Here is a 219,611-nt window from a genome sequence, read left to right as displayed (position 1 = left end):
AAAATGGCCATTCCAAACATGCTGAACAGCCACTGTTTTCTCTGCGGGAATGCTCTTACCTCATATATCTACGTGGCCAGCTTTGCAATTTCTTCTGATTTTTAACTCAAAGGGCTCGTTCTTAATGCCCTCTCCAATCTAAACGTGCATACCTCCTACCAACACATGCTTCCCAATCTCCCTTGTCGGCTCTGTTTTCTTACTTAGCACTTAGTAATATATGCCATACTAGATAATTTCTTACTGAGGTCCTGTGTATCATCAGCCTCCATAACTGGAATGCAAACTCAGTGAGGGCAAGGATTTGAGCTAGCTGTCCTCTGTTCTATCTCTAGTGTCAAGGCAATGTCTGGCACACGCTAGGAGCTCCAGACTTATTTGTTGAATGAATATACAAAGCATTGCCATAGCTGATCCTTCCAACAATACAATTCTATCTCCAGATTCTACTGAGGCAGAAAGTACATTCAGAGTGATCATATGACTTAGTAAAAGGCAATAATTATACACAGTTGTTTTCCAGAGGTATTTCCATAACCCTAGGTTGCTCCACCCCAAGTTCAAGAACAGTGTGACTCCTGAATCTGAATCCAATGAGTAAACATAGACGTTGTTTTCTATAAACCAGTAAGAGAAGGATTCTTGGGCATCTCTATTTCCATATTATTATAACACTTCCTCTGAATTAGTAAAACCGATTTTTAAAAAAATTGAGTTGATATTTACATAATATAAATTAACCATTTTAAAGTGAACAGTTCAGTGGCATTTAATATATTCGAGATGTTGTTCAATCACCACTTCTAGAAACACAAGATTTTCCTTGTATTCCTTCCTTCTTTCCTTTCTTTCTTTTCTTCTTTCTTTACTTCCTTCTTTCTTTTCTTTCTCCCTCCCTCCTTCCTCCGTCCTTCCTTCCTCCTCTCCTCTCTGTTTTTCTCTTTTTTCAGACTGTGCTATGACAAATATAGAGAATAAAGCCAGAAGACAACTTAGAGAACCCAAATTCTTTTCTGTGGATCAGTTGCTTCTTTTCTAAACACTAATATTTTTCTACCATGTTCACTAGACTATTCCTAGGCTCTAGTACTTTTACGGTTTGAGAAGGAAACAATGCTATATGCATTTTTGATGTGTGATTAGTTATTACTATTCACAGCATCTTCTTGATACTTACATTAGAATTACCCATAAACTTTAGTTCATATTATCTGGTGTTTGCTAGGGCTTTCCTTCGTCTGTAGGCTTTCCATAAAACTTTAATTTTACATTTACAAAGTCAATTTTTATAATTTCATTAATTGTATATTATATAATATATTAGTATTTTATATAAATACCATCTATTCTTGTGAATTTGTCTCAAGAACATGCCATGCTCTGTCTTGTCTTGTGGTCTCTGAGAAGCCCAGTTTTCCTAACGGCCGTCTCTGTCCTTCATCTGTCAAATTCGCTCCATACCCCAAGGCCCAGGCTTCCTTCTTCTGTGAGGCTCTTACCAGCAATTCAAAGGGCTACTGATTTTCTTACCCTCTGAATTTCTTTTATTGTTCTTATTGTCTGCACCACGTGATTGATGATCACTCAATCACATTCTGTTCCGTCTTGTTCGTTATCATTTCATCACTGCTCTGGGACCCCACTGCCTTTTCCATCAACGGAGAGGAAGTGCCTAGATGCCCTTGAAACTTTCTTCCAACTCTGATTTTGATTATGTGAAATAGTTTTTTTCTTCTTGGATTATAAACTTCTTGAGACAGATACATACATGTGTGTATATACATATATATATATATTTTTTTTTTTTTTAAAATGTTTGTTTTTGAGAGAAAGAGAGAGAGGGTAAGCAGGGGAGCGGCAGAGAGAGAAGGGGACAGAGGATCCGAAGCAGGCTCTGCACTAATAGCAGAGAGGCTGATGCAGGGTTTGAACACACGAACCACGAGATCATGACTTGGGCCAAAGTCAGACGCTTAACCGACTGAGCCACCCAGGCACCTCACAGATGCCTCACAATCTACTCTGCTCAGCACAGACAGGTGTTCAGCAAATTTCTGGTAACCATAAAGAGGCATTTTCTGTGTATATAGGAGGGTGATACGGCTCCTAGAAATGATCATTATCTGTTCAATCAAATTAATAGGGTTATAACATTCGGGTCTCCAACGTGGCATTTTTGGTACCTGGAGTAGTGTGTTCCATTCTGGCAGGCTTGCCTTAAGATAGAGATCTTGGGGCGCCTGGGTGGCTCAGTCGGTTAAACGTCCGACTTCGGCTCAGGTCACGATCTCGCGGTCCGTGGGTTCAAGCCCCGCATCAGACTCTGGGCTGATGGCCCAGAGCCTGGAGCCTGCTTCTGATTCTGTGTCTCCCTCTCTCTCTGCCCCTCCCCCATTCATTCTCTGTCTCTCTCTGTCTCAAAAATAAATAAACATTAAAAAAAAATTTTTTTTTTAAAAAAGAGATCTTTCTGTTGGATACAGACAAATTAGGGTAGACTCTGGAAACCATAATATAGGAGGTGTTGAAGGCACGTAGCCTGGATAAGAAGCAATTAATAAGAGCCCCACCCCCCCAAAAAAAACCCCAACAACAACAAACAAACCCACAACTGTATCCAAATGCTTAAAGATATAGAATGAAAAACAGTATTTGGGTGGTCCGAAAGATAAGTCTAGGACAAGTGAATAGCTTTTCATAGAATGGTGATTTTAGGGGCGCCTGGGTGGCGCAGTCGGTTAAGCGTCCGACTTCAGCCAGGTCACGATCTCGCGGTCCGTGAGTTCGAGCCCCGCGTCAGGCTCTGGGCTGATAGCTCAGAGCCTGGAGCCTGTTTCCGATTCTGTGTCTCCCTCTCTCTCTGCCCCTCCCCCGTTCATGCTCTGTCTCTCTCTGTCCCAAAAATAAATAAAAAACGTTGAAAAAAAATTAAAAAAAAAAAAAGAATGGTGATTTTAGCTTAGCATAAGTAACAATTTTTTGTAAGTTTCTTATAAATTAGCTATTTAACAATGGAATGAGTTATGTGCCTCATTGGCTGTATTGATTAATTCTAAGATGTTCACTGAATGCCTGCTCTATGCCAGTACTGTTTTTGACATAAGCAAGTGATGAATGTGATAGTCAGAGTCCTGCTGTCATAGAACTTATATTCTGATGGGACATAAGAAGCAATAAGAAAAGGGGCACCTGGGTGGCTCAGTTCGTTGAGCGTCCGACTTAGGCTCAGGTCAGGATATCACGGTTCATGGACTTGAGCCCCCTCTCGGGCTCTGTGCTGACAGCTCAGAGCCTAGAGCCTGCTTTGGATTCTCTCTTTCTGCCCACCCCTGCTTGAGCTCCATTTCTCTCTCCCTCTCTCTCTCTGATGAATAAATGTTTTTAAAAAATCTCATTTTGGGGCGCCTGGGTGGCTCAGTTGGTTGAGTGTCCTACTTCAGCTCAGGTCACGATCTCCCGGTTCATGAGTTTGAGCTCCTCATCGGGCTCTGTGCTGACAGCTCAGAACCTGGAGCCTGCTTCCGATTCTGTGTCTCCCTCTCTCTCTGCCCCTCCCCTACTCATGCTCTGTCTCTTTCTCTCAAAAATAAATCAATGTAAACAAATTTTTTAAAAAAGAAACAATAAGAAAAAACAAAGAACTCCACAAAGAAAAGAAAAGAAAACAGGGCATGGTGATAGAAAGAAGGGAGGTGGGAAGGGATCCAGGCAAGAAGAGATGGGGTGGTCATGGAAACCCCTGTGAAGATGACATTTGAGATGAGACTGAAATGAACAGAAGAGCCAGCCACATAAGTATCTCAGGGAAGGGCATTCCACGCCATCATACAAGCGTGGGTGTTGGAGGACCCACAGCCAATGACCCTGTGACGGTTCAGATGTGTGTGTCCACTGGGTTAGGCTCTGGTGCCCAGCTGTTTAGCCAAACACTAACCTGGATGTGCCATGAAGGCAGTTTGTAGATGTTACTAACATTTCCAATCAGTTAGCTTTTGAAGGAGATTATTCTCCAAGATGTGGGTGAGTCTCAACTAATCAGCTGAAGGCTTTAAGAGCAAAAACAGGTTTTTCTGGGAAGAAGGAATTCTACCTCAAGACCACAGCATCGAATCCTACTGAGTTTCCAGCCTCTCAGCTGTCAGCCCACTCTACAGATTTCAGACTTGCCAGTGCTCACCATCACTCAAGGCAATTCCTTAAAATAAATGTGTGTGTGTGTGTGTGTGTATACAGTATATATATATGCACACACACATACATATAGATGTATATCCTATTGGTTCTGTGTCTCTGGAAAACTCTGACTTATATAGACCCCTTCCTGGGAGCTTCTGTATTTCCTGGCATGAAGGGTCTGTGAATCCATAGCTGATTGTGTGGGAGTAGGGAGTAGACTCTAACAGGTTATGATACCAGAATTGTTTAGGGACCAAAAAAGGTATGAATGTAACTCGTAGAAAGCATTCCTACTTCACAAATATCCCTGTTGTCTGTTGAATCCTACAGTGTAGGAGGGTAGCCTGCCATTACAAATGTCCGATAAAACATGGACATTTCATTCCTTACTCTATTTCTACATTTTAGAATTGATTCCTTACTTTAGAATTTCCCTTGAAGCGCAATTTAAAGAAGGGGTAATTAGGGGAGCCCAAATGAGATCTTTCCATTCTTTGCTGGATTATTTAAAGTAGACCTATTTATGTGTTTTGGGCTATCTCTACAGCCCAAAGACTAATCAAGAAATTCAAGGTGAAGTGCATGATCTTCTCAGCCAGCAGCCATTTTTGATGTCTAATCTCTTACAAATACCTGAGAAATCACCTTGAAATTATTTTCCTGGCATTTGCACAACTGATACAGGTCACTGATAGCATTTGTTATTCTGTCACCACCTGCTACTCCCTTCAAGCTCAGCAAATGCCTCATCAAACATTTCACAGACTCGAGACAACTTTCTCACCAGAGAACCAAACCTCCAGCGTCTCTTGGCCATCGCTGACAGGTGAACCTCCAGTATTTTCCACCAGCGGTGCAGAGTGTAGAAGAATGTCATTAATTCCCAGATAGCTACTGGCAGAGTGCGAATTACAGATTACCATGGTAAACGCACCATTTTGATGAGTAGACAAGGCCTTTATTATTAACTTTGCGTATTATCAGTCCTCTTTTCTTCTCCATATAAAATGTGTTTTAGTTTTTTTAAATGCCTAATCGTATAGAATCTTAAAATATGCTAATTAAATTTTGTCAACATAAATCCAAACTTCAGAGTGTGAGGAATCTAAGCTGTGTTTTATGGGTAGGCAGTTTGTAGGTTTGAACGAAATTTTTGTCCCGAATGAGTCATGAAGGAACGCAAAACAGGGGATGTGGGATGGAAATTGATATTTGGAACGTTGGAGTCTCCCCTCGTATCTTCCTTCTAAGGATGTGCTGAGTCCCGTATTCATAGGGCTTAGCTTGATTCATGGATTCCAAGGCCCATGGAAAAGGCTCTATGATAACAAAATGCTTTGCTTAATCTGATGCATTTTTCTCCACTCTTTTCTTCTTTACTTTCGATGGGTTGTTTCTGCGGAAACTTCTAGACGCATCCTGTTTTCTGTCTCACCGTCACTATTTCAGATTATAGAACACATATTTCGTATGTTCCCATACATGTCTTCCAAGTAACTTAGGACATTTGTCCACAAGCATGGAGGAGAGATTCCAGGTACCCCCGAGGGGAGGGAGCTGTCGCCCTCAAGTCGTTCCACAAAAGGAACTGCCTACTCCATCTTCGCAGTGTACAGAAATGCTGGGTCCAAACACCAGCCCCTAAACAGCTGTGTGAGCACTGGCAGGATCCTTTCTTATGCTCACTCTTTGCAGTGTTGTCTGAAGATCATGCCCCCAAACTTCACATACTTAATCCCATCTCTGCGTGAGCTTACGTCTAAGTATCTCTAGACTTTACCATGTCCCGTCTGAGTCTTTTCTTCTAGCTAAATATTCTTGGTCCCTTGAAACTAAGTGTCCCTTTATCAAGTGTGATGATTAATTTTATGAGGTAACTTGGCTGGGCTGCAGTCCCCCGTGGTCCACCATTATTCTAGATGTTTCTGTGAAGATATCTATAGATGCAGTTAACATTAAATCAGTGGACTTTGAGTAAAGCACATTACCCTCTGTCAGGTGATGGGCCTCATCCAGTCAGAAGAAGGACTTAAGAGAAAAGAGGAAGGTTGCCTGGAGGTGCAAGTTGGCCTCAAGACTGCAACGTAGAAACCCCACCTGAGCTTCTAGCCTGCTGCCCCGAGGAATTTGGGCTTAAGACAACCGCAACATCAGCTCTTGCCAGAATTTCAAGCCTGTGGGCCCATTTGACAGATTTATGACTTGCCAGCCCCCACAATCATGTCTGCCAATTTCCTAAAAGCTCTCTCTCTCTCTCTCCCTCTCTCTTTCTTTTTTTTTTTAAATGGTGTTTCTTTTTTTTTTTAATTTTTTTTTCAACGTTTATTTATTTTTGGGACAGAGAGAGACAGAGCATGAACGGGGGAGGGGCAGAGAGAGAGGGAGACACAGAATCGGAAACAGGCTCCAGGCTCTGAGCCATCAGCCCAGAGTCTGACGCGGGGCTCGAACTCCCGGACCGCGAGATCGTGACCTGGCTGAAGTCGGACGCTTAACCGACTGCGCCACCCAGGCGCCCCTCTCCCTCTCTCTTTCTCTCTCTCTCTCCTTCTCTTTCTCTCTCAATCTCCCTCTCATATATATCTAGAAATGTACCTATTGGTTCTGTTTCTCTGAAGAACCCTAATACACCGAACGACAAACTATTTTCATTTTTCTCATCCTCCTCATTATTTTCTGAATATGCTCCAGGTTACTAACACCTTCCCTAATATGCACGAGGTGTGATGAGAACAAGGTTGAGCAGAATTATTTCCACCGTATCCTAGCTCCAGTATCAGTCCATGCACACCTTAGTAGTCCCTAAGAATAGAGCCTTGGCAATAGAGAGAGCTGGATTTAACTTAACAATTTTATGACTTAAACAAGTTACTTCTTTCAGGTTCAGTTTCTTAAATCTCTGGATGACGATAGTAACTACCTCATGGTATCTTGTGGTGGGAGAATAAAAAGATAGTCTACTTTAAGGAAAGAAACAGTTGTTCTTTGGCTTTAGAAACAGGTAATCACCAGAACCAGGTTTAAACCCATCGTAATTGATCAATGACAACTTGCTACAGTAACAGGAAGCCAACCGGTGACAGAGCAACGCTTCTTAAAAACAGCCAATTAGCAACAGCCTCCCAGCAATGACCATACTTCTGAAGGTCAGCCAACCAACAACCGTCTTACTTGAATAACTCCATTTCCAGGCCCAAATACCAACTCATCCCTAAGGCCCCTGCTTGCGCACACGCTTGATCCCTGAACTTGACGTTTGCTCAAACCCCGTACGAGTGCAGCTGTCTGCTTTGCTCAGAGACACTGCATTTTATAAGTACAGCGCTCCCCTGTTCAGCAATAATTTCAACATTTTGTTTCAGGCATTGAATGGTGGTCACATCTTTTGACAGAGGATAAAGTTGGAGCATATGTGAAAAGTATAGTGCCTGGCATAGAATAATCATTTGATGAATGTTAGCTGTTTTCTTGAGTGTGTAATCTGTTGATGTCCTCTAATGTTGCTCTGGCTTTTTTGATAGCAAATGCTGCCAGCCCGGGAATGATATTTTGATTGTTTGGCATGCCTGCACACAAAATGGGCATGTCTGGGGCATGAAATCAACATCCACCTAGGCCTGTGACAAGGAAAAGGAATGCCCTAACAAGCAGGATGATCAGGACAATAGTGGCTCGTTGGAAATATCCATGACCATGGCTACACCTTGTCCAGCCATACTCCCGTCTGCTTCACAAGCTGCTGTCTGAGCCTTGCTACATTACAGTGTAGACTCACAGTGTCCACTAAACTCCAGAGTTCTCTCCACAGGGGCTGCTGATGACCCATCAATTCCCAGCTGCATGTATTTGGTTTTTTTAAGACCCCAAAAGAGCAGGGTAAGACCTTTATCACATTCAATTTCATCTTGCTAAATTTAGTCCAGTGCATCAGTCTGATCAAAATCCTAGATGGGAAAATGCCTTCGAATATACATCGAAGTGGGAAACACTAAGGTTTTAGACACATAGAAGGATATTTTTGCCTTCCTAGTGAAAGGCTCTGCTCTGTCATCACTTTGTGCATGAGATTCTGCTGTTAAAGATGGGATCCAGGAAGGAGGAATGTTTATTTTTTACTTTATATAGACATTATTTCTTTAGCGTTACAGAAAATTATTGAGAAACTAGTAAAGAGTTCATGTATGCCAACACCCGGTTTCCTCTATTATTAACATCTTACATTCATGTGGTATCTTTGTTATAATGATTGATACATTATTGTCAACTAAAGTCATACTTTATTCAGACTTCCTTAATTTCTACCTAGTGTCCCGTTCTTCTCCAGGATTTCATCCGGGATACCATATTACTGTTAGCTGTCTTTTCTTTTTAGACTCTTCCAGATGGTGGACCTTTCAAACTTTCCTTGCTTTGATGACCTTGACAGTTTTGAGGGTTGGCCAGGTATTTTGTGGAATGCCCCCCAAATCTGTGTTTTTTCTCATGATTACATTGGGATTCTGGTTTTGGAGGGGAGGAAATACCCAGAGGTGAAGGGCCATTTTCATCACATCACATCAAGGGCCCGTACCATCAACATGACTTATCACTGTTGATGTTGGCCTTGATCACCTCACTGAGGGAAAGTTTGTCCGACTTTTCCCCTGTAAAGTCACTCTTTTATTCCTTTTTTCTATAGTATTCTTTGGAAGGAAATCACAATGCAGAGCCCACATTTAAAGATTGGGGAGTTATGGTCCATCTTCTTGAGGGAGGAGTGCCTAAATGAATTATTTGGAATTATTCCGTATGGGACATTTGTCTCTTCTCCCCTGTTTGTTAGTTTCTTTATTCCATCACGTATTTATATCAGGATGGCCTCATGGATTTTTAAAAACATTTTGGATTATAATTCAAAATAATATAATTCAAAAATTTTTTTTTTTAAATTGTGCCAGCTTTGACCATTGGGCCCTCTTTCAGTTGACTCTTGTGCCCTTTTGACAGGATCCCATTGTTAGGGGATCTCATTTGTTGTTTGGGGTTTGTTTGCTTGTTCAAGCACTTACTCTCCAGCAGCACAAAATGCCCCAGGCACATCTTGTCCACCTGGGAGTAGAGGAGACCTGTCTTACTGAAGTTGTGTAAGACACCGGCAGGCAAGCCGTGGGCTGAGATCCCTTTCACCAAGTCTAACAGCGTGGTCTAGAGGCTCTCCTCCACTTCCAGACTGACCACGGTCAGACTTTGTGTTCTCCTGTCCTTTCTCTTCTTTTGCAAGACAAGGTCTCAAGTGTCTCAGGTTCAAATGGGGGAGGGGGTGGTCCCCAGTGGATGTCCAGTGCAAGATGGTAGGATGGACAGGAGTGAATTTCTTCAGGAAGGACATTCGCTGAAAGCCAATTTCCCCAAAGGCCAGTTCTCTGCGTTTGTTTTGTTTTTTAAACAATGTATAAAGTTTACAACAATTACTATTGATTGGGATGTGTGTGTGTGTGTGTAAGTTTTGAAGATTTCTGCAAAATTTTGGTGGGCTTATTTCATTTTATGTTCATAATAGCATCTTCAGGAATATTCTGTTGAATATGTCACAATTTTTCAATCACTTTTGCAGATATATTCTCTAAGATGAACTTGATTTTTTTTTTAATCACAAAATCAAAACATAAGGTTGTACCTGTATTTTACAGGGCTCTCTTGGAGTCCCACGGCGATTGTGATATTCTTGCAATAAGGATAATAACACCCCAAGCAGAAATGGATTGGTTCAGAAGCCCGCGAGGCCAGCAGTCAAGCCTGAAGTCAGAGACCTCAAGAGATGACTTCTATACATCCCTTTCTGGTGTCGCAGTTCTGGGTGCCCTTGAATTAAGGGGTTTTATTGCTACATCTTGACAATAGCCAGAAAAGATCTTTAAAAGCATAGTGCTTAGAGTAGCTAAGAGAAGGAATTCAGATGGCTTATGGAAACCCGGATCAGTAATATAGTCTATTAAACAAGCCATCTGAGGGCAGAAGCCTTTTTCAAGTGGGGTTTTCAAAACCTCCCCCGTAAGAAGCATTAGAAAAGAGAATGTTTATTTTCCACATGCAGAGGCCTCCACAGGCAGCCAGGTGGCATTTTTACTCAGTAGTGGCCTTTGGGCACATCAGTCAGAGAGTCACAGGTGGCTGAAGCCACGGAGGGGCTTCTTCAGCCTCTTCTCCCCACACCCACAGCCCCAGAATGCCTCATGTTTCAAAAGATTTATCAAACCATAAAACACAAAGTTATATGGGTGGCTCAGCTGTCTGAGTGTGGATCAGAAGCTCTAATGGGCTGATTCATGGAAAATCCATTACCGATGTCAGATATGAAGAATTTTGTTGTTGTTGTTGTTGTTGCTTTAACCAAGTGGCCTGGAAATATGAATCAATATGGTGACTGTCAGCTGAAGAAGTTATTGGTAGGACCTCTGGTTGTAAATAGAAATGTTAAAGGGTGGTTTTTTGCTTTAGAAACATTTATTAAGTTTATCTATGATATTTGTGCTTTAAAGGATTATAAAAATATATTCTCTCCCATTAAGTAGACTACTTCGTTAAAATAAATATTATTTCCCCGTAGAAGTTCGGCAACCAAATCATTTTCTGTAAAGACATTTTGAATCTCCTAGTTCATCAAGTGTCATTTACCATATTTTGAACAGTGAAATTATAACATCCGAACCAAGTAGGAGTGCCAGATGAAGGATACCCAGTTAAGCTTGAATTTTAGATAAACAGTGAATATTTCTCGTAGGTCCATGAAATATGTTTAGGATGTATTTTTACTCAAACTTTACTTATTTCAAATTTAACAGGGAATCCTGTATATTTTTTGCTAGCTCTAGCAACCCTCTCACCAAGGCAAATTTCCCTGGAAGAAATTTGAAGCTATCCATGTAGTTTCTAATCAAGCACATCGGCTTTTATTTACACCGTGATATCAACTTTACACAATCCATGGAATAGACGTGTGTCCGACACCTTGCAACTCATTGGCTCTCGGCCCATTCCGATCCACCTCACAAAGCCCCATCGCACCAGAGAAATGGCTTTTGTCACGGCCACCAGTGATTTCCATGTTGCCAGATCCAACGGACACTTTTTCATCCTCCACTTCTCAGCAGCTTCCAGCGATGTTGACCTCCCTCCAGCTTTTGAAAGAGCTTTGGCTTCTGTGACCCCCTTCTCTGTCCTGCTTTTCTACCTACCTGACCACTAATCCTCATGCCTCAGTCAGATCCTCTTATATTCTAACTACAAATGGGGAATTCCTGGGGCGCCTGGGTGGCTCAGTCGGTTGAGCGTCCGACTTTGGCTCAGGTCATGATCTCATGGTTCATGGGTTTGAGCCCCATTTCGGGCTCTGTGCTGACAGCTCAGAACCTGCAGCCTGCTTCGGATTCTGTGTCTCCCTCTCTCTCTCTGTCCCTCCTCTGCTCATGCTCAGTCTCAAAAATAAATATAAACATTAAAAAAAAAATTTTTTTTTAAATTGGAAATTCCTTATGGCTCCATACCAGGTTCCCCTTTCTTCTCTTTCTATACCAACACCATCCGATAGAAATTTCTGTGAGGATGAAAATATTCTATATCACTTATCAATGCAGCAGCCACTACCCACACGTCGGTGGCTGAGGAAATGAGGCTAGTTATGACCGAGGAATTCAATTTTTATTTAAAAATGTTTTAATGTTTATTTATCTTTGATATAGAGACAGAGAGATAGTGTGCAAACAGGGGAGGGACAAAGAGAGATAGAGACAGAATCTGAAGCAGGCTCCAGGCTCTGAGCTGTCAGCACAGAGCCTCACATGGGGCTCAAACTCACCAGCCACGAGATCATGACCTGAGCCAAAGTTGGATGCTCAACCGACTGAGCCACCCAGGTGCCCCTGAATTTTTTATTTCATTTGATTAATTTCTATCACGACATATAGCCAGCAGCTACCATATTGGATAGCACAACTCCAGGCTGCCTTACAAGGCTGAGCTATGATAAAGCAGCTTTAGACTTAGGACTTCCTGGGTTTTATCTGTAGCTCTGATCTCCCCACGGAGCTACAGTGTTATATTCATCTGATAACTCAGATGACTCACAAGCATGGACTGATCATAGCTGGTTTTTTTCTCAGCTGCCACTATTCGGAGAATGGCACCACCAGCCACTCGGTTTGTTGAACCTGGAAAATGAGAGTTGTTCTTGATTTTTTTCCCTTTTCCTTACTATCTCACGTCCACACCGTAAATGACTTCCATTGATTCTACCTCCGACTTGCATTTTGCGTCTGTCCACTTCCTTTTATCTCCGCCGCTACCTCTTAATTCGAGCCATCATTCTGTCATGCCTGAATAACTTGCAATAATCTCCTGGCCTCTTGAACCCCACTTCAGCCCCCTGTCTAAACATGATCGTCTCAAAACATGAATTGGATTGTGTCGTTTTTCTGCTTATAATTCATCTCCGGTTCGCCTCTGCTTTGGAAATAAAATGTCAATTCCTTGTTTTGGACTTCAAGAACCTGGACCCTGCTTTCCCTTCCAACCCATCTGATACTGTGTGTCCTCTTGTCCCTTTGACTAGGACTTCTGAGGCCACATACGCTCTGCTGCCTCAGGGCCTTTGCACTTGCTACTTCTCATCCGCAGCCTCTTCCCCACCCATCGACCTGGACAGCCTTTTCTTACCCTTTGGTTCTTTTTTTTTTAAGTTTTTTTTTTAACGTTTATTTTTGAGACAGAGAGAGACAGCGCATGAGCAGGGGAGGGTCAGAGAGAGAGGGAGACACAGAATCTGAAACAGGCTCCAGGCTCTGAACTGTCAGCACAAAGCCCAACACGGGGCTCGAACTCACGGACTGTGAGATCATGACATGAGCCGAAGTCGGACAGTCAACCGACCAAGCCACCCAGGCGCCCCTTACCCTTTGGTTCTTGACTACGTACTGCAGGGAGCTCTCCCCTCACCACTTATCCCAATGGGTTTCACTTCCATTTTCTTATTCTCTGTGTCCTCATATGGACCGTTTTCTCCTTCACGGCCCTCCCCATCTGTAGGTACATTGTGTGCTTGCTTCCTGAATGTCTGTGTAGCCCACCAGCCCACATGCTCCAAGAGGGCAGAGGCTTCTATTTCACTCACTGAACATATGTAATACTTGCACATCACTGATGCCTAGTGGAGTTCAATAAATATTTGTTGAATGTATGAATGAATGAATGAGCTCATGCTTTGACTTACAGGCAGGGTACTATATCTAATTTTGTCACTTTCAAAATCCAATTTTTAATTCGTATTTTACAGTGCAAATGACACGACTCCTGTCAACTTCCTCCCTTTTCCATTAAATGAACACAATAACGGCATCCAGAGAAAAGTCAGAGATGATAGAGCTTAATTACACTGAGAATGCTGTCTTTCTTTCAAGCCTCCATGAGACCATATTGTGTTGAGCTTCCTGGAACGGCTTACACTAAAGAGGTTTCCAGTACTATTGTGGCAAATTAGAGACCCTGGTGGCACTTTGAAATCATCTGAGAAGCTTTAACGTATCCTGGCTGGGTGTCAGCCCTGGAGATTCTGATTTAGTTGGTCTGGGGTGCACCCTGCATACTAGAACCACTCAAGCTGCCCAGGAGATTCTAACATGTGGTCAGGGTTGCGTCTCGCAGAGGGAAGTTGTGGACCGAAGAAAGACGAGTGCAGTGAGAGACTGTCTTTCAAATCCTTTTGTCAGTTGTGAATTCTGCCATGGTGCTCCTAGTGCCACATCTCACAGATTAGTTAATGGTGTCTTATAAGATGTTTTTATTATGATAAAAGCCCATTGGCGTTTCTGACAAATGTCCCATTGAAACTGTCTGTCAGAGGTTAGATTCACTATTTTAAGACTTTAAGATTCTTCCAGGTAAGTCTACTTCCAGACTATTCATGAAGGGGAAAGAACGATTAGCTAGTGAATAACTTGTGTTTCTGTTTAGTGCCTCTTGGCACTTGGCAAGTCCAATGGTGGTCGTCTGCCTCGATCGAAGGTGTCAGTGGCCAGCCTGGCCTCACCTCTTGTGCTTTATCTCCCTCTGTGCTCAACAGCTGATATTGTCATGGCTCTTGCCGCAGGCTTGGGCTCCTCCTGGTTCATAAGGTGAGCAGAAACTTTGGCTGCTTTAACTTACACTCCCTATGTTTGAAAGCTAATAATAAGTGAATAAGCAAAGATCTATTAATAGCTAGCATGAATAATTAATATTAATATCCATTAAGAAATTAATCAATAATGTTAATCATTTTCATGATAAATATTAATACTAATAACAATATGACAGCTAGGTCTTTGCGAGTTTCCTACTTTCATTCATTTTCCACAAAGCTTTTTTGCCTCCTAATCAATCAGTGTTTCAGAGCAGTAGATATGACCCAGAGTCTAAACCTTCCTGTGCTTTCCTCAGTTGGCCCAGTTTGCAAGAGCTGATCTGTGCTGCATAGTCACCCACCCTGTAACCCCTGGTTCTTTGGAGGATGGCATGGCTGGAAGCCCTGGCCAACACTTGGGGTATGTTTCTGCACCCGCCTCTCCTGGGATCAACTCCCACATCCTGGCTCCTGAGTACTGCCCACCATCCAGACCCTTCGACACTGTGGTTAAACTTCCAGAAACCAAAAGTCATGTTTTCTCCATTGGCTCCAGCTTTATACAATCTCTTTTATTGTCAGAACCATTTATCCTTTGCACCTGAGCCCCCACTGTCCCCATGCTCTAGGAAAATGTGTCTCATTATTCAGTAGTTCTCACCCATTTTGATAATCTTTCAACATTTCCTTGCAACATCTGCACTATTGGCTGCATAAATCTTCTTAAACACCCCCAAACTATCTTTGTCTCGGCAAAAATAATTTGAAATCATAGGTTTGATGCGTTACTTGTATCTTTCCCTATTACACATTAAAATAAATCCAGGGGCGCCTGGGTGGCTCAGTCGGTTAGGCGTCCGGCTTCGGCTCAGGTCATGATCTCGCAGTCTGTGAGTTCGAGCCCCGCGTCGGGCTCTGTGCTGACAGCTCAGAGCCTGGAGCCTGTTTCAGATTCTGTGTCTCCCTCTCTCTGACCCTCCCCTGTTCATGCTCTGTCTCTCTCTGTCTCAGAAATAAATAAACATTAAAAAAAATTTTTTTAAATAAAAAAAAATAAATCCATAACTATTCATATAAAGTATTTGTGGACTATTTAGAATTGCTCTGTAACCAGGGCACCGTTGTACCACACTTTGGGAAATGTTCGCCTCAGGGCTCCCACCCCGGGTGTGCTCACTCCCATCCCTGCCCTGCCCCTTTCCACCTGTCCTACGTGGATCCCTCAGGCCCCATGTTGGGACAAAAATACTTAGAAGTAGTAAAAGTCCATGCTTGGTGGAAGGTGCACACGTGTTCGGCACAAATGGAATCAACGTGATATGCTGGTTATGAGCACAGACTCTGGAGGGGACCTGAATTCAAATCCCAGCTGCTGCTTACTGCATAAGCCACTACACCTCTCTTAGGTAGCTCAGGGAAACGCTGGGAGGGTTAAATAAATTAACGTATATTCAGAGCTTGGGACAGTGTCTGCCCCTGCAAGTGCCATATAAATGGTAGATATTATTATCAACTGTAAGTTCGGGCGACGGAAGTCTAAAGAAAGAAGTAGTCCATGAGTATACTACGCATCCTTTCCTCTGAGAAAGAGTTGACTAGGGAATCACAGGAGTATACTCATCTTTTTTTAATCTTGAGGTTAGTACTCCATGTATTTATTGGAGTGGTAAAATACATATATAACACTCAATAATTTAAAATGGTATCTATCTGACGTACTGAGATTTAGTGATACAAATTGAGTATTCTATGCAACGAGAATACTCCATTCTTAAAAAAAAATTTAGGTACTTTGTATTAATTTGAAAACTGAATGATTTTAGTAAGTATTGGAAGCTATGCAAAAATGTGTGTGTGTGTGTGTGTGTGTGTGTGCATTCTGAATATTTTGAATTGGCTTTCTGTTATTAGCATAGCAAATAGTTCTTTCTAAAGTAAACTACTGGAATACATAGAAATAAATTTATCTGAGAAAGTGAAAGACCTGACCCGCACAGTGAAAACCATAAGACATTAATGAAAGAAACTGAAGACATAAATAAATAGATATCCCATGTTCATGGATTGGAAGAATTCATATTATCAAAACATTCATATTACTCAAGGCAATCTACAGATTCAATGCAAAAATTCCTATCAATATTCCAATGGCGTTTTCCACAGAAATAGAAAAAACAATTCTAAAATTTGTCTGGAACCACAAAAGATCCCCAAACAGCCAAGGCAATCTTGAGAAAAAAGAACAAAGCTGAAGGCATTCTGATCTCTGATTTCAAACTATATTTCGAAGCTGTTCGTAGCTAACAATATGCTATTGGCATAAAAACAGACACATAAATCAATGAAATGAATAGAAAGCCCAGAAATAAATCCATATATAAAAGGTCAATTAATTTACAATGAAGGAGGCAAGAATACACAATGGGGAAAGAACAGTCTCTCCAACAAATGATGCTGGGAAAACTGGACAACCACATGCAAAAGAATGAAACTGGACCACTGTCTTATACCATACACAAAAATTGACTCACTTGAATTAAGAACTTAAGTATACGACCTGAAACTGTAAAATTCCTAGAAGAAAACAAAGGCAATAAACTCCCTGACATTGATTGATCTTGGTGATGGTTTTTTGGATTTGACACCAAGAGCAAAGGCAACAAAAGCAAAAATAAGCAAGTGAAATGACATCAAACTGAAAGGCTTTTGCACAGCAAAGGAAATCATCGACATGAGGCAACTTACTGAATGGGAGAGAATATTTACAAATCATATCTCTAACAAGGGGTTAATACCCGAAATACATAAAAAGTTCATACAAGTCAATAGCAAAAGAAACAATCCAATTTAAAAATGGGCAGAGGATCTGAAGAGACATTTTTAAAGAAGACACACAGATGACCAACAGGTACATGAAAAGATGCTCAGCACCACTCATCATCAGGGAAATGTAAATCAAAACCACAATGAGATATCATTTCACATCTGTTAAAATGGCTATTATTAAGACGAGAAATAATAAGTGTAGGCGAAGATGTAAAGAAAAGGGAACCCTTGTGCATTGTTGGTGGGAATGTAAATTGGTGCAGCCACTGCGGGAAACAGTATGGAGGTTCCTCAAAAAATTAAAGATAGAACTACCATGTGATCCAGCAATTCCTCTGCTGGGTATCTATCCTAAGAAAAGACAAACACTGATTTGAAAAGCTATATGCATCCCCATGTTCATTGTAGCATCATTTATAATAGCCAAGACATGGAAACAATTGAAGTACTTGTCTTCCTATGGATGAATGGATAGAGAAAATGTGGTATATAGATATGATTGAATATCATTCAACCATAAAAAGGAACGAAGTCTTGCTATTTGTGACAACATAAATGAACCTTGAGGCATTATGCTAAGTGAAAGAAGTCAGACAGAGAAAAGCAAATACCATATGATCTCACATGCGAAATGTAAAAAATAAAAAACAGAGTTCATAGATACAGAGAACGTATTTTTGGTTGCCAACAGTGGGGGTGAGCAAAATGGGTGAAGGGAGGCAAAGGTATAAAAAATAAAATGAAATAAACTACAAAACTGTCAAATAAAATGAATATGGTTTTATATATTATAACAACTGTTTTCCCAGGTCATAATATGAACATTTTTTTTCCTATTTCTATTTCAAAATTGCACAAGCATCAGCTACATTACTTTAAAACTCCTTTATTACATTTAATTGAACATTATCAATGACATTTATGAGGAGTAACAAATGAACAGTAAATCTGTGTTTGAATAAAACATCTCAGTTCTAATTCTGAAACCGAATCAGGAAAAAAACCCCATATTTTAGCACAATAATAATCCATTAACTACACATCACCGTTAGGTTGTGTCTGCAATGAAAACATTCATCAATGTCAAGAAAAGGTATTCCGATGATACTGCAAAAGAAGATTCTCTTAAAAACGATGGCACCTTATCACTGCAATACTGTAGGTTTTTTTTAAAGCAGTAGATCTATACTTGGGATAAAATGATCAAATGTATTTCCTGAAGCTCTTTTAATAGATTATAAAATTTCTATTTAGCACTTACAAAGTGACTCAGGAGAGAAGATTGTAAATATTTCTTCCTGACGCTATTCTGACAACTTCTAAGGCCAGAGAAGGATTTGTGAAACTCTCTATGGTCAACTGGGAAAGGCTTAGAAGGAGAACCAGGATTCCTGGCTTCTCCTCCAGTGAATTTAGCTCATTGATCATCATGGTATCCAGTTTGCTTGTAGGTTCATTTGGGAGAGTCACATTTCAGACCTAATTCTATGTCATGTGATAGGTTTTAAAATGCTGTGCAAAATTTCCCTATACTTTCTAAACACCCCCAACCCATAATTTTCTCAACTGATCAACATTTTTATTATTGTATGTGTCTCCTAGGTCAATCTTCCAACTCAACAAGAGATAGTTCCTAGTCCACATTTCCTGCCTGCATGGACACCAATACTATGTCGTGCCCAGGACTATGGTTCAAAAGTCCTCACTGCCATAGCTAAAGAATGGACTAACCCCATCTGAATAACTGATTGCCGACCCCAACCTAGGTGGACACACGTCCCAAGTCTCTGCTCCGTCTGTCCCGGAGGGAGCCGACTCTTGAGGAAAAGCCAAAGTGGGTCTCATGGCTCTGCAATCACCTGGAATTTTCAAAGGCAGTGGCCCTGCTGGAGAGGCCCTGGTCGCTGTGGTCGGCAAGTCCAAACCTTCCGGGTAGATGGACACGGGGATGTTTTCAGAAGCATAGTTACACCCCGAAAGGCTCTTAACTTCCTTTATGTTGTCACAGTATTTCAGAGCAGGGGCTGGTAGGCCTGGTAGGACACTTTGGTGGTGGTGGTGATCACAGTCTGTAGTGCTGGAGCACCTGCGGAGGGAGTCGTGAGGTACCGACAGGGAAGCTCCGTGTTACAATAAGGGTGAGTGGACGCGGCCTGGAACTGTCCATGGTCCGTCCTCTCCCCAAGGCCAGGTTTTCCAAGAGCTGGTTTCCAGCCATGTTGTTTACTGGCGAAATCAAAGCTCCTCTCAAGGCTGCTGTATGAGTTGACATTATATTGCAGTGCATTTAGATGGACCCAGTCTGTGTCATTCGGGAGATTGCTGGAATTTTTACAAAGGGTGGGATGTGTGTTTGGATTTGTGTAACTAGGACCCGCCAATTCGTAGCTGCAAGGTGCCCTGGGCAAATAGATTCTTGGGTTTGGATATTTCTGAAAGGGTGGCATTATGTCCGCTTGAAAGGTGGCAAGGTCACAGGTAGCTCTATAAGCATCCGAGCTCGGGAAGGAAAAGCAAGGCTGTGCTGGAATAGGGAAGCCGGTGTCAGTAATTATATCAAAGTCTTCTGAATCTTCCAAGGAAGATATGTTGTTGAAATGTCCACTGTTGTCTTGATTCTCCCCCACCTAAAAAAAAAAATGATATAAATTTTTATTTGTAAATAAAAATGTAAATTACATGGGCAAGCTCATCTGTAAGAGTAGCCAACCACCAAATAAAAACAAATTCCAGGGGCGCCTGGGTGGCTCAGTCGGTTAAGCATCTGACTTCAGCTCAGGTCACGATCTCATGGTTTGTGAGTTTGAGCCCCATATCGGGCTCTCTGCTATCAGCACAAAGCCCGCTTCTGAACCTCTGTCCCCTTCTCTCTCTGCCCCTCCTCTGCTCTCTCTCTCTTTCTCTCTCTCAAAAATAAAAATAAAACCATTAAAAAACCCACTTCCAATTAGTGGGTTCTGTGCCGTGTTATAGCTGCTCAGGTACGTGATTTGGGCACACGGGTCCAAGGGCTGTAGAACTTAAGCTTGCTCGGGCATGAATAGCCTGCTGAATGAAGAGGGTTCATCGGTAGTTGGGAAGGGTGGGTCTGAGTGGTAGACAGTTCTGTGTTTCCTCATCCTATGTTTATAATCATAGAGACACAGACCTGGGTTCAAATCCTGCCTCTGTCCCTCATGAGTTGAACAAGTTACTTAACCTCTCCGAGCTTCAGATGCCTAATTAAAATTAAAAAAAAAGAATTAAGACAGTTGAAGAAGAAAAAATAAAGTTAGCACAGTTGCTCTGGTGTCTTTGCGCATAAATAGAAACTTTTAGCCTCCCAGAGCCTCTTACCCCTACCTTGCAAGTGCTGAGAATTGCAGGCAACTCTAATTGGACAAATAAAATTAAAGTTAGTACGGGAAAGATAAGTTCTAACCAAAGGTAGAATTGGCAAAACCGCAAAAAAAACAAACGGGGCTCAAAAATAATAACCTTCTCTTTAGGCTTTTGTGACCATTTCGTGCGTGAAAGCTCTTAGACCCTGTGTGCCTGGCACATAGAAAGTGCTCAAACATCACTTTCTCCTACCCCCAGACTAACATGTCTGCTTGGCATGCTTTGGTTGAAAAGCCAAACTGGATCACTTTGCTCCAAAAAATTTTATCTGTTCTATGTAAATAAGGCCAAGGACCCTACCCTCTCAAGGATGTGCTGTTAACTCACTGTTGGTATGCACATGTTTCTCTCGTTATTAAAAATGGGTAACTGCCCTTGTATACGGATGTCCACACACACCCTCACTGTATCATTGACAGTAGAGATGGTTTGCTTTTTTTTTTTTTTTTAGAAGAAGAAATTAGAAACCCTGTCTGAAAAAGGGTGTCTCGGCGGCTCTGTCGGTTAAGCATCCAACTTCAGCTCTGGTCATGATCTCATGCTTTGTGAGTTCAAGCCCTGAATCAGGCTCTGCACGGACAGTGTGGAGCCTGCTTGGAATTCTCTCTCTCTCTCTCTCTCTCTCTCCCTCCCCCCTCCTTTGCTCTCGGCCCCTCCCTCCCTCTCTCTCTCCCTCTCCCAAAGTAAATAATAAGTAAACTTAAAAAAGAAAAGAAACCCTATCCAAAATGGTGACTCAATGACATTTTGTGGGACATATAATTTTCACATAAAATCAAACCTTTCTAATTAATTTATGACATTCATGTTTTACACAATCAGTATATTTTCTGATGACAATGAACACAGACTACAGCGTAATGGCAGCTCCCCATTACCTCTGGTTCTCGAATTCTCTTTTTCTGGGGTTGGTAAAAAGAGGCCATTTGTCTCTTGATGGCACTTCTTCTAGCTTCCGTCTCTGATTTGCTCTCCGGTCTTGGGTGATCGTGGACTCCCTTGGCCTGCATCAATAAGGAAACAAATCATACGTTTGTTCCTCGGAAGGAAGCTTGCTGTGTTTGTCAAAAATTGAATGCGCCTTTCCCAAGATCGCGAGTTGTTTTTTGTTTTCTCAAAACGACAGAGGAAAAAACTATTGAGCAGCGTAACAGAAATCTTAAAAGGTTACTTAGCAATCCTTTCACCGTATTAACTCAGCTATAACTATAATTTGGCTCAGAGCCCTTAAAGAGCACACACAAGGTGAGCTCATTTCCCCAGCACCGACTTCTGGCCACGGCGCTGCATTTGGGTTAGTCCCGAGTTTCTAAGGCACATGGCAGGTGGTCGGGTCCCTAAGCAGGATGAAAAAAATCCACCACACATTGGAACACCCCCCCTTCCCCCACCTACTTGAAAAAATATCGCGTTGCCATCAAGCCTCCAGAAGTTGGTTACAGGGTACCCGCTGTGCCCTCGACAGGGGATCAGCTCCAAAGCTGAGTGGCAGTTGGGGCACGCTTTCTCTGCAAAGCCAGAGGGAGTGAAAGATTAATAGCAACTCGGACTCGGCTGCCTTGGAAGGAGGACAGGGCACAGGTGTCAGGAAAAGGGATCTCGAGGCCACAAGGCCCTCACTCTGTTGCTTAAGCCGCGCCTTGTCGCAGATGGCGGGCCGCAGCTGCAGGCGGGAGCCGTCGGGCAGGGCGCAGGCCCGGGCGCACACCACCACACCCAGGCACGACTTCTTGAGGATGTGGCCGTTGTGGTTGTTGGTGTTGCGCATGGCCCAGCCGCTCAGGTGGCGCTGAGCCTTCTTCTCGTCGCTGCGGTAGATGAAGCGCACGTAGCCGTCAGGCCACTCGCAGAAGTGGTCGAAGTGGGCCGGCTCCTGGAAAGGGGAGGGAAGGGCCGTGGAGTTGGTCCAGGCCGCACCTGACACGCCACGCTTTGCATTTGTCCCGAGCACGGCAGCGTGAAGAAGGGCCCCTTTCCATTCCAGAGATGTCAGAAACCACGGAAACTGCTATCACACAATGTCACCTGCCGTTCTGTCGACTGGCTGTTCATCGATTATCCTTTAAATGCTGTCCATGTACTAGTTCATCTGGCCTTTCAGAACCCACACGACAGCAGGTACTTTTATTGTCCCAATTTAAGCCCATAGTACACGGAGACCAGAGAGGTTATTTGCCGTGCCCCAGGTCACACAGCTAGTAAGACGTGGCTCTAGGATTTTAGCCCTAACAGTTTGATTACAGAGCCTCTTTGCCTTACCATCGTGGTATACCACTTCCGGGTATCTTTAAATGTTAAATTAAAAATGAAGACATTTTGGGGTGCTTGGGTGGCTCAGTCAGGTAAGCATCAGACTTCCGCTCAGGTCATGATCTCACAGTTCATGAACTTGAGCCCTGCTTTGGGGTCTGTGCTGACAGCTCAGAGCCTGGAACCTGCTTCGGAGTCTGTGACTCCCTCTCTCTCTGCCCCTCCCCCACTGTGCTCTGTCTCTCTCAAAAATTAATAAACATTAAAAAAATTTAGATAAATACTGAGCACTAAGCAAAATCGGTCAGAGAGAGAGAAATACATGATTTCACTCATATGTGGAATTTAAGAAGCAAAACAGATGAACAGAGGGGAAGGGAAGGAAAACTAAGATAAAAACAGAGGGGGAGGCAAACCATAAGAGACTCTTAAATACAAAAAGCAAACTGAGGGTTGCTGGAAGGGTGGGGGGTCGGGGGTGAGCTAAATGTGTGATGGGCATTAAGGGGGGCACTTATTGGGATGAGCGCTGGGTGTTATACATAAGTGATGAATTGTTAAATTCCACTCCTGAAACCATAAAACAATAAAAAAATAAAATACTGAGCACTGCTTCGGTATTCGTGGTTGGTGGTCTTTGCCCATGATACGTGGTATGGATACTGTAATGTCTTTCTCGCACAGAAGTTGAATATAAGATTGCCCTTTACCAAGCACTTAGTATTTACCAGGTCCTGTCTGGGGCAGGGGTCGGCACACTTGGAGCCCTTGGCCAAATCCAGCTTGTCACTTATTTTGGTACACGACTCACAAGCTAAGAAGGATATTTATATATATATATTTTAAATTTTTTTTTCAACGTTTATTTATTTTTGGGACAGAGAGAGACAGAGCATGGGGGAGGGGCAGAGAGAGAGGGAGACACAGAATCGGAAACAGGCTCCAGGCTCTGAGCCATCAGCCCAGAGCCCGACGCGGGGCTCGAACTCACGGACCGCGAGATCGTGACCTGGCTGAAGTTGGACGCTTAACCGACTGCGCCACCCAGGAGCCCCAGGATATTTATATTTTTTAATGGTTGGGGGGAAATCCAAAGAATTATATTTTGTGACACATGAAAACTATAGAAAACTCAGGGGTGCTTGGGTGGCTCAGTGGGTTAAGTGTCAGCCTCTTGATTTTGGCTCTGGTCATGATCTCACATGGAGCCCTGTCGAGCTCTGTGCTTGGCATGGAGTCTGCCTGAGATTCTTTCTCTCCCCATCCCCCTCTGCCCTCCCTGGCTTGCTCCAACTCTTCCTCTCTCTCTCTCTCTCTCTGTCTCTCTCTCTTCTTCCTTCCCCTCCCAAAAAGGAAAATTATATAAAATTCAAATATCAAGATCCATAAAGAGAGTTGTATTGGGACATGGCCACGCACATATGTCTACGTATTGTCTAGGGCTATTTTTTGTATATGGCAGAATTGGGTATTTGGCACAGAGACAGTGTGGCCCACAAAGCCACGTTACGAAGTATCGATGATCCTTACAACAACCTTCCATGACGGGCATACATACTCTTATTTTGTAGATAAGGAAGCCAATGTTAGAGAGATAACCTTCTACAGTGGCATTACTCGTATTTAAACAGATCTGTGGCAGCCAGACCTGACTGGCTTCACCTGCAGGGTAGAGGCCGGAAGAGTATTATCATAGTAATAAGCCATTTGCACCTTCTGTCTCTCCCACCACCCCCAAGTAACGAGATCTAACATTTGCAGAGCAAAAACTATTCTCGGTCCGACAATTCTGACTTGGCTACATTGTTAGTATTATAACATTTCAACAGTAATAGGTAAATGGGCAGTTTGGGGTTCCAGTGGGTTCTAAAACCACAGGGATATTGTCGAAATCATCGTTATTACAAATAGGCATCATTTATCTTTTCTCAGAAATATTGCCATTGACATAAATTAATATGCTGACTTAAGGTAAGTCACAAATGAAATATATAATGGTGTACTATCAACTCTAATATCTAAATGCTAATATCTTTGTTTTTAAAGCGAACACTTCAATCTAAGGATGTTAGTAAAATAGACAATTTTCCAGAAGAGAGGATTCCATCAGCGTCCCCCCGTAGGGATAGAGAATCATGCCCCCCCCACCCCGTCTCATGCCAGCTACCAAAGCGGTGACACTGAAAATGAAGCCGCAGAGACCATGTTTTAAAATCACAACAAGAACAGAGGACTCCAGGATTGAGTTGCATTTGTTCAAATGTGTCAGCACATGTGCACACGCAGTTGAGCATGCACACACTGAACTTGACAGGAAATCTGGATGACAGCTTAAGATTGTTATCTAGTTCCACCACCTGATGACAGATCGTCTTAGCCTGAAACTCAGGCAAATTCAGGAACTATCTCAAGGTCATCCAGCCAATGTCACTCTTGCCCCTTCAGTTAGCCAGAGCAGGGCCAGGATCCTGTTTCTCCACTTCTACTTCCCAGTGCACCTGCCCTTTTAAGAGGTTACATGCATGCCCTGCTTAAGAACCAGTGTCCCAAAGGAAAAATAATTCACATTTGCATCGCAAGTCTAGAAAATGCTTGAAAGAGGAACCATCTTCCCATTATTTGGAAGTGGCTCTTTTCTGAAATGCAAGATTCTATTTTTTTTTTCCTATGAAGATTTCCGGATGGAAGTCAGTGAGAATGAGGTGTCTTTGCTATGCCGTGGTCCACTTTCACACAAATGGTACCGGTTGACTGTAAGGTAGCAGGCTTTACAACGAGTTACTACAGGGGCACCTGGGTGGCTCAGTCAGTTAAGCATCTGACTTCGGCTCAGGTCATGATCTCATGGTTCATGAATTCGAGCCATGCGTTGGGCTCTGGGCTGACAGCTGGGAGCCTGGAGCCTGCTTTGGATTCTGTGTCTCCCTCTCTCTCTCTGTCCTCCCCCACTTTCTCCCCCCCCCTCTCAAAAATAAACATAAAAAAAAAACCCTGAATTACTATACATATATACATCCAAAAAAGCGCTGATCTCTTGCAGAGGCTACTTGACTTTGCTAATGAATTGCTATCCATCTGAATATCAATATGGCAGATCATAGATGTTGAATAAACACCATGTCTCTTACCCCTAGGCCACAACATTGCTAGAAGTCCACCTTTGCAAATTCTTGGGAAGCTACTCCCCTTTCCTTCTACCTAAACCCAAGACTTCAAAGGCATCTCCTCAGCTTTTGCCCCAAGCCAGTAACTGCCCAGCTCGTTCCCTGGACTTGACCCTAAACTACTTTGTTCCATTAAAACAAAACAAACAAAACAAATCCACCCTAACAGAAGGTGATTTCCTTGTCATTAGAAAAGTAAGCTCAGAAGTTATGTCCAAAATCTGGATTCCAGAGTCTCTCTGTGCACCTATGGTCTGGTTAGCATGACCATGCAGGCAGCCACGGCGTCTGAATAAATCACCCAAGTCATGCTATTTGTTTAAGATTCGAGCCACCCCGATTTGTAGTCGCATCTTGCAGTTTTGCTGCGTGAGAAGCAATGGAATCCGCATTTGTTGAGACTCTCTGCTACCCTTCTCATGAATTTCAAAGAACGGATCAAGAAAGAATCACCTGATTTCTATCTGGGATGAAGGAAAGTGAGAGACAGGCATCCTGCTGTCGTCAGATGACTGGGAACCCAGGTCCTGACAGTCTCAGGGCTATGGGTGTGTTTCAAATAAGCGCAAGGAAAGAGCTGGGAGAAGGCAGATCACTAAAGCCAGCTCTGCCCTTTGTGGGGTCCCTCTAACCATTGAGGACTCTCGGGAGATGTGGGGGTGGGAGGGGGAGTCTCTCCTCGGTCCCTACAAGAACTTGAACGCCACCAGCCCTTTTGTGGATGGCCAGAGCCACATGCGCGCCCACACCGGTTTCCCGCACCTGAGGCATCTGCGGATCGTTGATATCCCAACTGAGCTTCATTCCGTAGGAGCACACGGCGTCCTCCTTCTGCCCTGCCTCCGCCAGCATCCGCCCCACCTCGCCTGCGCTCTCCGCCAACGATCCTGAAAAACAGAAGAAAAATCTAGAGATGTGCAAGGTGATGTTTTCCTCTTAAAAAATGAATTGGATAGAGACAGAGAGAGACAGAGAGAAATTTATTGAGAAATCCGGAAGTGGTGACCGCGGGGTAAGAGCCCTGTTCTCAGCCGCGGTGCTGAAAAGTCTCCACTCGGACCGCGGCGTGCGCGCCTGACCGCTGCCCGCGCATTTATAAAGACACACCTCCCCCTGCTCCGCCTTTCCCAGCTCCTCGTCAGCTCCCACGCTCCCGGCACCTGCAAGGCGGGTCACCGCCTCCCGGACAGAACTAGGAACGGAGGGGCAGGTGGACCCGAGCCCTCGGGAAAGGGAAGCCAAGATGTCAAGGGGCGAGGGTGCAGGTGGGAAGTTGGAATGTCTCTTTTAAGTTGAAATCTACCCCTCCCCCCGCCCCCCACCTCGCCTCGCCTCTGCGGTTTCGGATTGGGTTTAGATGGAAGGTTTTGAGACAGACGCTTTCCAGACAAGTCCTCTGAGAACCGATACTCAATTCCCGGGCACCTTATTTAAGACCTTTGCTGTCTGGGTAACTGCGCCCACGCCAGCTAGCCTTTGGCTCGCGCGCTCCAGGTCTCGCGCTTTGTCGTAGCTGTTGTGAGCGTCCGGGAGTCCGTGCTCGTTTTTAGGGAGTAGTGGTGTGGCGTCCGAAGGAATGCCGAAGGTCCCCGTGAGCTCGCGGGCCTAAGGTGTCCTTATGCTTCGGAGGGACTGCGCAGGGACGTGGCCTGGTGGGACAAGAGTCCCGGAAAGTGAGCCCGGAGAACCTTAGGGAAAGACGGGCTAAAGGGAGCTGGACGGGGAGGGGGATGGTGGTCTCTGCGGGCCCCGGGAGCTTAAGCTCCTGCAGGACACTTAGCTCGCTCTGGCGCTCTCGGGCGCGCGCTCTCGCCTTCTCTCTCTCTCTCTCTCTCTCTCTCTCTCTCTCTCTCTCTCTCTCTCTCTCTCCTTCTCTCGTCTAGGCTCTCTCTGAGCGTAGTTTCCTTATCTGCTTAAACAGGGGATGGGGACTCTCAGTTCTTAGTCGCCATCCACCGGAAAACAACGTTTTAAAGAACGTCTTTACTGGTATTGTAGAACTACCCCCATTCCATCTGGGGACGTTTTCTGGAGAATGCTGAAGCCCGGTGACGGGCCCAGGACGCTGTGGATTCCCCAGGACCGAGACAAGTCGTCTTCATCTGTTCTTCCGCCTCCGTAGGGTGATTCCGGTACCTGGAGGCGCCCAACAAAAGAAATCGATTGAAATGACTGACTTCGCTCTTTGGCCACGCTGGGCGGCGAGAGAAGACGGTCTCCGGAATGTACTCTCGGAGCCGTTTTCTGCAGGCGGCACACTTCGGTTCCCAGCCCCATCCAGAGAAGGGCCGTCCCCGAAGGCCAATCACTGTTAGAGGGGGATTCTCCGACCTATATCCGTCGGAACCCCGAGGCCCGAGCGTCCTAGACCCAGGCATCGCCCTGCGCGCTCGGGGCGCGCTCACTGATGCTGCGTGGGACGCGCCGGGAGCGCGCAGGCCACCACCTCTTGCCGGACCAGTGTCTTCCTCTGGCCAAAGACAGAACAAAGCCGATGCGCGCTAAGCTCACAACCTGCGCCAGATAACTGCACGCTCGCGGTCTTCTTACCTCCCGGTCAAGGGCACAGTCAGGTTTGTTTGGAAACTCAATTCCGTGGTGAGATGCTTTTCGGGGCCACCAGCCTCTGACCGCGGACAACGCCCGTGACGGAAAATGCCAGCTTTGGGCAGTTTCACGAACTTTCTTCTTTCTCTAGTTCCAAGCTGGATTCTCTCCCACAAGCAGAGGCAAGAGTCCACGCAGAAGAAAGTGACTCACTCGTCCATCCCGCAGTCTCTCCCCGCCTCTCAAGTTCTCTTTCCGATTAACATCACTCTCAGGTAGTCGCCACGAGGATCGGGGAGGAAACCAAGAGCGTGTCCACTCTTCCCCCAGGGATTTCGTCCTCAGGTTTTCATCATATTAACCTACTGCCAAAAGTCTGACCACTCTTGGCATTCAGTTGCGTTTTATGTCGTTTGTCTTCCAAACGTTAAGGTTATTCATACTTTTCTTTTACAAATAGTCCGTTAGTTGTGATAGGTTAAGATATGTATACTTTAAAATATTTAAACACAGCTTCAAGACTAACTTAGGGGCTCCTGGGTGGCTCAGTCGGTTAAGCGTCTGACTTCGTTCGGCTCAGGTCATGATCTCACAGCTCGTGGTTTCGAGCCCCGCGTGGGGCTCTGTGCTGATGGGTCAGAGCCTGGAGCCTGCTTCGAATTCTGTGTCCCCCTTCTCTCTCTGACCCTCCCCAGCTCATGCTCTCTCTCTCTCTCTCAAAAATAAATAAACCTTTAAAAAAACCAAACTAATTTAAAATCACCTCTGAGACTACATAGAAGTTAATTCCAGGTCTTACTGTAAACATTTTTTAGAATTGTTCTTGTCCCTCTAATCTTAGAATGTTCCTGGAGAGTCTTTACCCTTTAAAAATACAAACAAATATGATTTTTAACGTTAAAGCCAAATCAACAAATCACATACTTTTTTTCTAAATGGATTCTGGTGTCCAAAGAAATGTCATAGAGTCTCCATCATAGTTTGAGCAAAAGTAAAGCATATATCTCAAGTTGCTCTAAAATTATGTCTCTGTAAATAAAATAGGTTAGCAAAAGAAGTTAGTCAAAGTGAAAATATAAAAATAAATAATTAGTGGTGTTGTCTATTGTATTGTCTCACATTTCTCCTGAAAATTCCACAACAACCATGTAGTTTGGAAGGATGAATATTCCCCCCCCCTCAAATTCTGTAAATGATTGATTATCAAGATTTTGCCTAATGTTAAGAAAACTAATTTTATTATGTTGTTTATCATATTCTTATTTTATTCTCTAAAATAAAATGCACTTAAACTGTATTTTGGTTATTGTTCGTTACCATCCTTGAATTTTTTTTACTGCATTTGTATTTTTATTGGTTCAGAACACTTTATTGTCACAGCTGGCTCTTCCTTGATTACAATTTTGGTAGAGTAAAAGCCCACTAATTCAAAAGCAAAGGAAGAAGGCTTTGCATTTGCTAGGCTTAGATTAAAATCGGTAAATTAGTGTAACTATATTTACATCCTGTTTGTCAGGGAACAGCTATCAAGATCTCTGAAATAAGTATCACTTTGAAAGCACCGCAAAGACAGACTGGGCTTTGACACAGATTCGGGTGCTATCAGGTCTTGCTTGGATGCAAAAAAGTATCTTCTGTAAATGTCGTGGCACGAAATATTCGTAGCTTGTAATTAAAACACAAATAGATTTTTACACGAGGAACGTTTGGATCTGAGGGGTCGTTTGTTCGTTTGTTTTTTGTTTTTTGTTTTTTTTTTAAGAAAACGCCAGTCCAACTTCCTTTTGCCAGGGTGTTCGCGCAAACAGGCTAGGCTACCTAGTGGCTGAAACCTGGCCGTTGGTACACACTCTTGTCGCCTTAAAGCAAGTAGATAGAAAACAAGCAGACTGGATGAAAACATTTGTTTGCCTTTTTTGGTTTTGTTTCGTTTGGTTTTTGACCGACTACACCGTCGTGTTCAAAAAGGCACAACACCTTCTTTTGTGATATCAGGAAATTGTCACCCTTGCAGGCGCAAATCAGCTTCCAGTGGGGAAAGGCCACCTTTAGTCCGTATCAATATCAATGGACCAAAGACAGCCCAACCAGCCGCTGAAGGTGGAGAGGAAACCCCTTCCCGCAAAGGGGAAATCCAGCAGTTTAGAATTTCGCCAATAAAGAATGCGTACACATTCTTTATGTAAAGATGTAAAGAATTGTTCACATCGTCCGAACAACCGCTTTAAGGTGTGCGTGCGCACCTGACGACGATTGCTAGTTACTCGCAAGTAACGATGTTAGTGAATTTCAGGTGCGGGTTCTTTGATTAGCGTTCCCGGCGAGGATTGGAATCCAAACGCGGCGGGGCTGCGCGGGTCCTCACCGCAGCGCTGCCCAGCCCGCCCTGGCTTCGGGTTGAAGAACCGCAGGAGGGGGCTGAAGGCGGCCCAGCGGCGAGGCGCGCCACGGGCCGGGAGCCTCGGTATGCTGGCGGTGAGTGACCCTGGGCGGGCCCGGGCCCCCTGTGGTCCCCGCGCCCTCTCCGCGGTTCCTGGCGGGCGCAAGGGCGCACGCTCCGTCGGGCTGGGGTTGCAGAGGCTGGCGTGGTCGCCCAGAGACGCGGCACCGGCTAACACCCCGGACGCCGCCGGGAAACGAGCTGGACGCCGGGGAGATAGCCTGGGGGTGCGGGCTGGCTTGAGCGTTTCAACCTCCTTAGGTTTGCTGGGCAGTTTATTGGGAGCTTTCAGTGAGGCGGCCGGGCAGGATAGAAACCTCTGGTCCCTTGCCCAGTGAAGGGGAGACTAGAGGATTAATGTTTGGAAGGCAATGAGATGGCTCTTCTCAATTTGCCCTGGATGTTTTCCCAGCCCATTTCCCCTCTTGCTGCGTAGACCATGCAGTGACCTTCACCCATGTGGGCCCCAGACTTATGGTCCCAAGCGCTGGGACTTCAGGCTACCTGAACTGTAGATAAAGGTCCCTAAGACGCCCGCGGCCCCGGACTTGGGGGTGGATTGGTCCCTCCAGCGTTCCTACCTCTCAACGTTCGTTTCACCGAATACGCTGCTGGTGGAAAAAAATAAACAAGTCTGGATTTGGGACTTTGAATTTACCCAGTTTTTCATATCTATAAATAATGACGATAATATTGCAAAGTATGCTGACCTTCAAGGAGTTTGGTCAAGTCCATATCGAAGTAGGACTGCGCGCCCAAGCTATACTTTAAAAAAAACAAAAAACAAAACCTCTTTAAGGGCGCCTGGGGCTCAGTCCGTTAAGCGTTGGACTTCTGCTCGGATCATAATCTCTCTCACGGTTCGTGAGTTCCAGCCCCAGGTCGGGCTCTGTGCTGACAGCTCAGAGCCTGGAGCCTGCTTCAGATTCTGTCTAGTCTGTCTGTCTCTCTCTGCCCCTCCCCTCCTCGCGCTCTGTTTCTCAAAAGAAAACATTAAAAAATTTAAAATAATTACAAAACCTCTTTAGAAGACATTAAAGGATTTTTTTGGTGTATTGTACTTTTAATTAATTGTTGGGATGCGGTGAGCAGAGGAGATGCTGTTACGTAATGTAGCACAACGTTGGGTGAAAACCAAGGTGGTAGACCGGGATTGCCCTTGAAGAGAAGTGTAACAATCCTCTATGTTTGGTGAATTCTCTTGCGGTGGTGGTTGATATTTGATCCTTGGAGTTGCGGTAAAAGTCCTAGAGGAAGACTTAAAATTCGTGCAAGTCAGAAACCTAAAGCTTAAACTCCTGATTGGGCTTGAAACCCACTTTCCAAACCTCTATTTACGAACTCCCATTCTACAAATAGTTCATTAATCCGAAGCCTTCTGTTTCATCGTTGTCACTCCAATTTGCTTATTTTGTGTGACTGCTTATTCCAACGATGTTTGTTTTGTTTCTTGTGATAGTCTGTAGGTGTCATAGACGGTACTAAGGAAGGTTGGAGAGATTGTTTTTAAGTAGTAATTTACTTTAGACCCATCATCAGTGGCATGGGGAACAAAGTTTTTGTTCAGGATGACAACACGAAGCTTCGTTTCTTTTATTTTCTAAAGTCCTTTAAGTTAAAGTTAACATACAATGTAGGGTTGTTTCAGGAGTAGAACCCAGTGATTCATCACTTACATACAATGCCCAGTGCTCCTCACAAGTGCCCTCCTTAATGCCTATCACCCATTTTCCCCATTCCCCCACTCCCCTCCCACAACCCTCTATTCTCAGTATTTAAGAGCCTCTTATAGGGGTGTGTGGGTGGGTGACTCAGTTAAGCTGCCAGCAGGGGACTTTGGCTCAGGTCAGTATCGCCTAGTTCACAAGTTCAAGCCCCCTGGGTCAGGTTCTGTGCTGACAGCTTGGAGCCTGCTTCAGATTCTGTGTCTCCCTCTCCCTCTTCCCCACTTATGTTCTGTCTCTCCCGTCCCCCCCCCCCCCCAAAGAAATAAAAACATTTAAAAATAAAAGTATTTGATGGAAACTTGAAAATGCATTTCTTTGAAACATTTTTTTAAACAATATTTTTATTGCACACAGGAAGAGGACGATCCTTTGCAGTCCCTTCAGGAAGAAGATGGGAGCAGAATTGCCCCGGATGCTTTCTACGTAAAGATCAAGCTTCTTTCCGCGGGTGGGGGAGGGTGTGCAGGCGTGCTCTTTCTAGTTCGGTGTTTGCCGGGCTGTCCCCGCAATCGGTTTCTCCAGTTGCTCAAGCCAAGCTCAAGGTCAAGAGGCAGAGAAACCTTGCTCCTTCTCCTTCCCTCATCTTCCACATTCAGTTTATCACCATGCTTTCCACTGTCCTACCAGCATCTTAGTCTAATCTATCTTGGGCCAGGTACTAGTCTAGGTAGACGGTATTGAACAAAACAAACAATTCCTGTCCGCAGGGAGCTTACAGCCTGGCAGAAAGCCAAAGAAACAGGTTACCGACCAAAGGGAAGGAGTAGGAAGAAAAGAGAGTATCATGTGGAGAGAGGCACTTGCCTTACTTGAGATAAAGTCCCGAAAGATAGGACTAAAAAAGGTGATCTGGAAAGATGAGATTAGAGGATAAGGAGCCAGCTAGGTAGAAAGTGGTGGTGGGGGGGGGGGGGGAGCGGTCCAGCTTCTTGTGCAAAGGCCCTGAGGCAAGGCACAATTTTATTTTTTAGGACTTAATAGGGAAGTCAGGCAGAAGTTGACAGATTAAAAAAAGAGAAAAGTTGATCGACCAAATCATGCAGAGCCCTAGAGACCAAGGCAAAGGGTTTGGATTTATACTGAGCACAGAGAAGCCAGGTGGAGTTTTAAGCAGGCAGAAGTCTAAGTTTCTGAGTCTGAGAATCTGTAAATCTCAGCTGAGGGATCTCGTGCAAGTTCTTAAGCTCTCCCAGCCTTGCTGCTACCCCCAGATAAGGAATCTGTCCTCTCCGGGTGGTGGTAAGGATTAAATGGGAACATCTGCAGAACACTCAACACAGCTGGCACAAAAAGGTTCACTTGTAAATGTGCTGTTGGCACGTTTAATTTCAAATGCTAGCTTTCCATTTGCCAGTAGTGAGAATAAGTGGAATTTGGGGCTGTATGCACTAAACTGCTTCCTTATTAAAATAATATTGTAGGGGCGCCTGGGTGACTCAGTCGGTTAAGCGTCTGGCTTTGGCTCAGGTCACGATCTCACAGTTTGCGGGTTCGAGCCCCGCGTTGGGCTCTGTGCTGATGGCTCAGAGCCTGGAGCCTGCTTCAGATTCTGTGTCTCCCTCTCTCTCTCTGCTCCTCCCCTGCTTACACTCTGTCTCTCTCTCAAAAATAAGTAGACATTTAAAAAAATTAAAATGATCTTGTATATTGGTAATTTAGCATGTAGGATTGGACTGAACTGAATGAAAAAATCCTATCTTTATAGTACAGACATTTAAGGAAGTGTCTCTTCAAATATATGTATTTAGAAGTATATCTTCCTAATGTTCAGGCAGAAGAAGAATTGCATTCATTATGACAATTTGCATCCTTAGTCGACTTCCATCTGTAATTGTTGAGTTCATTTTCTTGTATTCTGATCATTTAGGTTGCTTTTAATAGGTTTGAATTTTTTAGTGTTTTAGAATTTCTAACATGACTGAGGATAAAGTCTCTTCTGCAGATACCTGTACTTAAGTATAATTCTCCTTAAGTCAGTGGCTCTCAGAGTTAGCATGCATGAAGGCTTCTACCCTAGAGTTTCTGATTACTAGTAAGTCCCCAGGTGAAGCCCATGCTGCTGGTGGTCCGGGAACCACATTTTGCAAACTGCTATCTTAAACCGGCAAACTCAACCATTGGCTCAATGATTTACTGTTCAGGAAATAACGATCTATATTTGCCCTCTAATTTTCACACTGAATTACTATTGATAATGCTAGAAATGTTGCTATGAAATGTTCTTGGGGGAGGGAATAATTTGCAAACTATCAACTTTCCAGCTTCAGTCGCTTATTATTGATGCCTTCCATGGTAAAGGATTTCAGAAAATAAAAGACTATTTTCAAGAGGGAGCAAGCCACAGTCCTCAAAAATACAATCATCTTGTATTCTACCATCTTCATAGGTCAATAACTAAGGCAAGTAAGTTGTTTTGTGGGTGGAACAACAATGTGTAGTTATTTGTAAGGCTTCCCCCCCCCCCCCCCCCCCCCCCCCCCCCCCCCCCCCCCCGCCCCATTGAGCTATAATTGACACACATTATGTAAGTCTAAGCTGTATGGTACAATGACTGGGCTTGTTGTGGTAATCATTTTATAATGCATGTAACATCCGTCATCTCCTGTAGATACAAAATAGATAAAATTTCCTTGTGATGAGGGGCACCTGCCTGGCTCAGTCAGAAAAGGGGTTGTCAGTTCTAGCCCCACGTTGGGTGGCGAGATAACTTAAGTAAAATTTAAAAATCTCCTTGTGATGAGGCCGCTTAGGATCTATTCCCTTAACTTGCATTGTAAGGCTTTATCTTTGTGTGGTCTAATACCCAGGAACTGGATAAAAAGGAATTTCAGTGTGTTTCGCTGTTGCTGAAATGTATTCAGCGATTCTGCATTGATGGTGTCAAAGAAGATGAGCCTTTGCTAATTCAGCAGGGACTGATCCCAAAGATAAGTGTCCTGTTTTGATCTTGTGTGGCTTTGGGTAATTTAAACGGGTGTGAAATCCGTTATCTAGTTTGGTGTTTTCTGTTCCTTTGAAATCAAATTTGAGCCGAAATTGATAATGATGTGCGTACTGCCTGTATCCATCAAAAATTCTGCATAGGTTTCCTGATGTATGTGCTGGGCAGGGCACTTGGGGAGTGTGCAGGAATGAGTCGGTCATACTCTCTATTCCCCTTGACAAGCCAGTTGCTGTAATAACATGTTTAAATTGGTGAACTGAACTTGGAAATACAGGATGAGCAGGGAGTAAGCTATTCTCCATCCCCCCCAACCCCCCACCAAAGGCTTTATAAGTATTTTAATAGAATTAGTAACCACATTGGACCCGGATAAAGGATCAAATACTTCCCCTCGCCATAGCCCACTTTTCCAACTTCAGAGATCTCAGTTGAGTCTGAAAACACAAAGAGCAAACACATTTTTTTGTTCGTTCTAAGTCCTGCAGTTGTGAAATTTTATCCTGGTTCTTAGGGGTTAACCAGAGGGTACTATTATGAGTGCCTTTATATTATTATGTTGCTGGAAGCAACACAGACTAGGAAATCTCTTGGTGCCTCTCCCTTTTATGAGATGAGATTCTGCAGCTGTTAGATGTTCCATTTGTTGGTGAGGAGGGAAGGGAAGGTAGAGGGGCAAGAGGGTGATCTGGCTGGCTCTAAAATCTTTGATTTTTTTTTTTCTCCCACCCCCTGGACTCTAGTACCTGAAGTTTATTAAAGCCAGATTGGCTCAGGGAGATTGCTCTGTTTTGTTTTTGTTTTTGTTTTTGTTTTTTTCTTTACTGTAAATTCCTCTCTGTAGGAAGGAATAAAGATCTCTTGGTGGAGACCAAGTAAAGACCAGGCTTTCCTTAATTCCTCTCAGGGACTTTAAAAGAGCTTACAGGGCGGGGGTAGATCTAAGGATTATGCTTAGGCAAATTGTATATATTTCATTTTGCATGTAGTGCTACCTAATTCCCTCCTACACTTACCAGTGCAGATAACAGGAAATGGGGAAAAGGAGGTAAAACTTGAAAGGAAATGGAGCAGGATGTCTCACGGGTAACTTGGAACCACGGGCTGATGGTTTTCTTTGGGGGGGGGGGTGCGGAGGCAGGGGGATGAGTTAAGAACTATCCCAACCTGAATTTCCTATTTAGATTTTAAAATACCCTTCCAAGATTTAAAGAGTCCAATCAAATAAGTCTCCACTGGAGTTTTTGCAATCCGAATTCCAGTGGAATATGGAAATTTCTAATTGGTGATGGAAATTTCTGAGCCGTAACTTAGACACATTCTAAAGCATGTTTTGTTTCATGTAGGTGTTGGTCAAGGAAAATACATTGGTATGATCAAAGGGGCTGGGATACTAGATTCTGTACTTCTAAAGCCAATTATGTTTGCAGGTCAGCACAAAATATACTGGGAAGTTATTTCTCTAGAATAAGAATTTCCCATGGAAAGGAACATGTTTAGTCCTGTACCCTAGGATCCAGGAGGATTAAGCAACTTGTTCTATACCGTGTGCATAATGAATACTAGCTATTACCTCTGTAAATAACCATTTTGTCTCGTGTTTCTGGTAATCACACAACTGTGGGGGCAACTGGTGAATCTGTTAGACCATGTATGATCATGGCACATAATGGGTCCAGAGAGTGACTTCTGGTAGCAAGTCTCAATCAAATACTGTGGCTTTTCCCTCACATCTCTTTACCTGTACTCAGTGTATTTTGTGGGCTTGGGAGGGGGATACGATTTGGGTTGGTAAGTGGAGTGGTGACAAAAATGCACTTAAAAGCATAAAATTCTGCCTATGAATATAGGAAGGGGGAAATGTGGCATTAGCGGTGAATTTCATTGTATAGAGGGACACTTTTCAGGCTATCAGAGAAAAGTTTGCCCCAGCAGGTGGATGATTCAGTTTAATGCAAATCTTTGCTTGGTGTGAGATAAAAGGAGCATCGCTGGGAGCACAGCAGTGGCCCTCCAACCTTGCTGTACGTTAGAATCACCTGGAAAGCTTTAACGCGCACTGTCTGTGTCCCACCACCAGCAAGTCTGATTTCCTGGGTCTGTGAGGGGCCCCAGGCATCAGGGTGTTTCAAAGCCTCCCAGGTTTTCCTAATGTGCGGTCAAGGTTGGGACCTGATTGCTATGTCCATGGTCCCCAGCTGGGGGTGCTTTGGGTTCTTGGCTGCCAAGTGGACGAAGTTTCCAAGGCCTCACTCCTGTAAGCGTTTTTCATCACAAACTCCTCCTACTCCACGTTCAGTTGCAGATTTCAAACTATGCCCACAGGATTTTGTTGTTGTTCTTTTTTCTAAGCAAAAATAAAAGTGGTCCAAAGATGGCCTTCACTTTTTTGAATCAATGTTGTAGGAGTGTATCTTAAATCCTACCAATCCTAGCCGCTTAATATGAACTTGCATATACGTTCCTGTAGAAAAACAAATCTCCAATTGGCTGGACGCTTTTGACAAAAGAAAGGCTTGAGGCATAGTTACTGTATTCACGTACTTCTCTAGCACGTTCCGAATTCTGCGCCTCCTTTGATAGTACGTTTTCTACAGCTTTCAAGACAAGAATTGCTCCTGTGTGGGGAGGCTCATTTATCTCTTAATCTTTAATCACTAGCCCCCCGTCTATGACTTCCTGGCATCCCTCTTGGCCAAATCTCCAACTCTTGCTGGTATCTGAGAGCTTCTTAGTGCCACACTGTAACAATAGGTCTTCATTCTGGAGAGTTCTAGACGGAGGTCTTAGAGCCAGGTCGAATCAAAATGTCCTAGAAAAGCCTTAAACTATTTTGCTCTAGTTCTTACTGGAATTATGAGACGGTATTGAATAAAGCCTAGAAGTTTGAGTCTTAGAAGGTTGAAACTGTGTTTCTTCTCTTGTGTACATGGTTTCCTGGTTTGAAAGAACAATAGAATTTCTGACCATGGCAGATCCAGTGTCTGACCCATCCCTGATTAATGTGATAGAAGACTTCTTTGACACAGCCTTGGTAAGGATGGGGGTGGATTCGTCACTGAACAGATACCATTGGTAATTTGCAGGAATCTTCAAGTTATTTATAAAACTTGTCTTTTCTTAGATGTGGGTTTTACCAAGACTCCTATCTAGTATTTAGAATATTATATGAAATTGGGGCACCTGGGTGGCTCAGTTGGTGAAGCATCCGACCTCAGCTCAGGTCACAATCTCACACTCCTTGAGTTTGAGCCCCGTGTCGGGCTCTGTGCTGACTGCTCAGAGCCTGGAGCCTGCTTCGGATTCTGTGTCTCCCTCTCTTTGACCCTCCCCCGTTCATGCTCTGCCTCTCTCTGTCTCAAAAATAAACATTAAAAAAAATATTATATGAAATAGAAACTATGTAACCAATGCTATGGAAGAAAAATGATTTATTTTCATATATACATTATTCACCTGTTTAAGGATGATATGCTGATTTTAATAGTGCCTGAAGGTCAAATAGGATTTCTCTAAACTTTAAAACAATTTTTTTTAATGTTTTATTCATTTTCTAAGAGAGAGAGAACAGGGGAGGGGCAGAAAGAGAGAGAGACACACACACAGAATCCGAAGCAGGCTCCATGGCCCAGAGCCTGATGTGGGGCTCGAACTCAGGAACCATGAGATCATGACCTGAACTATCGTTAGACATTTAACTGACTGAGCCACCCAGGCACCCCGGATTTCTCTAAACTTTTAAGTTTATTTATTTTGAGAGAGTGCCAGCACACAAGTGGGGGAGGGGCAGAGGGAGAGGGAGGTGACAGAGGATCTGAAGCAGGCTCTGCACTGACAGCGGAGACCCTGATGCGGGGCTTGGGCTCGTGAACCGTGAGATCATAATCACGGAGCCGAAATCAACAGTCGGACACTTAACCCACTGAGCCATCCAGGCACCCCTAAACTTTTTTTCTACTGGATTTAAAGTCAAGTCCAGGGGCGCCTGGGTGGCGCAGTCGGTTAAGTGTCCGACTTCAGCCAAGTCACGATCTCACGGTCCGTGAGTTCGAGCCCCGTGTCAGGCTCGGGGCTGATGGCTCAGAGCCTGGAGCCTGTTTCCGATTCTGTGTCTCCCTCTCTCTCTGCCCCTCCCCCGTTCAAGCTCTGTCTCTCTCTGTCCCAAAAATAAAATAAAACGTTGAAAAAAAAAATTAAAAAAAAAAATAAAAATAAAAAAAATAAAGTCAAGTCCCGCCTGTTAGAGAAATATCAGCATTAATGGATTAAAGTTATAGTTGATAATGCTTCTGAAACATAATATAAGCCTTTTCTTTTTTTACTAGGTTATTTCCAGAAGTAGTAGTAAAGGTAAGTATATTATTTGCCACTGATTGACTATCTTTCATTAGTAAAATATTCTGGCATACAGTAAATAAATATTTGCCTAAATGACCTATAAAAGTACAATAGGTTTAAGTACATGGATGTATTGACCATCTAATGGTAGCCATATTGCAATGCAGAGATTTTGTTGTAAAGTATGTCTCTGCCTTTTATTTAGTTTTAAATATTTTAAATTCCTATTTTTAGTAGAAATACAGCTGACATAATTTCAGGTGTACAACATAGTGATTTGACAGTCACGTACCTTATTTGATGCTCTCTGTGATGAGTATAGTCTCTCTGGCGTCCTACACCATTATTGTAATGTTATTGAGGATCTCCTCCAGACCGAGAAGGTACTCTAAGACCAAAAAACAAAGCAAACCACTCCATCCTGTTTACATAGTTTTAATCAGAGTAACTTACCAGGGGGGACTGGGCGGACAAACGATCCCTGAGCTATGTGGCTATTATCCGCCAAGTCCGGACCTTAATCCCCAGCTTCTATAGGGTGAGGGGCATGGTGGTGTGGTCACAGGGTGGTTATCTGAAGTGGGGTCTTCTGTGCGCCACTTCAGGGAAGGTCAGAGAAAGACTTCCTGCATTCCGGTCAGGTCACGGGGCACGTTAATCTCCTCGGGGCACGTTAATCTCCTCAGGGCATGCAACACGTAGCCTTGAGCGAGGTCATGGTGTAGATGTGGACAAGATGGAGGCCAGAGATGGAATTAGCGTTGTCAGCACTCTTACAAAGCTGTGCTTGTGACTCTCTGTCACTTGTAACTGGGAGTTTGTAACTCTCAATCCCCTTTATTTTGTCTGCCTCCCCAATTCACCTTCCCAACTCCCCTCCCTTCTGGCGACCACCCATTTATTCTTTGTACTTAAGAGTCTTTTTGCTTGTTTGTTTCTTCATTTGTTTGTTTGTTTTTTAGATTCCACATAGAAGTGAAATCCTACAGTACTTGTCTTTCTCTGACTTATTTCACTTAACATAATATGCTCTAGATCCATCCATGTTGTTGTAAATGGCAAGATCTCCTTTTTAGATGAGTAATATTCCATAGTGTATATCATACCCTTTTTATCCATTCATCTACTGTTGGACACTTAAGTTGCTTCCTGATCTTGGCTCTTATAAATAAACATAGAGGTGCGTGTATCTTTTCAAATTAGTGTTCTAATTTTTTTTTTTTTTTTTTTTTTTTTGAGTAAAGACCTAGTAGTGAAATTACTGGACCATACGGTATTCCTATTTTTAGGTTTTTTTTTGAGGAATCTTCATACTGTTTTCCACACTGGTTTCTCCAATTTACATTTTCACCAATCGTACACAAGGGTTCCCTTCTCTCCACATCCCCAGGAACATCCACATTGGATATTCTTGCCTCCTTGGGTGTAGATTGACTAGATAAGCATGGGTTTATCCTGCGTTTTCTCTTCTGTTCCATTGCTCTATGTATCTGTTTCTTGGGCTTGTACCACACAGCTTTGATTACTGTAGCTTTGTGATATAGTTTGAAACCTGGAAGCATGATGCCTCCATCTTTGTTCTTCTTTCTCAAGATTGCTTTGGCTGTTTGGGGTCTTTCTTTGGTCCCATACAAATTTTAAGACTATTTTTTTCTAGTTCTGTGAAAAATACCACTGGTATTTTGATAGGAATTGCACTGAAGTTTTAGATCACTTTGCATAGTATGAACATTTTAACAATATTTTTTCAGTTATATCTTTCTACTTATTTGTGTCTTCAGTTTTTTTCATTTATGTCTTAGTTTTCAGAGTACAGGTCTATCGCCTTAGTTAAATTAATTCCTAGGTATTTAAAAAATGGAAATTATAAATAGGATTGTTTTCTCAATTTGTGTTTTCTTCTAGTTCATTATTAGTGTGTAGGAACAAATTTCTATATATTGACTTTTTTTTTTAGCCTGAAAATTTACAAATTCATTTTTTCTAATATGTTTTCTGATTTCCAGTTTCTTTCTGCCTTTTATTAAAAAAGTAATTCCAGGGGCGCCTGGGTGGCTCAGTCAGTTGAGCATCTGACTTTGGCTCAGGTCATGATCTCGCAGTTTGTGAGTTGGAGCCCCACATCGGGCTCTGTGCTGACAGCTCAGAGCCTGGAGTCTGCTTTGGATTCTGTGTCTCCCTCTCCCTCTGCCCCTCCCCTGCTCATGCTCTGACTCTGTCTTTCAATAATAAATAAACGTTAAAAAAAATTTTTTTTAAGTAATTCCAGTATAGTTAACATACAGCGTTATATTAGTTTCAATAGATTAGTACAATATAGTGATTCAACAATTTTATACATGACTTAGTGTTCATCATAAGTGTGCCCCTACTCCACTTATTTCACCCATTCCCCACCCACCTCCTCTCTGGTATCCATCTGCTTGTTCTCTACAGTTACCAGTTCATTATCTGGGTTTGTCTTTTCCCCCCTTGTTTGTTTCTTAAATTCCACATAGGAGTGAGGTCATCCGGTATTTGTCTTTCTCTGACTTATTTTGCTTAGCATTATGCTCTGTAGATCCATCCATGTTGTTGCAAATGGTAAGACTTCTTTCTTATGGCTGAGTAATATTCTACTGTATATATGCCATGTCTTTATCCATTCATCTATTGATGGACACTTGGGCTATTTCTATTAAGTGGTTATTGTAAATAATGCTACTGTAAACATAGGGGTGTATATATCCTTTCAAATTAGTTGTTTTTTTGGATTCTTTGGGTAAATACCTAGGTAGTGTGATTACTGGATCATAGGGTAGTTCTATTTTTAATTTCTTGAGGAATCTCCATACTGTGTTCCACAGTGGGTACACCAGTCCGTATTCACCAATAGGGCAAGAGAGTTCCTTTTTCTCCACATCCTTACCAACACTTGTCTCTTGTGTTTAGCCATTCTGACAGGTGTGAGGTGATAGCATATTATGGTGCTGATTTGCATTTCCCTGATGAGTGATGTTGAGCGTCTTTTCATGTGTCGGTTGGCCATCTGTATGTTGTCTTAGGAGAAATGTCTGTTCATGTCTTCCTACTTTTTTAATTGAATTATTTCTTTGGTGGTCAAATTTTCCATATATTTTAGACACTAACCCTTCTTGGGGATAGGTCATTTACAAGTGTCTTCTCCCATTCAGTAGGTTCTCTTATAGTTTCATTGGTTGTTTCCTTCACTGTGCAGAACCTTTTTATTCTGATGGAAGTGCCAGCTGTTTATTTTTGCTTTTATTTCCCTTGCCTCAGAAGATCTGTTTAGAAAAATGTTATGGCTGACATCAGAGACCTTACCACCTGTGCTCTCTCTCTTCTAGGGTTTTAATGGTTTCAGGTCTCACATTTAGGTCTTGAGTCCATTGAGTTTATTTTTGTATGTGGTGAAAGTGGTCCAGTTTCATTCTTTTGCATATGGCTGTCCAGTTTTCCCAATACCATTTGTTACTAGACTGTCTTTTTCCCATTGCATGTTCTTATCTCCTTTGTCAAAGATTAAATAACTTTATAATCATGGATTTGTTTCTATGTTTTCTGTGGATCTATAGGTCTATTTTTGTGCCAGTACCATACTGATTTGTTTACTACAGCTTTGTAGTATAACTTGAAAACTGGGATTGTGATACATCCAGCTTTTCCTTTTTCAAGATTGCTTTAGCTATTTGGGGTCTTCTGTGGTTACCTACACATTTTAGGATTGTTCTAGTTCTGTGAGAAATGCTGTAGATATTTTGATAGGGATTGCATTAAATGTTTAGATAGCTTTGGGGATACTATGGACATTTAAAAAATGTTCTTCAAATCCATGAACATGGACTATCTTTTCATTTGTGTCCTCTTCAATTTTTTTCGTTGGTGTTCAGAGTACAGGTCTTTTACCTCTTAGGAATAAATTTAACCAATTTTGTTTGGTACAATTGTCGACGGGATTGTTTTCTTTGTTCCTTTTTGTCACCTCATTATGAGTATATAGAAATGCAATGTATTTCTGTATGCTGACTTTTGTATCCTGTGACTTTACTGAATTCATTTATCCATTCTAGTTTTTTGGTGGAGTCTTTAGGGGGTTTTCCAATATATAGATAGCATCATGTCATCTGCAAATAGAGTTTTAGTTCTTCCTTACCAGTCTGGATGCCTTTTATTTCTTTATGCTGTCTGATTGCTGTGGCTAGGACTTCCAATACTATGTTGAATAAAAGTGGTGAGAGTGGACTTCCTTGTCTTGTTTCTGACTTTTAGGGAAAAAGCTCTCAGTTTTCCCCATTGAGTGGGATCAGTGTATCCCAGGAATAAATCTTACTTGATCAGGGTGAATGATTTTTTTTTTTTTTTTAAGTCTCCTTGGATTCTGTTTGCTAGTATTTTGAAGATTTTTGTGTCTGTGTTCATCAGTGCTACTGGCCTGTAGTTCACCTTGTTGTTTGTTTATCGTTGTCTGGTTTTGGTGTCAGGGTAATGTTGACCTCTGAGGATGAATTTGGAAGTTTTCCTTCCTCTTCTAATTTTTGGAATAGTTTGAGAAGAATAGGTATTAACTATCCCTTAAATGCTTGGTAGATTCCCCTGTGAGGCCATCTGGGCCTGGAATTTTGTTTGTTGGGAATTGTTTGATCACTGATTCAATTTCCTTGCTGGTAATAGTCTGTTAAGTTTTCTATTTCTTCCTGATTCAGTTTTGAAAGTTATGTTTCTAGGAATCGATCCATTTCTTCCAGGTAGTTCAATTTGTTGGCATATTATTTTCCATAATTTCTTATAATCATTTGTATTTTTGTGGTATTCTTTCATTTGTGATTTTATTTAGGTCCTTTTCATTTATTTGGATGAGTCTAGCTAGAGATTTATCAATTTTGTTCTTTTCGAAGAACGAGATCCTGGTTTCAATCTGTTCTATTGGTTTTTTTTTTTTTATTTGTTTTGGTTTGTTTCAGTTTGTTTTATTTCTGCTCTGATCTTTACTATTTCCTTCCTTCTACTGGTTCTTGGTGTTTTTATTTTCCCCTAGCTCTGTCATTTGTTTGAGACTCTTCTTCTTGAGGTAGGCCTGTATTGCTAGAAACTTCCCTCTTAGGGGTGCCTGGGTGGCGCAGTCGGTTAAGTGTCCGACTTCAGCCAGGTCACGATCTCACGGTCCGTGAGTTCGAGCCCCGCGTCAGGCTCTGGGCTGATGGCTCAGAGCCTGGAGCCTGTTTCCGGTTCTGTGTCTCCCTCTCTCTCTGCCCCTCCCCCATTCATGCTCTGTCTCTCTCTGTCCCAAAAATAAATAAACGTTGAAAAAAAAATTCTTAAAAAAGAAACTTCCCTCTTAGAAGAGCTTTTGCTGCATCCCAAAGATTTTGGACCATTGTGTTCACTTTCCTTTGTCTTTTATTTCTTCTTTAATTTATTGACCCATTCATTGTTGAGTAGTACGTTATTTAACTTCCATGTATTCTCTTTCCAGATTTTTTTGTGGCTGATTTCTAGTTTCATAGTGTTGTGTTCAGAAAAGATGCATGGTATGATTTCAGTCTCTTTTTGTATTTGTCGTTTTGTGGCCTAATATGTGATCTATTCTGGAGTATGTTCCATGTGTACTTGAAAAGAATGTGTATTCCATTTTAGGACAGAATATTCTGAATATATATATCCGTTAAGTCCATCTAGTCCAGTGTGTCATTCAAAGCTACTCTTTCCTTGTTAATTTTCTGTTTTGATGATCTGTCCATTGATGTAAGTGGGGCATTAAGTCCCCTACTATTGCATTACTATTGATTCTTTTATGTTTTCTATGGATTGTTTTATGTATTTGGGTGCTTCTATGTTGAATATATAAATATTTACAATTGTTATAAAGGAGACCATCCAACAAGGAGACAAGATTATAAGGTGTCCTTCTTTGTCTCTTGTTATAGTCTTTGTTTTAAAGTCTATCTTTTCCTTTTTTTTTTTTTAAAATTTTTTTTTTCAACGTTTTTAATTTATTTTTGGGACAGAGAGAGACAGAGCATGAACAGGGGAGGGGCAGAGAGAGAGGGAGACACAGAATCGGAAACAGGCTCCAGGCTCCGAGCCATCAGCCCAGAGCCTGACGCGGGGCTCGAACTCACGGACCGAGAGATCGTGACCTGGCTGAAGTCGGACGCTTAACCGACTGTGCCACCCAGGCGCCCCTAAAGTCTATCTTTTCCTATACAAGTGCCGGCACCCTGGCTTTCTTTTCACATCCATTTGCATTATAAATGTTTCTCCATCCCCTCACTTTCAATCTGCAGGTGTCTTTAGGTCTGAAATGAGTCTCTTGTAGACCGCATATAGATGGGTCTTGTTTTTGTTTTTGTCTTTTTTCCATTCTATCACCCTGTGCCTTTTCATTGGAGTGTGTTGTCCATTTACATTCGAAGTAATTGATAGGTATGTATTTATTGCCATTTTGTTACTTTATGGTGTTTTTTGTAGTTTTCCTGTGTTCCTTTCTTCTGTTCTCACAATTAGTTGGCTTTCTTTAGTGATACACTTAGGCCAAAATAAAGAGAAAGGAATCTATTTCTAGTTTTTGACTTGTGGTTTCCATTAGTTTTGTGTATAACATCTTCGTCATATAGTGGTCTATTTTAAGTTGCTGGTTGTTCAATTTTGAACCCATTCTTTATTCCTCTTCCTGCAACCCATGTTTTAGTTATGAGTCCTACTTTACATCCTTTTATTTTAGAAGTCCCTTGACTGATTTTTACAGATACACTTATCTTTACTGTTTTTCTGTTTCCTCCTTTTATTACTCCTAGTCTTTGCTTTCTATTCAGAGTCCCCTTTATCATTTCTTGTAGGGAAGATTTAGTGGTCATTAACTCCTTTAACTTTTGTTTGGGCAAACTCTTTATCTCTCTTTCTATTCTGAATGCTAGCCTTGCTGGGTAGAGTATTGTTGGCTGCAAATTTTATCCTTCAGCACTTTGAATATATCCTACCACTCTTTTCTGGCCTGCAAAATTTCTGCTGAAAGATCAGCTTATAGCCTTATGGGTTTTTTTTTTTTTTTAATATGTAACTTTTCACTTGTTGCTTTTAAAATTCTCTTGATCATTACTTTTTTTTTTGCCATTTTGATTATTGTAGGTCTTGGTGTAAATCTCCTCGGGTTAATTTTCTTGGGAGCTCTCTGTGCCTCCTGGATCTGGATCTGTTTCCTGCCCCAGATTGGAGAAATTTTCAGCTATTGTTTCTTCAAATAGGTTTTCTGCCCCCTTTCCTCTCTTTTCCTTCTGGGATTCCTATAATATGAATGTTAATGTTTGATGGAGTTGCTGAGTTCCCTCAATCTGTCTATTCTCATTTTGCATAACTTTCTCACCTGCTCTGCTTGACTACTCTCCATTGCTCTGTCCTCCAGCTCACTAATTCACTCCCCTCCTTTCTCTAGCCTGCTGTTTATTCCATCTAGTGTATTTTCAATTTCATTTATTGTGTTCATCTCTGATTGGTTCTTTATCTCTTTGTTAAGGGCCTCCCTGATGTCCTCCATTCTTAAGTACATGGAGTATCTTTATGATGGCAACTTTAAATTCTCTATCAGGCATATTATTTATATTCATTTTGCTTACATCTCTTGCTGTGGTTTTTCCTGTTCTTTCATTTGGAACATTCCTTGGTCCCCTCATTTTGTCCAATTCTGTGTCTGTTTCTCTGTGTTAGGAAAGTCCGCTATGTCTTCTGATCTTGAAAGTAATGACCTTGTGAAGAAAAGGTCCTGTATTGCCTTGCAGTGCAGTGTCCCCTGTTTACCAGAACCTGATGCTTCAGGGATTGTCACTGTATGTGTTGTGTGTGGCCTGCTGTTGTGTCCTGTCTACTTTTTCCTTCGGTACAGTTATCTGCAGAGGCTCTCTTTGTTGTGGGCGGTGTTTGGTACCCCGCCAGGATGGGTCCTGCAGTTTTGACCAGGTGTGTGCCAAATTATTTATGAAATGAGACTAGCAGCTGCCGCTGGGACTTGGGTGGCCTGGGTAGATCCACAAAGTGTGCAAAGTGGGCAGGGTGTGCAATTTTAACAAGGTGTGCCTCCAGCTTCTGCTGGGCTCCCCCCCACCACCACCAGGACCAAGGCCCCACAAAACATTTAGGTTGGGAGTCATGGTGTTGGCAAGGTTTGTGCCAATCTTTTGTGGGAGGGGACCTGCAGCATTGGGACTGAGGCAAGCCTGGCAGGGAGCAGGGTGTGGTGTAAGCAAGTTAGGTAGTGAATGCTGGTGCTGTGCTGGTTCCTTCAGGTAGCTGTGTGTTTATTCTGGGGGGGGGGGGGAGGTGGGAGTGGAGGAGGAAGATGGTGCCTTCCAGCTCCTTTGTGCCTGGAGAGACCCTCATCAACCCCTGCCATTCCAGGACATGCTCCAAAATATATAAACTACTCTTTCCCGTATTTCTCAGGAGTTTTTCAAACTGCTACTTCTATGCTATAACTCCGTGGACTGTTTGTACTGTCTCTTTAAGGGTGGAGACTCAGCTTTCTAGGGCCTTCCAGGCTCTCCCAGAACAGAGTCCACTGGTTTTTATAACTCCAGGCTTTAAGTCCCACTGGTCATAAGGCTCACAAAGTTTATCCCCTTTGCTCCCAAAGCCAGTTGTTATGGGGACTTGTCTTCCTGGTGTGGTATCCCTAGCAGGACAGTATGTTTCTCTCTCCTCTCTACTTCCGGCCCCCCGCCCCAATGTGGATGGCTGTGATCTGTTTTGTTTCCCACTGCTTCTTTGCCCTTCCCACCCTCTTCAGTAAGGCCTCTTCTATACCTTTTACTTATGGTGTTTGTTGTGCCAGTCTTTGGGTGGTTTTCTGGATTATCTATGCTGTTGAGTATGATCAAGTTGTACTGTGGGATGAGGTCGCCTTAGGGTTCTGTTACTCTGCCATCTTCTCCGTGATGGAAATAGTCCATTTACATTTAACGTAATTTGAGAGGGATGTGTTGGCATTTTGTTCGTTGTTTTCGGGTTGTTTTGGTAGCTCTGTTTCTTCTGGCTTCTTTCCTTGTGGTTTGAAGGCTTTCTCTAGAGTTACCCATACATAAAAAAGAGAAAGGAACCCAAGTGTATCTGTTAGAGGTTTTTGATTTGTGGTTACCATTAGGTTTATGTCATCTTGTGTGTATAGCAGTCTTTATTAAGTTGACAGTCACTTAAGTTTGAATGCATTCTAAAAGCACTAAATTTTTACTCCCCCACCCCTGTTTTATGTACGTGATGTCATATTTTTATCTTGCATATCCTTGACTGTTTTTTGAGATATGACAAACTTTATTACTTCTGTGTGTGAACTTCCATACTGGCTTTATAAGTGATGAATATACTACCTTAATAAAAGGTCTGTTTTTACCTGTGACTTTTTTCCTGTTGTAATTTGCTTTTAGTTCTAGCCTTTCTTTTCCACTCAAATAATTCCCTGTAATTCTTGTAAGGCTGGTTTAGGGGTGATGAACACATTTAGCTTTTGTTGGTCTAGGAAACCCCTTTTCTATTCTGAATGATAACATTGCGAGGTAGAGTATTCTTGGTTATAAATTTTTTTTCATATCATCACTTTGAATGTATCATCCCTTTCCCTGCTGGCCCGCAAAGTTTCTGCTAAAAAAAAAAAATAATAAGCTGATAGCCTCATGCGGTTTCCCTTGTATGTAGTTGTTTTCCTTTACTGCTTTCCGAATTCTTATTTTTGCTATTTTTAGTTATTATGTGTCTTGGTGTAGACCTTCTTGAGTTCATCTTGTTAGGAGTTCCCTGTGCTTCCTGGATCTGGACGTTGGTTTTCTTCCCCAGTTTAGGGAACTTTCCATTTATTTCTTCAAATAAGTTTTCTGCCCCTTTCTTCTCTCCTTCTGGGATCCCAATAATGTGACTGCTACTATGCTTGATGAGTTCCCTTACCTATTTTCATTTTTTTTTTTTTTTTTTTTACTTTTTGCTGTTCAGCTTGGCTCTTTTCCATGACCTTGTTTTCCAGATCCGTGAGCTGTTCTCTTGTCTCCTCTAATATGCTGCTGATTCCCTCGAGTGGCTTTTTTAAATCTTGTTTTGTTTTTCCAGTCACTGGATCCTTCATCTCTGACTGTTTTATATTTTCTGTCTTTTGCTGACCTTCTCCCTGAGTTCATCCACTCTTCTCGCAAGTCCAGTGAGTATCTTTGTGACCATTGCTTAGAATTCTTTAGTGCTTATCTGTTTCTTCCAGCTCTTGTGTTGTGATTTTTGTCCTGTTCTTTCATTTGGAATACTGACTCATTTCGTCTGTTTCTATGTGTTAGGGAAGACCGCTACATCTCCTCCTGACGAAAGCAGTTGCTTTGTGTAGAAGAGGTTCAGTGGTTCCCTGTAGGGCTGTGTCCCTCAGTCATCAGAACCAGACAATCCAGGGGTGTCTCCTAGACAACCCTACAAGTGATGGGCTGAGTTACTATTGTGTCTCGCTGTGTTTGCTTGTAGCCCGGTCAGCGGCAACGACCCATTTTGCCTACCGTGGGCACACTGGGCAGGGTTTGGTCCATGCCGTGATAAGGGGCCTGTGCAAGGCCACTGGGCTCCTAGATCGGCAGGATCAGCAGTCAGGCTAGCTGTCGGCAATTAGCCTCTCTGTGTGGGTCTATCAGATGACTGGACTTTCTCCCCATGTGGCTCACAGGGCTTTTATTGGTGGATGGGCTGGTAGTCAGACTAGGTATCTGCAATCAGCGTCCTTGCTGCAGTCACGGCTTTCTTTCTGTGTGACCAGCTGAACAGTTTAGCTGCTGGAAACGGGGGCAAACTGGTGTGCGAGATTATCTCCTCTTCTCCCCAGGGCAGTACACACTTTGGAGTGGTGCTGGTCCCCACCGGGGCTGCCTGCCTGGTGTCGGGGCAGGACCCACTTTGTAGGGATGGCTGCTGAGGCAGGCGGGTTGGATGGAGCAGGTCCGTAAGGGAGCTTTGGGGGTGGGGCATGGGGTGCTAGCAAGATTGAGAGGGTCGCTGCTGGCTCCCGTACGTGTCCAGCTGTGTAAGCTGGGAGTGGGGAGAGAAATGGTGCCCGCCGGCATTTTTATTCTTGGAGAAGTTTCCTAAAGATACCTGCCCCTCTACCACACATTCTGAGATTAGTAAGTAAGTCTCTTCAACATATAGTCCCCTCCCCCCAGGTGCTTTTCACACTGTTGTGTCTCAGGCCAGGTGATTTATTATGCTGGCTCTTTGAGCGTGGGGCCTCTCTTTCCTGCGCTTTGAAGTTTTTTGTGACAAGATGCTTCCTAAATTTTTGTTTCCTGAAGTAAGCACTTTTTTGAAAGTCCCTCTTCTGCTCTGTGATGGCAGTGCCCCCTCCTTCCTTTTCTGTAGCGCTGCATTTGTCAGTTTCTCTTTACTATTTAAAGGCAAAGATTGACATCTGGTATTTGCTAATTAACCTGGTACATAAAGGTCTTTAGGATCCCTGCTGTCCATCTGAAATCTCAAGTTTTAAGCTGGCAGGCAAGTTGTTGGCTCAGCCATTAGCGAAATTTCTGGTTCCCAAAGATCATCTAGCAGTATCCATCTGGCTTTCTTTCTTTTTTTTTTTTTTAAATTTTTGAGAGAGAGAGAGCACGTGCGAGAGCGGGCAAGTGCGTGAGCGAGCTGGGGAAGGGCAGAGAGAGACAGAGACAGAATCTATGACAGTTTCAGGCTCTCAGCTGTCAGCACAGAGCCCGACGCGAAGCTCGAACCCACAAACTGTGAGATCACCACCTGAGCCGAGCCGAAGTCGGACGCTCAACTGCTCAGCCAACTGAGCCACCCAGACGCCCCTGGTTTTTGTTTTTGTTTGTTTTTTGTTTTTTGGTTTTTTTTTGATGAAAGAGGAATCTCTTTTCTATTTTCTGGTTTGGGTTCCTATAGTTTCATGAATTATATGGGGGTTGAGTATATTACCTATGATAATACATACATCAAAATTGCACGTTCGAACCTAGCAAAGTAATGCTATCACCTTACCATAAATTTTTGCACTTATCAGAAGCTTGTAAACTACCACCATCATTTTATATCTTGATGTGCATAAATGAAATCGCAAATCTAGTTTCATAAGCATGAAGGATAACCACATATTCATTTTACCATGCACTGACATAAGTAGCTGTTGAAATTTCTATGATTGTGCTATTTCATAGAGGCCAACATTTTATTAAAAGCCTTCTGTTTGAATAAGACATTACAAATATCTATTTTTTAAAAATGCACAAACGTAAGCAACAACAGAAAACTGTGTGTAGGAGCTGCCCTTTGTATATTTGTCCCTCAGTCTGGACCAAAAAAAGTATCTTTGCTTGAGATAGGATAATCCCACACAGTCACACTTTGTGGATGCTGCTGTTTTGCTGAATGAGAGTCTATGCAATGCCGGTGCGTTTTGTCCAGGTTTTATTGCCCAGGCTGTTTTAATTCCTAACATGTTTACTGCCCTCACGGCTTTTCCAGTCTTTGCCTCTTCCTGTCGTGTGGGAGTCTCCTTATTTGTCTTAGCGTCAGTTTGATTCTTTTAAAATTGTCATTTCAGGAAAAATTCAGATGCTGAGTTCCTTCATATTTACCTTAGGATTTCTGGTGACAGAAAAGACTGTGAGTCATTTGATTCAACAGGAGGTGAGTTGCGAGTAACAAATCAGTTGTTAACCGTTGCTCTAGAGACCTTAGAGAAGGTTGTGCCCAGCTCTCCATGTTTGTGTCTTCCCCGTGAATACTTTCTCCAACTCCAAACAGGCTCTGAAGACTTTGAACTCCATTTTGCATGCTGTGCCTCGGGAAGAGAGAAAACAACTCCCCTTGTTGGAAGGCCCATGTCGTCTCATGTAAGTGAGGTTGTACTCGATGATGGAATGACGGAAGGGCATTGTACAATTGTACAATCTCTGGATTGTACTACCTCAACCGTTGTTCTCCTTAGACTTGACGACTTTATTGCTTCTTTTCAGTAAATGCTTTGTGCACCTACCCTATATCAGGCACTATGCTAAGTAGTGAAGGAGGACTGGACTTTGCTAGGCTTTTCTTTTTTAGTAATATGTTTATCAGGTTTGTGAGCTGAAGTGCTTTCTTGGGCTATAGACCATTTTGTCCCCACTGTGAATGTGAATTAGTGACTCACGTGTTCAGGGTACAGACTCTGGAGCCAGACTGTGGGGCTTCAAATCCTGGTTTTGCCCCCTTTGTTTGCTCACCTGCAAAGTGGAGCCTTGACTGACAGTTTTTATACAGGTCGAATCCGGCAAACCATTGGCAGTGATGAGCCTATTATCTGGTAAAGAGCAAATGCTCAAAGGCTACCGACTTTGAGCTACGCCAGTAAAGCGTGGGATTTATATTGTTTTTCAACAATGAAATCAATGGATTCTTAATTTTTTTGACTCTGTTACAGTTCTGTAGTTCTTGGGACATTGACATTTGGGGGTAAGGTTGTACTGTGTGGCTGCGGAAAGGGGAAAACGAGTACCCTATTCTAAAATGTGAACCTGTATCCGTGACCGTGCTAACCGCTACTAACCAGCATCGCTGACCTCGTGCGGCACACCCTCATTCCTGTGACATGCAGCCGTGACTGGTGAGATGAAGGGCAACCAAGTTTGCCATATTGTAGGCCCAAATGAGGTTATCGGTGACCATGAGCCCACCTCTATCATGTTTGTCTGTTAACTAGTGCATGCAGGTTGCAGGGTATCTACTATTTCCTTAAAAAAAAAAAAAAAAATTCAATTACATTCGTTTAATCACTATTCTCAGCGATATATTTAGATTTGGAGAACAGCTGCCCTGATCCTTTTCTCCTAAGTTTTCAAACTAATCCTATGGTCCCGCCTTATTGTTTGTATGTGCTAGAAAGTCTGGAATGCTCTGGACTTCAGGTCAAATATAAAGTCTGCAAGCACAAAGCAGTGGTCCTATTTAAGGCCTCTTTTTAATATTCTTTTTAATTGATCTGTTTATGAGAAACTGAACTAAAAGATTTCTTGGCCAGTCTATTTAAAACGGGTGTTATTTCAGATAAGAAAGATCCACATCCTATATGTTGATATTTAATTAACTGAAATTGTTAAAGGAAGATATAATATGGGGGTCTATTATAATTCAACCAGTTAACCCCATTACATCTAATAAAAGGGACACATTTGTCAGTTTTTTAATGCTTCTCTATTTTTGAGAGACAGGAGAGAGAGGCAGGGAATCACAACCAAGCTTCAGGCTGTCAGCTCTGAGCCCGAGGTGGGGCTCAAACTCCCAAGCTGTGAGATTACCACCTGAGCTGAAATCAAGAGTCGGACACTTAACCGACTGAGCCACCCAGGTGCCCCTCTCCATTTGTCCATTTTTAAAAGTAGTTCAGAAGCTCATTAGATGGGGCGCCTGGGTGGCTCAGTCGGTTGAGTGTCCGACTTCAGCTCAGGTCATAATCTTGCGGTTCGTGAGTTCAAGCCCCGCATCAGGCTCTGTGCTGATGGCTCAGAGCCTGGAGCCTGTTTCAGATTGTGTCTCCCTCTCTCTGACCCTCCCCCGTTCATGCTCTGTCTCTCTCTGTCTCAAAAATAAATAAATGTTTAAAAAAAAAATCTCATTAGAAAGATTTAGTACTTGCTGTACCATTTTTTTCCAGGTGTCAACTGTATTTTTTAAACAGATTATATAAGAAATATATCCTCACACGTTGATGGGGTGATTATAAAATTGCAGACTCTTAGCATTTGGTAAATCTTCAGACATCATCCAATTGAATTCATTTTATAGAAGGAGGAATAGAAGCTCAGAATCTATAACAACTCTCGCTTCTTTTAAAAAGTGCATTTAAGTCAATATATAAACTGCGTTTCCATAAAAATGTATTCTTGACATTTCAGAAATTTTGATGCTGAATTTGAAATAATTTCAAAAATCTACATCTTGATTTTAAATGTTAATGTCAAAACAGTAAAGTTTTATGTATGTTCATTCACTTCAGTAAAATGTTAATTTATTTAAATGTTTCAGGAAAGACCTTGCAAGGACAATCTTGACTGTGGGTGGTAAGAAGTGTTCAGAATTTTAAATGTTAGAGTATTACATATTGGCCACTTGGGGCTTTATGAGCATCTTGGAACTGTGGATAATAAATTTTGGTCAAGCTGAAAATGAGAATTAGCATTTTATTTGTAATTTATTGTGAAAGGTTTTAACATGCTAAAAGCCATAAAGAATAATTCACGAATACTCATTTATTCAACCAACCAACCAACCAAAGTCAGATTTTCATTTTGCTACATTTACTTAGTCTTTTTTATGTAGAATCAGAGTTCCATGTAAAGCCCCCTGCGTACCTGTCCCTGGTCCCATTCTCTCCATTGGTAGAGATAATCCTTGACTTAGATTTGGTTTTCATTCAAAAGTAGGTTTTTATACCTCTATTTTATGGATTCATAAGCAACATATATTATTTTACAAATTTTACAAGCATTCTGTAAATGTCTTTGTGTTGTGTACATCCGGCTGCGATGTGACTTTTAAATTATTCGAAATTGAAACATATATATTTTTATCGGTTGTGAAATACCACAATTTATCTTGGGCTTTTATTTTTGTAGTAACACTTTTTAAGGCTGTTTGAGGAGCTGCTTCTTAATATTTTAATACTTCTAAAATATAAAATGCAAAGAGTTTTTTAATTGTCATATGGTAGCTTATTTAGATTTCCTCCTGATGTTTAAATATTGAATTTAAATAATGATCCAGGTTACATTATAATGCTTATAGCATACAATGTTAGTCTTCCAAGATGGAATTTCTTACAACAGTGCTAATTTGGAGAACCTTTTTTTTGTTTTTTCTTTTGCTTTGTGCCCATCCCGGAATGATCTAGGTCTATCATGCTTTTAATCTCTAGATTATGACCAGCAGGTTGCTCTTTCTGAAGCATTGTGTAGACTGACCTTGAAAAAATCCAGGGGGGACCTTGTCCATCAGTGGTTTGAAGATGACATCATTGCTGAAGCTTTCAAAGAAATTAAGGATCGAGAATTTGAGACGGTGCGATTCTTGGTCATCAGAATTCCATTTAATCAATGCATCCTCACACTGTTTTCCTGAGCATTGGGCTCAGGGGAGGAGTTTTTCTTCAAATGTGATTAAGTTGCCATTCTTAAGCTTCCTGTTCTCCATCTCTGTGAAATGATTTGAGGACCACGTGAACACCAGATTTGTGGGCCAAATCTGCACATACAGATAAGGCTGCTTTATAGGTAACTTGTACTGGACACAGAACAATGCGAATAGGATGGATCCAGTTAGAGAAAACATGGAGTAGGGAGCCATTTTAGCGACCCTCAGATGGTGGTCAGAGCTGTAGAAGAAAGAAATGTGCATTTCAGTCTTGCATGGAGCAGCTGGGAAGATGAGGGAAGGCTGAAATTGGCATGGGGTGCTCTACAGTTTTGAGGAATAAGAATTTTCAGTGCTTTCCACGCAGTCTGGCTCGCCGTGGTTATATCCTTGAGTAGCACAAAAATAGCTCATAGCTTGGCTGCATATTCACCCACATCTTAAAATAGCTAAAATATTTTCCCTCTTTTTCAAAACACTCTTAAAAAAATTTTTTTTTAACGTTTTATTTATTTTTGAGACAGGGAGAGACAGAGCATGAACGGAGGACAGTCAGAGAGAGAGAGGGAGACACAGAATCTGAAACAGGCTCCAGGTTCTGAGCAGTAAGCACAGAGCCTGACGCAGGGCTCGAACTCATGGACAGTGAGATCGTGACCTGAGCCGAAGTCAAACGCTTAACCGACTGAGCCACCCAGGCGCCCCATCAAAACACTCTTAAAATGAGGGGTAGGCCCTTGGGAAAAAGTAAAATTCTTAATAACCATGAAAGCGTTGAACCAAGCCTTTCTAGTCAACACTGCTATGTAATTAGAATTTTATTAAATCTGAACTCTTAAATATCTTATTGAAAATACATTTAACTTTGAGCCTGTTGCCAGATACACAGTAGTTGTCTAGCCAGTTTTCCGTTTGATCTAGATGGAAAGCCCATAAGCCTCGGGTTCGAGTACTACCTCCCTGGCTTACAAAAATGCATACATCATGTAAGGTAGTTGACTTATGAAGGCTTAGGGTTGTTACCTGTGAAATGGGAATAAAAGCCACCTTAAAATTGTGAGCACTGAATGAGAGAAACCAAAAGTGCCGGGGATGTGGTGGGCATTCAGACGCTAGTTTCCTTTTTCCTCTGTGTCATTCTGTCCTCTGCAGGGAATTTTTGTGAAAATCGGTCAAAGGTAGTGTTTCTCAAAACCTCTTCCCCACAGAGCCATGCACTTCTTAATTGAGCTACTTTGAGGTCCAGACTTACATTACTGCTGTCTACTTAGTGCTGAATAAATGTATAAAGTGTGAGGATGTACTACAACAGCCAGTCCTTGCTAAGAAAAGGGACAAAAGCCTGGGTCAGTGTCTGTTCCGCTTTAGTATTTTGGAGGCAACAAATTTACCTTTCTACTAGCTTCTGGTCAGGAGAACTTTAAAAAATAATCCTTATTCTCTGAACTTGTATCAGGAAAGAGAAACTAGGAAGGAATAGGCTAGAGAACTCCTCATAAGGAAAAATGGCAGCGGGTAACACACCCAGATAAACTCCAAGTTGACAAGTTTATGGATTTGTGGTTGGCTTGAGCTGGGCAGATGTTAGCAAGATGGACGCCTGGTGCGTTAGTGAAACGAATCTAGGTCACTAGTTAAATGTATTTCTCTTTCTCTTAACCCAATGAAATGTGACTGTGCCTATAACTTTTGGAGACTTAAAGCATTCCTCTGCTGAAAATCTGCTGGCTGGGGGTTCCTTCCAGAATTTGGGTCTGAAGCTGCCTCTTTATAACACGAAGCATTGTTTTAATTAACCTGTAATAATGAATCTTGGTGAAACCTTGAGATGTTACTGGGTCCTGGGAGTTTCAAAGCAAACACTAGCTTCTTCATGCTGGCAAAAATAGTATTTAAATAAGACCTCTGGTTTTTTTTTTTTAATTAAAGTTTGCATTATTTCCTTTGAAGGATAGTAGACGATTTCTCAATCACCTAAACGACAGACTTGGTGATGAAAGAAGGTAAGATATTTCTCTGGGTGTTATTTTATTGACTAGTTTTCTGAAAATGTCTAATACTAAAGAAAAATCTAGGATCTGTTTTATTTCAGGAGAGAATATAGGATACATGACTTATTGATCACTAATGGGTTATCCATTGAATAGAAACATCAGAAGATTAGATCCCTTCTCCCTAGTGATTCGTTTGTATGTGTTTATCTCTATCAGTATTTGAGCACATTTACTTATAACTTGGAACATTTTTTAACATGTCCAGAAGATTTTATGAAAAGTGACTTCCTGAAGGTTTGAGGCACTGGAGATAAATTTATTTCACAGACACAGTCCTTGATGAGAATTTTCTGAATTCACTCCTACCATTGGGAATCTTGCCACACAACTGGGCTGAGATCTAGTACCGATAAACCTGACTTATAGACTGCCAGATGGAGATTGGAAACCTACTCATAGTAGTATCCATTTGCAGGCTTGAGACCCTTGTCCATACTTTGTGCTAAGCGACTTAATTGCCCACCCTAGTTACAAATTCTTGTTACAGAACATCTGTAGGTTGTATTGAGGCTCCAGCCACGTTTTATTTTGCATTTTAATTGTGAAGTGTTTTGCAGGGTCTATTCCTTCCCGTGTATTGCTGCTTTTGCTGATGAGCATGAGGTAAGTTTACCTCTGGGGGCCCTGGGAGTGGTATATAATGTAACCCATAGTTCGGCCAAACTGCTCTCCCCACACAGAAGGGCTTTTTAAAGAAGGAGGTTTACGTCTAGAGGCCGCAACTCTGAAGTCTTCTTTCTCCTGTATCCTATCCGACCATAACTGGAATGCATTACTAATACGTTTAAGGACCCTACTGTTACTACTAGATGCAGGAATTTTAGGGTTGATGCTGCGTTCATGAAGTCAATCAGAGGAATCTGGCCTTATTTTATCCTGTTAATGAGTACCATTGTTCATGCCTAGACTGTAGGGAAAAGGGCAATTCCCTTTTTTCCATCCAATTGATATTCCCCATTTTATCCACAGAAATTGGGAGCACTCTGTTTTTTCTAGATCATTCTACCTTGTACTTTATAGTCTAAGGGTAAGGTCTCTTTTCACCACCTTCTTTGCTTCCTAAAGGAACAATGTCCACCTATAGCACCTCCACTGGGGATAAAATCTTCAAAGATCTCTGAACCTTGACTCCGTTGATGTTTCCTGGATCTCGTCTTCAAAATACCCTAATTAACCATTTCTCTGTTTTGGGTTCAGAGCCCCTTTCTTGGCCTCTGGGAGCTAAGCCTTTAATGCATGACTATACCACAAGTTTCTCCTCCCTAGGATCTCTCTCCCTGATTTTAGTAGCTTCTTTGATTCCTTTATCTCCATTCTTTTTCTTCTTGGTTATCTGAAGGCTCCAACATCTGCTTGGTGGTTCTTCAATTTTTTTTTTTTTCCACTTCTAAATTTTCATCAGTTTCAATCAGGGCCCTAAACTGGCTTCCAGTAACATACATCATAGCTTAAAACTTTCATTCAACTCTATGGCTGTTAAAGAGTAAGCACCTATGATGGAAAGATGTCTAAGAAATGCCATTTTTGGAAAAGCAAGTGGTAGAGTAATAAATCTAGTTTTTTTTCCATTGTTAAGGAATAAAAACTCTTTATATATTTCCTGATAGGTCTAGAAAACAGCTGAGAGGAAATAAAGGCATTGGTAACGTGCCTTCAGAAAGGTACCTATGTGGAAACTGAAAGCCAGAGAAGGACACATACACTGTTTCTCTAAAGGTCATACTGTTAGAAGCTTTTTTAAAAAAATGTTCTTGTAGTAATCAGTTAAAATGAAGGTAATTTGAACTTAAGTCTTAGCTCTACTTTAATGGATACATTAAGTTGGATAGCAAATAATCACTTATATTTGATCATACCTCCTTCTCTAGAAGTTTCCATGCATCTGCAGTATGGATTGTTACTGCTTCAACATATGACTATTTTCTCATGATTCTCATTGAGGGGGAGGGGTGGGGGGGTGGGGAGGTGGGAAACTTGTGTGGATAGAGTCCTCAGACACATTTAAACATCTTTTAAATGTTAAGCTAAGGATAGTGGTTGTGTCCCCCGCCCCCTGAAGAAATAGCTTAGTTGTATAAAGTTGAGACCTACCTCTCATTTTGCAGAAAAGATTAAGACCATCAAGACATACTATAATATTAGGGTAGTGTTTTTTCTATGAAGAGTAGAAGTTGTTTTTAGTGGAATAATTTTCATCTGACCCTTTAACATGGTATCTATACAATTTATGCCTTTATATATTATAGATGAGAAAACCAAATGATGAAAAACTAGAGAAATTTTGGATTGATTTCAACCTCGGAAGTCAGAGTGTAACTTTTTATATAGACAATACTAAGGTAACTGCATTTGAATCCTATTTAAACCTAAGTGCTTAGAAATCGTTCATATGCAGGTATATTATGTGCTCATGAATTTAACTTATTTTTTTCCAAGAGTGCTCTGTGGGACTCAGTAAGAATTTTGAAGGAAGCAGTGATTAATTTCAGCATAATAGGTAAGATGATGAATTCTACCCCACATTTAGTTCTGATTCTAGAGCAGACTATTCTTTGAGGTGGAAGGGAAATGGTATAGCGTGGTGGAAGGAACACTATGTTCAGGGCCAGGATGCAGAGGTATGGGGTTGGTGACTCTTTCACTCTGTGATTTTAGGATTCGGTTAACGTGCCTGGTTTTCTCATTGTAAAAATAGTTACAGTTTTTGAAAACCTTAAAAATAGAATCACCATATGAGCCAGCAATTTCACTTGTAGGTACATATCCAGAAGAAATGAAAGCAGGACTTGAGCTATTTGCATACTGGTGTTCATTGCAGCATTATTCACAATAGCCAAGAGGTGGAAGCGACCAAAATGTCCATCTACAGATGAATAAAGAAAAGTGTGTGTGTATGTATTTATGATGGAGTACTATTCAGCTTTTAGAAGTCTGACACATGCCACAACATGGATGAACCTTCAGGACAGTATGCTAAATGAATAGGCCAGTCACTAAAAGACAAATATTGTATGATTCCACTTTATAGGGTATCTAGAAAAATGAAATTGATAGAGACAGGAAGTAGAATGGTGGTTTTCAGGCGCTGTGGGAAGGAGGAAGTTCTGGAAATCTATTGTATGACAATGTGAATAAATTTAATGCTATGAACTAGCATACTAGTGCTGTGAACTAGCATGGTTAACATGGTAAACGTTTTATACCACAATTAAAAAAAAAAAAAGGTGGTAGTACCTGCCGTCCTTCCCCCAAAGATTTATAGTAATTATTGATGAGTTCATGTAGGCATATCCACTTATATTTTCTTTCTTCTAGGTTGGTAAGTAATGTTGAGGGGCATGAAATCAGGAGTTACCCTTTTTGAGTGGGGGCCATATCATCTCTTCATGTATCAATTTGGGCTACTTCAATAATTTGCTATTGTACATAATGCTGCAACAAACCTAAGGTGCATATATCTTTTTGAATTAATGTTTTTGTATTCTTTGGGTAAACACACAGTCGAATTACTAGATCGTATGATAATCCAATTTTTAACTTTTTGAGGAACCTCCATACTGTTTTCCACACTGGCTGCACCACTTTGCATTCCCACCAACAGTGCAAGAGAATTCCTCTTTCTCCACATCCTTGCCAATACTTGTTTCTTGTGTTGATTTTAGCCATGTTGACGGGTGTGAGGTGATATGTCATTGTGCTTTTGATTTGCATTTCCCTGATGAGTGATGTTGACCATCTTTTCATGTGTCTATTGGCCATCTGTAGGTCTTCTTTGGAGAAATGTCTGTTCACATCTTCTGCCCAGTTATTAATTGCATTATTTGTTTTGTGGGTGCTGAGCTGTATCAGTTCTTTATATATTTTGGATACTAACCCTTGATCAGATAGGTCATTTGCAAATATCTTCTCCCATTCCATAGGTTGCCTTTTAATTTTGTTGATTGTTTTCTTCTCTGTGCAAAAGTTTTGTTTTGTTGTTTCCCTTGCCATCAGAAGACCTAAAAAAAATGTTGGGATGGCTGATGTCAGAGATCTTACTGCCTGGGCTCTTTTCTAGCATTATTATGGTTTCAGGTTTCACATTAGGCCTTGAATTCATTTTGAAAGCAGTCCAGTTTCCCCAATACCAAGTGTTGAAGAGTGTCTTTTTCCCATTGGATATTTCCTGCTTTGTTGAAGATTAATTAACCATTCAACTAATATAATCAATTGATCATGTAATTGACCATATAATTAACATAATTGACCATGTTGTGGGCTCATTTCTGAGTTTTCTATTCTGTTTCATTGATCTATGTGTCTTTTTTTGTGCTGGTACCATATTGTTTTGATCACTACAGCTTTGTAACACAACTTGAAGTCTGGAATTGTGATGCCTCTGGCTTTGCTTTTCTTTTTCAAGGCTGCTTTGACTGTTTGGGGTCTTCTGTGGTTCCATATAAATCTTAGCATTGTTTGTTCTAGCTCTGTGAAAAATGCTGTTGGTATTTTGATAGGGATTGTGTTAACTTTGTAGTTTGCTTTACGTAGTATGGATATTTTAACAGTATTTGTTCTTCCAATCCATGAGTATAGAAGATCTTCCCATTTCTTTGTCATCTTCAATTTCTTTTTTTCAATTTCTTTAATCAGTGATTTTTTTTGAGAGTACCGTGAAAGGATTCTTGCAGTATGTACACAAGAAACAAAAATATCTGTTTATCATTCCCATTCACATCCTTACCCCCAAAAGCTTACCAGCAATAACAGTGTTCCCTTATGGTGCTTATAAAATTGCCATTCCGCTAGGCAAAGAGCTCTTTTCCAGACTGCTAAGGTAAAGACCTCCATCTGCCTATCTTGTATGTATATACTTTTGAAGCAGTGTGATAAAGATCTTTCAACACAGTAGTCTATTCACTTAAGGTCAGATGATTAAATATGTTCTCCCATGGCTACCATCTCTATCCCTACTTTACAGATGAGGATATTGAGACCCAAACTCAAAAGGCCAGGACGAGGATCCAGATTGGTACTAGCAGTGCCTATCAGAATTACTGCGGATATTTTGCATGTTAAATTTGTAAGGCCCTACCCTGAGACAGAAGGTTTGGGGGTGCAGCCTGGGCATGTGTGTCTTTAAGAGCTCCTCAGATGAGTCTGTTCAGGGACCTAGGTTGCAGAGGAAATGGAGTGCTCAAATAGCATTGACAGGAGTTTGTAGCATTCCTTTCTCCCCTTTTTCATAGTTGTATAGAATCAGATATAAAAACAGATAGTCCCTTTCATTTATAATGAAATGGCCATATTTTCAAGGTCCTAATTCCTACTTTGAAACTTCATGCTGGACACTGGTGTAAACCAAGATAATACTTTGGGTCCATTATGCATTAGATCCCACACTGGGCTTTGTGAAATAAGAAAACTCACCATTTCTTATTTTTCAAATAAGAAAACTCCCCATAATCCCCCTTTGCCATGAGACATAGCTGTGATCAGCCAGATATTGATAAAATAAAGGGTGGCAAGTCAACAGACCAAAGTGTTAGGATAGAGATGCTTGGGAGGGGGTATCACCACACACCCATCCCAAGGGAAAACTGGCCCATCTCCACCTATAGTTAGACCAGCACAGCTAGCACCTAACTATAGGTTACAACTGAAAGCATCACTTATCTGTCCTTAGAAGTCAAAATCAGCCAGGGCTAAAAGTTGTTGTTCCTTTTTAAAAAAACAAAAGAGGTAGTGTCTACAACTAGTCCTTCACCATAGGTAAGTTGATGACACTTGAATGTCAAGGAAAAAAGATTTAAGTCAATGGTTTGGGTGCCACTGAGACTGACATAATAGCTGTTGCTGAAAATTCCCTACAATAGAAAGGGAGTTAGTGCTTCATAAAATTAAGTTAAAAGGTCTACTTTTTCTTAACAGCTCAGCCAACTCTTCCCTGAGGTGCTGTATGGAAACCTCCTCTCTTTTCAGCTCTGCTTGCTTTAGTGTTTCCTGGAAGATCTCTTTTGCTTATGCATATCCTTCTCTGTGCATCAGAATTGCAGCTAGATTCCTGAGCAGCATGGATTCCTGAGCAGCTCAGGATGTTCTGTCTCACCGGATCTGATGCCCGTTGCACATAAACACAGGCCTATCGAAGTGGCCCTGTGCATCCAGGGTGGTAGCCATGGCACTCATCAGCATGACGGTCTATGGGTGTCTTCCTCCTAGTATCTCTTCAGAAATCTGCAAAGCTTTTTCAAACCTGTTCTATTTCACACACCTTCTGTTCTGTGCTTGGAGAATAGAAGGTAGCAAGTATAGGTGTCTAAACACATGCCAAGGAGGAGGTGGGTGTTGGCTTTCTCTTTTGCCGACAAAATGTCTTCTGCTAATTCCTTTCCTCTTTCAGTTTTTCCCTCTAGAGTTGACATGTAGAATTCATAGATGGGAATTTGCTCGTGCTGGCTATCTTGAACAGCATAGATAGCGATCAGCTTTAGAGAGATATGAATTATTGCATTGTTTTCCTATTGTATGTCCCTTCCAAGCAGGTAACTCATTATTGCTTTAAAAAGCTTTCCAGCATTTTCAAGCTGGCCCCATATAAATGCTAAGTTGGCCATCAAATCGGAAGTGTAAGTGATGGCCTTTCCATTATTGGTCTGCTAGGCAAGATGAGTGTCATGTTAAATTAGCTCAGCCCTTTCTGGCTCATCTTTGGTGATGCTCAGCTTGGCTGTGTTCAGGAGCTGGATGATCTCAGCCTCCTTCACTGTGCCCTGGGAGGCAGCACTGCCTGCTCCCTGTCTCCTTTCTCTCTGTTGCAGTAGGCCTCGAGAACTAGGTGAGCACTGCCAGAAGCCACAGCAGGCCTGGGCCAGTGGTGCAGCATGCCTCGGGATGAGGGCACCCCCACTTAAGACGCCCGGCCTCTTGCTGCCCCAGGAGCAGGGATGTGGAACGGGCCCTGTACCACCATCTCCCAGCCCACAGGAGGTCTCGATCCAGGCGCAGGAGCTGGTATATGCTTACATAGGGGGCTCAATGTCTCATCAGGGTTTTAGAGTTTATAGGTCTTTCACCCCTTTGGTTAGGTTTATTTATAGGTGATGAAGTTTTGGGGTGATGGTAGGGTTTGGAGCTGATGGCCAAGAAAGAATTCTTGAAAACCTCTTTGGTGCAAGAAGGTGATTTTGTTGAAGCACAAGGACAGGACCCGTATGCAGAAAGAGCAGCACTGAGGTGGTAAAGAGTGACTAGTTACATATTAAGGTGTTGGGGAAAGTCAGCTTCCGACTTTGGCTCAGGTCATGATCTCACAGTTTGTAAGTTCAAGCCCTGCATCAGGCTTGCTTCTGTCAGTGTAGAGCCCACTTCGGATCTTGTGTCTGCCACCACCACAACCGCCCCCCCCCCCGGCCCCCCCACATCCCACCACCCTTTCCTGCTTGTGCTCTGTCTCAAAAATAAATAAATCTTAAAAATTAAAAAAATCAGATCAAATTTTAGAAGCCAAAACCATCTCCATTGCTTGGCTGCTAAGACAAGTAACTTCCTGTCTTTGCAGGATTAACTACATAATCATACTGTGTGTATTTGTATGTGTAAACACACAAATGTGCTTCTAATGAAAATGACTTCAAGGTAACTTTAACACAATTTCTTTTCAACTTCTTATTGCAGACAAATCTGAGCAGTTGACAAATATCCCAGTGCGGTTGTTTACAATTCTAAAATCTTAAAACCTTTCAGTGTGTTGATATGCATTTGTATACTTTGTTTTTTGTTAGAAACTGGAAATGTGAAGATGCTTATCATTTACCTGAAGAAGCCTTTGAATATCAGCAACAAAGAAGTGATGAAAATAGAAATCCATTTTGATTTGCAATTCAACATCTCACAAGCTTCTATCAAAGCTTTAGGAGAAGACAAACAGGTGGCAAACTTAATTCTTTTGGATCATTTGGAAATGTTTTAACGTGGTTTTTAAAAAATTTTTTTTTTCAAAGTTTATTTATTTTTTTGGGACAGAGAGAGACAGAGCATGAACAGGGGAGGGGCAGAGAGAGAGGGAGACACAGAATCGGAAACAGGCTCCAGGCTCTGAGCCATCAGCCCAGAGCCCGACGCGGGGCTCGAACTCACGGACCGCGAGATCGTGACCTGGCTGAAGTCGGACGCTTAACCGACTGCGCCACCCAGGCGCCCCTAAAATTTTTTTTTAATGTTTTTATTTTATTTTGAGAGAGAGACAGTGTGAGTGGGGAAGGGGCAGAGAGACAAGGAGACACAGAATCCGAAGCAGGCTTCAGGCTCTGAGCTGTCAGCACAGAGCCCGACGCGGGTCTCGAACTCACAAACTGTGAAACCATGACCTGAGCCGAAGTTGGTCGCTCAACCAACTGAGCCACCCAGGCGCCCCTGTTTTAGCATGTTTTTATGTCTTTAACTTTCTTGTTGGGTTTTGATGTGAACATCTGCTCAAGCAGATAGCTTGATCTTTGGAATATTCTGTAACAAGCACACGTAGGACACAAAACCCCTTTGTGCCTCAAAACGCTTTTACTCCACTTATTGTGAACAGTTAAAAATCTTCTAGGATAACATTACCACCTTGCCACATTCTTCCTGAAGTTCTGAGGATACTTGCTGTGGGCTTCTTAGTATTTCCTTCTCTCTCCCCTCCTTGAGGACCGAGGGGAATCGCTAGAAATCGTGTCTCTTAGGGAGTTCTGAAATTTTATCTCCTGGTCTAATGCCGAAATGGTTTATACCTCTTCTAGACTGATACGGCCTCCAGATCATTGACTGTGATGTTTCCTGTTGACACACAGCAAAGATCACAAAGATTTTCTCTATCACAGATGATAGGCAGAGCAAAGAAATTAGTGACGAGACCTATGATATTATGGTAATGGCTGATAGGAGGTTGAATTAAGAAGTTGGGGGTGGGGGGAAGACTTGGGCCCATTTGCTTTTGGCACTGAGTTGCATATGAAGACCTCTCATATACTGTTAAGTGCTCTGTGGTAGTGTTCCCAAAGACTCACCCTATGAAAAGACCATTTCATGGGTGAGGACGAGAGAAAGAGAATCATTTACTGAAAAATTACTTCCTATAACATATTACATATGAATTGGCCTAACACTGAGGCTACATAGGCTAAGGCCCCCACAGAGACGGTGTATAGACCCTCACCAAGAGGGTTCTTGGCTTTATGGGAGAAAGAATTCAAGAGAAAACCATTTAGAGAAAGGGACAAAGATTTGTTAAACCTAGAAATAAGAAAAGAGCTACTTCACGGACAAAGTAGTGGCCCCTCCTCCAAGATGAGGAAAAGGGACCCTGCTTTGCCTCTGGAAAAGGGTTTTATGTTTTTAAAATGACCTAACTCTATAGGGAGGGGCTGTGAAGCTTTGGATTTATCATTTACACTGGGAAGTAAGTTTTTTCCATTTTCCTAGGGTCGTGAGATTACCTATAGGGACCAATTTTAACAATGGCCTCCGCCTTTTACTGCCGGTTGGAGTGGAGTCTTACAGTCTTCTATGAGTCAGATCTTATGACTCTTCTTATGACCTGCTGACAGGTTAAGGGTCAGTGGAAAACCAAAATGACTTTGCTTTGGTGAATTAGTCTTCTGAGCCTCCCTTCCTTTCTGCCTCAACATTAGAGGTTTGCCTTTATTCGGTGAAAAACCTCAGGGGGCTCCTGGGTGGCTCAGTCCATTAAGCATCTGACTCTTGATTTCAGCTCAGGTCATGCTGTCCCTTGTTTGTGGGTTCAAGCCCCACATCGGGCTCCACGCTGACAGTGTGGAGCCTGCTTGGGATTCTCTCTCTTCCTTTCTCTCTGCCCCTCTCCCGTTCATTTTCTCTCTCTTAAAATAAACAAACATTAAAAAAAAAAAAAAGAAAAACTTCAGAATTGTATGTATTTCCATGTCTCCCGAAGTGAAGAAAATGTTTCGGGATAGAACTAAGGTTTTCCTGTGATTAAGCTGCAGTTCCTAGACCGTGAGGCCCTTGTGAGGAAGGAGTGGGGGTTGGAGAAATCCCACAGTTGGGAACTCACTGCAGGCTGTGAAGACACGAGGATGGAGTGAGTGAAAGAAGGGAAGTGGTCAGCCAGGGCTAGTCCTGGAGGGAAGGGGGTCAGAGAGGTGGAAACAGTAACATTATCCTTCAAAAGAGGACAAACCAAAGACTAACTTTGAATTTATCACTTTGCTGTGTTCTGAGCCTTAGCTTTTCCTTAAATTTTTAAGAGTTTAGTCCTTTTAAAGGTCATGTGGATTTTGGCTTGCATTTCAGATGTTGCCTGACCAGAAAAGAAGCTCCTCCGAACTTTCTGGTAAATTTGAGAAAGCAGACACTGACATTCCTGGCAGTCATGAAAGAGAGACAGGTATACTGGGAAATAAAATTTCTTACTCTGAATTCCCTATAAAGACAACAATAAAACCTTACTTGGAAGAGGTCACTGAAAACCTGTGGTCCTATAAGAGTAATAAATGTTCCATTGTACCTACAGAGAAAGAAAAGTTGCTAACATCTTATATTATTTTCCCAGTCTGATACATTCTCTTGTGGGTCAATGGAAATGGAAAAAGGAGAAAATATGATAGGGGTGGCTGGAGGCAGAATATGGGGGCACGGAAAGGCCTGGCCACCCCCAAAGCTGACCCTGCATAGATCCTGTATCTATTAGGAGTCCCATCCCAAAGCTGTTTCTTTCTCAAAGTGCAGGTAGATTTCGGATTGGAGATTTGAGACAGGATGTGATTACCAGCTCTTACCAATAGATGGCGATGTACTGTCAGCATGGGGTCCCATGAAGAACGATGGGAGAATGTGGTCACCATGGCATATGGTTATTGTTTCTACTTTTAATGCTCTTTTCTCTATGTGTATAGACCAGACAGAAGAATCCACTAAGCTGGCAGAGGTAATGAGTGCTGGAGATGACCACTGCCCAACAGCTCTCCCCGTAAATGATCAGTCTAATGAGCCTGTCGTGAGTATGGGATGCTGGGCACAAAGTTTTGAACTGTGTCCACCAGGATGCTGACAGGTGGAAGGCATCTCTCCTGGCTTATAGTCCATTTTTTCCCTGACCAATGGATCTCCCCCTTTTGAGGGGGTGGGCACTCCTCTCCTTTAGATTATTTTTGTTTGCCATGTTCATGGGTTCTCTGCTTCCATGCAACTTGGCTCTCCAGAGGAACGTGTGACTTGGCTGCCTCTGCCTTGTTTTCTCACGGAGACTGAGACTGTAGGGAAAAGATTATAGGGAAAAGAGTCTAATGTTTGGAGTCGGACCTGGTTTTCCCTGACTAGATACAGGAACTTGGGGAAATTAACATCACTGAGTCTGAGGCTTCTCAGCTATAAGATGGGGGTAATAGCTGGTTCATACTATAGCCCTCCTGGATGCTAGGCATACATTTTATTTTCATCCTAACACACCTCTTGGCATGTACAGGTATTCAGTCCGGTCCCCATTTTGTTTATATTTGATTACATGGAGATTACATAGAAGCGTAATGATCGTGTTTTTGCGAGTGGCAAATCTTTGCCTAAGAGTGAATATCAATTTTTTGGAGCAGTCAGCAGTCATTAGGAGCAAAGTCTAGCGAATGAAAAGCCTGGTATCTCATTATTTAGTGGAAATGCTTTTCTGTGGATGTGTGAAGTGGCTCCAAGAGCATTTCAAAAGAGGGACCTCAAAGGCACTGTAACTATTTTTTTCTACAGCAAACAAATACAGGAGATGGTTCACCTGAAAAATTGAAACCGGATGATGTGCAACAAGGTCAGATTTTTTAAATGTCTCCTAAGGCTTTTGAGTATTATTCTTAAGTGTTTACTTGAAAAGCTTAATTTTTGTTTTTAATTTTCATGATTGGAAGTTACTTCAAAATATGAATCTGCAGATTTACAAGAACCATCAGTAAAAATTCAGGATCCTAAATTAAATGACAAATCTAGGTATGTGACTTTTTTTTTTAATGTTTGTTTACTTTTGAGAGAGCATGTGCACAAATGGGAGGGGCAGAGAGAGAGAGGGAGGCACAGAATCCGAAGCAGGCTCCAGGCTCTGAGCAGTCAGCACGGAGCCCGATGCAGGGCTCGAACCCACGAACCATGAGATCATGACCTGAGCCGAAGTCGGACATTTAACGGACTGAGCCCCCCAGGTGCCCCGCAATTTTCAAAATTAATAAACCATGTTGATTGCTATTAGGGTGACTAGTTAATATATATGTCAATGGCCTGGGCTCTCCGTCTTTTCTGCATCTGACCACACCCACGCAAGGAGAGAGTATTGTGTGCATTTTCCACATAATGATTTGAGCTGTGCTGGATTGTTCTCCTGACCTATAGATCTCTACCATTATACCTCCAGTGATATGCTTGGTGATGTCTTTTTCTGCAGCAAAACACTGAATATTCCCAGCCCAGGAAACATATATCCATCTGGCCATTAATTTGTCACTTTTCCATATAGGCCTATGAAAAATGGGTCATAGGACAAGTACTTTTTATACCTTTATTGAGATCATTGGAATTAAATAAACTGTACGTATTTAAAGTGTGGAATTTGACTTTTGACATATGTCTACACTGGGACCATCACTGCAATCAAGATAATGAACAGAGCCATCATCTCCAAGATACTCTTGCCCCTTTGAAAGCCTTCTTCCCTTTCCATCCCCCTCACCTGCCCCTTGCAATCACTGATCTGCTTTTTGCCAGGATAGAAGAGATTGCGTTTTAAGAAATCTATCAATGGAATCAAAGAATAGGCACTCTTAGGTGCCTGGTGGCTCAGTGGTTGAGCGTCTGACTTTGTTTGGTTCAGGTCATGATCTCATGGTTTGTGAGTTCGTGCCCCACATCGGGCTCTCTGCTGTCAGCACTGAGCCTGCTTTGGATCCTCTGTCCCCTTCTCTCTGTGCCTCCCCCGGTGACGTTTGCTCTCTCTCAAAAATAAATATTTTAAAAAGTACGCACTCTTTTCTCCCAGCTTCTCTCATTCAGCATAATTATTTTGAGATTTATCCACATCGTGTGTATCAATAGTTCGCTTTCATGTTGCCAAGTCCTAGTTCCTTCACAGATATACCACGATGTGTTCAGCCAGTTGCCTGTTGATGTGTTTCCAGTTTCCAGTTTTGTGTTATAAGTAAAGCACTTGGGATCATAGATAAGTCTTTATACGGATATATATTTTCTCTGGAGTAAATACATAGGAATGGAATGACTAGATCATGGTTGGCGTACATTTAACTTTTAAAAAGCTGCCCAAACAGTTTTTCTAAGGTGGTTAAACTATCGAACACTCCCAAAGGTCTATGTGAGTTCTAATTGCTCACATTCTTGCTAGTACTTGGTCATGTTAGTCTTTTTTTTTTTTTTTTTTTTTTTAGTTATATATTCTGAGAGCACATGTGCAAGTGGCGGGGGTGGGGGGGCAGAGAGAAAGGGAGAGAGAGAATCCCAAGCTGACAGCGTGGAGCCCAGTGCAGGGCTTGAACCCATGAACTGTGAGATCATGACCTGAGCCGAAATCAAGAGTCACATGCTTAACCTTGAGCCACCCAGGTATCCCAGTAATGTTAATCTTTTTAATCTAAGCCATTCCAGTGGGAGTGTAATGGTATTTCATTGTGGTTCTGATTTGCATTTCTGTAATGACTAATGGTGTCGAACATCCGTTCATGGGTTTATTATCCATCTTTCTGTATGTTCTTGGGTAATACATCTTTAAATCCTATACTATTAAAAATGGGTTATTTGCTTTCTTGACTGGAAAGTTCTCTTTATAGGGGTGCCTGGGTGGCTCATTTCAAGTGTTGGACTCAACTTTGGCTTAGGTCGTGATCGCATGGTTTGTGGGTTGGAGCCCCAGTTTGTGGCTCCAAGCCCCACGTTGAGCTCTGTATTGACAGTGCGGAGCCTGCTTGGGATTCTCTCTCCCCTTCTCTGCACCCCTCCCCTGCTCATTCGCTCGCTCGCTCTCTCAGAATGAATAAACTTAAAAAAATTTTAAGTGTTCTTTGTATATTCTACATACAAGTCGTAAGTCCTTGATCAACTATGTTTCGTGTTTATTTTCTGTATGTGGCTTCCTTTTTATTTTTATGTCTTTTTGGAATTTCCATACGTATTTATTTCAGGCCTGCTGGTACATAGCTAATACAGCTTAGATTTTAGACTAAATGCTAAATGCATTTACTAAAGGCATTCACTTCCATAGGTTAGTCTTCACCCTAAGGAATATCCCTAAAGGAATGTATTATTTTTACCTCCCTTTGCTAAAGGAAGACACCAGAATGACTCAAGGGCATATCCCTAGAAAGTTTTGGCTTAAATAGAACAGTGTCTTTAAAGAGAAAAAGTTCTTTTAATTTTTTTAATGTTTATTTATTTTTGAGACAGAGAGAGAGCATGAATGGGGGAAGGGCAGAGAGAGAGGGAGACACAGAATCAGAAGCAGGCTCCAGGCTCTGAGCTGTCAGCACAGAGCCCAACGCGGGGCTCGAACTCATGGACTGTGAGATCATGACCTGAGCTGAAGTTGGATGCTTAACCGATGGAGCCACCCAGGCGCCCCAAGAGAAAAAGTTCTTAATTTTTATTAAGCCCAATTGATTTTTTTCTTTTATACTTCATGCTATTTTTGTGACCTGCTTAAACAATCATAGGCAAATCATGCTCAGTCATATGTTTCCCTACATTTTCTTCTAGGAGTTTTACAGTTTTAGATCTTATTTCAGTTATGAACCATTTTCTGTTAATTTTTATATATTGTGTGAAGTAAGGGTTGAAATTTCTTTCTCCTTTTCCCTCCCTGCCTTCTCTTTTCTTTCTTTCATATGGCTGTCCAGTTATTCCAGATCATTTATTGAAACAATTACTACTTCCGTTGAATTTTCCTGGAAACTTTGAAGGAATAAAAAAACATATATGTGTAGCTCTTTCTAGACCATGCACCAGCATGCGTGTTGCACGTTCAGTTCCAGATCGCCACAATAAAGTGAGTGTTGCAATAAAGCAAGTCAAATGAATTTTTGGTTTCCTGATGTATATGGAGGTTATGATTACATTAAACTATAAAGCGTGCAATAGCATCATGTCTGGACAAACACTGTATATATCTTAATTTAAAACGTTATTCCTAAAAAAAAAAATGCTCTCTGAGCTTTCAGGGAGTTATTTTGTTGGGAAAGGCTCTTGCCTCCATGTTGGTGGCTGCTGAAAGTGGGATGGCTGTGGCAGTGTCCTCAAATAAGGCAACGGTGACGTTTCCCACGTTAATTGATACTTCGTTTTATGAGCAATTTCTCTGTAGTAGAAGATGCTCTTTCATAGCATTTCACCCACAGTGAACTTCCCTCCAAATTGGAGCCCATCTTCTCAAACCCTGCTGCTGCTTTATCAACTAAGTATATGAAATGTTCTAAATCTTTTGCTGCCACCATAACCATCGTCACAACCTCTTCACCATGAATAGATTCCATCCCAAGAAACCACTTTCTTTCCTCATCCACAAAGATCAACACCTTGTCTGTTCAAGTTTGATCATGAGGTTGCAGCAATTCAGTGCATCTTGAGGCTCCACTTCTAGTTCTCTGGCTGTTTCCACCCCACCTGCAGTTACTTCTCCACTGGAATCTTGACCCCCTTCAAAGTCATCCATGAGGGTTGGAATCAACTTCTCCCCAAATCCTGTTCATGTTGATATTTTAACTTCTTCCTATGAATCATGAATATTCTTACTGGCATCTGGAATGGTGAATCCTTTCTAGGAGGCTTTCAACGGATTTCCCAGATCCATCAGAGAAATCCCTGTCCATGGCAGCAATAACATTCATTCATTCATTCATTCATTCATTCATTCATTCATTTATGAGAGAGGAGACAACATGTGAGCAGGGAAGGAGCAGAGAGAGACACAGAATGCAAAGCAGGCTCCAGGCTCCTAGCTGTCAGCACAGAGCCCGATGCGGGGCTTGAACCCACGAACTGTGAGATCATGACCTGAGCCGAAGTGGGACGCTCAACCCACGGAGCCACCCAGGCTCCCCATATATTCTTAAATAAGGCTTGAAACTTGAATGACTACTTGATCCATGGGCTGCAGGATAGATGTCGTTAACAGGCATGAAATAACATTCATCTTGTTGTATATCTCCACCAGAGCTCTTGGGTGACCAAGTACATTGCCAGTGAGTATTAAATCTTTTGAAAGGAATCTTTTCTTAGTAGCAGTTCTCAGTGGTGAGCTTAAAATTTTCAGTGAGCCATGTTGTGAACAGATGTGCTCTCATCCAGGCTTTGTTGTTCCATTTATAGAGCACATACAGAGTAGATCTAGCATAATTCTTAAGGGCTTTTGGGATTTGGGAATGGTAAATGAGCATTGCCTTTAAGTTAAAGTCAGCAGCTACATTACTCCCTAACCAGAGACCCAACCTGTCCTTTGAATCCAGGCATTGACTTCCCTAGCTATGGAAGTCCTAGATGGCATCTTCTTCCAATTGAAGTCTGTTTTGTCTGCCCTGAAGATCTGTTTAGTGTAGCCACCTTCAGTAATTACCTTGGCTAGATCTTCTGGATCTTGCTGCAGCCTCTATATCAGCCCTTGCTGCCTAACCTTACACTTTTATGTTAGGGAGATGGTTTCTTTCCTTAAACCTCATGAACCAACTTTTGATAGATTCCAGCTTTTCTCCTGCAGCTTCCTCACCTCTTAGCCTTCAGGGAAGGCTGAAGGGAAGGTTCTGGCTGGCTTGATCTTCTATCCAGACCACTAAAACTTTCTCTAGATAAGCAATTAGGCTGTTTTGCTTTATTATTTTTATTTTTATCTTTTTAAATCACTGATCACTGGAATAGCACTTCTAATTTACGACTTTTCCTTTGCATTCACAATTTGGCTGACTGCTGCAAGAGACCTAGCGCTTTCAACATGGCTTCCTGAGAAAGTTTAATCATTTCTAGCTTTTTAAAGCTTTGAGGGAGAGAAAGTGTGCCTCTGCATATGAGTGGGAGAGGAGCCGAGAGAGAGAGGGGGAGAGAGAATCCCAAGCACCCTCTGCACTGTCAGTGCAGAGTCCCATGAGGGACTCAATCTCACACATCATGAGATCATGACCTGAGCCTAAATCAAGAGTCGGACATGTAACTGACTGAGCCACCCAGGCACCCCTAATCATTTATAGCTTTTGATTTAAAGTGGAAGACATATAACTCTTTCTTTTACTTGAACACTTAGAAGCCATTGTAGGGTTATTAGTTGGCCTAATTTCAATATTGTGTCTCAGGGTGGCCTGAAGAGAGATGTGGAAGCGGATGGTTGTGGCATGGGTTGTGGTGCCCGAAAACAATCATGATAGTAACCTCAAAGCTCACAGATCACCAATAACAAACACAATGAAAAAGTTAGAAATATTGCAAGAATTACCAAAATGTTACACAAAGACCTAAAAGAGCAAATACCATTGGAAGAACGGTACTGAGAGACTTGCTTGATTACAGGGTTGCCCCAAACTTTAAATTTGTAAAAACAACAAAAGCCCAGAGTATCTGTGAAGGGGAATAAATCCAAGTGCAATGAAGCAAGTGATGCCTATATTCTGTAACATTGGTCTGTCGATTGGACTTTACATATCATCCGAATTACTGTAGCTTTACTATCTTAACTATATCTCATTTTGAAATGAGGTAGGGTTAGTCTTCCAACTTTTTTAAGTTGTTTTGACTATACTTTGTCCCTTTCATTTCCGTATAAATTTTATCAGTTTTACAAAAACAGTCTTATAGATTTTGACTGGGATTGTATTAAATTTGTAGATCAATTTGGGGAGAATTGACAGTGTAAGACTTTTCATGGTCTCAAATCTGGTGTATGTCTTCATTGATGTAGGACTTTCCATTTAAAAAAATTTTAACATTTACTTAATTTTGAGAGTGAGAGAGACAGAGCATGAGAGGGGCAGAGAGAGGGAGACACAGAATCCAAGGCAGACTCCAGGCTCTGAGCTGTCAGCACAGGGCCCGATGCGGGGCTCGAACTCAGGGTGTGAGATCATGACCTGAGCTGAAGTCAGACACTTACCCGACTGAGCCACCCAGGCGCCCCTATGTAGGACTTTTTAAATTTTGCTCAGTAATGTTTTATAGTCTTAAACCTATAAATCAGGGGGAAATTTAGAAAAATATATAAGTTTTCCATACTTTTATGTTCTTTTAAAATTTCAACTTCTGGTTGCCTATCCTATAGAAACACAGTTGATTTGTATATATCGATCTTAGATCCTGCAACCTTACTAAACCAGCTTAATATTTTTCATAATCCACCTGATAGAATTTTATTTAACATCCAGCTCCTCGTAAAATTATAACTGCCTTTTCCTTGTGATGAGAACTTCTATGGTCTACCCTTAGCAACTTTCAAACATACCATGCAGCAGCATTAACCATAGCCCATCATGTACATTACAACCCTGGTATTTGTCTTCTAACTGGAGGTTGATAACTTTGGACCATTTTCCTCCACTTTTGACCACGCCCACCCTCCCAACTTCCACCTCTGGTGACCACAAAACTGGTCTTTGTTTTCTCTGGGTTTGAGTGCATTTTTATTTACTTTTGTTTTCATTCAAGTATAATTAATATACAGGGTTAGGGTAGGTTCGGGAGTACTGTATAATGATTCAACAATTCTGTACATTTCTTTAAAAAAAAATTTTTTTTTTCAACGTTTATTTATCCTTGGGACAGAGAGAGACAGAGCATGAACAGGGGAGGGGCAGAGAGAGAGGGAGACACAGAATCGGAAACAGGCTCCAGGCTCCGAGCCCGACGCGGGGCCCGAACTCACGGACCGTGAGATCGTGACCTGGCTGAAGTCGGACGCCCAACCGACTGCGCCACCCAGGCGCCCCGACAATTCTGTACATTTCTTAGTGCTCATCAAGATAACCATACAATGAACCCCCTTTATCTTTTTCACTCCTCCTCCTCCCCACCTCCCCTCAGGCAACAACCAGCTCTTTATATTTAAGTCTGTTTTTTTGTTTCCTTTATTAAATTCAACCTACGCGTTGCAATCATACAGTATTTGTCTTTCTCTGACTTCCTTCACTTAGCCGTATACCCTCTAGGTTCATCCATGATGTTGTAAATGGCAAGATTTTATTTTTTTATGGTTGAGTGATACTCCGGTGTATATTTACACCACATGTTTCCTCATCTATAAATGGGCATTAGTGTTGCAATTTTAAGTTGATTTTTTTTATTCCATATATGAATAACATACTATAGTATTTGTCTTTGACTTATTTCACTTCGCATGTCTTCAAGGTCCGTCTGTGTCATTACAAATAGCAGGATTTACATTTTTATGGCTGAATAGTGTCCCACATCTTCTTTATCTGTTCATCTGTCAAAAGGCAGGTTGTTTCCATATCTTAGTTATTGTCAATAACACTATAATGCACACGAGGATGCAGATATCCCTTCCGCAGTGATTTTATTTCCTTTGGATATATATCCAGAAGTGGAATTGTTGGATTGTATGGTAGTTCTATTTTTAATTTTTTGGAAACCTCCATACTAGCTATTCAGTCTTCCATAGTGGCTGTATCAGTTTACATTTCCACTAATAGGGCACCAGGGTTTTCTTTCTTCCGCATCCTCACCAACACTTGTACTCTCTTGTCTTTTTGATAGGAGTTCTAACAGGTGCGAGGTAATACCTCATCGTGGTTTTGATTTTTCTTTCCCTGAGTAGTGGTGTTGAGCACCTTTGCATATACACATTCGCCACTTGAATATCTTCTCTGGAAAAATTTCTCCTCAAATCCCCTGCCTTATTTTTAAATGAGGTTGCTTGTTTTTTTCTGTTATTGAGTTGTAGGAGTTCTTCATATATTTTGGATATCAACTCCTTACCAGAACAGGATTTGCAAATACTTCCTTCCTTTCTGTAAACCGCATTTTTTATTTTGTGTTTCTTTTGCAGTGCACATGCCTTTTAGTTTGATGTAGTCCCAGTTTTTAAATATTTGCTTTTGCTGCTGTTGGTGTTCCATACAAAAAATTGTTGCAAAGACCAATGTCAAGAAGTTTTCTTCCTGTGTGTGTGTGTGTGTGTGTGTGTGTGTGTGTGTGTGTGTGTGTTTTCTAGGAGACATGTGGTCTCAAGTCTTACATTTAAGTCTTTAATCCATCTGAATTAATATTTGAGTATTGGAAGAAAGGGGTCCAATTTAATTCTTTTGCATGTGGCTATCCAGTTTCCCTGCATCACTTATTGAAGAGATTGTTTCCTCATTGAGTGTTCTTGGCCCCCTTTTCAAATATTAGTTGGCCAAATATGTCAGAATTACCTCTGGCAATATTCTTTGTTCTGAAAACTATTTAGTATGATGTTAGTATGCTTTCTTTTTATTAGTGTAACTATGGCAATCTTTTCCTATCATTGTGCTTTAAACCTCTTTGGGTCTGTATATTTAAGGTGGGTTTACTATAGGCAGGATTTGGTAGTGCTTTGCTATTTATCTCAGTATGACAGTCTGTTCTTTGGGATAAACCATTTACATTTCATATGATTATATGGTTGTATTTGTATTCTATTACCTTGCTATTTGTTTTCTATTTGTCATGTCTGTTTTTTGTTCCACTTTTCCTGATGTGTTTTAGATAAATGGAGTATATTTAATGACTCCATTTTATCTCCTTTGTCAGTTTATTTGGTACAACTTTGGTGGTTTTTAATAGTTTATCATCTATATACACATTTAACTCACCATCCTCAATCTTCAGGGAATATTATATTGCTTTACACATCAGCCCTTAAACATGACTTGAGTTTTTGCTACTTTTATCATGCAACTTACTTCTACATAGGCTATAAACTTCTAATTTTATTATTATTTCTAATTGTTATAATTTGTAAAAACTTTAAAAGTAAGAATTTATGTTTTGTCACATACTAACTAGTTCTGCTCTTCATTCCTTTGTACAGGTAGAAATTTTGATCTGTTATTATTTCCCTTTAAAGATTTTCAATATTTTTGTGCAGGTCTGTTGCTGATGAATTCTTACAATTTTTACATGTCTGATAAAGTCTGCTTCAACTTTGTTTTTGAAAGATATTTTCACTGGATATAGAATTCTAGGCTGAGTTTTTTATTCCAATAATTTAAAGATGCTGCTGCATTGTTTTATCACTTGATTGTTTCTGATGAGAAGTCCGTTATAATTCTTATTTATTCCCTTATGTGTAAGGTGATGTTTTTCCCCGATAGTGCTTTTCAGATTTTCTCCTTATTAATAATTTTAAACAATTTCATTGTGATGTGTCTTGGTGTAGTTTTTTGTTTTTGTTTTCATGTTTCTTGAGCTTAGGGGTTGTTGAGCTTCTTGGATATGTTGGCTTATAGGTTTTTTTTTTTTTTTTTATTAAATGTAGGAAATTTTAGCCATTACTTCTTGAAAGATTTAGTCTTATTCGCTTTTTCCTGTCCTTCAAGGTCTCCAATTCTACGTGTTAGCCTATATTGTACAGCTTACATATGAATTTTTAATTTATTGTGATTTTTTTCACTGTTTGTTTTTTAAATTTAATTTCAAGCTAGTTAACATACAGTGTAGTCTTGGCTTCAGGACTAGAACCCAGTGATTCATCTCTTACATATGACACATAAGAGATGGTTTGCCTCTTATGGTTTGCCTCCCTCTGTTTTTTCCTTTTCCTGTTTTTTTCCCTTTATCTTATTTTTTTCCCCTTCCTCTGTGTTCATCTGTTGAGTTTCTCAAATTCCACATATGAGTGAAATCATATGATATCTCTTTCTTTGACTGGCTTATTTCACTTAGCATAATACCTTCTAGTTCCATCCATATTGTTGCAAATGGCAAGATTTCATTCTTTTTTCATCACCAAGTAGTATTCCAGTGTGTGTGTGTGTGTGTGTGTGTGTGTGTATACATACATACATACCACATCTTCTTTGTCCATTCATCAGTTAGTGGACATTTGGGCTCTTTCAATAATTTGGCTATTGCTGATAGTGTTGCTATAAACACTGGGGTGCACGTACCCTTTCAAATCAGCATTTTTGTATCCTTTGGATAAATACCTAGTAGTGCAATTCCTAGGTCATAGGGTAGTTCTATTTTTAATTTTTTGAGGAACCTCCACACTGTTTTCCAGAGTAGCTACACCAGTTTGCAGTCCCACCAACGGAGCAAAAGTGCTCCCCCCTCTCCACATCCTTGCCAACATCTGTTGTTTCCTGAGTTATTAATTTTAGCCTTTCTGACAGATGTGAGGTGGTATTTCATCGTGATTTTGATTTGTATTTCCCTGATGATGAGTGATGTTGAGCATCTTTTTGTGTGTCTGTTAGCCATCTGGAGGTCTTCTTTGGAAAAGCAGCCTTTGATGTCTTCTGCCCATTTCTTCACTGGATTATTTGTTTTTCCGGTGTTGAGTTTGGTAAGTAGTTTATAGATTTTTGGATACTAACCCTTTATCTGATATGTCATTTGCAAATATTCTTCTCCCATTCCATCATTTGCCTTTTAGTTTTGTTTATTGTTTCCTTTGCTGTGCAGAGCTTTTTATCTTGAGGTCCTCATAGTTCATGTTTGCTTTTATTTTCCTTGCCTCCAGAGACCTGTCAAGTAACATGTTGCTGTGGCTGAGGTCAAAGATGTTGTTGACTGTTTTTTCCTGTAGGATTTTGATGGTTTCCTGTCTCACATCCATTTTGAATTTATTGTTATGTATGGAATAAGAAAGTGGGCCAGTTTCATTCTTCATGTCGTTGTCCAGTTCTCCCAGAACCATTGTTAAAGGAACTGTCGTCTTCTACATTAGATATTCGTTCCTGCTTTGTCAAAGACTAGTTGGCCATATGTTTGTGGGTCCATTTCTGGGTTCTCTATTTCATTGATCTATGTGTCTGTTTCAATGCCAATACCATACTATCTTGATAACAATAGCTTTGCAATACAGCTTAAAGTCTGGAATTGTGATGCCTCCAGGTTTTGGTCTTCTTTTTCAGCATTACTTTGGCTATTCAGGTCTTTCCCTGAATACAAATTTTTGGATTGTTTGTTCTAGCTCTGTGGAGAATGCTGGTGTTACTTCAACAGGGATTGCACTGAATGTGTAGATTGCTTTGGGGAGTATTGACATTTTAATAATATTCTTTCAATCCATGAGCACGGAATATTTTTCCATTTCTTTGTATCTTCTTCAGTTTCCTTCATAAGCTTTCTATAGTTTTGAGCACACAGGTCTTTTACCTCTTTGGTTAGGTTTATTCCTAGGTATCTTATGTTTTTGGTGCAATTGTAAATGGGATTGACTCCTTGATATGTCTTTCTGTTGCTTCGTTATTGGTGTATAGAGATCAACCAGTTTCTATACAGTGATTTTATATCCTGTGACTGTGGAATTCATGTGTCAGCTCTAGCAGTTTTTGGGTGGAGTCTTTTAGGTTTTCCATGTAGAGTATCGTCTCATTTGCAAAGAGTGAAAGTTTGACTTCTTTCTTGCCAGTGTGGATGCCTTTTATTTCTTTTTGTTGTCTGATTGCTGAGGCTAGGACTTGCAGTCCTATATTGAACAACAGTGTTAAGAGTAGACCTCCCTGTCATGTTCCTGATTTTGAGGGGAAAGCTCTCAGTTTTTCTCCATTGAGGATGATGTTAACTGTTTTCATATTGGTTTTTATGATGTTAAGTTATATTCCTTCTATCCCTACTTTCTTGAGGGTTTTTCTCAAGAAAGGATGCTGTATTTTGTCAAATGCTTTCTCTGTATCTACAGGATCGTATGGTTCTTATTCTTTCTTCTATTAATATGGTGTATCATGTTGATTGACTTGCAAACGTTGAACCAGCCCTGAAGACCAAGAATGAATCCCACTTCATTATGGTGAGTAATTCTTTTAATGTACTGCTGAATTCGATTTGCTACTATCTTGTTGAGAATTTTTGCATCCAGGTTCATCAGGGATATTGGCCTGTAATTCTTTCTAGTGAGGTCTTTTTCTGATTTTTGGAATCAAGGTAACGCTGGCTTCATAGAATGAGTTTGGAAACTTTCCTTCTATTTGTATTTTTTGTAACAATTTGAGAAGAATAGGTCTCTTCTTTAAATGTCTGGTAGAATTCCCTTGGGAAGCCATCTGGCCCAGGACTCTTAATTGTTGGGAGACCTTTGATAACCGATTCAATTTCTTTGCTGGTTATGGACCTGTTCAAATTTTCTAGTTCTTCCTGGTTGAGTTCTGGTAGTATGAGAGTGTCTAGGAATTCGTCCATTCCAGGTTGTCCAGTTTGTTGGCATATAATTTTTCATAGTATTGTCTTTTAATTGTTGGCATTTCTGTGGTTTTGGTTGTGATCTCTCTGCTTTCATTTGTGATTTGATCTATTTAGGTCCTCTCTCCTTTTGAGGAGTCTAGCTAGGGGATTATCAATTTTATTTATTCTCTCAAAGAACCAGCTCTTAGTTCATCTGTTCTACTGACCTTTTTTTTTTTTTATTCTGTATCATTTATTTCTACTCTAATATTTATTTCCTTTATTCTGCTGGCTTTGGACTTTATTTGCTTCCCTTTTAGGTATAAGGTTAGGTTGTATAGTTTGGGACCTTTTTGCCTCTTGAGATAGGCCTGAATTGCCATGTATTTTCCTCTTAGGACTGCCTTTGCTGCATCCTAAAGGTTTTGGACTGTCATGTTTTCATTTTCATTTGCTTCCATGTATTTTTTAATTTCTTTAAGATCCTGGTTAACCCATTCATTATTTAGTAGGATGTTCTTTAACCTCCATATCTTTGAGGGCTTTCCAAATTTTTTTCTTGTGGCTGATTTCAAGTTTCATAGCATTGTGGTCTGAAAACCTGCATGGTATGATCTCAGTCTTCTTGTACCTGTTGAGGGATGATTTGTGACCCAATATGTGATGTATTCTGGAGAATTTTCTCAGTGCACATGAGAAGAATATGTATTCTTGCTGCTTTAAGATGAAATGTTCTGAATATTTCAGTCAAGTCTATCTGGTTCAATGTGTCATCAGAGCCATTGTTTCCTTATTAATTTCTGCTAAGATGATCTATCCATTGTTGTAAGTACAGTATTAAAGTCTCCTACAATTATGGTATCTTTATCAATCAGTTTGTTTATGTTTGTGATTAATTGGAAGCACCCAAATATATAAACCAAGTTGGGAGTACTATTTTACAATTGTTAGCTCTGCTTGATGAATAGACTTCTTAATTATGATATGATGCCCTTCTTTATCTCTTGTTACAATCTTCATTTTAAAATCTAGTTTGTCTGATATAAGTATGGCTACTCCAGCTTTCTTTTGACATCAATTAACATGATATATGGTTCTCCATCCCCTCACTTTCAATCTGCAGGTGTCCTCAGGTCTAAAATAGTCTCTTGTAGCCAGCATGTAGATGGATCTTGTTTTTTTAATCCATTCTGCTACCCTATGTCTTTTGACTGGGGCATTTAGTCCACTTGCATTCAGAGTGATTAGAAGATATGAATTTAGTGTCATTGTGTTGTCTGTATATCTCATGTTTGCAGTGATGTTTTCTGGTCCTTTGTAGTCTTTTCTGCTTTCCACTCAGAGTCCCCCTTAGGATCTCTTGCAGGGCTGGTTTGGTGTTTACAAACTCCTTTAGGTTTTGTTTCTCTGGGAAAGCCTTTATTATTCTGAATGACAGTCTTGCTGGGTAAGGATTCTTGGCTGCACATTTTTCCTGTTCACACTGAATATTTCCTGCCACTCCCTTCTGACCTGTCAAGTTTCAGTGTACAGGTCTGCTACTACCCTTGTGTGTCTACCCTTGTAGGTTAAGGACCTTTTGTCCTTAGCTGCTTTCAGAATTCTCTATCCTTAGATTTTGCAAGTTTCACTATGCTATGTTGTGGTGTTGACCTGGTCCGTTGATTTGAAGGCTGTTCTCTGTGCCTCTTGGACTTGAATGCCTGCTTTCTTCCCCAGATTAGGGAAGTTCTCAGCTATAATTTGTTCAAATAAAACTTCTACCCCTTTTTCTGGCTCTTCTTCTGGGACTCTTATGATACAGATACTGTTTCATTTCGTGGAATCCCTTGGTTCTGTAAGTCTCCCCTCATGATCTAGTAACTTTCTTTCCCTCTTTTTTTTTTCCAGCTTCATTATTTTCCATAGTTTTATCTTCTATTTCAACTATTCTCTCTTCTGCTTCTTCCATCCTCGCTGTCACTGTATCTAGTTTGTTTTACATCTCAGCCATAGCTTTTTTTTTTTTTTTTTTCCAATTCATCCTGACTAGTCCTTACATCTTTGATCTCTGCAGAAGGGGTTTCTCTGGTGGCTTCTATGCTCTATTCAAGCCCAGTTATTAGTCTTATGACTGTTGTTCTAACTTCTAACAGTAAGTCCCTGGTTATGATTTCTTGACCTTTCTTTAGGGGAGAATTCTTCTATCTTGTCACTTTGACTAAGCTTATGTCTTTTGTGTTTTAAAAGCTTGTTATGTGTCCTGCACCTGAGAGTACTACTATATTAGAAAGGGGTTATACGCTGTTCAGGGCCTAGCATTCCAGGAAGTGTTTCTGTTGTATGTTGCGTGCACTCTGCTGTTGGGTTTTGGCTGCTCTATCCCACTGGTCAGTCCTCTGCAGAGTTTCTCCTTGTTTGCATTGTTAGGGTGTTTGGACTTTTAATTAAGTGTACTTTTATTTATTGAAATAACCCTGGGGAAAAAATGGCGGTGAGGTGGGGAGGCCTAATCCCATAAAAAGAGAGAAGGAAAGGGAACAACAACAAAAAGAGAATCAAAAAACTTTAAGGCTGATTTCAAGGAAAAGAAAGGGAAAAAAAAGAGATAAGAAGGAAAGAGAAAAGAATAAAAAAGCCCGGTCCAAGAAAAAAAAAAAAAAAGATAAGATGACAAAAAACAAATCAAACTATGAGCCTGACTGCGAAAGAAAAAAATGAGGAAAAAAGAAACAGCTGTCTGTTGGTGCCTAGGGATGCTCACTGTGTTAGTCTGAAGAGGAGGTTGGCTATGTTGGCTCTGTCCATCTCGCCCCCATAAATAAGCAGTTGCCAGACATGGAGGGGCAGGGTTTGATGTAAGTGGATCCTGCCTCCGCTGGGGTCCACTGTGCTCCTCCCTGAAGTACCACCTTTTTGGTTTTGAGAAGGAAAATGGTGCCACCCCACTCTCTCATCCCTAGACCAGGGCTCTCAACCCCCACTGTTCTGGTAGCCCTCCCAGAATAGCAAGGGCAGTCACCTTGCCTGCATCACAACGATCCTGTACTTCCTCTTTGGCACACATCAGGGATTCAAAACCCAAAGTTTTAAAGGACTTGGCATGGATCCATTCCTCTCCTGAGTGGAGCCTCTCCACGCTGCTGATGAAAGGCCTTTGGCTGACACCTGCAGGGTCTTCTGTCTTTGGGGAGGCAATAAACAGTCTCCCAAAGGTACTCCAGGAAGGGGGCTGTTCTCTCCCAGTGTGCCCCAGAGTTCTCTATACCACGCTATGCACTCTATGGCCAGCTCCCTCCTTACCAACACGCACCATGGCGCCACTCTGGAGAGTCACGCACTTCCGAAACCTCAGAGTTTGATCTCCAAAAGATGTTTGCAAAAATGAACTAGGACATTAGCACTTCTTGTTCCCCAGTCCATGGTCCAGAGAGGTTTTCCTCCTGTGGTAACTATATGCCACATTTTCTCAATGCCTCCTTCACTTGCTCTCCCTTTTATCTCTCCATAGAAAGGATTCCCTCCCCTCCATGGCTCTGCCATTTTCTTTTGCCCAATTCACATCACATACCTCGCTCCTGCCAAGCTATCTCCCTCGAACTGTGGAGATCCTTCTGCCACTCCACAGATCTATTTCCTGGGTGTCCCAAGTAATCTGACCTCAATACAGCTGTGTTTGAGGGACAAGGATAGCCCAGGGTCCCCTAATTCTCCACCATCTTAGCTCCTCTTTGTCTCTACCCCAATTCTCTCTTGCTGCTTTAATTTTTTTCTTTATAGCTACTTTTGGTCACTTTAATTAATATGCATCTTGTTGTGAATTTTAGGTGATTGAATTTTTGGGAGGGATCTTGGGTTGAACTTAGGATGGAATCTCTGTACCTCCTGGATCTGGATATCTGTTTCCTTTCCTTGGTTAGGGAAGTTTCCAGACATGATCTCTTCAAATTTCTGCCCCCTTTTCTCTCTTCTGGGATTGCCATAATATGAATGTTACTATGCTTGATGGAGTCAGGGTTCCCTAGTCTATTCTCATTTTGCATAGTTGTTTTTCATTCAGCTTAGACTTTCTATTCTGTCTTTCAGGTCATTAATTCATTTTCTGCTGCATCTAGACTGTTATTTATTTCATCAAGTATATTTTTCAAATTTCATTTATTGAGTTGTTCATCTCTGTTCTTTTTAGTCTCCGTGTTAAGGGTCTTACCGATGTTCTCCACTCTCAAGTCCTGTGAGTATCTTTATGATCATTACATTAAATTCTCTATCAGGCATATTACTTCTGTCTGTTTTGCTTTGGTCTCTTGGTTTTGGTCCTATTCTTTCACTTGGGAGATGTTTTTCTTATTTCGTCTGACTCTGTGTCTATTTCTATGTGTTAGAAAAGTCAGCTACTTCTCTTGTTCTTAGGAGGTTCTGTTCTGTAGTGCCCTGTACTACAGTGTCCCTTGTTCCCCAGGGACTGGGACTTCAGGGAGTGTCTCTTATTTGTTTTGCATATGCTCTGCTATTGAATCTTGGCCTCTTTTACCTTTAGTCCAGATCTCTGCAGATCTCTCCTGCCCTAATGTGGGCCAGCAAGGTGTCTGGTGGTCTGCTTGCACAATGAGACCCACCCATGCCGCTACTGGAACTGAATTCCCACAAAATGTGGGAGTCAGGAGATGTGGTATTGGCGGTGTTTGTGCTGGTCTTCTGGGGAAAGCGGTCTGTCGTGATGGGGCTGAGACCAGAGTGACTCAGAAGGGCTGATGCACTGAAGTATGTGGGGTTGGGGGTATGGGATATTGTGGTTTGGTGCAAGCAAGTTAAATAAGGAGTGCCAGGGCCACTTAGGTGACCATTGTATATGCTGGGGCATGAGGGAGGGAAATAGCATCTGCCAGCTCCCTTGTTGTTGGAAGGGTACCCTCATGATCCCTGTCCCTCCAGACTGCTCCCTGAAATGAGCAAATCACCCTCCCACCTGCCCCCAGCATTATTCATATTCCTAGTTCTAGCTGTATATACACAGGCTTTTCCTCCTGTTGTCTCTTTAATGCTGTCTCTCTAATGTCATCTGGGCTCCCCCAGATCCAAGCTTGCCAATTTTTAAAATTCCAGGCTTTAAGTCTGGCTGATTTTATAAACTTATAAATTCAGCTTCTTACTTTCAAAGGCAAATGTTACAGAGATCTGTCCTCCCTATTTGTGGGCTGCCCAGTGCCGAAGTCTGTTTTCTGCCCTTCTCTGCAACATTGGTCCTATTCCTGCTGCAGATGGCCACTGTCCGTTTTACTCCCAGAACCTGTCTTTGCCTTTCCTACCTTTGATGTGGCCTCTTCCCTACCTTTAGTTGTGTAGTTTGTTCTGTCAGTCTTGGAGTTGTTTTGGGGGTTTATTCTGACATGGTTCTTGTCCCTTTGTATCCACGGGACAAGATGAACTTAAGGTCTTCCTACTCTACTATCTTCTTAGCCAAGTCCCCAAACTGATGGTTACCAGAGAGGAGATGGGGGAAATAGGTGTACTCTTTAATCCCCATCCCCTATCGAAAAGTACGTTTATTCTATATGCTAACTAACTTGGATATAAATTTAAAAATCAATAAAACAAAACAAAAAATACGTTTACAATGATGAAAAAATAAATGATACTAGATATAGAAAACCCTATAGTTTCCACCAAAAACTACTAGAGCTGATAAATGTAAAGTCAATATACAGAAATCTGTTGCATTCTTTTACAGTGATAATGAAGCAGGAGAAAGTGAAATTAAGAAAACAACCCCATTGACAACTACACCAAAAACACTAAAATAGGCAGGAATAAACTTAACCAAAGAGGTGAAAAACCTGTACTCTGAAAACTATAAAACACTTGTAAAAAATTTCAAGTTGATGCCAAGAAATGGAAAGACATTCCATGCACATGGGTTAGAAGGACAAATATTGTTAAAAACGTCTATACTACCGAAAGCAATCTATACACTTAATGCAATCCCAATTAAAATGCCCATGGCATTTTTAATGGAGCTAACACAATTCTATAATTTGTATGAAACCATAAAAGATAGTGAATATCCAAAGCAATCTTAAAACATAACAAAACTGGAGGTATCACGATTTCAGACTTCAGGTTATATTACAAAACAGTAGTGATAAAAACAGTATGGTGCTGGCATAAAAATTGACTCAGATCAATGGAATAGAACAAAACCCAGAAATAAACCCACAATTATGTGGTCATTTAATCTTTGACAAAAGAGAAATGGATATACAGTGGGAAGAGGACAGTCTCTTCAACAAATAGTGTTGGGAAAACTGGACAGCCACTTGCAAAAGCATGAAACTGGACCACTTTCTTTCACCATACACAAAAATAAATTAAAAATAAATTCAAGACCTAAATGTGAGACCTGAAACCAAAAACCTCTAGAAGAGAACACAGCAATATGACATTAGCCATAGGAAAATTTCTGTTTGTCGCCTCTAGAGGCAAGAGAACTATGGAGTAAAAATAAACCATTGGGACTACTGCAAGATAAAGTTAGTGTGTGGTGAAATGTTCAACAAAACCAAATGATAACCTACAGAATGGGAGAAGATATTTGCAAATAACGTATCCAATAAAGGGTTAGTATCCAAAATATATAAAGAACTGATAAACTTCAACACCCAAGAAACAATCCCATTTAAAAATGGGCAGGTGCCATGAACAGACATTCCTCCAAAGAAGACCTCTGGATGGCCAACAGACACATGAAAATATGCTCAACATCATTCATCAGAAAAATGCAAATCAAAACCAGAATGAGATATTACCTCATACCTGTCATAATGGCTGAAATCAAAAACACAAACAGCAGGTGTTGTTGAGGATGTGGAGAAAAAGGGAACCTCTTGCATTCTTGGTGGGAATGCTAATTGGTACAGCCGTTGTGGAAAACGGTATAAAGTTTCCTCAAAAAAATTAAAACTGAAATACTATATGATCCAGTAATCCCATTACTGGTTATTTACCTGAAGAAAACAAAAACACTAATTTGAAAAGATATATGCACCCGTATGATTATTGTACCACTATTTACAATAGCCAGGATATGGAAACCAAGTGTTCATCAACAGATGAATGGATGAATGTTAAAAATAAAACTATCCTATGATTGAGCAATCACCCACCTGGTATTTTCCAAAAACACAAAAACACTAATTCAAAGTTATCTATGCACCTGTATGTTTATGGAAGTTATTTACAATAGCCAAACGATGGAAGCAGCCCAGGTGTCCTCTTGTGAACTAATAAGTTTTAACATAAAATTAAAAAAAATTTCGAATATGCAGAACAAAGAAATGGTTGAGATAATTTTTAGTGTATACTTCAGTAGCATTAAGTACATGTACTTTGTACAGCCATCCCCACTAGTCAATCCATAGAACTCTTTATCTTGCAAAACAAACTCTTTCCCCATTTTTGTATAGTTGACATGCAGTATTTCAGTTGTACATCCTAGTGATTCAACAATTATATATGTTTATGTATAAATTGGATACGTTATATAAATCACAGAGTATTTCTCTTTCTCTGACTTCTTTCACTTAGCAGAATACCCTCGAGTTCCATCCATCACAAATGGGAAGATTTAATCGTTTTATGGCTGAGTAATATTCCATTGCATATTGTACCATATCTTCTTTATTTTTTTAATCTGTCAGCGGACACTAAGGTTGCTTCCATATCTTCGCTATTGTAAATGTGCTGCAGTAAACACAGGGCACATGTGTCTTTCAAATTATGTCTTTGTTTTATTCAGGTAAATACCTGGAAGTCGAATTGCTGGGTTGTATGGTATTTCTGTTTTTAATTTTGAGGAAACGGCATACTGTTTTCCATAATGGCTGCACCAATTTACATTCCTACCTTTTCTCTACATCCTCACCAACATTTGTTATTTCTTGTTTGATACTAGCATTTCCAACAGGTGTGAGGTGATATCTCGCTGTGGTTTTGATTTGCATTTCCCTGATTAGTGGCATCTCTGCATGTGTCTGTTGGTCATCTTTATGTCATCTTTGGGAAAGGTCTATTCAGGTCCTCCACGCATTTTAGAATTACTTGTCTTTTTGGTGTTGACTTATATCAGTGCTTCATATATTTTGGTTATTAACTCCTTACCCGATAAATCAGTTACATATATCTTCTTTCATTAAATAGGTCGTCTTTTCCTTTTGTTGATGGTTTCCCTTGCTGTGCAAAAGCTTTTTATTTTGGTGTAGTCCCAATGGTTTGTTTTTGCTTTTGTTGCCCTTGCCTGAGAAGACCATGAAAAATATTGTTATAGCTGATGTCCATGAGTTTACTGCCTATTTCCTTCTAGGAGTTTTATGGTTGCAGTTCTTCTGTTTAGGCCTTTGTTCCACTTGAGTTTATTTTTTTGTATGGTGTAAGAAAGTGGTCCAGTTTCATTCTTTTGCATGTACCTGTCCATTTTTCTCAACACCACATATTGAAGAGATTGTCTTTTCCCCATAGTATGTTCTTTTCTCCTTTGCTGTAGATTACTTGACCATATAACTGTGGGTTTATTTCTGGACTGTCTGTTCTATTGATCTGTATGTCTGTATCTGGGCCAGTACCATACTGTTTTGATTACTAAAGCTTTGTAATATAATTTGAAATTTGGGACTGGGATACTGCCATTTTCCTTCTTTTTTTCTCAAGGTTGCTTTGGATATTGAGGGTCTTTTGTGGTTCCATACAAATTATTCCAGTTAAAAATACTCTGGTATTTTGATGGAGGTTGTATTGAATCTGTAGATTGCTTTGGATAGCATGGACATTTTAACAGTATTATTCCAATTCATGAGCACAGTATATCTTTCCATTTATTTATATCATTTTCATTAGCTTTCATTAACATTCGACAGTTCTCAGAGTATAGGTCTTGCACTACTTTGGTTAAATTTATTTTTAAGGTGGTTTTTTTTGGTGTAATTTTATATGGGTTGTTTTAACAACTTCCCTGGTAGTTCATTATTAGTGTATAAGAATGCAACAGATTTCTGTACACTTTGTGTCTGCAACTTTACTGAATTCATTTATTCTAATAGTTTTTTGGTGGAGTCTTTATGGTTTCTACATGCAGTATTATGCCATCTGCAAATAGTGACAGGTTTTTTTTTTTTAATGTTTTATTTATTTTTGAGAGAGACAGAGAATGTGAGTGGGTTGGGGCAGAGAGAGAGAGAGAGAGGGAGGCACAGATTCTAAAGCAGGCTCCAGGCTCCGAGCTGTCAGCACAGAGTCTAACACGGGGCTTGAACTCACGAGCTGTGAGATCATGGCCTGAGCTGAAGTCGGATGCTCAACCAACTGAGCCACCCAGGTGCCCCGAATAGTGACAGTTTTCCTTCTTCCTCATGAATTTGTGTTTATTTCTTGTCTGCTGCAGCTAGGCCTTCCAGTACTATGTTGAGTAAAAGTGATGATAGTAGGCAATCCTTATTGTCGCTGATCTTAGAGTAAAAGCTTTTGGCCTTTCACCATGGTGTAGGATATTAGCTGTGGGTTTGTCATATGTGGTTTTATTACGTTGAGGTATGTTCTCTTTAAACTTACGTTGAGAGTTTTTATTACAAATGGATGTAGAATTTTGTCAAATGTTTTTTTCTGCATCTTTTGAGATCATCATATTACTTTTACCCTTCATTTTGTTAATGTGTGTATCACGGTGATTGATTTGTGGCTATTGTCCCATCCTTGCATTCCTGAAATAAATACCACTTGATTGTGGTGAACGATCCTTTTCATGTGTTACTGAATTCAGTTTGCTGATATTTTTTTTGAGGATTTTTGAATCTATGTTCATCAGGAATATTGGTCTGTTTTTTTTTCTTTTTGTAATATAACTCTGTACCATTAAACTATAGCTCCCAATTTCCCCTCCCCCATCCCCTAGTCTGAATTTGACTAGCATAGGTATACCATATAAATTTGTCCTTTTGTGTCTGGCTTATTTCACTTAGCATAATGTTTTCAAGATCCATTCATGTTGTAACTTTTGTTAGAATTTCCTTTCTTTTGAAGATTGAATATACATACATACCACATTTTGCTTATCCATTTATCCTTCAGTGGACACTTGGGTGGCTTCCACCTTTTAGCTATTGTGAATAATGCTGCTATGAACATGGGTGTTTGAATACCTGTTTGAATTCCTACCTTCAATTCTTTTGCATGTATCCAGAAGTGGAATTTATGTAAAACAGTCTAGTTTTAATTTTTTGAGATTCTCCGGAACAACTGCATCATTTTATATTCCTACTAACAGTGCACAAGGGTGTAAATTTCTCCACCTCCTTGCCAACACCGTTGTTTTTGATAATAGTCGTGCTAATGCACGTAAGACAGTATCTTTCTGGGGGTTTGAGTTCTTTTATAATTACTGATGTTGAGATTCTTTTCATGTGCTTATTGGCCACTTGCATATGTTACTTGGAGAAATGGCCAAGTAATTAAATTTGCTTATTTATTGTTGAGTTGTAGGAGTTCTTTGCATATTTTAGATACTAACTGTATCAAATATGTGATCTGAAAATATTCCACTCTATGGGCTGTTTTTTCACTTTGTTGATTATATATCTTGGTGCACAGAAGTTTTTAATTTGATAAAGTCCAATGTATTTTTTTCTTTTGTTGGCTATGTTATTGGTGTCATACTCAAGAAATCATTGCCGGCAAGGTCCAATGTCATTTAAGTTTTTCTCTGTTAGGAGGTTTATTGTTTCAATGATTATGTTTCAGTCTTGGATCTATTTTGAGTTTCTTTTTGTATTTGTAGAAGGTCCAGCTTCATTCTTTTGAATGTGAATTTCTAGGCTTCTCAACACCATTTGTTGAGGAAATTATTCTTTCCCCCGTTGAATAGTTTTGGTATCTTTGTCAAAAAATCATTCGGCCATACGTGAGAAAGTTTTTTTTCTGTGCACTCCCTTCTATTATTGGTCTGTATGTCTGTCTTCGTGGCAGCACTGCAGTGTTGTGACTGTCATTTTGTAGTAAGTTTTGAAATCAGGGAGTGTGACGTATTCAGTTTTGTTCTTGTTTTCCAAGACTTTTTTTTTTTTTTTTTTTTTTTTGCATTTCTGAGTTCTTTGGGATATCATATGACAATTAGGATGGGTTCTCTTCTTTCTGAAAAAATTAGGATTTCTATAAGGATCGTATTGAATTTGTAGAATGCTTTGTGTAGTGTTGGCATCTTAATAATATTGTATTCTAATCCATGAACATGGGATATCTTTCTATTTTTCACCTCCTTGAGTCTATGCCTAAATAATTTGTTTTTGATGCTGTTGTAAATGGAATTATTTTCTTCATTTCCTTTGCAGATTGTTCTTTATTGGTGTATAGAAACACAACTGATGTCTCTGTGTTCATTTTGTATCCTGCAACTTTGTGGAAATTATTTTTTTTATGTTGATTATTATTTTTGAGAGACAGAGACAGACATAGCACAAGTGGGGGAGGGGCAAAGAGCGAGGGAGAATCTGAAGCAGGCTCCAGGCTCGAAGCTGTAAGTACAGAGCCAGACATGGCACTCAAACTCACAAATCATGAAATCATGACCTGAGCTGAAGTCAGATGCTTAATCGACTGAGCCACCCAAGGAGCAAGCCCCTGGTGAAAATTAATTATTAAAGGACTAATAAGTAAATGTAACAAAATTGAAGCATACAAGACAGATATAAAAAATCGTTTCTTTCAATCAAATTTTTTAGCATCACCATTTACAATAGTATTAAAAATGACATAGATAAGGATTAATTTGGCAAAAGATTTGCAAGACTTTTACACTGAAGAGTACAAGGTATTGCTAAGAGCTATTAAGGAAGATCTGAATAAATGGTGAGAGATAACTCTCTCTCATCATGGGATGGCAGCCTGAATGTTGATAAGATGCCAATTTTTCTCAAATTGATCTCTAATAGGTTTCATACAAGCCCAGTTCAAGTCCCAGCAGAGATTTGTGTTTTTGTTTTTAGAAATTGGCAAGGTATTTTTAGATTTCAGATGGGAATTTAAAGAACCTGTAACTCCCAGAACAAATTTCAAAAAGAAATACAAAGTGACTAATATGTTATGTATTTCAAGACTTGGTATAAAGCTAACAGTAATCAAGAGAGTATGTTGTTGCCATAAAGGTAGATAAGTGGAACAGAGCGGGAAGTCTTCCTATGCCTATATGGACAACTGCCATGTGACAAAAATGCAAAGACAATTCAGTGGAGAGATCACTTTTTCCAACAAATGGTGCTAGAACCATTGACTCTCTGTATATGCAACAAGATCGATGGTATTTGGGCTTTACATTCCAACACACACACACACACACACACACACACACACACACACACACACACACACACAAATAACTAAAAATCAATCATAAATCCAAATGTAAAAACCTAACTGAAAGAAAGCATAAGAAAACATCTTTGTGACCTTCCATTAGGCAAAGATTTTTTAGATATAACACCAAAGTGCGGGCCATAAGAAAACAAATTGATAAATTGAACTTAATCAAAATTTAAAACTTTCAAAAAAAATTTAGAATGAAGGGAGCGGATACACACTTGCAGAAAAAATTGGTAAAACCTGTACTTGTTAAAGGACTTGTACCCAAAATATGTTAAGTACTCTCAAAATTCAATAACAAAACTACAACCCGGTAAAAATATAGGCAAAAGATTTGAACAGCCACTTCAGTAAGGAAGATCTACAGATGATAGCTAAGTACTTGTTCAATGTCATGAGCTATTAGGGAAATCTAGATTAAAATTATGAGATACTAGCACACATGTAGTACAGTGATTAAAATGAGAAATACAGACTATACCAATTGTTGGTGAGGATGAAGAACAACTGGAACTTTATACACTGCTGGTAGTTTTTTAAAATGTTAAATATGTACGTGTCTTACAGTCTCGCTTCTCCACTCCTAGCCATCTACCCGAGAGAAGGAACAGCATATGTCCACACAAATGAGTGTTTAGAGCAGCTTTATTTGTAATTATCCTGAACTGGAAACAACCCAAATGCCCATCAACAGATGAGTGCATAAACAGATTTTAGTATATCCACATGACGGACTACTACTCAGGAATAAAAAGAAATAAAAAGTTGATACACACAACTGAATAATCTCCAAATAATCATGCCAAATGAAAGAAGCCAGACAAAAAAGAGTACACGTTGTATGATTCCATTCATATAAGATACTGGAAAATGCAAACTAATTTATAGAGGCAGAAAGTGGATCAATGGTTACCCAGAAATATGGTGTGTTAGCTTTTTCGTTTGTCTTTGATTTTGGTTTTCATTATGACAAAAACACTTAGCGTGAGTTCTACCATCTTGACACATTTTTAAGTGCAGAGCACAGTATTGTTAACTGTAGGCACAGTGTGAAACAATGGATCTCTAAAACTTATCCTGCATCTTACACAATGTTATACCTATTGAAAAATAACTCCATATTTCTCTCTCCATCTCCTTTCAATAACCTCTCTATTGTTTCTATTGTTTGACTATTTTAGGTATCGGATATCTAAAATATCAGATATGTAGATATCACGTTAGATATTCTAGAAGTAGAAGCATGCTCTATTTGTCCTTTTGCGGCTGGCTTATTTTATCAAAATGCCTTCCAAGTTTATCCATGTTGTTACATATTTCAGGATTTTCTTTTAATACTGAATAGTATTTGTGTGTGTCTGTCTGTAAGTAATGTATATAACACCACATTTTATCCATATTGTCTCCATAACTTGACTATTGTAAGTAATACGTAAATGAATATGGGATTGCCAGTATCTCGTCAAGCTCTTGATTTTAATTCTTTTGGGTGTATACCCGGAAATACAATTGCTGGATCATACGATAGTTCTACTTTTAATTTTTTGAGGGATTTCTATAGTGTTTTCCATGGTTGCTATACCATTTTACGCTCCTACAAACAATTTGTAAGTGTTTCAATTTCTCCGCATTTTCACCAACACTTGTTATCTTTTGGGTGTGGTTGTTTTTTTTTAAATCACAGCATATATCCAATAAGGAGTTAATTACCAAAATACCTAAGGAACTCCTACAACTCAATAGCCATAAAATCAGCCCAATTTAAAAAGCAGGCAAAGGACTTAAATAGACACTTCTCCGAAGACCATAAATGGCCAGCAGGTATATGAGAAATTGTTCAATATTCACTAATTATTGGGAAGAACTTTCTTGTTGAGCTTCCTTGTTGATTCTAAGGAAGAGCCAGGCAGGAAATGCCATTCTGCAGCATTGCCACACCTCCCTGCTTCCCTGCTGGTTTTAACTTGGCCTTCCCAGTTCTCTGTATGCCCGGCAGAGAAGAATCCAACAAAGATTCCTTTGCTTTAAAGAACCAGTTGTTATCTGGTAGAGAATCTATAGAAATGGGTTATAAGAAGTCGGTCTGCAGGATTGGGGGTGGGGGGTACCTCCCACGCACTGGGCTCACAATCAGACAAAGGGCACAGAAAGGGGGGAAAATGTCTGGGCTGGGCAGTGAAGGGAGGGAGAAGGCAGTGTTGATACAGTTCTGTTCATCTGACCTATTTTGTTTTAGGGCAGATTCTGCTTCCGAGGCGGAGAGAAAGCCAGAAACAAGGATGTCGGTAATGGAGTAACTTTACTTGTCTTAAGGCAGTTACTTTCAAAATTTCAGTTATCTGCAAGTCTTCTTCAAAATGTGTCCCTGCCCTGGTCCTTCATTATCTCTAATTAAATTGATCTGAGACTTATTATAAAAAAATTATTTCACTTTTAAAACGAAAGTCCGTTCTTGCTTTGTTAAAAAAGATTAAGTAGGAGAAAAGTGTTAAGGACCCTCTAGCACCTGTGATTTATCCTGAATTGAATCAGAAGTGTTGATGAACTGAAATGAAAGTATTTACTGTGAGTCCATAATGTGGTTTTTTTTCATTCCTATTTGCACCAACTTACACCCTTTCTGTGTGCCTCTCACTTCAGGAAGCACACTGCTCCAAGTCCATAGTCAGTGCATTTTAAAAACTCTATAATGAACATTAAATGAAATTTTTTTAATTGAGATCATGGGCTTTCATCAAGTTAAGTCTCCATCTGGCTTGCTTTTAGCAATGGTCCTCACTCTCTGCTGCTCAGTCTTTGAACTGGAAACACGCTAGGAAAGCTGATGAGACTATTGGAGCCTGGGTCCCTTCCCCCAAAGATTCTGACTTAACTGATCTAGGGTGATATTTAGGCCCTGGAAATTTTTAAAGCTCTCCCACCCCCACGATTGTAACATGCAGCCAAATTTAAGAGCTACTGCTCTAGATTTTTGTTTTGTGAATAACAAGACCTTTTTACATAAGCTAAAGAAACTGGCCAAGCCTTGCCGCATGGTTTTTTAATTCTGTGCACGAAATGAAGGAAAGCTTGCTCTTGTTTTTAAAACATTTTTTAATGTTTATTTATTTTTGAGACAGAGTATGAGCAGGGGAGGGGCGGAGAAGGAGACACAGAATCTGAAGCAGGCTCCAGGCTCTGAGCTGTCAGCACAGAGCCCGGCCCCGGGGCTTGAACTCACGGACCATGAGATCATGACCTGAGCTGAACTCACGGACCATGAGATCATGACCTGAGCCGAACTCACGGACCATGAGGTCATGACCTGAGCAGAACTCACGGACCATGAGATCATGACCTGAGCTGAAGTTCGATGCTTAACCAACTGAGCCACCCAGGCGCCCCAGGCTAGTCTTACTTTCAAAAATACTTTGAGGTTTAAATAGAAATTATTCCCTTGTTTGACTTTACTCTAAATGACATGCTTGTCATTGAAAAAAGTATTTTTATAAATTCTTCTGTCACTTGCAATAATATTTTGAAGTTAAAAGTGTTGGGATGATATTCAGGTATGTCAGCTTCTGAACAGTCACCTATGGTCTCTTCAGTTGCAACTATTTTTGATGAGAGAGGACTCCCATCCCTCACAACAGCAGTTTGGTTGAGAACTGACTGATGAAACCTGTTCTTTTTCTCCCCTCTCCTTACTTCTCTGCCTTTACACTACAGGAGAGCCCAGTCTTCTAGAAGGAGTTACTGGTCTTTTGTCTGACCCTGTAGCGATATGTTTAATTGTACATAAAGGACACTAACACCCTGTGAATAGGGCTCATTTCTCATCTGTGCTTGTGAAAGTTTAATTACAGGAAACACCTCTTCTCAGAGAGTGATCAGGATTCGAGTACTGGGACCAGTGAACGATCTTGGACCAGTAACCAAAAAAGGAAATCCCTAAGACCGTATTCTGGGAGAAAAAAGACGAGAATTAGAAGTAGTGTGAGAAGTGAGTTTGGTCCGTGTCTTCTTTCAAGTCGTTTTTCCAATAAATCAGGCATTTTTCAGTTATGTGACGGAAGGAGGGAGGGTACCAAAGACAAACTGATGACGTGCCCTCCCTTCCCTGCTACGATTACGTTGGAAAGGCCAACATGTACGTCCACGAAACCATACGAGAGAATGTAGAATTGACCGATAATTAAATATGAGCTGCAGATAAAGGGAGTAGGAGTTCAGATAAGGATCATCTAGCATGAGCTGGAAGAAGGAGCTAGGAGAAGCTTCAAGGAAGAGGCAGGTGGGATTTGAGCGAACCCTTGGGAAAGACCAGCACTCAGAGAGGTGTGCAGAAGAGGAGATGTTTTAAAAGAGGTAAAATTACGAGGACAAATTGACGTGAGGACAGCATCAGAGGTAGGGTCTGGAGCATAAAATTCATGTCGGGGGGTGAGGTCTCAGGAACAAGGCGGATATTAGAAAGGGATCTTAAGAGCTACACATGTGAGCACGCTTCAGGATGTGGGAATCACTTCTAGTATGGGCATGTATAACTGGGAGAGAGGGAGAAATGAATTTTTGTGTGTCTCATAAGCAAACTTCCCTGTTGTACACTTCTTTTCTTTTAGTTTTGCCATTTTCCCCTCCCAGCAGCGGCAGTGACCATGAGAAGGACGAAGTAAGTAAATTTGATCTGGGCTGCCATGTGCCCCTAGGGCATCAGCATGAAACAGTTCAATCTGTTTAGGGTTAAATGTCATTTATTTCTCCAAAAAAAAAAAAAATCTTCTTTCAGGAATAGGAGAATAACCAGTAGTTTGTTGGTACATAAATCGCTGTCAATAGAAATTGCAAGGTCTTATAAATGGTTATTTAGTGTGAATCTTGGGTAAACAGTTAAGGATCTTTCTTCACTGTTGCCAAATTTGTTGAAAGATGTTTATTACGAATGATGCTAAAATCTGGGCTATCCTGACTTCCTGTAAATATACGCTCTCTGAATTAACACTTTGAAATAAACTTCTTGGTTTAATTCTTCCCTTGGTTTTCAGTTGGCTGACCTGTTATTTCTAAAGCTTTTAATGACTTAAACATTTAAATCTTTGTAAGTGGTTGAAATGACTTCAGGCTTACATAAATATTGAATAAACCCTCAAAGTTTCTGAATTCACTTTGGTCATTCTTGTTTTAAAGTAACATAGTTAAGGGGGCACCCGGGTGGTTCAGTCGGTTAAGCGTCTGACTTCGGCTCAGGTCATGATCTCACAGCTTGTGAGTTCCAGCCCCGTGTCGGGCTCTGTGCTGACAGCTTGGAGCCTGAAGCCTGCTTCTGATTCTGTGGCTCCCTCTCTCTGCGTTCCTGCCACCCCTCTCACACTCTGTCTCTCTCTCTTTCTTTCTGTCTCTCAAAAATAAACGTTAAAAAAATAACAAAATAACATAGTTAAAAATATTGGACCCTGGGCATGTGGTTGGCTCAGTCAGTGAAGTATCTGGCTTCAGCTCAGGTCATGATCTCGCAGTTCGTGAGTTTGAGCCCTGCATTAGGTTCTGAGCTGACAGCCCAGAGCCTGGAGCCTGCCTCAGAATCTGTGTCTCCCTCTTTCTCTGCCCCTCCCCCACTCATGCTCTCTCTAAGAATAAATAAACGTTAAAAAAAAAAAAAATTGGACACTAGTGTTGTCCAGACAAATTCAAAGCCAATTTTTCCTGTTCAAGCTGAATTACTCCTCTAAATAGTTGGTTTTTGTTCTTTGTCAAATGAACTATATAGGCTACACATATAGTGCAAAGTATATGAGTTTTCTAAGGGGAGGGCTTCTGGGATTCTCAGGGCATCAGCAGCACCCTGCCCACCCGTGCAGAAATCTAATGTGCTTAGTACTCCCATCACAGCTAGTTATCTGTCCCCACCTTCCCCCTTCCATCCGCTGTCCTCTGTGAATCTAAGGGACTGTCCTGTTCTACACCGACAAAGATAGTTCATAGTTTAAAGCTGTGAGCCAGAGTGAGGACCTAAATATTTGTTTGAATAGTTCAAACTAATAGGAGTTATCTGTTAGCAATAGGCCAAAAGAAAAATTTTAAGTACATACAGCTTTTGTTTGAAATAACCCCAAACACCAAGGCTTTGAGAATCCATACATTTAAGGTCTGCAACTGACAGGAAGTCTGTTTATTTTCCGGCAAGGGCATTACTGAGTTTGTACAAATATTAGCATCCAAAATTCATTTCTCTGTGTTGGAGTATAAGAGGATAATTTAGGGCAGGAATCAGCAAACTTTTTCTGTGAAGGGTTAGATGTAAATGTTGTTAACATTCTAGACACAGAAGATTGTAAATATTTTCTGTGGTGACTATACATCTCTTCCACTGTAGCGTGAAAGCAGCCATGAACAATACCTAAAGCAATGGGCGTGTTGCGTTTCAATAAAACTTTATTTATAAGACGTGGTTCTCAAACTGCAGGGATCATCAGAATGACCAAGAAGGCTTGTTTAAATGCAGATTGCTAGGTTCCATCCCATTGTTGCTGACTGAGTAAATAATAGATGGGGCTCTGGAATTTGCATTTCTGTCAAGTTCTGGGGTGCTGCTGATGCTGTGTTCCCTACTTTGAGAACTTTGATTAGACTTATCTTTGAGTTAGAATTATGAATTGATATATGACCATGTGCTTCCAATTCTAGGATCTTATGGTCTTAGTGTTTATTTTCAAATGGAGCAAATCCAACACTTAAAGCATTTAATTTTTTTTTTATTTTTTAAGTTTGTTTATATATTTTGAGAGAGAGCGAGTGAGCAAGTGGGAAACAGGTAAGAGAGAAGGAGAGAGAGAGAATCCCAAGCAGGTTCCACATTGCCAGCACAGAGCCCAACACGGGGCTTGAACCCACAAACCATGAGATCATGACCCAGGTGCCCCCTTAAATTATGTTAAAAGTTATTAGAAATGTATTGGAGTTTCTAAAAACTATTTTGAGGGGTTATGAATGTTAACACTCTTAAAAAGGTACTATATTTTAGGCTAAACTTCTAATACCGCTATGGAAAGATACCTCCAACCAAAATAATTCCATACCTCCAAAAATTTCTGGAACAAAATTTCACAGTGGTTCTGCCCTTTTAACTCCTGAAGATTCTGCCCAGAAAGCAGGTACCTGATTTTCTGTTGATTTACATAGAAAAAAACTTATATTTTAGGAAAAATACTTAGAACTAAACAAAAAATTGTTTTGAATATCTGTTAAAAGTACAAATACTATCTTTTCTTTAATTTACTCATTAGCAAAAAACAGAGGATATTGTTTTAATTTTGCTTTAACATTTGAGATTAGCTTGTGTTCATCTTTAAAGAAGCACGAAAACTCAGGTGATGACTTATAACAGGGATTGGTAGACCTTTTCTGTAAAGAACCAGATAGTAAATTTCTTTTTTTTTTGCTTTTTGGCCCCTATAGTTTCTGTTGCAACTATTCAGCTCGGCAGTTGTAGCCCCAGATGAACCACAGACAAGATGTAAACCAACGGGCATGGCTGTGTTTCCATAAAACTTTATAAAACCAGGTGGTAGACTGGATTTGACTTGAGGGGCCAGTTTGCCAACCTTTGTTCCGCTAGGTGTATCTTAACCTCCACTGTATTTTATGAAAAACTATTCACATCTCTTGTAAGGCTAGGGATTTTGGTTTGTTCTGCTTGATCAGTTCTGCAGCTTAGCACGTTACCAAGCACATGATAGCAGTCCGTAAGGACGTGACTGACAACCTCTTAGCTTGGCCGCCACCGGGACGAAAGGAGTAAGGAGAAGAGAAAAAGAAAAATATACTGTTAGAGAGTACGAGGAAATAAGGAAGTGGAACTATGAGAGGAGGAAGAAAGGTCACAAACTTGAGGTAGTAGGAGCCTTGCCTGTATATTTGGGGCCAGGTGGTGGGCAGCTATGAAAGGGGCTGATTTAGTTGAGGCTCTTGATTTTATCTACAGATCTACAAACCTAATAACCATACATGCCCTGAAAGGTGCAAGTTTTTTTTGTTTGTTTTCATTTAGTACCATTTTTTGGATGGTCATATTTAATATAGAGACTGACGTTTATTACCTGAAGTTGCTTCTAAGCTTGTTTATTCCCTTGAAACTGTTCTAACACTCAGAACTTCAAAGTCCCCACCCACTGAGCGATCTGTCTTCCTTGGAGCACTCAGAAGTTGAAGAAAATGTATCTAAGGTACTATTTAATTGTTATTCAACTGGTTTTCCAGAACTAATATTATACTTGCATAATGTACTTATTCCTTCTTAAGGGATGATGTAGCACCATTTGTTTCTTATTTGAATAGATTTTTATGGCCTTTTCTTTTTCTTTTCTTTTTTTTTTTTTTTTTTTTTGAGACGGTGGACCAAGAATCGTTGACGAAAAGTACTGGGTTCAAACATAAGCTGCAAAACTTGGAAGACAGAGGTGAGAGAGCACTAAAATCTTTGCAGAATAAAGCAAAATTAATTTGCTTTTGACAGGCTGGGCTGTTATTCTAATTGCAGCAGAGAAAAATCACTCTACAGAGTGTTGGAGAGAGCACTGTGATCTGCTTACCTGCTCAAAAAGTGCATGAAGGTCAAGGAGACACGGGGGCGGGAGGTGGTTTGTTCAGGACCAAGAAGTTTCAAGAAGCATATAGCTTGGGGCCAGCTACCTCTTCTCCAGCCTCAAAGGAGGCCTCAGTGGGGGCACTTTGCTAAGGATCTGGTCCAGGGGTTCTTTCCACTCTCCAGTAAGTTGGTCACTTACAGTTTATGATAAGGTTTTCAGGCAGGCCTGTTCACAGTGCTGTGAATTAGGATAGCACCTAGCCACTCTTGATGATGTTCCTGAATAGTTTGTTTTCTCCTTACATTTTAAATGAGGTATCCGGAAGATTCAAATGGCTATATATTGTACGTAGCGTATATTATGTGCGGTATGTCAACGCAACAAACATCTGTGAATCAACATCCAGGTTAAGAAAAAGAACATTGCTGTCTCACAGTCTTGGTAGGCGCCACCCCAAATCCATCCCTGCCCTTTCCCCCTTCATGGGAGCCCATTAGCCTTAATTTTGTGTTGGATTCCACTGCTTTTCTTTTTTTTTTTTCATTTCTACATCGTGATACATATCCTACCCTCAGAAGAGAATGTAAAATATGTGCACAGTTTAAAGAATGGTTCTAAAGCGAACGTGTGTGTAACCCCAACCCAGAGCGAGAACTAGAATATTGTCGCTGACCTAGCATCTTCCACACCTTCCACACTTGATCATGTGCTGTTACTTCCCTCCATCCCTTGAAGAGATCATGACAGTCCTGACTTTCGTGAAAAGGTTTCTGTTGCTTTTCTTTATTATTCTTTCTTGGTATGCATCCCTAAATAATATGTAATGTAGTTTTATCTCACGTAAAATACAAACAAGTGTAAATTTCATGTGGCCTGCTTCTGGTCAATATCATTTGTAAAATCTATTCATGCTGATGGGTGTGGGTGAAAGCGTATTCGTTTTAATCACAGCATAACGTTTGGTTATATGAATAGAGCATATTTCATCTGTCCTAGGGCGGTGGCACATTTGGATTGTTTGCAGTTTGGGTTGTTTCTAAATAATGCCACCGTGCAGAATTGCACACGTTTCTCCTGGTACCTATGTGTAAAATGTTCTCTAGGTATATTTTTGGGAATAGAATTGGTAGACCACAGAGTTTATATATCTTTAACTATTGAAGATGTGCCAAACCGGTTTTCCAAACTGGTTGTATCAATTTGCTTTCTCGTCAGCTGTGTACAAGAGTTGTGTTGCTTCATGTTACCCAACCCTTGGGATTTTAAAATTTCTGTGTGTGTTTATGTATGTACACATGTTGAAGTTTTCATTTGAATATCCCCGAATAAGATTAAGCATCATCTTGTACGTTAGCCATCTGAATTTCCTCTTTTGTGTAGTGTCTAAAATGTCTTGCCCACTTGTCTAAAGGATGGTCCTTTTATATCTCTTCCTAGGAACTCTTCGTATGTTGAGGACTTGGTTATAGGTCTTGTAAATGTCTTCTTCCACTATGTGGTTTGCACCTTCTCTTTTTGTGATGCTCTCACTGTAGGTTTTTATGCCTGGTTTTTCGGATAAAGTTTTTAATTTTGATGAATTCTAATTTATTAATCTTTTCTCTATGGTTAGCACTTTTTAGTCTTGAGAAATTCTTCCCTACCAAAAAGTCAAAGATAGTCTCATACATGATTTCCTACATTCTATATTTTTAATGGTGTACATTTCTTATCATTATAGGTGAGTGCCACACATTGTAACATACATTATCACTTTGAAGTATTTTCTATTTTTAAAATTTTTTTCTTTGACCCAAGGATTACCTGGAAATGTATTTCTTTTCTTTTTTTTTAAAGTTTATTTATTTTGAGACAGAGAAAGAATGTACGTGAGCAGGGGAGGGGCAAAGAGAGAGGGAGAGAGAAAATCCTAAGCAGTCTCCATGTTGTCAGTGCAGAGTCTGACTCAGGCTCTAATCACAAACTGTGGGGTCGTGACCTGAATTGAAATCAGGAGTCAGATGTTTTAACTGATTGAGCCACCTAGGTGCTCTGGATGTGTATTTCCTGATTCAAATGGTAGGGGATTTTCTTTTAGCTATGATTCTGTTACTCTTTTCTGGTTTGTTTGCATTGTGGCTAGAGGACACATTGTGGCTAGAGTCTGTATAACTTAATCCTTTGAAATCTTGAGATATACTTTTTGACACAGTATATGTCAACCTTTTTAAAAAGCTAACTTGTTAAGAGAGTACATTTCACAGTTACTGTAATGTCTATACAAATGTACATCCATTAAGACACTTTTCTTAACTATGTTCTTCAAATTTTATATTCTTACTAATTTTTTTCAGTCTAATTGTTCTATCAGTTGTTGAGAGTAGTACGCCAAAACCTCTTATTATGTTTGTGGACTCACCAATTTCTCTTTCTGGTTCTGTTCAATTTTGCTTTGTATAAAATATATTTAGGTTCTTATGAATATAAAATGGTGTATCCACATAATACTGAAATTTTTATTACAAAGTGACTGCCTTTATCTTCAGTAATCTTTTTGTCTTGAAGTTTCTTTCTTTTGTTAAGCATTGGCATGGTATAAGTTTTTTATCCTTTTATGCGTAACATATATATACTCATGTTACAGATATCCTTTGTAAGCAGCCTATAATTGGACTCCCCCAGCCCTCATATAATAGTATGCATTTTTACTGGAGTATTTAGTCCATTTACATTTAATGTAATACTCCTGTATTTGGGTTGTATCTACCAATTTATTTTGTCCTTTCTGTGTGACCCAAACATTTTGTTTGTTTCTCATATTATTTTGCTTGAGTGTTTCTCATTTTGCTTAAGCATTTTATGTATTTTATTCTTAATTCTATTTCTTCTTCTAATCATTTATATACTCTATTTCTTTTCATTTACTGGTTGACTTAGAAATCATAACATGCATAACTTTTTAAAGTCTAATCAATAACATTATTTTCCTCCTAGATTATGTATAGGAACTTAAGACTCTTGAATCCCATTAGCCTGCCCCAACCACAACATGTGGTAGTGTTCTTTATTTTAATTTTAAACCTTAAGACATTGTTTTTATGTAGTAATGTCCATTTTTATACACCTATATATTTACCATTTTGCTTACATTTTTCCTGTGTCTTACACTTCCACATTTTGGGGGACCTCTTTCTGCCTAAAATATATCTTTTGTGAAGGTCTGCTTGTAGGAATGAATGTCTCAATTTTTGCTTGTATGAAAATGACTCTTATTCTTGAATAAATTTTCACTGGGTAGAATACACATTGATTTGATACACTTATATATTGGAAAATGATTACATCAGAGCATTTACCATTTTCTTTTTTGTGGTGAGAACAATTAAGACCTACTCTCTTAGCAGCTTTCAAGTATATAACACTAAAATCTGACCTGAAATCGCCATGCTGTATATTGCTAACTAAAATCACCATGCTGTACATTAGATCCCCGGAATTTCTTAATCTTATCACTGGAAGTTTGTACCCTTTGACCAATATCTCCCCATTTCCCTCACCTTGTAAAATGTTTAATACTCAACTTTTGTTTATATATGTTCTTATAAAATAGTAAAGCAAATGCATGTAATTTTATGTAAATAGTATTGTTATATCTCATTTCTTATTTTACTCAGCAGTTTTTAAGATCTATGTTCATTGCTCTAGTACTCCTGTTATGTATCTACTACACTTTGCCTATCCTCTCTCCGTAATGGATACCAATGACTTTTAATTCCATGTCATCACCAAAAGTAATGGACACCTTATGTGTATCTTCTTATGCACCCTAATGAGATTAATTGCTCTCCTGAATGGTATGATTATAAATTCCCACAAGAAGTGCAAAGTGTTTCTAAATTTCTGTACCCCCACTAATAGTTGGCATTACACAGCTTTCCAAGTTTTGTCAGTCTAATAGGGCAACCTGGTATTTCATTGTTTTACATTTCCATTTCTCTGATAACTAAGCTAGATATCTCTTTATATGCTTGTGTGTCTTTGGGGTTTCTTCTTCTGTAAATTCCTTTTGATATCTCTTGCACTCTTTTTCATTGAGGTTTCTGTCTTGTCTTTTTTTAAAGTAGCTGCTTGAATATTCTAGATGTCAGTCTCTTTTGCTTTATCTTTTTGTATCTGTTTGTAGTATTGCAAACATCTTCCAATCTATTGTCTGCCTACTAAAATTGTGTTAAGTTTCTTTACAGGGCAGGATTGCTCAACTTTAATGTAACCCAATTATTTGGGTTTGTTTGCTTTTTTTCTCCCCTTTGGTAATGCTTATCTGTTTCCCTAGATAACCAAGATACTCTTTTAATTTTCTTTTAATTTTAGACTTCTGTCTTACACACTGAAATCTCTTATCCAGGTGGATTTCTTAGTTTCATATGGCTTTAGTAATGATCCAGATGTTAAAATCATTTAATGATTTTAAGTCTTTTGTGTCACCTCTAAATAATTTTTATTGTTCCCCTGGTGTTAAAATGCTTTCTGTCAAATATTAAGTTCCCATATAAATGTAGGTCAATCTCTGGGAGCTCTTTAGCGTTTCATAGGTCTGTCTGGATTATCACACTAATACTATCTTTTTTTTATTACTCTAATTTCATAGCACATCTTGCTATCTAATAGGGAGAGTTGATCCTCTTGACTCTTCTTTAAGGTTGACATAGTTGTTCGAGGAACTTTCATGCTTCTATAAATTTTATTTTCCAGCTTTATTGAGATTTAGTTGACAAATAATGAATAAGGTATACAATATGATATATGTATATGTTGCAAAAGGATTACCACAATAAGGTCAATACATAGGTTACTTCAAATAGTTTTTTTGTGTGTGAGAATTTTTTTTTTTTAATTTTTTTTTCAACGTTTATTTATTTTTGGGACAGAGAGAGACAGAGCATGAATGGGCGAGGGGCAGAGAGAGAGGGAGACACAGAATCGGAAACAGGCTCCAGGCTCCGAGCCATCAGCCCAGAGCCTGACGCGGGGCTCGAACTCACGGACCGCGAGAAGAGAATTTTTTTAAGATCTACTCTTTTAGCTACTTTCAAATATTCAATGCAGTATTGCTAACTGTAGTCATCATGCTATACATTACATTCCCCAAACGTATTCATCTTATAACCTCATTTGACCATGAAGTATATACCATTTGACCAACTTCATCCATTTCCTCCCTACCCCCACTATTGGAAACAAACAATTCATCTTTTGAGCAGTTCGGTTTTTTAGATTATACATGCATCATCATATAGCGATAGAGATCATACAATACTTTCTCTATCTGGCTTACTTAGCATAGTGCCTTCAAGTCCAACCTTATTGTCACAAATGCCAGGATTTCCATCTTTTAATCACTGAATGATACCCCATAGTGTATATATGCCACATCTTCCTTGTCCATTCATCTGCTGATGGACACTTTCATTATTTCCATGTCTCGGCTATTGTTAATAATGCTGCAGTGAACATGAGAGTGAAAATATCTCTTAAAGATAGTGATTTGTACCTTGTTGTGATACCTCCAGTTTTGTTCTTCTTTCTCATGATTGCTTTGGCTTTGCAGTCTTGCATGGTTCCATATCAACTTTAGGATTATTTGTTCTGAGATGTGTGAACAATGCTGTTGCTGTGTGGATAGGGATTACACTGAATCTATAGATTGCTTTGGGTAGTATGGACATTTTAACAAATATTAATTCTTCCAGTCCATGAACATGGCATATCTTGGCATTTATGTTGTCTTTAATTTCTTCCATCGATGTCTTACAGTTCTCAGTGTACAGGTCTTTCACCTCCTTGGTTACATTTGTTTTACTAGGTAAGTTCTTTGTGGTATAATTATAGGTGGGATTGCCTTATTAATTTCTCTTCTACTTTATGAGTGTATAATAAATGCAGAAGATTTGTATATATTCCGTCTCTGGAAACTGCTAAATCTAGTCATTCTGAGCATATTTGGTAGAGGTTTTGTTGGGTTTTCTATATACCTAGTATCTTTGATGCCATCTGTGAGTAGAGTTTTATTCCTTACCAGTATGGATGCTTTTTTTTATTTTTATTTTTATTTTTATTTTTATTTTTTTATTTTTTATTTTTTTAATTTTTTTTTTCAACGTTTGTTTATTTTTGGGACAGAGAGAGACAGAGCATGAACGGGGGAGGGGCAGAGAGAAAGGGAGACACAGAATCGGAAACAGGCTCCAGGCTCTGAGCCATCAGCCCAGAGCCCGACGCAGGGCTCAAACTCACAGACCGCGAGATCGTGACCTGGCTGAAGTCGGACGCTTAAGCGACTGTGCCACCCAGGCGCCCCTGGATGCTTTTATTTCTTTTCCTTGTCAGTTGTGACTGCTAGGGCTTTCAGTGCAGGGTTGAATGAAAGTGGTAGGAGTAGACATCCATGTCTCATTCCTGATCTTAGAGAAAAAGTGTTCACTTTTCACCATTGAGTGTGATGTTAACAGTGGGTTTTTCATGACCGGCCTTTGTGATGTGAGGTATGTTCCTCCAAACTAACCTTGTTGAGACTTTTTAACATGAATGGATGTTGTATTTTGTCAAATGCTTTTTCTGCACCTGTTGAGATGACCATATGGTTTTGATCCTTCCTCTTGTGAATGTTACGTATCCTGTTGGTGTGCAGATATTGAACTGTTGCATCCCTGGAATAAATCGTGCTTGATCATGACGATCATTTTAATGAGTTGGTAAATGCAGTTTGGTAATATGATGTTAAGGAGTTTTGCATCTATGTTCATCAAGTACACTGGCCTATAATTTTCTTGTGGCCTCTTTTTCTGGTTTTGATATTATAGTAGCACTGGCCTCATAAAATGAATTTGGAAATGTGCTCTCCTCTTCTGTTTTGGGGGAAGTGTTTGAGAGGAGGATTTATATTCTTTCCTTTTCCAAATGTTTGTTTATTTTGAGAGAGAGGGAGAGACCGCAAGCAAGAGAGGAGCAGAGAGAGAGAGAGAGGCAGAGAGAGAATCCCAGGGAGGCTTCCTGCTCAGCTTGGAGTCCAATATGGAGCTCAGTCTCACAATAGTGAGATCATGACCTGAGCTGACATCAAGAGTCCGGTGCTTAACCTATTGAGCCACCCAGGCACCTCAAGGATTAATATTCTTTGATAGAGTTTACCAGTAAAGTCATGTAGTCATAAAGTTTAGCTTGCTGGGAAGTTTTGGGCTACTTGTTTGATCTCCTTACTTGTAATCAATCTCTTCAGATTTTCTCTCTTCCTTACTCAATTTTGCTCAATTTTATATTTCTGGGCATTACCCATCTCCTGGTTTGCCCAATTTGTTTTCATAGAACCTTTTATAGTATTCCTTTATAATTTGTTTTAATCTCTGTGGTGTCAGTAGGGTTTTTTTTTTCATATTTTTCAAGTTTTTTGATGTGTCTTGCTCACGGTTTATCAATTTGTTTGTCTTTTCAAGGAACCAATTCTAGGTTTCAATGAGCTTTTAAATTTTGCTTGTACTTCATTTATATTTGCTCTAATCTTCCTTTTCTGTTTACTTCGGTCTTTATTTTTTCTAGTTTCTTTAGGTGTAATCTTTCATTCTTTATTTGAGATTTTTGTTGTTTTTTTAGGTAGATCTATGCCACTATAAACTTCCCCTTTAGAACTGCTTTTGCTGCAATGCAAAAATTTTAGATTCTTGTGTTTTCATTTTTATTTGTCACCAAGCATTATTTGAATTTTTCTTTGATTTCTATATGGAGCCATTCGTTGTTTAATAGCATGTTATTAGCTTCTATGTGTTTGTTTTTTCTATTTTTCCTTATTTGATGTAATTGATTTCTAGTTTTATACCATTATAGTTGGAAATGACATTTGATATGATTTTCATTTTATTTTTTAATCAAAAGTGTTTAATAGAACTTTTTTATTTTAAATTCCTGTATAGTTAACATACAGTGTTATGTTAGTTTCACATGTACAATATAGTGATTCAACACTTCCATACATTACCCAATGCTCATCATGACAAGTGCACGCCTTAATCACCATCACTCATTTCACGCATCCCCCTACCCACCTCCACTCTGGTCACCGTGTTTGTTCTCTATAGTTAAGAGTAGATTTCTTTTTTTTTTTTTTAATTTTTTTCAACGTTTATTTTTGGGACAGAGAGAGACAGAGCATGAACGGGGGAGGGGCAGAGAGAGAGGGAGACACAGAATCGGAAACTGGCTCCAGGCTCTGAGCCATCAGCCCAGAGCCTGACGCGGGGCTCGAACTCCCGGACCACGAGATCGTGACCTGGCTGAAGTCGGACGCTTAACCGACTGCGCCACCCAGGCGTCCCAAGAGTAGATTTCTTCATTTGGCCTTCTCTCTCTCTTTTTTTTTTTTTTTTTTGCATGTACCTCTTTCGAATTAGTGTTTCTGTATTTTTTCACAAATACCCAGTAGTGTGGTTACTGGATTGTAGGGTAGCTCTATTTTTAACTATTATTTTATTTTAGAGAGTGTGTGCAATCAGGGGAGAGGGTCAGAAGGAAAGAGAGATAGAATCCCAAGCAGGTTTCATGCTCAGTGCAGAGCCTGATGTGGGGCTCAATCCCACGACCCTGGGATCATGACATGAGCCGAAATCAAGAGTCGGGCACTCAACTGACTTAACCACCCAGGCCTCCCTCTTATTTATGTGTATATGTATGTATGTTTGTATGTACGTATGTATGTATTTATAACTTTTGGGGGAACCTCCATACTGTTTTCCATAGTGGCGGCACCAATTTATGTTCCCACCAACAGTGCAAGAGGGTTCCTTTTTCTCCATATCTTTGCCAACACTTGTTTCTTGTGTTAATTGATTGTAGCGATTGTGACAGGTGTTAGGTGATACCTCATTGTAGTTTCGGTTTGCATTTCTCTGATGAGTGATGTTGAGAATCTTTCATGTGTGTGTTGACCATCTGTATTTCTTCAGAGAAATATCTGTTCATTTCTTTGGCCTATTTAAAAAAAAATTTTTTTTTAGTCTTCTACACATAGGGTTTTTATTGCTACCGTAACAAGTTACCGCAAACTTAAAACAACTCAGATCAAATACATGCTTGGAACCATACACATCTTTTATCTTACAGTTCTGTAGATCAGGAGGGTGGGGGGGCTGCCTTGGGTTCTCTGCTCTGGGTTTCCCAAGGCCGAACAAGGTGCCAGAGGATGAGGTTCTGGAGGAAAATCCACTTGAAAGCTCATTCAGGTTGTTGGCTGAATTCAGTTCCGCATAGCTGGAGGATTTGGTCTTCTGTTTCCTTGCTGGCTGAGTGCCGGGAGTCCTGCTCAGCTCATTTCTTCTGCCCATTTTTAATTGGATTATTTGTTTTGGGGGGTGTTGAGTTTTATAACTTCTTTATATATTGTATTTTTTATTTTTTAATTTAAATCCAAATTAGCTAACATATAGTGTGATAATGATTTCAGGAGTAGAATTTAGTGACTCATCACTTACATATAACACCCGGTGTTCATCCCCACAAGTGTCCTCCTTAATACCCATCACCCATTTAACCCATCCCCCAACCCCTCCAGCAAGCCTCAGTTTGTTCTATTTAAGAGTCTCTTATGGTTTGTCTCCCTCTGTTTTTATCTTATCTTTGCTTCCCTTCCCCTATGTTCATCTGCTGTGTTTCTTAAATTCCACATATAATATACACACACCTCGTACCTTCCTTATCCATTTGTCTATTGATGGACACTTAGGTTGCTTTCATTTCTTGGCTGTTGTAAATAATGCTGCAATAAACATAGGGGTACATAGATCTCTTCCAGTTTATTTTCTTTGGGTAAATGCCCCTCAGTAATGGAATTATTGGATCCTATGGTATTTCTATTTTTAATGTTTTGAGGAACCTCCATACTGGTTCCACAGTGGCTGTACCAGTTTACATTCTCACCAACAGTGCATGAGGATTCCTTTTTGTCCACCTCCTCGTTGACACTTGTTTCTTGTTTCCCTGATTTTAGCCAATCTAACAGTTGTGGTGATAGTTCATTGTGGTTTTGATTTGCATGTCCCTGATGATGACTGATGTTGAGCATCTTTTCATGTGTCTGTTGGCCATCTGGATGTCTTCTTTGGAAAAATGTGTATTCAGATCCTCTGCCCATTTTTTAAATCTGTCTATTTACATTTAGCCATTGATAGGTAAGGAATTCCTAATGTCATCTTATTGTTCTCTGGCTGCTTTGTAGTTCCTTTGTTAATCTCTTCCTCTCTTTTGTGAATTGGTGATGCTTGTATATTCCCTTTTGTGTAGGTTTTGCTTTGTCATTGCTAGGAGGCTTACATATAAGGTCTTAGATATCTAATAGTCTATTTCAAGCTGGTAACAACTTAAGTTTTATTCCATACAAATTCCCCCAAATTTTATGTTTTTGTCATCACAATTTATCTCTGTTCCTGTTGGGCACACATTACATTATGGGTATAGTTATTTCCGATATTTTCATTCTTTGTACTAGAGTTAAGTGATTAACATACCACCATATTACAGTATTCTGATATTGACTATATACATACTTGAAAGTGTGACATATTTTCACATGTTCTCATGTTACTAATTAGTATCCTTTCATTTTTGTCTTGATGAAGTACTTTCAGCATTTCTTGTAGGGCAGATCTTGTGGTGATAAGCTCCCTTAGCTTTTAATTGTCTGGGAGCGTCTTTATCTCTCTTTCCATTTTCTGAAGGACAACTTTTCTAGGTCAAGTATTCATGGTTGGCCTTTTTTTTCTTTCAGCACTTTATACATAGCATTCCATTTTTCTTGGCCTGCAAATTATTTGATGAGAAATCTGCTGATAGATAATATAAAATGATTATACCTGTAATACCCAAACTGCTCAATATAAACAGAGGTAAACATTATGGATGTTCTCCTTTTTTTTTAAGTTTATTTATTTTGAGAGAGAGTGCATGTGAGCAGGGGAGGGGCAGAGAGAGACGGAGCGAGAGAATCCCAAGCAGGCTGTCTGTTGTGAGCACAAAGCCTCCTAATGGTGGGGCTCAATCCCATGACCCTGGGAGCATGGCCTGAGCTGAAATCAATAGCTGGATGCTTACCGAACTAAGCTACCCAGGTGCCCCAGTTTGTTCTCTATAGTTAAGAGTCTGTTTCTTAGTTTGTCTCTCTTTCTTTTTTTTTTCTTTACTCCTTTGTTTCTTAAATTCCACATATGAGTGAAATCATATGAAATTTGTCTTTCTCTGCCTGATTTATTTTGCTTAGCCTTGTATTCTCTAACTCCATCCATGTCATTGCAAAAGGCGAGACTTCATTCTTTTTTATGGCTGATCTTTTTTATGGCTAATATTCCATTGTGTGTGTGTGTGTGTGTGTGTGTGTGTATACACCATCTCTTCATTAGCCATTCATCAATTGATGGGCACTTGGGTTGATTCCATAATTTGGCTATAAACATAAGGGTGCATGTATCCCTTTGAATTAGTGTTTTTGTATTTTGGTGGTAAATACCCAATAGTGCTATCACGGGATCATCAGGTAGTTCTGTTTTTAACTTTTTGAAGAACTCCCGTACTGTTGTCCACAGGGGCTGCACCAGTTTGCCTTCCCACCCACAGTGCAAGAGGGTTCCTTTTTCTCTACATCCTCAGGCGTTGTAAGTAGAGGGTCACCCCGGCAGGATAGTTGAAACCGAAGTGGGTGCAGACTGGGGTGTCCTGGGTGCCTCCACGCAGAAAGTACTCTATTGGGGCAGCCGGAGCCGAAGCAGGCAAGGGCCCGGAGGTTTCGGGACTCTCCGTGAGGGGGAGAAGTTGAGGGAGGTGCCCCGGCAAGTTGTCTGGAGGTGAAGTCGTTCAGGCCTGGAGTGTTCCAGGGCATTTTGCGTCTTGGTGAGACCGCCAGAGCTGTAGTGCCTGCTGATCAGGGGTGTCTGCTGTGTGCTCCACTGGCACCCCCTTGATGGGAGGGCTGGGGCTGCGGCTGGTGTGGAGGTAGGTCAGCTCTGGCAACCCAACCCTGCTTCCATCTGTGCTATCAAGGTAGAAGGGGAACGTAAACCATGGCGCTCACCAGCCCCTCTGATCCAGAGTGAGTGGATCAGCAACCCCCGCGCCCCCTCTGTTTGGCAGGTTCCTAGGGCTAGATCTTTTATATTCTAGCTGCCCTTTTAAACCACAGCTTTTATTCTGTGCCCCGGAGCAGACAAATCTGTTCCCCTTCCCTTAGTACTTTCCCTCCCCACTGCAGAGGGGAGTGCCTTCATTACTGTGTCTCCCTCTCTCTTGCTGTGCAAAAGCTGTTTAGTCAGCCCACCATTCTTTAGAAGGAATTGCTCTGGAAATGTGTGTGTGTCTATGAAGGAGGGAGTTCCGGGTCTCCCTCCGTTGGCGTCTTAGGAACTCCTAAGGTATCTTACATCTTTTTGGGTTTTTTTTGTAGGAACTTAGATATTTTTGGCATTCGCTTATTTACGCATTCAATGAACATCTCCTGAGTGTCTGCTACAGACCAGGCACTTTGCTAAGTGTTATTCTGATGGGGAAAAAAAAAAAAAAAAAAAGACAACATGCCCGCTTTCAGTGGAGCTTACCTTCCAGTGTGTGTGTGTGTGTGTTGGGAGGAGGGGCGGGGAGGGCAGATAATATACAAGAAAAGTAAAACACGCACTGTGTTACGTTGTGATAGAGGCTAGGAAAAACATGGAAAGAGATTTCAAAGCTGGGGGGGTTGTACTGAAACTTTACGTCGGTCGCCCAGAGGAAAGCTCAGGGCAGATCCGTGAGGGAAAGGATTCAAGTCCGAGGAGCAGCAAGAACCAAAGACCTTGAGATGAGAACATGCGTGGGGTGTCTGAGCCCCCCCCCCCCCCCCCCCAGGGAGACCACGTATAGAAGCAGAGCACGGAAAGAGAAACTCGTGTCTTTGCTTCTCCCCTACAGCACCATATCATACAGCTTGTTACACACAGTATTTATTGAGTAATGAATTTGGATTTTTCCACTTCAGAGGGGAAAAACAGCAGTGAGGAGAAGGGGCAAAGCCACATGACTTCACAGCTAAGCGGGGCTAAGTGCACGGTGGGGAAGAAAGCGCTTGGGGTGGGAAGAATAGAATAGAGTGGGTTTCGAGATGGAGTGGTTGACCAAGCAGTTGGAAACACAAGTTTGCTGCTTCGTGGAGCTCAGGGAGGAGAGAGATTTGGGAGGCAATACCGTTGGAGGCACGAGACTGATGAGGTCCTCCGGGGAGGATGGCCTTGGACCAGGGTCATGGTGTGGGAATGTAGAAAGAGAGATGGGTTCGTTCTGTATGCAGGACCTTGATGATGGAGGAGACGTGGATGGTAAGGAAACACAGGAGTTGAGCCTGATTCGAGGGTTCTGTTGACAGGGGTGGTGCCACTGCTAAGACTGGGAGGGCTCAGATGGAGCAAGGACATGTGTGGGATGAAAGCAGACATCAGATAGAAAATACCGAGTAATTGCCAAATTGAAAAGAGAATCTATATTTACATCTCAGAAGCTGAAGGTCTCAGAGTCACGGCAGCTAGTGAGCAGCCAAGATGGCCTCCTCTAGGAGGCGACACTCAGCGCGGCAGTAAAGCTCCAGCGTCGCCAGCAGGTGGCGCGCTCCGCGGGGCCATCTGATGAGCTTCTGAAGGCCTATCTGCTCAGATTACCTTGCTACCTCCCGTTTAGCCTGAGCCCTGGCAGCGTTTCTGATGCTAACCACTGCTGCTTTTCATTTGGATCAGCCTGTCCCTTGCTAAGCGGGCCGTTCCTAAATGTTACAGGGCTCGTCAAAGGGGTGCCTGTTCCCATGTGTCCTCTTTCTGGCATCAGTACGCGTCATGCTTTGATGCTGGTGCTGTCACCGGTAAGTAATGAGTCACAGGGAACAAGTGTCGCTGGCTGCTCACCAAGGTTGGGTATTAACTGGTAAGAAGAGGACGAGATAAAATTTGGGACAGAAGGAATGGGTGTGCCATCGTTAATGTGCTGTGCTTGCTTTTAGACCTATCAGGAGGCAGTTTTGCTAAGTCCAAACAATCAAAACTGGAAGAAGGCGATGCTCCGGAATCCCCCTCCTCGGTGACGGAAGAAACGGGCTTAGCAGGTGACATTATGTGCCCGGCCAGCCATTCAAGCAAGAATGGGACAGATTTGTGAGCACTGAATGCTCCTGCACGCACTCCAAGGGGGTTACGGTTTGAAGATCACGGTGGCTTTTGCCTTTCAAAGACAAGCATTTTGTCCCTTCAAAGCATTTTGAAGCATTTTGTTCTTTCAAACACAAGTAAATTGTTGCACAAATTAGAGATCAAAGCAAGTACTTCTAGCATGTTCTAGTCCTTCTAGCAGGTTGATGTCTGCCTCTTTACTCTTCTTGATGGCAATTTTCAGGGCCTAAAGCTCCTAAAATTATAGGTCTCTGCTTTAGTTGGTAGCTATTAGCTCGGTTTTTGTGTTAGAGATATCCACTCTACCCCAGTGAAGGATGGCCTTCTGCGTAAGTGAGGCCACCATATTTCAAAACGAAAGCCTCCAAGAGAGCAGACTGGGAAGCCCAGAGATACTAGAGTTTGGTGGTTAAGTGCCTCTGGTCTTCCCAATTGGCTCTCTTGGAGCCTTTTGTTTTGGGTTCCAATCCTGGCACTGTTGGCGTGAGCTTGCACAAGTTACTGGACCCCTCTGTTCAATATGGGGAACAACGGAGCCCATTTGACATGGCTTTTGTGAGGCTGAAATGAGCTACAACCTGCCAGTCCCTTAATAGTGCCGGAGTCCTCGCGAGCCCTCCTAAAACTTGGGGCGCCCAGAAGCCATCATGCCAGTGTTGCCCCATAGAAATGTCCCACCCATCACATCCTCTTTAAAACCTCTTACAACACCTCTCTCTGCCTGCTGCTTAGGCAGAGTTGCTCTGATTTAAAATTCTGGGAGAGTTTGGAGGAGGTGAACACTTGAGTGAGGTTCAGTGGGAAGCGGCATGAAGTGCTCACGACGAGGACTCTCGGATCAAGCTGGCCTTATCGGCCAGAGTCAGCCAGGCCCCCGTGGGACTTCTGTGGCTTGTATCTGTGCTTCTTAGCTGCCTGTCCACCTCTGAGCAGCTGATAGACTGAGCACATCTACCTCGAGCACTGTGTTCGTTTTACCCGATGTTCTCTCTTTATTGTTCAGAAGGCATTTCCACTCCGTCCCCAGCAGTTGCGCCGGAGAACTCAGATGGTTCTGCTATTATCGCAACCCTCGAAACCTTCACTAGAGACCTGAGAAGAAAAATTGAGGTAATTTTCCACTAAAAATGAAAAGCTAGCTTGTTACGAGTTTAACAAGTTCCTGTTATCCATCAGTACCGTTGATATCCTTCATGTGTGAGGGTTCTCTGCACTCTTTTGGGGAGGTATGTTTGCCTTAGCCATGGTCACTGATTTCAGTGCCTTTGTGAATTATGGCTTGTATTTATGAGACTGCTATTACCTGTGCATTTGCTACGGTGGGACCAGATGCACCTCTATGGAAATCAGACTCATGGTTTGGTTTCATTGGTAGTGTTCTCAGACAACTGAACTACCAGAAGCAATGATTCGGTTATAATGATAGACGGGAGGAGAGGGGAGCGGGGGACCATCTGGATGAGAGAGGCGTCTGGGATAAGGGCGGAGGTGGGCTTTGGGTAGATGGTCAGCTGAGTGGTGGTGTATCTTTGAGCGATGCACACATAGGCCATCCCGTAATCTTGTCTGCAGGATGAACTCTGGAAGAATTTCAGTTCCCTCCTTTGATGTCCTATTGTTCCTAAATCCCTAAAGAGTTATTTCTTTGCACATTTGGGAAGAATCTCTTACCCTGACATACATTCATTTAACTAACATGGGAAGCCCCCACAGTCTTATATTTTCTTCGATACCAATGTAAGCTCACTTATAATGGCAATTTGTTCATAATATTCAATATACGTTGTGACAGGGAGACTATAGGTTTTCCTATTTTAGCTTATTGTTCTTTATTGGCACTGAACCTGAGGTAATGCATAGACCGCGTGTAGCACGGTGTCTCATCACAATCGTTTAGCAGTAACGTTTGCTATGCAATGTCTTTTCCACGCAACACCTGAACTGAATTTATGTAGTTATGGTTAACTCAAATGTGATCATTTTGCTGTTGTTGTTATGGTTTAGCTTAGGTACAAAGGGAGTCCGCTTGATTCAAAAAATGCAAAGCAAGCACCAGATTGCTTAATCCAACTTTTAAACCAGATACACCAATGCAGGTAAGTGTTGGGCTTCAGAACAAGTTTGTGAAAGTGGGATCGCTCACAAGCTTTTGTGTCATGACCACTGTGCTGGGGTCATGAGGAGCCGAAGCTTGAGCAGATGTGTGAGGTTTGCTCCCTCACCTAACCTTCCTAGGTTTCTCCTTCCTCCTTCATAACATGACGGGTTAAAGCCTTCTTGAAGCCTCTTCATGGTCTCCCATTGTATGATCCTAAAACACTCTTTTCAAAAAATTTATAATCCGGTTGTGAAGACAGAGGAAGCACGGACATCTATGTAAAAATGCTGGATAAGTGCTATGTGTTAAATACATGCAGTGGAATATTATTCAGCCCTAAGGGATGAAATTCTGACACGTGCTACAATATGGATGAACCTCGAGGACATTATGCTCAGTGAAATAAGCTGGATCCAAAAGCACCAGTCTTACACAATTTCACTTGTAGGAGGTACCTAAAAGAGGCAAATTCATAGAGAAGGAAAGCAGAGTAGAGATTACCAGAGGGGGAGGGAGTGGGGAACGAATTGTTGTTTAATCAGAACGGAGTTTCTGTTGGGATGAGGGAAAAGTTCTAGAGACGGATGGTGGTGACAGTTGCACAACGTTGTGAATGCACTTACTGCCACTGAATTAGAAATGGTTAAAACGGTAAATTTTATGTTACATATATGGCCACAATAAAAAGTGCTGTGCACTCATGCATACGCACACGCACACGTGTACAAACATATCTTGATGACCGTAGAGCAAGAACGACAAAGGCGTAAGATTTCAGAGAGATGTGAAGGTTAGGAAAGGTGAGTGGAGATGGGATTCTGTAGTGATTAGACTTAATCCAGAGCCATTACAACGGAAGTGCTTCTGTAGTGAGGTTTTGGAAACAAAGGTTTGAATGGTATAAGGAAGCTATGTGTAGAGATCGTTCCTTGTTGAAGAGAATGACCTGTGAACGAAGGAGAGGAAGAAAACAATGGCGGGTCGGTTTGCTTAACTGAAGGAGGATGTTTCTTAGGGCAGAAAATGTAATGTGAGTAGAAATTTATGATGTTTTTCAAACTTGCTTACATGCAATGTCATTTGGTTCTCAAAACGAGCCCATGAAGGACTTTGGACTTCTAGAACTCCCATTGTCTTTTAGGGGTTATATATGCATGCATTTTTCATTCGGCAAATGCACGCTGAGTGGCACCAGGTGCCAGGTCCCGTCTAAGTGCAGGAGAGCAGTGACAACAAGCTTTGGGAGCTTCTTGCCTTCATAGAACTTCCAGCCTAATGGAGCAGACAGACCATAAACAAGGGAAAAAAGCAGTTTATGGGGTCATTAGAAGAGCAACTGTTGGAAACTTTAGAACTAACATGTAGAGGAGAAACGAGTCTATTAGCCAATTTCAGCCTTCAGGACCAGCTTAAGGCAAGAGAAAGGGGAGAAAATGGAAGGTAAGAAGCGATGGGGAGCCATGATTGGTGGTCTAGTAGCTTCCAGGACAGCTCTGGCCTCCATGTCCTTTTCCCTGGAGTTATCTCTTCTTTGCTCTGTAATACTAGCTTTCTCCAGTCTTCTGTTGAAAGGCTAAATCAAAGTTTGCAGAACTAAGGGATGAGGATGGTTAGTGAGGGAAGAGGAGATGGGTGTTCTTTTTTTTTTTTTTAAGTTTATTTATTTTGAGGGCAGGGGTGGGAGAGTGGGGGGGGGGGACAGAGAGAGAGTGCACAAGTTGGGGAGAGACAGAGAGAGCATCCCAAGCAGGTTCCGCTCTGTCAGCCTGGAGCCTGACGTGGGGCTCGAACTCCCAAATAGTGAGATCACGACCTGAGCTGAAATCAAGAGTTGGACGCTCAACCTACTGAGCCACCCGGGTGCCCTGAGTTATGTGTCCTTAAAACAAACGTCTGGAGAAGAATAAGAAGTATCTTTGCAATAAGAGGATTGTCTTTTGTCCTATTCAAGCAGTCCCAATGAAATCTGGTGCTTTTTACTTTCATCAGACTGAATAAACTAGAGAAGTTTCACAGTTTTGTCCTTCAAGAGCTGAGCAATCTTGAGAAGGATATTCAGGCTCTGAAACACCTTGAGAAGGATGCCCTGGTAAGTCCTTTTCTTGAATATCCTCTGTGACTTACGAGGATCTGTTCCAGAGTAGAGTAACGGCCAAATACTTAAAACTTTTGTTCAATTCTAGGAATTTTGGGGGAAACAGTCTGATGCCCTGAAATCATTCTGTGATCTGCAAGTGCTGAGGTATTTTTTCAAAGTATTCCTTCTAGAAGTATCTTAGTTGAAGAATGAGGGTAGTGCGCTGGCTGTAGTATGGGTGATCGATGTGGGTGAAACTGCACGGAAGCAGCTATGTAGCTGCATCCTTTCAAACCAACTACTTTTGTGGCACTCCCTGAGCAGAGAGTGTGGCTTAGGGCATTCTAGAAGTGTCAATTTTGAAAAGCATAAGCAGGATCATACAAATGTCCGTGTTTTTGATCCAATTTGTTTTCTTTTAAGCAATAATTTTAAAAAATTGAGTCCATCCTGAGAAAAACACTTAGATATATAGTGAATTGTGGTATCGTAGGTTATATTCTCTCTCTCTATATTCTTTGGGCAGTATGGAGATTTTAACAGTATTTGTTCTTGGGGTCCCTGGGTGGCTTAGTCGGTTAAGCATTTGACTTCAGCTCAGGTCATGATCGCAGGGCTCATGAGTTCGAGCCCCACGTTGGGCTCTGTACTGACAGCTCAGAGCCCGGAGCCTGCTTCAGATTCTGTGTCTCCCTCTCTCTCTGCCCCTCCCCCACTCATACTCTGTCTCTGCCTGTCTCTCTCTCAAAAATAAACATCAAAAAAATTTTAAAAACCAGTATTTGTTCTTCCAATCCATGAGCATCAAATATCTCTTTGTGTCTCTTCAATTTCTTTCATCAATATTTTCTAGTTTTCAGAGTACAGATCTTTCACCTCTTTGGTTAAGCTTATTCCTAGTTACTTTATTATTTTAGGTGCAGTTGTAAATGAGATTGTTTTCTTTCTCTCTCTGCTGCTTCATTATTGGTGTATAGAAATGCAACAGATTTCTGAACATTGATTTCGTATCCTGCAACTTTACTGAATACGTTTACCTAATAGTTTTTTGGTGGAGTCTTTAGGGTTTTCTGTATATAGTATCATGTCATCTGCAAACAGAAAGAGTTTAACTTCTTCTTTACCAATTTGGATGCCTTTTATTACTTTCTCTTGTCTGATTGCTGTGGCTAGGACATCCAGTACTATGTTAAATAACACTGGTGAGAGTGGACATCCTTGTCTTGTTCCTGAGTTTTGTATAAACCTTGTTCCAAGGTTTTGTATAAACCTACTTTATTGAGGGGCTTTATCGTGAATGGATGTTGTACTTTGTCAGATGCTTTTTCTGCATCTATTGAAATGATCATATGGTCCTTATCCTTTCTCTTATTGATGTGATGTATCACATTGACTGGTTTGCAAATATTGAGCCATCTGTGTATCCCAGGAATAAATCTCATTCAGTCATGAGGAATGCTTTTTTTTTTAACGTATTGCTGGATTATGTTTGCTAATTTTGTTGAGGATTTTTGCATCTGTGCTCATCAGAGATATTAGCCATAGTTTTCATTTTTTTGTGGGTCTTTATCTGGTTTTGGAATTGGGGGAATGCACAATTATATGGTCAGTTAATCTTTGACAAAGCAGGAAAGAATATACAACGGGAAAAAGACATTCTATTCGATACTTACATGCAAAATAATGAAGCTGGACCACTTTCTTACACAATACACAAAAACAAACAAAAAATGGAGTAAGGACCTAAATATGAGATCTGAAACCATAAAAATCCTAGGAGAAAGCACAAGCAGTAATTTCTGACATTGGCCATAACAACATCTGTAGATATGTCTCCTGAAACAAGGGAAACAAAAGCAGAAATAAACTATTGGGACTACAGCAAAATTCAAAGCTTCTGCACAGTGAAGGTAACAGCCAATACAACTAAAAGAAAACCTACTGAATAGTGGAAGATATTTGAAAATGACATATCTGATAAAGGGTTAGTATCCAAAAAATATAAAGAATGCATACAGCTCAACACCCAAAACCGAAGAATCCAGTTTAAAAATGTGCAGAAGACATGAACATTCTTCCAAAGAAAACATCCAGATGGCCAACAGACACATGAAAAGATGCTCAACATCAGTCATCATGGATGTGCAACTCAAAACTACAATGAGATATCACCTCATACCTGTCAGAATGACTAAAATAAAAAACACAACAACAAAAATTGATGAGACTGTGGAGAAATAAGAACCCTCGTGCACTTTTGGTGGGAATGCAAACTGGTGCAGCTACTGTGGAAGACAGTAAGGAGGTTTGTCCAAAAATTAAAAATAAAACCACCCCATGATCCACTAGTTGGATTACTGGGTATTTACCCCAAAAATAAAAACACGAATTCAAAGGCATACACACACCCCTACATGTGTTGCCACATTATTTATAATAGCTACTTTATGGAAGCGACCTTAATAAAAAAATGAAATCTTGCCATTTACAATAACATGGATAGATCTAGAGTATACTGCTAAGCAAAATATGAGGCAGAGAAAAACAAATACCATATGATTTCACTCATATGTGGGATTTGAGAAACAGAACAAACAAAGGGAAAAAATAAGAGACAAACCAAAAAACAAACATAGAACAAACAGATGGTTATGGGGGGGGGGGGGGGGTGGGGGGGATGGGCAAAATAGGTGAAGGGGGTTAAGAACACACTTGATGAGTGCTGAGTAATATACGGAATTGTTGAATCACTACATTGTACACCTGAAATGAATATAACACTGTGTGTGAAAAGAGCCCCAACAAACATAAGTCCAGGACCATATGGATTTACAGGTGAGTTCCAACAACATTAAAAAAAAAAAATTAATACCATTCTTAAATTATTCCAGAAAATGGAAGAGAAAGAAAAGCTTCCAAATACATTCAACAAGGCCAGCATTATTGTGATACCAAAATTAGGCAAAGATATTACAAAACAAGAAAACTACAGGCCAATATTCCTGATCAACATAGATGTGAAAATCCTCAAGAAAATATTAGTTAACTGCATTCAACCATACATTAAAAGGATCATTCTCCAAGATCAAGTGGGATTTATTCTAGAGACTCAAGGATGGTTCCATATCCACAAATTAATCCACATGGTATGCTGTATCATAAAATGAAGGATAACAATCATATCATCTCAGTAGATACAGTAAAAGCATTTGACAGAATTCTAATTCTGTTACTGATAAAAACTTCCAATGAGGTGGGTTTAGAGGAACCTACTTCAATGTAATAAAGGCCATATATGTCAAACCCACATCTAACATCATGCTCAATGGTAAAAAATGGAAAACTTTTTCTCTAAGATCAGGAACAAGATAAGGTTGTCCCCACTCACTGCTTTTATTCAGCATAGTAATGAAAGTCTTACACAGCAATAGGAGAAGAAAAAGAAGTAAAAGTCACCACATTGGGGAGGAAAAAGTAGAACTGTCACTATTTGTAGATGACATGATACTATATCCAGAAAATCCTAAAGATCCCATCAAAAAACTATTAGAACCTATAAATACAGTAAAGTCACAGAATATAAAATTAATATACAGAAATGTTTTACATATATTTACACTAATAATGAAGCAGCAGAAAGAGAAAGTAAGAAAACAATCTCATTTACATCACCAAGAATAAGATCCCTAAGAATAAACTTAACCAAAGAAGTGGAGAAAAGACCTGTACTCTGAAAACTATAAAATCTTGATGAAAAAAATTGAAGAGGACACAAATGGAACTATATACATACTTATGGACTGGAAGAATTAGCATTTGTAAAATGTCCATACTACCCCAACCTACAGATTCAATATAATCCCTAGCAAAATACCAACAGCATTTTTCACAGAACTAGAACAAATAATCCTAAAATATATCCGGAAGTATAAGAGACCCTGAATAGTCAAAGCAATCTTAAGAAAGAAGAACAAAGGTGGAGGTGTCACAATCCTAGTGTCAAACTATATTACAAAGCTATGGTATTCAAAACAGTATGGTACTGGCACAAATATAGACCCATAGATCAATCCATGCTTTTATGGTCAATTAATATATGACAAAAAAGACAAGAATATACACTAGGGAAAAGACCATCTCTTCAATAAGTGGTGCTGGAAAAACTGGACCACATTCTTACACCATGCATGTGAATAAACCCAAAATGGATTAGAGACTTAATCCCTTGTGAGACCTGAAACCATACAACTCTTGAAAGAACACACAGGCGGTAATCTCTTTGACACAACCCTGTGTCTCCTCAGGTGAGGGAAACAAAAGCAAAAATAAACTATTGAGACTACATCAAAATAGAAAGGTTTTGCACAGCAAAAGAAACCATCAACATAATGTAAGGCGACCTAGTGAATGGGAGAAGATATTTGCAAATGATATATCTGTTAAGGGGTTAATATCCAAAATATATGAAGGGCGTAGATAGCTCCATACCAAAAAGCCAAATGTTCCAATTAAAAGATAGGCAGAGGACCCGAATAGAAATTTCTTCTAAGAAGACGTACAGATGGCCAACAGACAGATAAAAAGATACTCAACATCACTAATCATTAGAGAAATGCAATTCTAAATTACAATGAGTTATCACCTTCTACCTGTCAAAGTGGCTAGTATCAAAAAAGCAAGAAATGACAGATGTTGGTGAGGATGAGAAAAAAAGGAACCCTTGTTGGTAGGAATGTAAGCTGGTGCAGTCACTGTGGGAAACAGTTTGGAACTTTCTCAAAAAATTTAAAATGGAAATATATGATCCCGAAATTCTGCGACGGGGTATTTAATGAAAACAAAACCACAAGTTCAAAAGGATACATGCGCCCCTATTATTTACAGTAGCCAAGATCCAGAAGCAGCCTAGATGTCCATCAACAGGCAGATGGGTAAAGATATGGGGTGTATGTGTGTATATGCATATACACGCACAACAGATTGTTACTCAGCCATAAAGACAATGAAATCTCCCATGTATGAAAACACGGAGGGACCTAGGGGGTATTCCAAGTGAAATAAGCCAGACAGAGAAAGACAAATACCATATTTCACTTGTATGTGGAATCTAAAAAACAAAACAAATCAAAGAAGTCCTAAGTCCGGAGAACAAACTGGTGGCTGTCAGAGGTATGGGGGTAGGTAGAGGTATGGGGGAGCGGTCAAAATATGAAGGGGAGTGGGAGACACCTGCTCCCAGTTATGGAAGGAATAAGTCATGGGGATGAAAGGTACAACAGGAAATACAGTCCGTGGTATTTTAGTAGCATCGTATGGTGACAGATGGTAGCCGCACCATGGTGAGCATAGCATAACCTACAGCGTTGTTAAAGCCACTGTGTTGTATACACCTGTAACTAATGTTACATTGTGTATCAATTATACCTTAAAAATGTGAAAGAAAAACATTTAAAAAATAGAATTTGACATAAATAACTCAGGATAATACATAATTTCCAATAATATTTTTATGTTAAATTAATATGTATATATATTATATATTATGTTCGGGAGGTTTTTGTTGTTTTTGTTGTTTTTCTTTTTTTTTTAGTGGTTTTTGTTTTACTGGTATGGGTTTATCCTGGGTTCACTCTCCAAAAGTCTTGTCATGATATATGTAGCTCACAATTCAAATGATAATGAGTTTTTTTCACTCATGGCTGAACGTATTCAAAAGACTGGTTTGTAAAAATACAATGACTGGGGCGCCTGGGTGGCTCAGTTGGTTGGGCGTCCGACTTCAGCTCAGGACATGATTTCACACTCTGTGGGTTCGAGCCCCGCGTCAGGCTCTGTGCTGACAGCTCAGAGCCTGGAGCCTGCTTGGAATTCTGTGTCTCCCTCTCTCTCTGACCCTCCCCTGTTCATGCTCTGTCTCTCTCTGTCTCAAAAATAAATAGACATTAAAAAAATTAAAAAAAATACAATGACTAATGAAAAAAATAACAAACTTTGCATATTGATATGAGTAATATATTTTTATGAAAAATAACCAGATTTTTCAAGACAAACGTGAGAAGAATAGCATTGGGTTGTGTTTGCAAATTTCTTTAATATCAGGCTTCACTGAAGATAGCTGTATTCTCATATCTGCTTCTCAGTTCAGTCTGCTGTGATATCACATATCTTGTAGCCTCTGGAAGACACTGTATATTTGTGCAAGAAAGAATGAAAAAAAGCAAATGATGTCTTATTATTACTTATCATTATTACCAAAGCAGTTTTGGACTCATGGAACCTTTGGAAGCTTAGGGGTCTCCAACTTAAGGGGTCCTTTAGGGGGTCCCAAAGGTTCACACTTTGAGAACTGCTGATATAAAGCAATACTAGATTAAGAAGTAGAGAAGATTATACCCCCTAGATTTCTGAAACCTGGAGAATTCACTTATTTTGACTAAACCTCAGCTTTTAGACAACTGTCTTTTCAGTTCATACAGATTACATTGTAGGAATAGTTACAATTTGCTTTCACCTCCCTTGACAATAGGCCCTTTGTATGACTTTAGAATACTCAAAAAAAAAAAAAATCCCTCCAAAATACACATCTCCCAGGGTTTTGCCTTTGCTCTCCACTCTTCCAGTCACCTAAGGAAACCACCCCGTGGCTTGTAGAGGAGAGATGATAATGATGCTCTTAGCTCATGCTGGGTGCTTACTGGGCACCAGGCTGGACTTGGTCAAGATCCAGTATCTGGATCTGATTGGTACCCAGTGGCTGCCCTCTTGGCATGTTTGTGCATCAGTGATGGTTTTTACATATTTTGCTAGGGAAAGGAGAAGGCCGTTCCTCAGACTAGATTATTTCAGCCCCTAGCGCAGTGCTACAAGGAAGTAGGGATTAATACTTTGAATGGTTGTCATGAGATCCCTCTACCTATGTTTCGGGCTAGTGGTGTTGATAGATGCAGTGCCTGAAATAGGATCAAGTGAAAATATCAATTACTTAGAATGGTATTCTGGATTGGCCATTGATTCTCCTCAGCTGACATCCAGGAATGTAACGATCTATGAAATAACCTTATGATGTATGTATGTACGTTTGTGTATAGTCTTAAATTGGCCAAATATAATGAGATGGATCCGTTTTTTCCAGGCTCAATCCAGATCAGTCTTCATGAGGAAAGCCAAAGTCCTGTGTGACGACTGCATTCCTGGGGTAGGTGCAAAGGATTGCTTCGATGGAATTGGAATGGGGGAAAGTAAGCAGTGAAAGATGTTCTAACGCTCTGGGCTCCAAGAAGCTTTCTCCTCTTTCATAATATTCTCCATGCTAGAAATTATCCTTTTGGATCTGGTCTTTCATTGAACAAATATTTATAATTGAGTGCTTGCTCTGCATCGGGCAACAGGCTAAACATGGAGCTACAATTGGTAACACACAGATATGTTCCTGCCCCCGTTACAAATAAATTCCTTGAAGAAAGACAGAAAGAGTCAAGTGAGCAAATAAACTAAGCACAAGTTTACAAAGTGCTTTTGAGGGATACAAGTGCTATGGCCGAGAGCAAGGGTGTGCAGTTTCAGATAGGATGGTCATCAAAGGTCTCTGTGGGAAAGTGACATTTAAGATAGGGTTTCAAGAATAGGAAGGAACCAGGGGAGCCTGGGTGGCTCAGTTGGTTAAGCATCCCACTTCAGCTCAGCTCATGTTCTCACGGTTTGTGGGTTCGAGCCTCGTGTCAGGCTCTGTGCTGACAGCTCAGAACCTGGAGCCGGCTTCAGGTTCTGTGTCTCCCTCTTTCTCTGACCCTTCCCCATTCATGCTCTGTCTCTCCCTCAAAACTAACATTAAAAAAAAAAAAAAAAGAATAGGAAGGAACCAGACTTAGGAACAGTTTAAGGCAACAGGATCGGGTAGGGGAGAACATGACATATTTGAAAAACTGAAAGTTCTTAGCTCAGAGTGGTGTTTGAGGGGACAGTTACTTGAAAGGAAGCTGGGAGCATGACTGAGTCTCATTGAGGTCAGGGCCTCACTGAACAGGCTGAGGAGCTTGAATTTCGTACTACAGGTGAAGGGAAATATGGGTGGGTTCGAGCAAAGGCATTGGGGGTGAGGGTACTGTGATCTGATTTATATTTTAAGAATCCCATCCTAGCTGCCTTGTTAAGAATTGACTGGGGAAGTGAGAATAGAGGAGAGGAGCTGAACTGGATGGGGGGCCTTTGGAGACGGTTAGAAATGGGGAGACACCAGGGGAGACACACTTTTGGGGCCAGGGTTTATAAATCATTGATAGATGGAAGTGATGCATAAAGTAAGGATGACTCCTGGGATTCTGTTTTCTAGCAGTTGGATGGATGGCGTTGCCAGTTAGGGAGATGGGGGAGACCTGGGGTGTAAGGAATGTGGGTCAAGCAGGAACTAGAGTTTATTTGTTCATGTGTTAACTGGTTTTGATGAGGACTTGGAATCATGGGCAATTTTCCAGGAAACTACAATTTAACAAAATGGACTCCTGCAGGGTTGGGAACTATTCATAGAAGAAGTGGAGAGTCAAAAAGAACTACTATGGAGATGTGTATGGTTCAGATTGTGCACGAAGTTCTTCTATCCTTCAGGAAAGGATAACTTCGGTGCTGTTGACTAAATGGTACTAAAGGGTAACGTTAGTACTGTTCCAGCACACAGAAGAATAAAAATTACCCAATTTTTAAATGAACCTTGTGTGACAATGCTAAAATCCAACAAGAATTGCACAGAGAACCATAGAACAAATCTCCCTCAAAAAAATTAAGGCAAAATTCTAAGCAAAATATCAGCAAACACCATTTAGCACCTTATGAAAGGAATAATGTGTCACGATCAAGGGAGATTTATTCCAGCAATACAAAGATGGTGTGATATTAGGGAATCTATCAATACATTGATTGCTGATAGACCTAGGGAGAAAAATCATTGTGATTCTCTTTCATAGATTTCAAAAGGTGTTTGAAAAAAGTCTACATCTGTGTCTGAATTTGTATAAGCCCACATAAAATAGTAGTAATGAGATACTCTGTAGTATGATAAAACAGTCCAGAAGCCAGTATCATGCCTAATGGAGAAACTCTAAATGCATTATTACTAATTTCAGGACCAATAGATGGGGAGACTCAGTAACATAAAGATGTCCGTTCTCACCAGGTGGAGAGCAGAGAATGCAAACTCTGTCCTGATTCTTCTAAGAGCACTAATCCACTTGTGAGGGCTCATCTCCTGACCTCATTTCATCCTGATTACCTCCCCGAGGCTCTGCTTCCTAACACCATCACATGGCGGGAATGGGGGGAGTTTCAGCAATTGAATGGAGTGGGGGTGATACAGACATTCTGTCTATAAATAATGTCAATGGATTGACAGTTTCCGTGGGATCAAAAGTTAGGACAGTGAGGGAAGGAGCACAGGTGGCTGGGAAAGGCCCGAAAAATGCAGTTAGAAAACGGGATGTTATGAATCAAGATTTCTGTAATGATAACATCCGAGAGAGTGTAGCTATGGTGAAATGGAAGAAAATCCTATACGAGGTGAGGAAGTGAAAGAACTGAGAAGCCAGAGAGTGAAGGTGGGTCCCTCATGACGGAGTTTCAGTAACTACTAAGGCTTGACAGGAAGCAGGGCCAAGTGAACAGAGGGGCCAAGATGATGGGTGACGGATGATAATTCAGATGGTTGGCATAAGCAGCAGAGAAGTGTCTGCAGGAGAGCAATTCCTGTATTTGGCATTTTGGAGCCAGGAGAATACCTGTTTCTCTGCCTGGCCAGGAAGTAATGGGATAACAGAGTTAAAAAGAACAACGGCAATGACAAAAACTTTTTTTTTTTTTTAATTTTTTTTTCAACGTTTATTTATTTTGGGGACAGAGAGAGACAGAACATGAACGGGGGAGGGGCAGAGAGAGAGGGAGACACAGAATCGGAAACAGGCTCCAGGCTCTGAGCCATCAGCCCAGAGCCCGACGCGGGGCTCGAACTCACGGACCGCGAGATCGTGACCTGGCTGAAGTCGGACGCTCAACCGACTGCGCCACCCAGGCGCCCCTGACAAAAACTTTTAATTGAGAAGAGGGTGTTGGCGAAGGTGGCACCCTCAGAAGTCAACCACATTTTAGTGAAAAGGAGAAGGGAGGGAGACATTTTCTTTCAAGAAGACGCCGAGGATATTGGGAAGGCCGAGGATTGGAGACAGGATGGGATGGATTTGGAGAGATTTTTCAAGGAAGAAGTTTATAGAAGTATTACTATGAGCCCTAATGCTTCTCTAGATGGCCCAGCAGCTCGTGGGGCTACCGCCCTGTGAGCTTTCTGGAAGTATTGTGAGGCCCACGGAGTGAACAAATACGGAATGTGCTGAACAACTACGAACTATCCTGTTCTTGGATGCAGTCGCTTTAAAGATAGCAACCCTCTCACCCGGTTGGGTTCTTTGAATACTGTTTGCTTCTTTCCCACAGCATTTAATAATGGGGCTTTTTATACAGTTGTCGACTTGAAAATTTCAATTTAGAGGTCTAAGGTAGATTCCCTAAGTAGACCATGTAATGAAAATATATTCATTAAGAATGTAATTCCATATATCTTAGAGTATAGTAGTTAAAAAAAAAAAGTGGTTGATTTTTAAGAACTCCTTTGGGATCCAAAGTTGTGCTTTGTGATGTTTGACCTGGCAATCCCACTTCTAGAGAACTCTCTTAAAGATTAAATTGGACGGCGCAAGGATATGTAGAGTAGTATGTATAACAGTTCTGATAAGGAGCTGTTGGAAAGTGCCTGAATACCTAGCTGGAGCTTGGTTAAATAGATCGATACACTTACAGGATATGTCGCGTTGCCATTGAAAAGAATTAGATTAGATTAATTGATTCGGGAAGACACTTGATCGTGAGTAAAAAGTTAAAAGCCTCTTGAAAAGCATTGTATATCACGTGATCCCATTTGGTTTTTTTAGTTTTATTTTTTTAAAGTTTATTTATTTATTTTGAAATAGAGAAAAAAAATCCCAAGCAGGCTCTGTGCTGTCAGCACAAAGCCCCATGTGGGGCTCCACCTCCTGAACTGTGAGATCATGACCCGAGCCAAAATCAAGAGTCGGATGCTCAACTGACTGAGCCACCCAGGCTCCTCAGATCCCTCTTGTTTTAAATGTTCAATGAGGGTGTATTATGTTCATTCACTCCACAAACTGCTGCATCTATTAGGTGCCAAGTATTGTCTTCAATGCTGGGGTTAGAATGATACCCAAGAGGTCCTTGACCGTCTAGAGGGTACATTTTAGTAGGATAGACAGAGAGTGAAGAGTAAATAGATAAAAATTCGTGACAGTGGTAAGAAGAAAAAAAGTGTGATGAAAGAGACTGATTCGGTGTGGAAAGAGTCCAGTCAAACTTCTCTAAGGAAGTGACATTTGAGCTAACTTGGAAGGTGGGAGGGAGCCAGCCGTGGGGAGAGCAGGGAAGGACATTTCAGAGGGAATGGCCAAGATGGATGTCTGAGGCCATATGCAGCTTGGTATGTTCCGGTGGGGGCCAAACAACAGGAGTGAGGCAGAGTAGTATGAGGTTGTGTGATGGCAGTGGTCACGTCATGGGCTATGGAAGGGGAACAGGATTTTAATCCAGTGAAAAGGGTAATAGTAAAGGACTCCTCTTAATGCCCTCTGTGTGTTGGGATGGGGGATTGGATGACGCAGGCAGCAGAGAGGCAGCTGGAAGGCTGGCTGATGAGTTAGATGTGGTGGGAGGGGTAAAGGACCACATCCAGAGTTGGGGTTTGAGCAGCCTGGTAAAGATTGGTGTCGTTTAATGAGATAGAGAAGACTGGGAAAGGTCTGGTTTTGCTGGGAGGGCAAAGGGGAGGTTGTGGATAGATATTAAAAGTTTAATTGGGAACATATATTCAGTGTGTGATTTCAGCATCTGAATGGAGTTGTCTAGTGGGTGATTGGATATTTGAAACTGAAACTCATGGCCGAAGGCTGAGCATAAGACTGGCTGAATTGACTTAGGGACCGAGCATAGAGAGAACGGCCAGGACAAAGCTCTTGGGCTGCTCCAGGGAGATGAAGCGAGAAGAAGAGAAGAACCAGTTGACCAATGAGATAACAAGGAGAATGGTGTGACAAGAGAGTTTGCGCATATGTACGTGCATGTATACACAGTGAGAGGTCTAGATTCTAGAAGATATGCACCAAAACTGGGGTATTTCTGTGTAGTGACATTTTAGGTGAATCTTCTTAGATTACTTCTGTATTTTTCGAATTTAGTCCCGGATACGAATTACTTTTGTGGAATAAACTCAAACAGCATAACATTTATAAAGAGTTATTTTTTCCCCCTTTCCTTAACCCTCCTTCTTACCTGTGGTCTAGAAGTAACCACCTCTTTATAGTTTGGTATATGTTCTTTCAGACACTTTGTCAATACTTATAGAAGAATGTATACAAATGTCTGTATAAGTATACATGTGTATGTCTTTGAGTAACATAAATGTTATACTAAATATTATGTGTATTTTTGTTCGTTCTCTGAGCAATAAAAGGATCCTTTTCCAAGTCCAGAATTATTTTTTAATAACTATAAAATATTCTGGGTTATGGACCTGCTACAACTTATACATTTGATTCCCTATTGATGCACATCCAGGTTATTTTAAATTATTATTACAAATAATTTTGTAGTGATCATCCTTTTACTTATATCTTGAATCACTTGACCTATATCTTGAATCACTTGAATTATCAGGAAAAAATTTGGGAAGGCTCCCCAAAATTTAGAGAAACAAAAATAACAAATCTTCACATCAAAATAGCACTAAAAGAGGATATAGGAAAAAGACAAATCTGGGCTAAGAATATTGGCCTAATTCCCAGCTCTACTGGAGAACTGGATCAAATGTGAATTAAATGTACATGTTACAGTTGGTCACATGTAACAGGAATCAGGCTGCAGCAGCTACACCAAATAGGGGTTTTATTTTTTCCCTGTAAGCGGCAGCCCAGAGGGAGGGAGGTTATCCAGGGCCAGTGATGCAGTAACAGTAAGCAGCCATCAGAGACCCAGGTCCCTTTAGTTTCCTGCTCGGCCATCCTTCATATGGCTTTGGACTCGACAGAGTGTCCACTCTACTTCTGGGTATCTCTTCTACACTCCAGGTAGGAAGGACGAGAATAGGTGAAATGTGAAAGGTCAAAGACGTGTGCCAGGAAAATCTACCTTCCCCTTCCGTTTTTTTCTAAATTAAGAAAACTGGTTTCGTGGAAGCCGAAACCAACAGAAGTTTGTCTCCATCTTACTGACTGGGTCAGTAGCCCACCCTGGTTGAAAGGGAGTTGGGGGAGAATTTAACTGTTACTGTCTTCCTAACAAGTGGGGTTCTGTAAATAAGGAAGAAAGGGAGAACAGATGTTGGGTAGATATCTAGTACTGTCTATCATGCCCAAGTCAAATTACCCGAGCTGAACACAGAAAAAAGAGAAATAACTTAAATCACACAGGTGATTCTCTCTGCCATTCTTTGCAGATGAGCCTGCGCCTAGGACGCTTTAGGACGGGAAAATCAGTTCCCTCGTTGATATCAGCTCTTACCTACATCTTGTTTTATGAGCATCACGTTGGGCTCAGTCCCAATCTGTGTATTAACAAACATGCATTTTGCACACAGCACGGCCCCGAAAGCCAGCCCAGCCACTGCCTTTGGTATTCCACCCAAGAAATACTGGTATTTTCTTCAACACGGGAGGAAAAAAATAACTTGCTGTGCTGGACTGTTGAGAGATGGCGGGCACATCCTCGAAGCGTCACTCGTTCGAGACATTTTTGCAGGGTGATTTTTGACTCCAGCCAGTTCTCCCGCAATGAACTGACTTTAGCTTCCAGTGGCCATGGAAGACAGAACTTCGCTGGATATCTGAGTTAGGGACGTAGCTGATAAAACAGAGTGACATTCATGTTGGCTCACCGAGTTCTGAGGGACCAAGAGCTGGGTAGTTCAGGCTCAACTAATTGCTGTTCTTTTTTTTTTTTTTTTTTTTCCCACCAGTCTGAGCCACCTGAAGATGACAAAGCTGGCTTGGGTCACACAGCGGTGGCCCTGGCTTCTTCATTTTGCTCTGCTCCAAATGGCATCCCTGAGAACTGCAGAGTTGGAAATAGGACAGGATACGTTGGTAGTTTGTAGTTGTGTTATTGTCCAGTTGTCATAAATGTTAGCGTTCTGTATCAAAATTTGGTCAGAAAATAAGGTCAGGATGTTTACTAACTTGGGGTGTTGCTTTTTTAAAATGATTTTAAAGTAAAATCAGTCTTTTATTTGAGGTGTCCTCGAGTTCTGTGGGGGAAAAATCTTAGCATCTGTATACCTGCTGTTTGGTCTGTCTCCTAGAGGGAAAATTTAATTTGTGATGCAAATAGCTCAGATGAAAACAGTGTTATATTTTGAAATAATTATTATTTCATTGGATCTGCAAATATTCTAGTTTCTTCAGCACTTAAACAAAATGGCCAGCTTTGGCAGAGGAGAGATGCCTATGTGACAATTCCTAAGTGCTCTAATAAAGTCTGAATGCATGAAGTTTGCATGCACAGTTGAGTGAATTTATTTTGGAAAAATAAAACCTATGTAATTTGAGGCCATCTACAAACGAACTCTGTTCATAATTGGATGAGTGCAGTTAAAGACTACGGACTGAAAACAGTTAACTTATATAATCGTGACATAATATCTTCTGTGTTGTGTAAATTTAGTCTGCCAAAACAAATGTTTACAGCCTCAATTTAATGGTCATCTTTTTTCTTTAGAATTTTTTAATGAGCTATGGTTTAGTATATTATTGTAAGCTTTATAAAAGAGTATAAGAACACTTTTTAGTTAAGTCCATAAGATCTAATTCACTTCATCTCATGTGGGTATATCCAGTTTAGGGCTTACAGTTCCTGGTGACCTGGAGTTTTGTGGATTTCAGTGCCATTACATTGACCATCTTCAGTGAACAACATCTAAAGAATGTATATGACTTCTGGTAACTGGTAAACATATATCTGAGAGCTGTTCCCTCCAAAGCCTTCGGTCAGCTCCCAGGGTAGGATGGGTAAGACATGGTCTTAGCTAGTAAGAAGTTAGTCTTAAGACACCAGGTAACTGAAAAATCTCAAGGTTGTGTGTGACAAGGGTCCTAAGTGAAGTGTAAACTGGGCACGAGCAGGGTTGTGAGGAGGGAGAGGTCATTTTTGTTGGGGTGATCAGGGACAGCTTTTCCTGGAGGAAAAGTGCCATTATGAGATCTTGAAGGATAGGGTGGGTTTCTCTAGGGTTAGCACAGAGGGACTAATGTGAATCCTGGAACAGAGGCAGAGAAATGCAGGAATGGTCCGAGCCTGTAATACTATGGAGTATTAGTGGAAATTAAGTTTGTCTAGGCCCAGGGGCACCTGGGTGGCTCAGTCGGTTGAGAGTTCAACTTCAGCTCAGGTCACGATCTCCCGGTTCACGAGTTCGAGGCCTGCGTCGGGCTTTGTGCTGACAGCTGGGAGCCTGGAGCCTGCTTTGCATTCTGTGTCTCCTCTCTCTGCCCCTCCTCTGTTCAGGCTCTGTCTCTCTCTGTCTCTCAATAATAAACATTAAAAGTTTTTGAAAAAAAGTTTGTCCAGACCCAAATCGAAGCGTCTTTACTGGCTTGATTAGAAGGACTTTATGAGAATGACAAATGAACATGGTAGCTAAGGAAGAGATTTTTTTTTTTTAACGTTTATTTATTACCGAGAGACGGAGAGACACAGAGGGTGAGCAGGGGAGGGGCAGAGAGAGGGGGAGACATGGAATCCGAAGCAGGCTCTAGGCTCTGAGCTGTCAGCACAGAGTCCGACGCGGGGCTCGAACTCCCGAACTGTGAGATCATGACCTGAGCTGAAATCAGTCCCCAGCCAACTGAGCCACCCAGGTGCCCCTGGTTCCATACAGATTTTAGTATTATTTGTGCTCGTTCTGTGAAAAATGCTGTGGTATTTTGATAAAGATTGCATTGAATCTGTAGATTGCTTTGGGTAATGTGGATATTTTGACAATATTAATTCTTCTAATCTATGAGTACGGAATATCTTTCTGTTTGTGTCATCTTTAATTTCTTTCATCAGTGTTTTATAGTTTTCAGAATATAGGTCTTTCACCTCTTTGGCTAAGTTTATTTCTGGGTGTTCTTTGTGGTCCAATTGTAAATGGTATTTAAAAGAATTTCAACTTTCTTGTTAATTTCTAGAAATGCTACAAATTTCTGGGTATAAATGTTGTATCCTACCATTTCACTGAATTCATTTCTATGTATGGTATCATGTCATCTGCAAATAGTTATAATTTAACTTCTTCTTTACCAATATGGATGCCTTTTATTTCTTTGTTTTGGCTGATCCTTTGGCTAGGACTTCCAGTATTATGTTAACTAAAAAGTGGGAGTGTACATCCTTGTTTTGTTCCTGACGTTAGAGGGAAAGCTCTCAATTTTTCACCACTGAAGATGATGTTAGCTGTGGGTTTGTCATTTAGAGCCCTTATTATGTTGACGTATGTTCCCTCTAACCTCATTTTGTTGAGTTTTTATCATGAATGAATGTTAAACCTTGTCAAATGCTTTTCTGCATCTACTGAGAGGATTATCGATTTTTTTATTCTTTGCTTTGTTGATATGGTGTATGATGTTGACTAATTGGGGAATGTTGTACCATCCTTGCATCCCAGAACTAAATTCCACCTGATGGCGATGAATAATTTTTTTGTTGTATGTGGCTTGCTTGCTCCTATTTTGTTGAGGATTTTTGCATCTGTGTTCATTAGAGATATTGGCTTGTAGTTTTCTTTTTTTGCGGTGTCTTTGGTTTTGGTATCACAGTAATACTGGTCTTACAGAATATATTTGGAAGTTTTCCTTCCTCTTCTATTTTTTTGGAGTTGTTTGAGGCAAATAGGTATTAAATCTTCTTTAAATATTTGATAGAATTCGATTGTGAATCCATCTGGTCCTGGACTTTTTTTTTTTTTTTTTTTTGGTAGTTTTTAAATAACTGATTTAATTTCATTACCTGTAATCAGTCTATTCAGATTTTATATTTCTTCCTGGTTCAGTTTTGGAAGATTACATATTTCTAAGAATTTATCCATTTCTTTTAGGTTGTCCAGTTTGTTGGAATGTAACTTATCACAGTAATCTCTTATAATTTTTTTTGTATTTATGTGATGTGAGTTGTTACTTTTCCTCTTTTATTTCTGATTTTATTTGGGTCCTTTATCTTTTTTTTCTTGATTTGTTTGGCTAAGAATTTGTGAATTTTGTTGATCTTCTGAAAGGACCAGCTGTTTGTTTTACTGATTTTCTTTTTTAAGTGTCTATGTCATTTATTTCTGCTCTGATCTTTATTATTTCCTTTCTTCTGCTTACCCCAGACTTTGTTGTTCTTTTTCTAATTTCTTAGGCTTAAGATCAGATTATTTGAAATTTTTCTTGTTTCTTGGGGTAGGCCTGTACTGCCATATACTTTGCTCTTTGAACTGCTTTTGCTGTGCCCCAGAGATTTTGGACTATTATGTTTCCATTTTCATTTGTGTCTATGTGGTTTTTTTTTTTTTTTTTTTTTTTTTAATTTCTTCTTTGTTTCATTGGCTCATTGGTTGTTTAGTATCATGTTGTTTCGTCTCCATGTGTTTTTATTTTTTCCAGTTTTTTTTTCTTGTGAATTATTACTAGATTCACACTGTGGTGGTCAGAAAAGATACATGGTTTGATTTAAGTCTTCTTAAATTTATTGAGGCTCGTTTTACGGCCTAACATGTGATCTATTTTTCAGAATGTTTCATGTGCACATGAAAAGAATGTGGATTCTATTGTTTTGGGGTTGAATGTTCTGTATATATCTGTTGTATCTATCTGGTCCAATGTGTCATTCAAAGACATTGTTTCTGGGGCGCCTGGGTGGCGCGGTCGGTTTAAGCGTCCGACTTCAGCCAGGTCATGATCTCGCGGTCCGTGAGTTCGAGCCCCGCGTCAGGCTCTGGGCTGATGGCTCAGAGCCTGGAGCCTGTTTCCGATTCTGTGTCTCCCTCTCTCTCTGCCCCTCCCCCGTTCATGCTCTGTCTCTCTCTGTCCCAAAAATAAATAAACGTTGAAAAAAAAATTAAAAAAAGACATTGTTTCTTCATTGATTTTCTGTCTAGATTATCTATCCATTGATGTGAGCAGAGTGTTAAAGTCCCCTACTTTTGTATTATCATCAATTTATCTCTTTATGTCCATTAACATTTGCTTCATGTATTTAGATGCTCCAGTGGTAGGTGCATAGATATTTACAGTTGTTATATTCTTCTGTTGGACTGATCCCTTTATCATTGTGTAATGGCTTTCTTTGTCTCTTGTTAAAATCTTTGTTTTAAAGCCTATTTTGTCTAACATAAGTATTGCTACCCTGGCTTTTTGATCAGTTCCATTTGCATATGGAATGTTTTTCCATCCCTTCACTTTCAGTTTGTATGTGTCTTTACATCTGAGCTGAACCTCTTGTAGGCAGTGTATAGATGGGTCTTATGTGTTTTTGTTTTTTTATTTCTATTCCACCACTCTGTCTTTTGATTGGAGCATTTAGGCCATTTACATTTAAAGTAATTATTGATAGGTATGTACCTATTGCCATTTAAAAATTGTTTTTTGGTTGTTTTTGTAGTTCTTCTTTCTTCTTTTACTCTCTTTCTTTGTGATCGAGGAATATCTATAGTGTTTTATTTGGCTTTCTATTTTTTGTGTGTCTATCATATGTTTGGGGTTTATGGTAACCATGAGGTTACCATTTACATCCTAACTAAATGGCATTCCATGTTAATTTGATGGTCATTTGAGTTCAAACACATTCTTAAAAACAAAAACATTCCCCCTTCTCTTTTTACTTGCTTCTCCACATTTTAAGTATATGTTGTCATATTTTACATCTTTTTATTCCTCTTTTATGTATGTCTAATTATGGCCACTTCTTTTCCACTTAAAGAAGTCCTTTTAACATTTCTTGTAAAGCTGATTTAATGGTGAGAAACTACTTTATCTTTTGTTTGTCTGGGAAACTTTCTCTCTCCTTCAAATCAGAATGATAACCTTGCTGGGTATTCTTAGTTGTAGGTTTTTTGCTTTCAGCACTTTGAATATACTATGCTACTCTCTTCTGCTTGCACAGTTTCTGCTGAAAAATCAGCTGATAGCTTTATAAATTTTCCCTTGTAAGTAACTGTTTGTTTCTTGCTGCTTCTGAGATCCTCTCTTTATCTTTAACCTTTGACATTTTAATTATTATGTGCCTTGGTGTGGACTGCCTTGCGTTCATCTTCTTTGGAACTCTCTTTGCTTCTTGGACTTGGGATATCTATTTCCCTCAAGTTAGGGAAGTTTTCAGTTATTTCTCTTTTTAAAGTTTACTTATTTTTAATTAAAAAAAAAACATTTAGTTTTGCAAGACAGAGCATGAGCAGGAGAGGGGCAGAGAGAGAAGGAGATACAGAACCTTCAGCAGGCTCCAAGCTGTCAGCACAGAGCCCCACGTTGGGCTCAAAGACATGAACCGTGAGATCATGACCTGAGCGAAGTTGGATGCTTAATGGACTGAGCCACCCAGGCGCCCCAGTTTATTTATTTATTTTGAGAGAGTGGGGGAGAGAGACAGAATCCCAAGTAGGCTCCACGCTCCGTGCTGAGCCTGATGCGAGGCACGATCCCACCACTGTGAAATCATGACCTGAGCTGAAATCAAGAGTCAGACACTTAACCGACTGAGCCACCCAGGTACTCCTGCAGTTTTTATTTCTTTAAATAAGTCTTCTAGACCTTTCTCTCTCCTTCTGGGACCCATATAATGCAAGTGTTTTTTTCACTTGATGTTGCTTAAGAGCTCTCTTAATCTAACCTCATTAATTTTGTTTTCTTTTTGTTTAGTTTGTTGCATTACTCTTTCATATCGCTGATATGTTCCTCTGCATCCTCTAATCTGTTGATTCCCTTTAGTGTTTTCTTATTTCAGTTATTGTATTCTTCAGCTCTCCTTGGTTCTTTTAAGTTTATTTATTTATTTATTTTTTTTTTTTGAGAGAGAGAGAGGACTGGTGAGACAGGCAGAGAGAGGGAGACAGAGCATCTGCAGTGGTCTTTGCTGACAGTGGAGAGCCTGATGCGGGGCTTGAACTCACACACTGCAAGACCATGACCTGAGCTGAAGTTGGATACTTAACCGAATGAGCCTCCCAGGTGCTCTCCTGCTTAGTTCTTTTTAATATTTTTTTTGGTCTCACTTCTTGGAATGAGTTCTTCCATTCTTTTCTCCAGCCCAGTAATATCTTTACAATCATTACTTCAGTTCTTTATCAGACATATTGCTGATCTGTTTCATTTGGTCCTTTTTCTGAGTTTTTTTTTTAAGTATATTTCTCTGTTTCCCCATTTTGCTTGACTTTTTGTGCTTTTTACTGTGGACTAAGCAAAACGGCTACTTCTCCTACAGTTGAAGGAGTGGTCCCCTGTATGGTGTTCCCTACGTAGACTGTGTGTGCTTTGTGACTTCTGCTGGATGGCTGGAGCTGTGGCTGGATATGCCAGCTACTCTCTTAAACCATGGCTTTTTACAGAAAGAATAAAGGGAAAAAACAATGAAATTTTAAAAAGAGTAAACTAAAAGAAAAAAGAAAAAGAATAAGACCAAAAAGAAAAAAATACAAACAAGACCTGACAAATTTTTAAAAGGAAAAGAAATAAAAATCCCACAAACCCATAGCTTGTGTTTTCTGTGCCCCAGCACCACAGGGGAGCTGGTGTGGTCTTGTGAACACTGGGCTTACTGAGGTGGCACACTCACCATGAGCCGGACCCTGTTCTCGTCTGGACTTTGAAGGTGGAGGGGAAGAGAACCTTCCCACAGTTCCTCAGCCCTTGTAAACCTTGGCTTTTTATTTTCTGTGCACCATCATGGCCAGGGCTCCTGTGGGCTTCAGTTATGGTACCAGGGCCCTCCAATATGGCGTCTTGAACCCACCCCTTGTGGGCAGCCAGACCCTGCTCCAGTCTGGGCCCTTCAGATGGAAGGGAGAGGGTTCCCATAGTTCCTCTGCCCTTTTAAACCATGGTTCTTTTTCTGTGTTCCAGCGTGTCTAGGGCCGGCATGGGCTTGTGGACCCTGGGTTCGCTGAGGTCACAAGCCCACCGACACAACCAGACCTGTTCGCCATGGTGGCTGGACTCTGTTCCAGTCCAAGCTCCCAAGGTAGGGTAGCAACGTAAACTGTGTCATTCTCCGGTCCCTCTGACCTGGAGAGAGTTCTTGCGGTGACCCTGATGCTTGGTAGAGTTCTAGTGTTGCTCTCTTAAGCCTTGGGTTTTTTTCTGTGCCCAAGGACAGAGAGGGATCTGTTCCTGATTTCTCAGTACTGTCCCTCCCCACTGCTGGTCACAGAGTTGGGAGTGGGGGTTCCCTTTGTTACCACGTCTCCGTCTCTCTTGCTGGTTTCTTTGCCTGGGGTTGTTTAGTAGCTGTTCGGTCAGCCCTCGATCGTTCTTCAGGAGGAACTGTTGAATTAATAGATGTGATTTGGTGTGTTCTGTGGGGGAGGCGAGTTCAGACTCTTCCTACATTGCCATCTTAAACTGGACTTTGCAGTTTGAGACACAAGTTGGGCTCTGTGGGTGCCCCTCCCGTCTTCGTATCTCTCCCACCCCTTGGCTCCTTCTCACCCTTCCTGTGGCAAAGAGAGTGAGGCCAAGTGTTGCCCAAGGGCAGGACGCCCCTGGGCTGCTTTCTGCGTAGGGTCCGTTCAAGGCCATCGATGGCTCTCAGGTGATGCAGCAGTGGACTCTGAGTAGTTTTCCTGTGGGAACAAAGGGAGGGGCCCGACTGCCCGATCCTTCCCCTCAAGCTGCGAGGTCATTGGACTTGCCCTCTAACTGCAACTCACTCAGCTTCACTCTCTTTTAGCAGCTAGAGCTCTCCCTTCCTGTCTCCAACTCTTAGACATTATTTTTATATGGCTTGATTGGCGGGGGGTGGGGGGGAGGGCTTCTCACTAACTCTAAAGCCCCTGAAATCTGCTAATTGCCTCCCATTGACCAAACCTAATGCCCCTTTTTTCCCCCAGCATTTGCCCAGCTGATAACCTTGCAGCATCTGAGTCTGTTTAAATATTCTCTTGGCCTCCGGGACACTACTTCCTCCTCTTTCTCTCAGTGCTTCTTAGGACTTCGTTTCTGGCTAAGTCTCTGGCGGGGCCAGCTTTCTCCTCTCCCTTTTTTAGACACAAAGGCTTCTTGACCCCAGTGCATGTTTGTTAATGTGAATAGCACATCTTACAGAGCGTGGTAAGTGCTTGTTTTCCCTCTAGAAGGTGCCCACTAGGCATGAGCTCCTTAAGAGCAGACTGCACGTCTGTTCTTTTTACCATTTTATTCCAAATCCTGGGACAATGCTTGGCACATAGGCATTCAAATACTTGTTCAAGTAATGGAATCCATTGGAATCCTAGGTGTTTAACCTCTGGAATTTTTTTGAACAAGGTCCCTTCCTTGTCTATATGGACAATTTCCCATCCATCAAAAACTAAGCTCAGGCATTATTGCCTCCTTTAGGAAAGTTTTCTTGGTAAGCTGTTGTTTTTATTATTTTGGAGAGAGTGTGTGGGAAGGGCAGAGAGGGAGGGAGAGAATCCCAAACAGACTCCCCACGGTCAGCGCAGAGCCTGATGTAGGGCTTGGACACACAAACTGCGCGATCGTGACCTGAGCAGAAACCAAGAGTCGGACACTTAACTGAGCCACCCAGGCGCCCCCACTATTTTTAACGCATCCATTATTTTCTAACTAAACATTTTCCATCTACTTAACCAGACTATGAAGGCTACGCGCAGGATTTCACCTGGGGCGCCTCTGTACCTCTAGTGTAATACGCAGCACTGGGCGAGGTAGATTTGACAAATATTTAAGTGGACATTCCTATTTCCAGAGTTTATCAGATCCCGTAGGACTAAACTAGCATTAAAAACATAAGGGCCAGTTTTACATGGACTAGCCCAGGCAGAGTGCTTAAATCTTTCAGAGAAATGTGCGACTTCTATTCGTTACCTAGCAGGTGTGAAGTTCATTTCCCTCTTCGTACGTGACATTATCCCAGGCAACGCTGCAAAACCTTGCCTTTTGTTGTTCAATGCTTGGGAGTCACAGACCCACGTGCCTTTCGGGGGGCGGCTAGGTTTGTTGACCGAAGGCAGATGGTAACTGTGGCAAAAACAAGCTCACGGGCCCATCTCCGGGCTACAGACAGCGGTGCCTGCAAACGGCACGGGTCGGTGCCACGAGCTTCGAGTGCACGGAGGGAGCAGAGGTCTGCCTCACCCGGGCTGCCGAACATGACCTGGCCGCAGACACCTTCCTCAAGGGCTCCCCGTGAGCTGCTCCGCAGATCCACGATGACCTGTGCTGACAAGCTGCCCGATGAGGGTACGAATTTCAGATTTGCGCCCTCCTGCTCTTATTCCAGTGTCCCCTCTACATGCTTTAACAGGGCAAAATGACCTACACGTTGATCGCGTTTCCTCTTCTCCATGACTGAAGGTGAAGAAGGTGAAGGGATATCTTAGGTGACCGTAGTCTTGTACGAGTGCTTACTTCTTTGCCTGGGAAGACAGCTGTCCCCTAAGTATGTGAATGTAGCTGATTTTGAAGAAAGCCTGCTGTAATAAAAACACATGGCAATCTTCTTTGTATACAGAAACTGGGAAATGTGTTTAGGTGAATGCTTCCCACATGTCAGGCAGCTCTTTCACTCTGCAACGAATTATTAGGCCTTGCCACAGAGACAAAAAGGTTTCTTTTTACACGTGAATTGGTTCCACCCACTGTTTAAAATGAAGCCTCAGTAGGTTACAAGGAAACTTTTTAAAATGTCCTCTCCCTCCCCCCCCCCCCGAAAACTCGGGTCCCCGTTCAGATAGCGAAACTGAACCTTCTCCCCTTCTGTGCCACCTCCCGTACCCTTTCTCCCACCCCTGCCCCATCCCTGTTACCATCCAGGAATTTAAGCCATTTAGTAAACAGACTTTGAGCACGTCCTTTGGGCCTGTCTTGTTCTCTTTAATGTAACCGTTCAAAACTCTCCATTGATGCATCACCCATCGGTGATCCTGCCCCATGACCTTGACTGACGTGTCTTTCTTGGGCTTCCCCATGGTCAAAGCTCACATCCCACTCCTGAGCGGAAGCAGCACCCTCTCTGCTGGTCTGGGCACTCTACAGAGCCATGGTCGGAGGCTCCAGAGCACTGTATGGTGTTTCTGCCTAACATCGTCCCCTCAACCAAGCCAGTGCTCCCACACAGTAAATTTAATATAACCATTATATTAAACCATTAAATTTAAAATAGCCATTATAGCCTCTACTTCTCTAATTGGTCTTAAGTTTTTCTTGTAATGACCATTTTCTGAAATAGTTTTACCTAGTATTGATATACTAATAATGCTACATAAAAGGCCGTGCACTTTTTATTGAAATGAAGAATTGTCTAAAATTAATTGCTAAAATATCCCTTTATTAAAAAAAAATTCCTGAGTAAAATTGGTCATCTGGAATACCACACAGGCACACGTTTTAACTTTTTGCAACCAAATAAGAATAATCTCAACATGCTTTGCTTTAGTGTAAAAATCAATTTATTATACAACAATCATACAGAATGCTTTTTATCTGTCTACAAAGAAAAATGGCTTCTCCTGCTTCCCTGTCCACCCCAATCATGATATTATGTTCTCAAGTACTTTCAAAAGAAAAAAAAGTGATATCCTTATTTTCCAAATAAGGAAGACTCTAGAAACATCATAAAATGATACAGAAGTATCAGAATGGTCTCTTACAAAGTGCGGTTCTGCCCATCACAGTAAATATCATTTTTCCTTACCAATAAAAATAGATACCTCTGACGGGGATAGGGAGGACCTGATCTTTCAATAAGCCTAACTGGTTCAATGTATAATTTTGATGGGTTGAAAATGTCTTTTCATTTCCATTTAACACTCCATTTTGTTTAAAAAATTGAATTTGTAACATGTGCTTATAGTATTAAATATTTTCACTCTTATGAGTAAAAGGAAATTCGGGCACAAAAGTTTTTGACAGATTAGAGAGTTTTTTTCCTGGTTCTAGGAAAATCACATTAAATGTAGACATTTTTTTTTTTTTTAATTCCAACGCTAAAAGACAGGTTAAAATATTTACCTGATTCAGTTTTTGTGGCTAAGACTTCATAGCTCTTGTATCAGCCCTTGAATGGTTTAAGGCTAGAAGTGTTTGGTCGGCTTCACAAGAATGAAAGCCCCAGTGGGAAAATAGCATCCTAACGCCTCTAAGTTGAGCTTGGAAGTACCAACTACCCACGTTTTCCCCTTCGATCTAAGAGGTTTCCAACTGCCTCGTACTTACAGCTGTCTGGCTTTGCCATTCTGCCGAAGGCTGGCTTCCCTCCTTGCTCTGCCAGTATGGGGTCCGTGAGGTCACCAAAACTGCAGGTGTGATGCAGAGTCTGAGACTTCAGGGCCTCACTGACATTTGAGAATAAGCTGCTTACGATGAACGACGAGTGAGGTCTGGCTTCCCTCTGTGTCTCATTTTTACCTGGAATGAACTTCGGCCACCGATTTCAGCCCTTTTTTGGGACCCCAAACTGCACTGGAGTCCAGCTCGTGTTTTGTTACAGAGGAGAAATAACAGAACTCCTGGAAGCTAGCCCTTGTTTTGAAACAGGTTTCTGGGAGAGGACGATACTCGTAACAACACTGTTAGGATGGGATGGGAGGAAGTGGGGGTTAGGCACCCTAGAAAAATCAGCTTTAGAAAACTTAGAAAAATAAATCCAAGAGTAAGTGGGTGTCTGTTCGGTGAAAATGGACCAAGTGCCCACATGTGACATGCACGCATCTGCACAGCACGTTTCCCACGAAGACCAGCTAAGGTCAGTCACCTTCCGCAAAGCAGGCCGGGGCCTGAGAGGGTAGCGGCCACGAGCGGGAAGTGGGAGACCTGGATTGGTGTCCGTGGTGCAATGCCGTCCCCAAGTCTGTGCTCTTTTTTAAATGAAATAATTTTCAGACTAGAAAGCAAGGGGGGAAAAAGGACAGAGAGGCACTCCCAGATTGAACACTGGGTAATGGCGAGCATGCCTTTCTGGCACTTCCGTGTTTGACCTTAACATTATGACCTCAAAGTTATTTTAAAGGGAAGAGCGGAAAGAAAAAGCATCAAAGTTGGCAAGTCTTTTAGTTTCATTGGGTATAAATCTTCCTCACATCTTCAAAACATATTGTTTCCATGCTTGATGCAATTTAGTAGTAAAAGTCCAATATTTAGGGAGGAAAAAAATATGTTTTCCTCCACTTTTGTGCTTGTTCTCAGGAGAACTCGTGTTACCTGGGCAGGGGTAGGATATACCGGGTTTGCCAAATTGGCACTTTTCACTGTGGCTCATTACCAGCCCAAGGCTCATGTTGGGATCTTTCCACAGTCCTCTTTTTCTTCCTGTTTTCAAAAACTTAACCTGAAAAGAGTGACAGCAGGTATTTGGGGATAATACAAGAGTGGACAAATTCAATGTCTATTTTGCCCCAACTGCTCTGATTCATAAATATTCCAGTGGCTTAGTCTTCCAAGGAGAAGGGAAGATTCCTTGATCAGAAAGCGGGCAGCCAGATTCAGATGCTGCTTTTAAAACCGATCATGGTGTCCATTTACGACCTAAACTGGGGTAATTTAACATGGGAGGTTGACAGGACTACGTGAATAGTTAAGGAAACCAAATTAAAAAGTGAGAAACTACTTCTATCCGAAGCCCCTGAGCTATGAGGATTTGGCAGAAGAGTTTTTCTTCTTAGGAAAAGTAATTGTCAAAATCAAATACAAATTTCATTACCATATCACTAAGTTGAGACAGTGTAGGAATTTGACAGACTCTACCCTAAGAGAGAAAAGTTGTGCTAGATTTTCCTGTCTTCCATTTAAAATCCATTTTCATATTTTCTGGGGTCAGGTCCTAATGGAACAAATGGACTGATTACACACTGGCGAGCAGTGCTTAATATAGATTAAGACACCCTGTAGTTAGAAAGGTAATTAACATTTTGTTTTAAACACTTCAATCTGAATAAAACTTTTTATTTGAAGACTGGCTTCGGAAAACAAGGCTCCGTGTTTCCTGGCTTTGTACGTGTATAAGGCGTTATACCGACGGTTCTGGTGAGGGGGTCAGTCTGTGGGGAGGAGACAGAGCCGCACCAGTTCTGAGGTCTACAGAGTTCGGTGTCTGAGGTGACACATATGTTGACGGAAGCGTTCAGTTAACAGATTAACCTAATAGCAATATATTAATACATTCCAGGTACAAATGATTTATAAACTCAAAAGAAATTAGTTTATGCTAAAACATATATAACTTTCAATTCAGTCTTTGCTTTAAAACAAGCGAATCTGTGAGGCTATTATATATGCTTTGTCTGTTACTGGGCATTTACTGTGCTTTCTTGTTTATTACCCCATTAGTTGCAGCGAAGCAGGCTTTGGAGAAACCGTTCTTAACTTCTTTCCCTGCAGGTGGCTCTTGCGTATTTTTCTTCATTGGCTTTTTTCGGTACGTCTGTTGGATGCACATATTTTGAAGAGAGGGAAAAAAGGATTCTTGAATAAGACTTCGACATGGCATATAATCTAAAACAGTTCATGATTTTATTGGGTATTGGACAGGTAAGAATTTGTTTTATCTATTTGGAGAGAGGAAGCACAAGTCGGGGGGGGGGGGTGGGCAGAGAGGGAGGGAAAGAGAGAGAATCCCAGGGCTTGAACTCACGACCTGTGACCTGAGCGGAAATCAAGAGTCTGATGCTTAACCGGCTGAGCCACCCAGGCCCCCCACCAAAGAAGAATTTTTGTCTGACAATTTTTAAGCTAATGGTTAAAACTAAAAATAGGGTAAAAACCGAGACGGATATGAATGAATTCCAATGAAAGGTTGTTTCTGTCACCTTCTCTACACTGGTTAGGATTTATGTATTACAGGACTGGCATTCAAATTATTCTGCATTAGTTGCTTACTTGCATTTCCTAAAAATTAGATCCTTTCCAATTCAAGTTGGAAAAAATGCTGTTATCTTAAAAGTACCAGTATCCAGGATTCTGGCTTGATTTGGTTTTTGGCATATCCTTCTTATTCTGTCCAAATACCTGATTTTGTCTCATTTTTACTTTTTTTTTTTTTTTTTAAAGCACCTATACTAACAAGGGTCAAGCCTGAAATTATATACTCAAGTCTAAAGGAGTAAGACTCTGTGTGAACCAACAAGTAGGGTCAACATTTTGAATGCCCACTGCCCACCCTGCCGGCTACCTGCTCATCCTCAAGGTTCAACACCAAGTGCCACGTTGACTCACTTAGCTTTCCTGTTAACAGTCAGTTTTGCTGTGTGAGTTGTTTTTGTTTTTTTGTTTTTTTGGGGTTTTTTTTGGGTGGCTTTGTTTGGTTCCATCAATGGTTATTTCTTCAGAAATTCTCAAAGGAAACTTCTATCTGTTATAAAAGACAAAGCCTTGGGGCGCCTGGGTGGTGCAGTCGGTTAAGCGTCCGACTTCAGCCAGGTCACGATCTCGCGGTCCGTGAGTTCAAGCCCCGCGTCGGGCTCTGGGCTGATGGCTCAGAGCCTGGAGCCTGTTTCCGAGTCTGTGTCTCCCTCTCTCTCTGCCCCTCCCCTGTTCATGCTCTGTCTCTCTCTGTCCCAAAAATAAATAAACGTTGAAAAAAAAAAAAAAAAAGACAAAGCTTAGCCAGTCCAATGGCGCTGAAAAGACTGTCAGCAGTTCACTTTCCCACAGTTGTACTTTGTGAGAAGCCACCACAGGTTAACCTTTAGCAAATGCCAACTAAAAAAAAAACGAAGCATTTATTGTCTAAAGAAAGAAATACAGTTGATTTCAATTTGGAAAGTACTGTTTGGAATAGAAATGTATGTTCTCATCTTTTTTTCATGAAGCTTACTTTCTATTTCCCCAGCCCACAAAGGAGAGCAATTTAAACTCTACCACCACCTGAGGCCTGCACTCTGCTCCCCCCTTCATCAGTTTTTGTATTAATGGAGTTGCTTTGATGTCGTGTTTTGGAGCCCTGTTCCATTTAAATTGTTGATTAAAAAGAAAATGGCATTTAGTAAAGAAAAAGCCAATGTGACCTTTCCACGGTGGCTTGCCTTAAAAGAATTTTTTCCAGATAGTGAGGTTACAACATCACCGTGCTGATATAGAAATAATTTTTTAATATTCAACTCATTCAGCCTAAGTTCTTCTCCATTTGTATAGAGGCCCTGGATTCAGATATAAGACACTTGTTTCATGTTTTTGTCCCATGTTACCAATGTGTGACTTCATTCAACTTTTTATGCATGCACTGAAAAATGTTTAATAAAATGCCCACTAAGGCTATTCAGGGTGGTTTTCCTTCAAGGGGAGGGCTTGGGGGCGGGGGGGAGAGTTAGTTTTCACTCTCTACTTTGTGAGCCTCCATCACCGACCAGCACGTGCTAGTGGATTTCCTCGGGCAAATTAAACACCAATGTAAGGCGAGAGCGCAGTCTGCTATGTTCCGCCACCGGAGATGTACATTTCACTTACCTGAACGTAAAAATTTAAGAACAGGATGACTAAGGTGAGCATGTAGGACGACTGGAAGATGAGACAGCCGAAGGGGAAGCCGCAGGGTTTCACCACCGCGCTCAGCGTGTGCGTGATGGTCAGCACGAACTGCACCTGCGGGGGGGGGTGGGGTGGGGGGCGTCACTGGGGGGCGGCCAGGCCGAGCCACGCAACACACCATTTGGAAATATGAAACATTTAGAAGTCGACTCCTGTTACTCCCTAGGTTTTGCAGGAAGAAAGCAAAACTGCGGAAGCAGCCCACTATCCTACCCAGAAATTTCGCTTGAAACGATGCTAGTCAGTATATTTAATTGCCCGCTCGTTTTCTCATGGAAGAGTAGCAGTTGCACTTATTTAGATAAAAATGAATCTTAAAATTAATGTCTGTGTTAAATCACTGTCACTTCGAAGCAAGGAATAAGGTAGCTTATTTCGACACACTAGATTTTAATCCTTAGAAGGTTCTTTTTAGAGGAAAACAGGCAGCCTCCTCACACACAGCAAAGCCTCTGCCTACGGGGACAGATTTCTTTCCTCCATGAGGATATCCGATGCTTCACAGGGAGAGGAGCTGAACGAAGGGATAACATACCAGCTGAGCCTGCGTGAGGTATTTCTTCCACCAGAGATACTTGTGCATAGATGGAAATACAGAAAGGCCATAGTAGGAGTACATGAGAATGTGGATAAAACTGTTCAGTGTGGGTCCAAAGAAACCTGTAAAAGTATGGGATAAAAATTACTGCTCATTCTTCATCAAAGGAGACGGATTCTTCCTGTGCAGCACGGCTGAAGATGAGTCACACCTGTGGCACTATCATCTGCCACAATCCACACGGTGAATTCACCCTCGTTTCCGCGCTCTTGCTCCAGGATTCCGCAAAAGTCACCGAGATAGGACAAAACTGGATGGTTTTTCAGTCAGAGTGCCAACCAAACAGGTAATTCCTGATTTGCAAAGGCTTTACTATCCCTTAAGCTGTTGTTACTATCGAGTGATCAGGGAGAAAATGAAATGTTAGCTTCAAACCGGTGGCAGAATTCCTTTGAAAGAGAAGTGTCTCTGCTTCCACTATGCCTCTGATGAGCCATTCCGACTGTGGAAAGAGGGCCTTCGGTATAGGGCTTAACAAGGTGCTAAAGAGTCCAGGAGATCAGGCTGCTCTTTACATTTAATAAATTCTACCTGAAAGGGACCTCGAACCAGGAGAGCTAGAGCAAGGCGAGAGAAGGTGCAGCAGGAGAGAAGGCTGGGACAGGATGGGGCTGGGGAAGGGGGGGGGACGGACTGGCCAGTGAGGCTTCCCAGCGGCTGGACCATCTCATGGACTTCTAGGACAAGGAATATCTAAAATCCAATTGCAGGACATTTCTGCACTAACTTGTGCCGTTATCACTCCTCTGCCCCTGCCGCCACCTTCGTGAAGTCCCTGTAGCTTCCGTCAACGTGGGCAAATGGTGTTTCAGGAAACCAAAGGAAAAAGAGAGAAGTTCTATGTTGCTCAGCTAAGAAGCAAAAGGATTTAGTTTGAAGGGGTGAGATGTCAGAGACGGGTCTATTTGTTGGAAACTGGGAACCCACTGTCGTGAGGATTAGACCAATCGATACACACAAAGTGCTCACGACAGTGCCCGGCAAAGCAAACACTACCTCTGTTACGTTGGGATCCAGATGGCTGGGCTGTGAGCTCTCAGTCCTGCGTGGAAGGGGCTGTGGGGCTGGAGGACCCCTATCAGCTATGTCCCCTTAGATACATTAGTTTTACTTTGTAAATTTTGATTCTGTCACCTGGGAAATGGGCAGGACAGTAACTGGCTCTCTGGGCGGTGCTGGGATTGAGTGCATAATGCTATGGAAACTGAAAAGTGCAGTACCTACGCTGGCTAATGAATTTAAACTCTGTAGCCTGGTTTTCCCAGTCTAAATCAAGGTCTGGTTAGATCCATGCCAATCAATGAATGAGAAGCAGGGGTGTCTGGGTGGCTCAGACACCACTGCCAGAATCTAGTAAGTACTCAGCAAACACTGGCTGGAATAGCCGGTTACAGCAGTATTTCTTTACCACGTGAGCTTTCATTACCGTGATTTAATGGGGTATGATTAAAAAAATTTTTTTAATGTTTATTTATTCTTGAGAGAGATAGAGCATGAGCAGGGGAGGGGCAGAGAGAGAGGGAGACACAGAATCCCAAGCAGGCTCCAGGCTCCGAGCTGTCAGCACAGAGCCCGATGCAGGGCTCAAACTCACGGACCGTGAGATCATGACCTGAGCTGAAGTCGGACGCTTAACCGACTGAGCCACCCAGGCGCCCCTGGGACATGATTTTTATATTTTAGGTTGACTGTGAATTGTCACACACACACACAGCATTTCATCTACAAGAATCCCAGGTCTTTACATGGGGATTATGTAAGAAGGAGGTTTAGATGTTTAGTGATTTGTAATGAAATTGTTGACAATCACAAAAAATACTTAACCTTGATAATTGCTTGATATTGATTATGGTCTGTATATTGATGACAGCATTAAGTCTATCATAGTTTTAATCACTAAACTCAAGAAGCCAGATTTGGTCCAGGAGAGAGTTAAAATAAAAACATCTTTCCGACCACTTCATCTCCAGCACTTTCCTGCTTCACACTCTGGTTTTAATTTGCATCTTCATAGTCACGGATATATTCCAAATATCCTTGACATTTTATTTATTTTTTTAAGTTTATTTTGAGAGAGAGGGAGAGAGAATCCCAAGCAGGCTCCACGCTGTCAGCACAGAGCCCGACGTGGGGCTCGATTCCACGAACCGTGAGACCGTGATCAGACGCTGAACCGACTGAGCCACGCAGGCGCCCCTCTCCTTGACATTTAAAAAATATCTCTAAGATCCCCAAATCATTTTGACTTAAGTTTTACCTGTTCTGAGTTTTCACAGAAGATTTTTAAAGCTGGGGATATAAGACAATCACATAGAAAGTACCACTGTCTGCACTGCAGGTCAGAAGGGACCCATTAATGACTGTGAAATCAATGCAGTGAGAGCGGTCATCAGCTTTTTGAAAAAGTACAACAGAATTAATGAAACGACAACAACAAAAACCCAAAGTGCATCACAGAGCTAGGGTAAATATCTCCTGAAATTTCTGTTCCACACAAAGTGCATACACGTAAAGAGGCTGTGATATAAGGCGCATTGTAGCTCTCAGTTAAAACAAACGTTGGAAGCCACACAGAGATGTGCCTTTAACTTTTCAGAATGGAAAAAAAAGTCCAATCTATAGGACCGCCGAGTGATGACCTCCACCAAGCAGAAGGTGCTGCATTTGTTTTGACAGGAGTCCTTCAGCCCCTGGTGCTGGAGTAAAATTACTCCAGCTGGGGTGTGTGCTTCTGGCCCGCAGACATTTGGCGCAGGGGGAAAACAAAATGTATTTTCACAATTTAAGGTAACGCTCCCATTCTGCAGGAACGAAAGACGCGAAACTGGTCACACGGGCAGCCGCGTGCTGCGCCGTGTGCCTCCCTCTTCCGTCTCCAGAGCCACATCAGTACAACAATATTCACCCCCAGGCACCCACTAGAGGCCTCGCGAGACCCATGACACGGAACTGAAAAAGCAACAACAGAACTTACTTTGCCCGCAAGGTATCCAGTTCAAAACACACCACCAGATGTTAAACATGGAGGCATGATGGTATACGTGAAGAAAAGTAATCTGACTGGTTTTTTTCCGCAAAACAAAGAAAATTGTGTCCAGGAACTCTATGGATTTGGAGAAGTAGTACCACCACAACACCTTGGCTACCTGTAAGGATGTTAAAACAGGAAAAAGAAAAGGTGAGCGAATGAAAATGCTCCCCTGGCTGCGCCCCACCCCCAGCAACCTGCGTGATGCCGCACTTCACCAGCCGGCGTTTCTGTCTCAGGCCATCACCAAAGCACCTTCCTGGCATCTCTGCCCCCAGCTTCTCCTCATTCCCAGCAATCCACCCCACTCTGGTGAAAAGGAGTTGCCCCTCCGACACGTGTGATCTGATCAGGTGACTCCCCTGCACCCGCCGAACACGGGCTCGTTCTCCAGCCTGCGCTGGCAGGGATTTCCAGGACCCTCTCTGAGCACAGCACGGGGCGCCATCAAGGCCGTCTGCTCCCTCTTCCGGCACTCGCCGCCGACGGGGCCCCTGGGCCTCCTGGCACCCTTCTCCCCTCGTCCACCCTCCTTTCCTACCGCACGCCTGGCATCCTTGAGGAACACCCTTAAATGCCTCCTCCTAACCCCCTCCTCGCCTTTTCTCAGGCCTCATCAGCCACGTCTTCCTTTGCATTTGGAAACTGCTTTATGCCTCTGCTTGCAGTAACCATGGCTGTGTAGTGAGGGTTAATGCGACCGAGGGCAAATCACACAAGGCAGGGGCTGTCTCATCTCTGCTCAGGGCTCAGCTCTCAACAGATGGCTACTGCTCGTTACACCAGGTCTTAATTTTTTCTCTGGTTCCCTACTGTGCGCGTGTTTGGTCTCTTAGCTGTGCTGGAGCCCAGGAGCCGTCTGTAAGTGGACGACTACTGCTTTCGTGTCTCCTCCTCCTCGGAAGATTTGAAATCCAGGTGCTTCCAGGTCATATGGAGTGCTGAATCACTACCTCGTACACCTGAAACTAGTATTACACTGTATGTTGGCCAACTGGAACTTAAGCAAAAGCTTAAAAAAAAAAAAATCACGATGCTCCTCCCTCCTCACTGACGTGGCTGGTGGGTCGGGATTCCTACTTTCCCTCCTGAGCCCCTTACAAGTCTCAGCCACAGGGAAATACTTTCACGGCAGTGTTTTTAGCACTAACATTTAAACGTATGCGGAGAGTGTGTGTAAAAGGAACTCTGAAGTCAGAATATCACGCTCTATTGTCTGCCTGCCAAGAAGACAAGGAGGTGTGCTGCTTTCCATCTTAATGTTTGAGAGTGTGATTCAACTTCACAGATATTAAGTCAAATACAAATGTAAGACGACAATGACCTTTAGAGAATTGTATGGTAGCCCAAAGTGCGCTGCTCTGTGATAATACATTAGAAATAAAATGGGTGCAGAGAAACCTCTATATATACTTTTTTCATACTACGGCTTTGAAGATGTTTTTTAAAATGCATTCTGAAATGTACGTCTTACTATGAAAGATTTTCATTAAAAGGTTTCTGCTAATAAGCATGTTTTTCATTATAGAAAATTTCAATCAAGGAGAGGAAGTATAAGGAACCTGTGTTACCTATCACTAAACTTCAAAACTTTCAATATGATTCCAATTTGTTGGATCAGTTCTATTTCTCAACATTTTTAGGGGCTGTACAGCATATTCTAAGCAAAGGCAAGGTATCATTTCATCTATAAAAACTACCAACAGAGAGGAAGGAAACTTTTACTTCACCATAACCACGATGTCATTAGCTAATAAAATCAGGGACTCCTTAATATCTACCAATAGCCTCATCCATGGTCAAAGTGTCTTAAAAATGGCCTTTTAGAACTGATTTAAATCTGGATGCAACCAAGGTCCAGCTTGCACTGATTTGATAAAGTTTGTTAGTCTTTTCTAATCAGTAACAGTCCCCTTTCCTTGCTTCCCCTCTTCCTGTCTTTTCTTCACGAAAACTAGATCAGTTGTTGCATGGAATTTCTAATATTATGAATTCCTAATGTTATTTAACTTCTCTATCCCCCACATTTTCTGAAGCAAAGCAATGAGATTTAGAGGCTTGATGGGCTGAGACTTAGGGAATTTGGCAGGAACTCTGAGTCCATGGTTCTGTGTACTTCCTGGCACATCACGCTGGGAGGGCACATCATTTCTGGTCATCCCGCTGGCGTTCGTGATAGAGTTCAGGTGTTAACAGCTAACCCAATTATTATGAAGTTCCGTTCAGCGTTCTCCCAACAGTTTTATCCCTTATGGATGACGGCCGAACAGATCCATGATTTCACTAGGAGTTGCAAAAGGGTGATTTTCTAGTTCTCTCGTTACTTATGCACTTTTCTATAGAGAAGAGCTCTCTCTCTTCCTCTATTTGGAAATTCACACGTGAAAAGCAAAGATCAATGTTTGATTCTTTCCCTTTAACATTTTTCCCCTAGAAAGAGCTGGTGTTCTAGCAACCTTCAGAAGGCAACAATGTGTTTTTTAGTATCATTTTAAACTCATGGGTTTTTACTAAACTTGGTATGCTTCAACCCATTCCAGTCAGTATTCTTTTTGAATTGTCCCATCTTGCATGCCGGGAGTCCCTTCAAGATGGCTCCTCTGTCTTTTTGTCATGACCTGGGTAGTCTGGACGGCTTACGTGCTGTCACAAGATGTCCTCGATTTTGCTTATACACATTTCCCACCCCAACCCAGGAATTGGCCAATTCTCTAAGAATCCTAATCCCTTCTGGTGGAAAATTATATTTAGAAAGCACAATCTGGGTATTCACTCCTCACTGCACTGGGCTGTCAGAGACTAACTAGGCCTTTTCTGTAGATAGAGCTAAATAACACATTTGTTTTTAGAAAGAATAAAGCTAATTCTGATATTTCCAATTTGAATCTATGATCAGTGTTCGCTTGACTTTTTAATTGGTATCTCTTTTCTAGGTCTCAAATACTAGTTGTAATGATATTAAGATTATTAAATATTAACTTCATCCTACAGTGTACCTTTAACAGTCTCAGAGAAGCAACACCAGTATTTTCATTAATAGCAATCAAAAAAATTACTGAATACTGTTAAGATACATCCCCGAGGGATGGTCAGTCAAAACACCATGTTTTAAAGTCACTTAATACACGGGTATATCCATTTCTTTGAGTTTCCAAGTTTTGGGAGGAAGGCTGCCTTGCTTTCTTTTTAAAATTAATTTTGTTTCAAATAATGTAAAACACTTAATGGTTCCAAAATCAAGTATTCCATCCCTACCACCTCTGCCCAGTTCCTTCACCCAAAAGGAAACACTTTGTTGGGTTTTGGTTTATTCTACCATGATTTGTTTTAAAAGCAAACACACACACACACATATATATTCATATCACTTCTTACACAGAAGGTACTATATTATAAACACGGTCTGCAAGTTGTTTTGTGTTGTTTTTTAACTGAGATCACATCCCAGAGATTACTCTGTAACAGTATAGAGATCTTCGTCATTCCGTTTTGCAAAAGGAACCATTCCTGGACAAGCCATGGTTTATTCAATCAGCTCCCCCATAGTTGGACATTTGAAAAACATTTTTGTTACCAAGTATTTCTATCAGAACATGACTCCCTTTCTTATGTAATCCCAGCCCCATCCTCATATCTGGAAGGATAAGGCCTCCTCTCCTTTTCTAGGAGAAACGGTTACAGATGGTCTATTAGCTTCTCAAGACTTACCCGGACATCGGCTTCCCCTGCACTGGTGAGATCTTGACACTGTAAATTGTAGCCTCCTTCCCAACTGGAGAGAATAAGCTGCCAAAGAAACAGAGGGGGAAAAATTAACACGAACATTTGAAAGAGGACTAGATTTCCCATTCATGTTCCTGACTGGCGTCTGTCTGTTCAAGGTCTGAGTAGAAACTTCCCAGCATCTGACTTTCTGGATCCTGTCCCCAAACATGTGATCAAAGGAATTAATTCTTGCTGTTGAATACATACCAATAGTTGGTATGCTTTAATGGGTATAATTTACTTCTGAACTTTACATTGGCCCAAAGTAACAGAGTTTAGCTATCATTTGAGTAACAAAATATTTTATGTAAGGAATCATCTAGTCGTATGTTTCCACAGGTAAAACACAGAATTAAATATAAACAAATGCAAAAACTACACTAAAATTTTAATAATACTTTATATTGGTTTATATTTACCTTAGCTGATCATCTCCATAATTTTATTACGTACATATTTATTACCATTTTACAGATGGGAAAACAGGGCTCAAAGGTTCTTAAATCATTTTCTTCACTGTATTTATGCTACTTGGTACTCAACCATGTGTGTGATTATAAATGATTAATATTTATATCCCTCATTATGTTCAAAAACCAAAAGTCTCTATAAAGATCTGTGTGTTTTTTGCTCATCTTTGAATTCACCATTCCTTGCCCAATGCCCAGCACATAGAAAACACCCAATAAATTATGAGAAAATAAGCTTTTTATACTTTGTGGAAAATTCTGCCAAAGAAGTTCTCTCTCTCTTCTTTCTGGCCAATACTGTAAAAACTTAAGATTCTAGAATACAAAGCAGGTACAGACGGTATTTTTCCCCTTCATCAAATTTTATTTATAGGAAAATGTTTAACCTTTCCAACTTCAGGAATAGTAGGCAGTCGTTTACAATTGCTGAATGAAATCTCTGGATATAAAAAGAAACCTATGCTCCTGACAAGTTTGCCAAGGACTTCTGCATATTTGATATTTGTGTATATTGTTAAATGATCACCATGAGGAGTCTAGTTAACGTGTTACATAAGGTATGCAAAGGCCTACTATTTGTGGCTGCTCATCAGAGATGTGTAAAGATACACCCTGCAGAGAAACACACAGGGGGAGTGACAGGATGTTAAAATTGAACACTGAAAGCCGTCAAACTACTAAAAAAAACCATTTATATTGTTTAAAACTGTCTGACAATTTAAAACCTAAATAGAATTAAGCAGCCGCTCTATGAAAGACTCTATGTGCCTTGCACAGGTCCATTGCTTATTATCCCCTGGCGGGCCTGGCAGACAGAAGCCATCCATCCTGGGTGTTGAAGGAAAGGAAACCAGGCTGTTGGACAGGGTTAGCCTCAGGAGGTGGAGCCTAGCTTGCTCCAAAAGAGGTCTAGGATCCCTCCGCTTCTCCCCATTTCCAACTCCTCAGTCCAGGCCACCGGCATCTGTGACAACAGCGCTCCAACCGTCTCCTGGACTCTGCTTCCGCTCTTGTCCCCAGCTCACTGTCCCAGTTCATTTTCCAAGTAGCGGATGCAACCATGTATCTGAGATGGAAGATCGATCACTCCCCTCATTAAAATCCCCCAGTGGCCTGCCACGATACTCAGAATAGAAGCCAAACTCTTTACAAGGCCCTCTATGTTCTGCCACTGCTCTGCCTCGTCATGAACCATCCCCTCCTCTGACCACGGAGGTCTAGCTGCACTGTTTCTTTTTTGTGGTCTTTGAACATCCCAAGCTTGTTCCTGCCCCAAGGCCTTTACGTTTGCTGCTTGTTCTGCACGAACACAGTTCCTTCAGATCTTCATATGCTTGATTTCTGCTCAAATATCAGAGGTCTTCCTGCCCCCCCCCCACCAGCCCACCACTGGTCAGCGTTGCAAGGGGAAAGGCGGGGTTGTAGAGCCTAGAATAGAATCTGACACACTGTAGAAACTCCATACGTATTTGTTGAAAGACTCTAAGTAATTTTAGCAGTACCTTCCTGGCCCAAGCAAACATCTGAACTGGGCTTAACAAGTTAGCAAGGTTCAATCAACCCATCATCAACTAGTGGCTGTTACACATACCCCAAAAGTGTCTAAGACCGTATGCCTGCCCTGGAAGAGGCTACAATCAGAGGACAGGAGGAGGCAATCAACAGCGGTAACTTTGAACCGAGAGCTATAGGAGTGTGAGAAGAGCACAGTGGACAAGCAATGGATAACATTCTGGTAGGGAAGGGACTAAGTACCGACGTTCTCCCTAAAAACGGGTCGAAGCCATTTACTTGTCCAAACACTACTGTTCTTATTCCTGTTAACGGTGAATAATATTCACCTTAATATTTACACAGCGTTTTCATACTCATGAACTCCTGCTGTATACTGGTCTATGAGCTTTTCAAGGACAAAAATCACATGTCACCCATCTTAATATCTCCTTGGCTGAGTATACAATTCACAGCACCTAGTGGATGCTCACAGAATGTTGACTGAACAGAACTGACTAATCCTTCTAGCAGACTCATGAGTTAAGTACGAGGACCAAATCTCCACTTGACTTCTATTTTTTTAACGTTTACTTATTTTTGAGACAGAGAACATGAGTGCAAGTGCGGTCGGAGCAGAGAGAGGGAGACACAGAATCCGAAGCAGGCTCCAGGCTCTGAGCTGTCAGCGCAGAACCCGATGCGGAGCTTGAACTCACGAACTGCGAGATCATGACTGGACACTTAACTGACTGGGCCACTGAGGCGCCCCCCCATATTTCCATTTTAAAGACAAGTCGTGTAAGGGTCAGAGGGCCTAATTAACGGCCCCAGAATTACAGACAGTGACACCTGCATTCGCATCTGCTGACTCCACTACTCCGAAGTCTCCAGCTGGTATTCGGGCTTCCGGTGTGGTCAGACATTCGGCTGCCCTTCTGACGCAGGTGCTGCTTCTGAAAACAATCTAAGGAAGAATATCTTTCCCTTTGTTTCTTCCCCAAGAAACTAACCCTGTCAATCACTGTCTCGCAAGCTCCTCTAGTGAACTAAGATTTACCTCGTTGAAAACCTACATAAAAAGTCCCCTTCCAGAGTCAGGTAAATTAGGATCACTGATGCGACAGGACTATGGGGGGGCTTTCTAGACCCTGAATTCCATCTGCACTCGGATCACAGAACTGTGGGCATCGGTGTTGTAAGTCATGTTAAGTAATGGTTCAGAATGGTGCACAGCAGAGCAATGCACAGATTGAACTCTGTGGCCGAGAGGATCTATATTTTACGTGAGGATTTATCTTCTTTTAGAATTCAAGGACCAGGAAGGCAACTATACTTGTGCCATTGTCAGCCATTTGTAACTGACATGAATGATTTTATCCTGTTCCCTAAGAAAGGTTTTGTCTTGTTTTTGTTTTCCCTCTGCTCGCTGGAGCAGGTTTATTTGGCACTTGTTGATTTTCCTTTGTGGCAGGCAGAGTGAAGCAGGCTTTGGGTCGTACAGAAAGCGCAATTGTTACTTGTTCCCTTTCTTGTAAAATGACTTGGGTTTGGCACATTACAAAGGAACGGGCGATGCATGATGTAATGAGGGCAGCAGGAGCGGGGCTGGAATCTCAGCCTGGGACTCCGCAGTCAGTCCTCAGAAACCGCGATGCCCCCGTCACGGGGGACCAAAGATGGAGGGAGTAGTCTTTAAGGGACCGTGTATCTGTATTTCCGACGAACTGCATTTGATTTTTAACTTAAAAACTGCTCTGTCCTCAAGAGCCGTCTATTCTCAGGTAAGTCATGCAACTTTTCCAAGCCTCAGTATCATCATCTGTAAAAGGAGAAAACTAGCACATATGGGCTTTAAAGGCCCATTCAGATCTAAATTGTGACTTTGAATTATAGTGAAAGACTAAGGATTCAAGAAATAGGCCTAGGGGCGCCTCGGTGGCTCAGTTGGTTAAGTGACTTTGGCTCAGGTCACCATCTCACGGTATGTGGGTTTGAGCCCCGCGATGGGCTCTGTGCTGACAGCTAGGATCCTGGAGCCTGCTTCAGATTCTGTGTCTCCCTCCCTCTATGCCTCCCCCCTGCTTACGCTCTCTCTCTCTTAAAAATAAACATTAAAAAAAATTTTTTTTAAAGAAAGAAACAGGCCTAAATTGGGATGAGAAAAATTCTCAGAAACAAAGATTTCCCCAAGATTTTCTGACGAAACAGTATCAGACGCTGGAACAGCTCCTGAGATCTTGAGGAACGGTGCTGAGAGCAGCGCTGGATAGTTCTGGAAGGCCAGATTTACTTCTCAGAGACGCTCACTTACCAGACTCCAGCGTTCCTACATAGACACTTACCTCTGCCAGCATATATACGGAGAGAAGTGTGATTCCGAGATTATACAAGGTGAGGATACCCCTGAGGGAGAGAGCATGTCTGTTCTTCATGTATTTGTTACCCAGCCATATTGAAAGCAGATACAGGACAGTAAGAAAAAAGGTAGGAAGGTAAGAGTCCAACATGAACCATCCTCTGACTCGAGAATCTGAAAGGAAACACATACAGTGAGAATCCTAAAGGGGGGTGCTTCTGTTTAGTTTTAAAATATTATCACATGTATTTAAAAAGTTTTGGGGTTTTTTTTTGTTTGGCCTTTTGTTTTTTACTGAGGTAGAACATGAGTTTCAGGAGCACAACACGATTCAATATTTGCACACCCTACAAGATCATCACCGCAATAAGTGTACTTAATATCCATCACCTTACATAGTTACAAAAATTTTTCTTGTCATGAGAACCTTTAAGACCTCCTGTCACATATATTGTATGTTCCACACTGGATACAACAAATAACAATACGACAAGAACCCACAAGAACCCGAGTAATAAGCCGCGATAAGCAGGACTGGAGTTACAGTTCTGAAGAAGAAACCCCCGGGGTGGGAGGAGTTAAGGAAGATCTCATGGAGCAAACAGGGCTTAGGCTGAACCCTGAGTGACGGGGACAGGTGATCAAGGCGGGCGGTAAGAGTTCTAGCGTCTTCTCCAGAACAGTTACTATGTTTATTTATTCTAACTCTGTAAACAGGATGTGCCATCATGCCGCTCTGTGGATGAAAAACAGCTCAGAAAGCTACAGTAACCTGCGGAGGCCACACAGCAGGGGGCAGCAGCGTCAGGATCTGAATTCACCTCTGCTGCCCAGCACGTTCCACCCGGTGCTGCCTTCCTCGGTGGAGTCTGGAGTAGGCAGGAGAGAAGGGGTATCGACAGCGTATACTGGTTCACACACCCCACACCCCGCAGCTCGGTGAGGACCACCGTGCGGTAAACCAGGCAGAGTTTAGAGCTCAGCTGAGCCAGAGCCGTGGGACTGAACCCAACAACCACGGGAAGCTGAAGAAGGCAAAGCCTTGGGGGCTGATGATTCAGAGGTGAGGGCAGAAAATATAACCGAGGACTGAAACCTGACCATGGACTAGAAGTATCAATAGCTAGGAGGCAAGAACCAAGATACAGCAAGTGTTCCTTGCTCTGGAGGATGAAAACGTAAAAATCTACATAAAACACATATAATAGATCTGTAAGATAATTAGTTAACATCTGAATAGAACGGTAGGCACAAAGTGATTTTAGTTCTCTGTTCTGCTCTTTTTTGTTGTTTCAATAAAGCAAATAATTTGGCCCACAATGATAAAAACTGGCACGTTGTTTTTAATCTCTGTAAATGCGGTTGGACGGAGCTGGTTTCTCCAGCCGATCATGCCCTTTCCTCCCTCTCTCTGCTCTCCCCAGGCCTCCGCCCCTCTTTCTGCTCCACTCTACCCCTCGCACGCCAGCCCCCCCTTACTCCACCCCACCTGACGGACAGCACAGAGGAAAGTGCCTTCTCAGGCTCTGTCCCATCACCTGTTCTGTAAACTCCTCCAGTTGTGATGGAGAGAACACGGCAGGCGAGGGGCCCACCTCAGCATTCGTGTGACTAGCAGAGACCTACCTTCACACAACCTGCAGGAAATCACTGGTCGGAAAAGTCTGTCCCATGTGCCACTTCCTAATGTTCACCTCTGAATCCAAATCCTATGCACCCATGGGGCGCCTGGGTGGCTCAGTAAGTTGAACCGACTCTTGATTTTGGTTCAGGTCATGATCCCAGGGTTGTGGGATCGAGCCCCGTGTTGGGCTCAGTGCTGAGCCTGCTGAAGATTCTCTCTCTCCCCCTCTGCCCCTCTCCCCCACTCGTACTCTCTCTCTCAAATTAAAAAAAAAAAAAGATAATAAAATAAAATACATCCTACGGTTCCTCTAAAAACCAGATAAATGTCCTGCCGTTGGAAGGGAGCTGCTTCTTCTTACCCTTTCCTACTACTCTCCACCTGTGTAACAATGTAATTATAATTTTATAATTAATGTGTTATTATGGCTGGAACACTGTTATCACAATTTATATTTACTGAACACTTATTCTGTGCCAGGCACTGTCCTAATAAAGCTTTTTACATGTATTGACTTAATTCCCAAAGTAATCTAATTATATAGTTGATATCTCAAATAGTTTTGAGGTATAACTGATAAACCTGTACATATTTAATGTGTATAATTTGATGGGTTTGGACTTATGCAAACTCCCACGATGCCATCACCACAGTGCAGGTAACAGATGCATCCACCATATAGGTGATGTAATTATTGCCTGTTTATGTTTGAGAACAATTGAGCCACAGAGAGTGAAACAGTTAAATATTTGCACTAAACTGCTACCCCACCTCCTGTTATGGTGTTATGGATTGAACGGTGTCCCCCAAAAGATATGGTTAAGTCCGAACTCCTGATACCCGCATGACTGTGACCTTAACTTGGACATAAGGTCTTCACAGGTCTGACCCAGTTAAGAAGATGTCGTACTGGACTAGGTGGGCCCTCGCTGTGACCGGTGTCCTATATTACAAGGGGCGATGTGGACACAGGGACACGAAGAGGAGAAGCCATGTGCAAATGGAGGCAGAGAACAGGGAGATACATCTCCGAGCCAAGCAATGCCAGAGATTGCCGGCAACGCCAGAAGCTGGGAGAAAGGCAGGGAACACTCTTCCCTAGAAACTCAGAGGGAGCACTGCCCTGCCAGCTCCTTGATGTCAGACCTGTAGCCTCCGGACCGTGAGAGAATCAACCACTGTTGCTTTAAGCCACGTGGTTTGTGGCACGTGGTTACTACAGCCCCGGGAAACCAACACACGTGGTCTGCTTCACTGCTTTGCAACTACCGTCGAGGTGGCAGTCTGACCTCCCGCCTAGAGACAGACCCCAGGTCTTACGCTCCCACTGTGTCTCACCCATACCTCCACTGAGTTCTGAGTCATGCAATCTAGGCCAACCGGCAGGATGAGCCCAGTACAAAATACAGCACCTCCAGTGGTTTGTTTTCTTTTGTCATGGTCCTGTAAATGCTTGCCGCTTTTGTCAAGGAGGAGAGTTAACTGTCCCAGCCCAGAGAGAAGAACAAATACTTGCAGTAAGATTTATCCTACCTTTGGGACGTTAATGGTTAACTGCATCTGTGTCGGGTATCTGCCCAGGACAAGATCCCCTGATGCCAACGTGGAAAAGGTGACTACAGAAGAGACTTGGGGACACCCGGGAAGTCTGCTAGGTGGCCTGTCAGTCAACTTAAGCTTGTGCCACTTTTGGGAAAGGGAAAGGGAAAGGGATGCTGGACGGCCCAGATGCTGGATTCCCTGTCACCGTGGAGGTCACCCGACCCGGTTGTCAACTGTCAATCTTCCCATCTCCTCGCCACAAAGAACCTTCCATAAACATGACCAGAGCTGAGTAAACAAACTGCAATCCTCTCCGTACGTGGACCCCTATCCACATAGTTCCAGATCACAGCAATCTTAGCAAAGGCACAGCTCGGTGTGAACAGAGACACTGTTGTTCCACGCTCTGGTGCAAGTGTCCAATAGAAGCCACAGTTGCCAAGAAACCCTGCGTGCCCTCTACGTGAACCGTCCTCCTCTGCACCCACAAGAACTGTGAGGCAGAGAACATATTCAAGAAGGGAGCTTATGCGATACACAGATCCTGCCTTGCCTACCCCACGGGGTCACCACGAGGACAAATGGTGGTGGGTGGGGGGCCGGGGGGGAGGCGACTGAAAATATTTTTAAAGCTCTAATAATCACCCAGCACCATTATATTAAAATCATACAAACAGTCGTTCATCAGACGTTTATAAAGCCTAGGCAGAGACTGGAGTGGTCTAAGTAGTCTCTAAACGATGCTGTATGGAGGTTTTTGAGAGACAGGAAAACCTCATTTCCCTCCATTTCCCTAACCCAACAGTGCTGAGGAAAGAACCCGGAGAGAGGCACAGATTCGCCACGGTTTGTGAACCAGCGAGGCCTAAGTGAAAGGAAACACGTTGTTTGGAAAACATCCACTTGTTTGCGAGCTATGCAGGGTGACTGAGATGCCCAGGGAAGCGTAAGAAGCGCTGCAGGGGGACGGCACGCCGCAGTGAGTCTAAGTGACGGGTGACACACAAAAGGGGGCGCGCAGGGGCTCCAGCCCACAGCACGGGCGGAGCGAGCTCACGCCCCCAGACATGAGAGGGCGGAAAGAGGGGAGGTGACTGCGCGGGTGAGGAAGGTGGAAGGTGTGTGGGCGGTGGCGCCAGGAGAGAAAGTAGTCCCGGTTAGCAGGTGGCTCCGGCCTGCTCTGGTGGCCCGAGAGACACCGAGGGGAAGGGCTTCGCTGCATTCTGTCCCTGCTTGTGGCTCCTGGAACTTTAATCCCAGGAAGGTTGAGCAGGTGCACTGAGGCTTTCTAGATGTTCTGGAGAAGGATATCAAAGGGGAGGGAAGTTAGATCTCTAAATGTTAAGTACCATACTGTCGTCAAGGTACCAGAGGCGTGCCTGGGTGGCTTAGTCGGTTAAGTGTCCGACTTTGGTTCAGGTCATGATCTCCCAGTCTGTGAGTTCGAGCCCTGCGTCAGGCTTTTTGCTGACAGCTCAGAACCTGGAGCCCGCTTTGGATTCTGTGTGTATGTCTCTCTCTCAAAAATAAATAAACATTAAAAAAGAAAAAAAAAACCACCAGAAATGACAAAACCCTCTTGTGCAACTAAATAGTTTCCTTCCACATGAAATTCTCAAGTAGCTTACTCACCTCGAGGTCCAAACATATTGTCCAAAAAAGCATTGATTTCATCATCAAAAGCCTTTAGATGCTCCTGAAAAGATAAAAGAAAACATTATTTAACTCGGTTTTTTGGGAAATTCAAAACAGACATGTAGTTGCCAGAATCTCCAAGTCCTAGCTTCAAGGACTTTCGGCTGCAAACACTTCCGGGAAGGGGACCAGTTAAACGCAGCCTCTTCCTTCACAAGCTTGTGTGGATTTAGAAGGAAAAAATTCTGTTTCCTAAGGAAAGGAAAGAGGCAGTCCTGAAAAACAGGCTTGGTACATTTTTAAACACTGAAGGATTATTGACCTTAATTCCATTTCCCTCTAAAATGCTTAGAGGCAGAAGCTTTTCCATAAGCAACTTCTATTGTTGCAATTAACAGGAGTCACATGCAAGCAACAGGGAGGGTCTACACCTGCAGGATATAATGTAATTGTTAAATAAAAATTCAGCTGAACTGTATTTCACAAAGTTCAATCTAAAGCTTTAAAGGGGACTTATTTTTCAAATAAGGCAATGAAGCACTATAGCTAATTTTTCCATAATCTAAAAACCTTTATATTTTGTTTGTTTTCAAAACCTTTCTTATACATGAATATATATTTAATATTACAATAAACAGCATCTATAGGGTACATCAGGTGATTACTGCCACTTTAACTGGATTCAGGATAGGAGAATTTCTGCTAAGAACCTTATGGTTGCTAAACTGGCTACAGGCTCTGGATTTAGCTCCTGTTCATTCTGGTGTGCTATTACGTTGCTCAAAATACCTGTGACGGTGTTCCCTAACCTTGCCTACAATGGTCTAGTGCACCTCCTCAAGCAAAGGGAAGAAAAGACAAATTTGCCCAGTGTTCATGGGAAAGGGATCTTTGATGATTATTTGGGGCTGGTGGATTGGTGAGGTGAGCGTCATCTCTCAGGATGTTCATCTAGAACATTCTCTATAATCAGCCACCGGAGTGCATCTCATTTGCAAAGAAAGCGTAAGTGCCAAAGAAGAGAATTAACTTGCTGGCATTTGAAAAGAAGATCTGCAGGTTTGGTGATCAGCCTCTACCATTTAGACCTATTTCTTACTTGTCACTTTGATCCTGAGAAAATTTCAAGGAAACTTAGGTATTTGCGGACTTTAGGAAGCTCGAGAGAGTGGAAGAAGATTTAATGACGACATCTGTTAGCACCTACACCTGCTGGTCATGTATTAGGACCTTTATTATATCATAGTATCTGTATAAAAGGTATCTGGGCTAGACCAAGATTGGAAATTTTTAGAGTGTTTTGGTTTCCATGAAGGATATCTTAGGAGACCTCTAGTCTTGAAAAGGTCGCTAACCTCACATTTCAGTGTGACAGAGTTAAGATTTGTGTTGCCATTAGAACAGAGAAGATCTGTCCTGAGGCCTCTCATTCTTGAGCAAAGAATGTTAATCTCACTGATATACCCACCTTCATAACAAATACCAGTGAAATCTTCCTCTCATTGCCACATCCACCCACACATGTTTAAAGGTTTTCGGTCTGTTTGCTACAGTCCAAACTCCATTTTCCAACATCTGGAGGTCTAAGAAAACTCTAAAGGTCACAAAGCTTGTATTCGTTCTACAATGTTGCAGAAACTAAGTCACAGTAGAAGACCAGAAATAAAAGAAAGCAGAGGGGGAGATAATGAAGAGAGAGCAGAGAGTGAAAAAATGAGTAAGAAAGGGCATTCTACACCAATACCCTGATAATAAAACCAGACAAAGGCATTACAAAAACATGACAAAACAAACAAAAACTACAGGCCAATAGCTCTGATGAACATAGATGCAAAAATCCAACCAAATATTAGCAAACTAGATTCAACAATACATTAAAAGGATTATTCACTACAATCGTGTGGGGTTTATCCCAGAGATGCAAAGGTGGTTCAATATTTGCAAAGCAATTGATATATCACATTAATAAGTAGAAAAGTAAAAACCATATGATCATCTCAATAGATGCCAAAAAAAGCATTTGACAAAATACAACATACATTCATGATGAAAAAAAATCTCAACAACATGGGTTTAGAAGGCCCATACCTCAACATAATAAGGGCCATATTTGAAAAACCCACCAGGAGCTAACATCATACTTGACAGTGAAAAACCGAAAGTTTTTGCTCTAAGATCAGGAACGAGACAAGGATGTGCACTCTTACATTTACTCAACATGGTATTGGGAGGTCATAGGTGCAGGAATAAGACAAGAAAAGGAAGTAAAAGGAATCCAAGTTGGTAAGGAAGAAGGAAAAGTGTCACTATTTGCAGATAACTGAAATAGAAAACCCTAAAAGACTCCCATCAAAAATCATTAAAACAAATAAATAAATCCAATAAATTTGTAAGATACAAATTAATGTACAGGAATCTGTTGCATTTCTGTACACTAATAATGAAGTAAAAGAATAAATTTAAACAATCCCATTTACAACTGCATCAAAAAGAATAAAATATCTAGAAATAAATTTAACCAAGGATGTTAAAGATCTGTACTCTGAAAACTAGAAGACACTGATGAAAAAAACTGAAGATAACAGAAACAAATCTAAAGATATACCATGCTCATGGATTAGGAATTAATATTGTTAAAATGTCCATACTACCAGAACAATCTACAGATTCAATGCAGTCATTATCAAAATACCAACAGTGTTTTTCATGGAAATAGAATAATTAAGTATTAAAATTTGAATGGAACCACAGAAGACCTCAAATGGCCAAAGCAATCCTGAGAACGAACAAAGCTAGAGGTATCACAGGTCCAAATTTCAAGATATACCACGAAGCTGTAGTAATCAAAACAGTATGGTACTGGCATGAAAACAGACACACAGATCAATGGAAAAGAAAAGAACCCAGAAATAGACCCAAACCTATATGGTCAATTAATCTATGACAATGAAAGCAAGTATACACACAACGGGAAGACAGTCTTTTCAATAAATGCTGCTGGGAAAAATGGAGAGCTACAGGCAAGAGAGTAAAAGTGAACCACATTCTTACCACCATACTCAAAATTAAAATGGATTAAAGACCTAAATGTGAGACCTGAAGCCATAAAACTTCTAAAAGAAAACATAGGAGGTAATTTCCTGGACACTGCCGTTAGCAATATATTCATGGATGTCTCCTCAGGCAAGGGAAACAAAAGTGAAAGTAAACTGCTAGGACTATACCAAAATAAAAAGCTTTCGTACAGCAAAAGAAACCATCAACAAAACGAAAAGACAACCTACTGAATGGGAGAAGATATTTTCAAAAGATATATCTAATAAGGGATTAATATCCAAAATAGATAAAGAACATGGACAACTCCACACCAAGAAACAAATATTCCAATTAAAAAATAGGCAGAGGACATGAACAGACATTATTCCAAACAAGACACACAGGTGGCCAAAAGACACGTGAAAAGATGCTCAACGTCACTCATTGTCAGGGAAATGCAATTGAAAAATGCAATGAGATACCACCTCGCACCTGTCAGAATGGCTAGTATCAGAAAGACAAGAAATAAAAAGTGTTGTTGGTAGGATGTGGAGAAAAGGGATCCCTCCTCATGCACTGTTGGTGGAAAAACATATTGGTGCAACTACTGTGAAAAAAAGCATGGAGGTTCCTCAAAAGATTAAAACTGAACAATCATATAATCCAGTAATACCACTATTGGGCACTTACCCAAAGGAAATAAAAACACTAATTTGAAAAGACATACGCACCCCTATGTCTATCGTACCACTATTTACAACGGCCAATTGGGAAGCAGCCCAAGTGTTCATCAACAGATGAGTGGATCAAGAAGATGTGATGTATATATACACTGGAATATTAGCCAGCCATAAAAAAAAGTGAGATCTTGTCATCTGTGACAACATGGGTGGACCTAGAGGGTATTAGGCTAAGTGAAAGAAGTCTGACAAAGAAAGACAAATACCACATGATTTCACTTACAAGTGGAATCTAAAACACCAAAGAAAAAAATATACTTAAATACCGAGAACAAACTGGTGGTTGCCAGAGGGGAGGTGGGTGAGGGGACAGGCAAAATACATTGGATTAAGAGGTACAAACTTCCAGTTATAAAACAGATAAGTCATGGGGATGAAAAATACAGTCAATAATACTGTAATAACATTGTCTGGTGACACACGGTGACTATGTATCATGGTGAGCACTGAGTAATGTATAGAACTGAAGCAATATGTTGTGTACCTGAAACTAATAGAACACGGTATCTAAATTATGCTTCAGTAAATAAAAATAAATAGGTCAGTTTTTGTGGAATCTAAAAAAAAAAACAAAAACAAAAATCCCAAACTCACAGATACAAAGAACAGATTGGTGGTTGCCAGAGGCAGTGGCGTGGGGAGGGTGGGCAAAATGGGTACACACTTCTGTGTAAAATGAACAAATCATGGGGACATAATCTATAGCATGATGACTATAATTAACACTGTACTGTATATTTGAAAATTGCTAAGGCAGTAAATAGATCTTCAAAGTTCTCATCACACAAAAAATTTGAACTGTGTATGTGAATCAGACTTAGTGTGACAATCATTTTGCAATATATACAAATACTGAATTATTTTGTTGTACTCCCGAATCAAACAAAAGAACATAGAGGTAGGAAATTTAATATAGGTCTCTTAAAAACAGAAGCCTTCCAGAAGGAGATGCTACTGCTGTTGAGTTCTGAAAGACTCTTAGGACATCGTCTAGATGGAGAAGGGGAAGAAAGAGCATTTCAGGAAGAAGAATCATCATATACAAATAGACTGAGATGGGATTCACTCAGGAAATGTTTAACATTTATTTATTTTTGAGACAGAGAGAGACACAGCATGAACGGGGGAGGGGCAGAGAGAGAGGGAGACACAGAATTGGAAACAGGCTCCAGGCTCTGAGCCATCAGCCCAGAGCCCGACGCGGGGCTCGAACTCACGGACCGCGAGATCGTGACCTGGCTGAAGTCGGACGCTTAACCGACTGCGCCTCCCAGGCGCCCCCTCACTCAGGAAATGTTTATAGCCAGGGTCTCTACTGACTCACATGATAGGTGGAAATAAAGTCAATACTGAGAAAATCAGAAACTGGAATAAAAATGACCTCTTTATTTCTGGACTATTTAATACAGTTAGCAAGGATACAATGTTAAGAGACAATGAGGAGATAAGAACAAATGAAAATTTACCCTAGATCAGTAAACCTAAGTGTAGTAAGTACAGAGTCGGGGTAGCATTAGTCAACTAAGGATGAAGGCTTAGCACAGCAGGGTAGAGCACCGCTTGGGTGATGCGTTAATAGCTGCTGTAAACGTCAAAGCATGTTTTACTGTAAACGTAAAAGCATGCTGGCTGATGTCCCAACACTAATACAATAACCTAGGAGCTAAGACAAATCAGCAAACTACAGTACATGCAGCACGTCAGTCATTCAGCCAACATTTTGAACGGCCATTATGTACTAACACTTTGTCAGACATATGAGGACAAAAAAGGCATAGTGGTCAACTCAAAAGCCTACAGGCAAACTGGGAAAGTGAGACCTACAGAGAAAGGCAAACAGCAAACAGAGAAGAAGGTACACAGAACTGCCACACTGATGGAAGACACTGCAGGAATGAGGACTTAACGTGGTTAGAGTTTGGACAGACTGGAAGAGAAGGGAACAGCACTGTCATTAGACCCATGCAAGGGGCATGCTGTCCTGAACTCATACTGCAGAGGGCCCCATGCTGGCCGTCCCAAGGCCATGCCCCTCGACACAGGAAATCCTATGAGCCAAGGGAGATGCCCACCCCTGGTCACAGCTTCCCCTTCAGACTATGTTCCAAGTCCCCCAGGCCACAGAATTCCCCGCCAAACATTCTACAATCCCACTTCTAGAACAACCTCAGGGATTTCCCCTTGCCCACACAGTAATAAAGTCCACATTCCATGACTTTATTTTATTGAAGTACACTTGTTACATCAGTTACAGGTGAACAACGCAGTGATATGACAAGACAACTCCATAGGCTACGTTGTGCTTACCACAAGTGCGGCTCCCATATCACCATCCAACGCTATTACACTATCACTGGCTACATTCCCTAAGTGGCATTTTTCATCCCCATGACTTACCCATTCCATAACTGGAAGCCTGTGTCTCCTACTCCTCTTGAAGCATTTTGTCCATCCCCTCACCCACCCTCCCTCTGGCAACCATCAGCTTGTTCTCTGTATTTGTGGGTCTGTTTCTGCTTTTGTCTGGTTGGTTTTTCAGATTCCACACATAAGTGAAATTATATGGTATTTGTCTCTCTCTCTCTCGGACTCTTTCCACTTTCACTCTAGGTCCATCCATGTTGTCACAAATGGCAAGATCTTGTTTTTTAAGGCTGACTAGTATTGCACTGTTGATATAGATCACATCCTCTTTATCCATTCTTATCCTGATGGACGCTTGTGTTGTTTCCATAGCTTGGCCATTGTTAACAGTGGTGTGCTAAACATAGGGGTGCATATATCTCTTCGAATTAGTGTTTTTGTTTTCTTTGGGTAAATACCCAGTGGGATGTTCCATGACTTTCGATTTAACTTGTGGCTGTGTATAACAATATCTGGAGGATGGAAAGATTGGAAGTACAGCCTTCTTTAATTGTGTATTCCTGCGTGCTTACCACAGCTGCTGAGAATGTAAAATGGTGCAATCACATTGAAAATTTAGCAGTTTGGTAAAAACACATGATCTGGCATGCTACTTCTAGGTATATTTACTCAAGGAAAAATAAAGCATATATCCTTGCAAAGACCTGTACACAAATATTTATGGCAGCTTTATTTTTAATAGCTAAAAATGGAAACCGCCCAAATGTCCATCAACAGGTGAATGGGTAAGCTCTGGGGTATCCATACAACGAAATATAACTGGGCAAAAATAAAGAACTACCGATGCACAGACAACACGGACAGATCTCAAAATTATGATGCTGCATGAAAGCTAGACCGAGAGAGAGAAAGAGAACATACCGTGTGTTTCCATTTACACAAAACGTGAGGAAATATGAGCTTACATATGTGACAGAAAGCAAATCAGTGGCTGCTCGGGGACCACAGGCTAGGAGGACAGAATATCCTCCAAAAATGAAAGTGAAATGAGGACGTTTTCCTATTACGCGTAAGTGAGAGGCTCTGTAGCCGGCAGAACCGCACTGCAACGTGTGCTGGCGATGCGCCTCGTGCCAAAGGGAGAGAATTCCATATGGAAAGGATTTACAGAAGAGGATCAAGAACACCAGAAATGGAGTTATCTCATGGAAGAGCCAGAACTCAGAGCAAGCCAGCCTCCACCACCTCATTCCCAGCACCGTACCTGCCATCACCGCCCCTCACACCACGCTCATCCCTGCCAGCGGGCGCAGCGCTGCAGAACACCCACGTGATGTCCTGCACCTGCTCCTTGCTCTACTCCCAGCAGGAAGACCAGCGCTTGGAGGTAGCGGCGACCCACCTGAGGCAAACCCACTGGACTGACTCCTTACGCGAAGCCGAGGTGGTCTTCCTAGCTATGCGCCGTGCAACTCCCAGTGCCGGTGGACACGCTCACCGTGCGCTCCTGCCTCGGCTGCCATTTTCTGAGAGAACCTGGCAGCAGGAGAGCCATGAAGAGCATGCCTACTTTTTTGCCACCACAATGCTGATTGGGACTCCCACCCAGTCCTGTGCCCGTGGAACTCCACTCCTTCCTCCCTCTCCTTCCTCTTCCTGTCTTCCTTCCCCCCCTTCCCTCATTCCTTCTCCGTGTTCCTTCCTTTATTTGTGTTTCCGGCATTTTGTGGGTTTTAGCATTATCTATCATGGGTATTATATCGTATAACACAATGACTCAAGATCTTGGTGTTGATACAGTTTTGTCGATACGGCTTCATGGAAGCATTAAAGACCCTTAATTCGATCAGAACAGTCATTTCCCACCACCAACTCCTTCCTCATTTCTTTTTAAAATGAGCAAAAGTCATTAAAGTCATGAGACAGACTATTAACTTTGTAAGAAGACACAGTCTCCAAATCCTTACCTTTAAAAAAAAAAAAAAGTTTCGGAGAAGATGAAATCGGAAGCATTTGATGACGGCAGGCTAGGATATGGGATCCAACCAGCTCAGGAATGTGTCAATCTCACACTAACCAGACACAATCTGAAACATTCCTGGGACCCTCAAGGTCAAGGCTGAGTTGTACAGAACTGAGAGGGAGCTGGCATCTCCTTCCACAGACAAGGGGCACAAACCGGATTACTGCCACGCAACGAGGTCTCTGTGTTGTTCCCAGGGCTCAGGATGGCTGTCTAATGTTGCCAGTTCTTTTGACGGACCCTGAGGGATGGTTGCCAGCCCGTCTCTCGTGTGTTTGAAGAATCAGAATGTGTTTACATTTGTGAATAAAACCAGAAGGTTTAGACAACGGCTAGAAGCGAACACATGGAATTCTTTGGCTTTCATGCAGCTGACGTCACATCATGTAGATTTACGTGTATTTTATGCTGAAACACCTGCCGGCTCAGCACCTACCTCCCAGCACCGTGCTCTGGAGGAAGCAACTAAGTGAGACTGAGGATATAAACTAGGTAGGGAACTCTTACTCATTGGTAGGAACTCTGAATTGTTATTATTTATCTTACGAAGTAATCTTCGTGAGGCTGAAACCATCTAAGCCAGGTATTGAGGCATCTGGGGGAACATATTTGGTTACCACGGCTGGAATATAAATGAACTGACCATAATGGTGAAGAATAGCAGTAGCACCTGCCAATCAAACACTCATGCGCCGGCACTGGATATATATTATCTAGGACTTTCCCGGTAGTCATACAAGGTGCGTAGTCTTCCCAGTTTACAGATGTGGAAATGGACACCATGAGCTCAAGACTGGCACTGTTGTGTGAAATGTGAACAAAGTGCAGTAACAATCGGCAGTTTGATCCCTTCAGAGTGGGAGGTTTCAGAGCTGGGGTGGCAGAGGAAGGACTCTTTGTGGAGCTCCTGCTTACGTTTCCTGCGCTGCCCTACATCCCAGGACAATAAGCTGACAAAAAAAAAAAAAAAAAAAAAAAAAAAAAAGGTCGATTTTATCTGCATCCTGGGGACCCCTGAGGCCTCACAACAGTTTCGCTCAATTAAGGAGATGAAAGGTCTATTTAGAGCAAGATGTGTGAGTGCAGTTTTGTTTGCTGCGTTCCATTTCCCCCACGCGGCTCTTTGTCTCATTTCGTTCAGTGTCTGGTCAAATGGCAACTCCTGAGGCGCTTCCCACAGCCATCTCTCTCGGGCCTAATTGCAACGGAAGGAGGAAAGCGTCTGCCTTGTGGTGTCCTGGTCTGTGATGCAGAACCAGTCTCCATCTCTTTGCTCTATTTTTTTCTTGACAGCACCTCTACAAACTTTCACTGGCGAGTTTGTTTATTGTCTGGGTCCTCCAATGGGCCTCCAACAGGCCGCTTTATCCCCAATTCTAAGAACAATGCCTGGCACATAATGAGCACTGAATGCGTAGTGAGTGAATGAACGCAACTCTCATTGTTCTAAACCTTTACGGTATTCATTTGATACTTACATTCATATTACTTTGCATTCCTACCTATATTTTCCTATGTGCAATCTCGTTTCCAGTACATTGGGAAAGATCTCCAACGCTCTTTTAACACCTGCTGTATCATCGGGGTATACTGGACTCAATTTTATTTTTTGAGTTTTTCAGAAGATTCTTTCTTTCTTCCAAAAAACAACGGAAAAAATGTGTATATTTTTAAAATAGAATGAAACTTATTCTGTTTTGCAATTAACAGGAGTCCAATGGACCCTATTATAAACCTGAATATCTTGTGGGATCTTAGTAATCTTATACTTTCTATATTTTCAAAACATTTTGCTATTTAATCATCCCAGAAATCAGCTCATTAATCAATCATCTAAATTTGTGCCAAAAAAAAAAAAGATGAAAATGTAAGAATGACAGAAATGCCTAGAAGGACAATGAAATAATCACATAAGCCATCACTACTGCACTGTTCTGCATTTTCCTTATTCTCTACCCAAGAAATGGCACCACTCTTTAAGATAAGAGACACTTAGAGACATCTTCATAGCTTTTTAAAGCTTTCAGTGAACACACCTGAAAGTTCACAATTTTTCCTGCTCTTAAACTTTAATTATCTGGGAGGGGGCCTGCATTTCTACCAAACTCCCAGGTGATGTCGATGCTAGTGGTCTACAGACCACACTTTGAGTAGCAAGGATTCAGACTAGGGTCTCTTGAAATGTGTTTGGAGTATAATCAAGGGATTAATGATTTATGTCCTTTTGTTTAAAAATACCAAGTTCTTGCTTACTTGCTACAAACCCACTGAGTCTTTTATTACATATTCTGCTCGATGAAATTTACACTTGCTATGCATTATTATACCAACATTCACTTCACAGGCATTTTAGTAACTAACTCTACAAACTCAGACAGTATCCACGTTATTCCAAACAGAAATAAAACCACTGGTTCAGTTGTATTCTCCTTATGCTTGCTGTACCTGCATACGGTATTCTGAAAGCGGCCTACTCAGGAAGAGTACAGAGAGATCATGGCCTCTTCTGAGGCTGTTTCTACTGAGGCATCAGGAGATTGCATGCACACACAGTGCATCAGTCAGTACTTGTCAACAAGCATCAACAGGAGCTTTAGATGTTAACTGCTGTCCTTATACATCCTATACTTATACAACTCATTTTGTTGTTGTTGTTGTTTACTTAAGTGGGATTTTAAACTGTGGTTCCTTTTATCTTCTTTGTTTCAGCTCTACCTTTGCGCTCTGATAAGATTATGCAAATTCTGGCCTTCCAGGGAAAATGGTGGAGTACAAGGACCCAAAACCCACCTAGTCCCAGGGATACAATTAGATAACACCCGCATCAGTGTAACAAACTGGAAAATGACCCAAAGACTGGCAGAACTGACTCTTCACAGACAGAAGAGGCCACATCAAAAAGGGTAGGAAGGGCAGAAACGCAGTCAGGAGCAAAACTGACTCACGAGACTGTCCTCGGGAGGAAGGGACACCACAGGTATAGAGAAGGGAAAGGAGCAGAACCCACATCAGGCACCCCAGGCACAGGGGACCCACACTGGGAAGACAAATCCTCAAAACACTTGGCTCTGAAAACCAGAGGGACTTAACTTCATGAGTTCTTACAGTCAGTGGGGCTTAACACCTGAAACTTTAAAAGTCAGCAGGCTGGCTCTGGGAGAGCCAGGGGGTGAGAGGAAATGGAGTTTGCATCCTTAAAAAGCACAACCAATAGCCCGCAGAGATACAGTATAGAAGCAGCAGTTTGAAAAAACCCCTGGGACATACTGGGGGGAAACTTTTTTTTTAATGTTCACTTATTTTTTAAGAGAAAGAGAGATAGAATGCCAGCGGGAGGGAGGGGAAGAGGTGCAGAGAGAGAGGAGACACAGAATCGGAAGCAGGTTACAGGCTCTGAGCTGTCAGCGCAGAGCCCAACATGGGGCTTGAACTCATGGACCACGAGATCATGACCTGAGCTGAAGTCGGATGCTTAACTGACTGAGCCACCCAGGCGCCCCTGGGGGGAAACTTTGCACTAACCTCAGAGCATGTGCTGGTGGGGCAGGGATCTTTGGGAGACTTCTCCAAGAACAAAAGAGTTGGCAGGTGCCATTCCCTCCCCCCACCCCCTCATTCTCCTGTGGACTTGACCCCTCCAATATGCCCTGGGTCAGAACGCATCCGAAGTGGTACCACAAGCTTGGCACTGTGCAAACAGCCTCAACAGGGGCCAGTAGCACTCCAGAGTGACTCCTGCACTGGGATTGGGGAGAAGATAACCACACACACCAGCCCTACTACAGCCCCAGCCATGGGCTGGGGGCAGACATCTGGTTTGACTGCAGATCCTGTACACATACAAAAGCCTTTCAGGGGACAACACGGGGAGAGCACCTGCAATTTGGTGCTAGTGAATCCTAGACATATGCCTGGTCTGACTCAACTCAAGCCCAGTGAGGTCGCAGACTGGCCCACTAACAACACAGGGACCAAATCCTGCCTATGGCAGGCAAGGAGAGTCACTGACGACAGCTGAAGGCAAATGAGGCTCAGCCACAAGAGCAGAAGGCACGCAACACACAGAGGAGACACCCCTGAAGTTCCAGGCTCTGATGAACAGGGGACACTGCACTGCAGGGCACTACAGGACTTCTTCATGAGGCCACTACTTTCAAGAGCAGGAGACACAGCTGACTTTTCTAACATATAGGAACAGACACAAGGAATTAGACAAAATGAGGAGATAGAAGACTATGCTCCAAATGTAAAAGCAGGTCAAAATCACAGCAAAAGAACTAAACAAAATGGAGGTCAGTAGTATGCCTGAAAGAACATTTAACGTAATGATCATAAAGGGGCACTTAGGTGGCTCAGTCGGTTAAGCGTTTGCCTCTCGATTTTGGCTCAGGTCATGATCTTGCAGTTTGTGAGTTCGAGCCCCACATCAGGCTCTGTGCTAGCAGGGTGGAGCCTGCTTGAGATTCTTTCTCTCCCTCTATCTCTCTCTGTCCTTCCCCCACTCATTCTCTCTCAAAATAAATAAATAAACAAGAAAAAATTATAAAATAATGATTATAAAGATACTCGCTGGGCTTGAGAAAAGAGTGGAGGAACTCAGCGAGACCCTCAACAAAGAGATAGAAAACACGAAAAAGAACCAATCAGAGATGAAGAACTCAATAACTGAAATTAAAAATAGACTAGATGGAAGAAATAGTAGACTAGAGGAAGCGGGAGGATCAGTGGCCAGAAGGACAGAGTAATGGAAAGCAATCAAGCCGAACAAGAGATAAAAAAGAATAACAAATGAGAATAGATGAAGGGAACTTAACAACACCATCAAGCATAATAACATTCCCATTACGGGGATCCCAGAAGGAGAAGAGAGGGAAAAGGGGACATGCATTGGAAGCAAATGCATTGGAAGAAATAATAGCTGAAAACTGCCTGAATCTGGGGAAGGAAACAAACATCCAGATCCAGGAGGCAGAGAGAGCACCCCCCCCCCAAATCAATCCAAGGAGGTCCACACCAAGACATATTAGTAATTAAAATGGCAAAAAGCAGTGATCAAGAGATAATTTTATTTATATTATCTATTTAACAGGAAGTTAAATTTTCTGCAAGAGTAAAATGATATAGCTTTATATTTGGGGCCAAAGAACATTGTAAAAGATCTATATATTTCACCCCATCCACCTGCCTACCTCCCTTTTGGCAACCATCAGTTTGTTCTCTATAGTTAAGAGTCTGTTTCTTATTTCTCTTTTTTTCCTTTTGCTTGTTTTGTTTTTTTCAATTCCACATATGAGTGAAATCATATGGTATTTGTCTTTCTCTCTGACTTATTTCATTTAGCACTGTACCCTCTAGCTCTATCCATGTTGTTGCAAATGGAAAAATTTCATTCTTTTTATGGTTGAATTATATGTATGTGTGTGTATATATTGATCTATCAATAAATCAATGGATAAAGAACATGTGTATATGTATACATATATACACACATATATATGTACATATACACACACACACACACACATACATATACACATGTTCTTTATTCATTGATATATCAATAGACACTTGGGCTACTTCCATATCAGGGATATAAATAACACTGCTATACATACAGGGGTGCATGCATCCCTTCGAATCAGTATTTTTGTACCCTTTGGGTAAATACTCAGTAGAGCAATTGTGAGATCTTAGGGTAGTTCTATTTGAACTTTCTGAGGAACCTCTGTACTGTTTTCCACCATGGCTGCACCAGTTTGCATTCCCACCAACAATGCAAGAGTGTGATAAAGAGAGAATTTTAAACACAGCAAGAGAACAGAGTCACACACAAGGGAAACCACAAGTTTCCAAAACCTTTGAGAAGAGCAAAAGCTCTTTTTTAGAGGCAAGTTTATAACAATACAGGTCTACCTCAAGAAGCAAGAAAAGTCTTAAATAAGCAACATAACTTGACACCAAAAAAAGCTATAAAAAGGAGAGCAACAACAGCAAAAACCCCAAGCCAGTAGAAGGAAGGCAATAATAAAGATTAGAGCAGAAAGAAAATGAAACTGAAAGCAATAGAACAATGAAACCAGAAGTTGGTTCCTTGAAGAGATCAATGAAAGTGATAAACCTTTAGCTAGACTCAATAAAAAAAATAAAGGGGGAGGGGGGTGGAATGCTCAAATAAAATCAGAAATGAATAAGGAGAAATAACAAGTGACACCACAGAAATACAAAGATTATTACAGAATACCATGAAAAATTATATGGCAACAAATTGGATGACCTAGAAGAAATGGAAAAATTCTTAGAAACATATTACCTCCCACAAGTGAAGCAGGAAGAAACAGAAAATTTGAACAGACTGATTACCAGGAATAAAAACTAAGGAGTAATCCAGGGGTGCCTGGGTGGCTCAGTCGGTTGAATGTCCAACGTCGGTTCAGGGCATGATCTTGCAGTTCATGAGTTCGAGCCCCACATCAGGCTCTGTGCTGACAGCTCAGAGCCTGGAGCCTACTTCAGATTCTGTGTCTCCCTCTCTCTCTGCCCCTCTCCCACTCACACTCTATCTCTCTCTCAGAAATGAATAAATGTTATAAAAAAAATTAAGTAGTAATCCAAAACCTCCCAACAAACAAAAGTCCAGGACCAAAAGGCTTCCCAGGGGAATTCTACCAGACATTTAAAGAAGAGTTAATACCTATTCTTCTCAAACTGTTCCAAAATAGAAGAGAAATGAAGACCTCCAAATTCATTCTATAAGGCAAGCATTACCCTGGAACCAAAACCAGATAAAGACACCACAAAAAGAGAGAACTAGCCAATATCCCTCGTGAACATGGATGCAAAAATCCTCAACAAAATACTAGCAAATCAATTCCAACCATGCATTAAAAAAATAATTCACCACAGTCAAGTGGGATTTATTCTTGTGTTGCAAGGGTGGTTCAATATTCACAAATCAATCAATCTGACACCTCACATCCACAAGAGAAAGGATAAAACCATTTGATCATTTTAATAGATGTGGAATAAGCAGTTGACAAAGTACAATACCCATTCATGATGAAACCTTTAACAAAACAGGTTTAAAGGGAACATACCTCAACATAAGAAAGGCCATATATGACAAACCCACAACTAACATCATACTCAATGGTGAAAAACTGAGAGCTCTTCTCCTAAGATCAAGAGCAAGACCAGATGTCTATTCTCACCATTTTCATTCAACATAGACTGGAAGCCCTACCCACAGCAATTGGAGAAGAAATAAAAGGCATCCAAGCTGGTAAGGCAGAAGTAAAACTTTCACTGTTTGCAGATGTCACCATACTATAGATAGAAAACCCTAAAGACTCCACCAAACTATTAGAACCGATAAATGAATTCAATAAAGTTACGGGATACAAAAATCAATATACAGAAACCTGTTGCATTTCTATACACTGATAACGAATGAGCAGAGAGATAAATTAAGAAAACAATCTCGGGGCGCCTGGGTGGCTCAGTCGGTTGAGCGTCCGACTTCGGCTCAGGTCATGATCTCACAGTTCGTGGGTTCGAGTCCCGCATTGGGCTCTGTGCTGACAGCTCAGAGGCCGGAGCCTGTTTCAGATTCTGTGTCTCCCTTTCTCTCTGCCCTTCCCGTTCGCACTCTCTGTCTCAAGAATAAATAAACATTAGAAAAATTTTTAAAAAAAATTAAAAAAAAAGAAAACAATCTCACTTACAATTGCACTAAAAATAATAAAATACCTTGGGATAATCTTAACTAAGGAGATGAAGGACCTGCACTCTGAAATCCATAGAACACTGACTGAAGAAAATGACGATGACACAACAAATGGAAAACTATCCCACGCTCATAGAATTGTAAGAACAAATACTGTTAAGATGTCCGCACTACCCAGAGTAATCTACAGACTTAATGGAATTTCTATCAAAATACCAATAGTATTTTTCACAGAACTAGAACAAATAATTCTAAACTTCGTATAGGAAGTATAGAACCAGAGGAAGACCCCAAAGAGTCAAAGCAATCCTGGAAAAAGAAGAACAAGGCTGGAGGTATCACAATCCCAGATTTCTAGATATACTACAAAGCTACAGTAATCAAAAAAATATGGTCCTGGAACGGAAACAGACATATAATTTAGATCAATGAAACAGAACAGAGAGTCCAGAAATAAACTTATATGGTCAGTTAATCTGTGACAAAGAAAAAATATGCAATAGGAAAAAGACAGTCTCCTTAACAAATTGTGCTGGGAAAATAGAATAGGTCCATGCAAAAGAATGAAAAGTAGACCACTTTCTTACACCATAAGGAAAAATAAACTCAAAATGGATTAAAGACCTAACGGGAGACTTGAAACCATAGAAATCATAGAAGAGAGCACAGGCAGTAATTTCTCTGACATCAGCCACAGCAATATTTTTCTAAATATGTCTTCTAAAGCAAGGAAAACAAAGGCAAAAATAAACTACTGGAATACACCAAAATAAAAAGCTTCTGCACTGCAAAGAAAACAATAAACAAAACAAAAAGACAGCCTCCTGAATGGGAGAAGATATTTGCAAATGATATCTTTGATAATGGGTTAGTATCCAAAATATACAAGAAACTTCTACAACTCCACACCAAAGAAAAGAAAGAAAGAAAGAATCCAGCTGAAAAATGGGTGGAAGACATGGACAGACATTTTACAAAGACAACATACAGATTATCAACAGACACATAAAAAGATGCTCAACATCAGTCATCATTAGGAAAATGCAAATCAAAACCACGATGAGATATCACCTCACACCCATCAGAATGGCTAAAATCAAAAGCACAAGAAACAACACGTGTTGGTGAGGATGCGCAGAAAAGGGAACCCATGTGCACCGTTCGTGATAATACAAACTGGTGCAGTCACTGTGAACAGTATGGAGGTTCCTCGAAGAAAGTAAAAATGGAATTATCGTTTGGATGTAAATTTAAAAAAATATGGAATTATCATAAGATCCAGTAATTCTGCTACTGGGTATTTACCCAAAGAATACAAAGGCACTAACTCAAAAAGATATATGCACCCCTATGTTTATTGCAGCATTATTGATAACAGCCAAATTAGGAAGCAACCCAAGTGTCCATGAACAAATGAATGGATAAAGAAGATGTGGTACATACATACAATGGAATATTACTCAGCCATAAAAAAGAATGAAATCTTGCTATTCACAACAACATGGATGGATCTAGAGGGTGTGATGCTAAGTAAGGTGGTCAGGGAAAGATAAACACCATATTTCACTCACATGTGGAGTTTAAGGAAGAAAAACAATCAAAGAAAAAACAGAGATAAACCAAAAACCAAGCTCTGTTTAACCAACAGGTGTTAACTAACACCTTGCTGGTTACCAGATGGGAGGTGGGTAGAAATATGGGTGGAATAGGTGATGGGAATTAAGGACAGTTTGCTCTTATTTGCTCTCTCCCCCAGCCATGTGAGGGCACAGCAAGAAGGCTGCTGTCTCCAAGCCAGGAAGAGCACTTTTGCCAGAACTCAACCATGCTAGCACCAGATCTCTGACTTTAGGCTCCGGAACTGTGAGAAAATAAATTTCTATAGTTTAGCCACCCAGTCTATGCTATTTTGTTATGACTGCTTGAGTTGGCTAAGACACTGAGTAAAGGAAAAAGAAATAGCCTCAGAGGATGCCCTTCTTTTTTTTTTAATTGTTTTCATATTTATTTATTTTTGAGAGAGTGAGAGAGAGAGACAGAGCGAGCGAGCAGGGAAGGGGCAGAGAGAGAGGGAGACACAGAATCTGAAGCAGGTTCCAGGCTCTGAGCTGTCAGCACAGAGCTCGACATGGGGCTTGAACCCACGAGCGGTGAGATCATGACCTGAGCTGAAGTTGGACACTTAACCAACTGAGCCACCCAGGCACCCAAAGAATGTCCTTCTATAAGCCTTACAGAATGACTTTGTGTAAGAAATCATGGCTTGAACTCATCTAACGTAAAGTACAATAGAAGCTTCACATGATCAGGTTTCATTTAAATAAACAGTTTAACAAATGTCAATCTATCGGTCTACGCAGGTATATGATCAAATATATATATGCATAGGAAAAATTTTGGAAAGGGACACATCAAATTGTTAACCGCAATTATCTCTGAGGGGGAAAGGAGAATGACAGGGGCAGGGAGATTGGAAAGAGAGAGATTAATTCTGGATACGGCTAATGTCTTAGAAATCACTAACAATATATTAATTATGTAATTAAAATATTACAACTATAAGGGAAATATTGTTAATGAAACGGCTATCAAGAAAGTTGTACAATTTCCTCAAGTCTTAACCAAAACACCAATCACAGTTTTGGATAGGCTGGTTTCTTCCTATTCATTTGAAATAAAAGATGAGATGAATAGGTATTATGATATAAAATGATTAAAAAATATAACCTTATGTGAAATTCTTGACTAAGTATATGACAGGTCTAAGTTTTCATCAAACATATATTTTAATATTTTGTAGTGATACAAAAAGATTAGTGATTACAGTAATCAGCCCAAAGCTATGTTTTCAAAAGGTAAACAAAATTAACAAAACTTTAGCTAGACTAACTCAGGAAAAAAAAAAAAAAGACAACTCAAAATCAAATCATAAGTGAAAGAGGAGACATCACAACTCCTACCACAGAAATACAAGGATCATGAGAGACTACTCTGAACAATCATACACTAACAAACTGGATAACCTAGAAGAAATGGATGCATTCCTAGAAATACAACCTACCAAGACTAAGACACGCAGAAATGGATAGCTTAACAAACTAACATGAGTAAGCAGACTGAATCAGTAATCAAAACCCCTCCATCACAGAAAAGTCTAGGACCAGATGGTATCACTGATGAATTCTACCAAGCATTTAAAGAAAAATGAATGCCAAGCCCTCTCAAAATTTTCCAAAAAATGACAACAGGGCACTCACAAACTCATTTTTACAAGGCCAGTATTATCCTGATACCAAAGCCAGATAAAGAAACTACAAAATAAGGGGTGCCTGGGTGGCTCAGTCGGTTAAGCATCCAACTTTGGCTCAGGTAATCTCATGGTTTGTGAGTTCGAGCCTCGCGTCGGGCTCTGTGCTGACAGCTCAGAGCCTGGAACCTGCTTCGGATTCTGTCTGTCTGTCTCTCTCTCTCCCCTCCCCACTCAGGCTCTGTCTCTGTCTCTCAAAAATAAACAAACATTAAAAATATTTTAAAAAAAGAAATTACAAAAGAAGATTATAGACCAATATCCCTGTAGAATATAGATGTGAAATTCTCAAAATAAAATATTAGCAAACTGAATTCCACAGCACAGTAAAAGAATCATACATGATCAAGTGGGATTTATCTCCAGGTTGCAAGGATGGTTCAATACACACAAATCGACAAATGTGACACACAACATTGACAGAAGTTAAGACAAAAATCGTATCTCAACAGGTATAGAGAAAGCCTCTGACAAAATACAACGTCCTTTTATGATAAAAATGCTCACAGTATTGGATATAGAAGAAGCACATCTCACCACAATAAAGGCCATTTATGACAAGTCCACAGCCAACATTAAACTCAATGGTGAAAGGTTGAAAGCTTTTCCTCTAAAATCAGGAGCAAGACAAGGGCGTCTACTCTCACCACTCTTATTGTATATAGTACTAGATCCTAGCCAAAGCCATCAGGCAAGGAAAATAAATAAAAGGCATCCAAATTGGAAAGGAAGAGGTCTTTGCCTACAGATGATATGATTTGATATGCAGAAAATCCTAAAGACCCCACCAAAAAACTGCTAGGGCTAATCAACAAGTTTAGTAAAGTTGCAGGATGTAAAATCAACAGACAGTTGCATTTCTACACACTGACAACAAAACAACTGAAAAAGAAAATAATCCCATTCCCAATAGCATCAATTATAATAAAATACTTAGGAATAAATTTAACCAATAAATATATGTACACTGAAATCTATGAGATTTTGATGAACTGAAGAAGTGGCGAATAAATAGACACTCCAAGTTCATGGATCAGAGGAATTAATACCGGGGCGCCTGGGTGGCTCAGTAGGTCAAGCATCCGACTTCAGCTCAGGTCCTGATCTCATGGCTCATGAGTTCGAGCCCCACGTCAGGCTCTGTGCTGACAGCCTAGAGCCTGGAGCCTGCATCAGATTCTATGTCTCCCTCTCTCTCTGCTCCTCACCTACTCATGTTCTGTCTCTCAAAAATAAATAAATGTTAAAAAAAAAAAGAAGAATTAATACCATTAAAATGTCAATACTCTCCGAAGTCATCTATAGATTCAATGCAATCTCTGTTAAAATTCCTATGGCATTTTTCACAGAAATAGGAAAAAAAAATCTTAAAAATTTATATGGAACCACAAAGATCCCAATTAGCCAAATTAATCCTGAGAAAGAACACCAAAGCTGCAGGCATCAGACATCTTGAACTATATACTACAAGCTATACTACAAGGCCATAGTAACCAAAACAGTATGATAGAAGCATAAAAACAGACGCACAGCCAAATGGAACAGAATCAAAAGCCTAAAAATAAACCCTCACATATACAGTCAACCAACATTTGACAGGGGAGCCAAGAATACTCAATAGAGAAAGGACAGTCTCTTCAATAAATGGTGTTGTAAAAACTGGATAACTACATGCAGAAGAATGAAATGGGACCTCTTACACTCACAAAAATTAACTCAAAATGGGCTAAAAACTTTAGTTTTATGTTTTATGGCTAAAACAAAATGGCCATAAAACTCCAAAAAGAAAACACACGCAGAAAAGCTCCTTGGCCTTGGCAACATTTTTTTGGATGACACCAAAAGCACGAGCAACAAAAGCAAAAATAAGTAAGTGGGACCGCATCAAACTACAAAGCTTCTGCAAAACAGAAGAAATAATAACAAAACGAAAAGGGAACCTACAGAAAGGGAGAAAATATTTGCAAATCATGGATCTGGTAAAGGGTTAAGAGCCAAAAATACATCGAGAACTCGCACAACTCAGAAAAACATCACCATCATCAACAACAAAACACCCGATTAAAAGATGGGGAGAGGAACTGGACATTTTTTTCAGAGACACAAACATGGCCAAAATGCACCCCAAAACACCACTAATCATCAGAGAAACGCAAAACCATAATGAGGTATCGCTGTACCCGTTAGAGCCGCTCTCCTCAAAAAGAGTTAACAAGTGTTAGCGAGGACGCGGAGAAAGGAAACCCTCATGTGCTGTTGGTGGGACTGTAAACTGACACAGCCACTACAGAAAGCAGTACAGAGATCCCTCAAAAAATTACAAATAGAACTACCATATGAGCCTGCAGTCTCACTTCTGGGTAGGTATCCACAGAGATCTCTGCCTTCATGCTCACTGCAGCATTATTCACAAGAGCCAACATATGGAAACAATCTAAGTGTCCTGGCAACAGATGAGTGGATACCGATGACACGGCTATATATATTCAATGGAATATTATTCAGCTTCTATTAAATACACTAAGCTACCAGAATTCAGCTATCTTCAAAAGATCAGGAACACCCGCAGCTGTCTACTCTAACATTTCTCTACAGGTTTTTCAGAAATGTCTGGAGAAGAAGGGTACAAGAGGGCCTTTGAAATCTTTAGTCAGTCTACTCTGCTTTGTCCACTAACACACACCACAGGAAAAGACGTCTCGCTGAAGAATGACCTACTCCCACAGTAGAAGGACTTTCCCTCCATCGGAGCAAAGAAAACCAATAGGACGTCCCTCACTGAAGGTTTGCAGCAGTCTGTCCTCAGAGTACTGCGTCGGATTACAATTTAGTTAACAGTAAAAATAGGACTCTTTTTCCTCCAGGAGATTGTAATTATACAGAAGTCAAAGCCCCAAAGCAAATCTAGTGACAGCCTCATTATTTTCATCGTTGTAAGTGTTGTTACTGTTATTACCAACATTTCAATACAGTGCAAATAGAGAGCTCAGAGGAAGGCAAGTCCATTATATCAGAGGACTGCACGAAGGGAGTCGAGACGCACGTACTATGCATTTTGACCCTGATCCTTGGCATCGACCTGAATGTTGCCGAAGGATTTACAACTTGTTTGGTATAAAATCTGAAGAATTTCAAAAAATCAAAATAATTGTTATTAAATTCTTTGGCTGACTGGGCCACAGTCCAATCACCTCCACCCACTTCGCTAAGGCTCCTCTCCTTCCAGATGTCTATGTGCAGGTCCTTTGCTCTAGGCACATCCAAGTACCTGAAGTTCCCCCAATGCCCCATTCTCGATCTGTGCCATTGAAGGTGTTCCTCCTTCTGCCTGGATGACTCCTGGTAGTTTTTTGGTTTTCCCTGACCACTCTCCTCCCAAACTGGTCAAGATCCTCTGTGCCCGGCACACACGAGGCGCTCAATAAGCGTCTGTGGAATGCACGTGGTAAGAAATGAATGAGTTTGTCAAAATCATACCAGGAACAGGGTTAGCATACATCAGGGGTCTACTTTTGACCTCTTCTTTCTTTCACAACACTCTTCTTTGACAAGTTCAGAGAGTTCTCAGAATTATGAATATATGAATATACAATGGCGAGGAAAGAGTGTTGGGGAGTAGGAAGAGAGAATGGAAACACTGAAAGATCTGATAAAGTATCACTGTATTATTGAGCAGAGGGATATTCAGGCAGAAATAATTCCAGAATTGTAAAGAGAACCAGGATCCAGCGGAAATCAGCTAGCTAGACTCTAAAATAAAGTATTTTTGTTCCAGATTTTAAAAATTTATTTTGAGAGAGAGAGAGAGAGATCACAAGCAGGGGAGGGGCAGAGAGAGAGAGAGAGAGAGAGAGAGAGAGAGAGAGAGAGAGAGAGAGAATGAATCGCAAGCAGGCTCCACACTGTCAGTGCAGAGTCCAACATGGGGCTCGAACTCACACTGTGAGATCATGACCTGAGCGGAAACCAAGGGTCGGATGCTCAACCGACTGAGCCACCCAGGTGTCCCTGATCTAGATTTTTAAGCGATGGAGATCAGTGTTTAAAAGTTACAAATTTCAATGATGTATTTTAATGGTTTTCCAGAATGCTGTCAGGGGAATAGGTATGCAGTCACCTGCTATGTCTATCCACTGTGGGTGGTGCTTCCGGCTCACCTCCTGGCTTCAGAATCCTCTGCAAACTGCTGGGGCAGTCCACTTGGCACAAGAGCCTGAGCAGCATCTTGGGAGGAAACGCATCCTACGGAGGGTCACTGGTCAGATACTGACAAGGCTGTCTTGGTAACGAAGCTTTGCACACAAGAGTGGTAATGTTAAGGGTTGTCACTTGGGACTCTTCATGGTTCAGTCCCCTGTGGGTCCCAGGGAGAAAGAATGTACTCATGAAAAAAGAGGATGTGCTTAAATCTACCTAAGACATCGGGGTTGTAGGAGAGGAGTGCTCTGCAACCTCCCCAACACAGAGCAGAAAGCAACAGACAGGCCTTCTCAACTTTTCCAAGGACTGCTGTGTGGAATCTGGGCCCTGCGAGGCTCCTCTGCACCGGCAGTGGGGCCCAACGGAGTCTGGAAACCCGACGTAAGCACCAGCCATCTCTGGCAAGCAGTGACGCTGGCCATCAGCATCCTGCAGATTTAGCGGCGGATGTCTGGTAGCTGTGGTGGCACCGGCCCTCCCCAACAAAGGGGGATCTGCTCGAGAGGAGTATCCCCCAAGATGTCCTGAAACAACTGGCCAGAATTATCCATGAACGTGAACTACTGGAACTCTTGAAAGAACTGCCCAGGTATGGCTGTATGTCAAAGGTAGACGATACCGCAGGGAATGTGTGAGGAGCTGGGGAAGGAACTGGCAAGATGTAAAAACTAGTACAAAGTACCGCGAGCAAGGGTTCACGTGTGGATCTCTGGAGCACAGAATGGTCCCTGGTTAACAAAGATAGGAGACGAGTATATCCAAATTGGTAAGTCTCAAAAATAGATTTGAAACACCTTAAAAATGATTTGTGAATTAATTCACTGGTCCCATAGATATTCGCCAAGTTTAAGGAAACTCACATTTTACTCAACAAACGTATTCATAATGGTGAATATAATAATATTAGTTTATTTCCATTACTTTGCAAATTATGGCCTTCTCTCCAAGAGCGTGGAAATAAAATCCAAAAACCCATTGCTTTCATAACATTCTGGGCTCATTAAAAGACACTGAATAACTTGCCAGTTTTGAGTGACTAAATGAAATCTGCACAAGAAAACAAAGAGTGTCAATTTCATAATTAGAAAATAGAGTCTTTCAGTGATTCGATACTGAATATGTAAGGAACAGAAAAGGCCAGTAACAATGCCATTAAGGTTGCGATTCAAGATACTTGTAATGATTATTACAACTTCTACTTCCACAGGAAGTAGTGAGTGAATATAAAACTCCTTGGAGATTTAATCCAAAGCCAGACAGTTGTATCCAGGACACCCTGGAACTGGACCAGTTTCTGAATTTGGGGACATGGGGAAGAATAAAGCTCTTTCACAATTAACAACAGCAATGAAAGGAGATTCTGTTCGTATGTGCCCTGGTTATCAAGTACGGACCAGAGGGGAAGCAGGTTGGTTATTCTGCATGTGTAAGTGGCATCCTTTTGAATGTGAGAACAGAGGAAAGCTTTTAATGATTTCTTGGAAAAAAAATGAGCCAGATTTTATTTCTAATTGTTTAAGCAATAATCATACCTACCTATATCTGTATGTTCTATTTTCTCCCTATATATTTTCTATAATATATTTCTATAATATATTGATTTCGGCTCAGGTCATGGTCTCTTGGTCATGAGTTCAAGCCCCGCATAGGGCTCTGTGTTGAGCATGGAGCCTGCTCGGGATTCTCTCTCTGCCCCTCTCCCCCACTCACACATGCTCTTTCTCTCTCTCAAAAAAAAAAAAAACAAACAAAAAAAACAAATAAATACTGTCTCTGTTATAATAAGATTATACAATAAAAATTATAATAGAGAAAATACAATATTTTATTTTTATTTTTTAAAGTTTATTTTTATTTATTTTGAGACAGAGACAGAGAGCAAGCAGGGGGAGGAGCAGAGAGAGGAGAGACAGAATCCCAGGCATGCTCCGTGCTGTCAGTGTAGAGCCCGATGCGGGACTCGATCTCATCAACGGCGAGATCATGACCTGAGCCGAAATCAAGAGTCAGACACTTAACCAACTGAGCCACTCAAGCATCCCCAATTTTTCTTTTTAAATATAGCTTTTTAGAGCTGTATCATTCTAGAAATGTTAACTGCTATAGTGTTTTCCCTCCCAACCTCTAAAAGGCAAGGATAAAGCCAGTAACATTAAGAAACAATGATTCTGGGCAAGAGAAGCAGTGGAGGAGAAACATTCCTGGGTTTTCTTCAAGAAGATTCTGGATGCAGACTTGTTTTTGGAAAGATACGGCGGAAGCAGCAACTGCAAGTTACAAGAGCCTGGCTTCCATTTCTGCCACCTGACAAATGCTTCTACCTGTGTCTCAAATAGTAGCCCAAATTAGCCTCTGGAGAAGTAAAGACTTAAGGAAAGTTTCCTAGTCTTACTGAATGAAAATAAACGTGTGTTGCATTTGAACATATCAGGAAAGTTAAAGAAGATGTCAGGCTACGAGGTTTTTGTTTTTTTAAAGGAGAGAAGTCTGGCCAACTCATCTACATAGCTTTAAAACAGCCCTAGGGGGGCGCCTGGGTGGCGCAGTCGGTTAAGCGTCCGACTTCAGCCAGGTCACGATCTCGCGGTCCGTGAGTTCGAGCCCCGCGTCGGGCTCTGGGCTGATGGCTCAGAGCCTGGAGCCTGTTTCCGAGTCTGTGTCTCCCTCTCTCTCTGCCCCTCCCCCGTTCATGCTCTGTCTCCCTCTGTCCCAAAAATACATAAAAAACGTTGAAAAAAAAATTAAAACAGCCCTAGGACTGAAACTGGAAGTGACTCCCACATAGGCTTGAAGGTCAGATAATGCTGTGCTGGGCTACACAGAGGGCCGGGCAGCATGTGGCAGGAAACGCTTTGTGATTCTCCTTGGCTGTCACAGGAGGAACAGGCCAACTCCCACATGAATCCCAGACTCAGGGATGAAGCGTTATATTGCAGATCTCTGGGACAGCCACCAGGAACCTGATTCTTAAGTAGACAGTCTCCTTTGTTTCACTAGACAAACTAGGAATTGTGGGAAAATGGGAGCTGTTTATTAGTATTTTCTTCATGCCCATTGTCTCATTAATATAGGCCTCTTAAGTCCAAGAGACTTAGAAGGTAGCAGCTGGTGACAATCAGAAGGAAAAAACCTTATAGTGCTTCCTTACAACTGCAAGGAAAACCTTATAATACTGATTTGCCACTTTTTCTAGCTCTTCCCTCTGAAGGACTGGAGTGAGTTGTTGGATTTTCACCTAACTGTTCATTCTAGCTTACTACTCCTTCAGTGTCTAGAATTCTCTAACATAGGAGTCACCCGAATAGGAGTCCCTTGAATGTATTCACACAGAGGGCTATTTAACTCCATGACAACAATGGTCACTTTGGCTTGCGTCTTTGAGAATAAAACACATTGATGTCAAACCTGTAAGGACAAGCTTGCGTGCACTTAGCAGGATGTCAGAATGTAGGATAAACTCAATGTTATATATGTATACATACAGATATGTACATATGTACATATATGTATATATGTATAGATATGTACATATATACACATGTACATATACGTATACATATATACATATATACACATATAGATATATATACATATGTATATACATATATACACATATACATATGTATATATGTATACGTGTATGTACATATGTACATATATGTATGTATATATATACATACGTTAATTAAAAACCCTATTGATCAAAAATGAGCTTTCCCAATTCCATGGGATCTCTTAAAGAGAATGCCCATACATTTAGCCACTTAGAAAACATAATTGCTTCATTATAATGTCAGTAACTGTCATAATGAAGCAGAATGTGAATTAAGAATGTGAATTAAGAAACCCAGGTTCTTGTCTTAACTCTGGCACCAACAAGTTCTGTCATCTTGAACCTCATTTACATAATACAGGGGAAAAAAAACACCCTCCCTTCTTAAGATGACTGAATTAGCTGCTGTTAAGTGCCATTTGCTTAGAAACAAAGATCTTATGACAAGTATTCGTGAAACACTGATATGCCTTAAGATGTCCTACTGTACTTTAGAATCAGTAAAATAAGTACACCTTTATCCATGTGTAATTCTAACATGATCAGTGGATTAATGAAATGACATTTTTATCTTTAGCCACACACTTAACTCATACAAAATCGCCTCTAGCTTTGGACAACATATCAAAATTGAAGAAATAACAGGATTTACTGCCAGTTTATTAACTGTAGCCTGGTTTCTTCATATGAATTTTAACAAAGCTATAAGGAGTATTAATACTATATCTAACAGAGTAACTATCCCTCTAAAGAGGAACTGTCTTTCCTTACATGGAGACGTAATATCTTTAGGTAGAACAATTACATCTCCATTTCGCAAACTTAACATTTCTGTGTTTTGTGAAAAATAACTTTTAAAATATTAGAGTAAAAATTAACATATTGGGGTTCCTTTCCCATCACAAAGCACTACAAAGTCATAAAAATTAGCCCTGCATAGTCCAGAATTTTTGTTATGAATAGCCACATAGAAAGGAGAAACACGGATTGATGTTTTAAACCTCAGATGAATCAAGGGGCAGTGTACTGGCTCTCATAATATCAGAGAATCACAGACCCCTAACTCAACTTTCCACCCAAAGCTGGAAATAACTGCTTTCTACAATAATTCCAATAGAAGTTCACCCATCGTACTGGAAAAACTCCAGAGAAAGACTTCTCACTACTTTGCAAGGTAGCACATTCAGTTTTTAAAATGTTTTTTGTTTTTGGGGAACTCTTATTTTGAGCTAAAAAATCTTTCTGTATTCAAGTGTTACCCATCAATCCTGCTTCTTTCCTCTGACATCACACACAGCTAGTATTCTTTTTCACCTGAGAGCCCTTCAGACATTGACGACAGGCATTTCACACCATGCTTCAGCTTTCCTGGCTAACCAGCCTCTGTAAACCCACCTGCTCCCACCCTCCCTTCCTCCCCTCCCTCCTCCCTACTGTGTCCTCTGACCTTCCCTTCCTCCTTCCAGCCACAAGCATCAGTTGAATGTGTTAGGTAGTAGACATATGTCCATATGTAGCACAAGAGCTCTAGACCCTTACACTCTTCGCCATTCCTTTCTGGATTTATTCTAGTTGGTCAACGTCTTAAAAAAGTGAGCCCTCAGAAGTGAACATTCCCAGAATGTGACAGAACTATTACCTCTTACTCTGAAAGCCATATTTCTATGGAAGTAACCATTTCCTTTTGCTTGTAACTAGATAAAAACTTCCCCTCTGATACCATTTCTCCAAATGGACCTAATTTGGACTTTTTTGGAGGGGTGGGGAGAATCTACAGACACTTGGATTTCTCTTCTCTTCCATCCACCAAATGAGGGCTCTGAGTTTCTTTATAGCAATGTATAAATTGCTTTGGTTGCTTTGAGGATTTGGTTTTGCTTTAGATTTGGATATAGTATTTTAACTCCATGATAGATTAAAACAGGTCCGTGTCGTGGCTGCCCTGAAAAGCTACTACTTGACTGAACTATTTACTGACTCCTCAGTCTGGCCACTTTCTGTTTTTCGGGGTTTTTTTTGTTGTTTTTTAACATGAAATTTATTGTCAAACTGGCTCTAGGCTCTGAGCTGTCAGCACAGAGCCCGACGCGGGGCTCGAACTCACGGACCGTGAGATCATGACCTGAGCCGAAGTCGGCCGCTTAACCGACTGAGCCACCCGGGCGCCCCATAGGGTATTTTTTTCTTAAAACAATACATCTAGGAGTTCCTAATTTCAGAAACAGCCTGCAATTTCTTCATTACAGGCTGATTGATTTCTTCATTACAGAAACTACTGGTGACAATAATAAATGAAAATTGTTAGAAAGTGCTTAGTGGGTACTAACTTGTATTTACTGGGCATATTAATATTACATCCTACTATCTCACTTAATTCTCTCAACTACTCTGCAAGATAGGCATTTTATCTCCCTTGACGGATGAGTAAAGTGGGGTTTAAAGAGGTAAAGCAAGGTGCCTAACTTCAGAGAGGTAGTAAATCATGATCCACCACTGTTTACAGGAATGCTCTGCCTTCCTGCCACTCACTCACACGGGTGTCTGGGGCTGGTGGGGGGGGGGTGTCACTTAAAGCTATGGTTCTAAGAGGTAGCCTGGCACCGTGTGGTCCGTTGCAAAGAATGAGAGTTCACAAGGGTCCTAGTCTTGATTCTGACACTCAGTGGCATTGTCTCCGAGCAGTATCTTTGCTCTCTATAAAATGAGAAGAGTAACCCTAGTTTCTGAGGATTGCAAAGACATCTATGATAGGCTGGACACTAAGAAGAAGCTAAATAGACAATCATTCATTCAGTGTCCTGCGTTTTCAAATCCCAATTCAGGGGCATACCTTATTATCTCCCACTGCCATCATACTTGGATAACCTAAAGGGAGTGACTACACACACACACACACACACACACACACACACACACACACACACACACACAATATCCCTTCTTTAATTCGTGCTTGTCTCAACAGTGAAAGAGTTCTGTACCTTGAAAAAGTGCTCTCCAAGCATGTGCTATTATGATGATCACCATCTGGGATGCTGCCAGAAGTTCCTCTGAAGGTGCTCAAAAATTGAAAGTGTAATTATTCTATTTTATTTGAAAATGAACTGATAGGGAGTCAAGCCATGCAAGACACTAGAAGTCTCCCAGATAGGAAAGAATTTTACGTTGGAGGGCATCAGGGACTTTGACCAGAAACCCAGAGACTTCATTGTGTTTGGTCCAAAGCAGTCCTCCAGCCTTGCTGGGACCAGTCCTCGATGCAACAACTTCACACCAGCCAGGCTGGCCTATTCGCGGCCCTCAACATGTCTGATGGCTCTTCTACTTTTCCCACCCACCTCATCTTAGTCTCTTCTAACACTTTCTCCTCCTAGATCGGGCAAAAAGTCCTATATTGTCCACTTAATTTCGTTTTACCCATACACTTAAGTTTATAATCAATTTTCACTACTTCTAAACTGACAGGGGAAAGGTGGGAAGAAAAAAGTAGGGAAACAAACATGCATTCTCTTTCCTCATTATTTCCAATACAGTCTACAAATCCAATTTGTATGGATTTAGATTATTATCCACTCTACATAAGGTTTTAGTAACTGAAATAATGACAATCCAGTGGGAAAGGCAGAGAGAAGATATGTTTTCTTATAGGGTAAATTTTTAAGGATTAAGGCATTAGATTAAGCACCATTAAGAAGCTCAAGACATAGGCAATTTGATGTAGGCAGCTGGGCAAACAGCTAAGGTTTAATCTGATTATGTGCAGCTCCCAGGATTTTCTCAGGTTATGATTCAAATCCATGCAACAATTTTCAAACTACATTCCGTTCCATAACATGAGTGCATCTATAGGTAAGAACTATTCAGCAGGAAAAACGGTTTTGAAACTAGCAAGGAGCTTGGTTTTTCATTTTTCGCTAATTAACAGACCCCATGCAGCCGGAAGAGAAAAGGAACTAAATATCAGAGAATGAAATTTTTATTACTCTTTCATTCTCTCCAGAAAAAGTCCTGAATGTTAAACTAAAATCCATTGCCACAGGAATATGAAGATTTTAAAAATGTACGTAAATGTAATCTAGTTTAACAATAACAACAACAGGGGCGCCTGGGTGGCGCAGTCGGTTAAGCGTCCGACTTCAGCCAGGTCACGATCTCGCGGTCCGTGAGTTCGAGCCCCGCATCAGGCTCTGGGCTGATGGCTCGGAGCCTGGAGCCTGTTTCCGATTCTGTGTCTCCCTCTCTTTCTGCCCCTCCCCCGTTCATGCTCTGTCTCTCTCTGTCCCAAAAATAAATAAAAACGTTGAAAAAAAATTAAAAAAAAAAAACAATAACAACAACAAAATCTCTATTCCAGGCGCAGAGAAAAAAAAAATTTAGGATTGTAAAGATGAATCTGATTAAGTTTCTGTGGGTAACAGCCCCAGTTTTGAGTATTCATTATCAGCTAGCTTAGCTTGCATATTATGAGGAACTTTGTATGTAGGTTATCTCATGTGACCCAATCTCCACCATGTGTCATTATACACATTTTATAGATGAGGTAATTGGAGTAGAGGAATTGAACCCACGAGTGTGTGGTTCAAGAAAGAAGTTTTTCAAATGTTGACAACGTGAAAACAAGGGAATACTGACATATTAGTTCGACCCCTTTATGACCTCCTTATCCAGGCTCTCCCAGCCCAGGTATTATGGAAATCAGGTTAATCTTCTTAAATGACGCTTTCATCATTTGACTCTCCACTCCAAACACTTCATTTACAAAATCTAGAAGGAACTTCTTAGATTCAAGACTCCTCAAAAATCTGACTTGACCCATCTCACAATGTTGGTCCACAGCCTTCGCGATTCAAGACATTTATTGAGCATCTAATGTAAGCTAGGCTCTGCGAGGATATAAGGCCCTGTCTGTAAATTGCTCACAGTAGAGTATTTCTCAAATATATCTGTTATTGCTCTGTGGATCCTTACCCAGTCATCTCCCCTAAATGGAATGTTCTGCTTGATTCTACATTCACCCTTTTTCTTATGTATCAAAATCTAACCTAGTCAAGATCCAGTGTCGATCCCAATCCCTTCATGAAACATATGCTAACTATGTTTGTTAGTTCATTCCTCTGATCCCCTAGAATACCAGATTCCAGATTTACGTGGACTTGATTCCTGGAATGCAGATTCCAAAGCCCCTCGCTCAGAGATTCTGATTCAGTGGGTATGGCTTCATCCAGTATGGGAATGTGCATTTAAACACCTGTCTAAATTCCCAAGTTCTGGCCCCCATCTACCCATGTCACTTCCCAGACAACTGGTTTAATTTTTTCTCCTCTCACTGAATTGACTCATCTGAGTTCTCTGGTGTCACAGACAAAACCTTGGCCGCAGCCTTATCAATCCCGATGATTTTGGCTCCTCAATTACCAACCACCTCCTGGTCCTGATCACATTCTTGGCTCAATAAAGAAGTTAGCCCTGATGTAGGCTGAGACTATTTTTATTCTTTTTTAACTAGTACGGCTGCTTTGCACTGGTGAGCTTGAAACAGACTTCAGGCAGTTAAATCTCAAAAAAAGTTGCAGCTCATGCCATTTCTTTTTAGGAGTCTGAGTACAGAAAAGACCAAGGGGAAGGGGGGAATGCTTACCCTGAAACATTCAAAGAGGTAACAATTCCCTAGCCCATGGAGAAAGGGATGTGAATTGGCCTCTAAGGACAATCTTGACTGGGATGTCCTAGAAGTGGAACCGAGTATTTTCTGAGAGCCCAGCGCACCCTCCTTAAGCATAACTGCACCACTGACAGTAAAACAGTCACAAAATATGCAATTCCCCAAATCAAGGAAGCTGCTGGCTCCAAGAGAATGAATCTTCCCTGTAACAATTTAAGGAAAGCCCCTGGAATGAGAGCAGAAAAGGTCAAAGTATAGGCTCCTTCTTTGTCCTGCCATGTCTTGGGGAATACTGCACAGACCTCTCATAGGCAAAGAAAATAAGCTGTTCAGAACTTTTCCCGGAAAAATGAAAATGGCCTAATTTTATTTTTGCATTATGGACAACTTCTGTTTTCTTCTTTAAAGGTTTGAGTTAATTTTTAATCTGACTCTAACTAACTCTATCTAACTTCAGTGTAACTTAACAGTCAATAAACCTTGGACCCTACTAAAAGACTCAGGGTCCCCAAGTGGCCTTAAAAGCTGTTAAACTCAAAGATTCTATTAACCAAATTCTGCTCAGCAATATGGAAAAATCAATAACTTAAGTCTTTAAGTATTGCAAGTCAACTCAAATGATAAACTGTCAATATGAAACAAAACTTATGTGCAAAGCTACCACTCGTCTCTCTGATCAGTGTCTTAATACTGAAGTCATTCTATTTAAAAACAGCAACCACTTTATTTAGTTGAATATTTATTACTTAATTGTCTACTATGAGTGTCCTATTTATTATGCTAAAAGATTACACTTGTAGAGTATGTATATGTACATACGTTGTCCATAATCACTTCCACTTACAAAAACACTTTCCCTTGCTGGCTCCACTTTCCACATATTTGAAATGGATCTTTAGGTTTTACATATTTGTGTATATACGTGTGTATATATGTAAGTACATACCTATGATCTATGTAATATGTAAATACAAATATTATGTACATAAATACAAACATATATTTACCTATCTATCTATCCATCCATCTATTCTTATAATTAATGGGGAAGAAACTACATGGGGAAGTCATTCTGATTTTCCTATTGTCACCTATGATAATGGTAAAAAGTACTATTGCTTTCATCAGATTTGTATGAGAAAAGTACATTTACACTGGCTCATGGATAAATCTATATGGAATACAATAGGTTATATTTTTGGAATCAGAAGGTTTATATGTGGTTTTGCTACCTCTAGTATGTGACTTTGAATAAATCACTTATCTTTTTTTGAAACTCAATTTCCTCACCTATAAAGTAGGTATACTGATACAGGACTTGCCTCTCTCAAAAGTTGTTTATAAGACTTCAAAAAAGATAAATGTTTTTTAATGCAATTATATACACATTAACTGATTAATAAATATAAAATAATATTACCATGCTTATAGTGTATTTAAGCGACTGAAGCCAGAAAAGACAACATATATGTAAAAGCCAAAATAATTACTCAGTAAATCCACAAATCATAGGTTTGTTTATACTACTATTAGGATATTCATTTTTTTTAAATTTCGGTAAGAATTTAACACTGTTCTAGATTTCATTATGTAAAGATAACAACATAATCTAGCCTCATTGACAAATTATAACAAGCAAATGTAACTATAGAAATGGATACACATTTTAATTTCAATAAGTATTTATAATAAAATTATACATTTCATTACTTAAAAAGGACATAACCTGACCCCTTCCACAAATACAATGATTGTGAAGTATAAATATAGTTGTAGGAATACAGATGCCTTATTCACTGAAAGGTTACACAAACATATATGCATGGATAAAACAGCTACATTACTGAAACATGCCTAAGCTAAAATGTGATAAAAAATTGTGAATGCATTAAGAGATACTAGTCTTTAAAAGAACTGTACTGTGGGTATGTTTGCAAAGCAGACTGATGAGAAAAGAGCACTGCACTGGGAACCAGGACAACCGGCCTTCACTTTATCAGCAAACAACTGTTTAGCATTTACTATAGGTCAGACATTAGCCTAGATGCTTGAGATGCTTTACTGAGCAAGGCAAACAAAAATCTGCCTTCATGAAGCTTGTAAACAAAGGGGGACATGAAGGGACAAAAATCATCTCACATAATAAGTAAACTAGTAAGATGTACAAAGTGCTATATAAATGAGTAGTCATTAGATTGTAAGTACTATGAAAAAATACAGCAGTGTAAGGGGATCAGGCAGGTGTGAATATGGCAGGGCAGGTTTTAGTTTTAAATAGAGTGGTTAGGGCAGGTCTAATTAAGCAGGTTATGAAGCAATAACTGAAATGAAAAATACACTAAAGGGAATCAACAATAGATTAGAGGATGCAGAAGAACAGATCAGCAATCTGGAAGACAGGGTAACGGAAAGAAAGCACCCAAGCTGAACAGCAAAAATCAAAAAGAATAATAAAAGGAGGATAGGTTAAAGGATTTCTTGGACAACACCAAGGAAAGGAACATTTTCATTATATGTGTCCCAGAAGGAAAAGAGAGAAAGTGGCAGAAATCATATTTAAAGCAGTAATAGCTGAACACTTCACTAACCTAGTGAAAGAAACAGACTTCTAGGTTCAAGAAGCACAAAAAGTTTCAAAGAAGATGAACAAAGGAGGCCCACGCCATGGCACATAATAACTAAAATGTTAAAGATTACAAAGAGAGAATTTTGAAAGCAGCAAGAGAGGAGAAACTAATTACATATGTTCATGGTAAATCTCAGGAGGCTGTCAGCTGATTTTTCAGCAGAAGCTTTGCAGGCCATAAGGGAGTGGAATGATATATTTAAGGTGCTTAAAAGGAAAATGCTTGATGCTCTACCCAGCATCAAGATTATCATCCAGAATAGAAGGAACGACAGACAGTTTCCCAAACAAACAAAAGTTAAAGGAGTCATCGCTGTTAAACTGGCCTTACAGGAAATGTTACAGGGACTTCATTAAGTGAAGAAGAAACAGTCGTAATTAAGAAAATTAGGAAATTTTCAAAATTAGAAAATTATGAAAAGACAAAATTTCATGAGGAAAGGCAAACACACAGTAAAGAAAATAATCACTTATAGAGCTACTATGCATATAACAGAACAAAAGCAGCAAAGTCAATTATACATTAAAAATTAGTTAAGGGAACTCGTAAAATAGAAAGATGTAAAATATGACAACAAATATGTAAAACGTGATGCAGGAGTAAAAATAGTTTCCTTATAATGTGTGTGAATTTAAGTGACCATCAACTTAATATAGACTGCCATATATTTCAAATGTTATTCTGAACCTCATGGAAAGCACAAACCAAAAACCTATAATAAATGCGTTTAAAAAAAGAGAGAAAGAGAGCCAAACATAACACTAAAGAAAGTCCTCAAGCACAAGGAAAGAGAGCAGGAAAAAAAAAAAAGAAAAGAAAGAAAAGAACAGAGAACTATAAAAGAAAAAAAATCCCAGATAACAATTAACAATTGGAAGTATGTATCTATCAATAATTACTTTATCTTTATATATTTTTTTAATGTTTACTTATTTTTGAGAGAGAGTGAGAGAGACAGAGTGCGAGCAGGAGAGGAGCAGAGAGAGGGAGACAGAATCTGAAGCAGGCTCTAGGCTCTGAGCCGTCAGCACAGAGCCCAATGCAGCGCTTGAACCCCCACCTCGAGATCATGACCTGAGCTGAAGTCCGACCCTTCACCGACTGAGCCACCCAAGTGCCCCTATCAATAATTATTTTAAATGTAAATGGTCTAAATGCTCTAATCAAAAGATGTAGGTTGGGGGGGGGGGGCTGGGTGGCTCAGTCAGTTATGTGTCCTATTTTGGCTCAGGTCATGATCTCACAGTCCATGAGTTCGAGCCCTGCATCAGGCTCTGTGCTGACAGCTCAGAGTCTGGAACCTCCTTTGGATTCTGTGTCTCCCTCTCTCTCTGCCTCTCCCCACTCACTTGCTCTCTCTCTCTCTCTCTAGCAAAAATAAACATTAAAAAAAAAAAGATGTGGGATGATTGAAAAAAAAATGATTCATATATGCTGCCCACTTCAGATCTAAAGACACATACGGATTGAAAGTGAAGGGAAAAGATATTTCATGCAAAGGAAGGAAAAAAAAAAAAGCCAAACTAGCAATACTTATATCAGACAAAACAGACTTGAAAACAGAGATGGTAACAAACAAAGACTGGCATTACATAATGATAAAGGGATCAATATAACAAGAGGGGTGGCAGAAGAGGGGGAAAGAAAAGATCAATGAAACCAAAAATTGGGTCTTTAAAAAGATAAACAAAATTGATAAACCTTTAGCCAAACTCATCAAGAAACAAAGGGAGGACCCAAATAAATAACATCAGAAATGAAAGAGATGTAACAGCCAACACCACAGAAATGCAGAAGATTATGAAAGATTACTATGAAAAATTATATGCCAACAAACTGGACAACCTAGAAGAAATGGGTAAATTCTTAGAAATGTACAGTCTTCCAAAAGTGAGTCAGGGAGAAATGGAAAATCTGAACAGACCAATTACTAGTAACAAAATTCAATCAGTAATCAAAAAACTTCCAGTAAACAAAAGTCTAGGACCAGAGGGATTCACAAGTGAATTCTACCATACATTTAAAGAAGAGTTATCATCAATTCTCAAACTATTCCAAAAACAGAAGAGGAAGGAAGCTTCCAAATACATTCTATGAGGTCAGCATTACTGTGATACCAAAACCACACACTACCAAAAAAAAAAAAAAAAAAAAAGAAAGAAAGAAAGAAAAGAAAAAAGAAAAAAAGAAAGAGAAAACTATAGGCCAATATACCTAATGAACATAGATGCAAAAATCCCCAATAAAATATTAGCAAACCAATTCCAACATCACGTTAAAAGGATCACCATGATCAAGTGGGATTTATTACAGGGAGCAAGGATGGTCAACATCTGCAAATCAGTCAACAGGATATACCACATTAACAAAACTAAGGATAATAATCATATGATCATGTCGATAGATGCAAAAAAGCATCTGACAAAATTTAACATCCAGTTGTGATAAAAATGTTCGACAAAATGTGCTTAGAGGGAATATACCTTAACATCATAAAGGCCATATATGACAAACCAGAGCTAATATCGTACTCATTGGTGGAAAAACAGAAAGCTTTTCCTCTAAGATCAGGATTAAGACAAGAATGTCCACTCTCACCACTTTTCTTCAACATAATACTGGAAGTCACAGCCACAGCAACCACACAACGAACCAAAATAAATGGTATCCAAATTGGTAAGGAAGAAGGAAAACTAGTTGTAGATGACAGGATACTATCTATAGATAACCCTGAAGACTTCACCACAACACAATTAGAATAAGTGAATTCTGTAAGATTGCAAGACATAAAATTAACATGCAGAAATCTGTTGCATTTCTATATCCTAATAACAAAGCAGAAAGAGAAACTGTGAAAACAATTCTATTTGTAACTGCACCAAAAAGAATACTTAGGAATAAACTTTACCAAGGAAGTGAAAGACCTATGCTCTGTAAAGTATAAAACACTGATAAAAGAAATTGAAGACACCACAAACAAATGAAAAGATATACCATTCTCATGGACTGGAGGAATAATATTGTGAAAATGTCCATGCTACCCAAAGTAATCTACAGATTCAATGCAACCAACATTGAAAATGAAATACAACAGCATTTTCACACATCTCAGAACAAATAATCCTAAAGTTGCTATGGAACCACAGAAGACCTTCAACAGCCAAAGCAATCTCGAGAAAGAACAAAGCTGGAGGTATCACAATCCAATTTCAAAATATACTACAAAGCTACAGGAATCAAAAGAGTATGGTACTGGCACAAAAATAGACACAGACCAATGGAACAGAGCAGAAACCCCAGAAATGAATTCATGCTTATGTTGGTTAATTAGCCAATGACAAAAGAGGCAAGAATATACAGTGGGGAAAGACCATCTTTTCAATTAATAGTGCTAGGAAAACTGAACAGCTACATGCAAAAGAATGAGGCCGGACCACTTTCTCACACCATACACAAAAAGAAACTCAAAACGGATTAGAGACCTGAATGGGAGACCCCAAACCATCAAATTCCTAAAAGAAAATATAGGCAGTAATTTCTTTGACATCGGCCTTAGTAATATTGTTCTAGATGTCTCCTCAGGCAAGGGAAACAAAGGCAAAAAAACACTATATAAATTAAAAAGCTTCTGCACAGTGAAGGAAACTATCAACACAACACAAAGGCAACCTGCTGAATAGAAGATATTTGCAAATGATACATAAATAACATGAAATTCAACACCAAGAACCACCCCCCCCACAAAGAATCCAATTAGAAAATGGGCAGAGGACCTACCTGAAAAGAAATTTTTCCAAAGAAGACAGACAGCTGGCCAGGACACATGAAAATATGCTCAACATCACTAATCAAATCGAGACCACAATGAGCTATCATCTTACGCCTGTCAGCATGGCTAGGATCAAAGAGACAAGAAATAACAAGTGTTGGAAAGCAAGTGGAGGAAGAGGAACCCTCTTGCACTGCTGTTGGCAATGCAAGCTGGTGTAGCCACTGTGGAAAACAGTATGGACGTTCCTCAAACAATAAAAAATAGAACTACCATATGATCCACTAACTTCACTACTGGGTATATGCCCAAAGGAAACGAAAACACTAATTCGAAAAGATATATGCGCCTTTTTTTTTTTTTAACTACAACGTTATTTATAATAGTCAAAACATGGGAGCAATTCAAGTGTCCAGCAGTAGATATGCAGATAAAGAAGATAATGTGGGGGCGCCTGGGTGGCGCAGTCGGTTAAGCGTCCGACTTCAGCCAGGTCATGATCTCGCGGTCCGAGAGTTCGAGCCCCGTGTCGGGCTCTGGGCTGATGGCTCAGAGCCTGGAGCCTGTTTCCGATTCTGTGTCTCCCTCTCTCTCTGCCCCTCGCCCGTTCATGCTCTGTCTCTCTCTGTCCCAAAAATAAATTAAAAAAACGTTGAAAAAAAATTAAAAAAAAAAAAGAAGATAATGTGTATAAATACACAACAGAATATTACTCAGTCATAAAAAAAAACAATGAGATTTTGTCATTTGTGACAACACTGTAGGACCTAGAATGTTACGCTAAGTGAAATAAGTGTGACAGAGAAATACAAATACCACATGATTTCATGTGTATGTGGAATAAAAAAAAAAAACACAAAGCAAATGAACAAAGAAAAGCAGAAACTGACCCATAAATACAGAGAACTGGCGATAGCCAGAGGGATGGGGCATAGGGGATGGGCAAAATGGGTAAAAGCGAGTGGGAGACATAGGCCTCCCTCCAATTATGGGATAAATAAGTCACAGGGATGAAAGGTACAGCATGCTGAATATATATGGTCAATGAGAGTGTGCTACTGTTGCATGATGACAGATGGTAGGTATGCTTATGGTGAGCACAGCATAACGTACAGGTTTGTTGAATCACTACGTCATACACCTGAAATTGATATAGCCTTGTATATCAGCTATACTTCAAAAAAAAAAAAAAAAAAAAAAACAGAGCGAGAGAGAGAGAGAAAACTTCTCTACTGTTTCCCAAGACTATTTTGATCCTAAGATCTGTTTTCTCTCAACAGTTAAGAAAAAAAAAATCATATATAAAAAAAAAAAAAACAACAAGAAGAAGAAGGCATTCAGAAGACAGCCACACAGCTCTCTGGCAGAAAGATCCAGCCAGCCAACCAGCGGGAAGAGCCAGTGTAGAGGCTCCACTGATTCTGCCAAAACGATCTCGTGAAAAAAAGAATACCCCATTTTGCAGGTGAGTAAACAGTGTCTCAGAGTGGTGCGATTAAGGGAACAGAGCTAGTCAATAACAAAGCCAGGACTAGAAAGAAACCAGGTTTCTTGACTCTTGGTCCAGTGCCCTTCTTCTGTCTCGTACCTTTGTTCACCAGGCTCGAGGAAAGTGTTCTGTCTCCTGCAAAGCCCCAAATAAATGTAAGGTGTCACCACTGCTGCGGTTGTTGTTGCTATTATTATCATTCATCGGGTCCACTGATATTTCTTGAAAGGTAGCTAAAGCTCAAAGAATAATTTCACTGTCCCTTCCCATGGTTGATTTTTCTCCTTCCTTTATCTGTGCATCATTCCGTAGGTGGGTCATTTCAATAACAGATTTTCAGGTAAAGGAATTACGTATCTTTGGATATTTGATAATGGTGCGAAACCCAGGAATAAGGTATAAAATAGAAAGTGTAACAACGCACAGAAGAGCCATGAGAGAATGGAAGAATGTGAAGCCCAGCACCTGGGCGGTCCTGGGCAGTAGAGAACTTACCTCTCTCCAGAGGCAGGAAGGAGGCACAAGGAATGGGAGCACAGCACAGGAAGGCAAGAGGGAAGCCTTGGAAATATATTAGGGCTAGAGCCCCCCACCTTTTGTTTTACTTTAATGTTTATTCATTTTTGAGAGATGGGGAGAGACAGAGCATGAGTGGGGGAGGGACAGAGAGAGACGGAGACATAGAATCCGAAGCAGGCTCCAAGCTGTCAGCACAGAGCCCGACACAGGGCTCGAACCCACGGACCGCGAGATCATGACCTGAGTCAAAGTCGGACGCTTAACCGACTGAGCCACCCAGGAGTCCCTAGAGCCCCCCCTAATTTTAAGCTACTAACTGAAAATGAGGCCTCTGGCCTTGAAATAATGGACCTCAAGGAAAAAGGTTAAAAACTAAGGGACCACAAAGGAGGAAACCTGTTAAAAAAAAAAAAAAAAAGGCAAGACTAGTGGATAGGGGGTTGGAGAAGAGAGGAGACATAAAGACATTTTCAAGTAAAAATGTGAGATTCTACACGAAACAATAGAAGAAGGAGAGTGAGAATCAGATTTCAGACACAGTAGACTTGAGAGCTGGTGGAATTACTAACAGCCGAAGGGAACAGAGAGGACAGGGTGAAAGGCGAGTAGCTGACTTTTAGTAACACGAGGTTTAAGGTGGCAGTGCGATTCTCAGGAGCGGGGAGGGTCCGGCAGGTTAAGAGGGAAATTTGGAAGATGAGTATCATTTGGGGCTGTTTTGTCTGCACAGTAGCTTCTAACCACATGCGGCAAACCAGCACTTGAAATTGTGGCTAGCCTGAACTGAATGTGCTGTCGGCATAAAACACACAACCAGATTCTGAAGATTCCATGTGGGAAAAAAAAAAAAAAAAAAAAAAAGAATGTAAAGTATCCAATTTTTTTTACATGATTACATGTTGAAATAATATTTGCATGAATTAGGTTAACAAAATATATATTTTTTAAGTTTACTCATTTATTCTGAGAGAGAGAGAACCAGTGGGGAAGGGGCAGAGAGAGAGAGAGAGAGAGAGAGAGAGAGAGGGTCCAAAGCAGGCTCTGTGCTGACAGCAGAGTCTCTGATGCAGGGCTCAAACTCATGAACCGTGAGATTATGACTTGAGCTGAAGTAAGACGCTTAACCAACTGAGACATCCAGGCACCCCATAAATAAATATATTACTAAAATTAATTTCACAGTTTTACTTTTTAGTGTGACTACGAGAAAATTTAAAATTGCATATGCAGCTTGCATATTTCTACTGGACAGTGCTGATATAGAGCAATACTAGATACGTTTCAGAATCACGTAAAGGGACAAGAACCCTGAGGTGAATCACAGACATTATTCTGAGGTCTTTCAACCAGAAACAGTCAGATAGGGGAGAAAGAACGCATGTCATTATAAAAGATAATATTGTCTGAACACTCGAAGAACTACACTAGCCACATTTAATGCGTTATCTCATTTGTTCCTCCCAACAACCTTATGAAATGATATCATTCTTCTTTTTTTTTTTTTTTTTTACAAAAAAAACAAAAACAAAACAAAAGAAAAAAACACTAAGTTCTAAAGAAGCTAATCTGCCTAAGGTCACACCGTGAAATCTTGGTGTTGGGAGTTCAAATCCTTGACTGACCCCAGATCTCAAGGTCTAAATTGCCACACGAATTCCAGAACAATTTATACTTTGCAATTCTTAAATTGTTAGATTTTAAATGGTCATGTTGAAACTAACAATTTATTAGAATAGTCCATTGTCAGGAGTCAGCGACATACCAGTGATGTCCCAATTCGATAAAGGAAAAATACAAATGTGTAAAAATTTTTAACTTCAGAATTTTGCCGAGCTACTCATGTTGGCATATTTTCACCCCGTTTAGCTGCAATAAGAGATTACTGGTGCAAACTCTTGCCTCTTATCAACATCTACTCCTAAAAATCCAAAACTTTCAAGTTAGATGGTACATTGTCCAAGGGAGATGATCCTGGGCACGACCCTCAACAGAAGGGCCCTGTTTTCTGAATATAACTAAATATAGGATATTGAGCCACTTATATTTTAAACACCCTATGGAGTATCTGACCCTCCCCAATGGTGATTACAATGTTTTGAAGGGATGAGTTATACAATTTAAAAAAAAATGTTTTTTTAAGGGAGCTGGGTTAAATTTCAACCGTTTGTTGAAGGAACAAAAATTTAGCTTACCCAACAGGATAATTTCTACGCCTTGAAAATGCCATCCTTTGAGGAATATAAAGAAAAAAAAAACAGCTTGATTTTTTGACTGGAATCATTGCATAAAATCTCCTAGAAATATAAATTGGGATCAAAAGAATAAGGGGTCTTTCATGTATGTTTGGTGGTTGGATTTAATTTCAAAGACAGACTTGTTCCTTCCTTTACATCTTTACTTTTTACTACCTATCTGGCCAAGACAGCAATTATAGAACCGCTAAACTTGAACAGTGATGGCTATAATAATCACATCATTTTCAGGAACTTGCCCATGTAAATTTTACTACGCAGTTTGGCTCAGATTGTAAAAACACATGTATCCAGGCTTAAAACAAAGGATTGCTATCCATTTACATTATAGAAATGGGAAAACAAAAGGAATTTGAAGGAAAAATATTTGCTTTGGAATAAGATTAATTAGCAGACCTCGTGATAGGCTGTTCATGTTGGACTTAGATCCAAAACAGTATCCTTCTGAACGGACCTACTAGTTTATTTTTGAATTTAAACCCCCCCCCCCCGGAAACCTTCCCACTCACAGCATCATTTTTTTTTGAAGTGTGAGGACTTGTACGTGGACACATATATAAAAAGATCTCCTCTGAAAACCCAAAGTTTCTGAAAAACACTTTCCTATAAAGGTAGCATCACAGTAGTATAGGGTAGTGTTTGTAACAGCTAGCCCTTTATTTCGGTTCTTTTAGATTAATTCCCATGACTCTTCCATCCAATTAAGGCGATATCCTTGGACTTGTGTCCTTACTCATTACAATTCATAATAATTTGTAACAAAGGCTCAGGCCCCCAAGGAGAGAGTCTGCTAGCACTAAAAATGCTTTGTCCTTCCCCGTGCAAAGGTGTTAAGAGCATGAAGTGATAGACCCAGGTATTGAGACGGCCAGCTATATTTTCATCATTGAGGGTCACCACGCTGAGTCCCTCCTTTCCAAGAGTATCCCTCCTCTCAAACTTCCCTTGAGATTCTCATCATTACAAGCGTCAACTGGATAATCCTTGTAACTGCCTTGCCGCTTCCCCTTTTGTACATCATCATTAGCATACTGTTTTATTCGGTTAATTTCCTCTTCGATGTACTGATCACACACTATGGGCCAGGCACCGTTTAGGTACTAGAAATACAGCAGTGAACAAAAGGACAAAAATCTCTGCGCTGACACATTCTAGTGGGGAACACGTTCAGTAAACAAGGTAAACAAAAGAGTGTGTTAAATAATACATGACGAAAAGAAAAAAAAAAATGAAGCAAAAAGGGTAATATGAACTGTGATGGCTGCGGTAGGAAAGACCGAAATTTTAGACAGAGTGGCCAGAGAAGGCTTCACGTATAATAAATAGTAGATGGTATGCGCCTGAGAGGATAGAGAGAGCAAAATCCAGGACTGATCAGTGTCAGCTGAAGTGGGGAAAAGAAAGGAGATTAGCATATTTTAACATGCCCGGTAGTGGAGAAGAAACCATATGGAAACCACATCACTTTCTCTTTTTGTAGTCCCAGAAACAGGTTCTTCTGCCAAAACTCTCAGGCAGTTCACGGGATACGGAGGCACGGGGACACACACACGGACACACGCACCCCTCTCTGTCCAGGAACAGAGCTTAATGGCCAGCAGAAAGCGTTAAGAATTCAGAGTCAAGTACTGGCCTGGGAAACCGGGAACGAGAGTAGTTGTCGGAAAGGACACACCAGGACCCCCCGCCACCCACCCCCCCATCCCCGTTTACAAAAGGAAACCTCCCCGACTCCGCGATGCAACCCCAGGGAGACCGGGGCAAGCACGCAGACACACCCCCGGGATTGCAGGCACGGTGCAGGGAGGAGAGGAGGCACGGATTCAACCGTTAGAGACAAAACCCCAGAATTTCCCGAGGCAGAGTCGGCACCGCGCGAGGGAAAGGCCGTCCCCCACTCCAGGGGTCGAAGGCCGGGGGAAAGCAGGGTCCGGGGGACGAGCGGGAATGGCCGCCGCGGGAGCGGGGGGCGGTTTCGTCGGGCATCCCCGGCGCCCGGCCGGCCGCGTGCTTGCAACAGGGGGCTGGACGCGAGCGGGCGCCTCGAGGTGCCGGGGCGGGACCGCGGCCCCGGACAAAGATCCCGAGACCCCGGCCTCGACCCGGCCCGCGCGCCCCCAACCCAAACGTTCACCGCCCCCTCCCCAGGCCCGCCCGGCGCGACGGGTTCCAGCGGTCGAACCCGCAGCTCCCGCGCCGCCGCCCGCCCGGCCCCTTCCCGCCCAGTGCGTTGGTCGAGGAGAGAAAGGAGAAGGGCGCCGGCGGCGCGCGGCGCCCACTCACCATGATCCGCGGCGGCTGCGGCGCGGCGACCCCGGCGGGCGGCGATGCGCTGTCCAGGGTAGCCGGCGTCCCTCTGCCCCGCGCTGCCGCCGCGCCGGCTCTACTTACCCACGCCCACACCCACGCCCGGCGCGCGCACGCCCGCCCGCCTCCCCGCCCCCTCGGGCTCGCGCTGCTCCCGCGCGGCGCTCCGAGCTCCAGGGCCGTTTCGGGCGCCCGCCGCTCCCCGCCCCTCCCCTCGCCGGGGCCTCGCGCGCCGAGGCGCGAGGAGGGCGGCGGGAGCGGGGCGGGGGCAAGCGAGACGGAGACCCGGGCGGCCTCGCGCGCCCCCTCCCGGGCGCCCGGCTCCGCCCTCGCCGCCGCGGCGCCCCCTGCCGGGCGGGCGGCGATTTGCAGGCCCAGCCGGCGCCCGTCTCGTGGGATGGCCCAACGTTCGCAGAGACTCGGCGCGGACCCGCCGCCCGCCTCTGGCCGCTGCCCCCCCACTCCCCCCCCCCCCCCGGCGGCTGCGGCGGCTGCGGGGACCAGGGGGGCTGTAGAGGGCCAGGGCGCTCCTGGTCCTCTTAGTTGGACTCCGCGGTTTCAGGCACGCGTTAAAGGAGAATGGCCCGAGCCCGTGCAGGTTTGCGGGATGTGGGTGTTTTAGATCCAGGTCTATCGGTCGGGTTCTGTTTGGCATGAGGTCCGGAGTGGATCAGTCTGAGCCGGAGCCTCCTTGTCCCCCACGATGCTGTCTCCAGAGGGTCTTATTCCAAGGTCTTCTTAGCTAATGCCACCGATGGTTAGTTTAACCCTTAATTGTGAATAGAAAGTATGGCATCTTAGATCCTGGGCTTCTAATTTTTTAAAATTTGTGTTGCCCGAGTGAACGATGCTGAGAAAGGTAGACTTGTGATTAGCGTTAAGAATGTGTGCTTGCTTTTTTTTAATGTGGCTGATCCGGTAAACTGAAATGCAAGCAAAGGTGAATGTGTTTGTTGACAGTCCGGAACACCGTATCTGCATGTGCACAGAGGTACCTGCAAATACGCCTAGCATCCATACCTGAAGTGTTGCAGGTGTATTTGCAATTTGGTAAAGCAGCAAAGTGAATAACCAAAGATGTCAGAGCTAACTCTTGTCGTATAATCACCTAGTATTTAGAGTTTCCTGTAGTTGGAGTGTTAAACATCAGGTACATACGTGCTTAGAAGAGGTGGGTAACTTTAGACCATAAACAGATAGGTATTTATTAACCAAGGCTTCTAAAGTCTCACCATTGGTGGGCTCAGGAGTCAGCCCTGCCTCATACTGAGTGATACTGGTTTAGTTGCCTAACATCTCTGTGCTTCAGTTTCTTGATCTATAAAATGGAGGATAAAAATGGCACATTATATATTGTTGTTGGGATTGAATTAATATGAAAAGGCACTGGAAAAATGCCTGGTGCAAAAGTATTAATTATTGATTTTGTTATTGACCCGACACCTGTGAAAATCAGAAAGTGATATTCCTTTTAATGCTGGAATGTTTTCATAAAAAAATGTCTGTAGGGCTGAACCCAAATATACAATTTGATGCCGGTTCGATTCATTCATTCTCTTAATTCATTCCACACAATTGCATTTACAATTGCACCAAAAAGAATAAAATGCTTAGGAATATTGTACCCTGGAAAGGTAAAAGACTTGTACCCTGAAAACTACAAAACTGATGAAAGAAATTGAAAACAACAGAAGCCAATGGAAAGATATCCGTGCTCCTGGATTGGAAGAATTAATATTGTGAAAATGTCTGTATTATCCAAAGCAGTCTACAGATTGAATGCAATCCTCACCAAGCTATCAAGAGCATTTTTCACAGAACTAAAACAAACAATGCTAAAATTTGCGTGGAACCACAAAAGCCCCCAAATAGCCAAAGCAATCTTAAAGAAGAACAAAGCGTGAGGTATTACAACCTCAAATTCCAAGATAAACAACAGAGGTGTAGTAACCAAAACGGTATGGTACTTGCACAAAAATAAACACAAGGGCCCCTGGGTGACTTGGTTAAGTGTCCAACTCTTGATTTAAGCTCAGGTCATGATCTTGCAGCTGGTGAGATCGAGCCCTGCATCAGGCCCCTGCATCAGGCTTTGCACTGATAGTACAAAGCCTGCTTGGGATTCTCTCTCTCTCTCCCTCTCTCTCTCTCTCTCTCTCTCTCTCAAAAGAAAATAACTTAAAGAAAATAGACACATATATCAGTGGAACAGAATAGGAAGCCCAGAAATAAGCCCATTCAATAAATATTTGAGTACCTTTTATGCCAGGCTTTGTGGTATGAGCTGGAGATACAATAATGAACAAACAAACACAGCCCCTAACAATAGTTTTCAGAATCTTGTGATGATCCATATTATGATATCCAGGGACTAGAAGGAAATTCACTGAAATATTCACCAAATACTCAGAGTTCCCTCCCGCCCCCGATAACAGCAGTATGGGATAGTGTTTTTGGTATTTTTTATTTCTCAGGCTTTTTTTTTACATGTATTATTTTATATTTTTAAAGCCATAAAAATAGCTTCTACATTCTTTGGGTATTGATCTGTAAAAATACCAGATCTGTATTTCACTGTATCATGAATCTGATGTGGTAGAATGGGAATTCTTTTTTTTAAGCTTATTTATTTATTTTTGAAAGAGAGAAGCAGAGAGAGAGAGAGGGGGGAAAGAGAGAATCCCAAGCAGGCTCTTCGCCGACAGTGCAGACCCTGATGCGGGGCTCGATCTCCCAAACTGTGAGATCGTGACCTGAGCTGAAATCAAGAGTCAGACACTTAATCATCTGAGCCACCCAGGTTTCTGGAATGGGAATTCTTAACCTAGTGATTCTCAGACATTATTGTGTGTAAATTGCACCTGAGGCTTTAATCAACTTCAGAGACCTGGGACCCATGCGGGGTCTCCGGTGAAGACCAAGAATACAAATTTTAAAAAGCGGTGAAGACCAAGAATACAAATTTTAAAAAGTATCACAAATGATACTGATGCAGGCAGGTGACCCATGGACCACATTTTGAGAACACAAGTCCATCAGGTGCTCCGGGAAAGCTTTAGTCTGTTTTTCTAACAGCTTTAAGGGAAAAAGACGTGTGATAGCCAGTGTCTAAGCTCTGCTATTTGCTGGCAGGAATTGTGCCATGGATGTCGTCTATACCTTGCAAAGCACGCCAGGTTAACACAGAAGGAACTCTAACACTTTATCTGCTGCTTCCCATTACCATTTAGCCAGGTAACTGTTATTTTACATTTGTTGTCTAAAAACGTAGCTAGAACCAGAAGGAGATCTAAAAAGTTACCTATGTCTGGGGCACCTGGGTCGCTCAGTTGGTTAAGCATCCAACTCTTGATTTTGGCTCAGGTCATGATCTCACCATTCATGGGTTTGAGCCCTGCGACAGGTTTTGCGCTGAGCAGGGAGCCTGCTTGGGATTCTCTCTCACTCTCTCCCTGCCCCTCCCCTACTCACGCTCTAAATAAATAAATAAATAAATAAATAAATAAACAAACATTTTTTAAAAGTTCCCTATATCGTATCTATTTCTTAAAATACTACTTTATGGCTTTCCTTGTCACTAAAACAAAGGAGACATCGTCATATGCAAGAGGGTATTCTTTTTCCCACCCATATCTCATTAAATAGAAAAGGAAGTGGTTCTACCTCTATAAACACAAAACTGGGAGGGTACCTTAACATTCTAATCAGAGGAAACACGAGAGTCCCCTCATTTATCTATCAATAAAAATATTTTAATATGCCATCAACATTCTTTTATAGGATTTTCTTCCTTTTATTTTTGCTCTCTTATGTAGATTACACAAAAACTGGAATATACTTATGTTTCTTTAGCTGTAGGGCTGCCTACATGGAGTGTGTGCATCAGCTAAGGCACAGCAATAACAGAATTGGAGCCTAATTATGCGTTAGGCACTGACATGAACACAGTGCTATAGGAAATGATCATTAGCATAATCTAAGAATCTTAAACCTAGGAATAGGGATCAGACTCCATATATATGTGTGTGTGTGTGTGTGTGTGTATGTATACATATATACATATATATGCGTATATATATGTATGTGTGTATACATACATATATGTATATGTGTGTATATATATACATGTATTTTGCTAGGTGAAGAAAGTCTATCTCAGAGAAGTTAGAGAAGACCAACAAGTAATAGGTCATAGTCCCAAAGCCTGATCTGCCCCCCGGTTCAATGTCCTCATTGTAACTACTGCCTCTCCAGCTCTAGCCTTCTAGTTCTCATCAAAATTATGAAGTGGGAAAAGCTTTGTTTTCCATGAGTCTAATATTTTTGTGTGGTTTCATCTGAAGCATTCCTCCTTTGACACTTAGCACCACTGTATTTTATCCTAAGAAAAATACTCACTTATAATGTGCCTTTAACTTAATATAACGCCTTTCTCCAGGGTTTTTGTATTTGTTACCTCGGATCAATCCAGGTAAGAAGAGTTTTATGTTGATTTAGTTAGACATATTTACTGAGTACCATGCTTCAGTACAATGTCCTAGAGCTGGGATCGGCACACTATAGCCACGGGCCAAATTTGACCAACTGCCTCTGTTTGTAAATAAAGTTTTATTAGAACACAGCCTTCCCCATACATTTACATATTGTCTATGGTGACTTTTGCACTAAAATGGCAGAGTTGAGTGATCGTGACAGAAACTGCATGGCCTGTGTTAGCCTTAAAAACAAAACAGTTATTTTACCAGCAAAAAAGGGATTTATTCGGGAAGAGCAGACAATTGCAATTTCAGACACGCAAGCTACAGCCAAATCACAGGTAAGTCCATCACAGGAGAGGAATGTCACTTTTATGGAGAAGAAGGAGGAAGTTGGGAACGGTGTTTTGGTTTTTGTTTTTTTAATGTTTATTTTTGAGACAGAGACAGAATATGAGCGGGGGAGGGGCAGAGACCGAGGGAGACACAGAATCCGAAGCAGGCTCCAGGCTCTGAGCTGTCAGCACAGAGCCCGATGTGGGCTCAAACTCACAAATGGTGAGATCATGACCTGAGCCAGAGACGGATGCTCAAACCCAACTGAGACACCCAGGCGATCCTGAAAGCTGCAAATCCTCACATATCTACGTGGCTCTTTACAAAAACATGTGGCGATCCCTGTAGGAGCAAGATACAATAAATAAGACCTTGAACAATATAGGTAGATCCTTTTCTCTTATGAAGCCTGTATTTTATAGGAATAATACAATAAACAAAATAATTTTAGAAAAATGTCATAAAGAAATGATACTATGGTAGAGAGTTGACTTGGTGGGAGGGATGCTTGAGATAAGATGGCTAGGAAAGTCCTCTCTAAGCAGATAGTAGCTCAATGGCAGAACAAGCCAGCTATGGAGCCACAAGTAAATCTAGAGGAAGTCCCTCTAGGTGGAGAAAACAGCAAATGAAAATACCCTGAGAGAAAAACTGGGCTTGTCTGAGGAACAGGAAGGTGGCCAGAATGTCCAGAAGTGTGACTCAGGTGTTAGAGTTGGATGCAAGCCCATCATCACCTTCACCCACTCTTGTACGTGGAGATCCATATATTTGTTGACACCGTGGCCATTAACCTCTGCCCTGCGGCCCTACCATTGAGGATCTCAGCCCTAGGGAACCTGGTCCTGGAAGGACATTCTCAGATGATGTCTTCTGGTCAGCTGCAGACATCCCAGTTCAGGAAACCATAGTGGAGCCATTACTTTGTACTCGTACAGCCGCTTAACTTCTATCTTTCGTCTTTTTGTTATGCTCCTTTAATTGATCTTATTCACTTGAGGCATTCATTCACATTTTGTCTTTACCATTGTCTTTAAAATATGCTGGTTCTGTTAAATTGCATTTATTTCCTTTGAATATTCTTTTAAAAAGCTCTTTTATGAATGTCAAGTAGCACAGGCATAAGGTGAGAGTGCCTATTTCACAAGGAAGGGGAGTTGTCCCAAGGCAATAGCCTTTCCAACACACATCATAGAGTGGCTGTTTCTACCT

At 41.2% G+C, this 219,611-nt stretch overlaps 3 protein-coding genes and 1 pseudogene across 3 annotated transcripts; 1 reads left to right on the top strand and 3 right to left on the bottom strand.

Annotated features, from left to right (window-relative positions):
• Positions 1 to 18,000: 18,000 nt before the first annotated feature.
• On the bottom strand, positions 18,001 to 26,893 carry GCM2 (glial cells missing transcription factor 2). Its single transcript, XM_043593236.1, is given in 6 exon segments — positions 18,001 to 19,158; positions 19,161 to 19,761; positions 21,394 to 21,519; positions 21,911 to 22,023; positions 22,136 to 22,388; positions 26,692 to 26,893. Coding segments are annotated over 6 exon segments (1,515 nt in total). The 5' UTR covers positions 26,782 to 26,893; the 3' UTR covers positions 18,001 to 18,826.
• Positions 26,894 to 28,152: 1,259 nt separating this feature from the next.
• SYCP2L (synaptonemal complex protein 2 like) lies at positions 28,153 to 145,176 on the top strand. Its single transcript, XM_043593132.1, has 33 exons — positions 28,153 to 28,343; positions 30,491 to 30,658; positions 30,789 to 31,143; positions 32,998 to 33,066; positions 34,905 to 35,042; positions 35,451 to 35,570; positions 38,514 to 38,618; positions 39,910 to 39,934; positions 52,482 to 52,567; positions 52,685 to 52,773; positions 54,941 to 54,975; positions 55,830 to 55,972; positions 57,995 to 58,047; positions 58,656 to 58,701; positions 60,345 to 60,437; positions 60,535 to 60,595; positions 65,862 to 66,007; positions 68,386 to 68,479; positions 68,988 to 69,085; positions 80,248 to 80,258; positions 81,714 to 81,777; positions 98,617 to 98,764; positions 99,384 to 99,433; positions 101,783 to 101,912; positions 102,910 to 102,983; positions 103,148 to 103,217; positions 117,376 to 117,477; positions 118,545 to 118,651; positions 119,546 to 119,637; positions 121,629 to 121,728; positions 121,823 to 121,881; positions 142,887 to 143,004; positions 144,994 to 145,176. Exons 1-33 carry the CDS (start codon positions 28,153 to 28,155, stop codon positions 145,174 to 145,176), a joined length of 3,423 nt encoding a protein of 1,140 aa, XP_043449067.1.
• Positions 60,634 to 65,050, bottom strand: LOC122490215 (annotated as a pseudogene).
• A 1,235-nt stretch (positions 145,177 to 146,411) lies between the features above and the next one.
• On the bottom strand, positions 146,412 to 213,702 carry ELOVL2 (ELOVL fatty acid elongase 2). The gene is made up of 8 exons (XM_043590828.1): positions 213,565 to 213,702; positions 168,015 to 168,078; positions 163,203 to 163,390; positions 158,840 to 158,917; positions 155,078 to 155,249; positions 152,041 to 152,165; positions 151,425 to 151,559; positions 146,412 to 149,403 (listed from the first exon to the last, which is right to left on the bottom strand). Exons 1-8 carry the CDS (start codon positions 213,565 to 213,567, stop codon positions 149,278 to 149,280), a joined length of 891 nt encoding a protein of 296 aa, XP_043446763.1. The 5' UTR covers positions 213,568 to 213,702; the 3' UTR covers positions 146,412 to 149,277.
• Positions 213,703 to 219,611: the final 5,909 nt, after the last annotated feature.

Source organism: Prionailurus bengalensis, chromosome B2 (genome assembly GCF_016509475.1).
Source record: "Prionailurus bengalensis isolate Pbe53 chromosome B2, Fcat_Pben_1.1_paternal_pri, whole genome shotgun sequence".
Lineage (NCBI taxonomy): Eukaryota > Metazoa > Chordata > Mammalia > Carnivora > Felidae > Prionailurus > Prionailurus bengalensis.
The sequence above is the reverse complement of the archived record's forward strand: the minus strand, read 5'-3'. Positions and strand labels throughout refer to the sequence as shown.

What these genes read in the sequence shown, in the direction of transcription:
- SYCP2L (XM_043593132.1), top strand. Translation starts at nt 28,153, where the DNA reads ATGTACTCTCGGAGCCGTTTTCTGCAGGCGGCACACTTCGGTTCCCAG. An exon ending in TTTATATAGACAATACTAAG is followed by an intron (nt 60,438 to 60,534) that starts GTAACTGCATTT and finishes TTTTTTTCCAAG; the next exon opens with AGTGCTCTGTGGGACTCAGT. An exon ending in GTGACCATGAGAAGGACGAA is followed by an intron (nt 99,434 to 101,782) that starts GTAAGTAAATTT and finishes ACTATATTTTAG; the next exon opens with GCTAAACTTCTAATACCGCT.
- ELOVL2 (XM_043590828.1), bottom strand. An exon ending in CAATATGTTTGGACCTCGAG is followed by an intron (nt 163,391 to 168,014) that starts GTGAGTAAGCTA and finishes GTTTCCTTTCAG; the next exon opens with ATTCTCGAGTCAGAGGATGG. An exon ending in CAGGGGAAGCCGATGTCCGG is followed by an intron (nt 155,250 to 158,839) that starts GTAAGTCTTGAG and finishes ACATCCTTACAG; the next exon opens with GTAGCCAAGGTGTTGTGGTG.